This window comes from Microtus pennsylvanicus, chromosome 12, assembly GCF_037038515.1.
Source record: "Microtus pennsylvanicus isolate mMicPen1 chromosome 12, mMicPen1.hap1, whole genome shotgun sequence".
Classification (NCBI taxonomy): Eukaryota; Metazoa; Chordata; class Mammalia; order Rodentia; family Cricetidae; genus Microtus; species Microtus pennsylvanicus.
The window spans coordinates 94,990,185-95,278,542 of record NC_134590.1 but is presented as its reverse complement, the minus strand read 5'-3'; the positions used below and the strand labels follow the sequence as shown (position 1 = coordinate 95,278,542).

Genomic DNA, 288,358 nt, shown 5'->3' with positions numbered 1-288,358 from the left:
GGAACACACTGTCTTCACTCTGCATTAGGACACACTGTCTTCTCTCTGCATTAGGAATACTCTGTCTTCACTCTGCATTAGGAACACACTGTCTTCACTCTGCTCTAGGAAGACACTGTCTTCACTCTGCTCTAGGAACACACTGTCTTCACTCAGCTACCTGCACATACACAGCAACTCTGCGTTAGGAACACACTGCCTTCACTCTGCTCTAGGAACACACTGTCTTCACTGTGCTCCATGCACATACACCGCAACTTTGCGTTAGGAACACACTGTCTTCATTCTGTTTTAGGAACACAGTATCTTCATTCTGCTCTAGGAACACACTGTCTTCACTCTGCATTAGGAACATACTGTCTTCACTCTGCTCTAGGAACAAACTGTCTTTACTCTGCTCCATTCCAATACACCACAAATCTGCTTTAGGAACACACTGTCTTCACTCTGCTCCATGCACATACACCGCAACTCTGCGTTAGGAACACACTGTCTTCACTATGCGTTAGGAACATACTGTGTCACTATGTGTTAGGAACACACTGTCTTCACTCTGCTCTAGGAGAACACTGTCTTCAGTCTGCTCTAGGATCACACTGTCTTCACTGTGCGTTAGGAACACACTGTCTTCACTCAGTTTAAAGAACACACTGTCTTCACTCTGCATAGGAACACACTGTCTTCACTCTGCATTAGGAACACACTGTCTTCACTCTGATTTAGGAACACTGTCTTCACTATGCTCTAGGAACTCACTGTCTTAACTCTGAATTAGGAACCCACTGTCTTCACTCTGCTCTAGGAACACACTGTCTTCACTCTGCTCCATGCACATACTTTGCAACTCTGTGTTAGGAACGCACTGACTCACTCTGCCTTAGGAACACACTGTCTTCACTATGCGTTAGGAACACACTGTCTTCACTCTGTTCTAGGAACACACTGTCTTCACTCTGCATTAGGGACACACTGTCTTCACTCTGCTCTAGGAAGACACTGTCTTCACTCTGCTCTAGGAACACACAGTCTTCACGGTGTGTTAGGAACACACTGTCTTCACTCTGCTCTAGGAACACACTGTCTTCACTCAGCTCCATGCACATACACCGCAACTCTGCGTTAGGAACACACTGTCTTCCCTCTGCCTTAGGAACATACTGTCTTCACTCTGTTCTAGGAACACACTGTCTTCACTCTGCATTAGGAACACACTGTCTTCACTGTTAGTAAGGAACACACTGTCTTCACCCTGCTCTAGGAACACACTATCTTCCCTCTGCCTTAGGAACATACTGTCTTCACTCTGTTCTAGGAACACACTGTCTTCACTCTGCATTAGGAACACACTGTCTTCACTCTGCTCTAGGAACAAACTGTCTTCACTCAGCTCCATTCACATATACCACAACTCTGCTTTAGGAACACACTATCTTCACTCTGCTCTAGGAACACACTGTCTTCACTCTGCATTAGGACACACTGTCTTCTCTCTGCATTAGGAATACTCTGTCTTCACTCTGCATTAGGAACACACTGTCTTCACTCTGCTCTAGGAAGACACTGTCTTCACTCTGCTCTAGGAACACACTGTCTTCACTGTGCGTTAGGAACACCCTGTCTTCTCTCTGCATTAGGAACACACTGTCTTCACTCTGATTTAGGAACACTGTCTTCACACTGCTCTAGGAACTCACTGTCTTCACTCTGCATTACGAACCCACTGTCTTCACTCTGCTCTATGAACACACTCTCTTCACTCTGCTCCATGCACATACACGGCAACTCTGCGTTAGGAACAGACTGCCTTCACTCTGCCCTAGGAACACACCGTCTTCACACTGCGTTAGGAACACACTGCCGTCACTCTGCCTTAGGAACATACTGTCTTCACTCTGCATTAGGAAAACACTGTCTTCACTCTGCTCTAGGAACACACTGTCTTCACTCAGCTACATGCACATACACAGAAACTCTGCGTTAGGAACACACTATCTTCTCTCTGCTCTAGGAACACACTGTCTTCACTCTGCTTCATGCACATACACCGCAACTCTGCGTTAGGAACACACTGTCTTCACTATGCGTTTGGAACATACTGTTTCACTATGTGTTAGGAACACACTGTCTTCACTCTGCTCTAGGAGAACACTGTCTTCAGTCTGCTCTAGGATCACACTGTCTTCACTGTGCATTAGGAACACACTGTCTTCACTCAGTTTTAAGAACACACTGTCTTCACTCTGCATAGGAACACACTGTCTTCACTCTGCATTAGGAACACACTGTCTTCACTCTGATTTAGGAACACTGTCTTCACTATGTTCTAGGAACTCACTGTCTTAACTCTGAATTAGGAACCCACTGTCTTCACTCTGCTCTAGGAACACACTGTCTTCACTAAGCTCCATGCACATACTTTGCAACTCTGTGTTAGGAACGCACTGACTCACTCTGCCTTAGGAACACACTGTCTTCACTATGCGTTAGGAACACACTGTCTTCACTCTGTTCTAGGAACACACTGTCTTCACTCTGAATTAGGGACACACTGTCTTCACTCTGCTCTAGGAAGACACTGTCTTCACTCTGCTCTAGCAACACACAGTCTTCACTGTGTGTTAGGAACACACTGTCTTCACTCTGCTCTAGGAACACACTGTCTTCACTAAGCGATAGGAACATACTGTCTTCACTCTGCTCTAGGAACACACTGTCTTCGCTCTGCTCCATTAACATACACCACAACTCTGCGTTAGGAACACTCTGTGTTCACTCTGCTCTAGGAACACACTGTCTTCACTCTGCATTAGGAACACACTGTCTTCTCTCTGCATTAGGAACACACTGTCTTCACTCTTCTCTAGGAACACACTGTCTTTACTCTGCTCTATTAATATACACCACAACTCTGCGTTAGGAACAAACTGTGTTCACTCTGCTCTAGGAACACACTGTCTTCACTCTGCATTAGGAACACACTGTCTTCTCTCTGCATTAGGAACACACTGTCTTCACTCTGCATCAGGAACACACTGTTTTCACTATGCGATAGGAACATACTGTCTTCACTCTGCTCCACTCACATACACCACAACTCTGCATTAGGAACACATTGTCTTTACTCTGCTCTAGGAACTCACTGTCTTCACTCTGCATTAGGAACACACTGTCTTCTCTCTGCATTAGGAACACACTGTCTTCACTCTGCATTAGGAACAAACCGTCTTCATTCCCCTCTAGGAACACACTGTTTTCACTATGCGATAGGAACATTCTGTTTTCACTCTGCTCTAGGAACACACTGTCTTCAGTCTGCTCCATGCACATACACCGCAACTCTGCTTTAGGAACACACTTTCTTCACTACGCGTTAGGAACATACTGTTTCACTATGTGTTAGGAACACACTGTCTTCACTATGCGTTAGGAACATACTGTCTTCACTCTGCTCTAGGAAGACACTGTCTTCACTCAGCTCCATGCACATACACCGCAACTCTGCATTAGGAACACACTGTCTTTACTATGCTCTAGAAACACACTGTCTTCACTCTGCTCTAGGAAAACACTGTTTCACTCTGCTCTATGCACATATACCGCAATTCTGCATTAGGAACACACTGTCTTCACTCTGCTCTAGGAACACACTGTCTTCACTCTGACTTATGAACACACTGTCTTCACTGTGGCTTAGGAACACACTGTCTTCACTCTGCTCTAGGAACACACTGTTCACTCTACATTAGGAACACACTGTCTTCACTCTGCTCTAGGAACACACTGCCTTCACTCAGCTCCATGCACATACACCGCAACTCTGCATTAGGAAGACACTGTCTTCACTCTGCTCTCGGAACACACTGTCTTCACTCTGCATTAGGAACACACTGTCTTCACTGTGAGTTAGGTACACGCTGTCTTCACTCTACTCTAAGTACACACTGTCTTCACTCTGCCTTAGGAACATACTGTCTTCACTCTGCTCTAGGAAAACCCTGTCTTCACTCTGCTCCATTCACATACACCACAACTCTGCGTTAGGAACACACTGTTTTCACTCTGCTCTAGGAACACACTGTCTTCACTCTGCATTAGGAACACACCGTCTTCCCTCTGCATTAGGAACACCCTGTATTCACTTCTCGTTAGGAACAAACTGTCTTCATTCCGCTCTAGGAACACACTGTTTTCACTATGCGATAGGAACATACTGTTTTCACTCTGCCCTAGGAACACACTGTCTTCACCCTGCTCCATGCACATACATCGCAACTCTGAGTTAGGAACACACTGTCTTCACTACTCGTTAGGAACATACTGTTTCACTATGTGTTAGGAAGACACTGTCTTCACTATGAGTTAGGAACATACAGTCTTCAGTCTGCTCTAGGAAGACACGGTCTTCACTCAGCTCCATGCACATACACCGCAACTCTGCCTTAGGAACACACTGTCTTCACTATGCATTAGGAACACACTGTCTTCACTCTGCTCTAGGAACACACTGTCTTCACTCTGCTCTAGGAAAACACTGTTCACTCTGCATTAGGAACACACTGTCTTCACTCTGGTCTAGGAACACACTGTCTTCACTCTGCTTTAGGAACACACTGTTTCACTCTGGCTTAGGAACACACTGTCTTCACTCTGCCCTAGGAACAGACTGTTCACTCTGCATTAGGAACACACTGTCTTTACTCTGCTCTAGGAACACACTGTCTTCACTCTGCTTTAGGAACACACTGTTTCACTCTGGCTTAGGAACACACTGTCTTCAGTCTGCTCCATTAATATACACCAAAAGTCTGCGTTAGGAACACACTGTGTTCACTCTGCTCTAGGAACACACTGTCTTCACTCTGCATTAGGAACACAATGTCTTCTCTCTGCATTAGGAACACACTGTCTTCACTCTGCATCAGGAACACACTGTTTTCACTATGCGATAGGAACATACTGTCTTCACTCTGCTCCACTCACATACACCACAACTCTGCGTTAGGAACACACTGTCTTTACTCTGCTCTAGGAACTCACTGTCTTCACTCTACATTAGGAACACACTGTCTTCTCTCTGCATTAGGAACACACTGTCTTCACTCTGCATTAGGAACAAACCGTCTTATTTCCCCTCTCGGAACACACTGTTTTCACTATGCGATAGGAACATTCTGTTTTCACTCTGCTCTAGGAACACACTGTCTTCAGTCTGCTCCATGCACATACACCGCAACTCTGCGTTAGGAACACACTTTCTTCACTACGCGTTAGGAACATACTGTTTCACTATGTGTTAGGAACACACTGTCTTCACTATGCGTTAGGAACATACTGTATTCACTCTGCTCTAGGAAGACACTGTCTTCACTCAGCTCCATGCACATACACCGCAACTCTGCGTTAGGAACACACTGTCTTCACTATGAGTTAGGAACATACAGTCTTCAGTCTGCTCTAGGAAGACACGGTCTTCACTCAGTTCCATGCACATACACCGCAACTCTGCCTTAGGAACACACTGTCTTCACTATGCATTAGGAACACACTGTCTTCACTCTGCTCTAGGAACACACTGTCTTCACTCTGCTCTAGGAACACCTGTTCACTCTGCATTAGGAACACACTGTCTTCACTCTGGTCTCGGAACACACTGTCTTCACTCTGCTTTAGGAACACACTGTCTTCACTCTGCCCTAGGAACAGACTGTTCACTCTGCATTAGGAACACACTGTCTTCACTCTGCTCTAGGAACTCACTGTCTTCACTCTGCTTTAGGAACACACTGTTTCACTCTGGCTTAGGAACACACTGTCTTCACTCTGCTCTAGGAACAAACTGTTCACTCTGCATTAGGAACACACTGTCTTCACTCTGCTCTAGGAACAGACTGTCTTCACTCAGCTCCATGCACATACACCGCAACTCTGTGTTAGGAACAAACTGCCTTCACTGCTCGTTAGGAACACACTGTCTTCACTATGCGTTAGGAACACAGTCTTCACTATGCATTAGGAACACAGTGTCTTCACTCTGCTCTAGGAACACACTGTCTTCACTCTGCATTAAGAACACACTGTCTTCACTCTGCTCTAGGAAGACACTGTCTTCACTCTGCATTAGGAACACACTGTCTTCACTCTGCATTAGGAACAAACTGTCTTCACTCTGCTCTAGGAACACACAGTCTTCACTCTGCTCCATGTACATACACCGCAACTCTGCCTTAGGAACACACTGTCTTCACTCTACTCTAGGAACACACTGTCTTAACTCTGCATTAGGAACACACTGTCTTCACTCTGTATCAGGAACACACTGTCTTCACTCTGCTCTAGGAATAAACTGTATTCACTCTTCTCTAGGAACACACTGTCTTCACTCTGCATTAGGAACACACTGTCTTCACTCTGCATTAGGAACACATTGTCTTCACTCTGCTCTAGGAACACACTGTCTTCAGTCTGCCTTAGGAAGACACTGTCTTCACTCTGCTCTAGGAACACACTGTCTTTACTCTGCTCTAGGAACACACTGTCTTCACTGTGCATTAGGAACACACTGTCTTCACTCTGCTCTAGGAACACACTGTCTTCCCTCTGCTCAAGGAACACACTGTCTTCACTCTTCGTTAGGAATACACTGTCTTCAACCTGCTCTAGGAACACTCTGTCTTCACTCTGCTCTAGGAACACACTGTCTTCACTCTGCATTAGGAACACACTGTCTTCTCTCTGCATTAGGAACACACTGTCTTCACTCTGCTCTAGGAACACACTGTCTTCACTCTGCTCCATGCACATACACTGCCTCTCTGCATTAGTAACACACTGTCTTCACTCTGCTCTAGGAATACACTGTATTCACTCTTCTCTAGGAACACACTGTCCTCACTCTGCATTAGGAACACACTGTCTTCACTCTGCATTAGGAACACATTGTCTTCAGTCTGCTCTAGGAACACACTGTCTTCAGTCTGCCCTAGGAAGACACTGTCTTCACTCTGTTCTAGGAACACACTGTCCTCACTCTGCATTAGGAACACACTGTCTTCACTCTGCATTAGGAACACAGTGTCTTCACTATGCTCTAGGAACACACTGTCTTCAGTCTGCCTTATGAAGACACTGTCTTCACTCTGCTCCATGCACATACTCCGCATTAGGAACACACTGTCTTCACTCTGCATTAGGAACACACTGTCTTCACTCTGCTCTAGGAACACACTGTCTTCACTCTGCATTAGGAACACACGGTCTTCACTCTGCTCTAGGAAAACTGTGTCTTCACTCTGCATTAGGAACACACTGTCTTTACTCTGCTCTAGGAACACACTGTCATCACTCTGCATTAGGAACACACTGTCTTCACTCTGCTCCATGCACATACACCGCAACTCTGCATTATAAACACACTGTCTTCACTCTGCTCTAGGAACACACTGTCTAAATTCTGCTCTAAGAACACACTGTCTTCACTCTGCATTTGGAACACACTGTCTTCACTCTGCTCTAGGAACACATTGTCTTCACTCTGCTCAATGCACATATACCGCAAATCTGCGTTAGGAACACACTGTTTTTACTCTGCACTAGGAACACACTGTTTTCACTCTACTCTAGGAACACACTGTCTTCACTCTGCTTAGGAACACACTGTCTTCACTCCGTTCTAGGAACACACTGTCTTCACTCTGCATTAGGAACACATTGTCTTCACTCTGCTCTAGGAAAACAATGTCTTCACTCTAAATTAGGAACACACTGTCTTCTCTCTCCTCCATGCACATACACAGCAATTCTGCGTTAGGAACACACTGTCTTCACTCTGCGTTTGGAACACACTGTCTTCACTCTTCTTAGGAACACACTGAATTCACTCTGCATTAGGAACAAACTCTCTTCACTGTGCTATATGAACACACTGTCTTCAATCTGCATTAGGAACACACTGTCTTCACTCTGCTTAGGAACACACTGTCTTCAGTCTGCCTTAGGAAGACACTGTCTTCACTCTGCTCTAGGAACACACTGTCTTCACTCTGCATTAGGAACACACTGTCTTCAGTCTGCATTAGGAACACAGTGTCTTCACTATGCTCTAGGAACACACTGTCTTCACTCTGCCTTATGAAGACACTGTCTTCACTCAGCTCCATGCACATACACCGCAACTCTGCTTTAGGAACACACTGCCTTCACTGCTCGTTAGGAACACACTGTCTTCACTATGCCTTAGGAACACAGTCTTCACTATGCATTAGGAACACAGTGTCTTCACTCTGCTCTAGGAACACACTGTCTTCACTCTGCATTAGGAACACAGTGTCTTCACTCTGCTCTAGGAAGACACTGTCTTCACTCTGCATTAGTAACACACTGTCTTCACTCTGCATTAGGAACAAACTGTCTTCACTCTGCTCTAGGAACACACTGTCTTCACTCTGCTCCATGTACATACACCGCAACTCTGCCTTAGGAACACACTGTCTTCACTCTGCTCTAGGAACACACTGTCTTTACTCTGCATTAGGAACACACTGTCTTCACTCTTTATCAGGAACACACTGTCTTCACTCTGCATTAGGAACACACTGTCTTCACTCTGCTCTAGGAACACACTGTCTTCACTCTGCATTAGGAACACACTGTCTTCTCTCTGCATTAGGAACACACTGTCTTCATTCTGCATTAGGAACAAACTGTCTTCATTCCCCTCTGGGAACACACTGTTTTCACTATGCGATAGGAACATAGTGTTTTCACTCTGCTCTAGGAACACACTGTCTTCACTCTGCTCCATGCAAATACACCGTAACTCTGCGTTAGGAACACACTGTCTTCACTATGCGTTAGGAACATACTGTTTCACTATGTGTTAGGAACACACTGTCTTCACTATGAGTTAGGAACACACTGTCTTCACTCTGCTCTAGGAAAACACTGTCTTCACTTTGCTCCATGCACATATACCGCAACTCTGCATTAGGAACACACTGTCTTCACTCTTCTAGGAACACACAGTCTTCACTCTGCTTTATGAACACACTGTCTTCACTCTGGCTTAGGGACACACTGTCTTCACTCTGCTCTAGGAACACACTGTTCACTCTGCATTAGGAACCCACTGTCTTCACTCTGCTCTAGGAACACATTGTCTTCACTCAGCTCCATGCACATACACCGCAACTCTGCGTTAGGGACACAATGTCTTCACTACTCGTTAGGAACACATTGTTTCACTATGTGTTAGGACCACACTATCTTCACTATGCGTTAGGAACACACTGTCTTCACTCTGCTCCATGCACATAGACCGCGACTCTGCCTTAGGAACACACTGTCTTAACTCTGCCTTAGGAAGACACTGTCTTCATTCTGCTCTAAGAACACACTGTCTTCACTCTGGGTTAGGAATATACTGTCTTCACTCTGCTCTAGGAACACACTGTCTTCACTCTGCTCCATGCACATAGACCACTACTCTGCGTTAGGAACACACTGTCTACACTATGCTCTAGGAACACACTGTCTTCACTCTGCTATATGAACACACTGTCTTCACTCTGCATTAGGAACACACTGTCTTCACTCTGCATTATAACACACTGTCTTCACTCTGCATTAGGAACACACTGTCTTCACTCTGCATTAGTAACACACTGTCTTCACTCTGCTCTAGGAACACACTGTCTTCACTCTGCATTAGGAACACACTGTCTTCACTCTTCATTAGGAACACACTGTCTTCACTCTGCTTTAGAAACACAATGTCTTCACTCTGGGTTAGGAACTCACTGTCTTCACTCTGCTCCATGCACATACACAGCAACACTGAGTTAGGAACACACTGTCTTCACTCTATATTAGGAGCACACTGTCTTCACTGTGCTCCATGCACATATACTTCAACTCTGCGTTAGGAACACGCTGTCTTCACTCTGCTCCATGCACATACACCGCATCTATGCATTAGGAACACACTGTCTTCACTCTGCCCTAGGAACACACTGTTTTCACTATGCGATAGGAACATACTGTTTTCACTCTGCTCTAGGAACACACTGTCTCCACTCTGCTCCATGCACATACACCGTAACTCTGCGTTAGGAACACACTGTCTTCACTATGCATTAGGAACATACTGTTTCACTATGTGTTAGGAAAACACTGTCTTCACTATGAGTTAGGAACACACTGTCTTCACTCTGCTCTAGGAAAACACTGTGTTCACTTTGCTCCATGCACATATACCGCAACTCTGCATTGGGAACACACTGTCTTCACTCTTCTAGGAACACACTGTCTTCACTCTGCTTTAGGACACACTGTCTTCATCTGGCTTAGGAACACACTGTCTTCACTCTGCTCTAGGAACACACTGTTCACTCTGCATTAGGAACGCACTGTCTTCACTCTGCTCTAGGAGCACACTGTCTTCACTCAGCTCCATGCACATACACCGCAACTCTGCCTTAGAAACACCCTGTCTTCACTCTGCTCTAGGAACACACGGTCTTCACTCTGCATTAGGAACTCACTGTCTTCACTCTGCTCTAGGTACACACTGTCTTCACTCTGCTCCATGCACATACACCGCGATCTGCCATAGGAACACACTGTCTACACTATGCTCTAGGAACACACTGTCTTCACTCTGCTATATGATCACACTGACTTCATTCTGCATTAGGAACAAACTGTCTTCACTCTGCATTAGAACACACTGTCTTCACTCTGCATTAGGAACACACTGTCTTCACTCTGCATTAGTAACACACTGTCTTCCCTCTGCATTAGGAACACACTGTCTTCACTCTGCTCTAGGAACACACTGTCTTCACTCTGCATTAGGAACACACTGTCTTCACTCTACATTAGGAACACACTGTCTTTACTCTGCTCTAGTAACAAACTGTCTTCACGCTGCATTAGGAACACACTGTCTTCTCTCTGCATTAGGAACACACTTTCTTCATTCTGCATTAGGAACAAACTGTCTTCATTCCCCTCTAGGAACACACTGTTTTCACTATGCGATAGGAACATACTGTTTTCACTCTGCTCTAGGAACACACTGTCTTCACTCTGCTCCATGCACATACACTGTAACTCTGCCTTAGGAACACACTGTCTTCACTATGCGTTAGGAACATACTGTTTCACTATGTGTTAGGAACACACTGTCTTCACTCTGCCCTAGGAAAACACTGTCTTCACTTTGCTCCATGCACATATACCGCAACTCTGCATTAGGAACACACTGTCTTCACTCTTCTAGGAACACACTGTCTTCACTCTGCTTTAGGAACACACTGTCTTCACTCTGGCTTAGGAACACATTGTCTTCACTCTGCTCTAGGAACACCCTGTTCACTCTGCATTAGGAACCCACTGTCTTAACTCTGCTCTAGGAGCACACTGTCTTCACTCAGCTCCATGCACATACACCGCAACTCTGCGTTAGGAACACAATGTCTTCACTACTCGTTAGGAACATACTGTTTCACTATGTGTTAGGACCACACTGTCTTCACTATGAGTTAGGAACATACTGTCTTCACTCTGCTCTAGGAACACACAGTCTTCACTCAGCTCCATGCACATAGACCGCGACTCTGCCTTAGGAACACACTTTCTTAACTCTGTGTTAGGAACACACTGTCTTCATTCTGCTCTAGGAACACACTGTCTTCACTCTGGGTTAGGAATATACTGTCTTCACTCTGCTCTAGGAACACACTGTCTTCACTCTGCTCCATGCACATAGACCACTACTCTGCGTTAGGAACACACTGTCTACACTATGCTCTAGGAACACACTGTCTTCACTCTGCTATATGAACACACTGTCTTCACTCTGCATTAGGAACACACTGACTTCACTCTGCATTAGAACACACTGTCTTCACTCTGCATTAGTAACACACTGTCTTCACTCTGCTCTAGGAACACACTGTCTTCACTCTGCATTAGGAACACACTGTCTTCACTCTTCATTAGGAACACACTGTCTTCACTCTGCTTTAGAAACACAATGTCTTCACTCTGGGTTAGGAACTCACTGTCTTCTCTCTGCTCTATGCACATACACAGCAACACTGTGTTAGGAACACACTGTCTTCACTCTATATTAGGAACACACTGTCTTCACTCTGCTCCTTGCACATATACTTCAACCCCTCGTTAGGAACACGCTGTCTTCACTCTGCTCCATGCACATACACCGCATCTCTGCATTAGGAAAACACTGTCTTCACTCTGCCCTAGGAACACACTGTTTTCACTATGCGATAGGAACATACTGTTTTCACTCTGCTCTAGGAACACACTGTCTCCACTCTGCTCCATGCACATACACCGTAACTCTGCGTTAGGAACACACTGTCTTCACTATGCGTTAGGAACATACTGTTTCACTATGTGTTAGGAACACACTGTCTTCACTATGAGTTAGGAACACACTGTCTTCACTCTGCTCTAGGAAAACACTGTCTTCACTTTGCTCCATGCACATATACCGCAACTCTGCATTAGGAACACACTGTCTTCACTCTACTAGGAACACACTGTCTTCACTCTGCTTTAGGAACACACTGTCTTCACTCTGGCTTAGGAACACACTGTCTTCACTCTGCTCTAGGAACACACTGTTCACTCTGCATTAGGAACCCACTGTCTTCACTCTGCTCTAGGAGCACACTGTCTTCACTCAGCTCCATGCACATACACCGCAACTCTGCGTTAGGAACACAATGTCTTCACTACTCGTTAGGAACATACTGTTTCACTATGTGTTAGGACCACACTGTCTTCACTATGAGTTAAGAACATACTGTCTTCACTCTGCTCTAGGAACACACTGTCTTCACTCTGCTCCATGCACATAGACCGCGACTCTGCCTTAGGAACACACTGTCTTAACTCTGCGTTAGGAACAAACTGTCTTCATTCGGCTCTAGGAACAAACTGTCTTCACTCTGTTTTAGGAATATACTGTCTTCACTCTGCTCTAGGAACACACTGTCTTCACTCTGCTCCATGCACATAGACCACTACTCTGCGTTAGGAACACACTGTCTACACTATGCTCTAGGAACACACTTTCTTCACTCTGCTATATGAACACACTGTCTTCACTCTGCATTAGGAACACCCTGTCTTCACTCTGCATTAGGAACACCCTGTCTTCACTCTGTATTAGGAACACAGTGTCTTCACTTTGCTCTAGGAACATACTATCTCATTCTGCTCTAGGAACACACTGTCTTCCCTCTGCTCAAGGAACACACTGTCTTCACTCTGCCTTAGGAATACACTGTTTTCATCCTGCTCTAGAAACACACTGTCTTCACTCTGCTCTAGGAACACACTGTCTTCACTCTGTATTAGGACCACACTGTCTTCACTCTGCATTAGGAACACACTGACTTCACTCTGCATTAGAACACACTGTCTTCACTCTGCATTAGTAACACACTGTCTTCACTCTGCTCTAGGAACACACTGTCTTCACTCTGCATTAGGAACACACTGTCTTCACTCTTCATTAGGAACACACTGTCTTCACTCTGCTTTAGGAACACAATGTCTTCACTCTGTGTTAGGAACACACTGTCTTCACTCGGCTCCATGCACATACACCGCAACACTGCATTAGGAAATCTCTGTCTTCATCTGCATTAGGAACACACACTCTTCACTCTGCTCTAGGAACACACTGTCTACATTCTGCATTAGGAACACACTGTTTTCACTCTGCATTAGGAAAACACTGTCATCACTCAGCATTAGGTACACACTGTCTTTACTGTGCTCCATGCACATATTTTTCAACTCTGCGTTAGGAACACACTGTCTTCACTTTGCTCCATGCACATACACTGCATCTCTGCATTAGGAACACACTGTCTTCACTCTGCCTTAGGAATACACTGTCTTCAACCTGCTCTAGGAACACACTGTCTTCCCTCTGCTCAAGGAACACACTGTCTTCACTCTGCCTTAAAAATACACTGTCTTCAACCTGCTCTAGGAACACACTGTCTTCACTCTGCTCTAGGAACACACTGTCTTCACTCTGCATTAGGAACACACTGTCTTCACTCTGCATAGGAACACACGGTCTTCACTCTGCTCTAGGAACACTGTGTCTTCACTCTGCATTAGGAACACACTGTCTTTACTCTGCTCTAGGAACACACTGTCTTCACTCTGCATTAGGAACACACTGTCTTCACTCTGCTACATGCACATACACCGCAACTCTGCATTATAAACACACTGTCTTCACTCTTCTCTAGGAACACACTTTCTAAACTCTGCTCTAAGAACACACTGTCTTCACTCTGCATTTGGAACACACTGTCTTCACTCTGCTCTAGGAACACACTGTCTTCACTCTGCATTTGGAACACACTGTCTTCACTCTGATCTAGGAACACACTGTCTTCACTCTGCTCAATGCACATATACGGCAAATCTGCGTTAGGAACACACTGTCTTTACTCTGCTCTAGGAACACACTGTTTTCACTCTACTCTAGGAACACACTGTCTTCACTCTGCTTAGGAACACACTGTCTTCACTCCGTTCTAGGAACACACTGTCTTCACTCTGCATTAGGAACACACTGTCTTCACTCTGCTCTAGGAAAACAATGTCTTCACTCTAAATTAGGAACACACTGTCTTCTCTCTCCTCCATGCACAAACACCGCATCACTGCATTAGGAACACACTGTCTTCACTCTACATTAGGAACACACTGTCTTCACTCTGCTCTAGTAACACACTGTCTTCAGTCTGCCTTAGGAAGACACTGTTTTCACTCTGCTCTAGGAACACACTGTCTTCACTCTGCATTAGGAACACACTGTCTTCACTCTGTATTAGGAACACAGTGTCTTCACTCTGCTCTAGGAACACACTGTCTCACTCTGCTCTAGGAACACACTGTCTTCACTCTGCTCAAGGAACACACTGTCTTCACTCTGCCTTAGGAATACACTGTCTTCAACCTGCTTTGGAAACACACTGTCTTCACTCTGCTCTAGGAACACACTGTCTTCACTCTGTATTAGGAACACACTGTCTTCACTCTGCATTAGGAACACACGGTCTTCACTCTGCTCTAGGAAAGCTGTGTCTACACTCTGCATTAGGAACACACTGTCTTTACTCTGCTCTAGGAACACACTGTCTTCACTCTGCTATATGCACATACACCGCAACTCTGCATTAGGAACACACTGTCTTCACTCTGCTCTAGGAACACACTGTCTAAACTCTGCTCTAAGAACACACAGTCTTCACTCTGCATTTGGAATACACTGTCTTCACTCTGCTCTAGGAACACACTATCTTCACTCTGCCTCATGCACATACCGCAAATCTGCGTTAGGAACACACTGTCTTCACTCTGCTCTAGGAACACACTGTTTTCACTCTACTCTAGGAACACACTGTCTTCACTCTGCCTTAGGAACACACTGTCTTCACTTTGTTCTCGGAACACACTGTCTTCACTCTGCGTTAGGAACACACTGTCTTCACTCTCCTCCATGCACATACACAGCAACTCTGCGTTAGGACACACTGTCTTCACGCTGCGTTAGGAACACACTGTCTTCACTCTGCTTAGGAACACACTGTCTTCACTCTGCATTAGGAACAAACTGTCTTCACTCTGCAATATGAACACACTGTCTTCACTTTGCATTAGGAACACACTGTTCACTCTGCATAAGTAACAAACTGTCTTCCCTCTGCATTAGGAACTAACTGTCTTCACTCTGCTCTAGGAACACACTGTCTTCACTCTGCATTAGGAACACACAGTCTTCACTCTGCATTAGGAACACACTGTCTTCACTCCGCTTTAGGAACACACTGTCTTCACTCTGCTCTAGGAACACACTGTCTTCCCTCTGCTCAAGGAACACACTGTCTTCACTCTGCCTTAGGAATACACTGTCTTCAACCAGCTCTAGGAACACACTGTGTACACGCTGCTCTAGGAACACACTGTCTTCACTCTGCATTAGGAACACACTGTCTTCACTCTGCTACATGCACATACACCGCAACTCTGCATTATAAACACACTGTCTTCACTCTTCTCTAGGAACACACTTTCTAAACTCTGCTCTAAGAACACACTGTCTTCACTCTGCATTTGGAACACACTGTCTTCACTCTGCTCTAGGAACACACTGTCTTCACTCTGCATTTGGAACACACTGTCTTCACTCTGATCTAGGAACACACTGTCTTCACTCTGCTCAATGCACATATACGGCAAATCTGCGTTAGGAACACACTGTCTTTACTCTGCTCTAGGAACACACTGTTTTCACTCTACTCTAGGAACACACTGTCTTCACTCTGCTTAGGAACACACTGTCTTCACTCCGTTCTAGGAACACACTGTCTTCACTCTGCATTAGTAACACACTGTCTTCACTCTGCTCTAGGAAAACAATGTCTTCACTCTAAATTAGGAACACACTGTCTTCTCTCTCCTCCATGCACATACACAGCAACTCTGTGTTAGGAACACACTGTCTTCACTCTGCGATTGGAACACACTGTCTTCACTCTGCTTAGGAACACACTGTCTTCACTCTGCATTAGGAACAAACTGTCTTCACTCTGCTATATGAACACACTGTCTTCACTCTGCATTAGGAACACACTGTCTTCACTCTGCATTAGGAACACACTGTCTTCAATCTGCTCCAGGAATACACTGTCTTCACTCTGCATAAGTAACAATCTGTATTCCCCCTGCATTAGAACTAACTGTCTTCAGTCTGCTCTAGGAACACACTGTCTTCACTCTGCATTAGGAACACACTGTCTTCACTTGCATTAGGAACACACTGTCTTCACTCTGATTTAGGAACACAATGTCTTCATTCTGCATTAGGAACACACTGTCTTCACTCTGCTCCATGCACAAACACCGCATCACTGCATTAGGAACACACTGTCTTCACTCTACATTAGGAACACACTGTCTTCACTCTGCTCTAGTAACACACTGTCTTCAGTCTGCCTTAGGAAGACACTGTCTTCACTCTGCTCTAGGAACACACTGTCTTCACTATGCATTAGGAACACACTGTCTTCACTCTGTATTAGGAACACAGTGTCTTCACTCTGCTCTAGGAACACACTGTCTCACTCTGCTCTAGGAACACACTGTCTTCACTCTGCTCAAGGAACACACTGTCTTCACTCTCCCTTAGGAATACACTGTCTTCAAACTGCTTTGGAAACACACTGTCTTCACTCTGCTCTAGGAACACACTGTCTTCACTCTGTATTAGGAACACACTGTCTTCACTCTGCATTAGGAACACACGGTCTTCACTCTGCTCTAGGAAAGCTGTGTCTACACTCTGCATTAGGAACACACTGTCTTTACTCTGCTCTAGGAACACACTGTCTTCACTCTGCTCCATGCACATACACCGCAACTCTGCATTAGGAACACACTCTCTTCACTCTGCTCTAGGAACACACTGTCTAAACTCTGCTCTAAGAACACACAGTCTTCACTCTGCATTTGGAATACACTGTCTTCACTCTGCTCTAGGAACACACTATCTTCACTCTGCCTCATGCACATATACCGCAAATCTGCGTTAGGAACACACTGTCTTCACTCTGCTCTAGGAACACACTGTTTTCACTCTACTCTAGGAACACACTGTCTTCACTCTGCCTTAGGAACACACTGTCTTCACTTTGTTCTCGGAACACACTGTCTTCACTCTGCGTTAGGAACACACTGTCTTCACTCTCCTCCATGCACATACACAGCAACTCTGCGTTAGGACACACTGTCTTCACGCTGCGTTAGGAACACACTGTCTTCACTCTGCTTAGGAACACACTGTCTTCACTCTGCATTAGGAACAAACTGTCTTCACTCTGCAATATGAACACACTGTCTTCACTTTGCATTAGGAACACACTGTTCACTCTGCATAAGTAACAAACTGTCTTCCCTCTGCATTAGGAACTAACTGTCTTCACTCTGCTCTAGGAACACACTGTCTTCACTCTGCATTAGGAACACACAGTCTTCACTCTGCATTAGGAACACACTGTCTTCACTCCGCTTTAGGAACACACTGTCTTCACTCTGCTCTAGGAACACACTGTCTTCCCTCTGCTCAAGGAACACACTGTCTTCACTCTGCCTTAGGAATACACTGTCTTCAACCAGCTCTAGGAACACACTGTCTACACGCTGCTCTAGGAACACACTGTCTTCACTCTGCATTAGGAACACACTGTCTTCACTCTGCTACATGCACATACACCGCAACTCTGCATTATAAACACACTGTCTTCACTCTCCTCCATGCACATACACAGCAACTCTGCGTTAGGACACACTGTCTTCACGCTGCGTTAGGAACACACTGTCTTCACTCTGCTTAGGAACACACTGTCTTCACTCTGCATTAGGAACAAACTGTCTTCACTCTGCAATATGAACACACTGTCTTCACTTTGCATTAGGAACACACTGTTCACTCTGCATAAGTAACAAACTGTCTTCCCTCTGCATTAGGAACTAACTGTCTTCACTCTGCTCTAGGAACACACTGTCTTCACTCTGCATTAGGAACACACAGTCTTCACTCTGCATTAGGAACACACTGTCTTCACTCCGCTTTAGGAACACACTGTCTTCACTCTGCTCTAGGAACACACTGTCTTCCCTCTGCTCAAGGAACACACTGTCTTCACTCTGCCTTAGGAATACACTGTCTTCAACCAGCTCTAGAAACACACTGTCTACACGCTGCTCTAGGAACACACTGTCTTCACTCTGCATTAGGAACACACTGTCTTCATTCTGCTCTAGGAACACACTGTCTTCTCTCTGCTCAAGGAACACACTGTCTTCACTCTGCCTTAGGAATACACTGTCTTCAACTTGCTCTGGGAACACACTGTCTTCACTCTGCTCTAGGAACACACTGTCTTCACTCTGTATTAGGAACACACTGTCTTCACTCTGCATTAGGAACACACGGTCTTCCCTCTGCTCTAGGAACACTGTGTCTTCACTCTGCATTAGGAATACACTGTCTTTACTCTGCTCTAGGAACACACTGTCTTCACTCTGCTCCATGCACATACACCGCAACTCTGCATTATAAACACACTGTCTTCACTCTGCTCTAGGAACACACTGTCTAAACTCTGCTCTAAGAACACACTGTCTTCACTCCGCATTTGGAACACACTGTCTTCACTCTGCTTTAGGAACACACTCTCTACACTCTGCTCAATGCACATATACCGTAAAACTGCATTAGGAACACATTGTTTTTACTCTGCTCTAGGAACACACTGTTTTCACTCTACTCTAGGAACACACTGTCTTCACTCTGCTAAGGAACACACTGTCTTCACTCCGTTCTAGGAACACACTGTCTTCACTCTGCATTAGGAACACACTGTCTTCACTCTGTTCTAGGAAAACAATGTCTTCACTCTAAATTAGGAACACACTGTCTTCTCTCTCCTCCATGCACATACACAGCAACACTGCGTTAGGAACACACTGTCTTCACTCTGCGTTTGGAACACACTGTCTTCACTATGCTTAGGAACACACTGTCTTCACTCTGCATTAGGAACAAACTGTCTTCACTCTGCTATATGAACACACTGTCTTCACTCTGCATTAGGAACACACTGTCTTCACTCTGCTCTAGGAATACACTGTCTTCACTCTGCGTAAGTAACAAACTGTCTTCCCTCTGCATTAGAACTAACTGTCTTCAGTCTGCTCTAGGAACACACTGTCTTCACACTGCATTAGGAACACAGTGTCTTCACTCTGCTCTAGGAACACACTGTCTTCACTCTGCTTTAGGAACACAATGTCTTCACTCTGCATTAGGAACACACTGTCTTCACTCTGCTCCATGCACAAACACCGCAACACTGCATTAGGAACACACTGTCTTCACTCTTCATTAGGAACACACTGTCTTCACTCTGCTCTAGGAACACACTGTTCATTCTGCCTTAGGAAGACACTGTCTTCACTCTGCTCTAGGAACCCACTGTCTTCACTCTGCATTAGGAACACACTGTCTTCACTCTGTATTAGGAATACAGTGTCTTCACTCTGCTCTAGGAACACACTGTCTTCCCTCTGCTCAAGGAACACACTGTCTTCACTCTGCCTTAGGAATACACTGTCTTCAACCTGCTCTAGAAACACACTGTCTTCACTCTGCTCTAGGAACACACTGTCTTCACTCTGCCTCATGCACATACACCGCAACTCTGCATTAGGAACACACTGTCTTTACTCTGCTCTAGGAACACACTGTCTAAACTCTGCTCTAAGAACACACAGTCTTCACTCCGCATTTGGAACACACTGTCTTCACTCTATATTAGGAACACACTGTCTTCACTGTGCTCCATGCACATATACTTCAACTCTGCGTTAGGAACACGCTGTCTTCAATCTGCTCCATGCACATACACCGCATCTCTGCATTAGGAACACACTGATTCACTCTGCTCTAGGAACACACTGTATTCACTCTGCATTAGGAACACACAGTCTTCACTCTGCATTAGGAACACACTGTCTTCACTCTGCTCTAGGAACACACTGTCTTCATTCTACATTAGGAACACACTGTTTTCACTCTGCATTAGGAACACACTGTCTTCACTCTGCATTAGGAACACACTGTCTTCACTCTGTATTAGGAACACAGTGTCTTCACTCTGCTCTAGGAACACACTGTTTTCACTCTACTCTAGGAACACACTGTCTTCACTCTGCTTAGGAACACACTGTCTTCACTCCGTTCTAGGAACACACTGTCTTCACTCTGCATTAGGAACACACTGTCTTCACTCTGTTCTAGGAAAACAATGTCTTCACTCTAAATTAGGAACACACTGTCTTCTCTCTCCTCCATGCACATACACAGCAACACTGCATTAGGAACCCACTGTCTTCACTCTGCGTTTGGAACACACTGTCTTCAATATGCTTAGGAACACACTGTCTTCACTCTGCTTTAGGAACAAACTGTCTTCACTCTGCTATATGAACACACTGTCTTCACTCTGCATTAGCATAACACTGTCTTCACTCTGCATTAGGAACACACTGTCTTCACTCTGTTCTAGGAATACACTGTCTTCACTCTGCGTAAGTAACAAACTGTCTTCCCTCTGCATTAGAACTAACTGTCTTCAGTCTGCTCTAGGAACACACAGTCTTCACTCTGCATTAGGAACACAGTGTCTTCACTCTGCTCTAGGAACACACTGTCTTAACTCTGCTTTAGGAACACAATGTCTTCACTCTGCATTAGGAACACACTGTCTTCACTCTGCTCCATGCACAAACACCGCAACACTGCATTAGGAACACACTGTCTTCAATCTTCATTAGGAACACACTGTCTTCACTCTGCTCTAGGAACACACTGTCTTCATTCTGCCTTAGGAAGACACTGTCTTCACTCTGCTCTAGGAACCCACTGTCTTCACTCTGCAGTAGGGACACACTGTCTTCACTCTGTATTAGGAACACAGTGTCTTCACTCTGCTCTAGGAACACACTGTCTCACTCTGCTCTAGGAACACACTGTCTTCCCACTGCTCAAGGAACACACTGTCTTCACTCTGCCTTAGGAATACACTGTCTTCAACCTGCTCTAGAAACACACTGTCTTCACTCTGCTCTAGGAACACACTGTCTTCACTCTGCCTCATGCACATACACCGCAACTCTGCATTAGGAACACACTGTCTTTACTCTGCTCTAGGAACACACTGTCTAAACTCTGCTCTAAGAACACACAGTCTTCACTCTGCATTTGGAACACACTGTCTTCACTCTATATTAGGAACACACTGTCTTCACTGTGCTCCATGCACATATACTTCAACTCTGCGTTAGGAACACGCTGTCTTCAATCTGCTCCATGCACATACACCGCATCTCTGTATTAGGAACACACTGTCTTCACTCTGCTCTAGGAACACACTGTCTTCACTCTGCATTAGGAACACACTGTCTTCACTCTGCTCTAGGAACACACTGTCTTCTCTCTGCTCAAGGAACACACTGTCTTCACTCTGCTAAGGAACACACTGTCTTCACTCCGTTCTAGGAACACACTGTCTTCACTCTGCATTAGGAACACACTGTCTTCACTCTGTTCTAGGAAAACAATGTCTTCACTCTAAATTAGGAACACACTGTCTTCTCTCTCCTCCATGCACATACACAGCAACACTGCGTTAGGAACACACTGTCTTCACTCTGCGTTTGGAACACACTGTCTTCACTATGCTTAGGAACACACTGTCTTCACTCTGCATTAGGAACAAACTGTCTTCACTCTGCTATATGAACACACTGTCTTCACTCTGCATTAGGAACACACTGTCTTCACTCTGCTCTAGGAATACACTGTCTTCACTCTGCGTAAGTAACAAACTGTCTTCCCTCTGCATTAGAACTAACTGTCTTCAGTCTGCTCTAGGAACACACTGTCTTCACACTGCATTAGGAACACAGTGTCTTCACTCTGCTCTAGGAACACACTGTCTTCACTCTGCGTTAGGAACACAATGTCTTCACTCTGCATTAGGAACACACTGTCTTCACTCTGCTCCATGCACAAACACCGCAACACTGCATTAGGAACACACTGTCTTCACTCTTCACTAGGAACACACTGTCTTCACTCTGCTCTAGGAACACACTGTTCATTCTGCCTTAGGAAGACACTGTCTTCACTCTGCTCTAGGAACCCACTGTCTTCACTCTGCATTAGGAACACACTGTCTTCACTCTGTATTAGGAATACAGTGTCTTCACTCTGCTCTAGGAACACACTGTCTTCCCTCTGCTCAAGGAACACACTGTCTTCACTCTGCCTTAGGAATACACTGTCTTCATCCTGCTCTAGAAACACACTGTCTTCACTCTGCTCTAGGAACACACTGTCTTCACTCTGCCTCATGCACATACACCGCAACTCTGCATTAGGAACACACTGTCTTTACTCTGCTCTAGGAACACACTGTCTAAACTCTGCTCTAAGAACACACAGTCTTCACTCTGCATTTGGAACACACTGTCTTCACTCTATATTAGGAACACACTGTCTTCACTGTGCTCCATGCACATATACTTCAACTCTGCGTTAGGAACACGCTGTCTTCAATCTGCTCCAAGCACATACACCGCATCTCTGCATTAGGAACACACTGATTCACTCTGCTCTAGGAACACACTGTATTCACTCTGCATTAGGAACACACAGTATTCACTCTGCATTAGGAACACACTGTCTTCACTCTGCTCTAGGAACACACTGTCTTCATTCTACATTAGGAACACACTGTTTTCACTCTGCATTAGGAACACACTGTCTTCACTCTGCATTAGGAACACACTGTCTTCACTCTGTATTAGGAACACAGTGTCTTCACTCTGCTCTAGGAACACACTGTTTTCACTCTACTCTAGGAACACACTGTCTTCACTCTGCTTAGGAACACACTGTCTTCACTCCGTTCTAGGAACACACTGTCTTCACTCTGCATTAGGAACACACTGTCTTCACTCTGTTCTAGGAAAACAATGTCTTCACTCTAAATTAGGAACACACTGTCTTCTCTCTCCTCCATGCACATACACAGCAACACTGCATTAGGAACCCACTGTCTTCACTCTGCGTTTGGAACACACTGTCTTCACTATGCTTAGGAACACACTGTCTTCACTCTGCTTTAGGAACAAACTGTCTTCACTCTGCTATATGAACACACTGTCTTCACTCTGCATTAGCATAACACTGTCTTCACTCTGCATTAGGAACACACTGTCTTCACTCTGTTCTAGGAATACACTGTCTTCACTCTGCGTAAGTAACAAACTGTCTTCCCTCTGCATTAGAACTAACTGTCTTCAGTCTGCTCTAGGAACACACTGTCTTCACTCTGCATTAGGAACACAGTGTCTTCACTCTGCTCTAGGAACACACTGTCTTAACTCTGCTTTAGGAACACAATGTCTTCACTCTGCATTAGGAACACACTGTCTTCACTCTGCTCCATGCACAAACACCGCAACACTGCATTAGGAACACACTGTCTTCAATCTTCATTAGGAACACACTGTCTTCACTCTGCTCTAGGAACACACTGTCTTCATTCTGCCTTAGGAAGACACTGTCTTCACTCTGCTCTAGGAACCCACTGTCTTCACTCTGCAGTAGGGACACACTGTCTTCACTCTGTATTAGGAACACAGTGTCTTCACTCTGCTCTAGGAACACACTGTCTCACTCTGCTCTAGGAACACACTGTCTTCCCACTGCTCAAGGAACACACTGTCTTCACTCTGCCTTAGGAATACACTGTCTTCAACCTGCTCTAGAAACACACTGTCTTCACTCTGCTCTAGGAACACACTGTCTTCACTCTGCCTCATGCACATACACCGCAACTCTGCATTAGGAACACACTGTCTTTACTCTGCTCTAGGAACACACTGTCTAAACTCTGCTCTAAGAACACACAGTCTTCACTCTGCATTTGGAACACACTGTCTTCACTCTATATTAGGAACACACTGTCTTCACTGTGCTCCATGCACATATACTTCAACTCTGCGTTAGGAACACGCTGTCTTCAATCTGCTCCATGCACATACACCGCATCTCTGTATTAGGAACACACTGTCTTCACTCTGCTCTAGGAACACACTGTATTCACTCTGCATTAGGAACACACTGTCTTCACTCTGCATTAGGAACACACTGTCTTCACTCTGCTCTAGGAACACACTGTATTCATTCTACATTAGGAACACACTGTTTTCACTCTGCATTAGGAACACACTGCCTTCACTCTGCATTAGGAACACACTGTCTTCACTCTGTATTAGGAACACAGTGTCTTCACTCTGCTCTAGGAACACACTGTCTCACTCTGCTCTAGGAACACACTCTCTTCCCTCTGCTCAAGGAACACACTGTCTTTACTCTGCATTAGGAACACACTGTCTTCACTCTGCTCTAGGAACACACTGTCTTCCCTCTACTCAAGGAACACACTGTCTTCACTCTGCCTTAGGAATACACTGTCTTCAACCTGCTCTAGGAACACACTGTCTTCACTCTGCTCTAGGAACACACTGTCTTCACTCTGTATTAGGAACACACTGTCTTCACTCTGCATTAGGAACACACGGTCTTCCCTCTGCTCTAGGAACACTGTGTCTTCACTCTGCATTAGGAACACACTGTCTTTACTCTGCTCTAGGAATACACTGTCTTCACTCTGCATTAGGAACACACTGTCTTCACTCTGCTCCATGCACATACACCGCAACTCTGCATTATAAACACACTGTCTTCACTCTGCTCTAGGAACACACTGTCTAAACTCTGCTCTAAGAACACACTGTCTTCACTCTGCAGTTGGAACACACTGTCTTCACTCTGCTCTAGGAACACATTCTCTACACTCTGATCAATGCACATATACCGTAAATCTGCTTTAGGAACACACTGTCTTTACTCTGCTCTAGGAACACACTGTTTTCACTCTACTCTAGGAACACACTGTCTTAACTCTGCTTAGGAACACACTGTCTTCACTCCGTTCTAGGAACACACTGTCTTCACTCTGCATTAGGAACACACTGTCTTCACTCTGTTCTAGGAAAACAATGTCTTCACTCTAAATTAGGAACACACTGTCTTCTCTCTCCTCCATGCACATACACAGCAACACTGCATTAGGAACACACTGTCTTCACTCTGCGTTTGGAACACACTGTCTTCACTATGCTTAGGAACACACTGTCTTCACTCTGCATTAGGAACAAACTGTCTTCACTCTGCTATATGAACACACTGTCTTCACTCTGCATTAGGAACACACTGTCTTCACTCTGCATTAGGAACACACTGTCTTCACTCTGCTCTAGGAATACACTGTCTTCACTCTGCGTAAGTAACAAACTGTCTTCCCTCTGCATTAGAACTAACTGTCTTCAGTCTGCTCTAGGAACACACTGTCTTCACTCTGCATTAGGAACACAGTGTCTTCACTCTGCTCTAGGAACACACTATCTTCACTCTGCTTTAGGAACACAATGTGTTCACTCTGCATTAGGAACACACTGTCTTCACTCTGCTCCATGCACAAACACTGCAACACTGCATTAGGAACACACTGTCTTCACTCTTCATTAGGAACACACTGTCTTCACTCTGCTCTAGGAACACACTGTCTTCATTCTGCTTTAGGAAGACACTGTCTTCACTCTGCTCTAGGAACCCACTGTCTTCACTCTGCATTAGGAACACACTGTCTTCACTCTGTATTAGGAACACAGTGTCTTCACTCTGCTCTAGGAACACACTGTCTCACTCTGCTCTAGGAACACACTGTCTTCCCTCTGCTCAAGGAACACACTGTCTTCACTCTGCCTTAGGAATACACTGTCTTCAACCTGCTCTAGAAACACACTGTCTTCACTCTGCTCTAGGAACACACTGTCTTCACTCTGCCTCATGCACATATACCGCAACTCTGCATTAGGAACACACTGTCTTTACTCTGCTCTAGGAACACACTGTCTAAACTCTGCTCTAAGAACACACAGTCTTCACTCTGCATTTGGAACACACTGTCTTCACTCTATATTAGGAACACACTGTCTTCACTGTGCTCCATGCACATATACTTCAACTCAGCGTTAGGAACACGCTGTCTTCAATCTGCTCCATGCACATACACCGCATCTCTGCATTAGGAACACACTGTCTTCACTCTGCTCTAGGAACACACTGTATTCACTCTGCATTAGGAACACACTGTCTTCACTCTGCATTAGGAACACACTGTCTTCACTCTGATCTAGGAACACACTGTCTTCATTCTACATTAGGAACACACTGTTTTCACTCTGCATTAGGAACACACTGTCTTCAATCTGCATTAGGAACACACTGTCTTCACTCTGTATTAGGAACACAGTGTCTTCACTCTGCTCTAGCAACACACTGTCTCACTCTGCTCTAGGAACACACTGTCTTCCCTCTGCTCAAGGAAAACACTGTCTTCACTCTGCATTAGGAACACACTGTCTTCACTGTGCTCTATGCACATATATTTCAACTCTGCGTTAGGAACATGCTGTCTTCACTCGGCTCCATGCATATACACCGCAACACTGCCTTAGGAAATCTCTGTCTTCATCTGCATTAGGAACACACAGTCTTCATTCTGCTCTAGGAACACACTGTCTACATTCTGCATTAGGAACACGCTGTTTTCACTCTGCATTAGAACACACTGTCTTCACTCAGAATTAGGTACAGACTGTCTTCACTGTGCTCAATGCACATATATTTCAACTCTGCGTTAGGAACACACTGTCTTCACTCTGCTCCATGCACATACACTGCATCTCTGCATTAGGAACACACTTTCTTCACTCTGCCTTAGGAATACACTGTCTTCAACCTGCTCTAGGAACACACTCTATTCATTCTGCTCTAGGAACACACTGTCTTCACTCTGAATTAGGAACACCCTGTCTTCACTCTGCTCTAGGAACACACTGTCTTCCCTCTGCTCAAGGAACACACTGTCTTCACTCTGCCTTAGTAATACACTGTCTTCAACCTGCTCTAGGAACACACTGTCTTCACTCTGCTCTAGGAACACACTGTCTTCACTCTGTATTAGGAACACACTGTCTTCACTCTGCATTAGGAACACACGATCTTCACTCTGCTCTAGGAACACTGTGTCTTCACTCAGCATTAGGAACACACTGTCTTTACTCTGCTCTAGGAACACACTGTCTTCACTCTGCATTAGGAACACACTGTCTTCACTCTGCTCTAGGAACACACTGTCTTCATTCTGCATTAGGAACACACTGTTTTCACTCTGCATTAGGAACACACTGTCTTAACTCTGCATTAGGAACACACTGTCTTCACTGTGCTCCATGCACATAAACTTCAACTCTGCGTTAGAACACACTGTATTCACTGTGCTCCATGCACATACACTGCATCTCTGCATTAGGAACACACTGTCTTCACTCTGCTCTAGGAATACACTGTCTTCACTCTGCTATAGGAACACACTGTCTTCACTCTGCTCTAGGAACACTGTGTCTTCACTCTGCATTAGGAACACACTGTCTTTACTCTGCTCTAGGAACACACTGTCTTCACTCTGCTCTAGGAACACACTGTCCTCACTCTGCTCCATGCACATACACTGCAACTCTGAGATAGGAACACACTGTCTTCACTCTGCTCTAGGGACACACTATCTAAACACTGCTCTAAGAACACACAGTCTTCACTCTGCATTTGGAACACACTGTCTTCACTCTGCTCTAGGAACACTGTGTCTTCACTCTGCATTAGGAACACACTGTCTTTACTCTGCTCTAGGAACACACTGTCTTCACTCTGCTCTAGGAACACACTGTTTTCACTCTACCCTAGGAACACACTGTCTTCACTCTGCCTTAGGAACACACTGTCTTCACTCCGTTCTAGGAACACACTGTCTTCACTCTGCATTAGGAACAAACTGTCTTCACTCTGCTCTAGGAAAACAATGTCTTTACTTTGCATTAGGAACACACTGTCTTCACTCTGCTCCATGCACATACACAGCAACTCTGCGTTAGGAACTCACTGTCTTCACTCTGACTTAGGAACACACTGTCTTCACTCTGCTTAGGAACACACTGTCTTCACTCTGCATTAGGAACAAACTGTCTTCACTCTGCTATATGAACACACTGTCTCACTCTGCATTAGGAACACACTGTCTTCACTCTGCATTAGGAACACACTGTCTTCAATCTGCTCTAGGAATACACTGTCTTCACTCTGCATTAGGAACACACTGTCTTCACTCTGCTCTAGGAAAACAATGTCTTCACTCTGAATTAGGAACACACTGTCTTCTCTCTCCTCCATGCACATACACAGCAACTCTGTGTTAGGAACACACTGTCTTCAATCTGCGATTGGAACACACTGTCTTCACTCTGCTTAGGAACACACTGTCTTCACTCTGCATTAGGAACAAACTGTCTTCACTCTGCTATATGAACACACTGTCTTCACTCTGCTCTAGGAACACACTGTCTTCATTCTGCATTAGGAACACACTGTTTTCACTCTGCATTAGGAACACACTGTCTTAACTCTGCATTAGGAACACACTGTCTTCACTGTGCTCCATGAACATAAACTTCAACTCTGCGTTAGAACACACTGTATTCACTGTGCTCCATGCACATACACTGCATCTCTGCATTAGGAACACACTGTCTTCACTCTGCTCTAGGAATACACTGTCTTCACTCTGCTATAGGAACACACTGTCTTCACTCTGCTCTAGGAACACTGTGTCTTCACTCTGCATTAGGAACACACTGTCTTTACTCTGCTCTAGGAACACACTGTCTTCACTCTGCTCTAGGAACACACTGTCCTCACTCTGCTCCATGCACATACACTGCAACTCTGAGATAGGAACACACTGTCTTCACTCTGCTCTAGGGACACACTGTCTAAACACTGCTCTAAGAACACACAGTCTTCACTCTGCATTTGGAACACACTGTCTTCACTCTGCTCTAGGAACACTGTGTCTTCACTCTGCATTAGGAACACACTGTCTTTACTCTGCTCTAGGAACACACTGTCTTCACTCTGCTCTAGGAACACACTGTTTTCACTCTACCCTAGGAACACACTGTCTTCACTCTGCCTTAGGAACACACTGTCTTCACTCCGTTCTAGGAACACACTGTCTTCACTCTGCATTAGGAACAAACTGTCTTCACTCTGCTCTAGGAAAACAATGTCTTTACTTTGCATTAGGAACACACTGTCTTCACTCTGCTCCATGCACATACATAGCAACTCTGCGTTAGGAACTCACTGTCTTCACTCTGACTTAGGAACACACTGTCTTCACTCTGCTTAGGAACACACTGTCTTCACTCTGCATTAGGAACAAACTGTCTTCACTCTGCTATATGAACACACTGTCTCACTCTGCATTAGGAACACACTGTCTTCACTCTGCATTAGGAACACACTGTCTTCAATCTGCTCTAGGAATACACTGTCTTCACTCTGCATTAGGAACACACTGTCTTCACTCTGCTCTAGGAAAACAATGTCTTCACTCTGAATTAGGAACACACTGTCTTCTCTCTCCTCCATGCACATACACAGCAACTCTGTGTTAGGAACACACTGTCTTCAATCTGCGATTGGAACACACTGTCTTCACTCTGCTTAGGAACACACTGTCTTCACTCTGCATTAGGAACAAACTGTCTTCACTCTGCTATATGAACACACTGTCTTCACTCTGCATTAGGAACACACTGTCTTCACTCTGCATTAGGAACACACTGTTTTCAATCTGCTCCAGGAATACACTGTCTTCACTCTGCGTAAGTAACAAACTGTATTCCCCCTGCATTAGAACTAACTGTCTTCAGTCTGCTCTAGGAACACACTGTCTTCACTCTGCATTAGGAACACACTGTCTTCACTCTGCATTAGGAACACACTGTCTTCACTCTGCTTTAGGAACACAATGTCTTCATTCTGCATTAGGAACACACTGTCTTCACTCTGCTCCATGCACAAACACCACAACACTGCATTAGGAACACACTGTCTTCACTCTACATTAGGAACACACTGTCTTCACTCTGCTCTAGTAACACACTGTCTTCAGTCTGCCTTAGGAAGACACTGTCTTCACTCTGCTCTAGGAACACACTGTCTTCACTCTGCATTAGGAACATACTGTCTTCACTCTGTATTAGGAACACAGTGTCTTCACTCTGCTCTAGGAACACACTGTCTCACTCTGCTCTAGGAACACACTGTCTTCCCTCTGCTCAAGGAACACACTGTTTCACTCTGCCTTAGGAATACACTGTCTTCAACCTGCTTTGGAAACACACTGTCTTCACTCTGCTCTAGGAACACACTGTCTTCACTCTGTATTAGGAACACACTGTCTTCACTCTGCATTAGGAACACACGGTCTTCACTCTGCTCCATGCACATACACCGCAACTCTGCATTAGGAACACACTGTCTTCACTCTGCTCTAGGAACACACTGTCTAAACTCTGCTCTAAGAACACACAGTCTTCACTCTGCATTTGGAACACACTGTCTTCACTCTATATTAGGAACACACTGTCTTCACTGTGCTCCATGCACATATACTTCAACTCAGCGTTAGGAACACGCTGTCTTCAATCTGCTCCATGCACATACACCGCATCTCTGCATTAGGAACACACTGTCTTCACTCTGTATTAGGAACACACTGTCTTCACTCTGCTCTAGGAACACACTGTCTTCATTCTACATTAGGAACACACTGTTTTCACTCTGCATTAGGAACACACTGTCTTCACTCTGCATTAGGAACACACTGTCTTCTCTCTGTATTAGGAACACAGTGTCTTCACTCTGCTCTAGCAACACACTGTCTCACTCTGCTCTAGGAACACACTGTCTTCCCTCTGCTCAAGGAAAACACTGTCTTCACTCTGCATTAGGAACACACTGTCTTCACTGTGCTCAATGCACATATATTTCAACTCTGCGTTAGGAACATGCTGTCTTCACTCGGCTCCATGCATATACACCGCAACACTGCCTTAGGAAATCTCTGTCTTCATCTGCATTAGGAACACACAGTCTTCATTCTGCTCTAGGAACACACTGTCTACATTCTGCATTAGGAACACGCTGTTTTCACTCTGCATTAGAACACACTGTCTTCACTCAGAATTAGGTACAGACTGTCTTCACTGTGCTCAATGCACATATATTTCAACTCTGCGTTAGGAACACACTGTCTTCACTCTGCTCCATGCACTTACACTGCATCTCTGCATTAGGAACACACTTTCTTCACTCTGCCTTAGGAATACACTGTCTTCAACCTGCTCTAGGAACACACTCTATTCATTCTGCTCTAGGAACACACTGTCTTCACTCTGAATTAGGAACACCCTGTCTTCACTCTGCTCTAGGAACACACTGTCTTCCCTCTGCTCAAGGAACACACTGTCTTCACTCTGCCTTAGTAATACACTGTCTTCAACCTGCTCTAGGAACACACTGTCTTCACTCTGCTCTAGGAACACACTGTCTTCACTCTGTATTAGGAACACACTGTCTTCACTCTGCATTAGGAACACACGATCTTCACTCTGCTCTAGGAACACTGTGTCTTCACTCAGCATTAGGAACACACTGTCTTTACTCTGCTCTAGGAACACACTGTCTTCACTCTGCTCTAGGAACACACTGTTTTCACTCTACCCTAGGAATACACTGTCTTCACTCTGCCTTAGGAACACACTGTCTTCACTCCATTCTAGGAACACACTGTCTTCACTCTGCATTAGGAACACACTGTCTTCACTCTGCTCCATGCACATACACAGCAACTCTGCGTTAGGAACTCACTGTCTTCACTCTGACTTAGGAACACACTGTCTTCACTCTGCTTAGGAACACACTGTCTTCACTCTGCATTAGGAACAAACTGTCTTCACTCTGCTATATGAACACACTGTCTTACTCTGCATTAGGAACACACTGTCTTCACTCTGCATTAGGAACACACTGTCTTCAATCTGCTCTAGGAATACACTGTCTTCACTCTGCATTAGTAACACACTGTCTTCACTCTTCATTAGGAACACACTGTCTTCACTCTGCTCTAGGAACACACTGTCTTCACTCTGCATTAGGAACACACTGTATTCACTCTGCATTAGGAACACACGGTCTTCACTCTGCTCTAGGAACACTGTGTCTTCACTCTGCATTTGGAACACAGTGTCTTCACTCTGCTCTAGGAACACACTGTCTACATTCTGCATTAGGAACACACTGTTTTCACTCTGCATTAGGAAAACACTGTCATCACTCAGCATTAGGTACACACTGTCTTCTCTGTTCTCCATGCACATATATTTCAACTCTGCGTTAGGAACACACTGTCTTCACTTTGCTCCATGCACATACACTGCATCTCTGCATTAGGAACACACTGTCTTCACTCTGCCTTAGGAATACACTGTCTTCAACCTGCTCTAGGAACACACTGTCTTCCCTCTGCTCAAGGAACACACTGTCTTCACTCTGCCTTAAAAATACACTGTCTTCAACCTGCTCTAGGAACACACTGTCTTCACTCTGCTCTAGGAACACACTGTCTTCACTCTGTATTAGGAACACACTGTCTTCACTCTGTATTAGGAACACACGGTCTTCACTCTGCTCTAGGAACACTGTGTCTTCACTCTGCATTAGGAACACACAGTCTTTACTCTGCTCTAGGAACACACTGTCTTCACTCTGCATTAGGAACACACTGTCTTCACTCTGCTACATGCACATACACCGCAACTCTGCATTATAAACACACTGTCTTCACTCTTCTCTAGGAACACACTTTCTAAACTCTGCTCTAAGAACACACTGTCTTCACTCTGCATTTGGAACACACTGTCTTCACTCTGCTCTAGGAACACACTGTCTTCACTCTGCATTTGGAACACACTGTCTTCACTCTGATCTAGGAACACACTGTCTTCACTCTGCTCAATGCACATATACGGCAAATCTGCGTTAGGAACACACTGTCTTTACTCTGCTCTAGGAACACACTGTTTTCACTCTACTCTAGGAACACACTGTCTTCACTCTGCTTAGGAACACACTGTCTTCACTCTGCTCTAGGAAAACAATGTCTTCACTCTAAATTAGGAACACACTGTCTTCTCTCTCCTCCATGCACATACACAGCAACTCTGTGTTAGGAACACACTGTCTTCAATCTGCGATTGGAACACACTGTCTTCACTCTGCTTAGGAACACACTGTCTTCACTCTGCTATATGAACACACTGTCTTCACTCTGCATTAGGAACACACTGTCTTCACTCTGCATTAGGAACACACTGTCTTCAATCTGCTCCAGGAATACACTGTCTTCACTCTGCGTAAGTAACAAACTGTATTCCCCCTGCATTAGAACTAACTGTCTTCAGTCTGCTCTAGGAACACACTGTCTTCACTCTGCATTAGGAACACACTGTCTTCACTCTGCATTAGGAACACACTGTCTTCACTCTGCTTTAGGAACACAATGTCTTCATTCTGCATTAGGAACACACTGTCTTCAATCTGCTCCATGCACAAACACCGCAACACTGCATTAGGAACACACTGTCTTCACTCTACATTAGGAACACACTGTCTTCACTCTGCTCTAGTAACACACTGTCTTCAGTCTGCCTTAGGAAGACACTGTCTTCACTCTGCTCTAGGAACACACTGTCTTCACTCTGCATTAGGAACATACTGTCTTCACTCTGTATTAGGAACACAGTGTCTTCACTCTGCTCTAGGAACACACTGTCTCACTCTGCTCTAGGAACACACTGTCTTCCCTCTGCTCAAGGAACACACTGTCTTCACTCTGCCTTAGGAATACACTGTCTTCAACCTGCTTTGGAAACACACTGTCTTCACTCTGCTCTAGGAACACACTGTCTTCACTCTGTATTAGGAACACACTGTCTTCACTCTGCATTAGGAACACACGGTCTTCACTCTGCTCCATGCACATACACCGCAACTCTGCATTAGGAACACACTGTCTTCACTCTGCTCTAGGAACACACTGTCTAAACTCTGCTCTAAGAACACACAGTCTTCACTCTGCATTTGGAATACACTGTCTTCACTCTGCTCTAGGAACACACTATCTTCACTCTGCCTCATGCACATATACCGCAAATCTGCGTTAGGAACACACTGTCTTCACTCTGCTCTAGGAACACACTGTTTTCACTCTACTCTAGGAACACACTGTCTTCACTCTGCCTTAGGAACACACTGTCTTCACTCCGTTCTCGGAACACACTGTCTTCACTCTGCATTAGGAACACACTGTCTTCACTCTCCTCCATGCACATACACAGCAACTCTGCGTTAGGACACACTGTCTTCACGCTGCTTTAGGAACACACTGTCTTCACTCTGCTTAGGAACACACTGTCTTCACTCTGCATTAGGAACAAACTGTCTTCACTCTGCAATATGAACACACTGTCTTCACTTTGCATTAGGAACACACTGTTCACTCTGCAGAAGTAACAAACTGTCTTCCCTCTGCATTAGGAACTAACTGTCTTCACTCTGCTCTAGGAACACACTGTGTTCACTCTGCATTAGGAACACACAGTCTTCACTCTGCATTAGGAACACACTGTCTTCACTCTGCTTTAGGAACACACTGTCTTCACTCTGCTCTAGGAACACACTGTCTTCAGTCTGCCTTAGGAAGACACTGTCTTCACTCTGCTCTAGGAACACACTGTCTTCACTCTGCATTAGGAACATACTGTCTTCACTCTGTATTAGGAACACAGTGTCTTCACTCTGCTCTAGGAACACACTGTCTCACTCTGCTCTAGGAACACACTGTCTTCCCTCTGCTCAAGGAACACACTGTCTTCACTCTGCCTTAGGAATACACTGTCTTCAACCTGCTTTGGAAACACACTGTCTTCACTCTGCTCTAGGAACACACTGTCTTCACTCTGTATTAGGAACACACTGTCTTCACTCTGCATTAGGAACACACGGTCTTCACTCTGCTCCATGCACATACACCGCAACTCTGCATTAGGAACACACTGTCTTCACTCTGCTCTAGGAACACACTGTCTAAACTCTGCTCTAAGAACACACAGTCTTCACTCTGCATTTGGAATACACTGTCTTCACTCTGCTCTAGGAACACACTATCTTCACTCTGCCTCATGCACATATACCGCAAATCTGCATTAGGAACACACTGTCTTCACTCTGCTCTAGGAACACACTGTTTTCACTCTACTCTAGGAACACACTGTCTTCACTCTGCCTTAGGAACACACTGTCTTCACTCCGTTCTCGGAACACACTGTCTTCACTCTGCATTAGGAACACACTGTCTTCACTCTCCTCCATGCACATACACAGCAACTCTGCGTTAGGACACACTGTCTTCACTCTGCTCTAGGAACACACTCTCTACACTCTGCTCAATGCACATATACCGTAAATCTGCATTAGGAACACATTGTCTTTACTCTGCTCTAGGAACACACTGTTTTCACTCTACTCTAGGAACACAGTGTCTTCACTCTGCTTAGGAACACACTGTCTTCACTCCGTTCTAGGAATACACTGTCTTCACTCTGCATTAGGAACACACTGTCTTCACTCTGTTCTAGGAAAACAATGTCTTCACTCTAAATTAGGAACACACTGTCTTCTCTCTCCTCCATGCACATACACAGCAACACTGCGTTAGGAACACACTGTCTTCACTCTGCGTTTGGAACACACTGTCTTCACTATGCTTAGGAACACACTGTCTTCACTCTGCATTAGGAACAAACTGTCTTCACTCTGCTATATGAACACACTGTCTTCACTCTGCATTAGGAACACACTGTCTTCACTCTGCATTAGGAACACAGTGTCTTCACTCTGCTCTAGGAATACACTGTCTTCACTCTGCGTAAGTAACAAACTGTCTTCCCTCTGCATTAGAACTAACTGTCTTCAGTCTGCTCTAGGAACACACTGTCTTCACACTGCATTAGGAACACAGTGTCTTCACTCTGCTCTAGGAACACACTGTCTTCACTCTGCTTTAAGAACACAATGTCTTCACTCTGCATTAGGAACACACTGTCTTCACTCTGCTCCATGCACATACACAGCAACTCTGCGTTAGGAACTCACTGTCTTCACTCTGACTTTGGAACACACTGTCTTCACTCTGCTTAGGAACACACTGTCTTCACTCTGCATTAGGAACAAACTGTCTTCACTCTGCTATATGAACACACTGTCTCACTCTGCATTAGGAACACACTGTCTTCACTCTGCATTAGGAACACACTGTCTTCAATCTGCTCTAGGAATACACTGTCTTCACTCTTCATTAGGAACACACTGTCTTCACTCTGCTCTAGGAACACACTGTCTTCACTCTGCATTAGGAACACACTGTATTCACTCTGCATTAGGAACACACGGTCTTCACTCTGCTCTAGGAACACACTGTCTTCACTCTGCCTTAGGAAGACACTGTCTTCACTCTGCTCCATGCACATACACCGCAACTCTGCCTATGGAACACCCTGTCTTCACTCTGCTCTAGGAACACACTGTCTCCACTCTGCTCTAGGAACAAACTGTCTTCACTCTGCTCTGGGAACACACTGCCTTACTCTGTTCTAGGAACACACTGTCTTCACACTGCTCTTGGAACACACTGTCTTCACTCTGCTCTGGGAATACACTGTCTTCACTCTGCACTAGGAACACACTTACTTCACTCTGCGTTAGGAATACACTGTCTTCACTCTGCATTAAGAACACACTGTCTTCACTCTGCGTTAGGACCACACTGTCTTCACTCTGCGTTAGAAACACACTGTCTTCAATCTGCATTAGGAACACACTGTCTTCACTCTGCATTAGGAACACACTGTCTTCACTCTGCTCTAGGAACATACTGTCTTCACTCTGCTCTAGGAACAAACAGTCTTCACACTGCTCTAGCAACACACTGTCTTCACTCTGCTCTTGGAACACACTGCCTTACTCTGTTCTAGGAACACACTGTCTTCAATCCGTTCTAGGAACACACTGTCTTCACTCTGCTCTAGGAACACACTGTCTTCACTATGCTCTAGGAACAAACTTATTTCACTCTGCGTTAGGAATACACTGTCTTCACTCTGGATTAATAACACACTGTCTTCACTCTGCTTTATGACCACACTGTCTTCACTCTGCGTTAGGAACACACTGTCTTCACTCTCCTCTAGGAACACACTATCTTCATTCTGCATTGGGAACACACTGTCTTCACTCTGCTCTAGGAACACAGTCTTCACTCTGCATTAGTAACACACTGTCTTCACTCTGCTCTAAGAACACACTGTCTTCTTTCTGCGTTCAGAAAACACTGTCTTCATTCTGCTCCATGCACATACACCGCAACTCTGCATTAGGAACACACTGTCTTCACTCTGCATTAGGAACACACTGTCTTCACTCTGCTCCATGCACATACATAGCAACCCCCTTTTTGGAACACACTGTCTTCACTCTGTTCTAGGAACACACTGTCTTCATTCTGCTCTAGGAACACACTGTCTTCACTCTGCATTAGGAACACACTGTCTTCACTCTGCTTTAGGAACACACTGTCTTCACTCCGCACTAGGAAAACACTTTCTTCACTCTGCTCTAGGAACACACTGTCTTCACTCTGCTATATGAACACACTGTCTTCACTCTGTGTTAGGAACACACTGTCTTCACTCTGCATTAGGAACACACTGTTTTCAATCTGCTCCAGGAATACACTGTCTTCACTCTGCGTAAGTAACAAACTGTATTCCCCCTGCATTAGAACTAACTGTCTTCAGTCTGCTCTAGGAACACACTGTCTTCACTCTGCATTAGGAACACACTGTCTTCACTCTGCATTAGGAACACACTGTCTTCACTCTGCTTTAGGAACACAATGTCTTCATTCTGCATTAGGAACACACTGTCTTCACTCTGCTCCATGCACAAACACCACAACACTGCATTAGGAACACACTGTCTTCACTCTACATTAGGAACACACTGTCTTCACTCTGCTCTAGTAACACACTGTGTTCAGTCTGCCTTAGTAAGACACTGTCTTCACTCTTCTCTAGGAACACACTGTCTTCACTCTGCATTAGGAACATACTGTCTTCACTCTGTATTAGGAACACAGTGTCTTCACTCTGCTCTAGGAACACACTGTCTCACTCTGCTCTAGGAACACACTGTCTTCACTCTGCATTAGGAACATACTGTCTTCACTCTGTATTAGGAACACAGTGTCTTCACTCTGCTCTAGGAACACACTGTCTCACTCTGCTCTAGGAACACACTGTCTTCCCTCTGCTCAAGGAACACACTGTCTTCACTCTGCCTTAGGAATACACTGTCTTCAACCTGCTTTGGAAACACACTGTCTTCACTCTGCTCTAGGAACACACTGTCTTCACTCTGTATTAGGAACACACTGTCTTCACTCTGCATTAGGAACACACGGTCTTCACTCTGCTCCATGCACATACCCCGCAACTCTGCATTAGGAACACACTGTCTTCACTCTGCTCTAGGAACACACTGTCTAAACTCTGCTCTAAGAACACACAGTCTTCACTCTGCATTTGGAACACACTGTCTTCACTCTATATTAGGAACACACTGTCTTCACTGTGCTCCATGCACATATACTTCAACTCAGCGTTAGGAACACGCTGTCTTCAATCTGCTCCATGCACATACACCGCATCTCTGCATTAGGAACACACTGTCTTCACTCAGCATTAGGAACACACTGTCTTCACTCTGCTCTAGGAACACACTGTCTTCATTCTACATTAGGAACACACTGTTTTCACTCTGCATTAGGAACACACTGTCTTCACTCTGCATTAGGAACACACTGTCTTCACTCTGTATTAGGAACACAGTGTCTTCACTCTGCTCTAGCAACACACTGTCTCACTCTGCTCTAGGAACACACTGTCTTCCCTCTGCTCAAGGAAAACACTGTCTTCACTCTGCATTAGGAACACACTGTCTTCACTGTGCTCAATGCACATATATTTCAACTCTGCGTTAGGAACATGCTGTCTTCACTCGGCTCCATGCATATACACCGCAACACTGCCTTAGGAAATCTCTGTCTTCATCTGCATTAGGAACACACAGTCTTCATTCTGCTCTAGGAACACACTGTCTACATTCTGCATTAGGAACACGCTGTTTTCACTCTGCATTAGAACACACTGTCTTCACTCAGAATTAGGTACACACTGTCTTCACTGTGCTCAATGCACATATATTTCAACTCTGCGTTAGGAACACACTGTCTTCACTCTGCTCCATGCACATACACTGCATCTCTGCATTAGGAACACACTTTCTTCACTCTGCCTTAGGAATACACTGTCTTCAACCTGCTCTAGGAACACACTCTATTCATTCTGCTCTAGGAACACACTGTCTTCACTCTGAATTAGGAACACCCTGTCTTCACTCTGCTCTAGGAACACACTGTCTTCCCTCTGCTCAAGGAACACACTGTCTTCACTCTGCCTTAGTAATACACTGTTCAACCTGCTCTAGGAACACACTGTCTTCACTCTGCTCTAGGAACACACTGTCTTCACTCTGTATTAGGAACACACTGTCTTCACTCTGCATTAGGAACACACGATCTTCACTCTGCTCTAGGAACACTGTGTCTTCACTCAGCATTAGGAACACACTGTCTTTACTCTGCTCTAGGAACACACTGTCTTCACTCTGCATTAGGAACACACTGTCTTCACTCTGCTCTAGGAACACACAGTCTTCATTCTGCATTAGGAACACACTGTTTTCACTCTGCATTAGGAACACACTGTCTTAAACTGCATTAGGAACACACTGTCTTCACTGTGCTCCATGCACATAAACTTCAACTCTGCGTTAGAACACACTGTATTCACTGTGCTCCATGCACATACACTGCATCTCTGCATTAGGAACACACTGTCTTCACTCTGCTCCAGGAATACACTGTCTTCACTCTGCTATAGCAACACACTGTCTTCACTCTGCTCTAGGAACACTGTGTCTTCACTCTGCATTAGGAACACACTGTCTTTACTCTGCTCTAGGAACACACTGTCTTCACTCTGCTCTAGGAACACACTGTCCTCACTCTGCTCCATGCACATACACTGCAACTCTGAGATAGGAACACACTGTCTTCACTCTGCTCTAGGGACACACTGTCTAAACACTGCTCTAAGAACACACAGTCTTCACTCTGCATTTGGAACACACTGTCTTCACTCTGCTCTAGGAACACTGTGTCTTCACTCTGCATTAGGAACACACTGTCTTTACTCTGCTCTAGGAACACACTGTCTTCACTCTGCACTAGGAACACACTGTTTTCACTCTACCCTAGGAACACACTGTCTTCACTCTGCCTTAGGAACACACTGTCTTCACTCCGTTCTAGGAACACACTGTCTTCACTCTGCATTAGGAACAAACTGTCTTCACTCTGCTCTAGGAAAACAATGTCTTTACTTTGCTTTAGGAACACACTGTCTTCACTCTGCTCCATGCACATACACAGCAACTCTGCGTTAGGAACTCACTGTCTTCACTCTGACTTAGGAACACACTGTCTTCACTCTGCTTAGGAACACACTGTCTTCACTCTGCATTAGGAACAAACTGTCTTCACTCTGCTATATGAACACACTGTCTCACTCTGCATTAGGAACACACTGTCTTCACTCTGCATTAGGAACACACTGTCTTCAATCTGCTCTAGGAATACACTGTCTTCACTCTGCATTAGTAACACACTGTCTTCACTCTTCATTAGGAACACACTGTCTTCACTCTGCTCTAGGAACACACTGTCTTCACTCTGCATTAGGAACACACTGTATTCACTCTGCATTAGGAACACACGGTCTTCACTCTTCTCTAGGAACACTGTGTCTTCACTCTGCATTTGGAACACAGTGTCTTCACTCTGCTCTAGGAACACACTGTCTACATTCTGCATTAGGAACACACTGTTTTCACTCTGCATTAGGAAAACACTGTCATCACTCAGCATTAGGTACACACTGTCTTCTCTGTGCTCCATGCACATATATTTCAACTCTGCGTTAGGAACACACTGTCTTCACTTTGCTCCATGCACATACACTGCATCTCTGCATTAGGAACACACTGTCTTCACTCTGCCTTAGGAATACACTGTTTTCAACCTGCTCTAGGAACACACTGTCTTCCCTCTGCTCAAGGAACACACTGTCTTCACTCTGCCTTAAAAATACACTGTTTTCAACCTGCTCTAGGAACACACTGTCTTCACTCTGCTCTAGGAACACACTGTCTTCACTCTGTATTAGGAACACACTGTCTTCACTCTGTATTAGGAACACACGGTCTTCACTCTGCTCTAGGAACACTGTGTCTTCACTCTGCATTAGGAACACACTGTCTTTACTCTGCTCTAGGAACACACTGTCTTCACTCTGCATTAGGAACACACTTTCTTCACTCTGCTACATGCACATACACCGCAACTCTGCATTATAAACACACTGTCTTCACTCTTCTCTAGGAACACACTTTCTAAACTCTGCTCTAAGAACACACTGTCTTCACTCTGCATTTGGAACACACTGTCTTCACTCTGCTCTAGGAACACACTGTCTTCACTCTGCATTTGGAACACACTGTCTTCACTCTGATCTAGGAACACACTGTCTTCACTCTGCTCAATGCACATATACGGCAAATCTGCGTTAGGAACACACTGTCTTTACTCTGCTCTAGGAACACACTGTTTTCACTCTACTCTAGGAACACACTGTCTTCACTCTGCTTAGGAACACACTGTCTTCACTCTGCTCTAGGAAAACAATGTCTTCACTCTAAATTAGGAACACACTGTCTTCTCTCTCCTCCATGCACATACACAGCAACTCTGTGTTAGGAACACACTGTCTTCAATCTGCGATTGGAACACACTGTCTTCACTCTGCTTAGGAACACACTGTCTTCACTCTGCATTAGGAACAAACTGTCTTCACTCTGCTATATGAACACCCTGTCTTCACTCTGCATTAGGAACACACTGTCTTCACTCTGCATTAGGAACACACTGTCTTCAATCTGCTCCCGGAATACACTGTCTTCACTCTGCGTAAGTAACAAACTGTATTCCCCCTGCATTAGAACTAACTGTCTTCAGTCTGCTCTAGGAACACACTGTCTTCACTCTGCATTAGGAACACACTGTCTTCACTCTGCATTAGGAACACACTGTCTTCACTCTGCTTTAGGAACACAATGTCTTCATTCTGCATTAGGAACACACTGTCTTCACTCTGCTCCATGCACAAACACCGCAACACTGCATTAGGAACACACTGTCTTCACTCTACATTAGGAACACACTGTCTTCACTCTGCTCTAGTAACACACTGTCTTCAGTCTGCCTTAGGAAGACACTGTCTTCACTCTGCTCTAGGAACACACTGTCTTCACTCTGCATTAGGAACATACTGTCTTCACTCTGTATTAGGAACACAGTGTCTTCACTCTGCTCTAGGAACACACTGTCTCACTCTGCTCTAGGAACACACAGTCTTCACTCTGCATTTGGAATACACTGTCTTCACTCTGCTCTAGGAACACACTATCTTCACTCTGCCTCATGCACATATACCGCAAATCTGCGTTAGGAACACACTGTCTTCACTCTGCTCTAGGAACACACTGTTTTCACTCTACTCTAGGAACACACTGTCTTCACTCTGCCTTAGGAACACACTGTCTTCACTCCGTTCTCGGAACACACTGTCTTCACTCTGCATTAGGAACACACTGTCTTCACTCTCCTCCATGCACATACACAGCAACTCTGCGTTAGGACACACTGTCTTCACGCTGCTTTAGGAACACACTGTCTTCACTCTGCTTAGGAACACACTGTCTTCACTCTGCATTAGGAACAAACTGTCTTCACTCTGCAATATGAACACACTGTCTTCACTTTGCATTAGGAACACACTGTTCACTCTGCAGAAGTAACAAACTGTCTTCCCTCTGCATTAGGAACTAACTGTCTTCACTCTGCTCTAGGAACACACTGTGTTCACTCTGCATTAGGAACACACAGTCTTCACTCTGCATTAGGAACACACTGTCTTCACTCTGCTTTAGGAACACACTGTCTTCACTCTGCTCTAGGAACACACTGTCTTCCCTCTGCTCAAGGAACACACTGTCTTCACTCTGCCTTAGGAATACACTGTCTTCAACCTGCTCTAGGAACACACTGTCTACACGCTGCTCTAGGAACACACTGTCTTCACTCTGCATTAGGAACACACTGTCTTCACTCTGCTCTAGGAACACACTGTCTTCACTCTGCCTTAGGAATACACTGTCTTCAACTTGCTCTAGGAACACACTGTCTTCACTCTGCTCTAGGAACACACTGTCTTCACTCTGTATTAGGAACACACTGTCTTCACTCTGCATTAGGAACACACGGTCTTCCCTCTGCTCTAGGAACACTGTGTCTTCACTCTGCATTAGGAATACACTGTCTTTACTCTGCTCTAGGAACACACTGTCTTCACTCTGCATTAGGAACACCTGTCTTCACTCTGCTCCATGCACATACACCGCAACTCTGCATTATAAACACACTGTCGTCACTCTGCTCTAGGAACACACTCTCTACACTCTGCTCAATGCACATATACCGTAAATCTGCATTAGGAACACATTGTCTTTACTCTGCTCTAGGAACAGACTGTTTTCACTCTACTCTAGGAACACACTGTCTTCACTCTGCTTAGGAACACACTGTCTTCACTCCGTTCTAGGAATACACTGTCTTCACTCTGCATTAGGAACACACTGTCTTCACTCTGTTCTAGGAAAACAATGTCTTCACTCTAAATTAGGAACACACTGTCTTCTCTCTCCTCCATGCACATACACAGCAACACTGCGTTAGGAACACACTGTCTTCACTCTGCGTTTGGAACACACTGTCTTCACTATGCTTAGGAACACACTGTCTTCACTCTGCATTAGGAACAAACTGTCTTCACTCTGCTATATGAACACACTGTCTTCACTCTGCATTAGGAACACACTGTCTTCACTCTGCATTAGGAACACACTGTCTTCACTCTGCTCTAGGAATATACTGTCTTCACTCTGCGTAAGTAACAAACTGTCTTCCCTCTGCATTAGAACTAACTATCTTCAGTCTGCTCTAGGAACACACTGTCTTCACACTGCATTAGGAACACAGTGTCTTCACTCTGCTCTAGGAACACACTGTCTTCACTCTGCTTTAAGAACACAATGTCTTCACTCTGCATTAGGAACACACTGTCTTCACTCTGTTCCATGCACATACACAGCAACTCTGCGTTAGGAACTCACTGTCTTCACTCTGACTTAGGAACACACTGTCTTCACTCTGCTTAGGAACACACTGTCTTCACTCTGCATTAGGAACAAACTGCTTCACTCTGCTATATGAACACACTCTCTCACTCTGCATTAGGAACACACTGTCTTCACTCTGCATTAGGAACACACTGTCTTCAATCTGCTCTAGGAATACACTGTCTTCACTCTGCATTAGTAACACACTGTCTTCACTCTTCATTAGGAACACACTGTCTTCACTCTGCTCTAGGAACACACTGTCTTCACTCTGCATTAGGAACACACTGTATTCACTCTGCATTAGGAACACACGGTCTTCATTCTGCTCTAGGAACACACTGTCTTCACTCTGCCTTAGGAAGACACTGTCTTCACTCTGCTCCATGCACATACACCGCAACTCTGCCTATGGAACACCCTGTCTTCACTCTGCTCTAGGAACACACTGTCTCCACTCTGCTCTAGGAACAAACTGTCTTCACTCTGCTCTGGGAACACACTGCCTTACTCTGTTCTAGGAACACACTGTCTTCACACTGCTCTTGGAACACACTGTCTTCACTCTGCTCTGGGAATACACTGTCTTCACTCTGCACTAGGAACACACTTACTTCACTCTGCGTTAGGAATACACTGTCTTCACTCTGCATTAAGAACACACTGTCTTCACTCTGCGTTAGGACCACACTGTCTTCACTCTGCGTTAGAAACACACTGTCTTCAATCTGCATTAGGAACACACTGTCTTCACTCTGCATTAGGAACACCCTGTCTTCACTCTGTTCTAGGAACATACTGTCTTCACTCTGCTCTAGGAACAAACAGTCTTCACACTGCTCTAGCAACACACTGTCTTCACTCTGCTCTTGGAACACACTGCCTTACTCTGTTCTAGGAACACACTGTCTTCAATCCGTTCTAGGAACACACTGTCTTCACTCTGCTCTAGGAACACACTGTCTTCACTATGCTCTAGGAACAAACTTATTTCACTCTGCGTTAGGAATACACTGTCTTCACTCTGCATTAATAACACACTGTCTTCACTCTGCTTTATGACCACACTGTCTTCACTCTGCGTTAGGAACACACTGTCTTCACTCTCCTCTAGGAACACACTATCTTCATTCTGCATTGGGAACACACTGTCTTCACTCTGCTCTAGGAACACAGTCTTCACTCTGCATTAGTAACACACTGTCTTCACTCTGCTCTAAGAACACACTGTCTTCTCTCTGCATTCAGAACACACTGTCTTCATTCTGCTCCATGCACATACACCGCAACTCTGCATTAGGAACACACTGTCTTCACTCTGCATTAGGAACACACTGTCTTCACTCTGCTCCATGCACATACACAGCAACCCCCTTTTTGGAACACACTGTCTTCACTCTGTTCTAGGAACACACTGTCTTCATTCTGCTCTAGGAACACACTGTCTTCACTCTGCATTAGGAACACACTGTCTTCACTCTGCTTTAGGAACACACTGTCTTCACTCCGCACTAGGAAAACACTTTCTTCACTCTGCTCTAGGAACACACTGTCTTCACTCTGCATTAGGAACACACTGTCTTCACTCTGTGTTAGGAACACACTGTCTTCACTCTGCTCCAAGCACATACACCGCAACCCCCCGTTTGGATCACACTGTCTTCACTCTGATCTAGGAACACACTGTCTTCACTCTGCTCTAGGAACACACTGTCTTCACTCTGCATTAGGAACACACTGTCTTCACTCTGCCTTAGGAACACACTGTCTTCACTCCGCTCTAGGAAAACACTGTCTTCACTCTGCATTAGGAACACCCTGTTCATTCTGCTCTAGGAACACACTGTCTTCACTCTGTGTTAGGAACACACTGTCTTCACTCTGCTCCATGCACATACAAACTCTTCATTAGGAACACCGTGTCTTCACTCTGCCTTAGGAACACACTGTCTTCAATCTGCTCTAGGAACACACTGTCTTCACTCTGCATTAGGAACACACTGTCTTCACTCTGCTTTAGGAACAACTGTCTTCACTCTGCTACATGCACATACACCGCAACTCTGCGTTAGGAACACACTGTCTTCACTCTGCGTTAGGAACACACTCTCTTTACTCTTCTCTAGGAACACACTGTCTTCACTCTCCTCCATGCACATACACCGCAACTCTGCGTTAGGAACACACAGTCTTCACTCTGCTCTAGGAACACACTGTCTTCACTCTGCTATCGGAACACATTGTCTTCATTCTGCATTAGGAACAAACTGTCTTCGCTCTGCTCTAGGAACACACTGTCTTCACTCTGCTATCGGAACACATTGTCTTCATTCTGCATTAGGAACACATTGTCTTCACTCTGCTCTAGGAACACACTGTCTTCTCTCTGCTCCATGCACAAACACCGCAACTCTGCGTTTGGAACACCTTGTATTCACTCTGCTCTAGGAACACACTGTCTTCACTCTGCTCTAGGAACACACTGTCTTTACTCTGCTCCATGCACATACACCGCAACTCTGCATTTGGAACACGCTGTATTCACTCTGCTCTAGGAACACACTGTGTTCACTCTGCTTTAGGAACACACAGTCTTCACACTGCTCTAGCAACAGACTGTGTTCACTCTGCTATAGGAAAAAACTGTCTTCCCTCTGCTCTAGGAACAAACTGCCTTACTCTGCTCTAGGAACACACTGTCTTCACTCTGCTCTTGGAACACACAGTCTTCACTCTGCTCTAGGAACACAATGTCTTCTCTCTGCTGTAGGAACACACTTACTTGACTCTGCGTTAGGAATACACAGTCTTCACTCTGCATTAAGAACACACTGTCTTCACTCTGCTTTAGGACCACACTGTCTTCACTCTGCGTTAGGAACACACTGGGTTCACTCTGCTCTAGGAACACACTGTCTTCACTCTGCATTAGGAACACACGGGGTTCACTCTGCTCTAAGAACACAGTCTTCCCTCTGCGTTCGGAATGCACTGTCTTCACTCTGCTCCATGCACATATACCGCAACTCTGCCTTACGAACACACTGTCTTCACTCTGCTTTAGGAACACACTGTCTTCACTTTCCTCTAGAAACACACTATCTTCATTCTGCTCTAGGAACACACAGTCTTCACACTGCTCTAGAAACACACTGACTTCACTCTGCTCTTGGAACAAACTGTCTTCACTCTGCTCTTGGAACACACTGCCTTACTCTGTTCTAGGAACATACTGTCTTCACTCTGTTCTAGGAACACACTGTGTTCACTCTGCTATAGGAACACACTGTTTTCACTCTAATCTAGGAACAAACTTACTTCACTCTGCGTTAGGAATACACTGTCTTCACTCTGCATTAAGAACACACTGTCTTCACTTTGCTTTAGGACCACACTGTCTTCACTCTGCGTTAGGAACACACTGTGTTCACTCTGCACTAGGAACACACTGTCTTCACTCTGCATTAGGAACACACGGGGTTCACTCTGCTCTAAGAACACAGTCTTCCCTCTGCGTTCGGAACGCACTGTCTTCACTCTGCTCCATGCACATACACCGCAACTCTGCCTTACGAACACACTGTCTTCACTCTGCATTAGGAACACACTGTCTTCACTCTGCTCCATGCATATACCCCACAACCCCCCGTTTGGAACACACTGTCTTCACTCTGATCTAGGAACACACTGTCTTCACTGTGCTCTAGGAACGCACTATCTTCACTCTGCATTAGGAACACACTGTCTTCACTCTGCTTTAGGAACACACTGTCTTCACTCCGCTCTAGGAAAACACTGTCTTCACTCTGCATTAGGAACACAAGGGGTTCACTCTGCTCTAGGAACACACTGTCTTCACTCTGCGTTAGGAACACACTGTCTTCACTCTGCTCTAGGAACACAATATCTTCTCTCTGCATTAGGAAAACACTGTCTTCACTCTGCTCTAGGAACACACTGTGTTTACTCTACTCCATGCACATACACCACAACTCTGCGTTAGGAACACACTGTCTTCACTCTGCTCTAGGAACACACTGTCTTCACTCTGCTCTAAGAACACACTGTCTTCACTCTGCGTTAGGAACACACTCTCTTTACTCTTCTCTAGGAACACACTGTCTTCACCCTCCTCCATGCACATACACCGAAACTCTGAATTAGGAACACAAAGTCTTCACTCTGCTCTAGGAACACACTGTCTTCACTCTGCCTTAGGAACAAACTGTCTTCACTCTGCTCTAGGAACACACTGACTTCACTATGCTCTAGGAACACACTGTCTTCACTCTGCCTTAGGAACACACTGTCTTCACACTGCTCTAGGAAGACAGTGTCTTCACTCTGCATAAGGAACAAACTGTCCTCACTCTGCTCCAGGAACACTCTGTCTTTACTCTGCTCCTTGCACATACACCGCAAGTCTTCGTTAGGAATACACTGTCTTCACTCTGCATTAAGAACACACTGTCTTTGTTCTGCTCTTGTAACACACTGTCTTCTGTCTGCTCTAGGAACACACTGTCTTCACTCTGCTCTAGGAACACACTGTCTTCACTCTGCATTAGGAAAACATTGTCTTCACTCTGCTCTAGGAACACACTGTCTTCACTCTGCTCCATGCACATACACCGCAACTCTGCGTTTGGAACACACTGTCTTCTCTCTTCTCTAGGAACACACTGTCTTTATTCTGCTCTAGGAACACACTGTCTTCACTCTGCTCTAGGAACACATTTACTTCACTCTGGATTAGGAATACACTGTCTTCACTCTGCCTTAATAACACACTGTCTTCACTCCGCTTTAGGACCACACTGTCTTCACTCTGCGTTAGGAACACACTGTCTTCACTCTCCTCTAGAACACACTATCTTCATTCTGCATTAGGAACACACTGTCTTCACTCTGACTAGGAACACAGTCTTCAATCTGCATTAGGAACACACTGTCTTCAATCTGCTCTAGGAACACACTGTCTTCACTCTGCATTCGGAACACACTGTGTTCACTCTGCACCATGCACATACACCGCAACTCTGCGTTAGGAACACACTGTCTACACTCTGATCTAGGAACACACTGTCTTCACTCTGCATAAGGAACACACTGTCGTCACTCTACTCCATGCACATACACCGCAACACCCGTTTGGAACACACTGTCTTCACTCTGAAATAGGAACACACTCTCTTCACTCTGCTCTAGGAACACACTGTCTTCACTCTGCATAAGGAACACACTGTCTTCACTCTGCTCTATGCACATACACCGCAACACCCCGTTTGGAACACACTGACTTCACTCTGATCTAGGAACACACTCTCTTCACTCTGAACTAGGAACACACTGTCTTTACTCTGCTCCATGCACATACACCGCAACTCTACGTTTGGAACACACTGTATTCACTCTGCTCTAGGACATATTGTGTTCACTCTGCTCTAGGAACACTGTCTTCACTCTGCATTAGGAACACACTGTGTTCACTCTGCTCTAGGAACACACTGTCTTCACTCTGCTCTAGGAACACACTGTCTTCACTCTGCTCTAGGAATACACTGTCTTCACTCTGTTCTAGGAACACACTGTCTTCACTCTGCTCTAGGAACACACAGTCTTTACTCTCCTCCATGCACATACACCGCAACTCTGCATTAGGAACACACTGTATTCACTCTGCTCTAGGAACACACAGTCTTCACTCTGCATTAGGAACAAACTGTCTTCACTCTGCTCTAGGAACACACTGTCTTCACTCTGCTCTAGGAAAACTCTGTCTTCACTCTGCATTAGGAACACATTGTCTTCACTCTGCTCTAGGAACACACTGTCTTCACTGTGCTCCATGCACATACACCGCAACTCTGCGTTTGGAACACACTCTCTTCACTCTGCATTAAGAACACAATGTCTTCATTCTGCTCTAGGAACACACTGTCTTCACTCTGCTCTAGGAACACACTGTCTTCACTCTTCTCTAGGAACACACAGTCTTCACACTGTTCTAGCAACACACTGTCTTCACTCTGCTCTAGGAACACACTGTCTTCACTCTGCTCTAGGAACACACTGCCTTACTCTGCTCTAGGAACACACTGTCTTCACTCTGCTCTTGGAACACACAGTCTTCACTCTGCTCTAGGAACACACTGTCTTCTCTCTGCTGTAGGAACACACTTACTTGACTCTGCGTTAGGAATACACTGTCTTCACTCTGCATTAAGAACACACTGTCTTCACTCTGCGTTAGGACCACACTGTCTTCACTCTGCTTTAGGAACACACTGTCTTCACTTTCCTCTAGAAACACACTATCTTCATTCTGCTCTAGGAACACACAGTCTTCACACTGCTCTAGAAACACACTGTCTTCACTCTGCTCTTGGAACAAACTGTCTTCACTCTGCTTTGGAACACACTGCCTTACTCTGTTCTAGGAACACACTGTCTTCACTCTGTTCTAGGAACACACTGTGTTCAATCTGCTATAGGAACACACTGTTTTCACTCTAATCTAGGAACAAACTTACTTCACTCTGCGTTAGGAATACACTGTCTTCACTCTGCATTAAGTACACACTGTCTTCACTCTGCTTTAGGACCACACTATCTTCACTCTGCTTTAGGAACAGACTGTGTTCACTCTGCTCTAGGAACACACTGTCTTCACTCTGCATTAGGAACACACGGGGTTCACTCTGCTCTAAGAACACATTCTTCCCTCTGCGTTCGGAACGCACTGTCTTCACTCTGCTCCATGCACATACACAGAAACTCTGCCTTAGGAACACACTGTCTTCACTCTGCATTAGGAACACACTGTCTTCACTCTGCTCCATGCATATACCCCACAACCCCCCGTTTGGAACACACTGTCTTCACTCTGATCTAGGAACACACTGTCTTCACTGTGCTCTAGGAACGCACTATCTTCACTCTGCATTAGGAACACACTGTCTTCACTCTGCTTTAGGAACACACTGTCTTCACTCCGCTCTAGGAAAACACTGTCTTCACTCTGCATTAGGAACACAAGGGGTTCACTCTGCTCTAGGAACACACTGTCTTCACTCTGTGTTAGGAACACACTGTATTCACTCTGCTCCATGCACATACACTGCAACTCTTCATTATGAACTCCGTGTCTTCACTCTGCGTTAGGAACACACTGTCTTCACTCTGCTCTAGGAACACAATGTCTTCTCTCTGCATTAGGAACACACTGTCTTCACTCTGCTCTACGAACACACTGTCTTTACTCTACTCCATGCACATACACCACAACTCTGCGTTAAGAACACACTGTCTTCACTCTGCTCTAGGAACACACTGTCTTCACTCTGCTCTAAGAACACACTGTCTTCACTCTGCTCTAGGAACACACTGTCTTCACTATGCGTTAGGAACACACTGTCTTCACTCTGCTCTAGGAATACACTGTCTTCACTCTGTTCTAGGAACACACTGTCTTCACTCTGCTCTAGGAACACACAGTCTTTACTCTCCTCCATGCACATACACCGCAACTCTGCATTAGGAACACACTGTATTCACTCTGCTCTAGGAACACACAGTCTTCACTCTGCATTAGGAACAAACTGTCTTCACTCTGCTCTAGGAACACACTGTCTTCACTCTGCTCTAGGAAAACTCTGTCTTCACTCTGCATTAGGAACACATTGTCTTCACTCTGCTCTAGGAACACACTGTCTTCACTGTGCTCCATGCACATACACCGCAACTCTGCGTTTGGAACACACTCTCTTCACTCTGCATTAAGAACACACTGTCTTCATTCTGCTCTAGGAACACACTGTCTTCACTCTGCTCTAGGAACACACTGTCTTCACTCTTCTCTAGGAACACACAGTCTTCACACTGTTCTAGCAACACACTGTCTTCACTCTGCTCTAGGAACACACTGTCTTCACTCTGCTCTAGGAACACACTGCCTTACTCTGCTCTAGGAACACACTGTCTTCACTCTGCTCTTGGAACACACAGTCTTCACTCTGCTCTAGGAACACACTGTCTTCTCTCTGCTGTAGGAACACACTTACTTGACTCTGCGTTAGGAATACACTGTCTTCACTCTGCATTAAGAACACACTGTCTTCACTCTGCGTTAGGACCACACTGTCTTCACTCTGCTTTAGGAACACACTGTCTTCACTTTCCTCTAGAAACACACTATCTTCATTCTGCTCTAGGAACACACAGTCTTCACACTGCTCTAGAAACACACTGTCTTCACTCTGCTCTTGGAACAAACTGTCTTCACTCTGCTTTGGAACACACTGCCTTACTCTGTTCTAGGAACACACTGTCTTCACTCTGTTCTAGGAACACACTGTGTTCAATCTGCTATAGGAACACACTGTTTTCACTCTAATCTAGGAACAAACTTACTTCACTCTGCGTTAGGAATACACTGTCTTCACTCTGCATTAAGTACACACTGTCTTCACTCTGCTTTAGGACCACACTATCTTCACTCTGCTTTAGGAACAGACTGTGTTCACTCTGCTCTAGGAACACACTGTCTTCACTCTGCATTAGGAACACACGAGGTTCACTCTGCTCTAAGAACACATTCTTCCTTCTGCGTTCGGAACGCACTGTCTTCACTCTGCTCCATGCACATACACAGAAACTCTGCCTTAGGAACACACTGTCTTCACTCTGCATTAGGAACACACTGTCTTCACTCTGCTCCATGCATATACCCCACAACCCCCCGTTTGGAACACACTGTCTTCACTCTGATCTAGGAACACACTGTCTTCACTGTGCTCTAGGAACGCACTATCTTCACTCTGCATTAGGAACACACTGTCTTCACTCTGCTTTAGGAACACACTGTCTTCACTCCGCTCTAGGAAAACACTGTCTTCACTCTGCATTAGGAACACAAGGGGTTCACTCTGCTCTAGGAACACACTGTCTTCACTCTGTGTTAGGAACACACTGTATTCACTCTGCTCCATGCACATACACTGCAACTCTTCATTATGAACTCCGTGTCTTCACTCTGCGTTAGGAACACACTGTCTTTACTCTGCTCTAGGAACACAATGTCTTCTCTCTGCATTAGGAACACACTGTCTTCACTCTGCTCTACGAACACACTGTCTTTACTCTACTCCATGCACATACACCACAACTCTGCGTTAAGAACACACTGTCTTCACTCTGCTCTAGGAACACACTGTCTTCACTCTGCTCTAAGAACACACTGTCTTCACTATGCGTTAGGAACACACTGTCTTCACTCTGCTCTAGGAACACACTGTCTTCACTCTGCATTAGGAACAAACTGTCTTCACTCTGCTCTAGGAACACACTATCTTCACTATGCTCTAGGAACACACTGCCTTCACTCTGCATTAGGAACACACTGTCTTCACACTGCTCTAGGAAGACAGTGTCTTCACTCTGCATAAGGAACAAACTGTCCTCACTCTGCTCCAGGAACACTCTGTCTTCACTCTGCTCCTTGCACATACACCGCAACTCTTCGTTAGGAATACACCGTCTTCACTCTGCATTAAGAACACACTGTCTTTGTTCTGCTCTAGGAACACACTGTCTTCAGTCTGCTCTAGGAACACACTGTCTTCACTCTGCTCTAGGAACACACTGTCTTCACTCTGCATTAGGAACACATTGTCTACACTCTGCTATAGGAACACACTGTCTTCACTCTGCATTAGGAACAAACTGTCTTCACTCTGCTCTAGGAACACACTGTCTTCACTCTGCTCTAGGAACACACTGCCTTACTCTGCTCTAGGAACACACTGTCTTCACTCTGCTCTTGGAACACACAGTCTTCACTCTGCTCTAGGAACACACTGTCTTCTCTCTGCTGTAGGAACACACTTACTTGACTCTGCGTTAGGAATACACTGTCTTCACTCTGCATTAAGAACACACTGTCTTCACTCTGCGTTAGGACCACACTGTCTTCACTCTGCTTTAGGAACACACTGTCTTCACTTTCCTCTAGAAACACACTATCTTCATTCTGCTCTAGGAACACACAGTCTTCACACTGCTCTAGAAACACACTGTCTTCACTCTGCTCTTGGAACAAACTGTCTTCACTCTGCTTTGGAACACACTGCCTTACTCTGTTCTAGGAACACACTGTCTTCACTCTGTTCTAGGAACACACTGTGTTCAATCTGCTATAGGAACACACTGTTTTCACTCTAATCTAGGAACAAACTTACTTCACTCTGCGTTAGGAATACACTGTCTTCACTCTGCATTAAGTACACACTGTCTTCACTCTGCTTTAGGACCACACTATCTTCACTCTGCTTTAGGAACAGACTGTGTTCACTCTGCTCTAGGAACACACTGTCTTCACTCTGCATTAGGAACACACGAGGTTCACTCTGCTCTAAGAACACATTCTTCCTTCTGCGTTCGGAACGCACTGTCTTCACTCTGCTCCATGCACATACACAGAAACTCTGCCTTAGGAACACACTGTCTTCACTCTGCATTAGGAACACACTGTCTTCACTCTGCTCCATGCATATACCCCACAACCCCCCGTTTGGAACACACTGTCTTCACTCTGATCTAGGAACACACTGTCTTCACTGTGCTCTAGGAACGCACTATCTTCACTCTGCATTAGGAACACACTGTCTTCACTCTGCTTTAGGAACACACTGTCTTCACTCCGCTCTAGGAAAACACTGTCTTCACTCTGCATTAGGAACACAAGGGGTTCACTCTGCTCTAGGAACACACTGTCTTCACTCTGTGTTAGGAACACACTGTATTCACTCTGCTCCATGCACATACACTGCAACTCTTCATTATGAACTCCGTGTCTTCACTCTGCGTTAGGAACACACTGTCTTCACTCTGCTCTAGGAACACAATGTCTTCTCTCTGCATTAGGAACACACTGTCTTCACTCTGCTCTACGAACACACTGTCTTTACTCTACTCCATGCACATACACCACAACTCTGCGTTAAGAACACACTGTCTTCACTCTGCTCTAGGAACACACTGTCTTCACTCTGCTCTAAGAACACACTGTCTTCACTATGCGTTAGGAACACACTGTCTTCACTCTGCTCTAGGAACACACTGTCTTCACTCTGCATTAGGAACAAACTGTCTTCACTCTGCTCTAGGAACACACTATCTTCACTATGCTCTAGGAACACACTGCCTTCACTCTGCATTAGGAACACACTGTCTTCACACTGCTCTAGGAAGACAGTGTCTTCACTCTGCATAAGGAACAAACTGTCCTCACTCTGCTCCAGGAACACTCTGTCTTCACTCTGCTCCTTGCACATACACCGCAACTCTTCGTTAGGAATACACCGTCTTCACTCTGCATTAAGAACACACTGTCTTTGTTCTGCTCTAGGAACACACTGTCTTCAGTCTGCTCTAGGAACACACTGTCTTCACTCTGCTCTAGGAACACACTGTCTTCACTCTGCATTAGGAACACATTGTCTACACTCTGCTATAGGAACACACTGTCTTCACTCTGCTCCATGCACATACACCGCAACTCTGCGTTTGGAACACACTGTCTTCACTCTTCTCTAGGAACACACTGTCTTCACTCTGCTCTAGCAACTCACTGCCTTACTCTGCTCTAGGAACACCCTGTCTTCACTCTGCCCTTGGAACACACTGTCTTTACTCTGCTCTAGGAACACACTGTCTTCACTTGCATTAGGAACACACAGTCTTCACTCTGCATTAGGAACACACTGTCTTCACTCTGCATTAATAACACACTGTCTTCACTCCGCTTTAGGACCACACTGTCTTCACTCTGCGTTAGGAACACACTGTCTTCACTCTCCTCTTGAAACACACTATCTTCATTATGCATTAGGAACACACTGTCTTCACTCTGCTCTAGGAACACAGTCTTCAATCTGCATTAGGAACACACTGTCTTCAATCTGCTCTAGGAACACACTGTCTTCACTCTGCGTTCGGAACACACTGTGTTCACTCTGCACCATGCACATACACCGCAACTCTGCATTAGGAACACACTGTCTTCACTCTACTCCATGCACATACACCGCAACACCCGTTTGGAACACACTGTCTTCACTCTGATCTAGGAACACACTCTCTTCACTCTGCTCTAGGAACACACTGTCTTCACTCTGCATTAGGAACACACTGTCTTCACTCTGCTCTATGCACATACACCGCAACACCCCGTTTGGAACACACTGTCTTCACTCTGATCTAGGAACACACTCTCTTCACTCTGAACTAGGAACACACTGTCTATACTCTGCTCCATGCACATACACCACAACAATACGTTTGGAACACACTGTATTCACTCTGCTCTAGGACGTATTGTGTTCACTCTGCTCTAGGAACACTGTCTTCAGTCTGCATTAGGAACACACTGTGTTCACTCTGCTCCTGGAACACACTGTCTTCACTCTGCTCTAGGAACACACTGTCTTCACTCTGCTCTAGAAACGCACTGTCTTCACTCTGTTCTAGGAACACACTGTCTTCACTCTGCTCTAGGAACACACTGTCTTTACTCTCCTCCATGCACATACACCGCAACTCTGCATTAGGAACACACTGTATTCACTCTGCTCTAGGAACACACTGTCTTCACTCTGCATTAGGAACAAACTGTCTTCACTCTGCTATAGGAACACACTGTCTTCACTCTGCTCTAGGAAAACTCTGTCTTCACTCTGCATTAGGAACACATTGTCTTCACTCTGCTCTAGGAACACATTTTCTTCACTGTGCTCAATGCACATACACCGCAACTCTGCGTTTGGAACACACTGTCTTCACTCTGCATAAAGAACACACTGTCTTCATTCTGCTCTAGGAACACACTGTCTTCACTCTGCTCTAGGAACACACTGTCTTCACTCTTCTCTAGGAACACACAGTCTTCACACTGTTCTAGCAACACACTGACTTCACTCTGCTCTAGGAACACACTGTATTCACTCTGCTCTAGGAACACACTGCCTTATTCTGCTCTAGGAACACAGTGTCTTCTCTCTGCTCTTGGAACACACTGTCTTTACTCTTCTCTAGGAACACACTGTTTTCACTCTGCTCTAGGAACACATTTACTTCACTCTCCTCTAGGAACACACTGTCTTCACTCTGCATTAGGAACACACTGTATTCACTCTGCTCTAGGAACACACTGTCTTCACTCTGCATTAAGAACACAAGGTCTTCACTCTGCTTTAGGACCACACTGTCTTCACTCTGCATTAGGAACACACTGTATTCACTCTCCTCTAGAAACACACTATCTTCATTCTGCATTAGGAACACACTGTCTTCACTCTGCTCTAGGAAAACAGTCTTCACTCTGCATTAGGAACACACTGTCTTTACTCTGTGTTAGGAACACACTGTATTCACTCTGCTCCATGCACATACACTGCAACTCTTCATTAGGAACACCGTGTCTTCACTCTGCGTTAGGAACACACTGTCTTCACTCTGCTCTAGGAACACAATGTCTTCTCTCTGCATTAGGAACACACTGTCTTTACTCTGCTCTATGAACACACTGTCTTTACTCTACTCCATGCACATACACCACAACTCTGCGTTAGGAACACACTGTCTTCACTCTGCTCTAGGAACACACTGTCTTCACTCTGCTCTAAGAACACACTGTCTTCACTCTGTGTTAGGAACACACTCCCTTTACTCTTCTCTAGGAACACACTGTCTTCACCCTCCTCCATGCACATACACCGCAACTCTGCATTAGGAACACACTGTCTTCACTCTGCTCTAGGAACACACTGTCTTCACTCTGCATTAGGAACAAACTGTCTTCACTCTGCTCTAGGAACACACAGTCTTCACTGTGCTCTAGGAACACACTGTCTTCACTCTGCATTAGGAACACACTGTCTTCACACTGCTCTAGGAAGACAGTGTCTTCACTCTGCATAAGGAACAAACTGTCCTCAGTCTGCTCCAAGAACACTCTGTCTTCACTCTGCTCCTTGCACATACACCGCAACTCTTCGTTAGGAATACACTGTCTTCACTCTGCATTAAGAACACACTGTCTTCGTTCTGCTCTAGGAACACACTGTCTTCAGTCTGCTCTAGGAACACACTGTCTTCACTCTGCTCTAGGAAAACACTGTCTTCACTCTGCATTAGGAACACATTGTCTTCACTCTGCTCTAGGAACACACTGTCTTCACTCTGCTCCATGCACATACACCGCAACTCTGCGTTTGGAACACACTGTCTTCACTCTTCTCTAGGAACACACTGTCTTCACTCTGCTCTAGGAACTCACTGCCTTACTCTGCTCTAGGAACACCCTGTCTTCACTCTGCCCTTGGAACACACTGTCTTTACTCTGCTCTAGGAACACACTGTCTTCACTCTGCTCTAGGAACACATTTACTTCACTCTGGGTTAGGAATACACTGTCTTCACTCTGCATTAATAACAAACTGTCTTCACTCCGCTTTAGGACCACACTGTCTTCACTCTGCGTTAGGAACACACTGTCTTCACTCTCCTCTAGAAACACACTATCTTCATTAAGCATTAGGAACACATTGTCTTCACTCTGCTCTAGGAACACACTCTTCAATCTGCATTAGGAACACACTGTCTTCATCTGCTCTAGGAACACACTGTCTTCACTCTGCATTAGGAACACACTGTGTTCACTCTGCACTAGGAACACACTGTCTTCACTCTGCATTAGGAACACACTGTCTTCACTATTCTCTAGGAACACACTACTTTACTCTGCATTCGGAACACATTGTCTTCACTATGCTCTAAGAACACACTGTGTTCAATCTGCTCCATGCACATACACCGCAACTCTGCGTTTGGAACACAATGTCTTCATTCTGCATTAAGAACACAATGTCTTCATTCTGCTCTAGGAACACACTGTCTTCACTCTGCTCTAGGAACACACTGTCTTCACTCTTCTCTAGGAACACACAGTCTTCACACTGCTCTAGCAACACACTGTCTTCACTCTGCTCTAGGAACACACTGTTTTCACTCTGCTCTAGGATCACACTGCCTTACTCTGCTCTAGGAACACACGGTATTCACTCTGCTCTTGGAACACACTGTCATCACTCTGCTCTAGGAAAACATTGTGATCACTCTGCTCTAGGAACACACTGTACTCACTCTGCCTTAGGAACACACTGTCTTCATTCTGCTCTAGGAACACACTGTCTTCACTCTGCATTAGGAACACACTGTATTCACTCTGCTCTATGCACATTCACGGCAACTCTGCGTTTGGAACACACTGTCTTCACTCTTCTCTAGGAACACACTGTGTTCACTCTGCTCTAGGAACACAATGTCTTCAATCTGCAAAAGGAACACACTGTCTTCACTCTGCTCTAGGAACACACTGTCTTCACTCTGCTCCATGCACATACACCACAACTCTGCGTTAGGAACACACTGTCTTCACTCTGCTCTAGGAACACAATGTCTTCACTCTGCATTAGGAACACACTGTCTTTACACTGATCTAGGAACACACTGTCTGCACTCTGCGTTAGGAACACACTGTCTTCACTCTGTTCCATGCACATACACTACAACTCTGCTCTAGGAACACACTGTCTTCACTCTGTTCTTGCACATACACCGCAACTCTGCGTTAGGAATACACTGTCTTCACTCTGGTCTAGGAACACACTGTCTTCACTCTGCATTAGGAACAACCTGTCTTCACTCTGCTCCATGCACATACATCGCAACTCTGCATTTGGAACACACTGTCTTCACTTGCATTAAGAACACACTGTCTTCATTCCGCTCTAGGAACACACTGTCTTCACTCTGCTCTAGGAACACACTGTCTTCACTCTGCTCTAGGAACACACTGTCTTCACTCTGCTCTAGGAACACACTGTCTTCACTCTGCGTTAGGAACACACTGTCTTCACTCTGCATTAGGAACACCCTGTCTTCACTCTGCTCTAGGAACACACTGTCTTCACTCTGCTCTAGGAACACACAGTCTTCACACTGCTCTAGCAACACACTGTCTTCACTCTGCTCTAGGAACACACTGTCTTCACTCTGCTCTAGGAACACACTGCCTTACTCTGCTCTAGGAACACACTGTATTCACTCTGCTCTTGGAACACACTGTCTTTACTCTGCTCTAGAAACACACTGTCTTCACTCTGCTCTAGGAACACATTTACTTCACTCTGCTTTAGTAATACACTGTCTTCACTCTGCTTTAAGAACACACTGTCTTCACTCTGCGTTAGGACCACACTGTCTTCACTCTGCGTTAGGAACACACTGTCTTCACTCTCCTCTAGAAACACACTATCTTCATTCTGCATTAGGAACATACTCTCTTCACTCTGCTCTAGGAACACAGTCTTCAATCTGCATTAGGAACACACTGTCTTCACTCTGCTCTAGGAACACAAGGTCTTCACTCTGCGTTTGGAACACACTGTCTTCACTCTGCTCTAGGAACACACGGTCTTCACTCTTCTCTAGGAACACACAGTCTTCAAGCTGTTCTAGCAACACACTGTCTTCACTCTGCTATAGGAACACACTGTCTTCACTCTGCTCTAGGAACACAAGGTCTTCACTCTGCGTTTGGAACACACTGTCTTCCCTCTGCTCCATGCACATACACCGAAACTCTGCCTTAGGAACACACTGTCTTCACTCTGCTCCATGCACATACACCGCAACACCCCGTTTGGAACACACTGTCTTCACTCTGATCTAGAAACACACTCTCTTCACTCTGAACTAGGAACACACTGTCTTTACTCGGCTCCATGCACATACACCGCAACTCTGCGTTTGGAACACACTGTATTAACTCTGTTCTAGGACATATTGTGTTCACTCTGCTCTAGGAACACTGTCTTCACTCTGCATTAGGAACACACTTTGTTCACTCTGCTCTAGGAACACACTGTCTTCACTCTGCTCTAGGAACACACTGTCTTCACTCTGCTCTAGGAACACACTGTCTTCACTCTGATCTAGTAACACACTGTCTTCACTCTGCTCTAGGAACACACTGTCTTCACTCTCCTCTAGAAACACACTATCTTCATTCTGCATTAGGAACACACTGTCTTCACTCTGCTCTAGGAACACAGTTTTCAATCTGCATTAGGAACACACTGTCTTCACTCTGCTCTAGGAACACCCTGTCTTCACTCTGCTCTAGGAACACACTGTCTTCACTCTGTTCTAGGAACACACTGTCTTTGCTCTGCATTAGGAACACATTGTCTTCACTCTGCTCTAGGAACACACTGTGTTTACTCTGCTCAATGCACATACACCCCAACTCTGCGTTTGGAACATACTGTCTTCACTCTGTTCTAGGAACACACAGTCTAAACTCTGCTCTAGGAACACACTGTATTCACTCTGCTCCATGCACATTGACCGCAACTCTGCGTTTGGAACACACTGTCGTCACTCTGCATTAAGAACACACTGTCTTCGTTCTGCTCTAGGAACACACTGTCTTCATTCTGCTCTAGGAACACACTGTCTTCACTCTGCTCTAGGAATACACTGTCCTCACTCTGCTCTAGGAACACACTGTCTTCACTCTGCGTTAGGAACACTCTGTCTTTACTCTGCATTAGGAGCACCCTGTATTCACTCTGATCTAGGAACACACTGTATTCACTCTGCTCTAGGAACACACAGTCTTCACACTGCTCTAGCAACACACTGTCTTCACTCTGCTCTAGGAACACACTGTCTTCACTCTGCTCTAGGAACACAATGCCTTACTCTACTCTAGGAACACCCTTTCTTCACTCTTCTCTCGGAACACACTGTCTTTACTCTGCTCTAGGAACACACTGTCTTCACTCTGTTCTAGGAACACATTTATTTCACTCTGCGTTAGGAATACACTGTCTTCACTCTGCATTAAGAACACACTGTCTTCACTCTGCTTTAGGAACACACTGTCTTCACTCTGTGTTAGGAACACACTGTCTTCACTCTCCTCTAGAAACACACTATCTTCATTCTGCATTAGGAACACACTGTCTTCACTCTGCTCTAGGAACACAGTCTTCAATCTGCATTAGGAACACACTGTCTTCACTCTGCTCTAGGAACACACTGTCTTCACTCTGCGTTCAGAATACACTGTGTTCACTCTGCTCCATGCACATACACCGCAACTCTGCGTTAGGAACACACTGTCTACACTCTGCATTAGGAACACACTGTCTTCACTCTACTCCATGCACATACACCGCAACACCCGTTTGGAACACACTGTCTTCATTCTGATCTAGGAACACACTCTCTTCACTCTGCTCTAGGAACACACTGTCTTCACTCTGCATTAGGAACACACTGTCTTCACTCTACTTCATGCACATACACCGCAACACACGGTTTGGAACACACTGTCTTCACTCTGATCTAGGAACACACTCTCTTCACTCTGAACTAGGAACACACTGTCTTTACTCTGCTCCATGCACATACACCGCAACTCTGCGTTAGGAACACACTGTCTACACTCTGCATTAGGAACACACTGTCTTCACTCTACTCCATGCACATACACCGCAAAACCCGTTTGGAACACACTGTCTTCACTCTGCTCTAGGAACACTGTCTTCACTCTGCATTAGGAACACACTGTGTTCACTCTGCTCTAGGAACACACAGTCTTCACTCTGCTCTAGGAACACACTGTCTTCACTCTGCTCTAGGAACACACTGTCTTCTCTCTGTTCTAGGAACACACTGTCTTCACTCTGCTCTAGGAACACACTGTCTTCACTCTCCTCTAGAAACACACTATCTTCATTCTGCATTAGGAACACACTTTCTTCACTCTGCTCTAGGAACACAGTTTTCAATCTGCATTAGGAACACACTGTCTTAACTCTGCGTTAGGAGCACACTCTCTTGACTCTGCTCTAGGAACACACTGTCTTTACTCTCCTCCATGCACATACACCGCAACTCTGCATTAGGAACACACTGTATTCACTCTGCTCTAGGAACACACTGTCTTCACTCTGCATTAGGAACAAACTGTCTTCACTCTGCTCTAGGAACACACTGTCTTCACTCTGCTCTAGGAGGTCTCTGACTTCACTCTGCATTAGGAACACACTGTCTTCACTCTGCATTAAGAACACACTGTCTTCATTCTGCTCTAGGAACACACTGTCTTCACTCTGCTCTAGGAACACACTGTCTTCACTCTTCTCTAGGAACAGACAGTCTTCACACTGTTCTAGCAACACACTGTCTTCACTCTGCTCTGGGAACACACTGTCTTCACTCTGCTCTAGGAACACACTGCCTTATTCTGCTCTAGGAACACAGTGTCTTCTCTCTGCTCTTGGAACACACTGTCTTTACTCTGCTCTAGGAACACACTGTCTTCACTCTGCTCTAGGAACACATTTACTTCACTCTGCGTTAGGAATACACTGTCTTCACTCTGCATTAAGAACACACTGTCTTCACTCTGCTTTAGGACCACACTGTCTTCACACTGCATTAGGAACACACTGTCTTCACTCTCCTCTAGAAAGACACTATCTTCATTCTGCATTAGGAACACACTGTCTTCACTCTGCTCTAGGAACACAGTCTTCACTCTGCATTAGGAACACACTGTCTTCACTCTGCACTATGAACACACTGTCTTCACTCTGCACCATGCACATACACCGCAACTCAGCATTTGGACCATACTGTCTTCACTCTGCTCTAGGAACACACTGTGTTCACTCTGCATTAGGAACACACTGTGTTCACTCTGCACTAGGAACACACTGTCTTCACTCTGCATTAGGAACACACTGTCTTCACTATGCTCTAGGAACACACTGTCTTTACTCTGCATTAGGAACACATTGTCTTCACTCTGCTCTAGGAACACACTGCCTTACTCAGCCCTAGGAACACACGGTCTTCACTCTGCTCTTGGAACACACTGTCTTTTCTCTGCTCTAGGAACACACTGTCTTCAGTCTGCTCTAGGAACACATTTACTTCACTCTGCCTTAGATTACACTGTCTTCACTCAGCTTTAAGAACACACAGTCTTCACTCTGCGTTAGGACCACACTGTCTTCACTCTGCGTTAGGAACACACTGTCTTCACTCTCCTCTAGAAACACACTATCTTCATTCTGCATTAGTAACACACTGTCTTCACTCTGCTCTAGGAACACACGGTCTTCACTCTTCTCTAGGAACACACAGTCTTCACACTGTTCTAGCAACACACTGTCTTAACTCTGCTCTAGGAACACACTGTCTTCACTCTGCTCTAGGAACACACTGCCTTACTCTGCTCTAGGAATACACTGTGTTCTTCCTGCTCTTGGAACACACTGTCTTTACTCTGCTCTAGGAACACACTGTCTTCACTCTGCTCTAGGAACACATTTACTTCACTCTGCGTTAGGAATACACAGTCTTCACTCTGCATTAAGAACACACTGTCTTCACTCTGCATTAGGACCACACTGTCTTCACTCTGCGTTAGGAACACACTGTCTTCACTCTCCTCTAGAAACACACTATCTTCATTCTGCATTAGGAACATACTGTCTTCACTCTGCTCTTGGAACACAGTCTTCACTCTGCATTAGGAACACACTATCTTCACTCTGCTCTATGAACACACTGTCTTCACTGTGCAACATGCACATACACCGCAACTCTGCGTTTGGACCATACTGTCTTCACTCTGCTCTAGGAACACACTGTGTTCACTCTGCTCTAGGAACACACTGTCTTCACTCTGCATTAGGAACAAACTGTCTTCACTCTGCTCTAGGAACACACTGTCTTCACTCTGCTCTAGGAGGTCTCTGACTTCACTCTGCATTAGGAACACATTGTCTTCACTCTGCTCTAGGAACACACTGTCTTCACTGTGCTCCATGCACATACACCGCAACTCTGCGTTAGGAACACACTGTCTTCACTCTGCATTAAGAACACACTGTCTTCATTCTGCTCTAGGAACACACTGTCTTCACTCTGCTCTAGGAACACACTGTCTTGACTCTTCTCTAGGAACAGACAGTCTTCACACTGTTCTAGCAACACACTGTCTTCACTCTGCTCTGGGAACACACTGTCTTCACTCTGCTCTAGGAACACAATGCCTTATTCTGCTCTAGGACACAGTATCTTCTCTCTGCTCTTGGAACACACTGTCTTTACTCTGCTCTAGGAACACACTGTCTTCACTCTGCTCTAGGAACACATTTACTTCACTCTGCGTTAGGAATACACTGTCTTCACTCTGCATTAAGAACACACTGTCTTCACTCTGCTTTAGGACCACACTGTCTTCACTCTGCGTTAGGAACACACTGTATTCACTCTCCTCTAGAAACACACTATCTTCATTCTGCATTATGAACACACTCTCTTCACTCTGCTCTAGGAACACAGTCTTCAATCTGCATTAGGAACACACTGTCTTCACTCTGCTCTAGGAACACAAGGTCTTCACTCTGCGTTTGGAACACACTGTCTTCACTCTGCTCTAGGAACACACGGTCTTCACTCTTCTCTAGGAACACACAGTCTTCAAGCTGTTCTAGCAACACACTGTCTTCACTCTGCTCTAGGAACACACTGTCTTCACTCTGCTCTAGGAACACAAGGTCTTCACTCTGCGTTTGGAACACACTGTCTTCCCTCTGCTCCATGCACATACACCGAAACTCTGCCTTATGAACACACTGTCTTCACTCTGCTCCATGCACATACACCGCAACACCCCGTTTGGAACACACTGTCTTCACTCTGATTTAGAAACACACTCTCTTCACTCTGAACTAGGAACACACTGTCTTTACTCGGCTCCATGCACATACACCGCAACTCTGCGTTTGGAACACACTGTATTAACTCTGTTCTAGGACATATTGTGTTCACTCTGCTCTAGGAACACTGTCTTCACTCTGCATTAGGAACACACTTTGTTCACTCTGCTCTAGGAACACACTGTCTTCACTCTGCTCTAGGAACACACTGTCTTCACTCTGCTCTAGGAACACACTGTCTTCACTCTGATCTAGTAACACACTGTCTTCACTCTGCTCTAGGAACACACTGTCTTCACTCTCCTCTCGAAACACACTATCTTCATTCTGCATTAGGAATACACTGTCTTCACTCTGCTCTAGGAACACAGTTTTCAATCTGCATTAGGAACACACTGTCTTCACTCTGCTCTAGGAACACCCTGTCTTCACTCTGCTCTAGGAACACACTGTCTTCACTCTGTTCTAGGAACACACAGTCTAAACTCTGCTCTAGGAACACACTGTATTCACTCTGCTCCATGCACATTGACCGCAACTCTGCGTTTGGAACACACTGTCGTCACTCTGCATTAAGAACACACTGTCTTCGTTCTGCTCTAGGAACACACTGTCTTCATTCTGCTCTAGGAACACACTGTCTTCACTCTGCTCTAGGAATACACTGTCCTCACTCTGCTCTAGGAACACACTGTCTTCACTCTGCTCTAGGAACACATTTACTTCACTCTGCGTTAGGAATACACAGTCTTCACTCTGCATTAAGAACACACTGTCTTCACTCTGCATTAGGACCACACTGTCTTCACTCTGCGTTAGGAACACACTGTCTTCACTCTCCTCTAGAAACACACTATCTTCATTCTGCATTAGGAACATACTGTCTTCACTCTGCTCTTGGAACACAGTCTTCACTCTGCATTAGGAACACACTGTCTTCACTCTGCTCTATGAACACACTGTCTTCACTGTGCAACATGCACATACACCGCAACTCTGCGTTTGGACCATACTGTCTTCACTCTGCTCTAGGAACACACTGTGTTCACTCTGCTCTAGGAACACACTGTCTTCACTCTGCATTAGGAACAAACTGTCTTCACTCTGCTCTAGGAACACACTGTCTTCACTCTGCTCTAGGAGGTCTCTGACTTCACTCTGCATTAGGAACACATTGTCTTCACTCTGCTCTAGGAACACACTGTCTTCACTGTGCTCCATGCACATACACCGCAACTCTGCGTTAGGAACACACTGTCTTCACTCTGCATTAAGAACACACTGTCTTCATTCTGCTCTAGGAACACACTGTCTTCACTCTGCTCTAGGAACACACTGTCTTGACTCTTCTCTAGGAACAGACAGTCTTCACACTGTTCTAGCAACACACTGTCTTCACTCTGCTCTGGGAACACACTGTCTTCACTCTGCTCTAGGAACACAATGCCTTATTCTGCTCTAGGACACAGTATCTTCTCTCTGCTCTTGGAACACACTGTCTTTACTCTGCTCTAGGAACACACTGTCTTCACTCTGCTCTAGGAACACATTTACTTCACTCTGCGTTAGGAATACACTGTCTTCACTCTGCATTAAGAACACACTGTCTTCACTCTGCTTTAGGACCACACTGTCTTCACTCTGCGTTAGGAACACACTGTATTCACTCTCCTCTAGAAACACACTATCTTCATTCTGCATTATGAACACACTCTCTTCACTCTGCTCTAGGAACACAGTCTTCAATCTGCATTAGGAACACACTGTCTTCACTCTGCTCTAGGAACACAAGGTCTTCACTCTGCGTTTGGAACACACTGTCTTCACTCTGCTCTAGGAACACACGGTCTTCACTCTTCTCTAGGAACACACAGTCTTCAAGCTGTTCTAGCAACACACTGTCTTCACTCTGCTCTAGGAACACACTGTCTTCACTCTGCTCTAGGAACACAAGGTCTTCACTCTGCGTTTGGAACACACTGTCTTCCCTCTGCTCCATGCACATACACCGAAACTCTGCCTTATGAACACACTGTCTTCACTCTGCTCCATGCACATACACCGCAACACCCCGTTTGGAACACACTGTCTTCACTCTGATTTAGAAACACACTCTCTTCACTCTGAACTAGGAACACACTGTCTTTACTCGGCTCCATGCACATACACCGCAACTCTGCGTTTGGAACACACTGTATTAACTCTGTTCTAGGACATATTGTGTTCACTCTGCTCTAGGAACACTGTCTTCACTCTGCATTAGGAACACACTTTGTTCACTCTGCTCTAGGAACACACTGTCTTCACTCTGCTCTAGGAACACACTGTCTTCACTCTGCTCTAGGAACACACTGTCTTCACTCTGATCTAGTAACACACTGTCTTCACTCTGCTCTAGGAACACACTGTCTTCACTCTCCTCTCGAAACACACTATCTTCATTCTGCATTAGGAATACACTGTCTTCACTCTGCTCTAGGAACACAGTTTTCAATCTGCATTAGGAACACACTGTCTTCACTCTGCTCTAGGAACACCCTGTCTTCACTCTGCTCTAGGAACACACTGTCTTCACTCTGTTCTAGGAACACACAGTCTAAACTCTGCTCTAGGAACACACTGTATTCACTCTGCTCCATGCACATTGACCGCAACTCTGCGTTTGGAACACACTGTCGTCACTCTGCATTAAGAACACACTGTCTTCGTTCTGCTCTAGGAACACACTGTCTTCATTCTGCTCTAGGAACACACTGTCTTCACTCTGCTCTAGGAATACACTGTCCTCACTCTGCTCTAGGAACACACTGTCTTCACTCTGCGTTAGGAACACTCTGTCTTTACTCTGCATTAGGAGCACCCTGTATTCACTCTGATCTAGGAACACACTGTATTCACTCTGCTCTAGGAACACACAGTCTTCACACTGCTCTAGCAACACACTGTCTTCACTCTGCTCTAGGAACACACTGTCTTCACTCTGCTCTAGGAACACAATGCCTTACTCTACTCTAGGAACACCCTTTCTTCACTCTTCTCTCGGAACACACTGTCTTTACTCTGCTCTAGGAACACACTGTCTTCACTCTGTTCTAGGAACACATTTATTTCACTCTGCGTTAGGAATACACTGTCTTCACTCTGCATTAAGAACACACTGTCTTCACTCTGCTTTAGGAACACACTGTCTTCACTCTGCGTTAGGAACACACTGTCTTCACTCTCCTCTAGAAACACACTATCTTCATTCTGCATTAGGAACACACTGTCTTCACTCTGCTCTAGGAACACAGTCTTCAATCTGCATTAGGAACACACTGTCTTCACTCTGCTCTAGGAACACACTGTCTTCACTCTGCGTTCGGAATACACTGTGTTCACTCTGCTCCATGCACATACACCGCAACTCTGCGTTAGGAACACACTGTCTACACTCTGCATTAGGAACACACTGTCTTCACTCTACTCCATGCACATACACCGCAACACCCGTTTGGAACACACTGTCTTCATTCTGATCTAGGAACACACTCTCTTCACTCTGCTCTAGGAACACACTGTCTTCACGCTGCATTAGGAACACACTGTCTTCACTCTACTTCATGCACATACACCGCAACACACGGTTTGGAACACACTGTCTTCACTCTGATCTAGGAACACACTCTCTTCACTCTGAACTAGGAACACACTGTCTTTACTCTGCTCCATGCACATACACCGCAACTCTGCGTTAGGAACACACTGTCTACACTCTGCATTAGGAACACACTGTCTTCACTCTACTCCATGCACATACACCGCAACACCCGTTTGGAACACACTGTCTTCACTCTGCTCTAGGAACACTGTCTTCACTCTGCATTAGGAACACACTGTGTTCACTCTGCTCTAGGAACACACAGTCTTCACTCTGCTCTAGGAACACACTGTCTTCACTCTGCTCTAGGAACACACTGTCTTCTCTCTGTTCTAGGAACACACTGTCTTCACTCTGCTCTAGGAACACACTGTCTTCACTCTCCTCTAGAAACACACTATCTTCATTCTGCATTAGGAACACACTGTCTTCACTCTGCTCTAGGAACACAGTTTTCAATCTGCATTAGGAACACACTGTCTTAACTCTGCGTTAGGAGCACACTCTCTTGACTCTGCTCTAGGAACACACTGTCTTTACTCTCCTCCATGCACATACACCGCAACTCTGCATTAGGAACACACTGTATTCACTCTGCTCTAGGAACACACTGTCTTCACTCTGCATTAGGAACAAACTGTCTTCACTCTGCTCTAGGAACACACTGTCTTCACTCTGCTCTAGGAGGTCTCTGACTTCACTCTGCATTAGGAACACATTGTCTTCACTCTGCTCTAGGAACACACTGTCTTCACTGTGCTCCATGCACATACACCGCAACTCTGCGTTTGGAACACACTGTCTTCACTCTGCATTAAGAACACACTGTCTTCATTCTGCTCTAGGAACACACTGTCTTCACTCTGCTCTAGGAACACACTGTCTTCACTCTTCTCTAGGAACAGACAGTCTTCACACTGTTCTAGCAACACACTGTCTTCACTCTGATCTGGGAACACACTGTCTTCACTCTGCTCTAGGAACACACTGCCTTATTCTGCTCTAGGAACACAGTGTCTTCTCTCTGCTCTTGGAACACACTGTCTTTACTCTGCTCTAGGAACACACTGTCTTCACTCTGCTCTAGGAACACATTTACTTCACTCTGCGTTAGGAATACACTGTCTTCACTCTGCATTAAGAACACACTGTCTTCACTCTGCTTTAGGACCACACTGTCTTCACTCTGCATTAGGAACACACTGTCTTCACTCTCCTCTAGAAAGACACTATCTTCATTCTACATTAGGAACACACTGTCTTCACTCTGCTCTAGGAACACAGTCTTCACTCTGCATTAGGAACACACTGTCTTCACTCTGCACTATGAACACACTGTCTTCACTCTGCACCATGCACATACACCGCAACTCAGCATTTGGACCATACTGTCTTCACTCTGCTCTAGGAACACACTGTGTTCACTCTGCATTAGGAACACACTGTGTTCACTCTGCACTAGGAACACACTGTCTTCACTCTGCATTAGGAACACACTGTCTTCACTATGCTCTAGGAACACACTGTCTTTACTCTGCATTAGGAACACATTGTCTTCACTCTGCTCTAGGAACACACTGCCTTACTCAGCTCTAGGAACACACGGTCTTCACTCTGCTCTTGGAACACACTGTCTTTTCTCTGCTCTAGGAACACACTGTCTTCAGTCTGCTCTAGGAACACATTTACTTCACTCTGCCTTAGATTACACTGTCTTCACTCAGCATTAAGAACACACAGTCTTCACTCTGCGTTAGGACCACACTGTCTTCACTCTGCATTAGGAACACACTGTCTTCACTCTCCTCTAGAAACACACTATCTTCATTCTGCATTAGTAACACACTGTCTTCACTCTGCTCTAGGAACACACGGTCTTCACTCTTCTCTAGGAACACACAGTCTTCACACTGTTCTAGCAACACACTGTCTTCACTCTGCTCTAGGAACACACTGTCTTCACTCTGCTCTAGGAACACATTTACTTCACTCTGCGTTAGGAATACACAGTCTTCACTCTGCATTAAGAACACACTGTCTTCACTCTGCATTAGGACCACACTGTCTTCACTCTGCGTTAGGAACACACTGTCTTCACTCTCCTCTAGAAACACACTATCTTCATTCTGCATTAGGAACATACTGTCTTCACTCTGCTCTTGGAACACAGTCTTCACTCTGCATTAGGAACACACTGTCTTCACTCTGCTCTATGAACACACTGTCTTCACTGTGCAACATGCACATACACCGCAACTCTGCGTTTGGACCATACTGTCTTCACTCTGCTCTAGGAACACACTGTGTTCACTCTGCTCTAGGAACACACTGTCTTCACTCTCCATTAGGAACACACTGTGTTCACTCTGCTCTAGGAACACACTGTCTTCACTCTTCTCTTGGAACACACAGTTTTCACACTGCTCTAGCAACACACTGTCTTCACTCTGCTCTAGGAACACACTGTTTTCACTCTGCGCTAGGAACACACTGCCTTACTCTGCTCTAGGAACACACGGTCTTCACTCTGCTCTTGGAACACACTGTCTTTTCTCTGCTCTAGGAACACACTGTCTTCACTCTGCTCTAGGAACACATTTACTTCACTCTGCCTTAGGATACACTGTCTTCACTCTGCATTAAGAACACATTGTCTTCACTCTGCGTTAGGACCACACTGTCTTCACTCTGCATTAGGAACACACTGTCTTCACTCTGATCTAGTAACACACTGTCTTCACTCTGCTCTAGGAACACACTGTCTTCACTCTCCTCTAGAAACACACTATCTTCATTCTGCATTAGGAACACACTGTCTTCACTCTGCTCTAGGAACACAGTTTTCAATCTGCATTAGGAACACACTGTCTTCACTCTGCTCTAGGAACACCCTGTCTTCACTCTGCTATAGGAACACACTGTCTTCACTCTGTTCTAGGAACACACTGTCTTTGCTCTGCATTAGGAACACATTGTCTTCACTCTGCTCTAGGAACACACTGTGTTTACTCTGCTCAATGCACATACACCCCAACTCTGCGTTTGGAACATACTGTCTTCACTCTGCTCTAGGAACACACAGTCTAAACTCTGCTCTAGGAACACACTGTATTCAATCTGCTCCATGCACATGACCGCAACTCTGCGTTTGGAACACACTGTCGTCACTCTGCATTAAGAACACACTGTCTTCGTTCTGCTCAAGGAACACACAGTCTTCATTCTGCTCTAGGAACACACTGTCTTCACTCTGCTCTAGGAATACACTGTCCTCACTCTGCTCTAGGAACACACTGTCTTCACTCTGCGTTAGGAACACTCTGTCTTTACTCTGCATTAGGAGCACCCTGTATTCACTCTGATCTAGGAACACACTGTATTCACTCTGCTCTAGGAACACACAGTATTCACACTGCTCTAGCAACACACTGTCTTCACTCTGCTCTAGGAACACACTGTCTTCACTCTGCTCTTGGAACACAATGCCTTACTCTGCTCTAGGAACACCCTTTCTTCACTCTTCTCTCGGAACACACTGTCTTTACTCTGCTCTAGGAACACACTGTCTTCACTCTGTTCTAGGAACACATTTATTTCACTCTGCGTTAGGAATACACTGTCTTCACTCTGCATTAAGAACACACTGTCTTCACTCTGCTTTAGGAACACACTGTCTTCACTCTGCGTTAGGAACACACTGTCTTCACTCTCCTCTAGAAACACACTATCTTCATTCTGCATTAGGAACACACTGTCTTCACTCTGCTCTAGGAACACAGTCTTCAATCTGCATTAGGAACACACTGTCTTCACTCTGCTCAAGAACACACTGTCTTCAGTCTGCGTTCAGAATACACTGTGTTCACTCTGCTCCATGCACATACACCGCAACTTTGCGTTAGGAACACACTGTCTACACTCTGCATTAGGAACACACTGTCTTCACTCTACTCCATGCACATACACCGCAACACCCGTTTGGAACACACTGTCTTCACTCTGATCTAGGAACACACTCTCTTCACTCTGCTCTAGGAACACACTGTCTTCACTCTGCATTAGGAACACACTGTCTTCACTCTACTTCATGCACATACACCGCAACACACGTTTTGGAACACACTGTCTTCACTCTGATCTAGAAACACACTCTCTTCACTCTGAACTAGGAACACACTGTCTTTACTCTGCTCCATGCACATACACCGCAACTCTGCGTTTGGAACACACTGTATTCACTCTGCTCTAGGACATATTGTGTTCACTCTGCTCTAGGAACACTGTCTTCACTCTGCATTAGGAACACACTGTGTTCACTCTGCTCTAGGAACACACAGTCTTCACTCTGCTCTAGGAACACACTGTCTTCACTCTGCTCTAGGAACACACTGTCTTCTCTCTGTTCTAGGAACACACTGTCTTCACTCTGCTCTAGGAACACACTGTCTTCACTCTCCTCTAGAAACACACTATCTTCATTCTGCATTAGGAACACACTGTCTTCACTCTGCTCTAGGAACACAGTTTTCAATCTGCATTAGGAACACACTGTCTTAACTCTGCGTTAGGAGCACACTCTCTTGACTCTGCTCTAGGTACACACTGTCTTTACTCTCCTCCATGCACATACACAGCAACTCTGTGTTAGGAACACACTGTCTTCAATCTGCGATTGGAACACACTGTATTCACTCTGCTCTAGGAACACACTGTCTTCACTCTGCATTAGGAACAAACTGTCTTCACTCTGCTCTAGGAACACACTGTCTTCACTCTGCTCTAGGAGGTCTCTGACTTCACTCTGCATTAGGAACACATTGTCTTCACTCTGCTCTAGGAACACACTGTCTTCACTGTGCTCCATGCACATACACTGCAACTCTGCGTTTGGAACACACTGTCTTCACTCTGCATTAAGAACACACTGTCTTCATTCTGCTCTAGGAACACACTGTCTTCACTCTGCTCTAGGAACACACTGTCTTCACTCTTCTCTAGGAACAGACAGTCTTCACACTGTTCTAGCAACACACTGTCTTCACTCTGCTCTGGGAACACACTGTCTTCACTCTGCTCTAGGAACACACTGCCTTATTCTCCTCTAGGAACACAGTGTCTTCTCTCTGCTCTTGGAACACACTGTCTTTACTCTGCTCTAGGAACACACTGTCTTCACTCTGCTCTAGGAACACATTTACTTCACTCTGCGTTAGGAATACACTGTCTTCACTCTGCATTAAGGACACACTGTCTTCACTCTGCTTTAGGACCACACTGTCTTCACTCTGCATTAGGAACACACTGTCTTCACTCTCCTCTAGAAAGACACTATCTTCATTCTGCATTAGGAACACACTGTCTTCACTCTGCTCTAGGAACACAGTCTTCACTCTGCATTAGGAACACACTGTCTTCACTCTGCACTATGAACACACTGTCTTCACTCTGCACCATGCACATACACCGCAACTCAGCATTTGGACCATACTGTCTTCACTCTGCTCTAGGAACACACTGTGTTCACTCTGCATTAGGAACACACTGTGTTCACTCTGCACTAGGAACACACTGTCTTCACTCTGCATTAGGAACACACTGTCTTCACTATGCTCTAGGAACACACTGTCTTTACTCTGCATTAGGAACACATTGTCTTCACTCTGCTCTAGGAACACACTGCCTTACTCAGCTCTAGGAACACACGGTCTTCACTCTGCTCTTGGAACACACTGTCTTTTCTCTGCTCTAGGAACACACTGTCTTCAGTCTGCTCTAGGAACACATTTACTTCACTCTGCCTTAGATTACACTGTCTTCACTCAGCATTAAGAACACACTGTCTTCACTCTGCGTTAGGACCACACTGTCTTCACTCTGCGTTAGGAACACACTGTCTTCACTCTCCTCTAGAAACACACTATCTTCATTCTGCATTAGTAACACACTGTCTTCACTCTGCTCTAGGAACACACGGTCTTCACTCTTCTCTAGGAACACACAGTCTTCACACTGTTCTAGCAACACACTGTCTTCACTCTGCTCTAGGAACACACTGTCTTCACTCTGCTCTAGGAACACACTGCCTTACTCTGCTCTAGGAATACACTGTGTTCTTCCTGCTCTTGGAACACACTGTCTTTACTCTGCTCTAGGAACACACTGTCTTCACTCTGCTCTAGGAACACATTTACTTCACTCTGCCTTAGGAATACACTGTTCACTCTGCATTAAGAACACACTGTCTTCACTCTGCATTAGGACCACACTGTCTTCACTCTGCGTTAGGAACACACTGTCTTCACTCTCCTCTAGAAACACACTATCTTCATTCTGCATTAGGAACATACTGTCTTCACTCTGCTCTTGGAACACAGTCTTCACTCTGCATTAGGAACACACTGTCTTCACTCTGCTCTATGAACACACTGTCTTCACTGTGCAACATGCACATACACCGCAACTCTGCGTTTAGACCATACTGTCTTCACTCTGCTCTAGGAACACACTGTGTTCACTCTGCTCTAGGAACACACTGTCTTCACTCTCCATTAGGAACACACTGTGTTCTCTCTGCTCTAGGAACACACTGTCTTCACTCTTCTCTTGGAACACACAGTTTTCACACTGCTCTAGCAACACACTGTCTTCACTCTGCTCTAGGAACACACTGTTTTCACTCTGCGCTAGGAACACACTGCCTTACTCTGCTCTAGGAACACACGGTCTTCACTCTGCTCTTGGAACACACTGTCTTTTCTCTGCTCTAGGAACACACTGTTTTCACTCTGCTCTAGGAACACATTTACTTCACTCTGCCTTAGGATACACTGTCTTCACTCTGCATTAAGAACACATTGTCTTCACTCTGCGTTAGGACCACACTGTCTTCACTCTGCATTAGGAACACACTGTCTTCACTCTAATCTAGAAACACACTATCTTCATTCTGCATTAGGAACACACTGTCTTCACTCTGCGTTAGGAACACACTGTCTTCACTCTCCTCTAGAAACACACTATCTTCATTCTGCATTAGGAACACACTGTCTTCACTCTGCTCTTGGAACACAGTCTTCACTCTGCATTAGGAACACACTGTCTTCACTCTGCTCTATGAACACACTGTCTTCACTCTGCAACATGCACATACACCGCAACTCTGCGTTTGGACCATACTGTCTTCACTCTGCTCTAGGAACACACTGTGTTCACTCTGCTCTAGGAACACACTGTCTTCACTCTCCATTAGGAACACACTGTGTTCACTCTGCTCTAGGAACACACTGTCTTCACTCTACTCTAGAAACACACTATCTTCATTCTGCATTAGGAACACACTGTCTTCACTCTGCTCTAGGAACACACTGTCTTCAATCTGCATTAGGAACACACTGTCTTCACTCTGCTCTAGGAACACACTGTCTTCACTCTGCGTTCGGAACACACTGTGTTCACTCTGCTCCATGCACATACACTGCAACTCTGGATTAGGAACACACTGTCTTCACTCTGCATTAGGAACACACTGACTTCATTCTGCCTTAGGAACACACTGTCTTCACTCCGCTCTAGGAAAACACTGTCTTCACTCTGCATTAGGAACACACTGTGTTCACTCTGCTCTAGGAACACACTGTCCTCACTCTTTGTTATGAACACACTGTCTTCACTCTGCTCCTTGCACATACACTGCAACTCTTCATTAGGAACACCATGTCTTCACTCTGCGTTAGGAACACACTGTCTTCACTCTGCTCTAGGAACACTCTGTCTTCTCTCTGCATTAGGAACACACTGTCTTCACTCTGCTCTAGGAACACACTTTCTTCACTCTGCTCCATGCACATACACCGCTACTCTGCATTAGGAACACGCTGTCTTCACTCTGCTCTAGGAACACTCTGTCTTCACTCTGCTCTAAGAACACACTGTCTTCACTCTGCTCTAGGAACGCATTTACTTCTCTCTGCCTTAGGATACACTGTCTTCACTCTGCATTAAGAACACACTGTCTTCACACTGCGTTAGGACCACACTGTCTTCACTCTGCGTTAGGACCACACTGTCTTCACTTTACTCTAGAAACACACTATCTTCATTCTGCATTAGGAACACACTGTCTTCACTCTGCTCTAGGAACACAGTGTTCACTCTGCATTAGGAACACACTGTCTTCACTCTGCTCTAGGAACACACTGTCTTCACTCTGCACCATGCACATACACCGCAACTCTGCGTTTGGACCATACTGTCTTCACTCTGCTCTAGGAACACACTGTCTTCACTCTGCTCTAGGAACACACTGTCTTTACTGTGCTCCATGCACATACACCGCAACTCTGTGTTTGGAACACACTGTCTTCACTCTGCTCAAGGAACACAGTGTGTAAACTCTACTCTAGGAACACACTGTCTTCACTCTGCATCAGGAAAACACTGTGTTCACTCTGCTGTAAGAACACACTGTCTTCACTCTGCTCTAGGAACACACTGTCTTTACTCTGCATTAGGAACATATTGTCTTCACTCTGCTCTAGGAACACACTGTCTTCACTCTGCTCTAGGAACATACTGTCTTCACTCTGCGTTAGGAACACACTGTCTTCACTCTGCATTAGGAACACCCTGTCTTCACTCTGCTCTTGCAACAGACTGTCTTCACTCTTCTCTAGGAACACTCAGTCTTCACACTGCTCTAGCAACACACTGTCTTCACTCTGCTCTAGGAACACACTGTCTTCACTCTGCTCTAGAAACACACTGTCTTCCCTCTGCTCTAGGAACACACTGTCTTCACTTTGCTCTAGTAACACACTGTCTTCACTCTGCTCTAGGAACACACTGTCTTCACTCTGCTCTTGGAACACACTGTCTTCACTCTTCTCAAGGAACACACAGTCTTCACACTGCTCTAGAAACACACTGTCTTCACTCTGCTCTAGGAACACACTGTCTTCACTCTGCTCTAGGAACACACTGCCTTACTCTGCTCTAGGAACACACTATCTTCACTCTGCTCTAGGAACTAACTGTCTTCCCTCTGCGTTCGGAACACACTGTCTTCACTCTGCTCTAGGAACACAGTCTTCTATCTGCATTAGGAACACACTGTCTTCACTCTGCTCTAGGAACACACTATCTTCACTCTGCTCCATGCACATACACCGCAACTCTGCATTAGGAACACGCTGTCTTCACTCTGCTCTAGGAACACTCTGTCTTCACTCTGCTCTAAGAACACACTGTCTTCACTCTGCTCTAGGAACACATTTACTTCACTCTGCCTTAGGATACACTGTCTTCACTCTGCATTAAGCACACACTGTCTTCACACTGCGTTAGGACCACACTGTCTTCACTCTGCTTTAGGACCACACTGTCTTCACTCTACTCTAGAAACACACTATCTTCATTCTGCATTAGGAACACACTGTCTTCACTCTGCTCTAGGAACACAGTGTTCACTCTGCATTAGGAACACACTGTCTTCACTCTGCTCAAGGAACACACTGTCTTCACTCTGCACCATGCACATACACAGCAACACTGCGTTTGGACCATACTGTCTTCACTCTGCTCTACGAACACACTGTCTTCACTCTGCTCTAGGAACACACTGTCTTCACTCTACTCTAGGAACACACTGTCTTCACTCTGCTCTTGGAACACACTGTCTTCACTCTTCTCTAGGAACACACAGTCTTCACACTGCTCTAGAAACACACTGTCTTCACTCTGCTCTAGGAACACACTGTCTTCACTCTGCTCTAGGAACACACTGCCTTACTCTGCTCTAGGAACACACTATCTTCAATCTGCTCTAGGAACACACTGTCTTCACTCTGCGTTCGGAACACACTGTGTTCACTCTGCTCTAGGAACACATTTACTTCACTCTGCGTTAGGAATACACTGTCTTCACTCTGCATTAAGAATATACTGTCTTCACTCTGCATTAGGACCACACTGTCTTCACTCTCCTCTAGAAACACACTATCTTCATTCTGCATTAGGAACACACTGTCCTCACCTGCTCTAGGAACACAGTCTTCATTCTGCCTTAGGAACACACTGTCTTCACTCCGCTCTAGGAAAACACTGTCTTCACTCTGCATTAGGAACACACTGTGTTCACTCTGCTCTAGGAACACACTGTCTTCACTCTGTGTTATGAACACACAGTCTTCACTCTGCTCCATGCACATACACTACAACTCTTCATTAGGAACACCATGTCTTCACTCTGCGTTAGGAACACAATGTCTTCACTCTGCTCTAGGAACACACTGTCTTCTCTCTGCATTAGGAACACACTGTCTTCACTCTGCTCTAGGAACACACTGTCTTCACTCTGCTCCATGCACATACACCGCAACTCTGCGTTAGGAACACGCTGTCTTCACTCTGCTCTAGGAACACTCTGTCTTCACTCTGCTCTAAGAACACACTGTCTTCACTCTGCCTTAGGAGCACACTCTCTTTACTCTGCTCTAGGAACACACTGTCATTACTCTCCTCCATGCACATACACCGCAACTCTGCATTAGGAACACACTGTCTTCACTCTGCTCTAGGAACACACTGTCTTCACTCTCCATTAGGAAAACACTGTGTTCACTCTGCTCTAGGAACACACTGTCTTCACTCTGCTCTAGGAACACACTGTCTTTACTCTGCATTAGGAACACATTGTCTTCACTCTGCTCTAGGAACGCACTGTCTTCACTCTGATCTAGGATCAACTGTCTTCACTCTGCCTTAGGAACACACTGTCTTCACTCTGCATTAGGAACACCCTGTCTTCACTCTGCTCTTGCAACACACTGTCTTCACTGTTCTCTAGGAACACACAGTCTTCACACTGCTCTAGCAACACACTGTGTCCACTCTGCTCTAGGAACCCACTGTCTTCACTCTGCATTAGGAACACACTGTCTTCACTCTGCTCTAGGAACACACTGTCTTTACTCTGCATTAGGAACACACTGTCTTCACTCTTCCCTAGGAACACACAGTCTTCACACTGCTCTAGAAACACACTGTCTTCACTCTTCTCTAGGAACACACTGTCTTCACTCTGCTCTAGGAACACACCGCCTTACTCTGCTCTAGGAACACACTATCTTCACTCTGCCCAAGGAACACACTGTCTTCACTCTGCGTTCGGAACACACTGTGTTCACTCTGCTCTAGGAACACATTTAATTCACTCTGCGTTATGAATACACTGTCTTCACTCTGCATTAAGAACACACTGTCTTCACTCTGCGTTAGGACCACACTGTCTTCACTCTGCGTTAGGAACACACTGTCTTCACTCTCGTCTAGAAACACACTATCTTCATTCTGCATAGGAACACACTGTCTTCACTCTGCTCTAGTAACACAGTCTTCAATCTGCATTAGGAACACACTGTCTTCACTCTGCTCTAGGAACACACTGTCTTCACTCTGCGTTCGGAACACACTTTGTTCACTCTGCTCCATGCACATACACTGCAACTCTGCATTAGGAACACACTGTCTTCACTCTGCATTAGGAACACACTGTCTTCACTCTGCATTAGGAACACACTGTCTTCACTCTGCCTTAGGAACACACTGTCTTCACTCCGCTCTAGGAAAACACTGTCTTCACTCTGCATTAGGAACACACTGTGTTCACTCTGCTCTAGGAACACACTGCCTTCACTCTGTGTTAGGAACACACTGTCTTCACTCTGCTCCATGCACATACACTGCAACTCTTCATTAGGAACACCATGTCTTCACTCTGCGTTAGGAACAAACTGTCTTCATCTGCTCTAGGAACACACTGTCTTCTCTCTGCATTAGGAACACACTGTCTTCATTCTGCTCTAGCAACACACTGTCTTCACTCTGCTCTAGGAACACACTGTTTTCACTCTGCTCTAGAAACACACTGCCTTACTCTGCTCTAGGAACACATGGTCTTCACTCTGCTCTTGGAACACACTGTCTATTCTCTGCTCTAGGAACAAACTGTCTTCACTCTGCTCTTGGAACACATTTACTTCACTCTGCCTTAGGATACACTGTCTTCACTATGCATTAAGAACACACTGTCTTCACTCTGCGTAAGGACCACACTGTCTTCACTCTGCTTTAGGAACACACTGTCTTCACTCTGCTCTAGGAACACAGTCTTCACTCTGCATTAGGAACACACTGTCTTCACTCTGCTCTAGGAACACACTGTCTTCACTCTGCACCATGTACATACACCGCAACTCTACGTTTGGACCATACTGTCTTCACTATGCTCTAGGTCACACTGTCTTCACTCTGCTCTAGGAACACACTGTCTTCACTTTGCTCTAGGAACACACTGTCTTCACTCTGCTCTAGGAACACACTGTCTATACTCTGCATTAGGAACACATTGTCTTCACTCTGCTCTAGGAACACACTGTCTTCATTCTGCTCTAGGAACACACTGTCTTCACTCTGCGTTAGGAACACACTGTCTTCACTCTGCATTAGGAACACCCTGTCTTCACTCTGGTCTTGCAACACACTGTCTTCAATCTTCTCTAGGAACACACAGACTTCACACTGCTCTAGCAACACACTGTCTTCATTCTGCTCTAGCAACACACTGTCTTCACTCTGCTCTAGGAACACACTGTCTTCACTCTGCTCTAGGAACACACTGTCTTCACTCTGCATTAGGAACACACTGTCTTCACTCTGCATTAGGAACACCCTGTCTTCACTCTGCACTTGGAACACACTGTCTTCACTCTTCTCTAGGAACACACAGTCTTCACACTGCTCTAGAAACACACTGTCTTCACTCTGCTCTAGGAACACACACTGTCTTCACTCTCCTCTAGGAACACACTGCCTTACTCTGCTCTAGGAACACACTATCTTCACTCTGCTCTAGGTACACACTGTCTTCACTCTACCTTAGGAGTACACTCTCTTTACTCTGCTCTAGGAACACACTGTCATTACTCTTCTCCATGCACATACACAACAACTCTTTATTAGGAACACACTGTCTTCACTCTGCTCTAGGAACACACTGTCTTCACTCTCCATTAGAAACAAACTGTCTTCACTCTGCTCTAGGAACACACTGTTTTCATTCTGCTCTAGGAACACACTGTCTTCACTCTGCATTAGGAACACACTGTCTTCACTCTGCTCTACGAGCACACTGTCTTCACTCTGCTCTAGGAACACATTTTCTTCACTCTGCTCTAGGAACACACTGTCTTCACTCTTCTCCAACTACATACACAGCAACTCTGCATTTGGAACACACTGTCTTCACTCTCCATTAGAAACAAACTGTCTTCACTCTGCTCTAGGAACACACTGTTTTCATTCTGCTCTAGGAACACACTGCCTTACTCTGCTCTAGGAACACACTATCTTCACTCTGCTCTAGGTACACACTGTCTTCACTCTGCGTTCAGAACACACTGTGTTCACTCTGCCCTAGGAACACATTTACTTCACTCTGCGTTAGGAATACACTGTCTTCACTCTGCATTAAGAACACACTGTCTTCACTCTGCGTTAGGACCACACTGTCTTCACTCTGCTCTAGAAACACACTATCTTCATTCTGCATTAGGAACACACTGTCTTCACTTTGCTCTAGGAACACAGTCTTCAATCTGCATTAGGAACACACTGTCTTCACTCTGCTCTAGGAACACACTGTCTTCACTCTGCGTTCGGAACACACTGTGTTCACTCTGCTCCATGCACATACACTGCAACTATGCATTAGGAACACACTGTCTTCACTCTGCCTTAGGAACACACTGTCTTCACTCCGCTCTAGGAAAACACTGTCTTCACTCTGCATTAGGAACACACTGTGTTCACTCTACTCTAGGAACACACTGTCTTCACTCTGTGTTAGGAACAGACTGTCTTCACTCTGCTCCATGCACATACACTGCAACTCTTCATTAGGAACACCATGTCTTCACTCTGCGTTAGGAACACACTGTCTTCACTCTGCTCTAGGAACACACTGTCTTCTCTGTGCATTAGGAACACACTGTCTTCACTCTGCTCTAGGAACACACTGTCTTCACTCTGCTCCATGCACATACACCGCAACTCTGCATTAGGAACACGCTGTCTTCACTCTGCACTAATAACACTCTGTCTTCACTCTGCTCTAAGGACACACTGTCTTCACTCTACCTTAGGAGTGCACTCTCTTTACTCTGCTCTAGGAACACACTGTCATTACTCTTCTCCATGCACATACACAACAACTCTTTATTAGGAACACACTGTCTTCACTCTGCTCTAGGAACACACTGTCTTCACTCTCCATTAGAAACAAACTGTCTTCACTCTGCTCTAGGAACACACTGTTTTCATTCTGCTCTAGGAACACACTGTCTTCACTCTGCATTAGGAACACACTGTCTTCACTCTGCTCTACGAGCACACTGTCTTCACTCTGCTCTAGGAACACATTTTCTTCACTCTGCTCTAGGAACACACTGTCTTCACTCTTCTCCAACTACATACACAGCAACTCTGCATTTGGAACACACTGTCTTTACTCTGCTCTAGGAACTCACTGTCTTCACTTTGCTCTTGTAACACACTGTCTTCACTCTGCTCTAGGAACACACTGTCTTCACTCTGCATTAGGAACACACTGTCTTCACTCTGCATTAGGAACACCATGTCTTCACTCTGCTCTTGGAACACACTGTCTTCACTCTGCTCTAGGAACACACTGTCTTCACTCTGCTCTAGGAACACACTGCCTTACTCTGCTCTAGGAACACACTATCTTCACTCTGCTCTAGGAACACACAGTCTTCACTCTGCATTATTAACACACTGTGTTCACTCTGCTATAGGAACACACTGCCTTCACTCTGTGTTAGGAACACACTGTCTTCACTCTGCTCCATGCACATACAATGCAACTCTTCATTAGGAACACCATGTCTTCACTCTGCGTTCGGAACACACTGTGTTCACTCTGCTCTAGGAACACATTTACTTCACTCTGCGTTAGGAATACACTGTCTTCACTCTGCATTAAGAACACACTGTCTTCACTCTGCATTAGGACCACACTGTCTTCACTCTGCGTTAGGAACACACTGTCTTCACTCTCCTCTAGAAACACACTATCTTCATTCTGCATTAGGAACACACTGTCTTCACTCTGCTCTAGGAACACAGTCTTCAATCTGCATTAGGAACACACTGTCTTCACTCTGCTCTAGGAACACACTGTCTTCACTCTGCGTTCGGAACACACTCTGTTCACTCTGCTCCATGCACATACACTGCAACTCTGCATTAGGAACACACTGTCTTCACTCTGCATTAGGAACACACTGACTTCATTCTGCCTTAGGAACACACTGTCTTCACTCCGCTCTAGGAAAACACTGTCTTCACTCTGTGTTATGAACACACTGTCTTCACTCTGCTCCTTGCACATACACTGCAACTCTTCATTAGGAACACCAGTCTTCACTCTGCGTTAGGAACACACAGTCTTCACTCTGCTCTAGGAACACACTGTCTTCTCTCTGCATTAGGAACACACTGTCTTCACTCTGCTCTAGGAACACACTGTCTTCACTCTGCTCCATGCACATACACCGCAACTCTGCATTAGGAACACGCTGTCTTCACTCTGCTCTAGGAACACAGTGTTCACTCTGCATTAGGAACACACTGTCTTCACTCTGCTCTAGGAACACACTGTCTTCACTCTGCACCATGCACATACACTGCAACTCTGCCTTTGGACCATACTGTCTTCACTCTGCTCAAGGAACACACTGTGTAAACTCTACTCTAGGAACACATTGTCTTCACTCTGCATTAGGAAAACACTGTGTTCACTCTGCTCTAAGAACACACTGTCTTCACTCTGCTCTATGAACACACTGTCTTTACTCTGCATTAGGAACACATTGCCTTGACTCTGCTCTAGGAACACACTGTCTTCACTCTGCTCTAGGAACACACTGTCTTCACTCTGCGTTAGGAACACACTATCTTCATTCTGCATTAGGAACACACTGTCTTCACTCTGCTCTAGGAACACAGTCTTCAATCTGCATTAGGAACACACTGTCTCACTCTGCTCTACGAACACACTCTCTTCACTCTGCGTTCAGAACACACTGTGTTCACTCTGCTCCATGCACATACACTGCAACTCTGCATTAGGAACACACTGTCTTCACTCTGCATTAGGAACACACTGACTTCATTCTGCCTTAGGAAAACACTGTCTATACTTTGCTCTAGGAAAACACTGTATTCACTCTGCATTAGGAACACACTGTGTTCACTCTGCTCTAGGAACACACTGTCTTCACTCTGTGTTATGAACACACTGTCTTCACTATGCTCCTTGCACATACAATGCAACTCTTTATTAGGAACACCATGTCTTCACTCTGCGTTAGGAACACGCTGTCTTCACTCTGCTCTAGGAACACACTGTCTTCACTCTGCTCTAAGAACACACTGTCTTCACTCTGCTCTAGGAACACATTTACTTCGCTCTGCCTTAGGATACACTGTCTTCACTCTGCATTAAGAACACACTGTCTTCACACTGCGTTAGGACCACACTGTCTTCACTCTGCGTTAGGACCACACTGTCTTCACTCTACTCTAAAACACACTATCTTCATTCTGCATTAGGAACACACTGTCTTCACTCTGCTCTAGGAACACAGTGTTCACTCTGCATTAGGAACACACTGTCTTCACTCTGCTCTAGGAACACACTGTCTTCACTCTGCACCATGCACATACACAGCAACACTGCGTTTGGAACATACTGTTTTCACTCTGCTCTAGGAACACACTGTCTTCACTCTGCTCTAGGAACACACTGTCTTCACTCTGCTCTAGGAACACATTGTCTTCACTCTGCTCTTGGAACACACTGTCTTCACTCTTGTCTAGGAACACACAGTCTTCACACTGCTCTAGAAACACACTGTCTTCACTCTGCTCTAGGAACACACTGTCTTCACTCTGCTCTAGGAACACACTGTCTTTACTCTGCATTAGGAACACATTGTCTTCACTCTGCTCTAGGAACACACTGTGTTCACTCTGCTCCATGCACATACACCGCAACTCTGCGTTTGGAACACACTGTCTTCACTCTGCATTAAGAACACACTGTCTTCATTCTGCTCTAGGAACACACTGTCTTCACTCTGCTCTAGGAACACAATGTCTTCACTCTTCTCTAGGAACACACAGTCTTCACACTGCTCTAGCAACACACAGTCTTCACACTGCTCTAGGAACACACTGTTTTCACTCTGCTCTAGGAACACACTGCCTTATTCTGCTCTAGGAACACATTTACTTCACTCTGCCTTAGGATACACTGTCTTCACTCTGCATTAAGAACACCCTGTCTTCACACTGCGTTAGGACCACACTGTCTTCACTCTGCATTAGGACCACACTGTCTTCACTCTCCTCTAGAAACACACTATCTTCATTCTGCATTAGGAACACACTGTCTTCACTCTGCTCTAGGAACACAGTGTTCACTCTGCATTAGGAACACACTGTCTTTACTGTGCTCCATGCACATACACCGCAACTCTGCATTTGGACCATACTGTCTTCACTCTGCTCTAGGAACACACTGTCTTCACTCTGCTCTAGGAACACACTGTCTTCACTCTGCGTTCGGAACACACTCTGTTCACTCTGCTCCATGCACATACACTGCAACTCTGCATTAGGAACACACTGTCTTCACTCTGCATTAGGAACACACTGACTTCATTCTGCCTTAGGAACACACTGTCTTCACTCCGCTCTAGGAAAACACTGTCTTCACTCTGTGTTATGAACACACTGTCTTCACTCTGCTCCTTGCACATACACTGCAACTCTTCATTAGGAACACCAGTCTTCACTCTGCGTTAGGAACACACAGTCTTCACTCTGCTCTAGGAACACACTGTCTTCTCTCTGCATTAGGAACACACTGTCTTCACTCTGCTCTAGGAACACACTGTCTTCACTCTGCTCCATGCACATACACCGCAACTCTGCATTAGGAACACGCTGTCTTCACTCTGCTCTAGGAACACAGTGTTCACTCTGCATTAGGAACACACTGTCTTCACTCTGCTCTAGGAACACACTGTCTTCACTCTGCACCATGCACATACACTGCAACTCTGCCTTTGGACCATACTGTCTTCACTCTGCTCAAGGAACACACTGTGTAAACTCTACTCTAGGAACACATTGTCTTCACTCTGCATTAGGAAAACACTGTGTTCACTCTGCTCTAAGAACACACTGTCTTCACTCTGCTCTATGAACACACTGTCTTTACTCTGCATTAGGAACACATTGCCTTGACTCTGCTCTAGGAACACACTGTCTTCACTCTGCTCTAGGAACACACTGTCTTCACTCTGCGTTAGGAACACACTATCTTCATTCTGCATTAGGAACACACTGTCTTCACTCTGCTCTAGGAACACAGTCTTCAATCTGCATTAGGAACACACTGTCTCACTCTGCTCTACGAACACACTCTCTTCACTCTGCGTTCAGAACACACTGTGTTCACTCTGCTCCATGCACATACACTGCAACTCTGCATTAGGAACACACTGTCTTCACTCTGCATTAGGAACACACTGACTTCATTCTGCCTTAGGAAAACACTGTCTATACTTTGCTCTAGGAAAACACTGTATTCACTCTGCATTAGGAACACACTGTGTTCACTCTGCTCTAGGAACACACTGTCTTCACTCTGTGTTATGAACACACTGTCTTCACTATGCTCCTTGCACATACAATGCAACTCTTTATTAGGAACACCATGTCTTCACTCTGCGTTAGGAACACGCTGTCTTCACTCTGCTCTAGGAACACACTGTCTTCACTCTGCTCTAAGAACACACTGTCTTCACTCTGCTCTAGGAACACATTTACTTCGCTCTGCCTTAGGATACACTGTCTTCACTCTGCATTAAGAACACACTGTCTTCACACTGCGTTAGGACCACACTGTCTTCACTCTGCGTTAGGACCACACTGTCTTCACTCTACTCTAAAACACACTATCTTCATTCTGCATTAGGAACACACTGTCTTCACTCTGCTCTAGGAACACAGTGTTCACTCTGCATTAGGAACACACTGTCTTCACTCTGCTCTAGGAACACACTGTCTTCACTCTGCACCATGCACATACACAGCAACACTGCGTTTGGAACATACTGTTTTCACTCTGCTCTAGGAACACACTGTCTTCACTCTGCTCTAGGAACACACTGTCTTCACTCTGCTCTAGGAACACATTGTCTTCACTCTGCTCTTGGAACACACTGTCTTCACTCTTGTCTAGGAACACACAGTCTTCACACTGCTCTAGAAACACACTGTCTTCACTCTGCTCTAGGAACACACTGTCTTCACTCTGCTCTAGGAACACACTGTCTTTACTCTGCATTAGGAACACATTGTCTTCACTCTGCTCTAGGAACACACTGTGTTCACTCTGCTCCATGCACATACACCGCAACTCTGCGTTTGGAACACACTGTCTTCACTCTGCATTAAGAACACACTGTCTTCATTCTGCTCTAGGAACACACTGTCTTCACTCTGCTCTAGGAACACAATGTCTTCACTCTTCTCTAGGAACACACAGTCTTCACACTGCTCTAGCAACACACAGTCTTCACACTGCTCTAGGAACACACTGTTTTCACTCTGCTCTAGGAACACACTGCCTTATTCTGCTCTAGGAACACATTTACTTCACTCTGCCTTAGGATACACTGTCTTCACTCTGCATTAAGAACACCCTGTCTTCACACTGCGTTAGGACCACACTGTCTTCACTCTGCGTTAGGACCACACTGTCTTCACTCTCCTCTAGAAACACACTATCTTCATTCTGCATTAGGAACACACTGTCTTCACTCTGCTCTAGGAACACAGTGTTCACTCTGCATTAGGAACACACTGTCTTTACTGTGCTCCATGCACATACACCGCAACTCTGCGTTTGGACCATACTGTCTTCACTCTGCTCTAGGAACACACTGTCTTCACTCTGCTCTAGGAACACACTGTCTTTACTGTGCTCCATGCACATACACAGCAACTCTGCTTTTGGAACACACTGTCTTCACTCTGCTCAAGGAACACACTGTGTAAACTCTACTCTAGGAACACACTGTCTTCACTCTGCATTAGGAAAACACTGTGTTCACTCTGCTCTAGGAACACACTGTCTTCACTCTGCTCTAGGAACACACTGTCTTTACTCTGCATTTGGAACACATTGTCTTCACTCTGCTCTAGGAACACACTGTCTTCACTCTGCTCTAGGAACACACTGTCTTCACTTTGCGTTAGGAACACACTGTCTTCACTCTGCATTAGGAACACCCTGTCTTCACTCTGCTCTTGCAACAGACTGTCTTCACTCTTCTCTAGGAACACTCAGTCTTCACACTGCTCTAGGAACACACTGTCTTCACTCTGCTCTAGGAACACACTGTCTTCACTTTACTCTAGGAACACACTGTCTTCACTCTGCTCTAGGAACACACTGTCTTCACTCTGCTCTTGGAACACACTGTCTTCACTCTTCTCTAGGAACACACAGTCTTCACACTGCTCTAGAAACACACTGTCTTCACTCTGCTCTAGGAACACACTGTCTTCACTCTGCTCTAGGAACACACTGCCTTACTCTGCTCTAGGAACACACTATCTTCACTCTGCTCTAGGAACACACTGTCTTCACTCTGCGTTCGGAACACACTGTGTTCACTCTGTTCTAGGAACACATTTCATTCACTCAGCGTTAGGAATACACTGTCTTCACTCTGCATTGTGAACACACTGTCTTCACTATGCGTGAGGACCACACAGTCTTCACTCTGCGTTAGGAACACACTGTCTTCACTCTCGTCTAAAAACACACTATCTTCATTCTCCATAGGAACACACTGTCTTCACTCTGCTCTAGGAACACAGTCTTCAATCTGCATTAGGAACACACTGTCTTCACTCTGCTCTAGGAACACACTGTCTTCACTCTGTGTTCGGAACACACTTTGTTCACTCTGCTCCATGCACATACACTGCAAATCTGCATTAGGAACGCACTGTCTTCACTCTGCATTAGGAACACACTGTCTTCACTCTGCCTTAGGAACACACTGTCTTCACTCCGCTCTAGGAAAACACTGTCTTCACTCTGCATTAGGAACACACTGTGTTCACTCTGCTCAAGGAACACACTGCCTTCACTCTGTGTTAGGAACACACTGTCTTCACTCTGCTCCATGCTCATACACTGCAACGCTTCATTAGGAACACCATGTCTTCACTCTGCGTTAGGAACACACTGTCTTCACTCTGCTCTAGGAACACACTGTCTTCTCTCTGCATTAGGAAAACACTGTCTTCATTCTGCTGTAGGAACACACTGTCTTCACTCTGCTCCATGTACATACACCGCAACTCTGCGTTAGGAACACGCTGTCTTCACTCTGCTCTAGGAACACTCTGTCTTCACTCTGCTCTAAGAACACACTGTCTTCACTCTGCCTTAGGAGCACACTCTCTTTACTCTGCTCTAGGAACACACTGTCACTACTCCCCTCCATGCACATACACCGCAACTCTGCATTAGGAACACACTGTCTTCACTCTGCTATAGGAACACACTGTCTTCACTCTCCATTAGGAACAAACTGTCTTCACTCTGCTCTAGGAACACACTGTCTTCACTCTGCTCTAGGAACACACTGTCTTCACTCTGCTCTAGGAGCACACTGTCTTCACTCTGCATTAGGAACACATTGTCTTCACTCTGCTCTGGGAACACAATGTCTTCACTCTGCTCCATTCACATACACAGCAACTCTGCGTTTGGAACACACTGTCTTCACTCTGTATTAAGAACACACTGTCTTCATTCTGCTCTAGGAACACACTGTCTTTACTCTGCTCTAGGAACATACTGTCTTCACTTTTCTCTAGGAACACACAGTCTTCACACTTCTCTAGCAACACACTGTCTTTACTCTGCTCTAGGAACACACTGTCTTCACTCTGCTCTAGGAACACACTGCCTTACTCTGCTCTAGGAACACACTGTCTTCTCTGTGCTGTTGGAACACAATGTCTATTCTCTGCTCTAGGAACACACTGTCTTCACTCTGCTCTAGGAACACATTTACTTCTCTCTGCCCTAGGATACACTGTCTTCACTCTGCATTAAGAACAGACTGTCTTCACTCTGCGTTAGGACCACACTGTCTTCACTCTGCTTTAGGAAAACACTGTCTTCACTCTGCTCTAGGAACACAGTCTTCACTCTGCATTAGGAACACACTGTCTTCACTCTGCTCTAGGAACACACTGTCTTCACTCTGCACCATGCAAATACACCGCAACTCTGCGTTTGGACCATACTGTCTTCACTCTGCTCTAGGTCACACTGTCTTCACTCTGCTCTAGGAACACACTGTCTTCACTCTGGTCTAGGAACACACTGTCTTCACTCTGCTCTAGGAACACACTGTCTATACTCTGCATTAGGAACACATTGTCTTCACTCTGCACTAGGAACACACTGTCTTCATTCTGCTCTAGGAACACACTGTCTTCACTCTGCGTTAGGAACACACTGTCTTCACTCTGAATTAGGAACACCCTGTCTTCACTCTGCTCTTGCAACACACTGTCTTCACTCTTCTCTAGGAACACACAGTCTTCACACTGCTCTAGCAACACACTGTCTTCACTCTGCTCTAGCAACACACTGTCTTCACTCTGCTCTAGGAACACACTGTCTTCACTCTGCTCTAGGAACACACTGTCTTCACTCTGCATTAGGAACACACTGTCTTCACTCTGCATTAGGAACACCCTCTCTTCACTCTGCTCTTGGAACACACTGTCTTCACTCTTCTCTAGGAACACACAGTCTTCACACTGCTCTAGAAACACACTGTCTTCACTCTGCTCTAGGAACACACTGTCTTCACTCTGCTCTACGAACACACTGCCTTACTCTGCTCTAGGAACACACTATCTTCACTATGCTCTAGGTAAACACTGTCTTCACTCTGCGTTCAGAACACACTGTGTTCACTCTGCCCTAGGAACACATTTACTTCTCTCTGCGTTAGGAATACACTGTCTTCACTATGCATTAAGAACACACTGTCTTCACTCTGCGTTAGGACCACACTGTCTTCACTCTGCTCTAGAAACACACTATCTTCATTCTGCATTAGGAACACACTGTCCTCACTTTGCTCTAGGAACACAGTCTTCAATCTGCATTAGGAACACACTGTCTTCACTCTGCTCTAGGAACACACTGTCTTCACTCTGCGTTCCGAACACACTGTGTTCACTCTGCTCCATGCACATACACCGCAACTCTGCATTAGGAACACACTGTCTTCACTCTGCATTAGGAACACACTGTCTTCACTCCGCTCTAGGAAAACACTGTCTTCACTCTGCATTATGAACACACTGTGTTCACTCTGCTCTAGGAACACACTGTCTTCACTCTGTGTTAGGAACACACTGTCTTCACTCTGCTCCATGCACATACACTGCAACTCTTCATTAGGAACACCATGTCTTCACTCTGCGTTAGGAACACACTGTCTTCACTCTGCTCTAGGAACACACTGTCTTCTCTGTGCATTAGGAACACACTGTCTTCACTCTGCTCTAGGAACACACTGTCTCCACTCTGCTCCATGCACATACACCGCAACTCTACATTAGGAACACGCTGTCTTCACTCTGCACTAGGAACACTCTGTCTTCACTCTGCTCTAAGGACACACTGTCTTCACTCTACCTTTGGAGTACACTCTCTTTACTCTGCTCTAGGAACACACTGTCATTACTCTCCTCCATGCACATACACAGCAACTCTTTATTAGGAACACACTGTCTTCACTCTGCTCTAGGAACACACTGTCTTCACTCTCCAAGGGAACAAACTGTCTTCACTCTGCTCTAGGAACACACTGTCTTCACTCTGCTCTAGGAACACACTGTCTTCACTCTGCATTAGGAACACACTGTCTTCACTCTGCTCTAGGAACACACTGTCTTCACTCTGCTCTAGGAACACATTGTCTTCACTCTGCTCTAGGAATACACTGTCTTCTCTCTGCTCCAACTACATACACAGCAACTCTGTGTTTGGAACACACTGTCTTCTCTCTGTATTAAGAACACACAGTATTCATTCTGCTCTAGGAACACATGTCTTTACTCTGCTATAGGAACATACTGTCTTCACTTTTCTCTAGGAACACACAGTCTTCACACTGCTCTAGCAACACACTGTCTTTACTCTGCTCTAGGAACACACTGTCTTCACTCTGCTCTAGGAACACTCTGCTTTACTCTGCTCTAGGAACACACTGTCTTCTCTCTGCTCTTGGAACACACTGTCTTTACTGTGCTCTAGGAACACACTGTCTTCACTCTGCTCTAGGAACACATTTACTTCACTCTGCGTTAGGAACACACTGTCTTCACTCTCCTCTAGAAACACACTATCATCATTCTTCATTAGGAACACACTGTCTTCACTCTGCTCTAGGAACGCAGTCTTCACTCTGCATTAGGAACACACTGTCTTCACTCTGCTCTAGGAACACACTGTCTTCACTCTGCACCATTCACATACACCGCAACTCTGTGTTTGGACCATACTGTCTTCACTCTGCTCTAGGAACACACTGTGTTCACTCTGCTCTAGGAACACACTATCTTCACTCTGCTCTAGGTACACACTGTCTTCACTCTGCGTTCAGAACACACTGTGTTCACTCTGCCCTAGGAACACATTTACTTCACTCTGCGTTAGGAACACACTGTCTTCACTCTGCGTTAGGACCACACTGTCTTCACTCTGCTCTAGAAACACACTATCTTCATTCTGCATTAGGAACACACTGTCTTCACTTTGCTCTAGGAACACAGTCTTCAATCTGCATTAGGAACACACTGTCTTCACTCTGCTCTAGGAACACACTGTCTTCACTCTGCGTTCGGAACACACTGTGTTCACTCTTCTCCATGCACATACACCGCAACTCTGCATTAGGAACACACTGTCTTCACTCTGCATTAGGAACACACTGTCGTCACTCTGCCTTAGGAACACACTGTCTTCATTCCGCTCTAGGAAAACACTGTCTTCACTCTGCATTAAGAACACACTGTCTTCATTCTGCTCTAGGAACACACTGTCTTCATTCTGCTCTAGGAACACACTGTCTTCACTCTTCTCTAGGAACACATAGTCTTCACACTGCTCTAGCAACACACTGTCTTCACTCTGCTCTAAGGACACACTGTCTTCACTCTGCCTTAGGAGTACACACTCTTTACTCTGCTCTAGGAACACTCTGTCATTACTCTCGTCCATGCACTTACACCGCAACTCTGCATTTGGAACACACTGTCTTCACTCTGCTCTAGGAACACACTGTCTTCACTCTCCATTAGGAACAACCTGTCTTCACTCTGCTCTAGGAACACACTGTCTTCACTCTGCTCTAGGAACACACTGTCTTCACTCTGCATTAGGAACACACTGTCTTCACTCTGCACTAGGAACACACTGTCTTCACTCTGCTCTAGGAACACACTGTCTTCACTCTGCATTAGGAACACATTGTCTTCACTCTGCTCTAGGAACACACTGTCTTCACTCTGCTCCAACTACATACAAAGCAACTCTGCGTTTGGAACACACTGTTTTCACTCTGTATTAAGAACACACTGTCTTCATTCTGCTCTAGGAACACACTGTCTTTACTCTGCTCTAGGAACATACTCTCTTCACTATTCTCTAGGAACACACAGTCTTCACACTGCTCTAGCAACACACTGTCTTTACTCTGCTCTAGGAACACACTGTCTTCACTCTGCTCTAGGAACACACTGTCTTCACTCTTCTCTAGGAACACACAGTCTTCACACTACTCTAGCAACACACTGTCTTCACTCTGCTCTAGGAACACACTGTTTTCACTCTGCTCTAGGAACACACTGCCTTACTCTGCTCTAGTAACACATTGTCTTCACTTTGCTCTTGGAACACACTGTCTTTTCTCTGCTCTAGGAACACACTGTCTTCACTCTGATCTAGGAACACATTTACTTCACTCTGCGTTAGGAATACACTGTCTTCACTCTGCATTAAGAACACACTGTCTTCACTCTTCGTTAGGACCACACTGTCTTCACTCTGCATTAGGAACACACTGTCTTCACTCTCCTCTAGAAACACACTATCTTCATTCTGTGTTAGGAACACACTGTCTTCACTCTGCTCCATGCACATACACTGCAACTCTTCATTAGGAACACCATGTCTTCACTCTGCGTTAGGAACACACTGTCTTCACTCTGCTCTAGGAACACACTGTCTTCTCTGTGCATTAGGAACACACTGTCTTCACTCTGCTCTAGGAACACACTGTCTCCACTCTGCTCCATGCACATACACCGCAACTCTACATTAGGAACACGCTGTCTTCACTCTGCACTAGGAACACTCTGTCTTCACTCTGCTCTAAGGACACACTGTCTTCACTCTACCTTTGGAGTACACTCTCTTTACTCTGCTCTAGGAACACACTGTCATTACTCTCCTCCATGCACATACACAGCAACTCTTTATTAGGAACACACTGTCTTCACTCTGCTCTAGGAACACACTGTCTTCACTCTCCAAGGGAACAAACTGTCTTCACTCTGCTCTAGGAACACACTGTCTTCACTCTGCTCTAGGAACACACTGTCTTCACTCTGCATTAGGAACACACTGTCTTCACTCTGCTCTAGGAACACACTGTCTTCACTCTGCTCTAGGAACACATTGTCTTCACTCTGCTCTAGGAATACACTGTCTTCTCTCTGCTCCAACTACATACACAGCAACTCTGTGTTTGGAACACACTGTCTTCTCTCTGTATTAAGAACACACAGTATTCATTCTGCTCTAGGAACACATGTCTTTACTCTGCTATAGGAACATACTGTCTTCACTTTTCTCTAGGAACACACAGTCTTCACACTGCTCTAGCAACACACTGTCTTTACTCTGCTCTAGGAACACACTGTCTTCACTCTGCTCTAGGAACACTCTGCTTTACTCTGCTCTAGGAACACACTGTCTTCTCTCTGCTCTTGGAACACACTGTCTTTACTGTGCTCTAGGAACACACTGTCTTCACTCTGCTCTAGGAACCATTTACTTCACTCTGCGTTAGGAACACACTGTCTTCACTCTCCTCTAGAAACACACTATCATCATTCTTCATTAGGAACACACTGTCTTCACTCTGCTCTAGGAACGCAGTCTTCACTCTGCATTAGGAACACACTGTCTTCACTCTGCTCTAGGAACACACTGTCTTCACTCTGCACCATGCACATACACCGCAACTCTGTGTTTGGACCATACTGTCTTCACTCTGCTCTAGGAACACACTGTGTTCACTCTGCTCTAGGAACACACTATCTTCACTCTGCTCTAGGTACACACTGTCTTCACTCTGCGTTCAGAACACACTGTGTTCACTCTGCCCTAGGAACACATTTACTTCACTCTGCGTTAGGAACACACTGTCTTCACTCTGCGTTAGGACCACACTGTCTTCACTCTGCTCTAGAAACACACTATCTTCATTCTGCATTAGGAACACACTGTCTTCACTTTGCTCTAGGAACACAGTCATCAATCTGCATTAGGAACACACTGTCTTCACTCTGCTCTAGGAACACACTGTCTTCACTCTGCGTTCGGAACACACTGTGTTCACTCTTCTCCATGCACATACACCGCAACTCTGCATTAGGAACACACTGTCTTCACTCTGCATTAGGAACACACTGTCGTCACTCTGCCTTAGGAACACACTGTCTTCATTCCGCTCTAGGAAAACACTGTCTTCACTCTGCATTAGGAACACACTGTGTTCTCTCTGCTCTAGGAACACACTATCTTCACTCTGTGTTAGGAACACACTGTCTTCACTCTGCTCCATGCACATACACTGCAACTCTTCATTAGGAACACCATGTCTTCACTCTGCGTTAGGAACACACTGTCTTCACTCTGCTCTAGGAACACACTGTCTTCTCTGTGCATTAGGAACACACTGTCTTCACTCTGCTCTAGGAACACACTGTCTTCACTCTGCTCCATGCACATACACCGCAACTCTGCATTAGGACCACGCTGTCTTCACTCTGCACTAGGAACACTCTGTCTTCACGCTGCTCTAAGGACACACTGTCTTCACTCTACTTTAGGAGTACACTCTCTTTACTCTGCTCTAGGAACACACTGTCATTACTCTCCTCCATGCACATACACAGCAACTCTTTATTAGGAACACACTGTCTTCACTATGCTCTAGGAACACACTGTCTTCACTCTCCATTAGGAACAAACTGTCTTCACTCTGCTCTAGGAACACACTGTCTTCACTCTGCTCTAGGAACACACTGTCTTCACTCTGCATTAGGAACACACTGTCTTCACTCTGCTCTAGGAACACACTGTCTTCACTCTGCTCTAGGAACACATATTCTTCACTCTGCTCTAGGAACACACTGTCTTCACTCTGCTCCAACTACATACACAGCAACTCTGCGTTTGGAACACACTGTCTTCTCTCTGTATTAAGAACACAAAGTCTTCATTCTGCTCTAGGAACACACTGTCTTTACTCTGCTCTAGGAACATACTGTCTTCACTTTTCTCTAGGAACACACAGTCTTCACACTGCTCTAGCAACACACTGTCTTTACTCTGCTCTAGGAACACACTGTCTTCACTCTGCTCTAGGAACACACTGCCTTACTCTGCTCTAGGAACACACTGTCTTCTCTCTGCTCTTTGAACACACTGTCTTTACTCTGCTCTAGGAACACACTGTCTTCACTATGCTCTAGGAACACATTTACTTCACTCTGCGTTAGGAACACACTGTCTTCACTCTCCTCTAGAAACACACTATCTTCATTCTGCATTAGGAACACACTGTCTTCACTCTGCTCTAGGAACGCAGTCTTCAATCTGCATGAGGAACACACTGTGTTCACTGTGCTCTAGGAACACACTGTCTTCATTCTGCATTAGGAACACATTGTCTTCACTCTGCTCTAGGAACACACTCTGTTCACCCTGCCCCATGCACATACACCGCAACTCTGCGTTTGGAACACACTGTCTTCACTCTGCATTAAGAACACACTGTCTTCATTCTGCTCTAGGAACACACTGTCTTCATTCTGCTCTAGGAACACACTGTCTTCACTCTTCTCTAGGAACACACAGTCTTCACACTGCTCTAGCAACACACTGTCTTCACTCTGCTCTAAGGACACATTGTCTTCACTCTGCCTTAGGAGTACACACTCTTTACTCTGCTCTAGGAACACACTGTCATTACTCTCGTCCATGCACTTACACCGCAACTCTGCATTAGGAACACACTGTCTTCACTCTGCTCTAGGAACACACTGTCTTCACTCTCCATTAGGAACAAACTGTCTTCACTCTGCTCTAGGAACACACTGTCTTCACTCTGCTCTAGGAACACACTGTCTTCACTCTGCATTAGGAACACACTGTCTTCACTCTGCATTAGGAACACACTGTCTTCACTCTGCTCTAGGAACACACTGTCTTCACTCTGCTCTAGGAACACACTGTCTTCACTCTGCATTAGGAACACATTGTCTTCACTCTGCTCTAGGAACACACTGTCTTCACTCTGCTCCAACTACATACAAAGCAACTCTGCGTTTGGAACACACTGTTTTCACTCTGTATTAAGAACACACTGTCTTCATTCTGCTCTAGGAACACACTGTCTTTACTCTGCTCTAGGAACATACTCTCTTCACTATTCTCTAGGAACACACAGTCTTCACACTGCTCTAGCAACACACTGTCTTTACTCTGCTCTAGGAAAACACTGTCTTCACTCTGCTCTAGGAACACACTGTCTTCACTCTTCTCTAGGAACACACAGTCTTCACACTACTCTAGCAACACACTGTCTTCACTCTGCTCTAGGAACACACTGTTTTCACTCTGCTCTAGGAACACACTGCCTTACTCTGCTCTAGTAACACATTGTCTTCACTTTGCTCTTGGAACACACTGTCTTTTCTCTGCTCTAGGAACACACTGTCTTCACTCTGATCTAGGAACACATTTACTTCACTCTGCGTTAGGAATACACTGTCTTCACTCTGCATTAAGAACACACTGTCTTCACTCTTCGTTAGGACCACACTGTCTTCACTCTGTGTTAGGAACACACTGTCTTCACTCTCCTCTAGAAACACACTATCTTCATTCTGCATTAGGAACACACTGTCTTCACTCTGCTCTAGGAACACAGTCCTCACTCTGCATTAAGAACACACTGTCTTCACTCTGTGTTAGGAACACACTGTCTTCACTCTCCTCTAGAAACACACTATCTTCATTCTGCATTAGGAACACACTGTCTTCACTCTGCTCTAGGAACACATACTTCACTCTGCATTAAGAACACACTGTCTTCACTCTGCTCTAGGAACACACTGTCTTCACTCTGCACCATGCACATACACAGCAACTCTGCGTTTGGACCATACTGTTTTCACTCTGCTCTAGGAACACACTGTCTTCACTCTGCGTTCGGAACACACTGTGTTCACTCTGCTCCATGCACATACACCGCAACTCTGCATTAGGAACACACTGTCTTCATTCTGCATTAGGAACACACTGTCTTCACTCTGCCTTAGGAACACACTGTCTTCACTCCGCTCTAGGAAAACACTGTCTTCACTCTGCATTAGGAACACACTGTGTTCACTCCGCTCTAGGAACACACTGTCATCACTCCTTGTTAGGAGCACACTGTCTTCACTCTGCTCCATGCACATACACTGCAACTCTTCATTATGAACACCATGTCTTCACTCTGCGTTAGGAACACACTGTCTTCACTCTGCTCTAGGAACACACTGTCTTCTCTCTGCATTAGGAACACACTGTCTTTACTCTGCTCTAGGAACACACTGTCTTCACTCTGCTCCATGCACATACACTGCAACACTGCATTAGGAACACGCTGTCTTCACTCTGCTCTAGGAACACTCTGTCTTCACTCTGCTCTAAGAACACACTGTCTTCACTCTGACTTAGGAGCACACTCTCTTTACTCTGCTCTAGGAACACACTGTCATTACTCTCCTACATGCACATACACCGCAACTCTGCATTAGGAACACACTGTGTTCACTCTCCATTAGGAACAAACTGTCTTCACTCTGCTCTAGGGACACACTGTCTTCACTCTGCTCTAGGAACACACTGTCTTCACTCTGCATTAGGAACACACTGTCTTCACTCTGCTCGAGGAACACACTGTCTTCACTCTGCTCTAGGAACACACTGTCTTCACTCTGCATTAGGAACACATTGTCTTCACTCTGCTCTAGGAACACACTGTTTTCACTCTGCTCCAACTACATACACAGCAACTCTGCATTTGGAACACACTGTCTTCACTCTGTATTAAAAACACACTGTCTTCATTCTGCTCTAGGAACACACTGTCTTTACTCTGCTCTAGGAACATACTGTCTTCACTTTTCTCTAGGAACACATAGTCTTCACACTGCTCTAGCAACACACTGTCTTTACTCTGCTCTAGGAACACACTGTCTTCACTCTGCTCTAGGAACACACTGCCTCACTCTGCTCTAGGAACACACTGTCTTCTCTCTGCTCTTGGAACACACTGTCTTTACTCTGCTCTAGGAACACACTGTCTTCACTCTGCTCTAGGAACACATTTACTTCACTCTGCGTTAGGAACACACTGTCTTCACTCTGCTCTAGGAACACAGTATTCACTATGCATTAGGATCACACTGTCTTCACTCTGCTCTAGGAACACACTGTCTTCACTCTGCACCATGCACATACACCGCAACTCTGCGTTTGGACCATACTGTCTTCACTCTGCTCTAGAAACACACTGTGTTCACTCTGCTCTAGGAACACACTGTCTTCACTCTGCATTAGAAACACACTGTGTTCACTCTGCTCTAGGAACACACTGTCTTCACTCTGCATTACGGACACATTGTCTTCACTCTGCTCTAGGAACACACTGTGTTCACTCTGCCCCATGCACATACACCGCAACTCTGCGTTTGGAACACACTGTCTTCACTCTGCATTAAGAACACACTGTCTTCATTCTGCTCTAGGAACACACTGTCTTCACTCTGCTCTAGGAACACACTGTCTTCACTCTTCTCTAGGAACACACAGTCTTCACACTGCTCTAGCAACACACTGTCTTCACTCTGCTCTAGGGACACACTGTTTTCACTCTGCTCTAGGAACACACTGCCTTACTCTGCTCTAGGAACACACTGTCTTCACTCTGCTCTTGGAACACACTGTCTTTTCTCTGCTCTAGGAACACACTGTCTTCACTCTGCTCTAGGAACACATTTACTTCACGCTGCGTTAGGAATACACTGTATTCACTCTGCATTAAGAACACACTCTCTTCACTCTGCCTTAGGACCACACTGTCTTCACTCTGCGTTAGGAACACACTGTCTTCACTCTCCTCTAGAAACACACTATCTTCATTCTGCATTAGGAACACACTGTCTTAACTCTGCTCTAGGAACACAGTCTTCACTCTGCATTAGGAACACACTGTCTTCACTCTGCTCTAGGAACACACTGTCTTCACTCTGCACCATGCACATACACCGCAACTCTGCTTTTGGACCATACTGTCTTCACTCTGCTCTAGGAACACACTGTCTTCACTCTGCTCTAGGAAAGCACTGTCTTTACTGTGCTCCATGCACATACACCGCAACTCTGCGTTTGGAACACACTGTCTTCACTCTGCTCTAGGAACACACTGTATTCACTCTGCTCTAGGAACACACTGTCTTCACTCTGCATTAGGAACACACTGTGTTCACTCTGCTCTAGGAACACACTGTCTTCACTCTGCATTAGGAACACACTGTCTTCACTATCCTCTAGGAACACACTGTCTTTACTCTGCATTAGGAACACATTGTCTTCACTCTGCTCTAGGAACACACTGTGCTCACTCTGCTACATGCACATACACCGCAACTCTGCCTTTGGAACAAACTGTCTTCACTCTGCATTAAGAACACACTGTCTTCATTCTGCTCTAGGAACACACTGTCTTCACTCTGCTCTAGGAACACACTGTCTTCACTCTGCATTAGGAACACCCTGTCTTCACTCTGCTCTTCGAACACACTGTCTTCACTCTTCTCTAGGAACACACAGACTTCACACTGCTCTAGCAACACACTATCTTCACTCTGCTCTAGGAACACACTGTCTTCACTCTGCTCTAGGAACACACTGTCTTCACTCTGCATTAGGAACACCCTGTCTTCACTCTGCTCTTGGAACACACTATCTTCACTCTTCTCTAGGAACACACAGACTTCACACTGCTCTAGCAACACACTGTCTTCACTCTGCTCTAGGAACACACTGTATTCACTCTGCACTAGGAACACACTGCCTTACTCTGCGCTAGGAACACACTGTCTTCACTCTGCTCTTGGAACACACTCTTTTTACTCTGCTCTAGGAACACACTATCTTCACTCTGCTTTAGGACCACACTGTCTTCACTCTGCCTTAGGAACACACTGTCTTCATTCTCCTCTAGAAACACACTATCTTCATTCTGCATTAGGAACACACTGTCTTCACTCTGCTCTAGGAACACAGTCTTCAAACTGCATTAGGAACACACTGTCTTAACTCTGCTCTAGGAACACACTGTCTTCACTCTGCGGTCGGAACACACTGTGTTCACTCTGCTCCATGCACATACACCGCAACTCTGCATTAGGAACACACTGTCTTCACTCTGCATTAGGAACACACTGTCTTCACTCTGCCATAGGAACACACTGTCTTCACTCCGCTCTAGGAAAACACTGTCTTCACTATGCATTAGGAACACACTGTGTTCACTCTGCTCTAGGAACACACTGTCTTCACTCTGTGTTAGGAACACACTGTCTTCTCTCTGCTCCATGCACATACACAGCAACTCTTCATTAGGAACACCATGTCTTCACTTTGCATTAGGAACACACTGTCTTCACTCTGCTCTAGGAACACACTGTCTTCTCTCTGCATTAGGAACATACTGTCTTCACTCTGCTCTAGGAACACACTGTCTTCACTCTGCTCTAGGAACACATTTACTTCACTCTGCGTTAGGAACACACTGTCTTCACTCTCCTCTAGAAACACACTATCTTCATTCTGCATTAGGAACACACTGTCTTCACTCTGCTCTAGGAACACAGTATTCACTATGCATTAGGAACACACTGTCTTCACTCTGCTCTAGGAACACACTGTCTTCACTCTGCACCATGCACATACACCGCAACTCTGCATTTGGACCATACTGTCTTTACTCTGCTCTAGAAACACACTGTGTTCACTCTGCTCTAGGAACACACTGTCTTCACTCTGCATTAGGAACACACTGTGTTCACTCTGCTCTAGGAACACACTGTCTTCACTCTGCATTAGGGACACATTTTCTTCACTCTGGTCTAGGAACACACTGTGTTCACTCTGCTCCATGCACATACACCGCAACTCTGCGTTTGGAACACACTGTCTTCACTCTGCATTAAGAACACACTGTCTTCATTCTGCTCTAGGAACACACTGTCTTCACTCTGCTCTAGGAACACACTGTCTTCACTCTTCTCTAGGAACACACAGTCTTCACACTGCTCTAGCAACACACTGTCTTCACTCTGCTCTAGGAACACACTGTATTCACTCTGCTCTAGGAACACACTGCCTTACTCTGCTCTAGGAACACACTGTCTTCACTCTGCTCTTGGAACACACTGTCTTTTCTCTGCTCTAGGAACACACTGTCTTCACTCTGCTCTAGGAACACATTTACTTCACTCTGCGTTAGGAATACACTGTCTTCACTCTGCATTAAGAACACACTCTCTTCACTCTGCGTTAGGACCACACTGTCTTCACTCTGCGTTAGGAACACACTGTCTTCACTCTCCTCTAGAAACACACTATCTTCATTCTGCATTAGGAACACACTGTCTTAACTCTGCTCTAGGAACACAGTCTTCACTCTGCATTAGGTACACACTGTCTTCACTCTGCACCATGCACATACACCGCAACTCTGCTTTTGGACCATACTGTCTTCACTCTGCTCTTGGAACACACTGTCTTCACTCTGCTCTAGGAACACACTGTATTCACTCTGCTCTAGGAACACACTGTCTTCACTCTGCATTAGGAACACACTGTGTTCACTCTGCTCTAGAAACACACTGTCTTCACTCTGCATTAGTAACACACTGTCTTCACTATCCTCTAGGAACACACTGTCTTTACTCTGCATTAGGAACACATTGTCTTCACTCTGATCTAGGAACACACTGTGCTCACTCTGCTACATGCACATACACCGCAACTCTGCGTTTGGAACAAACTGTCTTCACTCTGCATTAAGAACACACTGTCTTCATTCTGCTCTAGGAACACACTCTCTTCACTCTGCTCTAGGAACACACTGTCTTCACTCTGCATTAGGAACACCCTGTCTTCACTCTGCTCTTCGAACACACTGTCTTCACTCTTCTCTAGGAACACACAGACTTCACACTGCTCTAGCAACACACTGTCTTCACTCTGCTCTAGGAACACACTGTCTTCACTCTGCTCTAGGAACACACTGCCTTACTCTGCGCTAGGAACACACTGTCTTCACTCTGCTCTTGGAACACACTGTTTTTACTCTGCTCTAGGAACACACTATCTTCACTCTGCTTTAGGACCACACTGTCTTCACTCTGCCTTAGGAACACACTGTCTTCATTCTCCTCTAGAAACACACTATCTTCATTCTGCATTAGGAACACACTGTCTTCACTCTGCTCTAGGAACACAGTCTTCAATCTGCATTAGGAACACACTGTCTTAACTCTGCTCTAGGAACACACTGTCTTCACTCTGCTCTAGGAACACACTGTCTTCACTCTGCTCCATGCACATACACCGCAACTCTGCATTAGGAACACACTGTCTTCACTCTGCATTAGGAACACACTGTCTTCACTCTGCCTTAGGAACACACTGTCTTCACTCCGCTCTAGGAAAACACTGTCTTCACTCTGCATTAGGAACACACTGTGTTCACTCTGCTCCATGCACAAACACCGCAACTCTGCGTTTGGAACACACTGTCTTCACTCTGCATTAAGAACACACTGACTTCATTCTGCTCTAGGAACACACTGCCTTACTCTGCTCTAGGAACACACTGTCTTCACTCTGCTCTTGGAACACACTGTCTTTTCTCTGCTCTAGGAACACACTGTCTTCACTCTGCTCTAGGAACACATTTACTTCACTCTGCATTAGGAATACACTGTCTTCACTCTGCATTAAGAACACACTCTCTTCACTCTGCGTTAGGACCACACTGTCTTCACTCTGCGTTAGGAACACACTGTCTTCACTCTCATCTAGAAACACACTATCTTCATTCTGCATTAGGAACACACTGTCTTAACTCTGCTCTAGGAACACAGTCTTCACTCTGCATTAGGTACACACTGTCTTTACTGTGCTCCATGCACATACACCGCAACTCTGCGTTTGGAACACACTGTCTTCACTCTGCTCTAGGAACACACTGTGTTCACTCTGCTCTAGGAACACACTGTCTTCACTCTGCATTAGGAACACACTGTGTTCACTCTGCTCTAGGAACACACTGTCTTTACTGTGCTCCATGCACATACACCGCAACTCTGCGTTTGGAACACACTGTCTTCACTCTGCTCTAGGAACACACTGTGTTCACTCTGCTCTAGGAACACACTGTCTTCACTCTGCATTAGGAACACACTGTGTTCACTCTGCTCTAGGAACACACTGTCTTCACTCTGCATTAGGAACACACTGTCTTCACTATCCTCTAGGAACACACTGTCTTTACTCTGCATTAGGAACACATTGTCTTCACTCTGCTCCATGCACATACACTGCAACACTGCATTAGGAACACGCTGTCTTCACTCTGCTCTAGGAACACTCTGTCTTCACTCTGCTCTAAGAACACACTGTCTTCACTCTGACTTAGGAGCACACTCTCTTTACTCTGCTCTAGGAACACACTGTCATTACTCTCCTCCATGCACATACACCGCAACTCTGCATTAGGAACACACTGTGTTCACTCTCCATTAGGAACAAACTGTCTTCACTCTGCTCTAGGGACACACTGTCTTCACTCTGCTCTAGGAACACACTGTCTTCACTCTGCTCCAACTACATACACAGCAACTCTGCATTTGGAACACACTGTCTTCACTCTGTATTAAAAACACACTGTCTTCATTCTGCTCTAGGAACACACTGTCTTTACTCTGCTCTAGGAACATACTGTCTTCACTTTTCTCTAGGAACACATAGTCTTCACACTGCTCTAGCAACACACTGTCTTTACTCTGCTCTAGGAACACACTGTCTTCACTCTGCTCTAGGAACACACTGCCTTACTCTGCTCTAGGAACACACTGTCTTCTCTCTGCTCTTGGAACACACTGTCTTTACTCTGCTCTAGGAACACACTGTCTTCACTCTGCTCTAGAAACACATTTACTTCACTCTGCGTTAGGAACACACTGTCTTTACTCTGCTCTAGAAACACACTGTGTTCACTCTGCTCTAGGAACACACTGTCTTCACTCTGCTCGAGGAACACACTGTCTTCACTCTGCTCTAGGAACACACTGTCTTCACTCTGCATTAGGAACACATTGTCTTCACTCTGCTCTAGGAACACACTGTCTTCACTCTGCTCCAACTACATACACAGCAACTCTGCATTTGGAACACACTGTCTTCACTCTGTATTAAAAACACACTGTCTTCATTCTGCTCTAGGAACACACTGTCTTTACTCTGCTCTAGGAACATACTGTCTTCACTTTTCTCTAGGAACACATAGTCTTCACACTGCTCTAGCAACACACTGTCTTTACTCTGCTCTAGGAACACACTGTCTTCACTCTGCTCTAGGAACACACTGCCTTACTCTGCTCTAGGAACACACTGTCTTCTCTCTGCTCTTGGAACACACTGTCTTTACTCTGCTCTAGGAACACACTGTCTTCACTCTGCTCTAGGAACACAGTTACTTCACTCTGCGTTAGGAACACACTGTCTTCACTCTGCTCTAGGAACACAGTATTCACTATGCATTAGGAACACACTGTCTTCACTCTGCTCTAGGAACACACTGTCTTCACTCTGCACCATGCACATACACCGCAACTCTGCGTTTGGACCATACAGTCTTCACTCTGCTCTAGAAACACACTGTGTTCACTCTGCTCTAGGAACACACTGTCTTCACTCTGCATTAGAAACACACTGTGTTCACTCTGCTCTAGGAACACACTGTCTTCACTCTGCATTACGGACACATTGTCTTCACTCTGCTCTAGGAACACACTGTGTTCACTCTGCTCCATGCACATACACCGCAACTCTGCGTTTGGAACACACTGTCTTCACTCTGCATTAAGAACACACTGTCTTCATTCTGCTCTAGGAACACACTGTCTTCACTCTGCTCTAGGAACACACTGTCTTCACTCTTCTCTAGGAACACACAGTCTTCACACTGCTCTAGCAACACACTGTCTTCACTCTGCTCTAGGAACACACTGTTTTCACTCTGCTCTAGGAACACACTGCCTTACTCTGCTCTAGGAACACACTGTCTTCACTCTGCTCTTGGAACACACTGTCTTTTCTCTGCTCTAGGAACACACTGTCTTCACTCTGCTCTAGGAACACATTTACTTCACGCTGCGTTAGGAATACACTGTATTCACTCTGCATTAAGAACACACTCTCTTCACTCTGCCTTAGGACCACACTGTCTTCACTCTGCATTAGGAACACACTGTCTTCACTCTCCTCTAGAAACACACTATCTTCATTCTGCATTAGGAACACACTGTCTTAACTCTGCTCTAGGAACACAGTCTTCACTCTGCATTAGGAACACACTGTCTTCACTCTGCTCTAGGAACACACTGTCTTAACTCTGCACCATGCACATACACCGCAACTCTGCTTTTGGACCATACTGTCTTCACTCTGCTCTAGGAACACACTGTCTTCACTCTGCTCTAGGAACGCACTGTCTTTTCTGTGCTCCATGCACATACACCGCAACTCTGCGTTTGGAACACACTGTCTTCAGTCTGCTCTAGGAACACACTGTATTCACTCTGCTCTAGGAACACACTGTCTTCACTCTGCATTAGGAACACACTGTGTTCACTCTGCTCTAGGAACACACTGTCTTCACTCTGCATTAGGAACACACTGTCTTCACTATCCTCTAGGAACACACTGTCTTTACTCTGCATTAGGAACACATTGTCTTCACTCTGCTCTAGGAACACACTGTGCTCACTCTGCTACATGCACATACACCGCAACTCTGCCTTTGGAACAAACTGTCTTCACTCTGCATTAAGAACACACTGTCTTCATTCTGCTCTAGGAACACACTGTCTTCACTCTGCTCTAGGAACACACTGTCTTCACTCTGCATTAGGAACACCCTGTCTTCACTCTGCTCTTCGAACACACTGTCTTCACTCTTCTCTAGGAACACACAGACTTCACACTGCTCTAGCAACACACTGTCTTCACTCTGCTCTAGGAACACACTGTCTTCACTCTGCTCTAGGAACACACTGTCTTCACTCTGCATTAGGAACACCCTGTCTTCACTCTGCTCTTGGAACACACTGTCTTCACTCTTCTCTAGGAACACACAGACTTCACACTGCTCTAGCACACACTGTCTTCACTCTGCTCTAGGAATACACTGTATTCACTCTGCACTAGGAACACACTGCCTTACTCTGCGCTAGGAACACACTGTCTTCACTCTGCTCTTGGAACACACTCTTTTTACTCTGCTCTAGGAATACACTATCTTCACTCTGCTTTAGGACCACACTGTCTTCACTCTGCCTTAGGAACACACTGTCTTCATTCTCCTCTAGAAACACACTATCTTCATTCTGCATTAGGAACACACTGTCTTCACTCTGCTCTAGGAACACAGTCTTCAAACTGCATTAGGAACACACTGTCTTAACTCTGCTCTAGGAACACACTGTCTTCACTCTGCGGTCGGAACACACTGTGTTCACTCGGCTCCATGCACATACACCGCAACTCTGCATTAGGAACACACTGTCTTCACTCTGCATTAGGAACACACTGTCTTCACTCTGCCATAGGAACACACTGTCTTCACTCCGCTCTAGGAAAACACTGTCTTCACTATGCATTAGGAACACACTGTGTTCACTCTGCTCTAGGAACACACTGTCTTCACTCTGTGTTAGGAACACACTGTCTTCACTCTGCTCCATGCACATACACTGCAACTCTTCATTAGGAACACCGTGTCTTCACTTTGCATTAGGAACACACTGTCTTCACTCTGCTCTAGGAACACACTGTCTTCTCTCTGCATTAGGAACATACTGTCTTCACTCTGCTCTAGGAACACACTGTCTTCACTCTGCTCTAGGAACACATTTACTTCACTCTGCGTTAGGAACACACTGTCTTCACTCTCCTGTAGAAACACACTATCTTCATTCTGCATTAGGAAAACACTGTCTTCACTCTGCTCTAGGAACACAGTATTCACTATGCATTAGGAACACACTGTCTTCACTCTGCTCTAGGAACACACTGTCTTCACTCTGCACCATGCACATACACCGCAACTCTGCATTTGGACCATACTGTCTTTACTCTGCTCTAGAAACACACTGTGTTCACTCTGCTCTAGGAACACACTGTCTTCACTCTGCATTAGGAACACACTGTGTTCACTCTGCTCTAGGAACACACTGTCTTCACTCTGCATTAGGGACACATTTTCTTCACTCTGGTCTAGGAACACACTGTGTTCACTCTGCTCCATGCACATACACCGCAACTCTGCGTTTGGAACACACTGTCTTCACTCTGCATTAAGAACACAATGTCTTCATTCTGCTCTAGGAACACACTGTCTTCACTCTGCTCTAGGAACACACTGTCTTCACTCTTCTCTAGGAACACACAGTCTTCACACTGCTCTAGCAACACACTGTCTTCACTCTGCTCTAGGAACACACTGTATTCACTCTGCTCTAGGAACACACTGCCTTACTCTGCTCTAGGAACACACTGTCTTCACTCTGCTCTTGGAACACACTGTCTTTTCTCTGCTCTAGGAACACACTGTCTTCACTCTGCTCTAGGAACACATTTACTTCACTCTGCGTTAGGAATACACTGTCTTCACTCTGCATTAAGAACACACTCTCTTCACTCTGCGTTAGGACCACACTGTCTTCACTCTGCGTTAGGAACACACTGTCTTCACTCTCCTCTAGAAACACACTATCTTCATTCTGCATTAGGAACACACTGTCTTAACTCTGCTCTAGGAACACAGTCTTCACTCTGCATTAGGTACACACTGTCTTCACTCTGCACCATGCACATACACCGCAACTCTGCTTTTGGACCATACTGTCTTCACTCTGCTCTAGGAACACACTGTCTTCACTCTGCTCTAGGAACACACTGTATTCACTCTGCTCTAGGAACACACTGTCTTCACTCTGCATTAGGAACACACTGTGTTCACTCTGCTCTAGAAACACACTGTCTTCACTCTGCATTAGTAACACACTGTCTTCACTATCCTCTAGGAACACACTGTCTTTACTCTGCATTAGGAACACATTGTCTTCACTCTGATCTAGGAACACACTGTGCTCACTCTGCTACATGCACATACACCGCAACTCTGCGTTTGGAACAAACTGTCTTCAATCTGCATTAAGAACACACTGTCTTCATTCTGCTCTAGGAACACACTGTCTTCACTCTGCATTAGGAACACCCTGTCTTCACTCTGCTCTTGGAACACACTGTCTTCACTCTTCTCTAGGAACACACAGACTTCACACTGCTCTAGCAACACACTGTCTTCACTCTGCTCTAGGAACACACTGTCTTCACTCTGCTCTAGGAACACACTGTCTTCACTCTGCATTAGGAACACCCTGTCTTCACTCTGCTCTTGGAACACACTGTCTTCACTCTTCTCTAGGAACACACAGACTTCACACTGCTCTAGCAACACACTGTCTTCACTCTGCTCTAGGAACACACTGTCTTCACTCTGCTCTTGGAACACACTGTTTTTACTCTGCTCTAGGAACACACTATCTTCACTCTGCTTTAGGACCACACTGTCTTCACTCTGCCTTAGGAACACACTGTCTTCATTCTCCTCTAGAAACACACTATCTTCATTCTGCATTAGGAACACACTGTCTTCACTCTGCTCTAGGAACACAGTCTTCAATCTGCATTAGGAACACACTTTCTTAACTCTGCTCTAGGAACACACTGTCTTCACTCTGCGTTCGGAACACACTGTGTTCACTCTGCTCCATGCACATACACCGCAACTCTGCATTAGGAACACACTGTCTTCACTCTGCATTAGGAACACACTGTCTTCACTCTGCCTTAGGAACACACTGTCTTCACTCCGCTCTAGGAAAACACTGTCTTCACTCTGCATTAGGAACACACTGTGTTCACTCTGCTCCATGCACAAACACCGCAACTCTGCGTTTGGAACACACTGTCTTCACTCTGCATTAAGAACACACTGTCTTCATTCTGCTCTAGGAACACACTGTCTTCACTCTGCTCTAGGAACACACTGTCTTCACTCTTCTCTATGAACACACAGTCTTCACACTGCTCTAGCAACACACTGTCTTTACTCTGCTCTAGGAACACACTGTTTTCACTCTGCTCTAGGAACACACTGCCTTACTCTGCTCTAGGAACACACTGTCTTCACTCTGCTCTTGGAACACACTGTCTTTTCTCTGCTCTAGGAACACACTGTCTTCACTCTGCTCTAGGAACACATTTACTTCACTCTGCGTTAGGAATACACTGTCTTCACTCTGCATTAAGAACACACTCTCTTCACTCTGCGTTAGGACCACACTGTCTTCACTCTGCGTTAGGAACACACTGTCTTCACTCTCATCTAGAAACACACTATCTTCATTCTGCATTAGGAACACACTGTCTTCACTCTGCTCTAGGAACACAGTCTTCACTCTGCATTAGGTACACACTGTCTTTACTGTGCTCCATGCACATACACCGCAACTCTGCGTTTGGAACACACTGTCTTCACTCTGCTCTAGGAACACACTGTGTTCACTCTGCTCTAGGAACACACTGTCTTCACTCTGCATTAGGAACACACTGTGTTCACTCTGCTCTAGGAACACACTGTCTTTACTGTGCTCCATGCACATACACCGCAAATCTGCGTTTGGAACACACTGTCTTCACTCTGCTCTAGGAACACACTGTGTTCACTCTGCTCTAGGAACACACTGTCTTCACTCTGCATTAGGAACACACTGTGTTCACTCTGCTCTAGGAACACACTGTCTTCACTCTGCATTAGGAACACACTGTCTTCACTATCCTCTAGGAACACACTGTCTTTACTCTGCATTAGGAACACATTGTCTTCAGTCTGCTCTAGGAACACACTGTGCTCACTCTGCTACATGCACATACACCGCAACTCTGCGTTTGGAACAAACTGTCTTCACTCTGCATTAAGAACACACTGTCTTCACTCTGCTCTAGGAACACACTGTCTTCACTCTGCATTAGGAACACCCTGTCTTCACTCTGCTCTTGGAACACACTGTCTTCACTCTTCTCTAGGAACACACAGACTTCACACTGCTCTAGCAACACACTGTCTTCACTCTGCTCTAGGAACACACTGTCTTCACTCTGCTCTAGGAACACACTGTCTTAACTCTGCATTAGGAACACCCTGTCTTCACTCTGCTCTTGGAACACACTGTCTTCACTCTTCTCTAGGAACACACAGACTTCACACTGCTCTAGCAACACACTGTCTTCACTCTGCTCTAGGAACACACTGTCTTCACTCTGCTCTAGGAACACACTGCCTTACTCTGCGCTAGGAACACACTGTCTTGACTCTGCTCTTGGAACACACTGTTTTTACTCTGCTCTAGGAACACACTATCTTCACTCTGCTTTAGGACCACACTGTCTTCACTCTGCCTTAGGAACACACTGTCTTCATTCTCCTCTAGAAACACACTATCTTCATTCTGCATTAGGAACACACTGTCTTCACTCTGCTCTAGGAACACAGTCTTCAATCTGCTTTAGGAACACACTGTCTTAACTCTGCTCTAGGAACACACTGTCTTCACTCTGCGTTTGGAACACACTGTGTTCACTCTGCTCCATGCACATACACCGCAACTCTGCATTAGGAACCCACTGTCTTCACTCTGCATTAGGAACACACTGTCTTCACTCTGCATTAGGAACACACTGTCTTCACTCTGCCTTAGGAACACACTGTCTTCACTCCTCTCTGGGAAAACACTGTCTTCACTCTGCATTAGGAACACACTGTGTTCACTCTGCTCTAGGAACACACTGTCTTCACTCTGTGTTAGGAACACACTGTCTTCACTCTGCTCCATGCACATACACTGCAACTCTTCATTAGGAACACCATGTCTTCACTCTGCGTTAGGAACACACTGTCTTCACTCTGCTCAAGGAACACACTGTATTCTCTCTGCATTAGGAACACACTGTCTTCACTCTGCTCTAGGAACACACTGTCTTCACTCTGCTCCATGCACATATACCGCAACTCTGCATTAGAAACACGCTGTCTTCACTCTGCTCAAGAAACACTCTGTCTTCACTCTGCTCTAAGAACACACTGTCTTCACTCTGCCTTAGGAGCACACTCTCTTTACTCTGCTCTAGGAACACACTGTGTTCACTCTGCTCTAGGAACACACTGTCTTCACTCTGCATTAGGAACACACTGTGTTCACTCTGCTCTAGGAACACACTGTCTTCACTCTGCATTAGGAACACACTGTCTTCACTATCCTCTAGGAACACACTGTCTTTACTCTGCATTAGGAACACATTGTCTTCACTCTGCTCTAGGAACACACTGTGCTCACTCTGCTACATGCACATACACCGCAACTCTGCGTTTGGAACAAACTGTCTTCACTCTGCATTAAGAACACACTGTCTTCATTCTGCTCTAGGAACACACTGTCTTCACTCTGCTCTAGGAACACACTGTCTTCACTCTGCATTAGGAACACCCTGTCTTCACTCTGCTCTTGGAACACACTGTCTTCACTCTTCTCTAGGAACACACAGACTTCACACTGCTCTAGCAACACACTGTCTTCACTCTGCTCTAGGAACACACTGTCTTCACTCTGCTCTAGGAACACACTGTCTTCACTCTGCATTAGGAACACCCTGTCTTCACTCTGCTCTTGGAACACACTGTCTTCACTCTTCTCTAGGAACACACAGACTTCACACTGCTCTAGCAACACACTGTCTTCACTCTGCTCTAGGAACACACTGTCTTCACTCTGCTCTAGGAACACACTGCCTTACTCTGCGCTAGGAACACACTGTCTTGACTCTGCTCTTGGAACACACTGTTTTTACTCTGCTCTAGGAACACACTATCTTCACTCTGCTTTAGGACCACACTGTCTTCACTCTGCCTTAGGAACACACTTTCTTCATTCTCCTCTAGAAACACACTATCTTCATTCTGCATTAGGAACACACTGTCTTCACTCTGCTCTGGGAACACAGTCTTCAATCTGCATTAGGAACACACTGTCTTAACTCTGCTCTAGGAACACACTGCCTTCACTCTGCGTTCGGAACACACTGTGTTCACTCTGCTCCATGCACATACACCGCAACTCTGCATTAGGAACACACTGTCTTCACTCTGCATTGGGAACACACTGTCTTCACTCTGCATTAGGAACACACTGTATTCACTCTGCCTTAGGAACACACTGTCTTCACTCCTCTCTAGGAAAACACTGTCTTCACTCTGCATTAGGAACACACTGTGTTCACTCTGCTCTAGGAACACACTGTCTTCACTCTGTGTTAGGAACACACTGTCTTCACTCTGCTCCATGCACATACACTGCAACTCTTCATTAGGAACACCATGTCTTCACTCTGCGTTAGGAACACACAGTCTTCACTCTGCTCAAGGAACACACTGTATTCTCTCTGCATTAGGAACACACTGTCTTCACTCTGCTCTAGGAACACACTGTCTTCACTCTGCTCCATGCACATATACAGCAAATCTGCATTAGGAAAACGCTGTCTTCACTCTGCTCTAGAAACACTCTGTCTTCACTCTGCTCTAAGAACACACTGTCTTCACTCTGCCTTAGGAGCACACTCTCTTTACTCTGCTCTAGGAACACACTGTCATTACTCTCCTCCATGCACATACATCGCAACTCTGCATTAGGAACACACTGTCTTCACTCTGCTCTAGGAACACACTGTCTTCACTCTCCATTAGGAACAAACTGTCTTCACTCTGCTCTAGGAACACACTGTCTTCACTCTGCTCTAGGAACACACTGTCTTCACTCTGCATTAGGAACACACTGTCTTCATTCTGCTCTAGGAACACACTGTCTTCACTCTGCTCTAGGAACACACTGTCTTCACTCTGCATTAGGAACACCCTGTCTTCACTCTGCTCTTGGAACACACTGTCTTCACTCTTCTCTAGGAACACACAGACTTCACACTGCTCTAGCACACACTGTCTTCACTCTGCTCTAGGAATACACTGTATTCACTCTGCACTAGGAACACACTGCCTTACTCTGCGCTAGGAACACACTGTCTTCACTCTGCTCTTGGAACACACTCTTTTTACTCTGCTCTAGGAACACACTATCTTCACTCTGCTTTAGGACCACACTGTCTTCACTCTGCCTTAGGAACACACTGTCTTCATTCTCCTCTAGAAACACACTATCTTCATTCTGCATTAGGAACACACTGTCTTCACTCTGCTCTAGGAACACAGTCTTCAAACTGCATTAGGAACACACTGTCTTAATTCTGCTCTAGGAACACACTGTCTTCACTCTGCGGTCGGAACACACTGTGTTCACTCTGCTCCATGCACATACACCGCAACTCTGCATTAGGAACACACTGTCTTCACTCTGCATTAGGAACACACTGTCTTCACTCTGCCATAGGAACACACTGTCTTCACTCCGCTCTAGGAAAACACTGTCTTCACTATGCATTAGGAACACACTGTGTTCACTCTGCTCTAGGAACACACTGTCTTCACTCTGTGTTAGGAACACACTGTCTTCACTCTGCTCCATGCACATACACTGCAACTCTTCATTAGGAACACCGTGTCTTCACTTTGCATTAGGAACACACTGTCTTCACTCTGCTCTAGGAACACACTGTCTTCTCTCTGCATTAGGAACATACTGTCTTCACTCTGCTCTAGGAACACACTGTCTTCACTCTGCTCTAGGAACACATTTACTTCACTCTGCGTTAGGAACACACTGTCTTCACTCTCCTGTAGAAACACACTATCTTCATTCTGCATTAGGAAAACACTGTCTTCACTCTGCTCTAGGAACACAGTATTCACTATGCATTAGGAACACACTGTCTTCACTCTGCTCTAGGAACACACTGTCTTCACTCTGCACCATGCTCATACACCGCAACTCTGCATTTGGACCATACTGTCTTTACTCTGCTCTAGAAACACACTGTGTTCACTCTGCTCTAGGAACACACTGTCTTCACTCTGCATTAGGAACACACTGTGTTCACTCTGCTCTAGGAACACACTGTCTTCACTCTGCATTAGGGACACATTTTCTTCACTCTGGTCTAGGAACACACTGTGTTCACTCTGCTCCATGCACATACACCGCAACTCTGAGTTTGGAACACACTGTCTTCACTCTGCATTAAGAACACAATGTCTTCATTCTGCTCTAGGAACACACTGTCTTCACTCTGCTCTAGGAACACACTGTCTTCACTCTTCTCTAGGAACACACAGTCTTCACACTGCTCTAGCAACACACTGTCTTCACTCTGCTCTAGGAACACACTGTATTCACTCTGCTCTAGGAACACACTGCCTTACTCTGCTCTAGGAACACACTGTCTTCACTCTGCTCTTGGAACACACTGTCTTTTCTCTGCTCTAGGAACACACTGTCTTCACTCTGCTCTAGGAACACATTTACTTCACTCTGCGTTAGGAATACACTGTCTTCACTCTGCATTAAGAACACACTCTCTTCACTCTGCGTTAGGACCACACTGTCTTCACTCTGCATTAGGAAAACACTGTCTTCACTCTCCTCTAGAAACACACTATCTTCATTCTGCATTAGGAACACACTGTCTTAACTCTGCTCTAGGAACACAGTCTTCACTCTGCATTAGGTACACACTGTCTTCACTCTGCACCATGCACATACACCGCAACTCTGCTTTTGGACCATACTGTCTTCACTCTGCTCTAGGAACACACTGTCTTCACTCTGCTCTAGGAACACACTGTATTCACTCTGCTCTAGGAACACAGTCTTCACTCTGCATTAGGAACACACTGTTATCACTCTGCTCTAGAAACACACTGTCTTCACTCTGCATTAGTAACACACTGTCTTCACTATCCTCTAGGAACACACTGTCTTTACTCTGCATTAGGAACACATTGTCTTCACTCTGATCTAGGAACACACTGTGCTCACTCTGCTACATGCACATACACCGCAACTCTGCGTTTGGAACAAACTGTCTTCACTCTGCATTAAGAACACACTGTCTTCATTCTGCTCTAGGAACACACTGTCTTCACTCTGCTCTAGGAACACACTGTCTTCACTCTGCATTAGGAACACCCTGTCTTCACTCTGCTCTTGGAACACACTGTCTTCACTCTTCTCTAGGAACACACAGACTTCACACTGCTCTAGCAACACACTGTCTTCACTCTGCTCTAGGAACACACTGTCTTCACTCTGCTCTAGGAACACACTGTCTTCACTCTGCATTAGGAACACCCTGTCTTCACTCTGCTCTTGGAACACACTGTCTTCACTCTTCTCTAGGAACACACAGACTTCACACTGCTCTAGCAACACACTGTCTTCACTCTGCTCTAGGAACACACTGTCTTCACTCTGCTCTTGGAACACACTGTTTTTACTCTGCTCTAGGAACACACTATCTTGACTCTGCTTTAGGACCACACTGTCTTCACTCTGCCTTAGGAACACACTGTCTTCATTCTCCTCTAGAAACACACTATCTTCATTCTGCATTAGGAACACACTGTCTTCACTCTGCTCTAGGAACACAGTCTTCACTCTGCATTAGGTACACACTGTCTTTACTGTGCTCCATGCACATACACCGCAACTCTGCGTTTGGAACACACTGTCTTCACTCTGCTCTAGGAACACACTGTGTTCACTCTGCTCTAGGAACACACTGTCTTCACTCTGCATTAGGAACACACTGTGTTCACTCTGCTCTAGGAACACACTGTCTTTACTGTGCTCCATGCACATACACCGCAAATCTGCGTTTGGAACACACTGTCTTCACTCTGCTCTAGGAACACACTGTGTTCACTCTGCTCTAGGAACACACTGTCTTCACTCTGCATTAGGAACACACTGTGTTCACTCTGCTCTAGGAACACACTGTCTTCACTCTGCATTAGGAACACACTGTCTTCACTATCCTCTAGGAACACACTGTCTTTACTCTGCATTAGGAACACATTGTCTTCAGTCTGCTCTAGGAACACACTGTGCTCACTCTGCTACATGCACATACACCGCAACTCTGCGTTTGGAACAAACTGTCTTCACTCTGCATTAAGAACACACTGTCTTCACTCTGCTCTAGGAACACACTGTCTTCACTCTGCATTAGGAACACCCTGTCTTCACTCTGCTCTTGGAACACACTGTCTTCACTCTTCTCTAGGAACACACAGACTTCACACTGCTCTAGCAACACACTGTCTTCACTCTGCTCTAGGAACACACTGTCTTCACTCTGCTCTAGGAACACAGTCTTCAATCTGCTTTAGGAACACACTGTCTTAACTCTGCTCTAGGAACACACTGTCTTCACTCTGCGTTCGGAACACACTGTGTTCACTCTGCTCCATGCACATACACCGCAACTCTGCATTAGGAACCCACTGTCTTCACTCTGCATTAGGAACACACTGTCTTCACTCTGCATTAGGAACACACTGTGTTCACTCTGCTCTAGGAACACACTGTCTTCACTCTGTGTTAGGAACACACTGTCTTCACTCTGCTCCATGCACATACACTGCAACTCTTCATTAGGAACACCATGTCTTCACTCTGCGTTAGGAACACACTGTCTTCACTCTGCTCAAGGAACACACTGTATTCTCTCTGCATTAGGAACACACTGTCTTCACTCTGCTCTAGGAACACACTGTCTTCACTCTGCTCCATGCACATATACCGCAACTCTGCATTAGAAACAAGCTGTCTTCACTCTGCTTTAGAAACACTCTGTCTTCACTCTGCTCTAAGAACACACTCTCTTCACTCTGCCTTAGGAGCACACTCTCTTTACTCTGCTCTAGGAACACACTGTGTTCACTCTGCTCTAGGAACACACTGTCTTCACTCTGCATTAGGAACACACTGTGTTCACTCTGCTCTAGGAACACACTGTCTTCACTCTGCATTAGGAACACACTGTCTTCACTATCCTCTAGGAACACACTGTCTTTACTCTGCATTAGGAACACATTGTCTTCACTCTGCTCTAGGAACACACTGTGCTCACTCTGCTACATGCACATACACCGCAACTCTGCGTTTGGAACAAACTGTCTTCACTCTGCATTAAGAACACACTGTCTTCATTCTGCTCTAGGAACACACTGTCTTCACTCTGCTCTAGGAACACACTGTCTTCACTCTGCATTAGGAACACCCTGTCTTCACTCTGGTCTTGGAACACACTGTCTTCACTCTTCTCTAGGAACACACAGACTTCACACTGCTCTAGCAACACACTGTCTTCACTCTGCTCTAGGAACACACTGTCTTCACTCTGCTCTAGGAACACACTGTCTTCACTCTGCATTAGGAACACCCTGTCTTCACTCTGCTCTTGGAACACACTGTCTTCACTCTTCTCTAGGAACACACAGACTTCACACTGCTCTAGCAACACACTGTCTTCACTCTGCTCTAGGAACACACTGTCTTCACTCTGCTCTAGGAACACACTGCCTTACTCTGCGGTAGGAACACACTGTCTTGACTCTGCTCTTGGAACACACTGTTTTTACTCTGCTCTAGGAACACACTATCTTCACTCTGCTTTAGGACCACACTGTCTTCACTCTGCCTTAGGAACACACTTTCTTCATTCTCCTCTAGAAACACACTATCTTCATTCTGCATTAGGAACACACTGTCTTCACTCTGCTCTGGGAACACAGACTTCAATCTGCATTAGGAACACACTGTCTTAACTCTGCTCTAGGAACACACTGCCTTCACTCTGCGTTCGGAACACACTGTGTTCACTCTGCTCCATGCACATACACCGCAACTCTGCATTAGGAACACACTGTCTTCACTCTGCATTGGGAACACACTGTCTTCACTCTGCATTAGGAACACACTGTATTCACTCTGCCTTAGGAACACACTGTCTTCACTCCTCTCTAGGAAAACACTGTCTTCACTCTGCATTAGGAACACACTGTGTTCACTCTGCTCTAGGAACACACTGTCTTCACTCTGTGTTAGGAACACACTGTCTTCACTCTGCTCCATGCACATACACTGCAACTCTTCATTAGGAACACCATGTCTTCACTCTGCGTTAGGAACACACTGTCTTCACTCTGCTCAAGGAACACACTGTATTCTCTCTGCATTAGGAACACACTGTCTTCACTCTGCTCTAGGAACACACTGTCTTCACTCTGCTCCATGCACATATACCGCAAATCTGCATTAGGAAAACGCTGTCTTCACTCTGCTCTAGAAACACTCTGTCTTCACTCTGCTCTAAGAACACACTGTCTTCACTCTGCCTTAGGAGCACACTCTCTTTACTCTGCTCTAGGAACACACTGTCATTACTCTCCTCCATGCACATACATCGCAACTCTGCATTAGGAACACACTGTCTTCACTCTGCTCTAGGAACACACTGTCTTCACTCTCCATTAGGAACAAACTGTCTTCACTCTGCTCTAGGAACACACTGTCTTCACTCTGCTCTAGGAACACACTGTCTTCACTCTGCATTAGGAACACACTGTCTTCATTCTGCTCTAGGAACACACTGTCTTCACTCTGCTCTAGGAACACACTGTCTTCACTCTGCATTAGGAACACCCTGTCTTCACTCTGCTCTTGGAACACACTGTCTTCACTCTTCTCTAGGAACACACAGACTTCACACTGCTCTAGCACACACTGTCTTCACTCTGCTCTAGGAATACACTGTATTCACTCTGCACTAGGAACACACTGCCTTACTCTGCGCTAGGAACACACTGTCTTCACTCTGCTCTTGGAACACACTCTTTTTACTCTGCTCTAGGAACACACTATCTTCACTCTGCTTTAGGACCACACTGTCTTCACTCTGCCTTAGGAACACACTGTCTTCATTCTCCTCTAGAAACACACTATCTTCATTCTGCATTAGGAACACACTGTCTTCACTCTGCTCTAGGAACACAGTCTTCAAACTGCATTAGGAACACACTGTCTTAATTCTGCTCTAGGAACACACTGTCTTCACTCTGCGGTCGGAACACACTGTGTTCACTCTGCTCCATGCACATACACCGCAACTCTGCATTAGGAACACACTGTCTTCACTCTGCATTAGGAACACACTGTCTTCACTCTGCCATAGGAACACACTGTCTTCACTCCGCTCTAGGAAAACACTGTCTTCACTATGCATTAGGAACACACTGTGTTCACTCTGCTCTAGGAACACACTGTCTTCACTCTGTGTTAGGAACACACTGTCTTCACTCTGCTCCATGCACATACACTGCAACTCTTCATTAGGAACACCGTGTCTTCACTTTGCATTAGGAACACACTGTCTTCACTCTGCTCTAGGAACACACTGTCTTCTCTCTGCATTAGGAACATACTGTCTTCACTCTGCTCTAGGAACACACTGTCTTCACTCTGCTCTAGGAACACATTTACTTCACTCTGCGTTAGGAACACACTGTCTTCACTCTCCTGTAGAAACACACTATCTTCATTCTGCATTAGGAAAACACTGTCTTCACTCTGCTCTAGGAACACAGTATTCACTATGCATTAGGAACACACTGTCTTCACTCTGCTCTAGGAACACACTGTCTTCACTCTGCACCATGCTCATACACCGCAACTCTGCATTTGGACCATACTGTCTTTACTCTGCTCTAGAAACACACTGTGTTCACTCTGCTCTAGGAACACACTGTCTTCACTCTGCATTAGGAACACACTGTGTTCACTCTGCTCTAGGAACACACTGTCTTCACTCTGCATTAGGGACACATTTTCTTCACTCTGGTCTAGGAACACACTGTGTTCACTCTGCTCCATGCACATACACCGCAACTCTGCGTTTGGAACACACTGTCTTCACTCTGCATTAAGAACACAATGTCTTCATTCTGCTCTAGGAACACACTGTCTTCACTCTGCTCTAGGAACACACTGTCTTCACTCTTCTCTAGGAACACACAGTCTTCACACTGCTCTAGCAACACACTGTCTTCACTCTGCTCTAGGAACACACTGTATTCACTCTGCTCTAGGAACACACTGCCTTACTCTGCTCTAGGAACACACTGTCTTCACTCTGCTCTTGGAACACACTGTCTTTTCTCTGCTCTAGGAACACACTGTCTTCACTCTGCTCTAGGAACACATTTACTTCACTCTGCGTTAGGAATACACTGTCTTCACTCTGCATTAAGAACACACTCTCTTCACTCTGCGTTAGGACCACACTGTCTTCACTCTGCCTTAGGAACACACTGTCTTCACTATCCTCTAGGAACACACTGTCTTCACTCTTCTCTAGGAACACACAGACTTCACACTGCTCTAGCAACACACTGTCTTCACTCTGCTCTAGGAACACACTGTCTTCACTCTGCTCTTGGAACACACTGTTTTTACTCTGCTCTAGGAACACACTATCTTCACTCTGCTTTAGGACCACACTGTGTTCACTCTGCTCTAGAAACACACTGTCTTCACTCTGCATTAGTAACACACTGTCTTCACTATCCTCTAGGAACACACTGTCTTTACTCTGTATTAGGAACACATTGTCTTCACTCTGATCTAGGAACACACTGTGCTCACTCTGCTACATGCACATACACCGCAACTCTGCGTTTGGAACAAACTGTCTTCACTCTGCATTAAGAACACACTGTCTTCATTCTGCTCTAGGAACACACTGTCTTCACTCTGCTCTAGGAACACACTGTCTTCACTCTGCATTAGGAACACCCTGTCTTCACTCTGCTCTTGGAACACACTGTCTTCACTCTTCTCTAGGAACACACAGACTTCACACTGCTCTAGCAACACACTGTCTTCACTCTGCTCTAGGAACACACTGTCTTCACTCTGCTCTAGGAACACACTGTCTTCACTCTGCATTAGGAACACCCTGTCTTCACTCTGCTCTTGGAACACACTGTCTTCACTCTTCTCTAGGAACACACAGACTTCACACTGCTCTAGCAACACACTGTCTTCACTCTGCTCTAGGAACACACTGTCTTCACTCTGCTCTTGGAACACACTGTTTTTACTCTGCTCTAGGAACACACTATCTTCACTCTGCTTTAGGACCACACTGTCTTCACTCTGCCTTAGGAACACACTGTCTTCATTCTCCTCTAGAAACACACTATCTTCATTCTGCATTAGGAACACACTGTCTTCACTCTGCTCTAGGAACACAGTCTTCAATCTGCATTAGGAACACACTGTCTTAACTCTGCTCTAGGAACACACTGTCTTCACTCTGCGTTCGGAACACACTGTGTTCACTCTGCTCCTTGCACATACACCGCAACTCTGCATTAGGAACACACTGTCTTCACTCTGCATTAGGAACACACTGTCTTCACTCTGCCTTAGGAACACACTGTCTTCACTCCGCTCTAGGAAAACACTGTCTTCACTCTGCATTAGGAACACACTGTGTTCACTCTGCTCCATGCACAAACACCGCAACTCTGCGTTTGGAACACACTGTCTTCACTCTGCATTAAGAACACACTGTCTTCATTCTGCTCTAGGAACACACTGTCTTCACTCTGCTCTAGGAACACACTGTCTTCACTCTTCTCTATGAACACACAGTCTTCACACTGCTCTAGCAACACACTGTCTTTACTCTGCTCTAGGAACACACTGTTTTCACTCTGCTCTAGGAACACACTGCCTTACTCTGCTCTAGGAACACACTGTCTTCACTCTGCTCTTGGAACACACTGTCTTTTCTCTGCTCTAGGAACACACTGTCTTCACTCTGCTCTAGGAACACATTTACTTCACTCTGCGTTAGGAATACACTGTCTTCACTCTGCATTAAGAACACACTCTCTTCACTCTGCGTTAGGACCACACTGTCTTCACTCTGCGTTAGGAACACACTGTCTTCACTCTCATCTAGAAACACACTATCTTCATTCTGCATTAGGAACACACTGTCTTAACTCTGCTCTAGGAACACAGTCTTCACTCTGCATTAGGTACACACTGTCTTTACTGTGCTCCATGCACATACACCGCAACTCTGCGTTTGGAACACACTGTCTTCACTCTGCTCTAGGAACACACTGTGTTCACTCTGCTCTAGGAACACACTGTCTTCACTCTGCATTAGGAACACACTGTGTTCACTCTGCTCTAGGAACACTGTCTTTACTGTGCTCCATGCACATACACCGCAACTCTGCGTTTGGAACACACTGTCTTCACTCTGCTCTAGGAACACACTGTGTTCACTCTGCTCTAGGAACACACTGTCTTCACTCTGCATTAGGAACACACTGTGTTCACTCTGCTCTAGGAACACACTGTCTTCACTCTGCATTAGGAACACACTGTCTTCACTATCCTCTAGGAACACACTGTCTTTACTCTGCATTAGGAACACATTGTCTTCAGTCTGCTCTAGGAACACACTGTGCTCACTCTGCTACATGCACATACACCGCAACTCTGCGTTTGGAACAAACTGTCTTCACTCTGCATTAAGAACACACTGTCTTCACTCTGCTCTAGGAACACACTGTCTTCACTCTGCATTAGGAACACCCTGTCTTCACTCTGCTCTTGGAACACACTGTCTTCACTCTTCTCTAGGAACACACAGACTTCACACTGCTCTAGCAACACACTGTCTTCACTCTGCTCTAGGAACACACTGTCTTCACTCTGCTCTAGGAACACACTGTCTTCACTCTGCATTAGGAACACCCTGTCTTCACTCTGCTCTTGGAACACACTGTCTTCACTCTTCTCTAGGAACACACAGACTTCACACTGCTCTAGCAACACACTGTCTTCACTCTGCTCTAGGAACACACTGTCTTCACTCTGCTCTAGGAACACACTGCCTTACTCTGCACTAGGAACACACTGTCTTGACTCTGCTCTTGGAACACACTGTTTTTACTCTGCTCTAGGAACACACTATCTTCACTCTGCTTTAGGACCACACTGTCTTCACTCTGCCTTAGGAACACACTGTCTTCATTCTCCTCTAGAAACACACTATCTTCATTCTGCATTAGGAACACACTGTCTTCACTCTGCTCTAGGAACACAGTCTTCAATCTGCTTTAGGAACACACTGTCTTAACTCTGCTCTAGGAACACACTGTCTTCACTCTGCGTTCGGAACACACTGTGTTCACTCTGCTCCATGCACATACACCGCAACTCTGCATTAGGAACCCACTGTCTTCACTCTGCATTAGGAACACACTGTCTTCACTCTGCATTAGGAACACACTGTCTTCACTCTGCCTTAGGAACACACTGTCTTCACTCCTCTCTGGGAAAACACTGTCTTCACTCTGCATTAGGAACACACTGTGTTCACTCTGCTCTAGGAACACACTGTCTTCACTCTGTGTTAGGAACACACTGTCTTCACTCTGCTCCATGCACATACACTGCAACTCTTCATTAGGAACACCATGTCTTCACTCTGCGTTAGGAACACACTGTCTTCACTCTGCTCAAGGAACACACTGTATTCTCTCTGCACTAGGAACACACTGTCTTCACTCTGCTCTAGGAACACACTGTCTTCACTCTGCTCCATGCACATATACCGCAACTCTGCATTAGAAACACGCTGTCTTCACTCTGCTCTAGAAACACTCTGTCTTCACTCTGCTCTAAGAACACACTGTCTTCACTCTGCCTTAGGAGCACACTCTCTTTACTCTGCTCTAGGAACACACTGTCATTACTCTCCTCCATGCACATACATCGCAACTCTGCATTAGGAACACACTGTCTTCACTCTGCTCTAGGAACACACTGTCTTCACTCTCCATTAGGAACAAACTGTCTTCACTCTGCTCTAGGAACACACTGTCTTCACTCTGCTCTAGGAACACACTGTCTTCACTCTGCATTAGGAACACACTGTCTTCATTCTGCTCTAGGAACACACTGTCTTCACTCTGCTCTAGGAACACACTGTCTTCACTCTGCATTAGGAACACCCTGTCTTCACTCTGCTCTTGGAACACACTGTCTTCACTCTTCTCTAGGAACACACAGACTTCACACTGCTCTAGCACACACTGTCTTCACTCTGCTCTAGGAATACACTGTATTCACTCTGCACTAGGAACACACTGCCTTACTCTGCGCTAGGAACACACTGTCTTCACTCTGCTCTTGGAACACACTCTTTTTACTCTGCTCTAGGAACACACTATCTTCACTCTGCTTTAGGACCACACTGTCTTCACTCTGCCTTAGGAACACACTGTCTTCATTCTCCTCTAGAAACACACTATCTTCATTCTGCATTAGGAACACACTGTCTTCACTCTGCTCTAGGAACACAGTCTTCAAACTGCATTAGGAACACACTGTCTTAATTCTGCTCTAGGAACACACTGTCTTCACTCTGCGGTCGGAACACACTGTGTTCACTCTGCTCCATGCACATACACCGCAACTCTGCATTAGGAACACACTGTCTTCACTCTGCATTAGGAACACACTGTCTTCACTCTGCCATAGGAACACACTGTCTTCACTCCGCTCTAGGAAAACACTGTCTTCACTATGCATTAGGAACACACTGTGTTCACTCTGCTCTAGGAACACACTGTCTTCACTCTGTGTTAGGAACACACTGTCTTCACTCTGCTCCATGCACATACACTGCAACTCTTCATTAGGAACACCGTGTCTTCACTTTGCATTAGGAACACACTGTCTTCACTCTGCTCTAGGAACACACTGTCTTCTCTCTGCATTAGGAACATACTGTCTTCACTCTGCTCTAGGAACACACTGTCTTCACTCTGCTCTAGGAACACATTTACTTCACTCTGCGTTAGGAACACACTGTCTTCACTCTCCTGTAGAAACACACTATCTTCATTCTGCATTAGGAAAACACTGTCTTCACTCTGCTCTAGGAACACAGTATTCACTATGCATTAGGAACACACTGTCTTCACTCTGCTCTAGGAACACACTGTCTTCACTCTGCACCATGCTCATACACCGCAACTCTGCATTTGGACCATACTGTCTTTACTCTGCTCTAGAAACACACTGTGTTCACTCTGCTCTAGGAACACACTGTCTTCACTCTGCATTAGGAACACACTGTGTTCACTCTGCTCTAGGAACACACTGTCTTCACTCTGCATTAGGGACACATTTTCTTCACTCTGGTCTAGGAACACACTGTGTTCACTCTGCTCCATGCACATACACCGCAACTCTGCGTTTGGAACACACTGTCTTCACTCTGCATTAAGAACACAATGTCTTCATTCTGCTCTAGGAACACACTGTCTTCACTCTGCTCTAGGAACACACTGTCTTCACTCTTCTCTAGGAACACACAGTCTTCACACTGCTCTAGCAACACACTGTCTTCACTCTGCTCTAGGAACACACTGTATTCACTCTGCTCTAGGAACACACTGCCTTACTCTGCTCTAGGAACACACTGTCTTCACTCTGCTCTTGGAACACACTGTCTTTTCTCTGCTCTAGGAACACACTGTCTTCACTCTGCTCTAGGAACACATTTACTTCACTCTGCGTTAGGAATACACTGTCTTCACTCTGCATTAAGAACACACTCTCTTCACTCTGCGTTAGGACCACACTGTCTTCACTCTGCCTTAGGAACACACTGTCTTCACTATCCTCTAGGAACACACTGTCTTCACTCTTCTCTAGGAACACACAGACTTCACACTGCTCTAGCAACACACTGTCTTCACTCTGCTCTAGGAACACACTGTCTTCACTCTGCTCTTGGAACACACTGTTTTTACTCTGCTCTAGGAACACACTATCTTCACTCTGCTTTAGGACCACACTGTGTTCACTCTGCTCTAGAAACACACTGTCTTCACTCTGCATTAGTAACACACTGTCTTCACTATCCTCTAGGAACACACTGTCTTTACTCTGTATTAGGAACACATTGTCTTCACTCTGATCTAGGAACACACTGTGCTCACTCTGCTACATGCACATACACCGCAACTCTGCGTTTGGAACAAACTGTCTTCACTCTGCATTAAGAACACACTGTCTTCATTCTGCTCTAGGAACACACTGTCTTCACTCTGCTCTAGGAACACACTGTCTTCACTCTGCATTAGGAACACCCTGTCTTCACTCTGCTCTTGGAACACACTGTCTTCACTCTTCTCTAGGAACACACAGACTTCACACTGCTCTAGCAACACACTGTCTTCACTCTGCTCTAGGAACACACTGTCTTCACTCTGCTCTAGGAACACACTGTCTTCACTCTGCATTAGGAACACCCTGTCTTCACTCTGCTCTTGGAACACACTGTCTTCACTCTTCTCTAGGAACACACAGACTTCACACTGCTCTAGCAACACACTGTCTTCACTCTGCTCTAGGAACACACTGTCTTCACTCTGCTCTTGGAACACACTGTTTTTACTCTGCTCTAGGAACACACTATCTTCACTCTGCTTTAGGACCACACTGTCTTCACTCTGCCTTAGGAACACACTGTCTTCATTCTCCTCTAGAAACACACTATCTTCATTCTGCATTAGGAACACACTGTCTTCACTCTGCTCTAGGAACACAGTCTTCAATCTGCATTAGGAACACACTGTCTTAACTCTGCTCTAGGAACACACTGTCTTCACTCTGCGTTCGGAACACACTGTGTTCACTCTGCTCCTTGCACATACACCGCAACTCTGCATTAGGAACACACTGTCTTCACTCTGCATTAGGAACACACTGTCTTCACTCTGCCTTAGGAACACACTGTCTTCACTCCGCTCTAGGAAAACACTGTCTTCACTCTGCATTAGGAACACACTGTGTTCACTCTGCTCCATGCACAAACACCGCAACTCTGCGTTTGGAACACACTGTCTTCACTCTGCATTAAGAACACACTGTCTTCATTCTGCTCTAGGAACACACTGTCTTCACTCTGCTCTAGGAACACACTGTCTTCACTCTTCTCTATGAACACACAGTCTTCACACTGCTCTAGCAACACACTGTCTTTACTCTGCTCTAGGAACACACTGTTTTCACTCTGCTCTAGGAACACACTGCCTTACTCTGCTCTAGGAACACACTGTCTTCACTCTGCTCTTGGAACACACTGTCTTTTCTCTGCTCTAGGAACACACTGTCTTCACTCTGCTCTAGGAACACATTTACTTCACTCTGCGTTAGGAATACACTGTCTTCACTCTGCATTAAGAACACACTCTCTTCACTCTGCGTTAGGACCACACTGTCTTCACTCTGCGTTAGGAACACACTGTCTTCACTCTCATCTAGAAACACACTATCTTCATTCTGCATTAGGAACACACTGTCTTAACTCTGCTCTAGGAACACAGTCTTCACTCTGCATTAGGTACACACTGTCTTTACTGTGCTCCATGCACATACACCGCAACTCTGCGTTTGGAACACACTGTCTTCACTCTGCTCTAGGAACACACTGTGTTCACTCTGCTCTAGGAACACACTGTCTTCACTCTGCATTAGGAACACACTGTGTTCACTCTGCTCTAGGAACACTGTCTTTACTGTGCTCCATGCACATACACCGCAACTCTGCGTTTGGAACACACTGTCTTCACTCTGCTCTAGGAACACACTGTGTTCACTCTGCTCTAGGAACACACTGTCTTCACTCTGCATTAGGAACACACTGTGTTCACTCTGCTCTAGGAACACACTGTCTTCACTCTGCATTAGGAACACACTGTCTTCACTATCCTCTAGGAACACACTGTCTTTACTCTGCATTAGGAACACATTGTCTTCAGTCTGCTCTAGGAACACACTGTGCTCACTCTGCTACATGCACATACACCGCAACTCTGCGTTTGGAACAAACTGTCTTCACTCTGCATTAAGAACACACTGTCTTCACTCTGCTCTAGGAACACACTGTCTTCACTCTGCATTAGGAACACCCTGTCTTCACTCTGCTCTTGGAACACACTGTCTTCACTCTTCTCTAGGAACACACAGACTTCACACTGCTCTAGCAACACACTGTCTTCACTCTGCTCTAGGAACACACTGTCTTCACTCTGCTCTAGGAACACACTGTCTTCACTCTGCATTAGGAACACCCTGTCTTCACTCTGCTCTTGGAACACACTGTCTTCACTCTTCTCTAGGAACACACAGACTTCACACTGCTCTAGCAACACACTGTCTTCACTCTGCTCTAGGAACACACTGTCTTCACTCTGCTCTAGGAACACACTGCCTTACTCTGCACTAGGAACACACTGTCTTGACTCTGCTCTTGGAACACACTGTTTTTACTCTGCTCTAGGAACACACTATCTTCACTCTGCTTTAGGACCACACTGTCTTCACTCTGCCTTAGGAACACACTGTCTTCATTCTCCTCTAGAAACACACTATCTTCATTCTGCATTAGGAACACACTGTCTTCACTCTGCTCTAGGAACACAGTCTTCAATCTGCTTTAGGAACACACTGTCTTAACTCTGCTCTAGGAACACACTGTCTTCACTCTGCGTTCGGAACACACTGTGTTCACTCTGCTCCATGCACATACACCGCAACTCTGCATTAGGAACCCACTGTCTTCACTCTGCATTAGGAACACACTGTCTTCACTCTGCATTAGGAACACACTGTCTTCACTCTGCCTTAGGAACACACTGTCTTCACTCCTCTCTGGGAAAACACTGTCTTCACTCTGCATTAGGAACACACTGTGTTCACTCTGCTCTAGGAACACACTGTCTTCACTCTGTGTTAGGAACACACTGTCTTCACTCTGCTCCATGCACATACACTGCAACTCTTCATTAGGAACACCATGTCTTCACTCTGCGTTAGGAACACACTGTCTTCACTCTGCTCAAGGAACACACTGTATTCTCTCTGCACTAGGAACACACTGTCTTCACTCTGCTCTAGGAACACACTGTCTTCACTCTGCTCCATGCACATATACCGCAACTCTGCATTAGAAACACGCTGTCTTCACTCTGCTCTAGAAACACTCTGTCTTCACTCTGCTCTAAGAACACACTGTCTTCACTCTGCCTTAGGAGCACACTCTCTTTACTCTGCTCTAGGAACACACTGTGTTCACTCTGCTCTAGGAACACACTGTCTTCACTCTGCATTAGGAACACACTGTGTTCACTCTGCTCTAGGAACACACTGTCTTCACTCTGCATTAGGAACACACTGTCTTCACTATCCTCTAGGAACACACTGTCTTTACTCTGCATTAGGAACACATTGTCTTCACTCTGCTCTAGGAACACACTGTGCTCACTCTGCTACATGCACATACACCGCAACTCTGCGTTTGGAACAAACTGTCTTCACTCTGCATTAAGAACACACTGTCTTCATTCTGCTCTAGGAACACACTGTCTTCACTCTGCTCTAGGAACACACTGTCTTCACTCTGCATTAGGAACACCCTGTCTTCACTCTGCTCTTGGAACACACTGTCTTCACTCTTCTCTAGGAACACACAGACTTCACACTGCTCTAGCAACACACTGTCTTCACTCTGCTCTAGGAACACACTGTCTTCACTCTGCTCTAGGAACACACTGTCTTCACTCTGCATTAGGAACACCCTGTCTTCACTCTGCTCTTGGAACACACTGTCTTCACTCTTCTCTAGGAACACACAGACTTCACACTGCTCTAGCAACACACTGTCTTCACTCTGCTCTAGGAACACACTGTCTTCACTCTGCTCTAGGAACACACTGCCTTACTCTGCGCTAGGAACACACTGTCTTGACTCTGCTCTTGGAACACACTGTTTTTACTCTGCTCTAGGAACACACTATCTTCACTCTGCTTTAGGACCACACTGTCTTCACTCTGCCTTAGGAACACACTGTCTTCATTCTCCTCTAGAAACACACTATCTTCATTCTGCATTAGGAACACACTGTCTTCACTCTGCTCTAGGAACACAGTCTTCAATCTGCATTAGGAACACACTGTCTTAACTCTGCTCTAGGAACACACTGCCTTCACTCTGCGTTCGGAACACACTGTGTTCACTCTGCTCCATGCACATACACCGCAACTCTGCATTAGGAACACACTGTCTTCACTCTGCATTGGGAACACACTGTCTTCACTCTGCATTAGGAACACACTGTCTTCACTCTGCCTTAGGAACACACTGTCTTCACTCCTCTCTAGGAAAACACTGTCTTCACTCTGCATTAGGAACACACTGTGTTCACTCTGCTCTAGGAACACACTGTCTTCACTCTGTGTTAGGAACACACTGTCTTCACTCTGCTCCATGCACATACACTGCAACTCTTCATTAGGAACACCATGTCTTCACTCTGCGTTAGGAACACACTGTCTTCACTCTGCTCAAGGAACACACTGTATTCTCTCTGCATTAGGAACACACTGTCTTCACTCTGCTCTAGGAACACACTGTCTTCACTCTGCTCCATGCACATATACCGCAACTCTGCATTAGGAAAACGCTGTCTTCACTCTGCTCTAGAAACACTCTGTCTTCACTCTGCTCTAAGAACACACTGTCTTCACTCTGCCTTAGGAGCACACTCTCTTTACTCTGCTCTAGGAACACACTGTCATTACTCTCCTCCATGCACATACATCGCAACTCTGCATTAGGAACACACTGTCTTCACTCTGCTCTAGGAACACACTGTCTTCACTCTCCATTAGGAACAAACTGTCTTCACTCTGCTCTAGGAACACACTGTCTTCACTCTGCTCTAGGAACACACTGTCTTCACTCTGCATTAGGAACACACTGTCTTAACTCTGCTCTAGGAACACACTGTCTTCACTCTGATCTAGGAACACACTGTCTTCACTCTGCATTAGGAACACATTGTCTTTACTCTGCTCTAGGAACACACTGTCTTCACTCTGCTCCAACTACATACACAGCAATTCTGCGTTTGGAACACACTGTCTTCACTCTGTATTAAGAACACACTGTCTTCATTCTGCTCTAGGAACACACTATCTTTACTCTGCTGTAGGAACATACTGTCTTCACTTTTCTCTAGGAACACGCAGTCTTCACACTGCTCTAGCAACACTCTGTCTTTACTCTGCTCTAGGAACACACTGTCTTCACTCTGCTCTAGGAACACACTGCCTTACTCTGCTCTAGGAACACACTGTCTTCTCTCTGCTCTTGGAACACACTGTCTTTACTCTGCTCTAGGAACACACTGTCTTCACTCTGCTCTAGGAACACATTTACTTCACTCTGCGTTAGGAACACACTGTCTTCACTCTCCTCTAGAAACACACTATCTTCATTCTGCATTAGGAACACACTGTCTTCACTCTGCTCTAGGAACACAGTCTTCACTCTGCTCTAGGAACACATTTACTTCACTCTGCGTTAGGAATACACTGTCTTCACTCTGCATTAAGAACACACTGTCTTCATTCTGCCTTAGGACCACACTGTCTTCACTCTGCTTTAGGAACACACTGTCTTCACTCTCCTCTAGAAACATACAATCTTCATTCTGCATTAGGAACACACTGTCTTTACTCTCCTCTAGGAACACAGTCTTCACTCTGCATTAGGAACACACTGTCTTCACTCTGCTCTAGGAACACACTGTCTTCACTCTGCACCATGCACATACACCGCAACTCTGCTTTTGGACCATACTGTCTTCACTCTGCTCTAGGAACACACTGTCTTCACTCTGCTCTAGGAACACACTGTCTTTACTGTGCTCCATGCACATACACCGCAACTCTGCGTTTGGAACACACTGTCTTCACTCTGCTCTAGGAACACAATGTGTTCACTCTGCTCTAGGAACACACTGTCTTCACTCTGCATTAGGAACACACTGTGTTCACTCTGCTCTAGGAACACACTGTCTTCACTCTGCATTAGGAACACACTGTCTACACTCTCCTCGAGGAACACACTGTCTTTACTCTGCATTAGGAACACATTGTCTTCACTCTGCTCTAGGAACACACTGTGCTCACTCTGCTACATGCACATACACGGCAACTCTGCGTTTGAAACAAACTGTCTTCTCTCTGCATTAAGAACACACTGTCTTCATTCTGCTCTAGGAACACACTGTCTTCACTCTGCTCTAGGAACACACTGTCTTCACTCTGCATTAGGAACACCCTGTCTTCACTCTGCTCTTGGAACACACTGTCTTCACTCTACTCTAGGAACACACAGACTTCACACTGCTCTAGCAACACACTGTCTTCACTCTGCTCTAGGAACACACTGTCTTCACTCTGCTCTAGGAACACACTGTCTTCACTCTGCATTAGGAACACCCTGTCTTCACTCTGCTCTTGGAACACACTGTCTTCACTCTTCTCTAGGAACACACAGACTTCACACTGGTCTAGCAACACACTGTCTTCACTCTGCTCTAGGAACACACTGTCTTCATCTGCTCTAGGAACACACTGCCTTACTCTGCTCTAGGAACACACTGTCTTCACTCTGCTCTTGGAACACACTGTCTTTACTCTGCTCTAGGAACACACTATCTTCACTCTACTTTAGGACCACACTGTCTTCACTCTGCCTTAGGAACACACTGTCTTCATTCTCCTCTAGAAACACACTATCTTCATTCTGCATTAGGAACACACTGTCTTCACTCTGCTCTAGGAACACAGTCTTCAATCTGCATTAGGAACACACTGTCTTAACTCTGCTCTAGGAACACACTGTCTTCACTCTGCGTTCGGAACACACTGTGTTCACTCTGCTCCATGCACATACACCGCAACTCTGCATTAGGAACACACTGTCTTCACTCTGCATTGGGAACACACTGTCTTCACTCTGCATTAGGAACACACTGTCTTCACTCTGCCTTAGGAACACACTGTCTTCACTCCTCTCTAGGAAAACACTGTCTTCACTCTGCATTAGGAACACACTGTGTTCACTCTGCTCTAGGAACACACTGTCTTCACTCTGTGTTAGGAACACACTGTCTTCACTCTGCTCCATGCACATACACTGCAACTCTTCATTAGGAACACCATGTCTTCACTCTGCGTTAGGAACACACTGTCTTCACTCTGCTCAAGGAACACACTGTATTCTCTCTGCATTAGGAACACACTGTCTTCACTCTGCTCTAGGAACACACTGTCTTCACTCTGCTCCATGCACATATACCGCAACTCTGCATTAGGAAAACGCTGTCTTCACTCTGCTCTAGAAACACTCTGTCTTCACTCTGCTCTAAGAACACACTGTCTTCACTCTGCCTTAGGAGCACACTCTCTTTACTCTGCTCTAGGAACACACTGTCATTACTCTCCTCCATGCACATACATCGCAACTCTGCATTAGGAACACACTGTCTTCACTCTGCTCTAGGAACACACTGTCTTCACTCTCCATTAGGAACAAACTGTCTTCACTCTGCTCTAGGAACACACTGTCATCACTCTGCTCTAGGAACACACTGTCTTCACTCTGCATTAGGAACACACTGTCTTAACTCTGCTCTAGGAACACACTGTCTTCACTCTGCTCTAGGAACACACTGTCTTCACTCTGCATTAGGAACACATTGTCTTTACTCTGCTCTAGGAACACACTGTCTTCACTCTGCTCCAACTACATACACAGCAATTCTGCGTTTGGAACACACTGTCTTCACTCTGTATTAAGAACACACTGTCTTCATTCTGCTCTAGGAACACACTGTCTTTACTCTGCTGTAGGAACATACTGTCTTCACTTTTCTCTAGAAACACACAGTCTTCACACTGCTCTAGCAACACTCTGTCTTTACTCTGCTCTAGGAACACACTGTCTTCACTCTGCTCTAGGAACACACTGCCTTACTCTGCTCTAGGAACACACTGTCTTCTCTCTGCTCTTGGAACACACTGTCTTTACTCTGCTCTAGGAACAAACTGTCTTCACTCTGCTCTAGGAACACATTTACTTCACTCTGCGTTAGGAACACACTGTCTTCACTCTCCTCTAGAAACACACTATCTTCATTCTGCATTAGGAACACACTGTCTTCACTCTGCTCTAGGAACACAGTCTTCACGCTGCTCTAGGAACACATTTACTTCACTCTGCTCTAGGAACACACTGTCTTCACTCTGCATTGGGAACACACTGTCTTCACTCTGCCATAGGAACACACTGTCTTCACTCCGCACTAGGAAAACACTGTCTTCACTCTGCATTAGGAACACACTGTGTTCGCTCTGCTCTAGGAACACACTGTCTTCACTCTGTGTTAGGAACACACTGTCTTCACTCTGCTCCATGCACATACACTGCAACTCTTCATTAGGAACACCATGTCTTCACTCTGCGTTAGGAACACACTGTCTTCACTCTGCTCTAGAAAACACTGTCTTCTCTCTGCATTAGGAACACACTGTCTTCACTCTGCTCTAGGAACACACTGTCTTCACTCTGCTCTAGGAACACAATGTGTTCACTCTGCTCTAGGAACACACTGTCTTCACTCTTCTCTAGGAACACACAGTCTTCACACTGCTCTAGCAACACACTGTCTTCACTCTGCTCTAAGGACACACTGTCTACACTCTCCTCTAGCAACACACTGTCTTTACTCTGCATTAGGAACACTCTGTCTTCACTCTGCTCTAAGAACACACTGTCTTCACTCTGCCTTAGGAGCACACTCTCTTTACTCTGCTCTAGGAACACACTGTCATTACTGTCCTCCATGCACATACATCGCAACTCTGCATTAGGAACACACTGTCTTCATTCTGCTCTAGGAACACACTGTCTTCACTCTCCATTAGGAACAAACTGTCTTCACTCTGCTCTAGGAACACACTGTCTTCACTCTGCTCTAGGAACACACTGTCTTCACTCTGCATTAGGAACACACTGTCTTCACTCTGCTGTAGGAACACACTGTGTTCACTCTGCTCTAGGAACACAATGTCTTCACTCTGCATTAGGAACACATTGTCTTCACTCTGCTCTAGGAACACACTGTCTTCACTCTGCTCTAGGAACACACTGCCTTACTCTGCTCTAGGAACAAACTGTCTTCTCTCTGCTCTTGGAACACACTGTCTTTACTCTGCTCTAGGAACACACTGTCTTCACTCTGCTCTTGGAACACATTTACTTCACTCTGCGTTTGGAACACACTGTCTTCACTCTCCTCTGGAAACACACTATCTTCATTCTCCATTAGGAACACACTGTCTTCACTATGCTCTAGGAACATAGTCTTCACTCTGCATTAGGAACACACTGTCTTCACTCTGCTCTAGGAACACACTGTCTTCACTCTGCACCATGCTCATACACCACAACTCTGCTTTGGACCATATTGTCTTCACTCTGCTCTAGAAACACACTGTGTTCACTCTGCTCTAGGAACACACTGTCTTCACTCTGCATTAGGAACACACTGTGTTCACTCTGCTCTAGGAACACACTGTCTTCACTCTGCATTAGGAACACATTGTCGTCACTCTGCTCTAGGAACACACTGTGTTCACTCTGCTCCATGCACATACACCGGAACTCTGCGTTTGGAACACACTGTCTTCACTCTGCATTAAGCACACACTGTCTTCATTCTGATCTAGGAACACACTGTCTTCACTCTGCTCTAGGAACACACTGTCTTCACTCTTCTCTAGGAACACACAGTCTTCACACTGCTCTAGCAACACACTATCTTCACTCTGCTCTAGGAACACACTGTTTTCACTCTGCTCTAGGAACACACTGCCTTACTCTGCTCTAGGAACACACTGTCTTCACTCTGATCTTGGAACACACTGTCTTTTCTCTGCTCTAGTAACACACAGTCTTCACTCTGCTCTAGGAACACATTTACTTCACTCTGCATTAGGAACACACTGTCTTCACTCTGCTCTAGAAACACACTATCTTCATTCTGCATTAGGAACACACGGTCTTCACTCTGCTCTTGGAACACACTGTCTTTTCTCTGCTCTAGGAACACAAAGTCTTCACTCTGCTCTAGGAACACATTTCCTTCACTCTGCCTTAGGATACACTGTCTTCACTCTGCATTAAGAACACACTGTCTTCACTCTGCATTAGGACCACACTGTCTTCACTCTGCGTTAGGAACACACTGTCTTCACTCTCCTCTAGAAACACACTATCTTCATTCTGCATTAGGAATACACTGTCTTCACTCTGCTCTAGGAACACAGTCTTCACTCTGCATTAGGAACACACTGTCTTCACTCTGCTCTAGGAACACACTGTCTTCACTCTGCACCATGCACATACACCGCAACTCTGCGTTTGGACCATACTGTCTTCACTCTGCTCCAGGAACACACTGTCTTCACTCTGCTCTAGGAACACACTGTCTTTACTGTGCTCCATGCACATACACCGCAACTCTGCGTTTGGAACACACTGTCTTCACTCTGCTCAAGGAACACACTGTGTTCACTCTGCTCTAGGAACACACTGTGTTCACTCTGCTCAAGGAACACACTGTCTTCACTCTGTGTTAGGAAGACACTGTGTTCACTCTGCTCTAGGAACACACTGTCTTCACTCTTCATTAGGAACACACTGTCTTCACTCTCCTCTAGGAAAACACTGTCTTTAATCTGCATTAGGAACACATTGTCTTCACTCTGCTCTAGGAACACACTGCGCTCACTCTGCTACATGCACATACACCGCAACTCTGCGTTTGGAACAAACTGTCTTCACTATGCATTAAGAACACACTGTCTTCATTCTGCTCTAGGAACACACTGTCCTCACTCTGCTCTAGGAACACACTGTCTTAACTCTGCTCTATGAACACACTGTCTTCACTATGCTCTAGGAACACACTGTCTTCACTATGCTCTAGGAACACACTGTCTTCACTATGCTCTAGGAACATACTGTCTTCACTCTGCTCTAGGAACACACTGTCTTCACTCTGCACCATGCACATACACCGCAACTCTGCGTTTGGACCATACTGTCTTCACTCTGCTCCAGGAACACACTGTCTTCACTCTGCTCTAGGAACACACTGTCTTTACTGTGCTCCATGCACATACACCGCAACTCTGCGTTTGGAACACACTGTCTTCACTCTGCTCAAGGAACACACTGTGTTCACTCTGCTCTAGGAACATCCTGTCTTCACTCTGCTCTTGGAACACACTGTCTTCACTCTTCTCTAGGAACACACAGTCTTCACACTGCTCTAGCAACACACTGTCTTCACTCTGCTCTAGGAACACACTGTCTTCACTCTGCATTAGGAACACACTGTCTTCACTCTGCTGTAGGAACACACTGTGTTCACTCTGCTCTAGGAACACAATGTCTTCACTCTGCATTAGGAACACACTGTCTTCACTCTGCTCTAGGAACACACTGCCTTACTCTGCTCTAGGAACAAACTGTCTTGTCTCTGCTCTTGGAACACACTGTCTTTACTCTGCTCTAGGAACACACTGTCTTCACTCTGCTCTAGGAACACATTTACTTCACTCTGCGTTTGGAACACACTGTCTTCACTCTCCTCTGGAAACACACTATCTTCATTCTGCATTATAAACACACTGTCTTCACTCTGCTCTAGGAACATAGTCTTCACTCTGCATTAGGAACACACTGTCTTCACTCTGCTCTAGGAACACACTGTCTTCACTCTGCTCTAGGAACACACTGTCTTCACTCTCCATTAGGAACAAACTGTCTTCACTTTTTTCTAGGAACACACAGTCTTCACACTGCTGTAGCAACACACTGTCTTTACTCTGCTCTAGGAACACACTGTCTTCACTCTGCTCTAGGAACACACTGCCTTACTCTGCTCTAGGAACACACTGTTTTCTCTCTGCTCTTGGAACACACTGTCTTTACTCTGCTCTAGGAACACACTGTCTTCACTCTGCTCTTGGAACACATTTACTTCACTCTGAGTTAGGAATACACTGTCTTCACTCTGCATTAAGATCACACTGTCTTCACTCTGCGTTAGGACCACACTGTCTTCACTCTGCGTTAGGAACACACTGTCTTCACTCTCCTCTAGAAACACACTATCTTAATTCTGCATTAGGAACACACTGTCTTCACTCTGCTCTAGAAACACAGTCTTCAATCTGCATTAGGAACACACTGTCTTAACTCTGCTCTAGGAACACACTGTCTTCACTCTGCATTCGGAACACACTGTGTTCACTCTGCTCCATGCACATACACCGCAACTCTGCATTAGGAACACACTGTCTTCACTCTGCATTAGGAACACACTGTCTTCACTCTGCCATAGGAACACACTGTCTTCACTCCGCACTAGGAAAACACTGTCTTCACTCTGCATTAGGAACACACTGTGTTCACTCTGCTCTAGGAACACACTGTCTTCACTCTGTGTTAGGAACACACTGTCTTCACTCTGCTCCATGCACATACACTGCAACTCTTCATTAGGAACAACATGTCTTCACTCTGCGTTAGGAACACACTGTCTTCACTCTGCTCTAGGAAAACACTGTCTTCTCTCTGCATTAGGAACACACTGTCTTCACTCTGCTCTAGGAACACACTGTCTTCACTCTGCTCTAGGAACACAATGTGTTCACTCTGCTCTAGGAACACACTGTCTTCACTCTGCATTAGGAACACACTGTGTTCACTCTGCTCTAGGAACACACTGTCTTCACTCTGCATTAGGAACACACTGTCTACACTCTCCTCTAGGAACACACTGTCTTTACTCTGCATTAGGAACACTCTGTCTTCACTCTGCTCTAAGAACACACTGTCTTCACTCTGCCTTAGGAGCACACTCTCTTTACTCTGCTCTAGGAACACACTGTCATTACTCTCCTCCATGCACATACATCGCAACTCTGCATTAGGAACACACTGTCTTCATTCTGCTCTAGGAACACACTGTCTTCACTCTCCATTAGGAACAAACTGTCTTCACTCTGCTCTAGGAACACACTGTCTTCACTCTGCTCTAGGAACACACTGTCTTCACTCTGCTCTAGGAACACACTGTCTTCACTCTGCTGTAGGAACACACTGTGTTCACTCTGCTCTAGGAACACAATGTCTTCACTCTGCATTAGGAACACATTGTCTTCACTCTGCTCTAGGAACACACTGTCTTCACTCTGCTCTAGAAACACACTGCCTTACTCTGCTCTAGGAACAAACTGTCTTCTCTCTGCTCTTGGAACACACTGTCTTTACTCTGCTCTAGGAACACACTGTCTTCACTCTGCTCTAGGAACACATTTACTTCACTCTGCGTTTGGAACACACTGTCTTCACTCTCCTCTGGAAACACACTATCTTCATTCTGCATTAGGAACACACTGTCTTCACTCTGCTCTAGGAACATAGTCTTCACTCTGCATTAGGAACACACTGTCTTCACTCTGCTCTAGGAACACACTGTCTTCACTCTGCACCATGCTCATACACCACAACTCTGCTTTGGACCATACTGTCTTCACTCTGCTCCAGAAACACACTGTGTTCACTCTGCTCTAGGAACACACTGTCTTCACTCTGCATTAGGAACACACTGTGTTCACTCTGCTCTAGGAACACACTGTCTTCACTCTGCATTAGGAACACATTGTCGTCACTCTGCTCTAGGAACACACTGTGTTCACTCTGCTCCATGCACATACACCGGAACTCTGCGTTTGGAACACACTGTCTTCACTCTGCATTAAGCACACACTGTCTTCATTCTGCTCTAGGAACACACTGTCTTCACTCTGCTCTAGGAACACACTGTCTTCACTCTTCTCTAGGAACACACAGTCTTCACACTGCTCTAGCAACACACTATCTTCACTCTGCTCTAGGAACACACTGTTTTCACTCTGCTCTAGGAACACACTGCCTTACTCTGCTCTAGGAACACACTGTCTTCACTCTGATCTTGGAACACACTGTCTTTTCTCTGCTCTAGTAACACACAGTCTTCACTCTGCTCTAGGAACACATTTACTTCACTCTGCATTAGGAACACACTGTCTTCACTCTGCTCTAGAAACACACTATCTTCATTCTGCATTAGGAACACACGGTCTTCACTCTGCTCTTGGAACACACTGTCTTTTCTCTGCTCTAGGAACACAAAGTCTTTACTCTGCTCTAGGAACACATTTCCTTCACTCTGCCTTAGGATACACTGTCTTCACTCTGCATTAAGAACACACTGTCTTCACTCTGCATTAGGACCACACTGTCTTCACTCTGCGTTAGGAACACACTGTCTTCACTCTCCTCTAGAAACACACTATCTTCATTCTGCATTAGGAATACACTGTCTTCACTCTGCTCTAGGAACACAGTCTTCACTCTGCATTAGGAACACACTGTCTTCACTCTGCTCTAGGAACACACTGTCTTCACTCTGCACCATGCACATACACCGCAACTCTGCGTTTGGACCTTACTGTCTTCACTCTGCTCCAGGAACACACTGTCTTCACTCTGCTCTAGGAACACACTGTCTTTACTGTGCTCCATGCACATACACCGCAACTCTGCGTTTGGAACACACTGTCTTCACTCTGCTCAAGGAACACACTGTGTTCACTCTGCTCTAGGAACACACTGTGTTCACTCTGCTCTAGGAACACACTGTCTTCACTCTGTGTTAGGAAGACACTGTGTTCACTCTGCTCTAGGAACACACTGTCTTCACTCTTCATTAGGAACACACTGTCTTAACTCTCCTTTTGGAAAACACTGTCTTTAATCTGCATTAGGAACACAAAATCTTCACTCTGCTCTAGGAACACACTGCGCTCACTCTGCTACATGCACATACACCGCAACTCTGCGTTTGGAACAAACTGTCTTCACTCTGCATTAAGAACACACTGTCTTCATTCTGCTCTAGGAACACACTGTCCTCACTCTGCTCTAGGAACACACTGTCTTAACTCTGCTCTAGGAACACACTGTCTTCACTATGCTCTAGGAACACACTGCCTTCACTCTGCTCTAAAAACACACGGTCTTCACTCTGCATTAGGAACACCCTGTCTTCACTCGGCTCTTGGAACACACTGTCTTCACTCTTCTCTAGGAACACACAGTATTCACACTGCTCTAGCAACACACTGTCTTCACTCTGCTCTAGGAACACACTGTCTTCACTCTGCTCTAGGAACACACTGCCTTACTCTGCTCTAGGAACACATTTACTTCACTCTGCGTTAGGAATACACTGTCTTCACTCTGCATTAAGAACACACTGCCTTACTCTGCTCTAGGAACACACGGTCTTCACTCTATTCTTGGAACACACTGTCTTTTCTCTGCTCTAGGAACACACTGTCTTCACTCTGCTCTAGGAACACATTTACTTCACTCTGCCTTAGGATACACTGTCTTCACTCTGCATTAAGAACACACTGTCTTCACTCTGCGTTAGGACCACACTGTCTTCACTCTGCCTTAGGAACACACTGTCTTCACCCTCCTCTAGAAACACACTATCTTCATTCTGCATTAGGAATACACTGTCTTCACTCTGCTCTAGGAACACAGTCTTCACTCTGCATTAGGAACACACTGTCTTCACTCTGCTCTAGGAACACACTGTCTTCACTCTGCACCATGCACTTACACCGCAACTCTGCTTTTGGACCATACTGTCTTCACTCTGCTCTAGGAACATACTGTCTTCACTCTGCTCTAGGAACACACTGTCTTTACTGTGCTCCATGCACATACACCGCACCTCTGCGTTTGGAACACACTGTCTTCACTCTGCTCTAGGAACACACTGTGTTCACTCTCCTCTAGGAACACAGTGTCTTCACTCTGTGTTAGGAAGACACTGTGTTCACTCTGCTCTAGGAACACACTGTCTTCACTCTGCATTAGGAACACACTGTCTTCACTCTCCTCTAGGAACACACTGTCTTTACTTTGCATTAGGAACACATTGACTTCACTCTGCTCTAGGAACACACTGTGCTCACTCTGCTACATGCACATACACCGCAACTCTGCTTTTGGAACAAACTGTCTTCACTCTGCATTAAGAACACACTGTCTTCATTCTGCTCTAGGAACACACTGTCTTCACTCTGCTCTAGGAACACACTGTCTTCACTCTGCTCTAGGAACACACTGTCTTTACTCTGCTCTAGGAACACACTGTCTACACTCTGCTCTAGGAACACACTGTCTTCACTCTGCATTAGGAACACCTGTCTTCACTCTGCTCTTGGAACACACTGTCTTCACTCTTCTCGCGGAACACACAGTCTTCACACTGCTCTAGCAACACAGTGTCTTCAATCTGCTCTAGGAACACACTGTCTTCACTCTGCTCTAGGAACACACTGCCTTAATCTGCTCTAGGAACACACTGTCTTCACTCTGCTCTTGGAACACACTGTCTTTACTCTGCTCTAGGAACAAATTATCTTCACTCTGCTCTAGGAACACATTTACTTCACTCTGCATTATGAATACACTGTCTTCACTCTGCATTAAGAACACACTGTCTTCACTCTGCTCTTGGAACACACTGTCTTTACTCTGCTCTAGGAACACACTGTCTTCAGTTTCCTCTAGAAACACACTATCTTCATTCTGCATTAGGAACACACTGTCTTCACTCTGCTCTAGGAACACAGTCTTTAATCTGCATTAGGAACACACTGTCTTCACTCTGCTCTAGGAACACACTGTCTTTACTCTGCGTTCGGAACACACTGTGTTCACTCTGCTCCATGCACATACCGCAACTCTGCATTAGGAACACACTGTCTTCACTCTGCATTAGGAACACACTGTCTTCACTCTGCCTTAGGAACACACTGTCTTCACTCCGCTCTAGGAAAACACTGTCTTCACTCTGCATTAGGAACACACTGTGTTCACTCTGCTCTAGGAACACACTGTCTTCACTCTGTGTTTGGAACACACTGTCTTCACTCTGCTCCATGCACATACACTGCAACTCTTCATTAGGAACACCGTTTGTTCACTCTGCGTTAGGAACACACTGTCTTCACTCTGCTCTAGGAACACACTGTCTTCTCTCTGCATTAGGAACACACTGTCTTCACAATACTCTAGGAACACACTGTCTTCACTCTGCTCCATGCACATACACTGCAACTCTGCATTTGGAACACACAGTCTTCACTCTGCTCTAGGTACACCCTCTCTTCACTCTGCATTAGGAACAAACTGTCTTCACTCTGCTCTAGGAACACACTGTCTTCACTCTGCTCTAGGAACACACTGTCTTCACTCTGCATTAGGAACACACTGTCTTCACTCTGCTCTAGGAACACACTGTCTTCACTCTGCTCTAGGAACACACTGTCTTCTCTCTGCATTAGGAACACATTGTCTTCACTCTGCTCTAGGAACACACTGTCTTCACTCTCCATTAGGAACAAACTGTCTTCACTTTTCTCTAGGAACACACAGTCTTCACACTGCTGTAGCAACACACTGTCTTTACTCTGCTCTAGGAACACACTGTCTTCACTCTGCTCTAGGAACACACTGCCTTACTCTGCTCTAGGAACACACTGTTTTCTCTCTGCTCTTGGAACACACTGTCTTTACTCTGCTCTAGGAACACACTGTCTTCACTCTGCTCTAGGAACACATTTACTTCACTCTGAGTTAGGAATACACTGTCTTCACTCTGCATTAAGATCACACTGTCTTCACTCTGCGTTAGGACCACACTGTCTTCACTCTGCGTTAGGAACACACTGTCTTCACTCTCCTCTAGAAACACACTATCTTAATTCTGCATTAGGAACACACTGTCTTCACTCTGCTCTAGGAACACAGTCTTCACTCTGCATTAGGAACACACTGTCTTCACTCTGCTCAAGGAACACACTGTCTTAACTCTGCATTAGGAACACACTGTCTTCACTCTGCTCTAGGAACACACTGTGTTCACTCTGCTCTAGGAACACACTGTCTTCACTCTGCATTAGGAACACACTGTGTTCACTCTGCTCTAGGAACACACTGTCTTCACTCTGCATTAGGAACACACTGTCTTCACTCTACTCTAGGAACACACTGTCTTCACTCTCCATTAGGAAAACACTGTTTTCACTCTGCTCTAGGAACACACTGTCTTCACTCTGCTCTAGGAACACACTGTCTTTACTCTGCATTAGGAACACATTGTCTTCACTCTGCTCTAAGAACACACTGGCTTCACTCTGCTCTAGGAACACACTGTCTTCACTCTGCATTACGAACACACTGTCTTCAAACTGCATTACGAACACCCTGTCTTCACTCTGCTATTGCAACACACTGTCTTCGCTCTTCTCTAGGAACACACAGTCTTCACAGTGCTCTAGCAACACACTGTCTTCACTCTGCTCTAGGAACACACTGTCTTCACTCTGCTCTAGGAACACACTGTCTTCACTCTGCATTAGGAACACACTGTGTTCACTCTGCTCTAGGAACCCACTGTCTTCACTCTGCATTAGGAACACACTGTCTTCACTCTGCTCTAGGAACACACTGTCTTTACTCTGCATTAGGAACACATTGTCTTCACTCTGCTCTAGGAACACACTGTTTCACTCAACTCCATGCACATACACCGCAACTCTGCGTTTGGAACACACTGTCTTCACTCTGCATTAAGAACACACTGTCTTCATTCTGCTCTAGGAACACACTGTCTTCACTCTGCTCTAGGAACACAATGTCTTCACTCTTCTCTAGGAACACACAGTCTTCACACTGCTCTAGCAACACACTGTCTTCATTCTGCTCTAGTAACACACTGTTTTCACTCTGCTCTAGGAACACACTGCCTTACTCTGCTCTAGGAACACACGTTCTTCACTCTGCTCTTGGAACACACTGTCTTTTCTCTGCTCTAGGAACACACTGTCTTCACTCTGCTCTAGGAACACATTTACTTCACTCTGCCTTAGGATACACTGTCTTCACACTGCGTTAGGACCACACTGTCTTCACTCTGCGTTAGGACCACACTGTCTTCACTCTCCTCTAGAAACACACTATCTTCATTCTGCATTAGGAACACACTGTCTTCACTCTGCTCTAGGAAAACAGTGTTCACTCTGCATTAGGAACACACTGTCTTTATTGTGCTCCATGCACATACACCGCAACTCTGCGTTTGGAACATACTGTCTTCACTCTGCTCTAGGAACACACTGTCTTCACACTGCTCTAAGAACACACTGTCTTTACTGTGCTCCATGCACATACACCGCAACTCTGCGTTTGGAACACACTGTCTTCACTCTGCTCCAGGAACACACTGTGTAAACTCTACTCTAGGAACACACTGTCTTCACTCTGCTCTAGGAACACAGTCTTTAATCTGCATTAGGAACACACTGTCTTCACTCTGCTCTAGGAACACAGTCTTTAATCTGCATTAGGAACACACTGTCTTCACTCTGCTCTAGGAACACACTGTCTTTACTCTGCGTTCGGAACACACTGTGTTCACTCTGCTCCATGCACATACCGCAACTCTGCATTAGGAACACACTGTCTTCACTCTGCTCTAGGAACACACTGTCTTCACTCTGCCTTAGGAACACACTGTCTTCACACCGCTCTAGGAAAACACTGTCTTCACTCTGCATTAGGAACACACTGTGTTCACTCTGCTCTAGGAACACACTGTCTTCACTCTGTGTTAGGAACACACTGTCTTCACTCTGCTCCATGCACATACACTGCAACTCTTCATTAGGAACACCGTGTGTTCACTCTGCATTAGGAACACACTGTCTTCACTCTGCTCTAGGAACACACTGTCTTCTCTCTGCATTAGGAACACACTGTCTTCACTCTACTCTAGGAACACACTGTCTTCACTCTTCTCTAGGAACACACTGTCTTCACTCTGCATTAGGAACACACTGTCTTCACTCTACACTAGGAACACACTGTCTTCACTCTGCTCCATGCACATACACCGCAAGTCTGCATTTGGAACACACAGTCTTCACTCTGCTCTAGGAACACCTTCTCTTCACTCTGCATTAGGAACAAACTGTCTTCACTCTGCTCCAGGAACACACTGTCTTCACTCTGCTCTAGGAACACACTGTCTTCACTCTGCATTAGGAACACACTGTTTTCACTCTGCTCTAGGAACACACTGTCTTCACTCTGCTCTAGGAACACACTGTCTTCACTCTGCATTAGGAACACATTGTCTTCACTCTGCTCTAGGAACACACTGTCTTCACTCTCCATTAGGAACAAACTGTCTTCACTTTTCTCTAGGAACACACAGTCTTCACACTGCTCTAGCAACACACTGTCTTTACTCTGCTCTAGGAACACACTGTCTTCACTCTGCTCTAGGAACACACTGCCTTACTCTGCTCTAGGAACACACTGTTTTCTCTCTGCTCTTGGAACACACTGTCTTTACTCTGCTCTAGGAACACACTGTCTTCACTCTGCTCTAGGAACACATTTACTTCACTCTGAGTTACGAATACACTGTCTTCACTCTGCATTAAGATCACACTGTCTTCACTCTGCGTTAGGACCACACTGTCTTCACTCTGCATTAGGAACACACTGTCTTCACTCTCCTCTAGAAACACACTATCTTAATTCTGCATTAGGAACACACTGTCTTCACTCTGCTCTAGGAACACAGTCTTCACTCTGCATTAGGAACACACTGTCTTCACTCTGCTCTAGGAACACACTGTCTTCACTCTGCACCATGCACATACACCGCAACTCTGCGTTTGGACCATACTGTCTTCACTCTGCTCTAGGAACACACTGTGTTCACTCTGCTCTAGGAACACACTGTCTTCACTCTGCATTAGGAACACACTGTGTTCACTCTGTCTAGGAACACACTGTCTTCACTCTGCATTAGGAACACACTGTCTTCACTCTGCTCTAGGAACACACTGTCTTCACTCTCCATTAGGAAAACACTGTGTTCACTCTGCTCTAGGAACACACTGTCTTCACTCTGCTCTAGGAACACACTGTCCTTACTCTGCATTAGGAACACATTGTCTTCACTCTGCTCTAAGAACACACTGTCTTCACTCTGCTCTAGGAACACACTGTCTTCACTCTGCATTAGGAACACACTGTCTTCAAACTGCATTAGGAACACCCTGTCTTCACTCTGCTCTTGCAACACACTGTCTTCGCTCTTCTCTAGGAACACACAGTCTTCACACTGCTGTAGCAACACACTGTCTACACTCTGCTCTAGGAACACACTGTCTTCACTCTGCTCTAGGAACACACTGTCTTCACTCTGCATTAGGAACACACTGTGTTTACTCTGCTCTAGGAACCCACTGTCTTAACTCTGCATTAGGAACACACTGTCTTCACTCTGCTCTAGGAACACACTGTCTTTACTCTGCATTAGGAACACATTTTCTTCACTCTGCTCTAGGAACACACTGTTTCACTCTGCTTCATGCACATACACCGCAACTCTGCGTTTGGAACACACTGTCTTCACTCTGCATTAAGAACACACTGTCTTCATTCTGCTCTAGGAACACACTGTCTTCACTCTGCTCTAGGAACACAATGTCTTCACTCTTCTCTAGGAACACACAGTCTTCACACTGCTCTAGCAACACACTGTCTTCACTCTGCTCTAGGAACACACTGTTTTCACTCTGCTCTAGAAACACACTGCCTTACTCTGCTCTAGGAACACACGTTCTTCACTCTGCTCTTGGAACACACTGTCTTTTCTCTGCTCTAGGAACACACTGTCTTCACTCTGCTCTAGGAACACATTTACTTCACTCTGCCTTAGGATACACTGTCTTCACTCTGACTTAAGAACACACTGTCTTCACACTGCGTTAGGACCACACTGTCTTCACTCTGCTTTAGGACCACACTGTCTTCACTCTCCTCTAGAAACACACTATCTTCATTCTGCATTAGGAACACACTGTCTTCACTCTGCTCTAGGAACACAGTGTTCACTCTGCATTAGGAACACACTGTCTTCACTCTGCTCTAAGGACACACTGTTTTCACTCTGCCTTAGGAGCACACTCTGTTTACTCTGCTCTAGGACACACTGTCAATACTCTCCTTCATGCTCATACTCCGCAACTCTGCATTAGGAACACACTGTCTTCCCTCTGCTCTAGGAACACAGTGTCTTCACTCTCAATTAGGAACAAACTGTCTTCACTCTGCTCTAGGAACACACTGTGTTCACTCTGCTCTAGGAACACACTGTCTTCACTCTGCGTTAGGAACACACTGTCTTCACTCTCCTCTAGAAACACACTATCTTAATTCTGCATTAGGAACACACTGTCTTCACTCTGCTCTAGGAACACAGTCTTCACTCTGCATTAGGAACACACTGTCTTCACTCTGCTCTAGGAACACACTGTCTTCACTTTGCACCATGAACATACACCGCAACACTGCGTTTGGACCATACTGTCTTCACTCTGCTCTAGGAACACACTGTGTTCACTCTGCTCTAGGAACACACTGTCTTCACTCTGCATTAGGAACACACTGTGTTCACTCTGTCTAGGAACACACTGTCTTCACTCTGCATTAGGAACACACTCTCTTCACTCTGCTCTAGGAACACACTGTCTTCACTCTCCATTAGGAAAACACTGTGTTCACTCTGCTCTAGGAACAGACTGTCTTCACTCTGCTCTAGGAACACACTGTCTTTACTCTGCATTAGGAACACATTGTCTTCACTCTGCTCTAAGAACACACTGTCTTCACTCTGCTCTAGGAACACACTGTCTTCACTCTGCATTAGGAACACACTGTCTTCAAACTGCATTAGGAACACCCTGTCTTCACTCTGCTCTTGCAACACACTGTCTTCGCTCTTCTCTAGGAACACACAGTCTTCACACTGCTGTAGCAACACACTGTCTACACTCTGCTCTAGGAACACACTGTCTTCACTCTGCATTAGGAACACACTGTCTTCACTCTGCTCTAGGAACACACTGTCTTTACTCTGCATTAGGAACACATTTTCTTCACTCTGCTCTAGGAACACACTGTTTCACTCTGCTTCATGCACATACACCGCAACTCTGCATTTGGAACACACTGTCTTCACTCTGCATTAAGAACACACTGTCTTCATTCTGCTCTAGGAACACACTGTCTTCACTCTGCTCTAGGAACACAATGTCTTCACTCTTCTCTAGGAACACACAGTCTTCACACTGCTCTAGCAACAGACTGTCTTCACTCTGCTCTAGGAACACACTGTTTTCACTCTGCTCTAGAAACACACTGCCTTACTCTGCTCTAGGAACACACGTTCTTCACTCTGCTCTTGGAACACACTGTCTTTTCTCTGCTCTAGGAACACACTGTCTTCACTCTGCTCTAGGAACACATTTACTTCACTCTGCCTTAGGATACACTGTCTTCACTCTGACTTAAGAACACACTGTCTTCACACTGCGTTAGGGCCACACTGTCTTCACTCTGCTTTAGGACCACACTGTCTTCACTCTCCTCTAGAAACACACTATCTTCATTCTGCATTAGGAACACACTGTCTTCACTCTGCTCTAGGAACACAGTGTTCACTCTGCTTTAGGAACACACTGTCTTCACTCTGCTCTAAGGACACACTGTCTTCACTCTGCCTTAGGAGCACACTCTCTTTACTCTGCTCTAGGACACACTGTCAATACTCTCCTTCATGCCCATACTCCGCAACTCTGCATTAGGAACACACTGTCTTCCCTCTGCTCTAGGAACACAGTGTCTTCACTCTCAATTAGGAACAAACTGTCTTCACTCTGCTCTAGGAACACACTGTCTTCACTCTGCTCTAGGAACACACTGTCTTCACTCTGCATTAGGAACACACTGTCTTCACTCTGCTCTAGGAACACACTGTCTTCACTCTGCTCTAGGAGCACACTGTCTTCACTCTGAATTAGGAACACATTGTCTTCACTCTGCTCTAGGAACACACTGTCTTCACTCTGATCCGTGCACATACACAGCAACTCTGCGTTTGGAACACACTGTCTTCACTCTGTATTAAGAACACACTGTCTTCATTCTGCTCTAGGAACACACTGTCTTTACTCTGCTCTAGGAACATACTGTCTTCACTTTTCTCTAGGAACACACAGTCTTCACACTGCTCTAGCAACACACTGTCTTTACTCTGCTCTAGGAACTAACTGTCTTCACTCTGCTCTAGGAACACAGTGTCTTCACTCTGCATTAGGTACACACTGTCTTCACTCTGCTCTAGGAACACACTGCCTTACTCTGCTCTAGGAACACACTGTCTTCTCTCTGCTCTTGGAACACACTGTCTTTACTCTGCTCTAGGAACACACTGTCTTCACTCTGCTCTAGGAACACATTTACTTCACTCTGCGTTAGGAATACACTGTCTTCACTCTGCATTAAGATCACACTGTCTTCACACTGCTTAGGACCACACTGTCTTCACTCTGCGTTAGGAACACACTGTCTTCACTCTCCTCTAGAAACACACTGTCTTCACTCTGCATTAGGAACACATTGTCTTCACTCTGCTCTAGGAACACACTGTGTTCACTATGCTCCAGGCACATACACCGCAACTCTGCATTTGGAACACACTGTCTTCACTCTGCATTAAGAACACACTGTCTTCACTCTGCTCTAGGAACACACTGTCTTCACTCTGCTCTAGGAACACACTGTCTTCACTCTGCTCTAGGAACACACTGTCTATACTCTGAATTAGGAACACATTGTCTTGACTCTGCTCTAGGAACACACTGTCTTCATTCTGCTCTAGGAACACACTGTCTTCACTCTGCTCTAGGAACACACTTTCTTCACTCTGCATTAGGAACACCCTGTCTTCACTCTGCTCTTGCAACACACTGTCTTCACTCTTCTCTAGGAACACACAGTCTTCACACTGCTCTAGCAACACAATGTCTTCACTCTGCTCTAGCAACACACTGTCTTCACTCTGCTCTAGGAACACACTGTCTTCACTCTGCTCTAGGAACACACTGTCTTCACTCTGCATTAGGAACACACTGTCTTCACTCTGCTCTTGGAACACACTGTCTTCACTCTTCTCTAGGAACACACAGTATTCACACTGCTCTAGAAACACACTGTCTTCACTCTGCTGTAGGAACACACTGTCTTCACTCTGCTCTAGGAACACACTGCCTTACTCTGCTCTAGGAACACACTATCTTCACTCTGCTCTAGGTACACACTGTCTTCACTCTGCGTTCAGAACACACTGTGTTCACTCTGCCCTAGGAACACATTTACTTCACTCTGCATTAGGAATACACTGTCTTCACTCTGCATTAAGAACACACTGTCTTCACTCTGCGTTAGGACCACACTGTCTTCACTCTGCTCTAGAAACACACTATCTTCATTCTGCATTAGGAACACACTGTCTTCACTGTGCTCTAGGAACACAGTCTTCAATCTGCATTAGAAACACACTGTCTTCACTCTGCTCTAGGAACACACTATCTTCACTCTGCGTTCGGAACACACTGTGTTCACTCTGCTCCATGCAAATACACTGCAACTCTTCATTAGGAACACACTGTCTTCACTCTGCATTAGGAACACACTGTCTTCACTCTGCCTTAGGAACACTGTCTTCACTCCACTCTAGGAAAACACTGTCTTCACTCTGAATTAGGAACACACTGTGTGCACTCTGCTCTAGGAACACACTGTCTTCACTCTGTGTTAGGAACACACTGTCTTCTCTCTGGTCCATGCACATACACTGCAACTCTTCATTAGGAACACCATGTCTTCACTCTGCGTTAGGAACACACTGTCTTCACTCTGCTCTAGGAACACACTGTCTTCTCTGTGCATTAGGAACACACTGTCTTCACTCTGCTCTAGTTACACACTGTCTTCACTCTGCTCCATGCACATACACCGCAACTCTGCATTAGGAACACGCTGTCTTCACTCTGCTCTAGGAACACAGTCTTCAATCATCATTAGGAAGACACTGTCTTAACTCTGCTCTAGGAACACACTGTCATTACTCTCCTCCATGCACATACACCGCAACTCTGCATTAGGAACATACTGTCTTCACTCTGCTCTAGGAACACACTGTCTTCACTCTGCTCTAGGAACACACTGTCTACACTCTGCATTAGGAACACGCTGTCTTCACTCTGCTCTAGGAACACTCTGTCTTCACTCTGCTCTAAGGACACACTGTCTTCACTCTGCCTTAGGAGTACACTCTCTTTACTCTGCTCTAGGAACACACTGTCATTATTCTCCTCCATGCACATACACAGCCACTCTTTATTAGGAACACACTGTCTTCACTCTGCTCTAGGAACCCACTGTCTTCACTCTCCATTAGGAACAAACTGTCTTCACTCTGCTCTAGGAACACACTGTCTTCACTCTGCTCTAGGAACACACTGTCTTCACTCTGCATTAGGAACACACTGTCTTCACTCTGCTCTAGGAACACACTGTCTTCACTCTGCTCTAGGAACACACTGTCTTCACTCTGCATTAGGAACACATTGTCTTCACTCTGCTCTAGGAACACACTGTCTTCACTCTGCTCCAACTACATACACAGCAACTCTGCGTTTGGAACACACTGTCTTCACTCTGTATTAAGAACACACAGTCTTCATTCTGCTCTAGGAACACACTGTCTTTACTCTGCTCTAGGAACATACTGTCTTCACTTTTCTCTAGGAACACACAGTCTTCACACTGCTCTAGCAACACACTGTCTTTACTCTGCTCTAGGAACACACTGTCTTCACTCTGCTCTAGGAACACACTGCCTTACTCTGCTCTAGGAACACACTGTCTTCTCTCTGCTCTTGGAACACACTGTCTTTACTCTGCTCTAGGAACACACTGTCTTCACTCTGCTCTAGGAACACATTTACTTCACTCTGCGTTAGGAACACACTGTCTCTACTCTCATTTAGAAACACACTATCTTCATTTTGCATTAGGAACACACTGTCTTCACTCTGCTCTAGGAACACACTGTCTACACTCTGCACCATGCACATACACCGCAACTCTGTGTTTGGACCATACTGTCTTCACTCTGCTCTAGGAACACACTGTGTTCAAACTGCTCTAGGAACACACTGTCTTCCCTCTGCATTAGGAACACATTGTCTTCACTCTGCATTAGGGACACACTGTGTTCACTCTGCTCCATGCACATACACCGCAACTCTGCGTTTGGAACACACTGTCTTCACTCTGCATTAAGAACACACTGTCTTCATTCTGCTCTAGGATCACACTGTCTTCACTCTGCTCTAGGAACACACTGTCTTCACTCATCTCTAGGAACACACAGTCTTCACACTGCTCTAGCAACACACTGTCTTCACTCTGCTCTAAGGACACACTGTCTTCACTCTGCCTTAGGAGTACACTCTCTTTACTCTGCTCTAGGAACACACTGTCATTACTCTCGTCCATGCACATACACCGCAACTCTGCATTAGGAACACACTGTCTTCACTCTGCTCTAGGAACACACTGTCTTCACTCTCCATTAGGAAAAAACTGTCTTCACTCTGCTCTAGGAACAAACTGTCTTCACTCTGCTCTAGGAACACACTGTCTTCACTCTGCATTAGGAACACACTGTCTTCACTCTGCTCTAGGAACACACTGTCTTCACTCTGCTCTAGGAGCACACTGTCTTCACTCTGCATTAGGAACACATTGTCTTCACTCTGTTCTAGGAACACACTGTCTTCACTCTGCTCCATGCACATACACAGCAACTCTGCATTTGGAACACACTGCCTTCACTCTGTATTAAGAACACACTGTCTTCATTTGCTCTAGGAACACACTGTCTTTACTCTGCTCTAGGAACATACTGTCTTCACTCTTCTCTAGGAACACACAGTCTTCACACTGCTCTAGCAACACACTGTCTTTACTCTGCTCTAGGAACACACTGTCTTCACTCTGCTCTAGGAACACACTGCCTTACTCTGCTCTAGGAACACACTGTCTTCTCTCTGCTCTTGGAACACACTGTCTTTACTCTGCTCTAGGAACACACTGTCTTCACTCTGCTCTAGGAACACATTTACTTCACTCTGCGTTAGGAATACACTGTCTTCATTCTGCATTAAGATCACACTGTCTTCACTCTGCGTTAGGACCACACTGTCTACACTCTGCGTTAGGAACACCCTGATTTCACTCTCCTCTAGAAACACACTGTCTTCACTCTGCATTAGGAACACATTGTCTTCACTCTGCTCTAGGAACACACTGTGTTCACTGTGCTCCAGGCACATACACCGCAACTCTGCATTTGGAACACACTGTCTTCACTCTGCATTAAGAACACACTGTCTTCATTCTGCTCTAGGAACACACTGTCTTCACTCTGCTCTAGGAACACACTGTCTTCACGCTTCTCTAAGAACACACAGTCTTCACACTGCTCTTGGAACACACTGTCTATTCTCTGCTCTAGGAACACACTGTTTTCACTCTGCTCTAGAAACACACTGCCTTACTCTGCTCTAGGAACACACGGTCTTCACTCTGCTCTTGGAACACACTGTCTATTCTCTGCTCTAGGAACACACTGTCTTCACTCTGCTCTAGGAACACATTTACTTCACTCTGCCTTAGGATACACTGTCTTCACTCTGCATTAAGAACACACTGTCTTCACTCTGCTCTAGGATCACACTGTCTTCACTCTTCTCTAGGAACACACTGTCTTCACTCTGCTCTAGGAACACACTGTCTATACTCTGCATTAGGAACACATTGTCTTCACTCTGCTCTAGGAACACACTGTCTTCATTCTGCTCTTGGAACACACTGGCTTCACTCTGCTCTAGGAACACACTGTCTTCACTCTGCATTAGGAACACCCTGTCTTCACTCTGCTCTTGCAACACACTGTCTTCACTCTTCTCTAGGAACACACAGTCTTCACACTGCTCTAGCAACACAATGTCTTCACTCTGCTCTAGCAACACACTGTCTTCACTCTGCTCTAGGAACACACTGTCTTCACTCTGCTCTAGGAACACACTGTCTTCACTCTGCATTAGGAACACACTGTCTTCACTCTGCATTAGGAAAACCCTGTCTTCACTCTGCTCTTGGAACACACTGTCTTCACTCTTCTCTAGGAACACACAGTCTTCACACTGCTCTAGAAACACACTGTCTTCACTCTGCTCTAGGAACACACTGTCTTCACTCTGCTCTAGGAACACACTGCCTTACTCTGCTCTAGGAACACACTATCTTCACTCTGCTCTAGTTACACACTGTCTTCACTCTGCGTTCAGAACACACTGTGTTCACTCTGCCCTAGGAACACATTTACTTCACTCTGCGTTAGGAATACACTGTCTTCACTCTGCATTAAGAACACACTGTCTTCACTCTGCGTTAGGACCACACTGTCTTCACTCTGCTCTAGAAACACACTATCTTCATTCTGCATTAGGAACACACTGTCTTCACTGTGCTCTAGGAACAGAGTCTTCAATCTGCATTAGGAACACACTGTCTTCACTCTGCTCTAGGAACACACTGTCTTCACTCTGCGTTCGGAACACACTGTGTTCACTCTGCTCCATGCACATACACCACAACTCTGCATTAGGAACACACTGTCTTCACTCTGCATTAGGAACACACTGTCTTCACTCTACCTTAGGAACACACTGTCTTCACTCCGCTCTAGGAAAACACTGTCTTCACTCTGCATTAGGAACACACTGTGTTCACTCTGCTCTAGGAACACACTGTCTTCACTCTGTGTTAGGAACACACTGTCTTCTCTCTGCTCCATGCACATACACTGCAACTCTTCATTAGGAACACCATGTCTTCACTCTGCGTTAGGAACACACTGTCTTCACTCTGCTCTAGGAAAACACTGTCTTCTCTGTGCATTAGGAACACACTGTCTTCACTCTGCTCTAGGAACACACTGTCTTCACTCTGCTCCATGCACATACACCGCAACTCTGCATTAGGAACACGCTGTCTTCACTCTGCTCTAGGAACACTCTGTCTTCACTCTGCTCTAAGGAAACACTGTCTTCACTCTGCCTTAGGAGTACACTCTCTTTACTCTGCTCTAGGAACACACTGTCATTACTCTCCTCCATGCACATACACAGCCACTCTTTATTAGGAACACACTGTCTTCACTCTGCTCTAGGAACACACTGTCTTCACTCTCCATTAGGAACAAACTGTCTTCACTCTGCCCTAGGAACACACTGTCTTCACTCTGCTCTAGGAACACACTGTCTTCACTCTGCATTAGGAACACACTGTCTTCACTCTGCTCTAGTAACACACTGTCTTCACTCTGCTCTAGGAACACACTGTCTTCACTCTGCATTAGGAACACATTGTCTTCACTCTGCTCTAGGAACACACTGTCTTCACTCTGCTCCAACTACATACACAACAACTCTGCGATTGGAACACACTGTCTTCACTCTGTATTAAGAACACACAGTCTTCATTCTGCTCTAGGAACACACTGTCTTTACTCTGCTCTAGGAACATACTGTCTTCACTTTTCTCGAGGAACACACAGTCTTCATACTGCTCTAGCAACACACTGTCTTTACTCTGCTCTAGGAACACACTGTCTTCACTCTGCTCTAGGAACACACTGCCTTACTCTGCTCTAGGAACACACTGTCTTCTCTCTGCTCTTGGAACACACTGTCTTTACTCTGCTCTAGGAACACACTGTCTTCACTCTGATCTAGGAACACATTTACTTCACTCTGCGTTAGGAACACACTGTCTTCACTCTCCTTTAGAAACACACTATCTTCATTCTGCATTAGGAACACACTGTCTTCACTCTCCTCTAGGAACACAGTCTTCACTCTGCCTTAGGAACACACTGTCTTCACTCTGCTCTAGGAACACACTGGCTTCACTCTGCACCATGCACATACACCGCAACTCTGTGTTTGGACCACACTGTCTTCACTCTGCTCTAGGAACACACTGTGTTCACACAGCTCTAGGAACACACTGTCTTCACTCTGCATTAGGAACACATTGTCTTCACTCTGCTCTAGGAACACACTGTGTTCACTCTGCTCCTTGCACATACACCGCAACTCTGCGTTTGGAACACACTGTCTTCAATCTGCATTAAGAACACAGTGTCTTCATTCTGCTCTAGGAACACACTGTCTTCACTCTGCTCTAGGAACACACTGTCTTCACTCTTCTCTAGGAACACACAGTCTTCACACTGCTCTAGCAACACACTGTCTTCACTCTGCTCTAAGGACACACTGTCTTCACTCTGCCTTAGGAGTACACTCTCTTTACTCTGCTCTAGGAACACACTGTCATTACTCTCGTACATGCACATACACCGCAACTCTGCCTTAGGAACACACTGTCTTCACTCTGCTCTAGGAACACACTGTCTTCACTCTCCATTAGGAAAAAACTGTCTTCACTCTGCTCTAGGAACACACTGTCTTCACTCTGCTCTAGGAACACACTGTCTTCACTCTGCATTAGGAACACACTGTCTTCACTCTGCTCTAGGAACACACTGTCTTCACTCTGCATTAGGAACACACTGTCTTCACTCTGCTCTAGTAACACACTGTCTTCACTCTGCTCTAGGAACACACTGTCTTCACTCTGCATTAGGAACACATTGTCTTCACTCTGCTCTAGGAACACACTGTCTTTACTCGGCTCTAGGAACATACTGTCTTCACTTTTCTCTAGGAACACACAGTCTTCATACTTCTCTAGCAACACACTGTCTTTACTCTGCTCTAGGAACACACTGTCTTCACTCTGCATTAGGAACACACTGTCTTCACTCTGCTCTAGGAACACACTGCCTTATTCTGCTCTAGGAACACACTGTCTTCTCTCTGCTCTTGGAACACACTGTCTTTACTCTGCTCTAGGAACACACTGTCTTCACTCTGCTCTAGGAACACATTTACTTCACTCTGCGTTAGGAACACACTGTCTTCACTCTCCTTTAGAAACACACTATCTTCATTCTGCATTAGGAACACACTGTCTTCACTCTCCTCTAGGAACACAGTATTCACTCTGCCTTAGGAACACACTGTCTTCACTCTGCTCTAGGAACACACTGTGTTCACACTGCTCTAGGAACACACTGTCTTCACTCTGCATTAGGAACACATTGTCTTCACTCTGCTCTAGGAACACACTGTGTTCACTCTGCTCCATGCACGTACACTGCAACTCTGCGTTTGGAACACACTGTCTTCAATCTGCATTAAGAACACAGTGTCTTCATTCTGCTCTAGGAACACACTGTCTTCACTCTGCTCTAGGAACACACTGTCTTCACTCTTCTCTAGGAACACACAGTCTTCACACTGCTCTAGCAACACACTGTCTTCACTCTGCTCTAAGGACACACTGTCTTCACTCTGCCTTAGGAGTACACTCTCTTTACTCTGCTCTAGGAACACACTGTCATTACTCTCGTACATGCACATACACCGCAACTCGGCCTTAGGAACACACTGTCTTCACTCTGCTCTAGGAACACACTGTCTTCACTCTCCATTAGGAAAAAACTGTCTTCACTCTGCTCTAGGAACACACTGTCTTCACTCTGCTCTAGGAACACACTGTCTTCACTCTGCATTAGGAACACACTGTCTTCACTCTGCTCTAGGAACACACTGTCTTCACTCTGCTCTAGGAACACACTGTCTTCACTCTGCATTAGGAACACATTGTCTTCACTCTGCTCCAACTACATACACAGCAACTCTGCGTTTGGAACACACTGTCTTCACTCTGTATTAAGAACTCACTGTCTTCATTCTGCTCTAGGAACACACTGTCTTTACTCTGCTCTAGGAACATACTCTCTTCACTATTCTCTAGGAACACACAGTCTTCACACTGCTCTAGCAACACACTGTCTTTACTCTGCTCTAGGAACACACTGTCTTCACTCTGCTCTAGGAACACACTGTCTTCACTCTGCATTAGGAACACACTGTCTTCACTCTCCTCTAGAAACACACTATCTTCATTCTGCATTAGGAACACACTGTCGTCACTCTGCTCTAGGAACACAGTCTTCACTCTGCATTAGGAACACACTGTCTTCACTCTGCTCTAGAAACACACTGTCTTCACTATGCACCATGCACATACACCGCAACTCTGCGTTTGGACCATACTGTCTTCACTCTGCTCTAGAAACACACTGTGTTCACTCTGCTCTAGGAACACACTGTCTTCACTCTGCGTTAGGAACACACTGTGTTCACTCTGCTCTAAAAACACACTGTCTTCACTCTGCATTAGGGACACATTGTCTTCACTCTGCTCTAGGAACACACTGTGTTCACTCTGCTCCATGCACATACACCTCAACTCTGCGTTTGGAACACACTGTCTTCACTCTGCATTAAGAACACACTGTCTTTACTCTGCTCTAGGAACAAATTATCTTCACTCTGCTCTAGGAACACACTGTCTTCACTCTTCTCTAGGAACACACAGTCTTCACACTGCTCTAGCAACACACTGTCTTCACTCTGCTCTAGGAACACACTGTTTTCACTCTGCTCTAGGAACACACTGCCTTACTCTGCTCTAGGAACACACTGTCTTCTCTCTGCTCTTGGAACACACTGTCTTTACTCTGCTCTAGGAACACACTGTCTTCACTCTGATCTAGGAACACATTTACTTCACTCTGCGTTAGGAACACACTGTCTTCACTCTCCTTTAGAAACAAACTATCTTCATTCTGCATTAGGAACACACTGTCTTCACTCTCCTCTAGGAACACAGTCTTCACTCTGCCTTAGGAACACACTGTCTTCACTCTGCTCTAGGAACACACTGGCTTCACTCTGCACCATGCACATACACCGCAACTCTGTGTTTGGACCACACTGTCTTCACTCTGCTCTAGGAACACACTGTGTTCACACTGCTCTAGGAACACACTGTCTTCACTCTGCATTAGGAACACATTGTCTTCACTCTGCTCTAGGAACACACTGTGTTCACTCTGCTCCTTGCACATACACCGCAACTCTGCGTTTGGAACACACTGTCTTCAATCTGCATTAAGAACACAGTGTCTTCATTCTGCTCTAGGAACACACTGTCTTCACTCTGCTCTAGGAACACACTGTCTTCACTCTTCTCTAGGAACACACAGTCTTCACACTGCTCTAGCAACACACTGTCTTCACTCTGCTCTAAGGACACACTGTCTTCACTCTGCCTTAGGAGTACACTCTCTTTACTCTGCTCTAGGAACACACTGTCATTACTCTCGTACATGCACATACACCGCAACTCTGCCTTAGGAACACACTGTCTTCACTCTGCTCTAGGAACACACTGTCTTCACTCTCCATTAGGAAAAAACTGTCTTCACTCTGCTCTAGGAACACACTGTCTTCACTCTGCTCTAGGAACACACTGTCTTCACTCTGCATTAGGAACACACTGTCTTCACTCTGCTCTAGGAACACACTGTCTTCACTCTGCATTAGGAACACACTGTCTTCACTCTGCTCTAGTAACACACTGTCTTCACTCTGCTCTAGGAACACACTGTCTTCACTCTGCATTAGGAACACATTGTCTTCACTCTGCTCTAGGAACACACTGTCTTTACTCTGCTCTAGGAACATACTGTCTTCACTTTTCTCTAGGAACACACAGTCTTCATACTTCTCTAGCAACACACTGTCTTTACTCTGCTCTAGGAACACACTGTCTTCACTCTGCATTAGGAACACACTGTCTTCACTCTGCTCTAGGAACACACTGCCTTATTCTGCTCTAGGAACACACTGTCTTCTCTCTGCTCTTGGAACACACTGTCTTTACTCTGCTCTAGGAACACACTGTCTTCACTCTGCTCTAGGAACACATTTACTTCACTCTGCGTTAGGAACACACTGTCTTCACTCTCCTTTAGAAACACACTATCTTCATTCTGCATTAGGAACACACTGTCTTCACTCTCCTCTAGGAACACAGTATTCACTCTGCCTTAGGAACACACTGTCTTCACTCTGCTCTAGGAACACACTGTGTTCACACTGCTCTAGGAACACACTGTCTTCACTCTGCATTAGGAACACATTGTCTTCACTCTGCTCTAGGAACACACTGTGTTCACTCTGCTCCATGCACGTACACTGCAACTCTGCGTTTGGAACACACTGTCTTCAATCTGCATTAAGAACACAGTGTCTTCATTCTGCTCTAGGAACACACTGTCTTCACTCTGCTCTAGGAACACACTGTCTTCACTCTTCTCTAGGAACACACAGTCTTCACACTGCTCTAGCAACACACTGTCTTCACTCTGCTCTAAGGACACACTGTCTTCACTCTGCCTTAGGAGTACACTCTCTTTACTCTGCTCTAGGAACACACTGTCATTACTCTCGTACATGCACATACACCGCAACTCGGCCTTAGGAACACACTGTCTTCACTCTGCTCTAGGAACACACTGTCTTCACTCTCCATTAGGAAAAAACTGTCTTCACTCTGCTCTAGGAACACACTGTCTTCACTCTGCTCTAGGAACACACTGTCTTCACTCTGCATTAGGAACACACTGTCTTCACTCTGCTCTAGGAACACACTGTCTTCACTCTGCTCTAGGAACACACTGTCTTCACTCTGCATTAGGAACACATTGTCTTCACTCTGCTCCAACTACATACACAGCAACTCTGCGTTTGGAACACACTGTCTTCACTCTGTATTAAGAACTCACTGTCTTCATTCTGCTCTAGGAACACACTGTCTTTACTCTGCTCTAGGAACATACTCTCTTCACTATTCTCTAGGAACACACAGTCTTCACACTGCTCTAGCAACACACTGTCTTTACTCTGCTCTAGGAACACACTGTCTTCACTCTGCTCTAGGAACACACTGTCTTCACTCTGCATTAGGAACACACTGTCTTCACTCTCCTCTAGAAACACACTATCTTCATTCTGCATTAGGAACACACTGTCGTCACTCTGCTCTAGGAACACAGTCTTCACTCTGCATTAGGAACACACTGTCTTCACTCTGCTCTAGAAACACACTGTCTTCACTATGCACCATGCACATACACCGCAACTCTGCGTTTGGACCATACTGTCTTCACTCTGCTCTAGAAACACACTGTGTTCACTCTGCTCTAGGAACACACTGTCTTCACTCTGCGTTAGGAACACACTGTGTTCACTCTGCTCTAAAAACACACTGTCTTCACTCTGCATTAGGGACACATTGTCTTCACTCTGCTCTAGGAACACACTGTGTTCACTCTGCTCCATGCACATACACCTCAACTCTGCGTTTGGAACACACTGTCTTCACTCTGCATTAAGAACACACTGTCTTTACTCTGCTCTAGGAACAAATTATCTTCACTCTGCTCTAGGAACACACTGTCTTCACTCTTCTCTAGGAACACACAGTCTTCACACTGCTCTAGCAACACACTGTCTTCACTCTGCTCTAGGAACACACTGTTTTCACTCTGCTCTAGGAACACACTGCCTTACTCTGCTCTAGGAACACACTGTCTTCACTCTGCTCTTGGAACACACTGTCTTTTCTCTGCTCTAGGAACACACTATCTTCACTCTGCTCTAGGAACACATTTACTTCACTCTGCGTTAGGAATACACTGTCTTCACTCTGCATTAAGAAAACACTGTCTTCACTCTGCGTTAGGACCACACTGTCTTCACTCTGTGTAGGAACACACTGTCTTCACTCTTCTCTAGAAACACACTATCTTCATTCTGCATTAGGAACACACTGTCTTCACTCTGCTCTAAGAACACAGTCTTCACTCTGCATTAAGAACACACTGTCTTCACTCTGCTCTAGAAACACACTGTCTTCACTCTGCACCATGCACATACACCGAAACTCTGCGTTTGGGCCATACTGTCTTCACTCTGCTCTAGGAACACACTGTCTTCACTCTGCTCTAGGAACACACTGTCTTCACTCTGCATTAGGAACACACAGTGTTCACTCTGCTCTAGGAACACACTGTCTTCACTCTGCATTAGGAACACACTGTCTTCACTCTGCATTAGGAACACACAGTGTTCACTCTGCTCTAGGAACACACTGTGTTCACTCTGCTCTAGGAAAACACTGTCTTCACTCTGCATTAGGAACACACAGTGTTCACTCTGCTCTAGGAACACACTGTCTTCACTCTGCATTAGGAACACACTGTCTTCACTCTCCTCTAGGAACACACTGTCTTAATCTGCATTAGGAACACATTGTCTTCACTCTGCTCTAGGAACACACTGTGCTCACTCTGCTACATGCACATACACTGCAACTCTGCGTTTGGAACAAACTGTCTTCACTCTGCATTAAGAACACACTGTCTTCATTCTGCTCTAGGAACACACTGTCTTCACTCTGCTCTAGGAACACACTGTCTTCACTCTGCATTAGGAACACACTGTCTTCACTCTGCATTAGGAACACATTGTCTTCACTCTGCTCTAGGAACACACTGTCTTCACTCTGCTCCAACTACATACACAGCAACTCTGCGTTTAGAACACACTGTCTTCACTCTGTATTAAGAACACACTGTCTTCATTCTGCTCTAGGAACACACTGTCTTTACTCTGCTCTAGGAACATACTCTCTTCGCTATTCTCTAGGAACACACAGTCTTCACACTGCTCTAGCAACACACTGTCTTTACTCTGCTCTAGGAACACACTGTCTTCACTCTGCATTAGGAACACACTGTCTTCACTCTCCTCTAGAAACACACTATCTTCATACTGCATTAGGAACACACTGTCGTCACTCTGCTCTAGGAACACAGTCTTCACTCTGCATTAGGAACACATTGTCTTCACTCTGCTCTAGGAACACACTGTGTTCACTCTGCTCCATGCACATACACCGCAACTCTGCGTTTGGAACTCACTGTCTTCACTCTGCATTAAGAACACACTGTCTTCATTCTGCTCTAGGAACACACTGTCTTCACTCTTCTCTAGGAACACACAGTCTTCACACTGCTCTAGCAACACACTGTCTTCACTCTGCTCTAGGAATACACTGTTTTCACTCTGCTCTAGGAACACACTGCCTTACTCTGCTCTAGGAACACACTGTCTTCACTCTGCTCTTGTAACACAATGTCTTTTCTCTGCTCTAGGAACACACTGTCTTCACTCTGCTCTAGGAACACATTTACTTCACTCTGCGTTAGGAATACACTGTCTTCACTCTACATTAAGAACACACTGACTTCACTCTGCGTTAGGACCACACTGTCTTCACTCTGTGTTAGGAACACACTGTCTTCACTCTCCTCTAGAAACACACTATCTTCATTCTGCATTAGGAACACACTCTCTTCACTCTGCTCTAGGAACACAGTCTTCACTCTGCATTAAGAACACACTGACTTCACTCTGCTCTAGTAACCCACTGTCTTCACTATGCACCATGCACATACACCGCAACTCTGCATTTGGACCATACTGTCTTCACTCTGCTCTAGGAACACACTGTCTTCACTCTGCTCTAGGAACACACTGTGTTCACTCTGCTCAAGGAACACACTGTCTTCACTCTGCATTAGGAACACACTGTGTTCACTCTGCTCTAGGAACACACTGTGCTCACTCTGCTACATGCACATACACCGCAACTCTGCGTTTGGAACACACTGTCTTCACTCTTCTCTAGGAACACACACTTCACACTGCTCTAGCAACACACTGTCTTCACTCTGCTCTAGGAACACACTGTCGTCACTCTGCTCTAGGAACACATTGTCTTCACTCTGCATTAGGAACACCCTGTCTTCACTCTGCTCTTGGAACACACAGTCTTCACTCTTCTCTAGGAACACACAGACTTCACACTGCTCTAGCAACACACTGTCTTCACTCTGCTCTAGGAACACACTGTCTTTACTCTGCTCTAGGAACACACTGCCTTACTCTGCTCTAGGAACAGACTGTCTTCACTCTGCTCTTGGAACACACTGTCTTTAGTCTGCTCTAGGAACACACTATCTTCACTCTGCTTTAGGACCACACTGTCTTACTCTGCCTTAGGAACACACAGTCTTCACTCTCCTCTAGAAACACACTATCTTCATTCTGCATTAGGAACACACTGTCTTCACTCTGCTCTAGGAACACAGTCTTCAATCATCATTAGGAAGACACTGTCTTAACTCTGCTCTAGGAACACACTGTCATTACTCTCCTCCATGCACATACACCGCAACTCTGCATTAGGAACATACTGTCTTCACTCTGCTCTAGGAACACACTGTCTTAACTCTGCTCTAGGAACACACTGTCTACACTCTGCATTAGGAACACACTGTCTTCACTCTGCTCTAGGAACACACTGTCTTCACTCTGCTCTAGGAACACACTGTCTTCACTCTGCATTAGGAACACATTATCTTCACTCTGCTCTAGGAACACACTGTCTTCACTCTGCTCCAACTACATACACAGCAACTCTGCGTTGGGAACACACTGTCTTCACTCTGTACTAAGAACACACTGTCTTTACTCTGCTCTAGGAACACTCTGTCTTCACTCTGCTCTAGGAACACACTACCTTACTCTGCTCTAGGAACACACTGTCTTCTCTCTGCTCTTGGAACACACTGTCTTTACTCTGCTCTAGGAACACACTGTCTTCACTCTGCTCTAGGAACACACTGTCTTCACTCTGCTCTAGGAACACATTTACTTCACTCTGAGTTTGGAACACACTGGCTTCACTCTGCATTAAGAACACACTGTCTTCATTCTGCTCTAGGAACACACTGTCTTCACTCTGCTCTAGGAACACACTGTCTTCACTCTTCTCTAGGAACACACAGTCTTCACACTGCTCTAGCAACACACTGTCTTCACTCTGCTCTAGGAACACACTGTTTTCACTCTGCTCTAGGAACACACTGCCTTACTCTGCTCTAGGAACACACTGTCTTCACTCTGCTCTTGGAACACACTGTCTTTTCTCTGCTCTAGGAACACACTGTCTTCACTCTGATCTAGGAACACATTTACTTCACTCTGCATTAGGAATACACTGTCTTCACTCTGCATTAACAACACACTGTCTTCACTCTGCGTTAGCACAACACTGTCTTCATTCTGCGTTAGGAACACACTGTCTTCACTCTCCTCTAGAAACACACTATCTTCATTGTGCATTAGGAACACACTGTCTTCACTCTGCTCTAGGAACACAGTCTTCACTCTGCATTAGGAACACACTGTCTTCACTCTGCTCTAGGAACACACTGTCTTCACTCTGCACCATGCACATACACCACAACTCTGCTTTTGGACCATACTGTCTTCACTCTGCTCTAGGAACACACTGTCTTCACTCTGCTCTAGGAACACACTGTCTTTACTGTGCTCCATGCACATACACCGCAACTCTGCGTTTGGAACACACTGTCTTCACTCTGCTCTAGGAACACACTGTGTTCACTCTGCTCTAGGAACACACTGTCTTCACTCTGCATTAGGAACACACTGTGTTTACTCTGCTTTAGGAATACACTGTCTTCACTCTGCATTAGGAACAGACTGTCTTCACTCTGCTCCATGCAAATACACCGCACCTCTGCTCTAGGAACACACTGTCTTCAGTAAGCTCTAGGAACACACTGTCTTCACTCTGCTCCATGCACATACACCACAACTCTGCGTTTGACCACACTCTGTTCACTCTGCATTAAGAACACACTGTCTTCACTCTGCCTTAGGACACACTGTCTTCACTCTGTTCTAGGAACCCACTGTCTTCACTCTGCTCTAGGAACACACTGTCTTCATTCTGCTCTAGGAACACACTGTCTTAACTCTGCTCTAGGAACATACTGTCTTCATTCTGCGTTAGGAACACACTGTATTCACTCTGCTCTAGGAACACACTGTCTTTACTCTGCTCGAGAAACACACTGTCTTCACACTGCTCTAGGAACACACAGTCTTCACTCTGCATTAGGAACAAACTGTCTTCACTCTGCTCTAGGAACACACTGTCTTCACTCTGCTCTAGGAACACACTGTTTTCACTCTGCTGTACGAACACACTGTCTTCACTCTGCTCTAGGAACACACAGTCTTCACACTGCTCTAGCAACACACTTTCTTCACTCTGCTATAAGAACACACTGTCTTCACTCTGCTCTGGGAACACACTGTCTTCACTCTGCTCATGGAACACACTGTCTTCACTCTGCTCTAGGAACACACTGTCTTCACTCTGCGTTAGGAATACACTGTCTTCACTCTGCATTAAGAACACACTGTCTTCACTCGTCGTTAGGGACACACTGTCTTCACTCTGCGTTAGGAACATACAGTCTTCACTCTCCTCTAGGAACACACTATCTTCATTATGCATTAGGAACACACAGACTTCACTCTGCTCTAGGAACACAGTCTTCACTCTGCATTAGGAACACACTGTCTTCACTCTGCTCTAGGAACACACTGTCTTCACTCTGCGTTAGGAACACACTGTCTTCACTCTGCTCTACGTACACACTGTCTTCACTCTGCTCCATGCACATACACCGGAACTCTGCATTAGCAACACACTGTCTTCACTCTGCCTTAGGAACACCCTGTCTTCATTCTTCTCTAGAAACACACAGTCTTCACTCTGCGTGAGGAACATACTGTCTTCACTCTGCTGTAGGAACACACTGTCTTCACTCTGCTCCATGCACATACACCGCAACTCTGCATTAGGAACACACTGTCTTCAGTCTGCGTTAGGAACACACTGTTTTCACTCTGCATTAGGAACATACTGTCTTCACTCTGCATTAGGAACACACTGTCTTCACTCTGCTCCATGTACATACACCGCAACTCTGCATTAGGAACACACTATCTTCACTCTGCATTAAGAACACACTGTCTTCACTCTGCCTTAGGACCACACTGTCTTCACTCTGCGTTAGGAACACACTGTTTTCACTCTCCTCTAGGAACACACAATCTTTATTCTGCATTAGGAACACACTGTCTTCACTCAGCTCTAGGAACACAGTCTTCACTCTGCATTAGGAACACACTGTCTTCACTCTGCTCTAGGAACACACTGTCTTCACCCTGCGTTCGGAACACACTCTCTTCACTCTGCTCCATGCACATACACCGCAACTCCCCGTTTGGAACACACTGTCTTCACTCTGATCTAGGAACACAATGTCTTCACTCTGCTCTAGGAACACACTGTCTTCACTCTGCATTAGGAACACACTGTCTTCACTCTGCTCTAGGAACACACTGTCTTCCCTTTGCATTAGGAACACACTGTCTTCACTCTGCTCTAGGAACACACTGTCTTCACTCTGCTCCATGCACATACACCGCAACTCTGCATTAGGAACAAACTGTCTTCACTCTGCTCTAGGAACACACTGTCTTCACTCTGCATTAGGAACAAACTGTCTTCACTCTGCTCTAGGAACACACTGTCTTCACTCTGCTCTCGGAACACACTGTGCTCACTCTGCTACATGCACATACACCGCAACTCTGCGTTTGGAACAAACTGTCTTCACTCTGCATTAAGAACACACTGTCTTCATTCTGTTCTAGGAACACCCTGTCTTCACTCTGCTCTTGGAACACACTGTCTTCACTCTTCTCTAGGAACACACACTTCACACTGCTCTAGCAACACACTGTCTTCACTCTGCTCTAGGAACACACTGTCTTCACTCTGCTCTAGGAACACATTGTCTTCACTCTGCATTAGGAACACCCTGTCTTCACTCTGCTCTTGGAACACACAGTCTTCACTCTTCTCTAGGAACACACAGACTTCACACTGCTCTAGCAACACACTGTCTTCACTCTGCTCTAGGAACACACTGTCTTTACTCTGCTCTAGGAACACACTGCCTTACTCTGCTCTAGGAACAGACTGTCTTCACTCTGCTCTTGGAACACACTGTCTTTAGTCTGCTCTAGGAACACACTATCTTCACTCTGCTTTAGGACCACACTGTCTTACTCTGCCTTAGGAACACACAGTCTTCACTCTCCTCTAGAAACACACTATCTTCATTCTGCATTAGGAACACACTGTCTTCACTCTGCTCTAGGAACACAGTCTTCAATCATCATTAGGAAGACACTGTCTTAACTCTGCTCTAGGAACACACTGTCATTACTCTCCTCCATGCACATACACCGCAACTCTGCATTAGGAACATACTGTCTTCACTCTGCTCTAGGAACACACTGTCTTCACTCTGCTCTAGGAACACACTGTCTACACTCTGCATTAGGAACACACTGTCTTCACTCTGCTCTAGGAACACACTGTCTTCACTCTGCTCTAGGAACACACTGTCTTCACTCTGCATTAGGAACACATTATCTTCACTCTGCTCTAGGAACACACTGTCTTCACTCTGCTCCAACTACATACACAGCAACTCTGCGTTGGGAACACACTGTCTTCACTCTGTACTAAGAACACACTGTCTTTACTCTGCTCTAGGAACACTCTGTCTTCACTCTGCTCTAGGAACACACTACCTTACTCTGCTCTAGGAACACACTGTCTTCTCTCTGCTCTTGGAACACACTGTCTTTACTCTGCTCTAGGAACACACTGTCTTCACTCTGCTCTAGGAACACACTGTCTTCACTCTGCTCTAGGAACACATTTACTTCACTCTGAGTTTGGAACACACTGGCTTCACTCTGCATTAAGAACACACTGTCTTCATTCTGCTCTAGGAACACACTGTCTTCACTCTGCTCTAGGAACACACTGTCTTCACTCTTCTCTAGGAACACACAGTCTTCACACTGCTCTAGCAACACACTGTCTTCACTCTGCTCTAGGAACACACTGTTTTCACTCTGCTCTAGGAACACACTGCCTTACTCTGCTCTAGGAACACACTGTCTTCACTCTGCTCTTGGAACACACTGTCTTTTCTCTGCTCTAGGAACACACTGTCTTCACTCTGATCTAGGAACACATTTACTTCACTCTGCATTAGGAATACACTGTCTTCACTCTGCATTAACAACACACTGTCTTCACTCTGCGTTAGCACAACACTGTCTTCATTCTGCGTTAGGAACACACTGTCTTCACTCTCCTCTAGAAACACACTATCTTCATTGTGCATTAGGAACACACTGTCTTCACTCTGCTCTAGGAACACAGTCTTCACTCTGCATTAGGAACACACTGTCTTCACTCTGCTCTAGGAACACACTGTCTTCACTCTGCACCATGCACATACACCACAACTCTGCTTTTGGACCATACTGTCTTCACTCTGCTCTAGTAACACACTGTCTTCACTCTGCTCTAGGAACACACTGTCTTTACTGTGCTCCATGCACATACACCGCAACTCTGCGTTTGGAACACACTGTCTTCACTCTGCTCTAGGAACACACTGTGTTCACTCTGCTCTAGGAACACACTGTCTTCACTCTGCATTAGGAACACACTGTGTTTACTCTGCTTTAGGAATACACTGTCTTCACTCTGCATTAGGAACAGACTGTCTTCACTCTGCTCCATGCAAATACACCGCACCTCTGCTCTAGGAACACACTGTCTTCAGTAAGCTCTAGGAACACACTGTCTTCACTCTGCTCCATGCACATACACCACAACTCTGCGTTTGACCACACTCTGTTCACTCTGCATTAAGAACACACTGTCTTCACTCTGCCTTAGGACACACTGTCTTCACTCTGTTCTAGGAACCCACTGTCTTCACTCTGCTCTAGGAACACACTGTCTTCATTCTGCTCTAGGAACACACTGTCTTAACTCTGCTCTAGGAACATACTGTCTTCATTCTGCGTTAGGAACACACTGTATTCACTCTGCTCTAGGAACACACTGTCTTTACTCTGCTCGAGAAACACACTGTCTTCACACTGCTCTAGGAACACACAGTCTTCACTCTGCATTAGGAACAAACTGTCTTCACTCTGCTCTAGGAACACACTGTCTTCACTCTGCTCTAGGAACACACTGTTTTCACTCTGCTGTACGAACACACTGTCTTCACTCTGCTCTAGGAACACACAGTCTTCACACTGCTCTAGCAACACACTTTCTTCACTCTGCTATAAGAACACACTGTCTTCACTCTGCTCTGGGAACACACTGTCTTCACTCTGCTCTTGGAACACACTGTCTTCACTCTGCTCTAGGAACACACTGTCTTCACTCTGCGTTAGGAATACACTGTCTTCACTCTGCATTAAGAACACACTGTCTTCACTCGTCGTTAGGGACACACTGTCTTCACTCTGCGTTAGGAACATACAGTCTTCACTCTCCTCTAGGAACACACTATCTTCATTATGCATTAGGAACACACAGACTTCACTCTGCTCTAGGAACACAGTCTTCACTCTGCATTAGGAACACACTGTCTTCACTCTGCTCTAGGAACACACTGTCTTCACTCTGCGTTAGGAACACACTGTCTTCACTCTGCTCTACGTACACACTGTCTTCACTCTGCTCCATGCACATACACCGGAACTCTGCATTAGCAACACACTGTCTTCACTCTGCCTTAGGAACACCCTGTCTTCATTCTTCTCTAGAAACACACAGTCTTCACTCTGCGTGAGGAACATACTGTCTTCACTCTGCTGTAGGAACACACTGTCTTCACTCTGCTCCATGCACATACACCGCAACTCTGCATTAGGAACACACTGTCTTCACACTGCGTTAGGAACACACTGTTTTCACTCTGCATTAGGAACATACTGTCTTCACTCTGCATTAGGAACACACTGTCTTCACTCTGCTCCATGTACATACACCGCAACTCTGCATTAGGAACACACTGTCTTCACTCTGCATTAAGAACACACTGTCTTCACTCTGCCTTAGGACCACACTGTCTTCACTCTGCGTTAGGAACACACTGTTTTCACTCTCCTCTAGGAACACACAATCTTTATTCTGCATTAGGAACACACTGTCTTCACTCAGCTCTAGGAACACAGTCTTCACTCTGCATTAGGAACACACTGTCTTCACTCTGCTCTAGGAACACACTGTCTTCACCCTGCGTTCGGAACACACTCTCTTCACTCTGCTCCATGCACATACACCGCAACTCCCCGTTTGGAACACACTGTCTTCACTCTGATCTAGGAACACAATGTCTTCACTCTGCTCTAGGAACACACTGTCTTCACTCTGCATTAGGAACACACTGTCTTCACTCTGCTCTAGGAACACACTGTCTTCCCTTTGCATTAGGAACACACTGTCTTCTCTCTGCTCTAGGAACACACTGTCTTCACTCTGCTCCATGCACATACACCGCAACTCTGCATTAGGAACAAACTGTCTTCACTCTGCTCTAGGAACACACTGTCTTCACTCTGCATTAGGAACAAACTGTCTTCACTCTGCTCTAGGAACACACTGTCTTCACTCTGCTCTCGGAACACACTGTCTTCACTCTGCTCTAGGAACACACTGTCATCTCTCTGCTCTAGGAACACATTGTCTTCACTCTGCTCTAGGAACACACTGTCTTTATTCTGCTCCATGCACATACACCGCAACTCTGCATTTGGAACACACTGTCTTCACTCTGCTCTAGGAAGACACTGTCTTCACTCTGGTCTAGGAACACACTGTCTTTACTCTGCTATAGGAACACAATGTCTTCACTCTGCATTAGGAACATACTGTCTTCACTCTGCATTAGGAACACACTGTCTTCACTCTGCTCCATGCAAATACACCGCAACTCTGCTCTAGGAACACACTGTCTTCACTCTGCTCTAGGAACACACTGTCTTTACTCTGCTCTAGGAACACACTGTCTTTACTCTGCTCCATGCACATACACCGCAACTCTGCGTTTGAACACACTGTCTTTACTCTGCTCTAGGAACACACTGTGTTCACTCTGCTCTAGGAACACACTGTCTTCACTCTGCATTAGGAAAACACTGTCTTCACTCTGCTCCATGCACATACACCGCAACTCTGCGTTTGGAACACACTGTCTTTACTCTGCATTAAAAACACACTGTCTTCACTCTGCGTTAGGAACACACTGTTTTCACTCTGCTCTAGGGACCCACTGTCTTCACTCTGCTCTAGGAACACACTGTCTTCACTCTGCTCTAGGAACACACTTTCTTCACTCTGCGTTAGGAACAGACTGTCTTCACTCTGCTCTAGGAACACACTGTCTTCACTCTGCTCTAGGAACACACTGTCTTCACTCTGCTCTAGGAACACACAATCTTCACACTGCTCTAGCAACACACTGTCTTCACTCTGCTCTAGGAACACACTGTCTTCACTCTGCTATAGGAACACACTGTCTTCACTCTGCTCTAGGAACACACTGTCTTCACTCTGCTCTACGGACACACTGTCTTCACTCTGCTCTAGGAACACACTGTCTTCACTCTGCTCTAGGAACACACTTAGTTCACTCTGCGTTAGGAACACACTGTCTTCACTCTGCATTAAGAACACATTGTCTTCACTCTGCTATAGGAACACAATGTCTTCACTCTGCATTAGGAACATACTGTCTTCACTCTGCATTAGGAACACACTGTCTTCACTCTGCTACATGCAAATACACCGCAACTCTGCTCTAGGAACACACTGTCCTCACTCTGCTCTAGGAACACACTGTCTTTACTCTGCTCTAGGAACACACTGTCTTTACTCTGCTCCATGCACATACACCGCAACTCTGCGTTTGAACACACTGTCTTTACTCTGCTCTAGGAACAAACTGTGTTAACTCTGCTCTAGGAACACACTGTCTTCAGTCTGCATTAGGAAAACACTGTCTTCACTCTGCTCCATGCACATACACCGCAACTCTGCGTTTGGAACACACTGTCTTTACTCTGCATTAAGAACACACTGTCTTCACTCTGCGTTAGGAACACACTGTCTTCACTCTGCTCTAGGGACCCACTGTCTTCACTCTGCTCTAGGAACACACTGTCTTCACTCTGCTCTAGGAACACACTGTCTTCACTCTGCTCTAGGAACACACAATCTTCACACTGCTCTAGCAACACACTGTCTTCACTCTGCTCTAGGAACACACTGTCTTCACTCTGCTCTAGGAACACACTGTCTTCACTCTGCTCTAGGAACACACTGTCTTCACACTGCTCTAGGAACACACTGTCTTCACTCTGCTCTAGGAACACACTGTCTTCACTCTGCTCTAGGAACACACTTACTTCACTCTGCGTTAGGAACACACTGTCTTCACTCTGCATTAAGAACACACTGTCTTCACTCTGCGTTAGGAACACACTGTCTTCACTCTGCTTAGGAACACACTGTCTTCACCCTGCTCTAGGAACACACTATCTTCATTCTGCTATAGGAACACACTGTCTTCACTCTGCTCTAGGAACACAGTCTTCACTCTTCTAGGAACACACTGTCTTCACTCTGCTCTAGGAACACACTGATTCACTATGCGTTCGGGACACACTGTCTTCACTCTGCTCCATGCACATATACAGCAACTCTGCGTTAGGAACATATTGTCTTCACTCTGCGTTAGGAACACACATTCTTTACTCTGCCCTTGGAACACACTGTCTTCACTCTGCATTTGAACTCACTGTCTTCACTCTGCTCTAGGTACACACTGTCTTCACTCTGCTCCATGCACATACACTGCAACTCTTCATTAGGAACACCGTGTCTTCACTCTGCGTTAGGAACACACTGTCTTCACTCTGCTCTAGGTACACACTGTCTTCTCTCTGCATTAGGAACAAACTGTCTTCACTCTGCTCTAGGAACACACTGTCTTCACTCTGCTCTAGGAACACACTGTCCTCAATCTGCATTAGAAACCTATTGTCTTCACTCTGCTCTCGGAACACACTGTCTTCACTCTGTTCCATGCACATACACCGCAACTCTGTGTTTGGAACACACTGTCTTCACTCTGCTCTAGGAACATACTCTCTTCACTCTGCTCTAGGAACACACTGTCTTTACTCTGCTCCATGCACATACACCGCAACTCTGCATTTGGAACACACTGTCTTCACTCTGCTCTAGGAACACACTGTCTTCACTATGCTCTAGGAACACACTGTCTTCACTCTGAATTAGGAACACACTGTCTTCACTCTGCTCTAGGAACACACTGTTTTCACTCTGCTCTAGGAACGCACAGTCTTCACTCTGCTCTAGGAACACACTGTTTTCATTCTGCCTTAGGACCACACTGTCTTCACTCTGCGTTAGGAACACACTGTTTTCACTCTCCTCTAGAAACACACAATCATTATTCTGCATTAGGAACACACTGTCTTCACTCAGCTCTAGGAATACAGTCTTCACTCTGCATTAAGAACACACTGTCTTCACTCTGCTCCATGCACATACACCGCTACTCTGCGTTAGGAACACACTCTCTTCACTCTGCATTACGAACACACTGTCTTCACTCTGCACCATGCACATACACCGCAACTCCCGGTTTGGAACACACTGTCTTCACTCTGATCTAAGAACACAATGTCTTCACTCTGCTCTAGGAACACACTGTCTTCACTCTGCATTAGGAACACACTGTCTTCACTCTGCTCTAGGAACACACTGTCTTCCCTTTGCATTAGGAACAAACTGTCTTCACTCTGCTCTGGAACACACTGTCTTCACTCTGCTCCATGCACATACACCGCAACTCTGCATTAGGAACAAACTGTCTTCACTCTGCTCTAGGAACACACTGTCTTCACTCGGCTCCTTGCACATACACCGCAACTCTGCATTAGGAACACACTGTCTTCACTCTGCTCTAGGAACACACTGTCTTCACTCTGCATTAGAAACAAACTGTCTTCACTCTGCTCTAGGAACACACTGTGTTAACTCTGCTCTAGGAACACACTGTCTTCAGTCTGCATTAGGAAAACACTGTCTTCACTCTGCTCCATGCACATACACCGCAACTCTGCGTTTGGAACACACTGTCTTTACTCTGCATTAAGAACACACTGTCTTCACTCTGCGTTAGGAACACACTGTCTTCACTCGGCTCTAGGGACCCACTGTCTTCACTCTGCTCTAGGAACACACTGTCTTCACTCTGCTCTAGGAACACACTGTCTTCACTCTGCTCTAGGAACACACAATCTTCACACTGCTCTAGCAACAAACTGTCTTCACTCTGCTCTAGGAACACACTGTCTTCACTCTGCTCTAGGAACACACTGTCTTCACTCTGCTCTAGGAACACACTGTCTTCACACTGCTCTAGGAACACACTGTCTTCACTCTGCTCTAGGAACACACTGTCTTCACTCTGCTCTAGGAACACACTTACTTCACTCTGCGTTAGGAACACACTGTCTTCACTCTGCATTAAGAACACACTGTCTTCACTCTGCGTTAGGAACACACTGTCTTCACTCTGCTTAGGAACACACTGTCTTCACCCTGCTCTAGGAACACACTATCTTCATTCTGCTATAGGAACACACTGTCTTCACTCTGCTCTAGGAACACAGTCTTCACTCTGCTAGGAACACACTGTCTTCACTCTGCTCTAGGAACACACTGATTCACTATGCGTTCGGGACACACTGTCTTCACTCTGCTCCATGCACATATACAGCAACTCTGCGTTAGGAACATATTGTCTTCACTCTGCGTTAGGAACACACATTCTTTACTCTGCCCTTGGAACACACTGTCTTCACTCTGCATTTGAACTCACTGTCTTCACTCTGCTCTAGGTACACACTGTCTTCACTCTGCTCCATGCACATACACTGCAACTCTTCATTAGGAACACCGTGTCTTCACTCTGCGTTAGGAACACACTGTCTTCACTCTGCTCTAGGTACACACTGTCTTCTCTCTGCATTAGGAACAAACTGTCTTCACTCTGCTCTAGGAACACACTGTCTTCACTCTGCTCTAGGAACACACTGTCCTCAATCTGCATTAGAAACCTATTGTCTTCACTCTGCTCTCGGAACACACTGTCTTCACTCTGTTCCATGCACATACACCGCAACTCTGTGTTTGGAACACACTGTCTTCACTCTGCTCTAGGAACATACTCTCTTCACTCTGCTCTAGGAACACACTGTCTTTACTCTGCTCCATGCACATACACCGCAACTCTGCATTTGGAACACACTGTCTTCACTCTGCTCTAGGAACACACTGTCTTCACTATGCTCTAGGAACACACTGTCTTCACTCTGAATTAGGAACACACTGTCTTCACTCTGCTCTAGGAACACACTGTTTTCACTCTGCTCTAGGAACGCACTGTCTTCACTCTGCTCTAGGAACACACTGTTTTCATTCTGCCTTAGGACCACACTGTCTTCACTCTGCGTTAGGAACACACTGTTTTCACTCTCCTCTAGAAACACACAATCATTATTCTGCATTAGGAACACACTGTCTTCACTCAGCTCTAGGAATACAGTCTTCACTCTGCATTAAGAACACACTGTCTTCACTCTGCTCCATGCACATACACCGCTACTCTGCGTTAGGAACACACACTTTTCACTCTGCATTAGGAACACACTGTCTTCACTCTGCACCATGCACATACACCGCAACTCCCGGTTTGGAACACACTGTCTTCACTCTGATCTAGGAACACAATGTCTTCACTCTGCTCTAGGAACACACTGTCTTCACTCTGCATTAGGAACACACTGTCTTCACTCTGCTCTAGGAACACACTGTCTTCCCTTTGCATTAGGAACACACTGTCTTCACTCTGCTCTAGGAACACACTGTCTTCACTCTGCTCCATGCACATACACCGCAACTCTGCATTAGGAACAAACTGTCTTCACTCTGCTCTAGGAACACACTGTCTTCACTCGGCTCCTTGCACATACACCGCAACTCTGCATTAGGAACACACTGTCTTCACTCTGCTCTAGGATCACACTGTCTTCACTCTGCATTAGAAACAAACTGTCTTCACTCTGCTCTAGGAACACACTGTCTTCACTCTGCTCTCGGAACACACTGTCTTCACTCTGCTCTAGGAACACACTGTCTTCTCGCTGCTCTAGGAACACATTGTCTTCACTCTGCTCTAGGAACACACTGTCTTTACTCTGCTCCATGCACATACACCGCAACTCTGCATTTGGAACACACTGTCTTCACTCTGATCTAGGAACACAATGTCTTCACTCTGCTCTAGGAACACACTGTCTTCACTCTGCATTAGGAACACACTGTCTTCACTCTGCTCTAGGAACACACTGTATTCCCTTTGCATTAGGAACACACTGTCTTCACTCTGCTCTAGGAACACACTGTCTTCACTCTGCTCCATGCACATACACCGCAACTCTGCATTAGGAACAAACTGTCTTCACTCTGCTCTAGGAACACACTGTCTTCACCCTGCATTAGGAACAAACTGTCTTCACTCTGCTCTAGGAACACACTGTTTTCACTCTGCTCTCGGAACACACTGTCTTCACTCTGCTCTAGGAACACACTGTCTTCAGTCTGCTCTAGGAACACACTGTCTTTACTCTGCTCCATGCACATACACCGCAACTCTGCATTTGGAACACACTGTCTTCACTCTGCTCTAGGAACACACTGTCTTCACTCTGGTCTAGGAACACACTGTCTTCACTCTGCTATAGGAACACAATGTCTTCACTCTGCATTAGGAACATACTGTCTTCACTCTGCATTAGGAACACACTGTCTTCACTCTGCTCCATGCAAATACACCGCAACTCTGCTCTAGGAACACACTGTCTTCACTCTGCTCGAGGAACACACTGTCTTTACTCTGCTCTAGGAACACACTGTCTTTACTCTGCTCCATGCACATACACCGCAACTCTGCGTTTGAACACACTGTCTTTACTCTGCTCTAGGAACACACTGTGTTCACTCTGCTCTAGGAACACACTGTCTTCACTCTGCATTAGGAACACACTGTCTTCACTCTGCTCTAGGAACACACTGTCTTCCCTTTGCATTAGGAACACACTGTCTTCACTCTACTCTAGGAACACACTGTCTTCACTCTGCTCCATGCACATACACCGCAACGCTGCATTAGGAACAAACTGTCTTCACTCTGCTCTAGGAACACACTGTCTTCACTCGGCTATTTGCACATACATCGCAACTCTGCATTAGGAACACACTGTATTCACTCTGCTCTAGGAACACACTGTCTTCACTCTGCATTAGGAACAAACTGTCTTCAATCTGCTCTAGGAACACACTGTCTTCACTCTGCTCTCGGAACACACTGTCTTCACTCTGCTCTAGGAACACACTGTCTTCTCTCTGCTCTAGGAACACATTGTCTTCACTCTGCTCTAGGAACATACTGTCTTTACTCTGCTCCATGCACATACACCGCAACTCTGCATTTGGAACACCCTGTCTTCACTCTGCTCTAGGAACACACTGTCTTCACTCTGCTCTAGGAACACACTGTCTTCACTCTGCGTTAGGAACAGACTGTCTTCACTCTGCTCTAGGAACACACTGTCTTCACTCTGCTCTAGGAACACACTGTCTTCACTCTGCTCTAGGAACACACAATTTTCACACTGCTCTAGCAACACACTGTCTTCACTCTGCTCTAGGAACACACTGTCTTCACTCTGCTCTAGGAAAACACTGTCTTCACTCTGCTCTAGGAACACACTGATTCACTCTGCGTTCGGGACACACTGTCTTCACTCTGCTCCATGCACATATACAGCAACTCTGCGTTAGGAACATACTGTCTTCACTCTGCGTTAGGAACACACTGTCTTTACTCTGCCCTTGGAACACACTGTCTTCACTCTGCATTTGAGCTCACTGTCTTCACTCTGCTCTAGGAACACACTGTCTTCACTCTGCTCCATGCACATACACTGCAACTCTTCATTAGGAACACTGTGTCTTCACTCTGCGTTAGGAACACACTGTCTTCACTCTGCTCTAGGTATACACTGTCTTCTCTCTGCATTAGGAACACACTGTCTTCACTCTGCTCTAGGAAAACACTGTCTTCACTCTGCTCTAGGAACACACTGTCTGCACTCTGCTCTAGGAACATACTGTCTTAACTCTGCTCTAGGAACATACTGTCTTCACTCTGTGTTAGGAACACACTGTCTTCACTCTGCTCTAGGAACAACTGTCTTTACTCTGCTCGAGAAACACACTGTCTTCACACTGCTCTAGGAACAAACAGTCTTCACACTGCTCTAGCAACACACTGTCTTCACTCTGCATTAGGAACAAACTGTCTTCACTCTGCTCTAGGAACACACTGTCTTCACTCTGCACTCGGAACACACTGTCTTCACTCTGCTCTAGGAACACACTGTCTTCTCTCTGCTCTAGGAACACATTGTCTTCACTCTGCTCTAGGAACACACTGTCTTTACTCTGCTCCATGCACATACACCGCAACTCTGCATTTGGAACACACTGTCTTCACTCTGCTCTAGGAACACACTGTCTTCACTCTGGTCTAGGAACACACTGTCTTCACTCTGCTATAGGAACACAATGTGTTCACTCTTCATTAGGAACATACTGTCTTCACTCTGCATTAGGAACACACTGTCTTCACTCTGCTCCATGCAAATACACCGCAACTCTGCTCTAGGAACACACTGTCTTCACTCTGCTCTAGGAACACACTGTCTTTACTCTGCTCTAGGAACACACTGTCTTTACTCTGCTCCATGCACATACACCGCAACTCTGCGTTTGAACACACTGTCTTTACTCTGCTCTAGAAACACACTGTGTTAACTCTGCTCTAGGAACACACTGTCTTCAGTCTGCATTAGGAAAACACTGTCTTCACTCTGCTCCATGCACATACACCGCAACTCTGCTTTTGGAACACACTGTCTTTACTCTGCATTAAGAACACACTGTCTTCACTCTGCGTTAGGAACACACTGTCTTCACTCTGCTCTAGGGACCCACTGTCTTCACTCTGCTCTAGGAACACACTGTCTTCACTCTGCTCTAGGAACACACTGTCTTCACTCTGGTCTAGGAACACACTGTCTTCACTCTGCTATAGGAACACAATGTGTTCACTCTGCATTAAGAACACACTGTCTTCACTCTGCGTTAGGAACACACTGTCTTCACTCTGCTCTAGGGACCCACTGTCTTCACTCTGCTCTAGGAACACACTGTCTTCACTCTGCTCTAGGAACACACTGTCTTCACTCTGCGTTAGGAACAGACTGTCTTCACTCTGCTCTAGGAACACACTGTCTTCACTCTGCTCTAGGAACACACTGTCTTCACTCTTCTCTAGGAACACACAATCTTCACACTGCTCTAGCAACACACTGTCTTCACTCTGCTCTAGGAACACACTGTCTTCACTCTGCTCTAGGAACACACTGTCTTCACTCTGCTCTAGGAACACACTGTCTTCACTCTGCTCTAGGAACACACTGTCTTCACTCTGCTCTAGGAACACACTTACTTCACTCTGCGTTAGGAACACACTGTCTTCACTCTGCATTAAGAACACACTGTCTTCACTCTGCGTTAGGAACACACTGTCTTCACTCTGCTTAGGAACACACTGTCTTCACCCTGCTCTAGGAACACACTATCTTCATTCTGCTATAGGAACACACTGTCTTCACTCTGCTCTAGGAACACAGTCTTCACTCTGCATTAGGAACACACTGTCTTCACTCTGCTCTAGGAACACACTGATTCACTCTGCGTTCGGGACACACTGTCTTCACTCTGCTCCATGCACATATACAGCAACTCTGCGTTAGGAACATACTGTCTTCACTCTGCGTTAGGAACACACATTCTTTACTCTGCCCTTGGAACACACTGTCTTCACTCTGCATTTGAACTCACTGTCTTCACTCTGCACTAGGTACACACTGTCTTCACTCTGCGTTAGGAACACACTGTCTTCACTCTGCTTAGGAACACACTGTCTTCACTCTGCTCTAGGAACACACTATCTTCATTCTGCTATAGGAACACACTGTCTTCACTCTGCTCTAGGAACACAGTCTTCACTCTGCATTAGGAACACACTGTCTTCACTCTGCTCTAGGAACACACTGATTCACTCTGCGTTCGGGACACACTGTCTTCACTCTGCTCCATGCACATATACAGCAACTCTGCGTTAGGAACATACTGTCTTCACTCTGCGTTAGGAACACACTGTCTTTACTCTGCCCTTGGAACACACTGTCTTCACTCTGCATTTGAGCTCACTGTCTTCACTCTGCTCTAGGAACACACTGTCTTCACTCTGCTCCATGCACATACACTGCAACTCTTCATTAGGAACACCGTGTCTTCACTCTGCGTTAGGAACACACTGTCTTCACTCTGCTCTAGGTACACACTGTCTTCTCTCTGCATTAGGAACACACTGTCTTCACTCTGCTCTAGGAAAACACTGTCTTCACTCTGCTCTAGGAAAACACTGTCTGCACTCTGCTCTAGGAACATACTGTCTTAACTCTGCTCTAGGAACATACTGTCTTCACTCTGCGTTAGGAACACACTGTCTTCACTCTGCTCTAGGAACACACTGTCTTTACTCTGCTCGAGAAACACACTGTCTTCACACTGCTCTAGGAACAAACAGTCTTCACACTGCTCTAGCAACACACTGTCTTCACTCTGCATTAGGAACAAACTGTCTTCACTCTGCTCTAGGAACACACTGTCTTCACTCTGCTCTCGGAACACACTGTCTTCACTCTGCACTAGGAACACACTGTCTTCTCTGTTCTCTAGGAACACATTGTCTTCACTCTGCTCTAGGAACACACTGTCTTTACTCTGCTCCATGCACATACACCGCAACTCTGCATTTGGAACACACTGTCTTCACTCTGCTCTAGGAACACACTGTCTTCACTCTGGTCTAGGAACACACTGTCTTCACTCTGCTATAGGAACACAATGTGTTCACTCTGCATTAGGAACATACTGTCTTCACTCTGCATTAGGAACACACTGTCTTCACTCTGCTCCATGCAAATACACCGCAACTCTGCTCTAGGAACACACTGTCTTACTCTGCTCTAGGAACACACTGTCTTTACTCTGCTCTAGGAACACACTGTCTTTACTCTGCTCCATGCACATACACCGTAACTCTGCGTTTGAACACACTGTCTTTACTCTGCTCTAGGAACACACTGTGTTAACTCTGCTCTAGGAACACACTGTCTTCAGTCTGCATTAGGAAAACACTGTCTTCACTCTGCTCCATGCACATACACCGCAACTCTGCGTTTGGAACACACTGTCTTCACTCTGCATTTGAGCTCACTGTCTTCACTCTGCTCTAGGAACACACTGTCTTCACTCTGCTCCATGCACATACACTGCAACCCTTCATTAGGAACACCGTGTCTTCACTCTGCGTTAGGAACACACTGTCTTCACTCTGCTCTAGGTACACACTGTCTTCTCTCTGCATTAGGAACACACTGTCTTCACTCTGCTCTAGAAACACACTGTCTTCACTCTGCTCTAGGAACACACTGTCTGCACTCTGCTCTAGGAACATACTGTCTTAACTCTGCTCTAGGAACATACTGTCTTCACTCTGCGTTAGGAACACTCTGTCTTCACTCTGCTCTAGGAACACACTGTCTTTACTCTGCTCGAGAAACACACTGTCTTCACACTGCTCTAGGAACAAACAGTCTTCACACTGCTCTAGCAACACACTGTCTTCACTCTGCATTAGGAACAAACTGTCTTCACTCTGCTCTAGGAACACACTGTATTCACTCTGCTCTCGGAACACACTGTCTTCACTCTGCTCTAGGAACACACTGTCTTCTCTCTGCTCTAGGAACACATTGTCTTCACTCTGCTCTAGGAACACACTGTCTTTACTCTGCTCCATGCACATACACCGCAACTCTGCATTTGGAACACACTGTCTTCACTCTGCTCTAGGAACACACTGTCTTAACTCTGGTCTAGGAACACACTGTCTTCACTCTGCTATAGGAACACAATGTCTTCACTCTGTATTAGGAACATACTGTCTTCACTCTGCATTAGGAACACACTGTCTTCACTCTGCTCCATGCAAATACACCGTAACTCTGCTCTAGGAACACACTGTCTTCACTCTGCTCTAGGAACACACTGTCTTTACTCTGCTCTAGGAACACACTGTCTTTACTCTGCTCCATGCACATACACCGCAACTCCGCGTTTGAACACCCTGTCTTTACTCTGCTCTAGGAACACACTGTGTTAACTCTGCTCTAGGAACACACTGTCTTCAGTCTGCATTAGGAAAACACTGTCTTCACTCTGCTCCATGCACATACACCGCAACTCTGCGTTTGGAACACACTGTCTTTACTCTGCATTAAGAACACACTGTCTTCACTCTGCGTTAGGAACACACTGTCTTCACTCTGCTCTAGGGACCCACTGTCTTCACTCTGCTCTAGGAACACACTGTCTTCACTCTGCTCTAGGAACACACTGTCTTCACTCTGCGTTAGGAACAGACTGTCTTCACTCTGCTCTAGGAACACACTGTCTTCACTCTGCTCTAGGAACACACTGTCTTCACTCTGCTCTAGGAACACACAATCTTCACACTGCTCTAGCAACACACTGTCTTCACTCTGCTCTAGGAACACACTGTCTTCACTCTGCTCTAGGAACACACTGTCTTCACTCTGCTCTAGGAACACACTGTCTTCACTCTGCTCTAGGAACACACTGTCTTCACTCTGCTCTAGGAACACACTGTCTTTACTCTGCTATAGGAACACACTTACTTCACTCTGCGTTAGGAACACACTGTCTTCACTCTGCATTAAGAACACACTGTCTTCACTCTGCGTTAGGAACACACTGTCTTCACTCTGCTTAGGAACACACTGTCTTCACCCTGCTCTAGGAACACACTATCTTCATTCTGCTATAGGAACACACTGTCTTCACTCTGCTCTAGGAACACAGTCTTCACTCTGCATTAGGAACACACTGTCTTCACTCTGCTCTAGGAACACACTGATTCACTCTGCGTTCAGGACACACTGTCTTCACTCTGCTCCATGCACATATACAGCAACTCTGCGTTAGGAACATACTGTCTTCACTCTGCGTTAGGAACACACTGTCTTCACTTTGCCCTTGGAACACACTGTCTTCACTCTGCATTTGAACTCACTGTCTTCACTCTGCTCTAGGTACACACTGTCTTCACTCTGCTCCATGCACATACACTGCAACTCTTCATTAGGAACACCGTGTCTTCACTCTGCGTTAGGAACACACTGTCTTCACTCTGCTCTAGGTACACACTGTCTTCTCTCTGCATTAGGAACAAACTGTCTTCACTCTGCTCTAGGAACACACTGTCTTCACTCTGCTCTAGGAACACACTGTCCTCAATCTGCATTAGAAACCTATTGTCTTCACTCTGCTCTCGGAACACACTGTCTTCACTCTGTTCCATGCACATACACCGCAACACTGTGTTTGGAACACACTGTCTTCACTCTGCTCTAGGAACATACTGTCTTCATTCTGCTCTAGGAACACACTCTCTTTACTCTGCTCCATGCACATACACCGCAACTCTGCATTTGGAACACACTGTCTTCACTCTGCTCTAGGAACACACTGTCTTCACTATGCTCTAGGAACACACTGTCTACACTCTGCTCTAGGAACACACTGTTTTCACTCTGCCTTAGGACCACACTGTCTTCACTCTGCGTTAGGAACACACTGTTTTCACTCTCCTCTAGGAACACACAATCTTTATTCTGCATTAGGAACACACTGTCTTCACTCAGCTCTAGGAATACAGTCTTCACTCTGCATTAAGAACACACTGTCATCACTCTGCTCTAGGAACACACTGTCTTCACCCTGCGTTCGGAACACACTGTCTTCACTCTGCTCCATGCACATACACCGCTACTCTGCGTTAGGAACACACTCTCTTCACTCTGCATTAGGAACACACTGTCTTCACTCTGCACCATGCACATACACCGCAACTCCCCGTTTGGAACACACTGTCTTCACTCTGATCTAGGAACACAATGTCTTCACTCTGCTCTAGGAACACACTGTCTTCACTCTGCATTAGGAACACACTGTCTTCACTCTGCTCTAGGAACACACTGTCTTCCCTTTGCATTAGGAACACACTGTCTTCACTCTGCTCTAGGAACACACTGTCTTCACTCTGCTCCATGCACATACACCGCAACTCTGCATTAGGAACAAACTGTCTTCACTCTGCTCTAGGAACACACTGTCTTCACTCGGCTCCTTGCACATACACCGCAACTCTGCATTAGGAACACACTGTCTTCACTCTGCTCTAGGAACACACTGTCTTCACTCGGCTCCTTGCACATACACCGCAACTCTGCATTAGGAACACACTGTCTTCACTCTGATCTAGGAACACAATGTCTTCACTCTGCTCTAGGAACACACTGTCTTCACTCTGTATTAGGAACACACTGTCTTCACTCTGCTCTATGAACACACTGTCTTCCCTTTGCAATAGGAACACACTGTCTTCACTCTGCTCTAGGAACACACTGTCTTCACTCTGCTCCATGCACATACACCGCAAATCTGCATTAGGAACAAACAGTCTTCACTCTGCTCTAGGAACACACTGTCTTCACTCTGCATTAGGAACAAACTGTCTTCACTCTGCTTTAGGAACACACTGACTTCACTCTGCTCTCGGAACACACTGTCTTCACTCTGCTCTAGGAACACACTGTCTTCTCTCTGCTCTAGGAACACATTGTCTTCACTCTGCTCTAGGAACACACTGTCTTTACTCTGCTCCATGCACATACACCGCAACTCTGCATTTGGAAAACACTGTCTTCACTCTGCTCTAGGAACACACTGTCTTCACTCTGGTCTAGGAACACACTGTCTTCACTCTGCTATAGGAACACAATGTCTTCACTCTGCATTAGGAACATACTGTCTTCACTCTGCATTAGGAACACACTGTCTTCACTCTGCTCCATGCAAATACACCGCAACTCTGCTCTAGGAACACACTGTCTTCACTCTGCTCTAGGAACACACTGTCTTTACTCTGCTCTAGGAACACACTGTCTTTACTCTGCTCCATGCACATACACCGCAACTCTGCGTTTGAACACACTGTCTTTACTCTGCTCTAGGAACACACTGTGTTCACTCTGCTCTAGGAACACACTGTCTTCACTCTGCATTAGGAAAACACTATCTTCACTCTGCTCCATGCACATACACCGCAACTCTGCGTTTGGAACACACTGTCTTTACTCTGCATTAAGAACACACTGTCTTCACTCTGCGTTAGGAACACACTGTCTTCACTCTGCTCTAGGGATCCACTGTCTTCACTCTGCTCTAGGAACACACTGTCTTCACTCTGCTCTAGGAACACACTGTCTTCACTCTGCTCTAGGAACACACTGTCTTCACTCTGCACCATGCACATACACCGCAACTCCCCGTTTGGAACACACTGTCTTCACTCTGATCTAGGAACACAATGTCTTCACTCTGCTCTAGGAACACACTGTCTTCCCTTTGCATTAGGAACACACTGTCTTCACTCTACTCTAGGAACACACTGTCTTCACTCTGCTCCATGCACATACACCGCAACGCTGCATTAGGAACAAACTGTCTTCACTCTGCTCTAGGAACACACTGTCTTCACTCGGCTCCTTGCACATACACCGCAACTCTGCATTAGGAACACACTGTCTTCACTCTGCTCTAGGAACACACTGTCTTCACTCTGCATTAGGAACAAACTGTCTTCAATCTGCACTAGGAACACACTGTCTTCACTCTGCTCTCGGTACACACTGTCTTCACTCTGCTCTAGGAACACACTGTCTTCTCTCTGCTCTAGGAACACATTGTCTTCACTCTGCTCTAGGAACACACTGTCTTTACTCTGCTCCATGCACATACACCGCAACTCTGCATTTGGAACACCCTGTCTTCACTCTGCTCTAGGAACACACTGTCTTCACTCTGCTCTAGGAACACAATGTCTTCACTCTGCGTTAGGAACAGACTGTCTTCACTCTGCTCTAGGAACACACTGTCTTCACTCTGCTCTAGGAACACACTGTCTTCACTCTGATCTAGGAACACACAATCTTCACACTGCTCTAGCAACACACTGTCTTCACTCTGCTCTAGGAACACACTGTCTTCACTCTGCTCTAGGAAAACACTGTCTTCACTCTGCTCTAGGAACACACTGTCTTCACTCTGCTCTAGGAACATACTGTCTTCACTCTGCTCTAGGTACACACTGTCTTCACTCTACTCTAGGAACACATTGTTTTCACTCTGCTCTAGGAACACACTTACTTCACTCTGCGTTAGGAACACACTGTCTTCACTCTGCAATTAGAACACACTGTCTTCACTCTGTGTTAGGAACACACTGTCTTCACTCTGCTTAGGAACACACTGTCTTCACTCTGCTCTAGGAACACACTATCTTCATTCTGCTATAGGAACACACTGTCTTCACTCTGCTCTAGGAGCACAGTCTTCACTCTGCATTAGGAACACACTGTCTTCACTCTGCTCTAGGAACACACTGATTCTCTCTGCGTTCGGGACACACTGTCTTCACTCTGCTCCATGCACATATACAGCAACTCTGCGTTAGGAACATACTGTCTTCACTCTGCGTTAGGAACACACTGTCTTTACTCTGCCCTTGGAACACACTGTCTTCACTCTGCATTTGAGCTCACTGTCTTCACTCTGCTCTAGGAACACACTGTCTTCACTCTGCTCCATGCACATACACTGCACCTCTTCATTAGGAACACCGTGTCTTCACTCTGCGTTAGGAACACACTGTCTTCACTCTGCTCTAGGTACACACTGTCTTCTCTCTGCATTAGGAACACACTGTCTTCACTCTGCTCTAGGAACACACTGTCTTCACTCTGCTCTAGGAACACACTGTCTGCACTCTGCTCTAGGAACATACTGTCTTAACTCTGCTCTAGGAACATACTGTCTTCACTCTGCGTTAGGAACACACTGTCTTCACTCTGCTCTAGGAACACACTGTCTTTACTCTGCTCGAGAAACACACTGTCTTCACACTGCTCTAGGAACAGTCTTCACACTGCTCTAGCAACACACTGTCTTCACTCTGCTCTAGGAACACACTTTCTTCACTCTGCTCTAGGAACACATTGTCTTCACTCTGCTCTAGGAACACACTGTCTTCACTCTGCTCTAGGAACACAGTCTTCACTCTGCATTAGGAACACACTGTCTTCACTCTGCATTAGGAATACACGGTCTTCACTCTGCTCTAGGACCACACTGTCTTCACTCGGCTCCTTGCACATACACCGCAACTCTGCATTTGGAACATACTGTCTTCACCCTGCGTTAGGAACACACTGTCTTTACTCTGCTCTTGGAACACACTGTCTTCACTCTGCATTTGAACTCACTGTCTTTACTCTGCTCTAGGAACACACTGTCTTCACTCTGCTCCATGAACATACACCGCAACTCCGCGTTAGGAACACACTGTCTTCACACTGCTCTAGGAACACAGTGTCTTCACTCTGCTCTAGGAACACACTGTCTTCACTCTGCTTTAGGAACACACTGTCTTCACTCTGCTCTACGTACACACTGTCTTTACTCTGCTCCATGCACATACACCGGAACTCTGCATTAGGAACACACTGTCTTCACTCTGCTCTAGGAACACACTGTCCTCAATCTGCATTAGAAACCTATTGTCTTCACTCTGCTCTCGGAACACACTGTCTTCACTCTGTTCCATGCACATACTCCGCAACTCTGTGTTTGGAACACACTGTCTTCACTCTGCTCTAGGAACATACTGTCTTCACTCTGCTCTAGGAACACACTGTCTTCACTATGCTCTAGGAACACACTGTCTTCACTCTGAATTAGGAACACACTGTCTTCACTCTGCTCTAGGAACACACTGTTTTAACTCTGCTCTAGGAACACACTGTCTTCACTCTGCTCTAGGAACACACTGTTTTCACTCTGCCTAAGGACCACACTGTCTTCACTCTGCGTTAGGAACACACTGTTTTCACTCTCCTCTAGGAACACACAATCTTTATTCTGCATTAGGAACACACTGTCTTCAATCAGCTCTAGGAACACAGTCTTCACTCTGCATTAGGAACACACTGTCATCACTCTGCTCTAGGAACACACTGTCTTCACCCTGCGTTCGGAACACACTGTCTTCACTCTGCTCCATGCACATACACCGCTATTCTGCGTTAGGAACACACTCTCTTCACTCTGCATTAGGAACACACTGTCTTCACTCTTCACCATGCACAAACACCGCAACTCCCCGTTTGGAACACACTGTCTTCACTCTGATCTAGGAACACAATGTCTTCACTCTGCTCTAGGAACACACTGTCTTCACTCTGCATTAGGAACACACTGTCTTCACTCTGCTCTAGGAACACACTCTCTTCCCTTTGCATTAGGAACACACTGTCTTCACTCTGCTCTAGGAACACACTGTCTTCACTCGGCTCCTTGCACATACACCTCAACTCTGCATTAGGAACACACTGTCTTCACTCTGCTCTAGGAACACACTGTCTTCACTCTGCATTAGGAACAAACTGTCTTCACTCTGCTCTAGGAACACACTGTCTTCACTCTGCTCTCGGAACACACTGTCTTCACTCTGCTCTAGGAACACACTGTCTTCTCTCTGCTCTAGGAACACATTGTCTTCACTCTGCTCTAGGAACACACTGGCTTTACTCTGCTCCATGCACATACACCGCAACTCTGCATTTGGAACACACTGTCTTCACTCTGCTCTAGGAACACACTGTCTTCACTCTGCTCTAGGAACACACTGTCTTCACTCTGCTCTAGGAACACACAATCTTCACACTGCTCTAGCAACACACTGTCTTCACTCTGCTCTAGGAACACACTGTCTTCACTCTGCTCTAGGTAAACACTGTCTTCACTCTGCTCTAGGAACACACTGCCTTACTCTGCGCTAGGAACACACTGTCTTCACTCTGCTCTTGGAACACACTGTCTTCACTCTGCTCCATGCACATATACAGCAACTCTGCGTTAGGAACATACTGTCTTCACTCTGCATTAGGAACACACTGTCTTTACTCTGCCCTTGGAACACACTGTCTTCACTCTGCATTTGAGCTCATTGTCTTCACTCTGCTCTAGGAACACACTGTCTTCACTCTGCTCCATGCACATACACTGCAACTCTTCATTAGGAACACCGTGTCTTCACTCTGCGTTAGGAACACACTGTCTTCACTCTGCTCTAGGTACACACTGTCTTCTCTCTGCATTAGGAACACACTGTCTTCACTCTGCCCTAGGAACACACTGTCTTCACTCTGCTCTAGGAACACACTGTCTGCACTCTGCTCTAGGAACACACTGTCTTAACTCTGCTCTAGGAACATACTGTCTTCACTCTGCGTTAGGAACACACTGTCTTCACTCTGCTCTAGGAACACACTGTCTTTACTCTGTTCGAGAAACACACTGTCTTCACACTGCTCTAGGAACAAACAGTCTTCACACTGCTCTAGCAACACACTGTCTTCACTCTGCTCTAGGAACACACTTTCTTCACTCTGCTCTAGGAACACATTGTCTTCACTCTGCTCTAGGAACACACTGTCTTCACTCTGCTCTAGGAACACAGTCTTCACTCTGCATTAGGAACACACTGTCTTCACACTGCGTTAGGAATACACTGTCTTCACTCTGCATTCGGAACACACTGTCTTCACTCTGATCCATGCACATACACCGCAACTTTGCATTTGGAACATACTGTATTCACCCTGCGTTAGGAACACACTGTCTTTACTCTGCTCTTGGAACACACTGTCTTCACTCTGCATTTGAACTCACTGTCTTTACTCTGCTCTAGGAACACACTGTCTTCACTCTGCTCCATGAACATACACCGCAACTCCGCGTTAGGAACACACTGTCTTCACACTGCTCTAGGAACACAGTGTCTTCACTCTGCTCTAGGAACACACTGTCTTCACTCTGCTTTAGGAACACACTGTCTTCACTCTGCTCTACATACACACTGTCTTTACTCTGCTCCAAGCACATACACCGGAACTCTGCATTAGAAACACACTGTCTTCACTCTGCGTTAGGAACACGCTGTCTTAATTCTGCTCTAGGAACACACTGTCTTCACTCTGCGTTAGGAACATACTGTCTTCACTCTGCTCTAGGAACACACTGTCTTCACTATGCTCCATGCACATACACTGCAACTCTGCGTTAGGAACACACTGTCTTCACTCTGCGTTAGGAACACACTGTCTTCACTCTGCTTTATTAACACACTGTCTTCCCTCTGCTCTAGGAACACACTGTCTTCAATCTGCATTAGGAACACACTGTCTTCACTCTGCTCTAGGAACACAATGTCTTCACTCTGCATTAGGAACATACTGTCTTCACTCTGCGTTAGGAACACACTGTCTTCACTCTGCTCCATGTACATACACTGCAACTCTGAATTAGGAACACACTGTCTTCACTCTGCTCTAGAAACACACTGTCTTCACTCTGCCTCATGCACATACAACGCAACTCTGCGTTAGGAACACGTGTCTTCACTCTGCTCTAGGAACACACCGTCTGCATTCTGCATTAGGAACACACTGTATTCACTCTGCTCTAGGAACACACTGTCTTCTCTCTGCTCTAGGAACACACTGTCTTCACTCTGGTCTAGGAACACACTGTCTTCACTCTGCTATAGGAACACAATGTCTTCACTCTGCATTAGGAACATACTGTCTTCACTCTGCATTAGGAACACACTGTCTTCACTCTGCTCCAAGCATATACACCGCAACTCTGCTCAAGGAACACAGTGTCTTCACTCTGCTCTAGGAACACACTGTCTTTACTCTGCTCTAGGAACACACTATCTTTACTCTGCTCCATGCACATACACCACAACTCTGCGTTTGAACACACTGTCTTTACTCTGCTCTAGGAACACACTGTGTTCACTCTGCTAAAGGAACACACTGTCTTCACTCTGCATTAGGAAAACACTGTCTTCACTATGCTCCATGCACATACACCGCAACTCTGCGTTTGGAACACACTGTCTTTACTCTGCATTAAGAACACACTGTCTTCACTCTGCGTTAGGAACACACTGTCTTCACTCTGCTCTGCTCTAGGGACCCACTGTCTTCACTCTCCTCTAGGAACACACTGTCTTCACTCTGCTCTAGGAACACACTGTCTTCACTCTGCGTTAGGAACAGACTGTCTTCACTCTGCTCTAGGAACACACTGTCTTCACTCTGCTCTAGGAACACACTGTCTTCACTCTGCTCTAGGAACACACAATCTTCACACTGCTCTAGCAACACACTGTCTTCACTCTGCTCTAGGAACACACTGTCTTAACTCTGCTCTAGGAACACACTGTCTTCACTCTGCTCTAGGAACACACTGTCTTCACTCTGCTCTAGGAACACACTGTCTTCACTCTGCTCTAGGAACACACTGTCTTCACTCTGCTCTAGGAACACACTGTCTTCACTCTGCTCTAGGAACACACTTACTTCACTCTGCGTTAGGAACACACTGTCTTCACTCTGCATTAAGAACACACTGTCTTCACTCTGCGTTAGGAACACACTGTCTTCACTCTGCTTAGGAACACATTGTCTTCACTCTGCTCTAGGAACACACTATCTTCATTCTGCTATAGGAACACACTGTCTTCACTCTGCTCTAGGAACACAGTCTTCACTCTGCATTAGGAACACACTGTCTTCACTCTGCTCTAGGAACACACTGATTCACTCTGCGTTCGGGACACACTGTCTTCACTCTGCTCCATGCACATATACAGCAACTCTGCGTTAGGAACATACTGTCTTCACTCTGCGTTAGGAACACACTGTCTTTACTCTGCCCTTGGAACACACTGTCTTCACTCTGCATTTGAGCTCACTGTCTTCACTCTGCTCTAGGAACACACTGTCTTCACTCTGCTCCATGCACATACACTGCAACTCTTCATTAGGAACACCGTGTCTTCACTCTGCATTAGGAACACACTGTCTTCACTCTGCTCTAGGTACACACTGTCTTCTCTCTGCATTAGGAACACACTGTCTTCACTCTGCTCTAGAAACACACTGTCTTCACTCTGCTCTAGGAACACACTGTCCTCAATCTGCATTAGAAACCTATTGTCTTCACTCTGCTCTCGGAACACACTGTCTTCACTCTGTTCCATGCATATACACCGCAACTCTGTGTTTGGAACACACTGTCTTCACTCTGCTCTAGGAACATACTGTCTTCACTCTTCTCTAGGAACACACTGTCTTTACTCTGCTCCATGCACATACACCGCAACTCTGCATTTGGAACACACTGTCCTCACTCTGCTCTAGGAACACACTGTCTTCACTATGCTCTAGGAACACACTGTCTTCACTCTGAATTAGGAACACACTGTCTTCACTCTGCTCTAGGAACACACTGTTTTCACTCTGCTTGAGGAACACACTGTCTTCACTCTGCTCTAGGAACACACTTACTTCACTCTGTGTTAGGAATACACAGTCTTCACTCTGCATTAAGAACACACTGTCTTCACTCTGCGTTAGGAACACACTGTCTTCACTCTGCTCTAGGAACACACTGTCTTCACCCTGCGTTCGGAACACACTGTCTTCACTCTGCTCCATGCACATACACCGCTACTCTGCATTAGGAACACACTCCCTTCACTCTGCATTAGGAACACACTGTCCTCACTCTGCTCCATGCACATACACTGCAACTCCCCGTTTGGAACACACTGTCTTCATTCTGATCTAGGAACACAATGTCTTCACTCTGCTCTAGGAACAACTGTCTTCACTCTGCATTAGGAACACACTGTCTTCACTCTGCTCTAGGAACACACTGTCTTCACTCGGCTCCTTGCACATACACCGCAACTCTGCATTAGGAACACACTGTCTTCACTCTGCTCTAGGAACACACTTTCTTCACTCTGCTCTAGGAACACATTGTCTTCACTCTGCTCTAGGAACACACTGTCTTCACTCTGCTCTAGGAACACAGTCTTCACTCTGCATTAGGAACACACTGTCTTCACTCTGCGTTAGGAATACACTGTCTTCACTCTGCGTTCGGAACACAATGTCTTCACTCTGATCCATGCACATACACCGCAACTTTGCATTTGGAACATACTGTATTCACCCTGCGTTAGGAACACACTGTCTTTACTCTGCTCTTGGAACACACTGTCTTCACTCTGCTTTTGAACTCACGGTCTTTACTCTGCTCTAGGAACACACTGTCTTCACTCTGCTCCATGAACAAACACCGCAACTCCGCATTAGGAACACACTGTCTTCACACTGCTCTAGGAACACAGTGTCTTCACTCTGCTCTAGGAACACACTGTCTTCACTCTGCTTTAGGAACACACTGTCTTCACTCTGCTCTACGTACACACTGTCTTTACTCTGCTCCATGCACATACACCGGAACTCTGCATTAGGAACACACTGTCTTCACTCTGCGTTAGGAACATGCTGTCTTAATTCTGCTCTAGGAACACACTGTCTTCACTCTGCGTTAGGAACATACTGTCTTCACTCTGCTCTAGGAACACACTGTCTTCACTATGCTCCATGCACATACACTGCAACTCTGCGTTAGGAACACACTGTCTTCACTCTGCGTTAGGAACACACTGTCTTCACTCTGCTTTATTAACACTCTGTCTTCCCTCTGCTCTAGGAACACACTGTCTTCAATCTGCATTAGGAACACACTGTCTTCACTCTGCTCTAGGAACACAATGTCTTCACTCTGCATTAGGAACATACTGTCTTCACTCTGCGTTAGGAACACACTGTCTTCACTCTGCTCCATGTACATACACTGCAACTCTGCATTAGGAACACACTGTCTTCACTCTGCTCTAGAAACACACTGTCTTCACTCTGCCTCATGCACATACAACGCAACTCTGCATTAGGAACACGTGTCTTCACTCTGCTCTAGGAACACACCGTCTGCATTCTGCATTAGGAACACACTGTCTTCACTCTGCTCTAGGAACACACTGTCTTCACTCTGCTCTAGGAACACACTGTTTTCACTCTGGTCTAGGAACACACTGTCTTCACTCTGCTATAGGAACACAATGTCTTCACTCTGCATTAGGAACATACTGTCTTCACTCTGCATTAGGAACACACTGTCTTCACTCTGCTCCATGCATATACACCGAAACTCTGCTCAAGGAACACAGTGTCTTCACTCTGCTCTAGGAACACACTGTCTTTTCTCTGCTCTAGGAACACACTGTCTTTACTCTGCTCCATGCACATACACCACAACTCTGCGTTTGAACACACTGTCTTTACTCTGCTCTAGGAACACACTGTGTTCACTCTGCTCTAGGAACACACTGTCTTCACTCTGCATTAGGAAAACACTGTCTTCACTATGCTCCATGCACATACACCGCAACTCTGCGTTTGGAACACACTGTCTTTACTCTGCATTAAGAACACACTGTCTTCACTCTGCGTTAGGAACACACTGTCTTCACTCTGCTCTAGGGACCCACTGTCTTCACTCTCCTCTAGGAACACACTGTTTTCACTCTGCTCTAGGAACACACTGTCTTCACTCTGAGTTAGGAACAGACTGTCTTCACTCTGCTCTAGGAACACACTGTCTTCACTCTGCTCTAGGAACACACTGTCTTCACTCTGCTCTAGGAACACACAATCTTCACACTGCTCTAGCAACACACTGTCTTCACTCTGCTCTAGGAACACACTGTCTTAACTCTGCTCTAGGAACACACTGTCTTCACTCTGCTCTAGGAACACACTGTCTTCACTCTGCTCTAGGAACACACTGTCTTCACTCTGCTCTAGGAACACACTGTCTTCACTCTGCTCTAGGAACACACTGCCTTCACTCTGCTCTAGGAACACACTTACTTCACTCTGCGTTAGGAACACACTGTCTTCACTCTGCTTAGGAACACATTGTCTTCACTCTGCTCTAGGAACACACTATCTTCATTCTGCTATAGGAACACACTGTCTTCACTCTGCTCTAGGAACACAGTCTTCACTCTGCATTAGGAACACACTGTCTTCACTCTGCTCTAGGAACACACTGATTCACTCTGCGTTCGGGACACACTGTCTTCACTCTGCTCCATGCACATATACAGCAACTCTGCGTTAGGAACATACTGTCTTCACTCTGCGTTAGGAACACACTGTCTTTACTCTGCCCTTGGAACACACTGTCTTCACTCTGCATTTGAGCTCACTGTCTTCACTCTGCTCTAGGAACACACTGTCTTCACTCTGCTCCATGCACATACACTGCAACTTTTCATTAGGAACACCGTGTCTTCACTCTGCATTAGGAACACACTGTCTTCACTCTGCTCTAGGTACACACTGTCTTCTCTCTGCATTAGGGACACACTGTCTTCACTCTGCTCTAGAAACACACTGTCTTCACTCTGTTCTAGGAACACACTGTCCTCAATCTGCATTAGAAAATTATTGTCTTCACTCTGATCTCGGAACACACTGTCTTCACTCTGTTCCATGCACATACACCGCAACTCTGTGTTTGGAACACACTGTCTTCACTCTGCTCTAGGAACATACTGTCTTCACTCTTCTCTAGGAACACACTGTCTTTACTCTGCTCCATGCACATACACCGCAACTCTGCATTTGGAACACACTGTCCTCACTCTGCTCTAGGAACACACTGTCTTCACTATGCTCTAGGAACACACTGTCTTCACTCTGAATTAGGAACACACTGTCTTCACTCTGCTCTAGGAACACACTGTTTTCACTCTGCTTGAGGAACACACTGTCTTCACTCTGCTCTAGGAACACACTTACTTCACTCTGTGTTAGGAATACACAGTCTTCACTCTGCATTAAGAACACACTGTCTTCACTCTGCGTTAGGAACACACTGTCTTCACTCTGCTGTAGGAACACACTGTCTTCACCCTGCGTTCGGAACACACTGTCTTCACTCTGCTCCATGCACATACACCGCTACTCTGCGTTAGGAACACACTCTCTTCACTCTGCATTAGGAACACACTGTCCTCACTCTGCTCCAAGCACATACACTGCAACTCCCCGTTTGGAACACAATGTCTTCATTCTGATCTAGGAACACAATGTCTTCACTCTGCTCTAGGAACACACTGTCTTCACTCTGCATTAGGAACACACTGTCTTCACTCTGCTCTAGGAACACACTGTCTTCACTCGGCTCCTTGCACATACACCGCAACTCTGCATTAGGAACACACTGTCTTCACTCTGCTCTAGGAACACACTGTCTTCAATCTGCATTAGCAACAAACTGTCTTCACTCTGTTCTAGGAACACACTGTCTTCACTCTGCTCTCGGAACACACTGTCTTCACTCTGCTCTAGGAACACATTGTCTTCACTCTGCTCTAGGAACACACTGTCTTCACTCTGCGTTAGGAACAGACTGTCTTCACTCTGCTCTAGGAACACACTGTCTTCACTCTGCTCTAGGAACACACTGTCTTCACTCTGCTCTAGGAACACACAATCTTCACACTGCTCTACGAACACACTGTCTTCACTCTGCTCTAGGAACACACTGTCTTCTCTCTGCTCTAGGAACACATTGTCTTCACTCTGCTCTAGGAACACACTGTCTTTACTCTGCTCCATGCACATACAACGCAACTCTGCATTTGGAACACACTGTCTTCACTCTGCTCTAGGAACACACTGTCTTCACTCTGGACTAGGAACACACTATCTTCACTCTGCTATAGGAACACAATGTCTTCACTATGCTTTAGGAACATACTATCTTCACTCTGCATAAGGACACACTGTCTTCACTCTGCTCCATGCAAATACACCGCAACTCTGCTCTAGGAACACAGTGTCTTCACTCTGCTCTAGGAACACACTGTCTTTACTCTGCTCTAGGAACACACTGTCTTTACTCTGCTCCATGCACATACACCGCAACTCTGCGTTAGGAACACAGTTTCTTCACTCTGTTCTAGGAACACACTGTCTTCACTCTGCATTAGGAAAACACTGTCTTCACTCTGCTCCATGCACATACACCTCAACTCTGCATTTGGAACACACTGTCTTTACTCTGCATTAAGAACACACTGTCTTCACTCTGCGTTAGGAACACACTGTCTTCACTCTGCTCTAGGGACCCACTGTCTTCACTCTGCTCTAGGAACACACAGTCTTCACTCTGCTCTAGGAACACACTGTCTTAACTCTGCGTTAGGAACAGACTGTCTTCACTCTGCTCTAGGAACACACTGTCTTCACTCGGCTCTAGGAACACACTGTCTTCACTCTGCTCTAGGAACACACAATCTTCACACTGCTCTACGAACACACTGTCTTCACTCTGCTCAAGGAACACACTGTCTTCACTCTGCTCTAGGAACACACTGTCTTCACTCTGCTCTAGGAACACACTGTCTTCACTCTGCTCTAGGAACACACTGTCTTCACTCTGCTCTAGGAACACACTATCTTCACTCTGCTCTAGGAACACACTTACTTCACTCTGCGTTAGGAACACACTGTCTTCACTCTGCATTAAGAACACACTGTCTTCACTCTGCGTTAGGAACACACTGTCTTCACTCTGATTAGGAACACACTGTCTTCACTCTGCTCTAGGAACACACTATCTTCATTCTGCTATAGGAACACACTGTCTTCACTCTGCTCTAGGAACACAGTCTTCACTCTGCATTAGGAACACACTGTCTTCACTCTGCTCCATGCACATATACAGCAACTCTGCATTAGGAACATACTGTCTTCACTCTGCGTTAGGAACACACTGTCTTTACTCTGCCCTTGGAACACACTGTCTTCACTCTGCATTTGAACTCACTGTCTTCACTCTGCTCTAGGAACACACTGTCTTCACTGTGCTCCATGCACATACACTGCAACTCTTCATTAGGAACACCGTGTCTTCACTCTGCGTAAGGAACACACTGTCTTCACTCTGCTCTAGGTACACACTGTCTTCTCTCTGCATTAGGAACACACTATCTTCACTCTGCTCTCGGAACACACTGTCTTCACTCTGTTCCATGCACATACACCGCAACTCTGTGTTTGGAACACACTGTCTCCACTCTGCTCTAGGAACATACTGTCTTCACTCTGCTCTAGGAACACACTGTCTTTACTCTGCTCCATGCACATACACCGCAACTCTGCATTTGGAACACACTGTCTTCACTCTGCTCTAGGAACCCACTGTGTTCACTATGCTCTAGGAACACACTGTCTTCACTCTGAATTAGGAACACACTGTCTTCACTCTGCTCTAGTAACACACTGTTTTCACTCTGCTCTAGGAACACACTGTCTTCACTCTGCTCTAGGAACACACTTACTTCACTCTGTGTTAGGAATACACTGTCTTCACTCTGCATTAAGAACACACTGTCTTCACTCTGCCTTAGGACCACACTGTCTTCACTCTGCGTTAGGAACACACTGTTTTCACTCTCCTCTAGGAACACACAATCTTTATTCTGCATTAGGAACACACTGTCTTCACTCAGCTCTAGGAACACAGTCTTCACTCTGCATTAGGAACACACTGTCATCACTCTGGTCTAGGAACACACTGTCTTCACCCTGCGTTCGGAATACACTGTCTTCACTATGCTCCATGCACATACACCGCAACTCTGCATTAGGAACAAACTGTCTTCACTCTGCTCTAGGAACACACTGTCTTCACTCGGCTCCTTGCACATACACCGCAACTCTGCATTAGGAACACACTGTCTTCACTCTGCTCTAGGAACACACTGTCTTCACTCTGCATTAGGAACAAACTGTCTTCACTCTGCTCTAGGAACACACTGTCTTCACTCTGCATTAGGAACACACTGTCTTCTCTCTGCTCTAGGAACACATTGTCTTCACTCTGCTCTAGGAACACACTGTCTTTACTCTGCTCCATGCACATACACCGCAACTCCACGTTTGGAACACACTGTCTTCACTCTGCTCTAGGAACACACTGTCTTCACTCTGGTCTAGGAACACACTGTCTTCACTCTGCTATAGGAACACAATGTCTTCACTCTGCATTAGGAACATACTGTCTTCACTCTGCATTAGGAACACACTGTCTTCACTCTGCTCCATGCAAATACACCGCAACTCTGCTCTAGGAACACAGTGTCTTCACTCTGCTCTAGGAACACACTGTCTTTACTCTGCTCTAGGAACACACTGTCTTTACTCTGCTCCATGCACATACACCGCAACTCTGCGTTTGAACACACTGTCTTTACTCTGCTCTAGGAACACACTGTGTTCACTCTGCTCTAGGAACACACTGTCTTCACTCTGCATTAGGAAAACACTGTCTTCACTCTGCTCCATGCACATACACCGCAACTCTGCGTTTGGAACACACTGTCTTTACTCTGCATTAAGAACACACTGTCTTCACTCTGCGTTAGGAACACACTGTCTTCACTCTGCTCTAGGGACCCACTGTCTTCACTCTGCTCTAGGAACACACTGTCTTCACTCTGCTCTAGGAACACACTGTCTTCACTCTGCGTTAGGAACAGACTCTCTTCACTCTGCTCAAGGAACACACTGTCTTCACTCTGCTCTAGGAACACACTGTCTTCACTCTGCTCTAGGAACACACAATCTTCACACTGCTCTAGCAACACACTGTCTTCACTCTGCTCTAGGAACACACTGTCTTCACTCTGCTCTAGGAACACACTGTCTTCACTCTGCTCTAGGAACACACTGTCTTCACTCTGCTCTAGGAACACACTGTCTTCACTCTGCTCTAGGAACACACTGTCTTCACTCTGCTCTAGGAACACACTTACTTCACTCTGCGTTAGGAACACACTGTCTTCACTCTGCATTAAGAACACACTGTCTTCACTCTGCGTTAGGAACACACTGTCTTCACTCTGCTCTAGTTACACACTGTCTTCTCACAGCATTAGAAACACACTGTCTTCACTCTGCTCTAGGAACACACTGTCTTCACTCTGCTCTAGGAACACACTGTCCTCAATCTGCATTAGAAACCTATTGTCTTCACTCTGCTCTCGGAACACACTGTCTTCACTCTGTTCCATGCACATACACCGCAACTCTGTGTTTGGAACACACTGTCTTCACTCTGCTCTAGGAACATACTGTCTTCACTCTGCTCTAGGAACACACTGTCTTTACTCTGCTCCATGGACATACACCGCAACTCTGCATTTGGAACACACTGTCTTCACTCTGCTCTAGGAACACACTGTCTTCACTCTGGTCTAGGAACACACTGTCTTCACTCTGCTATAGGAACACAATGTCTTCACTCTGCATTAGGAACATACTGTCTTCACTCTGCATTAGGAACACACTGTCTTCACTCTGGTCTAGGAACACACTGTCTTCACTCTGCTATAGGAACACAATGTCTTCACTCTGCATTAGGAACATACTGTCTTCACTCTGCATTAGGAACACACTGCCTTCACTCTGCTCCATGCAAATACACCGCAACTCTGCTCTAGGAACACAGTGTCTTCACTCAGCTCTAGGAACACACTGTCTTTACTCTGCTCTAGGAACACACTGTCTTTACTCTGCTCCATGCACATACACCGCAACTCTGCGTTTGAACACACTGTCTTTACTCTGCTCTAGGAACACACTGTGTTCACTCTGCTCTAGGAACACACTGTCTTCATTCTGCATTAGGAAAACACTGTCTTCACTCTGCTCCATGCACATACACCGCAACTCTGCGTTTGGAACACACTGTCTTTACTCTGCATTAAGAACACACTGTCTTCACTCTGCGTAAGGAACACACTGTCTTCACTCTGCTCTAGGGACCCACTGTCTTCACTCTGCTCTAGGAACACACTGTCTTCACTCTGCTCTAGGAACACACTGTCTTCACTCTGCTCTAGGAACACACTGTCTTCACTCTGCTCTAGAACACACTGTCTTCACTCTGCTCTAGGAACACACTGTCTTCACTCTGCTCTAGAACACACTGTCTTCACTCTGCTCTAGGAACACACAATCTTCACACTGCTCTAGCAACACACTTACTTCACTCTGTGTTAGGAATACACTGTCTTCACTCTGCATTAAGAACACACTGTCTTCACTCTGCGTTAGGAACACACTTACTTCACTCTGCGTTAGGAACACACTGTCTTCACTCTGCATTAAGAACACACTGTCTTCACTCTGCGTTAGGAACACACTGTCTTCACTCTTCTTAGGAACACACTGTCTTCACTCTGCTCTAGGAACACACTATCTTCATTCTGCTATAGGAACATACTGTCTTCACTCTGCTCTAGGAACACAGTCTTCACTCTGCATTAGGAACACACTGTCTACACTCTGCTCTAGGAACACACTGATTCACTCTGCGTTCGGAACACACTGTCTTCACTCTGCTCCATGCACATATACAGCAACTCTGCATTAGGAACATACTGTCGTCACTCTGCGTTAGGAACACACTGTCTTTACTCTGCCCTTGAAACACACTGTCTTCACTCTGCATTTGAACTCACTGTCTTCACTCTGCTCTAGGAACACACTGTCTTCACTCTGCTCCATGCACATACACTGCAACTCTTCATTAGGAACACCGTGTCTTCACTCTGCGTTAGGAACACACTGTCTTCACTCTGCTCTAGTTACACACTGTCTTCTCTCTGCATTAGGAACACACTGTCTTCACTCTGCTCTAGGAACACACTGTCTTCACTCTGCTCTAGGAACACACTGTCCTCAATCTGCATTAGAAACCATTTGTCTTCACTCTGCTCTCGGAACACACTGTCTTCACTCTGTTCCATGCACATACACCGCAACTCTGTGTTTGGAATACATTGTCTCCACTCTGCTCTAGGAACATACTGTCTTCACTCTGCTCTAGGAACACACTGTCTTTACTCTGCTCCATGCACATACACCGCAACTCTGCATTTGGAACACACTGTCTTCACTCTGCTCTAGGAACACACTGTGTTCACTATGCTCTAGGAACACACTGTCTTCACTCTGAATTAGGAACACACTGTCTCACTTGCTCTAGGAACACACTGTTTTCACTCTGCTCTAGGAACACACTGTCTTCACTCTGCTCTAGGAACACACTTACTTCACTCTGTGTTAGGAATACACTGTCTTCACTCTGCATTAAGAACACACTGTCTTCACTCTGCCTTAGGACCACACTCTCTTCACTCTGCATTAGGAACACACTGTCTTCACTCTGCTCCATGCACATACACCGCAACTCCCCGTTTGGAACACACTGTCTTCACTCTGATCTAGGAACACAATGTCTTCACTCTGCTCTAGGAACACACTGTCTTCACTCTGCATTAGGAACACACGGTCTTCACTATGCTCTAGGAACACACTGTCTTCCCTTTGCATTAGGAACACACTGTCTTCACTCTGCTCTAGGAACACACTGTCTTTGCTCTGCTCCATGCAAAGACACCGCAACTCTGCATTAGGAACAAACTGTCTTCACTCTGCTCTAGGAACACACTGTCTCACTCGGCTCCTTGCACATACACCGCAACTCTGCATTAGGAACACACTGTCTTCACTCTGCTCTAGGAACAAACTGTCTTCACTCTGCATTAGGAACAAACTGTCTTCACTCTGCTCTAGGAACACACTGTCTTCACTCTGCTCTCGGAACACACTGTCTTCACTCTGCTCTAGGAACACACTGTCTTCTCTCTGCTCTAGGAACACATTGTCTTCACTCTGCTCTAGGAACACACTGTCTTTACTCTGCTCCATGCACATACACCGCAACTCTGCATTTGGAACACACTGTCTTCACTCTGCTCTAGGAACACACTGTCTTCACTCTGGTCTAGGAACACACTGTCTTCACTCTGCTATAGGAACACAATGTCTTCACTCTGCATTAGGAACATACTGTCTTCACTCTGCATTAGGTACACACTGTCTTCACTCTGCTCCATGCAAATACACCGCAACTCTGCTCTAGGAACACAGTGTCTTCACTCTGCTCCAGGAACACACTGTCTTTACTCTGCTCTAGGAACACACTGTCTTTACTCTGCTCCATGCACATACACCGCAACTCTGCGTTTGAACACACTGTCTTTACTCTGCTCTAGGAACACACTGTGTTCACTCTGCTCTAGGAACATACTGTCTTCACTCTGCATTAGGAAAACACTGTCTTCACTCTGCTCCATGCACATACATCGCAACTCTGCGTTTGGAACACACTGTATTTACTCTGCATTAAGAACACACTGTCTTCACTCTGCGTTAGGAACACACTGTCTTCACTCTGCTCTAGGGACCCACTGTCTTCACTCTGCTCTAGGAACACACTGTTTTCACTCTGCTCTAGGAACACACAATCTTCACACTGCTCTAGCAACACAATGTCTTCACTCTGCTCTAGGAACACACTGTCTTCAATCTGCTCTAGGAACACACTGTCTTCACTCTGCTCTAAGAACACACTGTCTTCACTCTGCTCTAGGAACACACTGTCTTCACTCTGCTCTAGGAACACACTGTCTTCACTCTGCTCTAGGAACACACTTACTTCACTCTGCGTTAGGAACACACTGTCTTCACTCTGCATTAAGAACACACTGTCTTCACTCTGCGTTAGTAACACACTGTCTTCACTCTTCTTAGGAACACACTGTCTTCACTCTGCTCTAGGAACACACTATCTTCATTCTGCTATAGGAACACACTGTCTTCACTCTGCTCTAGGAACACAGTCTTCACTCTGCATTAGGAACACACTGTCTTCACTCTGCTCTAGGAACACACTGATTCACTCTGCGTTCGGGACACACTGTCTTCACTCTGCTCCATGCACATATACAGCAACTCTGCGTTAGGAACATACTGTCTTCACTCTGCGTTAGGAACACACTGTCTTTACTCTGCCCTTGGAACACACTGTTGTCACTCTGCATTTGAACTCACTGTCTTCACTCTGCTCTAGGAACACACTGTCTTCACTCTGCTCCATGCACATACACTGCAACTCTTCATTAGGAACACCGTGTCTTCACTCTGCGTTAGGAACACACTGTCTTCACTCTGCTCTAGGTACACACTGTCTTCTCTCTGCATTAGGAACACACTGTCTTCACTCTGCTCTATGAACACACTGTCTTCACTCTGCTCTAGGAACACACTGTCCTCAATCTACATTAGAAACCTATTGTCTTCACTCTGCTCTCGGAACACACTGTCTTCACTCTGTTCCATGCACATACACCGCAACTCTGCATTTGGAACACACTATCTTCACTCTGCTCTAGGAACACACTGTGTTCACTATGCTCTAGGAACACACTGTCTTCACTCTGAATTAGGAACACACTGTCTTCACTCTGCTCTAGGAACACACTGTTTTCACTCTGCTCTAGGAACACACTGTCTTCACTCTGCTCTAGGAACACACTTACTTCACTCTGTGTTAGGAATACACTGTCTTCACTCTGCATTAAGAACACACTGTCTTCACTCTGCCTTAGGACCACACTGTCTTCACTCTGCGTTAGGAACACACTGTTTTCACTCTCCTCTAGTAACACACAATCTTTATTCTGCATTAGGAACACACTGTCTTCACTCTGCTCTAGGAACACAGTCTTCACTCTGCATTAGGAACACACTGTCTTCACTCTGCTCTAGGAACACACTGATTCACTCTGCGTTCGGGACACACTGTCTTCACTCTGCTCCATGCACATATACAGCAACTCTGCGTTAGGAACATACTGTCTTCACTCTGCGTTAGGAACACACTGTTTTCACTCTCCTCTAGGAACACACAATCTTTATTCTGCATTAGGAACACACTGTCTTCACTCAGCTCTAGGAACACAGTCTTCACTCTGCATTAGGAACACACTGTCATCACTCTGGTCTAGGAACACACTGTCTTCACCCTGCGTTCGGAACACACTCTCTTCACTCTGCATTAGGAACACACTGTCTTCACTCTGCTCCATGCACATACACCGCAACTGCCCGTTTGGAACACACTGTCTTCACTCTGATCTAGGAACACAATGTCTTCACTCTGCTCTAGGAACACACTGTCTTCACTCTGCATTAGGAACACACTGTCTTCACTCTGCTCTAGGAACACACTGTCTTCCCTTTGCATTAGGAACACACTGTCTTCACTCTGCTCTAGGAACACACTGTCTTCACTCTGCTCCATGCACATACACCGCAACTCTGCATTAGGAACAAACTGTCTTCACTCTGCTCTAGGACCACACTGTCTTCACTCGGCTCCTTGCACATACACCGCAACTCTGCATTAGGAACACACTGTCTTCACTCTGCTCTAGGAACACACTGTCTTCACTCTGCATGTGGAACAAACTGTCTTCACTCTGCTCTAGGAACACACTGTCTTCACTCTGCTCTCGGAACACACTGTCTTCACTCTGCTCTAGGAACACACTGTCTTCTCTCTGCTCTAGGAACACATTGTCTTTACTCTGCTCTAGGAACATACTGTCTTCACTCTGCTCTAGGAACACACTGTCTTTACTCTGCTCCATGCACATACACCGCAACTCTGCATTTGGAACACACTGTCTTCACTCTGCTCTAGGAACACACTGTGTTCACTATGCTCTAGGAACACACTGTCTTCACTCTGAATTAGGAACACACTGTCTTCACTCTGCTCTAGGAACACACTGTTTTCACTCTGCTCTAGGAACACACTGACTTCACTCAGCTCTAGGAACACACTTACTTCACTCTGTGTTAGGAATACACTGTCTTCACTCTGCATTAAGAACACACTGTCTTCACTCTGCCTTAGGACCACACTGTCTTCACTCTGCGTTAGGAACACACTGTTTTCACTCTGCTCTAGGAACACACTGTCTTCATTCTGCTCTAGGAAGACATTGTCTTCACTCTGCCTTAGGAACAAACTGTCTTCACTCTGCTCTAGGAACACACTGTCTTCACTCTGCTCCTTGCACATACACCACAACTCTGCATTAGGAACACACTGTCTTCACTCTGCTCTAGGAACGCACTGTCTTCACTCTGCATTAGGAACAAACTGTCTTCACTCTGCTCTAGGAACACACTGTCTTCACTCTGCTCTAGGAACACACTGTCTTCATTATGCATTAGGAACACACTGACTTCACTCTGCTCTAGGAACACACTGACTTCACTCTGCTCTAGGAACACACTGTCTTCACTCTGCTCTAGGAACACACTGTCTTCATTATGCATTAGGAACACACTGTCTTCACTCTGCTCTAGGAACACACTGTCTTCACTCTGCATTAGGAACATACTGTCTTCAATCTGCATTAGGAACACACTGTCTTCACTCTGCTATAGGAACACAATGTCTTCACTCTGCATTAGGAACATACTGTCTTCACTCTGCATTAGGAACACACTGTCTTCTCTCTGCTCCATGTACATACACCGCAACTCTGCATTAGGAACACACTGTTTTCACTCTGATATAGAAACACACTATATTCATTCTGCCTCTTGCACATACACCGCAACTTTGCGTTAGGAACACACTGTTTTCACTCTGCTCTAGGAACACACCGTCTGCATTCTGCATTAGGAAGTCACTGTCTTCACTCTGCTCTAGGAACACAATGTCTTCACTCTGCTCTAGGAACACACTGTCTTCACTCTGCTCTGGAACACACTGTCTTCACTCTGGTCTAGGAACACACTGTCTTCACTCTGCTCTTGGAACACACTGTCTTCACTCTGCTCCATGAATATAGTCCGCAACTCTGCATTAGGATCACACTGTCTTCACTCTGCTCCATGCAAATACACCGCACCTCTGCTCTAGGAACACACTGTCTTCACTAAGCTCTAAGAACACACTGTATTCACTCTGCTCCATGCACATACACCACAACTCTGCGTTTGACCACACTCTGTTCACTCTGCATTAAGAACACACTGTCTTTACTCTGCCTTAGGAACACACTGTCTTCACTCTGCTCTAGGAACCCACTGTCTTCACTCTGCTCTAGGAACACACTGTCTTCACTCTGCTCTAGGAAGACACTGTCTTAACTCTGCTCTAGGAACATACTGTCTTCACTCTGCGTTAGGAACACACTGTCTTCACTCTGCTCTAGGAACACACTGTCTTTACTCTGCTCGAGAAACACACTGTCTTCACACTGCTCTAGGAACACACAGTCTTCATCCTGCTCTAGCAACACACTGTCTTCACTCTGCTCTAGGAACACACTTTCTTCACTCTGCTCTGGGAACACACTGTCTTCACTCTGCTCTAGGAACACACTGTCTTCACTCTGCTCTAGGAACACAGTCTTCACTCTGCATTAGGAACACACTGTCTTCACTCTGCGTTAGGAATACACTGTCTTCACTCTGCGTTCGGAACACACTGTCTTCACTCTGATCCATGCACATACACCGCAACTCTGCATTTGGAACATACTGTCTTCACCCTGCGTTAGGAACACACTGTCTTTACTCTGCTCTTGGAACACACTGTCTTCACTCTGCATTTGAACTCACTGTCTTTACTCTGCTCTAGGAACACACTGTCTTCACTCTGCTCCATGAACATACACCGCAACTCCGCGTTAGGAACACACTGTCTTCACACTGCTCTAGGAACACAGTGTCTTCACTCTGCTCTAGGAACACACTGTCTTCACTCTGGTTTAGGAACACACTGTCTTCACTCTGCTCTACGTACACACTGTCTTTACTCTGCTCCATGCACATACACCGGAACTCTGCATTAGGAACACACTGTCTTCACTCTGCGTTAGGAACACACTGTCTTAATTCTGCTCTAGGAACACACTGTCTTCACTCTGCGTTAGGAACATACTGTCTTCACTCTGCTCTAGGAACACACTGTCTTCACTATGCTCCATGCACATACACTGCAACTCTGCGTTAGGAACACACTGTCTTCACTCTGCGTTAGGAACACACTGTCTTCACTCTGCTTTATTAACACACTGTCTTCCCTCTGCTCTGGGAACACACTGTCTTCAATCTGCATTAGGAACACACTGTCTTCACTCTGCTATAGGAACACAATGTCTTCACTCTGCATTAGGAACATACTGTCTTCACTCTGCGTTAGGAACACACTGTCTTCACTCTGCTCCATGTACATACACTGCAACTCTGCATTAGGAACACAATGTCTTCACTCTGCTCTAGAAACACACTGTCTTCACTCTGCCTCATGCACATACAACGCAACTCTGCGTTAGGAACACACTCTCTTCACTCTGCTCTAGGAACACACCGTCTGCATTCTGCATTAGGAACACACTGTCTTCACTCTGCTCTAGGAACACACTGTCTTCACTCTGCTCTAGGAACACACTGTCTTCACTCTGGTCTAGGAGCACACTGTCTTCACTCTGCTATAGGAACACAATGTCTTCACTCTGCATTAGGAACATACTGTCTTCACTCTGCATTAGGAACACACTGTCTTCACTCTGCTCCATGCAAATACACCGCAACTCTGCTCTAGGAACACAGTGTCTTCACTCTGCTCTAGGAACACACTGTGTTTACTCTGCTCTAGGAACACATTGTCTTTACTCTGCTCCATGCACATACACCGCAACTCTGCGTTTGAACACACTGTCTTTACTCTGCTCTAGGAGCACACTGTGTTCACTCTGCTCTAGGAACACACTGTCTTCACTCTGCTTTAGGAAAACACTGTCTTCACTCTGCTCCATGCACATACACCGCAACTCTGCGTTTTGAACACACTGTCTTTACTCTGCATTAAGAACACACTGTCTTCACTCTGCGTTAGGAACACACTGTCTTCACTCTGCTCTAGGGACCCACTGTCTTCCCTCTGCTCTAGGAACACACTGTCTTCACTCTGCTCTAGGAACACACTGTCTTCACTCTTCTCTAGGAACACACTGTCTTCACTCTGCTCTAGGAACACACTGTCTTCACTCTGCTCTAGGAACACACTTACTTCACTCTGCGTTAGGAACACACTGTCTTCACTCTGCATTAAGAACACACTGTCTTCACTCTGCGTTAGAACATACTGTCATCACTCTGCTTTATGAACACACTGTCTTCACTCTGCTCCAGGAACACAATGTCTTCACTCTGCATTAGGAACATACTGTCTTCACTCTGCGTTAGGAACACACTGTCTTCACTCTGCTCCATGTACATACACCGCAACTCTGCATTAGGAACACACTGTCTTCACTCTGCTCTAGAAACACACTGTCTTCACTCTGCCTCATGCACATACACCACAACTCTGCGTTAGGAACACACTGTCTTCACTCTGCTCTAGGAACACACCGTCTGCATTCTTCATTAGGAACACCCTGTCTTCACTCTGCTCTAGGAACACACTGTCTTCACTCTGCTCTAGGAACACACTGTCTTCACTCTGCTCTAGGAACACACTGTCTTCACCCTGCTCCATGCATATACTCCGCAACTCTGCATTAGGAACACACTGTCTTCACTCTGCTCCATGCAAATACACCGCAACTCTGCTCTAGGAACACACTGTCTTCACTCTGCATTAGGTACACACTGTCTTCACTCTGCATCAGGAACACACTGTCTTTACTTTTCATTAGGAAGACACTGTCTTCATTCTGCATTAGGAACACACTGTGTTCACTCTACTCCATGCACATACTCCGCAATTCTGCGTTAGGAACACACTGTCTTCACTCTGCTCTAGGAACACACTGTCTTCACTCTGTTCTAGGAACACACTGTCTTCACTCTGCTCTAGGAACACACTGTCTTCACTCTGCATTAGGAACACCCTGTCTTCACTCTGCATTCGGAACACACTGTCTTCACTCTGTGTTAGGAACACACTGTCTTAACTCTGCTCCATGCACATACACCGCAACTCTGCGTTAGGAACACAGTGTCTTCACTCTGCGTTAGGAACACACTGTCTTCACTCTGTTTTAGGATCACACTTTCTTTCTTCACTCTGCTTTAGGAACCAACTTTCTTTCTTCACTCTGCTTTAGGAACACTCTTTCTTCACTCTGCTTTATGAACACACTTTCTTTCTTCACTCTGCTTTAGGAACTTGCTTTCTTTCTTCACTCTGCTTAGGAACACACTTTCTTTCTTCACTCTGCTTTAGTAACACACTTTCTTTCTTCACTCTGCTTCAGGAACACACCTTCTTTCTTCACTCTGCTTTAGGAACACACTTACTTACTTCACTATACTTTAGGAACACACTTTCTTCACCTTGTGGCACGTAGTGCTTATTCTCATTACATTTCACTTGTTTTGACATAAAAAGATTTTATGTTTCTCTCTATATCTTCAGCAGTCATCACAATGTTCAGAAATCAGTTGGTGCTCAGTAAGAGCTTATCGGTAAAATGAAGAAAGTATTTTTTTTTCTGAAAGAAGAGATTGAATGAGTGAATTGATATGTCAGAAATTCAACCAGCTGCCTCAGAGAGGCTCCTGGGGTGAGCTACTGTAGTCATAATGTTATATTTTGCTCTGACTTTTGGGAAAGATACTGAGCACCATTTATTAGGGAGGCTGGGTGGAAAGTGGGAAGACACACAAATGATGAATTTTAGACTGTGGTTTCCACTCCCACAAGTCTTCAGGCCGTGAGGATGAAACAAGTTTGATTGATCGCCAAGTGTGAACAGGTGTGAGCAGCCTAGGATTGTTTTCTTTAAAGATAGAGCATTTCACGGATTTGCCCGCCATCCTTGTACAGAAGCTATGGTATAAAACTCAGTGGTGCATCTTGTTTTAAAACCATCGCACAAAAATCTTGAATAGAATATAATTTAGCACATTAGCTGTTGAGGCAAGCATATTCTGGGATATTTGAAGAACGAAAGACAAAGGAATGAGCAGACACGGTCCATTTAGTGTCTTTAGTAAGACTTGTGAGAAGGCTGTCCTGACTGCCATCGTCAGACAAGCAGGGCACGTGACTGGCACCACACACAGACGCCTCTGAGAGACAGCTCTTTCATCCGTAGACTGTGGAATCTGGTGGGGTGTGCAGGCAATGAGTTGTGGCGTTCTGATTTTGCCACAATTAGCAAAGCACCTTCATCAGTACAAGATTTCCCCAGGGTTGGCATTCTGTTAATGTGGAGGATGACAGAATTAAAGATTTTTATGTCTCCTGAAACAGATGGTTATAATTTAAACTTCACGAAATACGGGGGGTGGTGGCAAGAAACGCAATCGAAAAACCTGAAAATCCCAGTTTCGTGTTTTCCAGGCCAAAGTCTGCAGAATGGATGTATAAATAGTTCTGAGACTCTCATCTATTTTCCTTCCTTCCTGGAGATAATCTGTGCAGTGTCTGTCTGGACACATCTGAGGGTTAGCCAGATGGCATTTCCAGAATCACTTTTTCTAGAAGCAAGATCCAATGGAATGACCTCGGGCTGGTGGAGGGAAAGCAGTATAAAAGCTATGGAATGAAGAGAAAAAAGGAGGACAGAGAAGGTTGCAGGAAACATATTTCGTTTTAAAAGCAATATTTGAGAGCAAGACTAGAAAAACCTTGCGTGTATTGAATCTGCCACAGCTCTCATACAGCGTTGCCCTGAGCCAGTCTTAAACACAGTCGGTGTACCTTAGCTGTGCTATGCGTGCCGTTCGATGGCCTAGAGACATTTTATAGCAAGAACTATCAACTGCAAGATATTCCTAATTTGAAGTTGAATCGATTGCAAAGCAGCTGGGCTTCAGGCAGGTGCAGGCCCAGTTCTTGCTGGCAACAGACCCTGGAGTGTCTCCCTTGAGGTGTTGCTTTCACAGAAATGCACAGTGCAAGAGTCACGGGCAGGGCCATGACAGCGTCACCAAGCTTGCAGGGAAGGTTTAGGAAGCCGGACAGGGTGCTATGGTGACGTCCCTGTAAGGCAGCCCCTGAGAAGGGGATGCATGATGGAGTCCTGCCAGTGCCGCTAAAGCTGCAGTGAGGGCCCCAGGAAGACAGGAGTTCCAGCGACAGGTGAATTGTCCAGGGGAACCTTTAAACAGAATGCAACATGAGCCTGAGAGAGGAGCCGTGTGGAATAAGGATGTTCAGCCTGAGCCTCTCTCATCAGGCATCTGGGAAGTCTGTGAACCCCAGTCCCACATCCATCATCACCTTTAATCAGGAATACATATCTGACTTTTTGTCTTTCAAGAGCTGGACTTTTTTTTTCTTTCTTTTTTTATGTTTTTTTTAATAGAGTCTCATCCTGCAGCCCTAACCCTAAGCTTAAATGTAACCCTAATATTAACCATAAATCTAACCCTAAACCTAACCCTAACCCCTAACCCAAACCCAACCCTAACCATAACCCTAGCTTAAATATAACCCTAACACTAACCCTACCCCTAAACCTAAGCTTAAATATAACCCTAATCCTAAATCCAACTCTAACAGTAACCATAAACCTTACCCTAATCCCTAACCCTAACCCAACCCTAACACTAACCCTAACCCTAACCCTAACCCTAACGCTAACCCTAACCCTAACCCTAACCCTAACCCCTGACCCTAAGCCAATGATAACCCTAACCCTAACCTTAATCCTAAATCTAACCCTACCCCTAAGACTAAACCTAACCCTAACCCTACCCCTAACCCTAACACTTCCCCTAACCTTAAGCTTAAATATAACCTTAACCCTAAACCTAACCCTAACCCTAACCCTAACCCTAAAATTAAGCTAAAATGTAACCCTAACCCTTACCCTAACCCTAACCCTAACTCTAACCCTAACTCTAATCTTAACCCCTAACCCTAACACAACCCTAACCCTAAACCTAAGCTTAAATGTAACCCTAACCCTAACCCTAACCCTACCCCTAACCCTAAGCTTAAAAGTAACCCTAAACCTAAACCTAACCCTAACCCTAACACTAACCCTAAACCTAAGCCTAACGCTAACCCTAACCCTAACACTACCTCTGACGCAAACCCTACCCCTAACCCTAACTTTAACCTTAAACCTAACCCCTAACACTAACCCAACCTTTCTCTATCCCTAAACCTAACACTACCCCTAACCCTAAAACTAACTCTAACACTATCCCTAACCCCAAACACTAACCCAACACTAACCCTAACCCTAACACTAACACTAAACATAACCCTACCCTTAAGACTAAACCTAACCCCTAACCCTAACCCAACCCTAACCCTAAACCTAACAATACCCCTACCCCTAACCTTAAGCTTAAATGTAATCCTAACCCTAACCAAACCCCAAGCTTAAATGTAACACTTACCCTAACCCTAACCCTAACTCAAACACTCACCCTAACCCTAACCCTTAAGACTAAACCTAACACTAACCCTAACCTTAAGCTTAAATGTAACCCTAAACCTAACCCTAGACCTAACTCTAATCCTAACCCTAACCCTAACACTAACCCCTAACCCTAACCCTAACCCTAACCCTACTCTAAGCCTAACCGTAAGCCTAACCCTAACCCTAACCCAACCCTAACCTTCACTCTAAACCTAATTTTAACCCTAACCCTAATCATACTCCTAACCCTATTCCTACCTCTAACCCTAAAATTAACCTTAACCCTAACCGCTAACACTAACCCAACCCTATCCCTAACCCTAAACCTAACCCTACCCCTAAACATAACCCTAACCCTAACCCTAAGCTTAAATGTAACCCTAACCCTAAACCTAACCCTACCCCTACACTGTAGTAATAAGGGGAGCGGCGGGGCTGCGTCCCCAAACACCCCAGCCGCCCGCCCGGCTCAGCTAGCTTATGCCCCGAAATAATTACACGGACACTGTATTCTTTTAAACACTGCTCTGGTCCATTTCTAATCATCTGTGTAGCGCCCCTAGGTGCGCTTACCGGGAAGATTCTAGCCTAAGTCCATCCTGGGTCGGAGCTTCATATCGTGCGTCTTCCCTGGAGCAGGTAGCATGGCGTCTCTCTCTGAGGTGTCTGCTCTGGAGAGGAGAGCTGCGGAGTCTGACCTCACTTCCTCTTCCTCCCGGCATTCTGTTCTGTTTACTCCACCCACCTAAGGGTGGGCCTATCCAATGGGCCTAGCAGTTTCTTTATTGCTTAACCAATGAAATCAACAGATTGATATATGACACTCCCACATCACTTCCCCTTTTTCTGTTTAAACAAAAAAAGGCTTTAACCTTAACATAGCAAAATTACATATAACAAAGCAGTTATCAAGTAAAAGTTACATCAGAAACATTTATACATATAACAAAATTGACCGTAAATCTCTATCAATAAAGCAAAATCTATACTAATGCAAATTATTCATATCTATATCATATCCCCCTTTAAATGTAAAAGAATATTTATAAACAATAATTTGGGAACATGGGCGCAGTTTTTTCTCTCCAAACTGCTTCCTGCTGAATGGGGGCGTCGTTAATTAGGTCTTTCATGGTATAACCTGTGTGCCAGGGTCATCTCAGTTGGCAGTTGAGCGAAGCAATTTTCTGAAGATGTTCACAGCAACCCTTCAGGAGGACGTGGTCCATCATACCAAATCGGAATAGAAGAAATGAACAGGGTCTCATCCTCTGTGAAAACAAAAGAAGAATCTCTTTTCCAAAGTATCATATCCTTAGATCCAAATTCTGAAATCATACCCTCATGATATCCATTCTGGTTCCACTTGGCAGCCCATATAATGAAATGTCTCTCTGTACTTAGCTCCTTCACAGTCAAAAATTTTAAAGAAAACACAATAATACAAAGAATCCAGACTCTCTGTGAATTTTCCATTTTTACGCGGCTTAGTTTTCTTTATTTCTTTTAATCTCTTAATTATCTGTACTCTGTCTCTTTAAAGACTTTACCTTTTTTTTTAAACCATTAACTTTATTCTCTATATTCTTTTTCTTCTCTCTCCCAAGCCTACGTACATTCATCCAAGAGTGTGACTCATTTAGTGGTCTGAATCTGTCCTATTGTGAATCTGCAATTTTTTACTATCCAGGAGCACTTTTGATTTACGCCTTTAAATCACTAGATGCTTAAGAATCTAAGCTGTGACATTCCTAGGTTGACTTTTTGCTTTTTGAGCGCATATCTTTGACCTGGAATAACCCTGTAGACCAGGATGTCTTTGAACTCTCAGAGATCCTCCTGTCTCTGCCTCCCAGGCATTGGGATTAAAGGTGTTTGCTACTACACCTTGAACTCACAGAGATCTGTTCGTCTCTGCCTTCTAGGCACTGGGATTAAAGGCGTGTTCTACCACACCTTGAAGTCACAGAGGTTTACTTTAAGAATTTTAACTTTTAGTCTGCATATATTTTTAACACACTTTAAACCATTCAGAAATTTTCTCTGTCTTTGAATCTCTCTTTACTGTATATCTCTCTTTTTCTGACCACAAGAGCCTTTAATTTACCAAGCAATATCAGTAGGACTAAAGGCGTGGCTTTGCCAGCTAGATCCAGTCCATTCCTTAGCTTTCCAGCCTCATGGCTGCTGTACAGGCTGCAGCCATGTTTATAGCCACACCTGGCGTTTCAAGGTCCCTGCCAGCCAGCGAGCTACAACAGACAATACTCAAGTCCTCTCTTGGTAGCCGGCCCTCCTGCCTCAAACAATCAGGGTTTGCCCTGGCAGGATGGCCCAGAAAGCCGGCATTTTTAAACGGCGCAGCTTTTTTCCTGCTACGGCTGAAAACCGAAAAGCATGCATTCAGCTTTTCATCAACACCGTTTAAGTGTTTCGTGGCAGGACCTCTTAATGAGCTGCAGGCTTTGCAGCTGAAGCTGAGTCAGGAAGCCTCTCTTAGATGAGGCGCTTGCTTGCCTCTAGCAAGCAGAGTAGACCCGAGAAATTGCCACAAGAAACATGCTTTACTCTATTCTTTTCCAAGCTTTCTCAGGCTTTCTGTGGACTCAGTTAGCCACACGTCTGGACGTCATTTTTAGTAATATGGGCGCTGCAGGGCTGCGTCCCCAAACACCCCAGCCGCCCGCCCGGCTCAGCTAGCTTATGCCCCGAAATAATTACACGGACACTGTATTCTTTTAAACACTGCTCTGGCCCATTTCTAATCATCTGTGTAGCGCCCCTAGGTGTGCTTACCGGGAAGATTCTAGCCTAAGTCCATCCTGGGTCAGAGCTTCATATCGTGCGTCTTCCCTGGAGCAGGTAGCATGGCGTCTCTCTCTGAGGTGTCTGCTCTGGAGAGGAGAGCTGCGGAGTCTGACCTCACTTCCTCTTCCTCCCGGCATTCTGTTCTGTTTACTCCACCCACCTAAGGGTGGGCCTATCCAATGGGCCTAGCAGTTTCTTTATTGCTTAACCAATGAAATCAACAGATTGATATATGACACTCCCACATCACTACACCTAAACTTAAATATAACACTAACCCTAAACCGAACTCTAACTCTAACCCTAACCCTAATCCTAACCCTAGCCCCTAACCCTAACCCAACCCTAACCTTCACTCTAACCCTAATTTTAACCCTAACCCTACTCGTAACCCTAACCCTACAACTAACCCTAACCTTAACCTTAAACCTAACCCCTAACCAAACCCAAACCTATTCCTAACCCTAACCCTAACCCTAACCCTAATCCCTAACACTAACCCAAACCTAACCCTAACCCTAAACCTAACCCTAAACCTATCACTACCCCTAAGACTAAACCTAAACCTAACCCTAACCCCTAACCATAACCCTAACCCTAATCTTAACCCTACCCCAACCCTAAGATTAAATGTTACCCTAGCCCTAATCCTAACCCTACCGTAACCCTAACCCTAACTCTAACTCTAACCCTAACCCTTACCCCTAACAGTAACCCAACCCTAACCCTAACCCTAACACTAACCCTAACACTAACCCTAACCCTAACCCTAAACCTAACCATACCCTTAAGACTAAACCTAACCCTAACCCTAACCCCTAACCCTAACCCAACCCTAACCATAAACCTAACCCTAACCCTACCCCTAACACTAAGCTTAAATGTAACCCTAACCCTAACCTTAACCCCAAACTTAAATGTAACCCTTACCCTAACCCTAACCCTAACTCAAAACCTAACCCTAAGCCTAACCCTAAAACTCAGCTTTAATGTAACACTCATCCTAACCCTAACCCCTAACCATAACCCAACCCTATACCTAACCCTAAACCTAACCCTACCCCTAATCCTATCATTAACACCTAACCCTAACCCAACCCTAACCTTCACTCTAATCCTAATCCTAACCCTAATCCTCAGCTTAAATATATCCCTAACACTAACCCTAAACCTAACCCCTAACACTAAACCCTAACCCTAACCCAACCCTAACCCTAACCCTGAGCTTAAATGTAACCTTAACCCTAACCCTAACCCTACAGCTAACCATAAGATTAAATGTAACCCTAACACTAACCCTAACTCCAAACCGAACCCTAACCCTTATTCTAACCCTAACCCTACTACTAACCCTAAGCTAAAATGTAACCCTAACCCTAAACCTAAATCTAACCCTAACTGTAACCCTAACCCAACCCTAACCCTAAACCTAAACCTAACCCTAACCCTAAACCTAACCCTACCCCTAAGACTAAACCTAACCTTAACCCCTAACCCTAACCCAACCATAACAATATCTCTAACCCTATCCCTAACCCTAACCCTAACCCTTACCCTAACCGTAAGCTTAAATGTAACCCTAACGCTAACCCTAAGGTTGACCCTAACCCTAACCCCTAACTCTAACCCAACCCTACCCTAACACTAAGCTTAAATGTAACACTAACCATAACACTAACCCTAACCCTACCACTAACCGTAAACTTAAATGTAACCCTAACCCTAACCCTAGCGCTAACTCTAACCATAACACTATCCCTACCCAATCCTAACCCTCACTCTAACCCTAATACTAACCCTAACCCTAAACCTAACACTAACCCTTACCCTAACCGTAAGCTTAAATGTAACCCTAACCCTAACACCAAACCTAACCCTAAGCCCTAACCATAACCCAACCCTATCCCTAACCCTAAGCTTAAAAGTACCCCTAACCCTAACCCTAACCCTAACCCTAACCCTAACCCTACCACAACCCCTAAGCTTAAATGTAACCCTAACCCTAACCCTAAATATAACGCTAACACTAACCCTAACCCCTAACCCTAACCCAACCCCAACCCCAACCCCAACCCCAAACCTAACCCTAACCCTAACCCTACACCTAAGACTAAATCTAACCCTGTTCCCTAACCCTAACCCAACCCTAACCCTATTTCTAACCCTAATTGTAACCCTAACCCTAACCCTAAACCTAAACCTAACCCTTACCCTAAACCTAAGCTTAAATGTAAACCTAAACCTAACCCTAACACCTAACCCTAACCCAAGCCTAACCCTAAACCTAAGCTTAAATATAACCCTAACCCTAACCCTACGCCTAACCCTAAACTTAACACTAACCCTACCCCTAACCCTTACCCTAACACTCAAACTAACCCTAACCCATAACCATAAACCAACCCTAACCCTAACTCTAACCCTAAACCTAACCCTAACCCTAACCCTAACACCTAACCCTAAGCCAACCCTAACCCTAACCATAAAGCTAATCCTAACCCTAACCCTAACCCTACCCCTAACCCATACTCTAACCCTAACCCTAAACCTAACCCTACTACTAAGACTAAACCTAACCCTAAACCTAACCCCTAACCCTAAGCCAACCCAAACCCTGTATCTAACCCTAACCCTAAACCTAACGCTACCCCTAACCATAAGCTTAAATATAACCCTAACATTAAACCTAACCCTAACCCTACCCCTAACCCTAAGCTTAAATGTAACCCTAACCCTTACCCTAAACCTAACTCTAACCATAACCCTAAACCTAACGCCTAACCGTAAACCAACCCTAATCCTATCCTGAGCTTAAATGTAACCCTAACCCTAACTGTAAACCTAAATCTAACCCTAACCGTAACCCCTAACCCTAACCCAACCCTAACCCTAACCCTAACCCTAACCCAACCCAAACCCTATATCTAACCCTAACCCTAACGCTACCCCTAACCCAAAGCTTAAATGTAACACCAACCCTAACACTAACCCTACCAATAACCCTAAGCTTAAATGTAACCCTAACCCTTACCCTAACCCTAACTCTAACCGTAACCCTAACCCTAAACCCTAACCCTAACCCAACCCTAACCCTAACCCTAAGCTTAAATGTAACCCTAACCCTAACCATAAACCTACCAATAACCCTTAGTTTAAATGTAACCCTAACCGTAACTCTAACCCTAACCCTAACCCTAACCCTAACCCTAATCTTAACCCCTCACCCTAAGCAAACCCTAACCCTAATCCTAGCCCTAACCCTAAACCTAACCCTACCCCTAAGACTAAACCTAACCCTAACCCTAACCCTAAGCTTAAATGTAACCCTAAACCTAACCCTAGACCTAACTCTAATCCTAACCCTAACCCTAACACTAAGCCCTAACCCTAACCCTAACCCTAAACCTAACACTACCTCTAAGACTAAACCTAACCCCTAACCCAAACCCAACCCTAAACCTATCTCTTACCCTAAATCTAACTCTAACACGAACCCTACCCCTAACGCTAAGATTAAATGTAACCTTAACCCTAACCCTAACTCTAAACCTAACCCTAAACCTAACCCTACCACTAAGACTAAACCTAACCCTAACCCCTAACACTAACCCAACCCAAACCCTATATCTAACCCTAACCCTAACCCTAACGCTACCCCTAACCCTAAGCTTAAATGTAACCCTAACCCTAACCCTAGACCTAACTCTAATCCTAACCCTAACCCTAACACTAGCCCCTAAACCTAACCCTAACCCTAAACCTAACCCTACCCCTAAGACTAAACCTAAACCTAACCCCTAACCCTAACCCAACCCAAACCCTATATCTAACCCTAACCCTAACCCTAACGCTACCCCTAACCCTAAGCTTAAATGTAACCCAAACCCTAACCCTAGACCTAACTCTAATCCTAACCCTAACCCTAACACTAACCCCTAACCCTAACCCTAACCCTAAACCTAAACCTAACCCTACCCCTAAGACTAAACCTAACCCTAACACCTAACCCTAACCCAACCCAAACCCTATATCTAACCCTAACGCTACCCCTAACCCTGAGCTTAAATGTAACACCAACCCTAACCCTAACCCTATGCCTAACCCTAAGCTTAAATGTAACCCTAATCCTTACCCTAACCCTAACTCTAACCGTAACCCTAACCCTAACCCTAACCGCTAACCCTAACCCAAACCTAACCCAAACCCTGAGCTTAAATGTAACCCTAAGCCTAACCCTAAACCTACAGCTAACCCTAAGATTAAATGTAACCCTAACCCTAACCCTGTCTGTAACCCTCACCAAAGCCAGCTGGACTGTGACTGAAAAAGCATGGGATAAAACCGGACTCTCTGAACATGGCGAACAATGAGGGCTGATGAGAAGCCAAGGACAATGGCATTGGGTTTTGATCCTATTTAATGTGCTGGCTTTGTGGGAGCCTAGCCAGTTTGGATGTTCACCTTCCTAGATAGATATGGACGGAGGGGGGAGGACCTAGGACTTATCACAAGGCAGGGAACCCTGACTGCTCTTTGGACTGGAGAGGGAGGGGGAGAAAGGTGGGGGGAGGGGGAGAAGGTTGGGAGGAGGGGGAGAAGGGTGGGAGGAGGGGGAGAGAAATGGGAGGCTGGGAGGAGGCGGAAACTTGTTTTTTTTTCCTTTTCTCACCAAAAAAATCTTTAATAAAAACGAAATATTTTTGCTAATAAAAAAAAGAAAGACTTCTAATAAAATACACCATGATGTAGCCTCTTACATTGTTTTGTTTTATGCCTTTCATTATTCATTGGGCTCTTGGGAGTCAATTATCATTTTAGAATAATTAAAACAATAAAAATGTATTACACAGATGCTGCTTAAATTTCAATAGAGTTATGTGCTAACTATATATTGTAAAATAAAAAGCACCCCAAATTGAAAATGCATTTACTTTCCTTTTTCATCACTAACCAGAACTGAGCCTAACCTTAATCAACTTTGCTATAAACATTTACAGTATCCAACAGTGGGGCCAAGTGGAACACAGAAAAACAGCTCATGGATATACAGACACTGGCAATTTTGAATATGCTGGGGTCTAAAACACAGAGCAGAACATCCATGCAACACTGGAAAGATATTCTACTGTGAGATACAGGTTGACTCTTTATATGAATACCTGGCACACTGCCAGTTCTGAAGCTGGCAGTCATTCCCAGTGGCCTCTCCTAACTGAAGAGTACTGCTCTTCATTGTCCACTCAGAATTCAAGAGTGGCACTCATTTCCCACAATTCCAGAGCCTGAGTGTGTCCCACATGGACTTTCCAGCATCATGTATTTCTTAGTTGCATTATAAAATAATAAAAACTTAAATTTCAACCCTGATTTTACTGAATGCAGTTCGCTTTTAGAGTACAATACTGAAAGAAATTAAAAGACAGTTTTATTTTTAGCCGTCTGTGCACATATCTGAAGCCTGGTCATTCCTGAAGCAATACACTTACTTGTGTGTAACTAATCATCTCAGGTCATAAATCCTCTTCCTGGAAGCTTTCTTATATTATGTGTTTCAAGTATTCATGATCTTTGTTTTCATTTAATTTTTCAATCAATTAATTAACTTGCTATTTGAAACAGGGTCTTGTGTAGCCCAGTTTGGATTCAAAGTTGTGTGGATGAAACCAGCCTTGAACTCCTCATCCTCCCATCTCCATAAAGGGCTGGAATTTCCAGAATATGTCAATACACTGATGACTGCCAACGTATTTGATCATTTTGAAAAAGTTCTTATTTTCATTTATTTGTAAAATATCTCTCCTCTTGATGTGATGCTTTGTATTGACGTTAATTTTGTTCAATGCCTCATCATTTCAACACTTTCTGGCTAGCTAGTTTATAGTGAGAAATTGGCTATGATACACAATTTTATTTTTATGCTATTTGACTTTGCATACTTCATTAACAAATGGAGTCTTTATCATTTTCACCCTCACCTGTCCCATTCCTCTCACTTCCAAATTCATGACCTCTTCTTCATTCTTACAGTTACACAAACATGTGTATATGTATGTATGTATGTATGTATGTATGTATTAACATCTACTGAGTTCACTTAATGTTCTCATATATCTGAGTTTAAAGCAGACCATGTGGGACTGGACAATTTTTTAAGGAGATAGTTCCTGAAGAAAACTTATGTTCCCACTCAGCAGTGTTTGACTTCCTTTATATCTTTCATCATTCAATGTTTTATCTATGTCTAAATGACTTTGTGCAGGGACCTGTGAAGTAGATATGTTAACTACATTATCATAGATTTGAAACAGCTAAGGAAAGAATCCTTGGGGAGGCAGAAATTGATTAAGTACATAGTGAAAACCACAAACCAAGCAAGATGAAAGAGCCAATAATCCAAGATCAGTGGGATTAATATCAGGTTATTGTATGGAGAGCATTTGGGGTTCTGCATCCACTGGTCTGACACCCTCCGATTCAACTACCCATGGTTTCAACATATTTGCAACGTTAATTTTGCCTGAATGAGAACAGGGAGCTTTTCTCATCACTCCTAACTGCAGAATGCAATATAACAAAGCATCCGTGTGGTGTAAGGGTAATAATCTACATGTAGCTGAGGCACAAAAGGGGACATGTACATGTAAGCACAGTATCGTTGTGTACAGAGATTTGAGTGTGCACAGGGCTTGCTCTTCTGGAGGCAGACATTCCAGATTCAGAGTGGCAAAAGCATTTATGTTGCATACATTATTTGAAACTCTCCATCTCTATTTTGGTCATCCTTTGATATTTGAAGCTTATTCTATTGTCTCCCTAAACAAGTTCTCCTCTCCTTGCTCACAAAGCTGCTGCAAATCCATGCACATCAGAGGACTGGATATCACTCTAGAGCTTTGTTCCGGGGTCTGTACACTGCCTTTGCTGTTAGCTTCTCACTATTCTCTTTTCTGTACTGTTTTAGTATTACAGATTTCATTGGTGTCTACCCCTTCAATCATATTCCTTCATTTTCAAAATCCTCTGGCCTCAAATAGTTTCTACCCCTCCCAAAACTCATCCTTCTTTTTCAGAAAAACACATTTTAACTTGATGCTTAAAGAACAAATAACCATAGTTACCTTAAAAATCTGTTTAATAGCTACAACGTCTGAAGCAGCTCGCAATATGTCTCTATTACTTACTGTCAGACCATGACTCAGTGTTTGATACACTCTATAAGAATGACCTGAAACATTGGTTAACCCCTCACGCACTCAGGCAGCTGTCTAAGGGATTAGTGACTACATTGGTCACTGTTATGTTTCTTATGATAAAATACCATGAAAAAAGAAGCTTAGGGAAGAACCAGTCTATTCTGTCTTACACATTCAATAGGGATGGGCCCTGCATGGTCAGGTGGCCTAACAGCTGGAGCCCCGAAAATTCCTAGAAATCAGAAAACACACTGATTACCTTTATGTCCATGAAGAAGCCAGAAAGAACAGGAATGGAACAGGCTATAAAACTGCAAAGCACTGCCCAGTGACATCCTTCATCAAAGCTCCACCTCCCCGACATCACCACTAGCTGGGGATTGAGTGTTAAAACACCCGGTCTGTAGGAAAATTTCACACTCACACCATAAGAGTGTGTCCTTCTTACATGAAAAGGAGAACTCAGAGCTAGAAATGAACTAAGACATTCCAATCTGCAATTCTTGCCCCACTGAATGCCAGACTCTTTGTACGGCAGAATTGTTTTCAGTTCAGTTACATGCATAGCATTTTATCCTGACTTTTCATGATAGCTCAGTCATTTAATCTTCATTGGGTAATTATTCCTTTAGAACTCAAATAATTTTGTGGTGCTCTCTGAAAATAATACTACTAGTGGAAAAAGAGAACTTGCAACTTTTTATTAGCTCATGACTTATTTTTCTTCACATAATTCTGTGCTTTTATATGCTAAAAAATACAAGGGGCAAGTCCTGAATAAGGAATTTCTCTCTCTCTCTCTCTCTCTCTCTCTCTCTCTCTCTCTCTGTCTTTTGTCTCTGTCTCTCTCAGAAGGGACCCTTTGCCAGCAAAGGAGCAGCAGTTTTTGTCAAATCTGAAGAGTACAGGTTTAGTACTAAGTAGTGACAGGGTGCTAGGATTTATTACTGCTGTCTTTGTCCTAAATTTTCTCACAGTGAAGAGCTGTCATGGTTTGGGAGCTGAGGAAATGTGTTTCTTTCAGGATACATTTTGATAGAATGCAGACCTTCAGCACTTTGATCCTGATAATTCTGCAAACAACGCAGAGAATAAAGAACTACTTATAGGGTTATGTGTGAATCAGTGGCAGGAATGACAAACAAAGTTTTCCCATGAAGCAAGGTGTTTTGACCCATGGCAGAGTGTGACTGCTGTTGAGTAAGGGGCATTGCTGTTATAGACCAAGGAGACCTGGAGAGAGGAAGAACAAGTCTGTTTGAAGATGCATTGTGGATGTCAATCTCAGTGTATTCAACTTGGTTATTCTAAAAAATAGAGAGAAGGATATTCGTAGATACAACTGTGCCTAATCTGTTGGAACCTAAAAGAGACAGCAGAATCTGAAAGCTCTTTAATCTCTCTACAGAAGATGATATACACCAATACATTCTCATAAAGCCCTTAAACAAAGAAGATAAGAAACCCAGGACCAAAGCAGTGAAGATTTAGTATTGTGTTATTCCACATGCCTTGGAACTCAAACGCTAATGTACTGCTCTGAAGAAACAACATGCTAAGAAAAGCAAGGAAAAAACTCCAGAATATGCTAAACTTTGCCTAACAGAATGAAGGAGGCCAAAGAAAAGCATCAGGAACAAATTGCCAAGAGACATAGTCCATTCTCACTGAGAGCTTCTACTTCTGAGTTCAGTCCAAAATAAGTCTTTAATAATAATAAATAACCCACAGATCCAAAACAATAACTGGATAGTCAAGAGGAGCTGATGGAGGAAGGTCATTGGTTAATTAATAAAGAAACTGCTTGGCCTCATAGGTTAGAACATAGGCGGGTGGAGTAAACAGAACAGAATGCTGGGAGGAAGAGGAAGTGAGCTCAGACTCGATAGCTCTCCTCTCTGGGGCAGACACGATGAAGCTCTGACCCAGGATGGATGTAGGCTAGAATCTTCCTGGTAAGCGCACCTTGGGGTACTACACACATTATTAGAAATGGGCTAGTCCAATGTGAGAGTTAGCTGAGAAGAGGCTAGATATAATGGGCCAAGCAATGTTTAAAAGAATACAGAGTCCATTAATTATTTCAGGTAAAGCTAGCCGGATGGCGGGAAGCAGCCCGCTGCTCTTATTTCAACAGATGGCACTCCAACGTGATGGGCTAAATCCACTTAAAAACCTGAGAAGGCTTAAAAATAAGGGAGAGAGAGTTTAACACAGATTTTTGCTGTTTGTTGGTGGCATGCAGTAGAGAGATTTCCTGAATCGGCAACAGCAGCAGAAAAAAAGCTGCGCGGCTTCCTGGGGCTGTGCCGCCAGAGCAAACTCTGGCTTTAAAGCATTTTAATGGCTTTTATGGGACTGGATATTTCGGTTCCTGCTTGGGATCGAAAGGAGAGTGCTCTGAGACCATGCCGATGGCTCAACACTCCCTGCCTGCACCTGGGCAGACGGCAGAATCAGGCTTACGTAGGCAGAAGAGCATGGTGGATTCCTGCCACCATACAGAGACGTGTTTTCAGACTGTGCAGTGCTCTGCATGTCAGATTTGGCTGTAAATTGGATGAAAAGAGTTTCTGTGCCACACACTCAGTCTCAGGGTTAAAGTGCTGAGTGTGGCTCCTACCTGGCGGCCCCAGAGCTAGTAGAAAATGGTCCATCCTCCATTTTGAAATTGGAGAGAAGTGGAGCCAACATCCAGAGCAGCCCTTCGCCCTGCAGCTCAGAGGCGCAACTGATTCAGTCACAAGTGGCTCCGCCATGTTGGACTGGGCGGGGCAAGCCTGCAGTACCTGTTTTTGACCTAGGAATATCACAGCTTAGATTCTTAAGTGCTTAACGATTTAAAAGGTGCAAATCAAACGTGCTCCTGGATAGTAAAAAAATTACAGATTCACAATAAAACAGATTCAGACATAAAAGACCTATGGGTCACAATGTTGGATGAGTGTATGAAGGCTTGGGAGAGAGAAGAATAAGAATATAGAGAATAAAGTTAATGCCTTTAAAAAAAAGGGTAAAGTCTTTAAAGAGACAGAGTACAGATATTTAGAGATTAAAAGAAATAAAGGAAAACAAGCCACGTAAAAATGGAAAATTCATAGAGAGTCTGGATTCTTTGAATTATTGTGTTTTCTTTAAAATTTTTGACTGTGAAGGAGCTAAATACAGAGAGACATTTCATTGTATGGTCTGCCAAACTACATGTATGTTCTAAAGGTATCTTGACTTCAGAATTTGGATCTAAGGATATGATACTTTGGAAAAGAGATTCTTCTTTTGTTTTCACGGAGGATCTGTGGATTGTGTCTATCCCAATATGGTATGATAGACCACGCCCTCCTGAAAGGTTGCTGTGAACACCCTCACAAAATTACTTCACTCAACTGCCAACTGAGATGAACCTGGCTCACAGGTTACCCTATAAAAAACCTAAATAACAGCACCTCCCATTCAGCAGGAAGCAGTTTGGAGAGAAATAACTGCGCCCATATTTCCAGATAATGTTTATAAATGTTCTTTTTACATTTAAAGGGGGATATGATATATATATGAATAATTTGCATTGGTATGGATTTTAAGGTCAATTTTGTTATATGTATTTCTGATCTTGATTAAGGTATTATGATTGTGTAGTTCATTTAAAATGTAATGTATAATTAGGAAATATAGGTTGTTGATGGATAATCATCTATAATAGTCAAATTTGTAGTCATGTATGTTAGGCTTTCTAGATATATAGAGATATATTTCAGTTAGGCATTCTTCATATCTTTCAAAGACTGCAGAATATTGCATTTAAAATATTTTAATAACTTAGGGTTTTTCATGACAATGAGACACGTCTGATCCTGGCAGCACCAATCTACTTCAAGAAGAAGATGGGCATCGAAGAGGATCCTTATGGAGTTTGATAGCCATTTGGGCAAGAAACTGCTCTTGCCTGGACTGTTGCATAAACTGGACACAAAGAACCCGCAGAGAGAGGATGGCTGAACTTGCCTAAAGGTGAGATGGTCTTTCGGGGTTCCTGACTCATGAAAGAGTCTGCGAGACATTCTGCAGGACACAGCAGATAGTGACTGAACTGTCTTTGGAATTTCCTGCTTGATGAAAATGTCTGCTGGATACTATGGTCCTGAAGGCTGAAGATGGATGCCCCAACGGTACAGAGGAACTTTGGGTGACTGTCCAGGCAGTGAGATGTCTCTGTCATTTCTAGAGTTTTGGACTTCTTGTTTACTTAGGTATTATTATATCCTTCTGGGGTCTTTGATGGAGTTGAAGAATGGTTAGTTATAGTTTTCCTTAGTTATGATAAAAGATAAAATAGATACAACTATATCTATTTTACAGATATAACTGTAATTCTTGCTTGATAACTGTTTTTTTTATATGTAATTTTACTATGTTAAAGTTAAAGCCTTCTTTTTTTTTGTTTAAACAGAAAAAGGGGAAATGATGGAGGAAGGTTATTTGCTAATTAATAAAGAAACTGCTTGGCCTCATAGGTTAGAACATAGGTGGGTGGAGTAAACAGAACAGAATGCTGGGAGGAAGAAGTGAGCTCAGACTCGATAGTTCTCCTCTCTGGGGCAGATGCGATGAAGCTCCGACCCAGGATGGATGTAGGCTAGAATCTTCCCGGTAAGCGCACCTTGGGGTACTACACACATTATTAGAAATGGGCTAGTCCAGGTGCGAGAGTTAGCCGAGAAAAGGCTAGATATAATGGGCCAAGCAATGTTTAAAAGAATATAGTTTCCATGTAATTATATCAGGTAAAGCTAGCCCGGTAGTGGGAAGCAGCCCGCAGCTCTTATTTCAACAAGGAGCCCCAGGGGGAGCCCATTACCTGTGGTGTAACAGAAGCCAGAGGCCTCAAGCCAGACCAGTAACTCACGGCAACAAGTACTTGTAGGTAAAGATGGATAAGCTAAAGGGAAAATCCTGCGACTAAACTGGACCACACTACAGCTTCCATGACAAGATTCCCCTTCGTGTGTATATGTGTGTTGTTTTATTTGTTTGTCTGGTTTAGTTTTTGGTTTTTATTTTAAATTTGGTTTTGTTTTGGAGTGGGTATTGCAAATGCAGATGGCATGGATGTGAGGGGACAGAGAGAACATGGGATTGGAATGCATAATGTGAAATACACAAAGAATTAATAAAAGTTAAAATAATCACACCTTAAAATAAAAAAATACTGTCTGATCATCAACTAATTATATTTTCCATTCAACTGTGCAAAGTACGATTTTTGTGTAATGACATAGCACAGGATTAAAAAGAGTAGACTCTCACAAAAGAGGTTACCATGTAGAAATCATAGGGATGATTTGTCAACTTTGAATCATGAGTGAATAACATTCTCAACACAATGTAGTTCAGTGTGAATAACTTATTATTGACTATTAATTGTATGCTTCAGGAAGTTGACGATTAAGTGGGATTTAGCATTAGTTTCAAGTACTGACTGAGCAGCAGTTCTACGGGAAATAACACTGCAGGACCATTGTACTTTGCAAGTTTAGAGTAGGCTTAACTACTCTAAAGGAAGAAATAAGGGAATAATTGACCCTTAAATCGGAGCTAAAAGGTAAATATCATTTAGAAAGTCATTTCATCCATATCATACATACAGTGAAATATGGCACTCAAAAGCACTGAGCTAAGAAAATTCTATTCTGGGAAATTTGCATCAGTGACAGGCAGCTGTAGTGTTCCCTGGAGTGAGTCAAGGGGGAAACATCAGGGACAAAAAAAAGTATATGAGGAAAGTACAGTTCATAAACAAATTAAGGAGAGATTATAAAATCTCATGCTAGAAAAGCTTCAGACAGTATTTTGTTTTCTGTTTGTTGAAAAGTGAAGTACTAATCACTTTTAATATGATAGATATTTGCATTTAATCTTTCATCTTAGTTCTGTGTTAAGAAAACATCAAGTCCATTTTTTCTCCTGGAATTCTATGATAACTTCTTTATTAAAAAATCAGCAATATCGTATTTTCATCTATGTGAAAAAGTGGTATCTAGTTTCTGGCACTATGTCATGTTACTTTTTCATTGTTTGGTTAGAATATTTCAGGGTGATATCTATTGGTGCCTACCTCAGATTGCCTTCATGACTATGTTAATTTAGCATACTCAGTTAAATATTAGATGCACTCTTTATGTATTAGAGATACATCATTGGTGTCTTTCATTAATGGGCTGATGATTTACAACAACAATTTTAGGGGCAGTCAACATCAGCTGAATGTGGTATGTACTAAACTGATGTTATTCATGTATTCTAAACAGAATTCAATTTAAAAATAAAAGTGCCTCTAGTGAAAAAAGATGATTTTGAATTTTTTAAAAGGATAAAGATATTTCTGAATGAGTTAAGCACAGGAGGGATGTGAGAAAGCACACTGAGGAAAAGGTCAAGGAGAAGAAAAGGAATGTTCCTGAGTCACTGTGGTACACACTAAGTGTGTACCCCACTCACAATACTACCAATAACACAAATTAAAGAAAACCCTAAGGTCAGGGAGATGAATATATTGATGGGTACCTCCAATGCCTGTGTTCTATCTAATGTCTGGTCTTATGGATATAATATTTTAATGACTAAAGGGATATGAAAGGAGTAGTTACCTAAAATTTGAAAAAAATCTTGTTTTATGTAATGTTCTCAACTTAAACAAACCTCTTCACAACAGTGAGCGACATTTCTGGCTGACTGAGAGAAGAAGTGTAAATAAGAAGGTTGTCTGAAAGACACGAGGATCTGACTTAAGACCTGGGCACACTTGACATCTGGAAGTACAAGAAAATGAGTTATCTTCCAGAGGATGCAGGAATGAACAGTGCCCTAAGACATGGAGGTTTTAGACTAGTAGGACTCCAGCCAGACTGTCAAAGCTGCCTGGTGATAAACTTGAGTTGGTCTAAACCAAAATTTCACGGAAATTTGTTAGCAAGGAAACAAGAAACAAGTGCTGTGAGAATGAGATTAAACTCCTTTCTGTATTGAGGATCTGAGGTGAGGAAGTATGAATAACACAAGAAAACTTAAATTGCTAAGCCAGCACAATAAGACACGCTATCCTTCTAAAAAATGTAAGGTGAAGGTAGTGCCATGTTCCTGAAAGCTGCATTCAGTGACTAAAAGTTCCCGATTGTTTAAATATACATCTTACTGTTTTGATTGACACATCCTCTAGGGAGGAAATAAATCCATATTTTTCCTTGCTATGAGTGTATTACACCAAGTTAGGCTGATCAGATATGATGAAATAGACACTTAATGGATTGTTGCAGAGACAATGCACTCAGCCAAGAAGAGCAAGAGAATATCTTCCATTCCTTCTTGTTTCAGAAGAGCTGGAGTTGTATCCATATGCTCCAGTGAGGGATGAAAAGGGCAGAGAAGGTAGGAGAGGTAGGGGTGCAGAGAAGAGGCGAAGCATCTAGAAAGTATCCATAAGAAGCATCGCTACAATCAAATTTTATTCTTGCGACACCATTGGACTGGGAAATCTCATTATGGAGAAAAATATTTTGTTTCTGGTCTCTACCTCTATTTTCAACTAGCTTTTTAAAGACAAATGTCATGTTATTAAAAAATCAATTTCAATATTTTCCAAATGCCTCCAAAGGTAGTTCTGGCTCAGCACTCAGATTATCACCTAAGATGCTATTGCCTTATTTCTTTTAGTGCATAATTTATTCAACACAAAGGTTGCATTCAGGATCAGTTAAAGCAAACACTAATTCAAAGAATTAAAAATAGTTGCCTTTCATAGCCTTTCAGTTAGACTGTAATAATTTGCCTTACAAATATAATTACAAATATAGTATACTTTAGTATACAACTTATTATGATAGACTTTGATTTTGAATAACTAAACATTTTTTCAATTCATAATATATGTCAAAATAAATATATAGCATTTTGTTCTTATTCCCATTGAACAATATATTTAAGTAAGGATAGTTTACTAAGAACCACTTTAAAATACAAATGTTTAAGCAACCACAATTAAAAACAACTATGCTTTGTAGAGTGACCAAGCGGTGAATGTTGAAATTTATTTAATTTGCTGAAGAAACTATTATGGTTTTGCATTTCCACAAAGAAAAGAGTTGTAAAACTCTAACACATAAGGAGATGAAACCGTCTGTTCCTCAGAATCTTGGGGACTTTGTACTTACCAGAAAAGAGGAGACACATTTCTTTAGTGTCTGAGGATAACTTAATTACATAAACACGATCTATGGTTCCCCTACCCTCTTTAACCCATATGTACTAAGAATCTATTATTTTTCCAGGAAGTATCACATAAATAGAACATCTAATTGCCATTAATCTACTTTCAATTAGTGTTCTTAGTTCTATATACAAGACAGGTGTTAAAATTAGTCATTGCTAACACATTAAAGTTGTTATACTGCAACCAGGTGGTGGTGGAAATCAACTTTCATGCAAGCACTGAAGATGTAGAGCAGGCATATCTCTGTGAGCTTGAGACAAGCCTGGTCTACAAAGCAAGTTCCAGAGCAATCAAGGCTACACAGAGAAAGCCTTTCTCGAAAAATAAAACAAAAGAAAAACCAAATTAAAACAAAATTTTTAAAAAGCAAAAAGATTGTTATACTTCATGGGTAAGAAAAAAGAATAGGTCAAAGTGAGGTGTTAGAAACCACCTTTAGCAGAGAGATCAGGAAGAAAGATTCAAAGAAAGGAAATGAGGTTTATGAACATCCAAAACTTAGACAAAAGCCAGAACTGACAGGAGACACCCTGATTTCACAGTGTGTGCCAGTTTCCCTGTTACAAATTACCTCATTTAATCAGGTTGCTGGTTTTGATATGTGTGTTTTGATCATAATTATTTTATACTTAAGGTAATGACACATAGAAATTGATAAATTTGCCCAAAAGCATGTGGTTAGAAGGGGTGGCTGAATTTTGACAGTGCCAGAGCCTGAATCCAGAGCATCTGACCACTACTGCCGATGAGAAGGGAAGGGCATCCCTGGAAGAGGTGATGTGCACAAGGCAAAGGCCTGGAATTTGATGTTGGAAAGATAAACAGCTCAGTATGGTGGGCCAGAGTCTGTAACAGGAGTTGTAGAACAAAGGCTTGAAGGAAGCACCAGGATCCAGAAAACAAGGCAAGGGGTGTGCTCTCAGTGTAGAAGATAAAATAAGGAAATGAGACCACAATTTTTGCTAGAAAGAGAGGGGAACCACAATTAATAGAAAGAAAGGAAGAAAGAAAGAAAAAAATAAAGAAAAGGAAAGCAATGCTGGTTTTCTGAGCAAAAGGGAAGCATTAGAAAAATGCAGTGAGCTATCAGAGTACTTGCTGACTTTGTTGACTGGTTAGGTTTGTTAGAGAACTCTAGAATGGAACAGGGATTTGTATCTTGCTGACTTTTGTCAACACTAGAAATAGAAAAGTTGTTGGGTGATGGTGCACACATTTAATCCCAGCTCTTGGGAGGCAGAGGCAGGTGAATCTCTGTGAGTTCAAGGACAACCTGGTTTACAAAGTGAGTTCCAGGCTAGGCCCCAAAGGTACAGAGAAACCCTGACTCGAAAAACCAACCTCCTCCCAAAAATTAATTACTCAAGCATTTTTACACTTGTTATCAGCCTTGGAAAAGTTGGAAGTAATCTTTGAATTTCTCTATAACTACAAAGCCAATGAAAATATTTACTATCATCAGAAATAAATGAAAGAGAGAAGTAAATTTAACTTTTCTTCAACTGTTGAGGAATCACAGAACAGTAGGATCCCTTCTGTAGGCAAGAAATGTCCCTTTGTAACCTAACTCTGTGATGTCATAGACATTTGCCTCCATCCCCTACCTCTGAGAAATCATGGATTCTGCGTTCATCATCAACTCAGTGAAGTCACAGACATCAGCATGCAGTCCCCCATCTCTGTGAAGTCATAGACATCTGCTTCCATCTCTGTGAAGTCAGAATTATTTGTTTCCATTTCCCAATCTCCATGAAATCACAGATAACTGCCTTCATAACCATTTCGATGAAGACACAGACCTCTGCTTCTCTTCACAGTGTGAAGTCATAGACCTCTGTGTCCATCTCCCATCTCTGTGGAATCACTGACTCTGCTTCAATTCCCCTTCTCTGTGGAGTCGAGTCACAAACATTTGCCTTCACCCCCATCTCTGTTTCTGTTTCATTTTCACCTTAGAGTCAAAATGCAGCAAACTGCTTTTTAGTGAGACACTCTGTTTTGCAGACATTATCTCACCTAGACGTTTCAGTAGGTGAAATAGTCCAGGGAACAATTTATTCCTATCTTTAAAGGGTAAGGAGGTTAAATGATTCATTTATGTAACTGAAAGTAGAGTTCAGCAGCCACAACAGGCTCTCTGTATAAGAGCATCTACCAAATGTCTTTCAGAAAGAGAGTGAGCTAAAGGTTGTTGAAATTTTTTCAGCCGTGAGTTTTCAGACACATCATTTACTGTAAACTTGGAGATGAAAGGGCAATGAGCACGGTTTATTCTAGGTACACAGCATATGCTGATGTTTTTGGTGAGCTTTCCTCTGAGATATGATTCGCTAACAGGAAGCTGAAAGTGGCAGTTTCAGGGGTTACCCACACAGGCGTGTACAGAAATATCCTCTGTGTTTAACATGCTTGATAAAAGGCGTCAGAAGCTATGTTATAAGGTGAGTCTGTGAGGATGGAGTAGGACAAGTCATAGATAATGCATGACAGTTTTATAAAGCCCAGAATTGTCTGCTTTGCAAATGGATTGACTTCTGAATCCTTGATTCTGCTTCTATATAATAGCATACAAAAACTAAGACGTCCATTCCAAGTGAAGGAATCTTTGTGGAGAGATCAAGCCATCATTGATAAAAGATAACTTTTATCTTTCAAATAGTCAAATTATTCCCTTTTATTTTCCCTTTTAACTTTCTCTTGTGAAGTTATTGTTATTTGACACACTATTAGATTAATTTACTTTATTCATCGCTAGTCTGTCCCATGTAACATGTCCCCTTGTCCCGGCAAAGAAAAAGCTTTGCACCACTCCATTTTACAGAGAGTATTTTTATACTGGTTATGCCTCTGTGAAGGGTCATTAACTGATTGAAGGTAAACCACTTTTATAAAGGGAATTATTAAAAATTTTAAAAAATGTGAGCAGTATTTTAACAATATCTTCATAGAAAATGCCCATCATCTTATAAGCCCATTGAAAATCCTTGTTCATGTGTTTCATAACTGATTCACTTTAAAGTATGGAAATTTTTGTTTAACATGGGTGCAAAATTGAATACAGGAAGAAAAACAGACAACTACTTAGAAAATACATTATGGGTAAAAAAAAACCCAATTTTCTTACTTATTCTGTGTTGAGTTTTTTTACACTTGAGTATCTGAGGTTTCAGAATATAGTTTTCCAGATAAAACTAAAATCAAAAGTGGATTGTCCTATTTTCCGGGAGCCAAAACCTCAGTGATGTAGCCATGACCAGCAGGTACAGCAGGGACCAGGCTCAGGGTCCCTTCAGCACTGCCCTCCTGTACTCATCTGTGCACTCAGATCATCACAGAAAAAGAATAAATAGCAAGATTCTTTCATTTCCTTGAGAAAAATACCAAATATATTAAAAGTTTAAAAATGATATATTGTTCATCATTTTTGATGACATCTTCATACACATCTTTTGAGTAGTCTCCTAGGAAAATTTAACTCTTTCATATTATTAAAACTAATTACTTCTTTTTTAAGGAGTAAAGGGAAGAAAACTAGTCAAAAAACATAAGCTTTTTATGCTTCCCGCTGCTGACTTGACAATAGCTCACTTTAAAATGGAGTAAGTTCGAGCTGGCAGAACTCACTGTATGTACTGAGCACTTGTTCCTCTTCACCTTATTCGGATGATCTCACTCGTTATTCTTTCTGTGACAGTCACACACACAGATGAAGCTGGATGACCCAGAGTGAGATCACCTGCTCATGCAATCTCTGATGACGATTTTAAGGCTTCAGTGATACCTCAAACCTCTGCTTTTTATTTTAATTTTACTGCCCAACCCACCTCCATCTGCCAGGGATTTCTCCATTCCTAGTCTGTCATGAGTCTTTGTTCTAGCATCTGTCTCTGAGGATGTGTGGTGGGGTGGTGTTTTCTAGATTATACATAATCTGAGAAGTATATCTCACTGCCTGCTGTAGGTGTCCACGATTTAGCTGCAGTCACCTTGATGATGGTGTCCCATATGGTCTGGCACTCATTTCCTGTTTTTTTCCTTTCTGATGATAGTTTTATTCTCATACACAGTATCCAGTCAGAGCCCAATGGCAAATGTATCTCTGGGAGGGAAAGGAATTTTGATTAAGACCCCTATTCAGAAAGTTTGAACTACAATATCTTAAGGCCACTTTTCAGTTCTGTTCTTACTGAAATACAAAGAATGAGATTATTTCTGATACTTTCAGGATGCTGGCTTCCATGAGCCACTTGTTTTGAGTGATTGAATTTATTGATCCCAAGGACAGTGTCAATAGTTCTCAGTGAAGGAGGAAGTGTGAACCAAGTACATGATCTTGAACCTCCAGCTTCGGGGAGGCTTAAAAGCCTGAGCTGTGCCCTGGGTGGTTCAGTGTTTCAGCTACTTGTCAGTATGGCATGGCTTCTCTATTCCTGGCATACAAGGCTCCTGAGAGACAGACGTCCAGTTCCTTTTTCTGACTGGTACACACACTCAGTCTGGTTGATTTATTCATCTATGATGCTAAAAATAGTTGATCAAATCATGGAAGAAAAGGTTCTTACACAGGACTTCAGAATTATTTAAACCATAAGAGAATTGAACAGTTCCTTACAATTACTCTAAATTAAGGATGATATCTCCCAGAGACCATCGTCACAAGAATGCTTTTTTAGACTGAGCCCTTTCCTCATGTCTCATGGACAACAAGGTAGGGACATAAAGGAGGATCATACACAAGTCCTCAGGAATTTCTCCAGGATGTGATCACATCTTCCATGCACTACAGAAAACCCTCACAAATTTAATTTTTGCCTTAGAGATTATTTTTTCTTTTAATTGTGAAACTTAGCATTTTAAAACTGTCTATGTCATAATTATTAACTTTTACTTTTCAGTAAAATATAAATCATATTTTTCCTGTAAAGTCTTCTTAATCATTGTTCTGATATTCAAAGCTAAGTCAAGTCTATAAAACGTATCTTGTTTCATAATAAGCCTTTGTAAGTCTCTGAGAACTTTGCAGTCATATAATAAAAGGGATGTTGCTGTGTGGAAGTTAATTTTTCCTAGTATCAAGCTGAATCTCCCATAAGCAGCAGTCCTGAGTAACAAATGCCTCCTAACCCTATCTATATTGAGCTGCAGTTATAATTCCTCATTTTCACCTTTCAAAATTATGTCTAGGTATCTAGGAGGCTCACACCTGCCTCATTTGAGAGGAGTCTGCTGGTTCGTCCTTCCTGGCAGTGACTTGTACTGCGTAGCACCAGCAGGTCCATAATCAGAGTTATTCATGCTTCAGGCTTTCTCAATCTCAGCAGGAAAGTCACATGATACAGAATGAGATGTAGCTTCATGCTTTCCGTCCATCCTGCCGTTTATGACTTCCAAATGGTGTGATAATAAACATGTCTGAAATGTTATTTTAAGTGATTATAACGTGATAATGGTATCATACTGTGTGCCGAATGGTGTCTTTATCACCATTAACAAACTAATGATCTTCATAAGTCGTGCAGTTACACCGGTGTCAGTCTCAAGTCAATCAAGGACAAAGGAACCATGGGACAACGAGTTGAGCTGCACACTACTGCCATTTCCCTTCCGATAGGTAGTATTCAGCTCCTTCCACAGAGAGTACCTCTGCCCAAATCCCAGGTACAAGCACGAGGAACCTCCCTTTGAGCTGTTAACTAAGGATGTCAAAGAGACTCACAAAACATCTCCTATTGCTACAGCTCTTTGCTACCTCCTAGAACTTCACAGTAAGACCTTATTGCTGAGATGTCACACACTCAGGACACAAAACACAGAGGAACTGAACTTGAACTGACACATATCAGACTTTGATTCATGCATTTAATTATATTAGGGTTCAGTGAAGATGGCATGCAAATAAAAAAGTAGAGGTGAGCCCAGGCTACATCACATGAATTTGTATATGACTCTGTTATTCACATGTTTTATTGTTTAAGAATATGAGTTTCTTACTTCTAAATTTTCCAATATCTTTCAAATATGAAGCCTTTAAAAAAAAAGAAAAGGACAACAGGGTTTATTTTAACTTACAGTTCCAGAAGAGATACAGTTGGTCATGGCAGGGAAGGAATGGTGTCAGGAATGTGAGGCTGGTCAGGGAGCAGAGTGATCATAGTTCATCTATATTCAGAAAGTAAAGGGTGAGAATAGGAAGTAGGTTCAGGAAGCAGAGGGATTACATTTCATCCATATACAGGAAGTAAAGGATAAGAACAGGAAGTGGGGTCAGGAGATAAAACTCAAAGTCTGCCCACAGTTTCTTCCATCCAGAGTTTACTTTTTAAAGGTTCCTTTCCCCCTCCCCCTTAATTAAAATAGATTTTTTTCTTACACAATATATCCTGATCACAGACCCCCCATTTCTCCCACTTCCACTCTACCTCCACTCCCCTCTGGATCCACTCCCTTTCTGTCTATCATTAGAAAAAAACAGGATTCTAATAGATAACAACCAAATATACCAAAATAAAGCACAACAAGATAAAATAAAGTCGTCACACTGAGTTTGAATAAAGCAAACCAACAGAAGGAAAAAGGCCCAAGAGAAGGCCCAAGAATCAGAGATAACTCATTTACACACTCAGGAGTCCTACAGAAATACTAAATCAAAAGCCATAGTATATACACAGAGGACCTGGTGCGGTGTTAGTCCTTTTACCTGCTGCTCCAGTCTGTGAGTTCATATGAGCTTTGCTCTGCTAACTTAGTTTGCCTTGTTCCTCTGGTGCCCTCTATCCCTCTGGCTCTTATACATGTTGCCTGCTCTTCTGCAGGGTTCTCTGAGCTCTGAGGGGAGGAAAAGGAATTTGATAGAGACATCTCTTTTAGAGATGTGTGTTCCAAGATCTCTCTCTCTCTCTCTCTCTCTCTCTCTCTCTCTCTCTCTCTCTTTCTCTCTCTCTCTGACTATGAGTCTCTGTATTTGTTCCCATTTGCTGTAGATGGAAGTATCTCTGCAGAAGGCTGAATGAGGCACTGAACCATAAGTATAACAATTACTTACAGTTATTTTACTGTTACATTATCTATCTTTTTAAATTTATTTTTGACTGGTAGTATTGGTTTTACTCTTGGTTTCTGGGCTATCTAGTCTCTGATTCTTGGTCACCTGAGCAGTATCAGGAATGGGTTCCATCGCTTCGAGTGAGCCTTAAGTCAAATCAGACATTATGGCATTTTTGAGTAGTCCTCACAAAGGGAAAAGGCACCCACACAAATAAAAATTGGTCTCCAAATGATCAGTATGTCTCTAGACCTCTGTACCCTAAATAAACATTCACTAACACTCTATAGAGTTATCCTAAATCTGAATCACTTGCATTCTTACAGAGAAGTTCATGTAACATTTTTACTGAGATAGGAGCATAGAGATACAACTCCTAATACTCCTGTTTGCTATGCACAGATTTAGACATAATTTTGTCTGCTTGCAGAAAACATACAGACAGGTAAAAGATAAAATTACTGTGGAAAGTTTGTTAATATTTCTGCTCCAAACAAATTGAGCTTCCTGGAGGAAGCATTAGATTAACTAGCTGCCGTCCCTTTCTGGCCTTTCTCCAGCCTGGTTTAATTACATTCTTAGATGAGGCAGTAAGCATTGTCACAGTTGAATCCTCTTGTCAAATCTTCCCAACTTGGAAAGTAATATAAATCCATTTCTCTGTCAAGATCGTTTTCATTTGCCCCTAGGTTAACGTAGATAACCATTTGCTAGAACCAGACCCACTTACCATTTTAATAGTCTGTCAGTGTCCCTGTGAGCAGCCGTGAGGATCAGTGGGGTGGCATTAAGTATGTAAAATGAGAAGACTGTGCTCACAGAATGATCCTGCAGGCCTTGCAAAACTCCATATTTAATATCTTTTCCCATATCACTCTTTTTTCCTGTCTACCATATTCACAGCAGCAGATTGAAACTGCAAAACATCTCAGAAAAACTGTCAATACGGCTCTGTCCACCAGATACCTAGCACAGAGGCAGATTCATTAACCCTAGAGTGTTAAGTTAGCCATGAATGTACATGATGCTAGTGAAATGTATGCTTCTATAGGAGCCTGAAATTGAGAAACGTGAAACACAGTAGCCATTTGATTGTGTTGAGAAATACTTGGCAAAATGTTTGGGTACAGTGGGTATTCCTGGGAGGGTTTTCCATAGATGATATATCCAGATGGTACCCTAAATATGATCAGCACCGTCCAACAGCTTGGGCTTAGGTGGAGCAAAAGAGAGGGAGGAAGTGTCCATTAGCTCACCTCTTCTTCCTGCTGCCATGAATAGAGATTCTCTCTTTTACCACAGGACCAAGGACAATTATCCAGACAGCCATGCAGCAAAACTTTTGTCACTGAACCAAATTTAATCTTTCTCCATTTAATTGTTTCCTTCATGTATTTGTGAGAGTAACAAAATTGTGAGCTGCCCAGAAACCATCAAGGAAGCTTTCTTTCATATCCACATGCCTCACCCGACCAAGTCCTACTGAAAATCATTATAAATTTTGAACTCAAACTGTCATATTTCATAATAACTAATAAAGGCTGTAAAGAGCTGATTTTTCTTGTCATAAATAATGTCATAAAAATACATAATTGATTCTAGGCTTGTTTGGGGTTTTAGTTCTAAGAAACTCTACAAATACCACAACCAAAGGTCATATATAGTTTAGAACTTGCATATGTCTTAAAAGCATCATCCCATAGACTTTCATTCATGTCTATTGCTACTAATACTGGATACAATGAACATTTGTGCAAATGCTGTAAGTTTAAGGATTAGAACAAGAAAAAGAACCTGAAAATGTTTAGTATCTCTTATTTCAGAGATTTTCATTCCATAATTTTCATGGTTTGTGGATATAGTACTTAAGGACACAGAGAGTGATTACATTCCCAAATAAACTGTAAACCACATGACTTCAGGTTTTTCTCCTAACAAAAGAAGTGAGTTGCATGAATTGAGGGGTGTCTTCCCCAAATCCATGAACTTCTGACTCCAGTGAAATTGTATTGGTAAGAAGGTCTTTAGGAACTGATCAAGGTAAACTGAGATCATAAAGGTAGATCTCATAAAGAGCCTTGTTCTGATGGGGCTAATATCAGGAGTTTTTCTCTTTCTCACAACTTAAAGGGAAAATTAGAAGTAATTCCATTTCAGCCAGGACGAGGTTCTCATAATAAATAAAACATTTCCAGGGTCATACCATGTGCTTTCCAGCCTTTTGTATCAACTTAATTAACTCCGTCAGGCATAGCAGTGAGAATCTTTATTCTTAGATACTCCGGAGAAGCTGAGGCCCTGAAATGAATTAAACATAGGAGCTCAAGACTAGCTAAGGAAACAATGTGAGGCAGGCTCAACAAATCCAATAGGCATAAATCCAAATTATTGGATCTGTGATGTGTGAGGTGTTCTTCATGTGTACTTATTACAGTTTCAGTTACCTTCATAGCTACAGATAAAACATACCACAGAAAGAGAACACACGTGGGACCTTGAGCAAAACATAAGCATCAGAAAACATATAATGCAGATGAAGGATATTGGTAAACAGTAGATTGAAGTGCTAGATATTTCCCTATGTTTCCAGTTATTATTTATCAACAAAGTATGACAACTTTGTTCAAGTCAATTCTGTAACGTTGCCATAGTTACCACTTGTGTTATTAATTTCCCATGTCTTTGCAGAGAGAAAGAACACTGCACAGACTGACAGGACTGAACTGATTATATATCTTTAAGCTTTAAAAATAGCTTGCTTGACTAAAAGAAGTTGTGGAAGTCTCTGCAGGAGCGTACCGTCCTCTGTAAACCTTCCCTGATAATTGTACCTGACAGTGAAGTTTGGTTCCTGAATTTGTGTTGTTTTCAAACCAATATTAATAGCAAATCTAAATACAGGCATAGGTTCCTCAAGTACTTGAAATGTGCTTGAGGTAAAATCAACTGTTTCAACACAATTATCAAATACCCAAAGCCTAGGTAGGAAATCTTAAACTAGCAAAGGTTTTTTTGCTTGTTTGTTGGCTTGATTTTTGTTTTGATATTTATTTATTTATAGACTCACATTCTCTATTCCAGCATTGAACAGCCAGTGAAATTACCATGTTTTTGTCATCACCTTTCTTAGAGAAATTATAACAAATAAATCACTGCTTTCATTTCTTGGACTTCAAGGCAATCTGAGCATGATGCTGTGGGGCTTTCTGATGATAATGATGATGATGATGATGATTATATTCTTTTCTTATGTATTACATCCCAATCATAATTTCCCATCCCATCATTCTTCCTTAGGTTGTGCATCCTCCCATGTCTCTCTGATCTTCATCTCTTCTTGTTTCCCTTCTAAAAAAAAGCAGGCCTACCAGGGATATCCACCAGACATGGCCTAACAATTAACAGCAAGACTAGACACAGATGTCATATCAATGCTGGGAGAGAAGGGTCCCAAGAGCATAAGAGTCAGAGACCCAGCCACACCTACTGTTGGGAGTCCCACAAGAACATCAAGCTGCAAACCATAACATATGTGCAGACGGCCTACCTCAGAACCATATAGGCTCCCTGATAGTTTCTTCAGTATCTATTAGTCCCTAAACATCCTGCTCAGCTGATTTTGTGGGCTGTGTTCTCCTGATGTCCTCAACTTCTCTAGCTCCTTCAAAATCCTTTCTTACTATATTGGGTGGGATTCCCTAAGCTCTGCCTACCAAGTCATATAGACCAGTGCAAATCATCTGGTAACTTTAAGGATCAAACCAACAAGATAATTGTGGGATAGAAACAAAGAATTATCAGAGCCAGCAAAAGCATATTAGGAACTAAAGCTTTGGACTTTAAATACCTCAGTCGTCTCCTAGAAAGTCTTTAAACATGCGGGGCAGGCAATAAGAGAAGAATAACCAAATTTGACAGTGAACTACAGTGAACATGTTATCACTAAGTCCTCTGAGATAGAAGGATGGGGTTTCCATGGCTCAAACAATAATGAAGAGGGCTAAAAGACCTTCAAAAGGTAAATGAGTTTTGATCAGAAGGGAGTTTACTGATGCTAATATCTCTCTCATTTACATTCATTGGATACAATATATCACAATCATTAGGTCTCTTTCACAATCCTGTTTATTCTATAATCTCTGCTTGAAGAAGGAAAATCTTAAACATAGAAGCACATTCCTGGGTTGTTTTAAATTCCCAGTTACTTTTCTGATGGACCTGAAAGAGCTTATTACTTACTAATAATTACTAAAATGACTATTGTATCTTACATGTTCCCACTTGTCATTTACTTGCTGAGAAATATGCATGGCATCCACCCTAGTAAATCTAAATTTCAATGAATAGCTTAGTAAACCTTTTAATATGTCTGTTGGTTCTTTATTGTCTGTGAATTTGTTGCTTTGAGATTTAAAATATACTTTACTTGTTCCTTAATGGTTTGTGTTCATTCTGTCCCTTCAAGCACTTTCTGTGCTTCTTTCCCAAAGCTGTGTTTTGGAAACGTAAAAACAAAAGTGCTGCAAACAAAGATACTGAGGTTGTAGTTTATAGAGTGGAACCTTGAGAACATATATATAATTTTATATACAGGAGAGTCCCCAAAGCCTGTGGTAATCAACATTCTATCTTTCTGAAATGTCACATATAATGTAAAAAGTAACATTAAGTTTTACTTGTCTAATACCTATTCTACAAAACACCAACAAATAATCTGTTGTGTAGTTAACCTGAATCTTTGACTGAGAGCCACAGGAAGCTGAAAAACTACTGGAATCTATGTAGAGTCTCAGAAGACATAGGAGAGTCCTAAGTCTGGCTTAGGTGGCCATCATGCTTGGATAGGATGGAAGAGTCATGGAACTGCTGCTGGTGAGATGAGATAGGTGTGTGAGTATTCCAGGATTCTTCTCTCTCTCTCTCTCTCTCTCTCTCTCTCTCTCTCTCTCTCTCTCTCTCTCTCTCTCTCTCTCTCAATCTCTCTCTCTCTCTCTCTCTCTCTCTCTCTCTCTCTCAATCTCTCTCTCTCTCTCTCTCTCTCTCTCTCTCTCTCTCTTTCTCTCTCTCTCTCTCTGCATTGTCAACATATGGATTTATTCTGTTTATAAGGATGATGTCTACATGTTTCTGTTTTTATTATGACTTTAAAAAATTTGGTTTAAATATATTCAGATTATTGTTTGACTGTCTTAAGAAACCCTGACAGCTTCCTAGGTCTTCTCTTTCCTTTTATTTATAATAGATTTTTTCTCTTATACTATATACTGATTACTGTTTCTACACCTTCTACTCCTCCCAGCTCCTTTCTACCTCCTCTCTTATTCAGATCTATCCACTTTCTGTCTCTGAATAGACAACAAACACGTTTCTAAGAGAAAATAAGAAATAAAATATATTAATATAAAAGAAAACTAATACATAGGAAGAGGACAAAACAAAACATAAAACAGAAAGGAAAGAGCCCAAGAACAAGCCCAAGAAACAGAAACAGACACAGAGCCTAACTCCTTAATGCATAAACATTTTGTACAACCACTGAGATGGAAGCCATGATATAATTGCAAAGGACCTGTAATGTAAAAAGAGAGAAAACTGTGTGTGTGTGTAAAATAAAATTAAAAACCGAGAAAACTTTTCTAAATAGCCCTGGCACAACACTGTGAGAAAAGGAAGCTGCACAGATGCCATCACTGAGCTCATGTTCTGCTGGCCATCTACTGCTGGGTGGGCAGCCTGTTTGGGAGCAGTTTATTTCCCCAGTGAGACTCCCTTGGGGAAATGAAAGCTGGAAATAGCTTCTGGATTCGGTGTGGGGGCATGTATACACTTCTCTTTTCAACTCTAGGACCTCCTCTGGTGCAGACTCTGTGCTTGCTGCCTCAGTCTCTGTGAATTCATGTGTGTCAATCCTGTTGATTTTGACAACCTTATTTCTTTGGTGTCTTCCATACCCTGTGAGTCTTACATTCATTCTGCCTACTGTTACTTGGGTTTCCTGGGCTTTGAGGGGAGGAATTTGATAGAGACATTCCATTTAGAGCTGAATGTTTCAGGGTCTATTACTCACAGGATAGTGTTTGGCTGTGAGTCTCTGTATATGGGGTTAGCAAGAAACCTGGCATTAGAGAAATTCCCAGAAATCCACAAGAATGACCCCAGCAAAGACCCTAAGCAATAGCTGAGAGGGTAAGCCTCACGGTGGTTGTACATTCTTTTAATCCCATACTTGAGAGGCAGAGGCAGGCAGATCTCTGTGAGTTCGAGGTCAGCCTGTTCTAAAAGAGATAGGTCCAGGATAGGCACCAAAGCTACACAGAGAGACCCTGTCTCAAACAAACAAACAAACAAAAAAACAGAAAGAAAGACAAAAAGAAAAAGGAAAAAAGAAAGAAAGAAAAAAGACAAAAAAAATAGTGGAGGAGGTGTCCAAACTGGCCTTGCCCTGTAGTCAGATTGATGACTATCTTAAATATCACCATAGAGCCCTCATTGATGAAACAGAGGCAGAGACCGGGAGAGGAGCCCTGGGATGAACTCCCAAAGTCCAGCTGAAGAGTGGGAGGAATGAAAATATGAGCAAGGAAGTCAAGATGATTATGGGGACACCCACTGAAACAGCTTACCTGAGCTAATGGACGCTCACAACCCTGGCTGGACAGGGAAGGAATCAGCATAGGACCAAACTAGATGCTCTGAATGTGGGTGACAGTTGTACGGCTGGGACAGACTGAGGGGCCACTGGCAGTGTCACCAGAATTTATCCCTACTGCTTATACTGGCTTTTTGAAACCTGTTCTCTTTGGATGGACACCTTGCTCAGCCTAGGAATAGTAGGGAGGGCCTTGGAACTTCCTCAAAGCAATGCGCCTTACCCTCTCCGAGGAGTGAATGGGGTGAGATGGGGGAAGGTGGAGGGAAAGGGAGGAAAGGCAGGAATAAGAACTGGGTTTGGTATGTAAAATGAAAGAGATAGCATGTTTTCAAAATAATATAAAATAAAAAAGTTTTTAGTTTTGTGAGGTCCTGTTTATTTGTAGATCTTAGTGCCTGTGCTAAGGTTTTGTTGTTGCTGTTCAGAATGTGTTTTTTTGTGAGGATTTCTAAGGAAGTAATGGGTGAATTGTCATTGGATCAGGTTATTTCAGGAAGGAGGGACTTCATGGGAGATATGCTAAAACAATCTGTGTGTTTATAGGAAGCTTCGGTTCCTCGGTAAACAAAAGTATTTCTGGCACTGAGATGTTTATGGACTTTTAAAGGCAAAGGAACTGAGCTAAGGACCGCTTACTTTCCTCAACACCATGAACAAAGTTCTTTCCAAAAGCAATTAATGAGAGGAAGGACTTCTTTGGTTCCTACCTTAACGGTTATAGTCAGTGTTGGTGGGGATGGTGTGGAAGACACCATGGCTACAGACGGATCTGGCTGATACCAGTAATCAGAGAGAGCGAGGGTTGGCAAGTGGACAAAGAAAGAAGGATGGCATTTTTGTGAAAGGTAGGAAAAGTGAGAGTTCCACTGAAAATGTGATGCTGGCTGGGTAGAAAGATAGTGAAGGAAAACACACAGAGATAAGAGGAGAGAGGAGGTGACCTAGCAAGTGAAACGTGGGCAACAGTGAACTGAGATCAAGAGGAAAGGCTGAGAACTTTTAAAACAAATAGTCCTTCATTTTGTTAAATTTTATTTAAAATTTTTAATAATCCATTAAATTTTATGTTGGATTCTGAACAATGGTTGTTGGCTAACCATAGTTGTCTATAATTGTTTTATTTTGCTGAATTCTGCAACCCTCCAAAAACTGAGATATTTTCTCCCATGTGGTATTCAGAGAAGAGAAGTGACCACAGAAACAATACAAAGAAGAACAATCAAGCAAAACAGCACCATAAGAAATGCTGACCAGTGTTTCTCAGGTGAGAAGGAATATAGAAAATTCTTAATGATATTGATTGGAGTTTCCTAGTTTCTTCCTGAGTGTGGTATAAAGTTGCCTTAACTTTGAAAAGGGCTATCATCAGCATGGTGCCATTTTAACAAAAGAATTGTGCCTAATACAGGCAAAGTAATCGCTAGATGCAAGTCCTAAAATAGTACCCCTGTCATTATGCTGGAGAAGGTCCATGGGTTCTGACTCTGCACAGGGGTCCCGGAAGTATTCTCCCTTGCTCAGGGCTCACTCTAACTCTCTCTAGGCAGTGCTATCTAGGTATTGCCTGGAAGCAGGAGCTTCAGTCAACTTTGCTTTTAAATGTGCTCACACATCTTTAACTGGAAAAATTGAAAACCGTCATGGAGATTATAAACATTTTAAACATGCAGCTACAAATATCTGCATGTTGTTCCCTGGAAAAGTAAAAATCAGGAAATTTTTAATCATCTCACAGGCATGTGATATACAGTTGACATCATGCGTTATGAATAAGAACTAGTATATTAACGTGTCCGTTGAATGCATTAATAGCTGTGCTTGGAAATGAAAACCATCTGCTTTCACACAGAAAGCAGTTGTGGTCTGGAGGTACTGTAGGTCAGAGTCCACCTGCAAGGCCATAGCTGGAGCTGCTCACTCCAGTCTCTGTCTTCAGACACCATCACTGAACTCAGTATCTGAGGTGTCACCAGGGCTGTGCCTTCAATTTGATCTCCAACAGGTAAAATATTTCTTATACGTCTGTGTAAGTGTTTGTGTTCATTAGTGCAGGTGCTTACAGTGGCTATAGCTATTGGGTGCCCTGAAGCTTACACTGCAGGCCATTGTGAGCTTCCTGACAGGGATGAGGGAAGCAGAATTCAGGTCCTCTACAAGAGGAGTAAGTGCATTCAGCCACAGAGACATCTTTCTAGACCCCCCCCACCGTATTTTTTTTTACCAGTCACAATCATTGCTTTCAGATAATAATGGTACTTTCAAAACTTCTTAACCTTATATCTTCAAAACAAAATGAAAAGGAAAACAATGTATACCATTCTAGAGTTTATAGGCCTTGTAAATACTCATATTAATTTTAAAATCCAAATTTTACAATTGTTTTAACAAATGAATCAAATCTTTAGTCCTAAAGAGACACATTTGGGGATTTGTTGTTGAAGATGAAGTGACTGAAATCCTTCCTTTCTCCGCTGGTGCTTGGCTTGTGCTGTCTGTTCATTTGTTGTATCCAGAGATACCCAGCTCACAGGCACCCTTAGGAGAACTACATGATTTTAGAATTATCTTTGATTCCTGCCCACATCAAGGAAATATAAAGAACTTGATGTTTCTTACATGAATGGACAGGGATAATATATGAGAATTACAGCTGAGAAGCTCACACTATGGAGCCAAGAAATGACCCTGTGTCCTTTCTTAATTGTAAACCTCACTTATCAAATTCAGCGAACACATGACTGTGGGTGCCCATCCTCAAATGGGGCATCTCTAACACAACACACCCTGAGGCTCTGAGAACCTAGAAAAAACTTGGACTCTGTAAAATATATGGTGTCTTATAAGTATTTATCGAGGAAGAGTAGGTAAATTTGAAAATGGAGTGTTTTGAGAAGGAATCTTTGGCGGAATGTGGAAAGAATTATAGAGAGAGGGGATGGTAAAATCCATTGGTCTTGTGCATAAAATTCTCAAAAATAATTTAATAACTCACACTGTCATGAATAAGCTCTATTACTGATCCAGTCCTGCTGTGGATAACCGTCTCATTTAAATTTTGATGTCAGCCGAGTGACATAGCTCAGCAGGAAAAGGCTCATGACAGACAAGCCTGATAATCTTTGCCTGATCTTCAAAACTTGAGATGAAAAAAGAAATCTCACCCCATGCACACCATATGTGCAGTACAACAATAAAAATATGATTTAATTTGATCTTTCCCAATTATGCTTTCTAAATTTCATATCATAATTGATAGTTTATTTAATATGTTTATGAAACACAGTAGTCACCAGTGGCCACAAATGAGCATTTCTGATATCTTTGATTTATCTAATGGTACCAAAATATCTTATAACTTGACAAAGAATAAACAAAGAATGAACAAGCAAAATTTTTCCATCATTTAACTGAAAATAATTTCTAGACTTGATAGTATATGATATTATTCAGTTTTGCTATTTTTGAGAAAATACATATTGTTTATTATCTATTAAAACAATATTTTACTATCTCTTATGATAAGTAAGAATTTTGTGTTGTATAATAAAAGGTGAAATAACTCTCCATGCAAAAAAAATCCTGTAAAATCCCCTGAAAAGTGAGGTCAACTTATGAATTTCTCCTTTCCTTATTTCTCCACCTTCTTTTCTATTATTTTGTGTGTGTGTGTGTGTGGCTGTGTGTGTGTGCTGTGCAATTCATAGAACCTGATGTAAAAATGAGAATTTGTTTTGTTTTCATGGCCAAGGCCCACAGACAGCACTGAAGAGTTGAGCAATCATGACAAAGGCTGGAGACCAGTCACATGACACTTTATGCTCTACCTGATACAGAGACATTCTGAAGAACTGTACAGTGTCTGATAAAATTACAGCTCAACTATAAATTGTCCTGACTTTTAAAAGAATACTTTTTGGCTTCAAAGGTCTAGAATGTCCAAAGTCTGTTCAATAAAGAGTTAAACAAAATAACAAAACTCACAGAAGGCAACAGAGTTATCTATAAACTATAAACATTTTGGGGACAGTGGTTAAGGTCCCCAAAGGATCAAGGCTTTGGAATATTTTTATTTTCTTTATTGTATGAGAGAGAGAGAGAGAGAGAGAGAGAGAGAGAGAGAGAGAGAGAGAGAGAGAGAGACTCAACAGAGTATCAGTGGAAACACTCTTTGAAAGACATGAAAAATGAAAGATGTCACCAAGTAGAGTGAGAGCTCAGTCTTTTGCCCTTCATGTGAGGCAGTGATGATGAGGGGAAATATGAGTTCTGTTTATATTAAGTGGATTGTTCAGTGTTACTTAGGAAGCTAGACAACATGCGTGCAAACCAAGTGAAGCAGATATGTCTTTCCTTAGATATACTGAAAAGCATTGATTGATTCACCTGTGGATGAAAGTTGGCATTCTGGAAATACCTGGGGGTGGAAGACAAGCAAACATGATGGGGAGAAATACCTAAGGTAACCTAAGCTAAGAAAATCCTAAGTCAGTTTCTCCCTAACACACTAAGAACACTTCACATGTGCTTCAGGAAGAGCCTGCTCAAAAGACTTACAGAAGCAGCCTGACACAGCTAAGGCAGTGCCCACTCCATTGTCATGGTTTCTGTCCCATTGAGTATCATGAACAGTCAGTGATCTTTGTGCAGTAGTTACATCGAAGCAAGAAAACAGACATAAAAGGAAAGAAGAGAAGAGAGATGATCATGCCTTGGGCACGCACAGGGTAGTCAAGAGTTCCTGAAGCCCCATGTCAGAGAAGCAGAAAGGCTCATTAAACCCACACTCTAAAGCTGTCCAAGCTTCCCATGCAGCTGTGCTGTGCTTTCTGAGGAGGCAAAGATGTCAGATGTTTTAAAATCGTTTTTAAGACGATCACCCTAGGGCCTCCCTTTCACCATGCAAGATATAAAGCACTTGACTTGTGCCTCCTCAACCTGACTCACCTCCAACGCAGTCTCTTCAGAGCCCAGCTCACTTCATAAAAGAAGAAATAAATGGCTGATACAACAGTGTTTGTAGCTGGACAGGGAATACCAATGGTGGAAGCAGTTTGCAACTCCTTTCTGCTTTGCCTGCAGCATTTGTGGGGTTAGCATCTCCAATGGTGCTTGGTGGATATTGACAGAAAGTCTTTTTTCAAGGGCATTGATTATGAGCATCTGTTTAGAAAAATAAGAATGACTGGGCACTACAAAACCTGCACAGTGTACATACACATTAATTTATACTATCTTCCAACAGAAACAGAAATTAGAGTTAGTAGACATTAGTGTCAAGTTGGTCCTGCTAACTGAAGCTCATATGCTCACAACGTACATCCCACAACTCTATCTTTCCTGACTAAATCTCATAAGCTCCATACATGTATTGATGTGGGAGTGATTTCTTATTAATAAAGAAACTGCCTAGGCCCATTTGATAGGCCAACCCTTAGGTAGGCGGAGAAAACAGAACAAAATGCTGGGAGAAAGAAGCTAAATCAGTGAGTCGTCATGATTCTCCCACTCCAGACAGACGCAGGTTAAGATCTGCCCTGGTAAGCAACCTTGTGGACTACACAGATTATTAAAAATGGTTTAGATCAATATGTAAGAGCTAGCCAATAAGAGGCTGGAACTAATGGGCCAGGCAGTGTTTAAAAGAATACAGTTTCCGTGTAATTTTTTCGGGGCATAAGCCATGCGGGCAGCCGGGTGCTGGGGACGCAGCCCCGCTGCTCCCTCAACAATGTATCCTACTGGAAGTAAAACATGTGCCTTGGACAATGAGACCACACTTCTTCAACACTTCAAGCACCTGTTTGTTGGGGAAGACTGCTCATTCCTTCCTGACTGTTTAGACCTGAGATAATCACTCAGAAACTATATTATTTGCAATATTGTTTGGCCAATAGCTTAAGCATATTGCTAGCTAGCTTGTATATCTTTGGTTAACAAATTTCTATTAATCTGTGTATTGCCATATTGCTGTGGCTTACTGGCAAGGTTCCAGCGCATCTGACTCTGGTGGCAGTTCCATGGCTTCTCACCGACTCTGCCTTCTTTCTTCCAGCATTCAGTTTAGTTTTCCCCCTAGCTCTGTTTCACCCTACACAAACCCAAGCAGCTTTTTTTATTCATTAATCAATAAAAGCAACACATATGCAGAAGGGAATCCCACATCACCTATCATTACATTATTCTCCTAAAGAAATGAAATAATAAGCATTCAGATGCACACGTTAATAAAGGGAATTATTTATTTTTTTGAAATGTGAAATAAGGTGTCTATGGGCATGCACTATAAAAGAAAAAACATGGTGATGATGATGATGATGATTTAGTTTATTAACTGGAAAGAGAATTCTGTCTGGATTTTCTATTTTCTCTGCTCTCTACATTTTCAAGTTCATAAATGGTGGTGAGTGCCCACGTATAGGAGCTCTTGGATTGATGAGCTGCAGTGATGGGTTTCCATTACATATTCCTCCTCTTTCCACATACCGTGGTGTGGTTCCCCCTAAGAGGACCACCGCTGACTCACAGCGGCCCATGGAACCTCATCAAATGAGATTGAAAAGGAGGTTGAATAGAAGTAAGTTTATTTCCATGGGAAAATGCTGAAATATAAAAAATCCACATAGGACTGACTTGCTGAGGACAAAGGGAGCTCTTTTGATAACATCTACATGAGAATTATACCTCTCTCGATTGTCCATCATTATACTCTTAGATGACTACAGCTGTGGCTGGGACACGGAGCACTGAGAGGTAAGTAACACAGTGAAGGAAATACATGGTGCTTCCCTTAAGTCATAACATTTCAGGGTGATTTATTGGGTGTCATGAGTTTATTGCTCATATGTGTTGTTTGGGTTTTTTTTTTTTTTTGTGTTTTTTTTTTGTTGTTTGGTTTTTAAAAACAACTTTATGTGTTATCTTAGTCAGCAGAAATTAACCACCTTCCCTAAAGTAAGAGCCATTAGCCTCATCCTCAACAATCTTTGCAAGCATACACATAATATTCTTAATAGATAAATGCCAAAACCCAATTCACTCTCTTTTGTGCATTTATGCAACATCTGTATTAATTTGCTCCCCATAGCAAAGTCTAGTCATGGAAAATGGATAAAAAGCTTTCTTTTAATTAAAATTCACCAAAATTTAATGATAGTTATTTTCAGTTCCAATGCAGAAAAATGTAAGTGAATATAGAGCTTTTATCTTTTCTCTCTTCATCAGGTTAATTCTGAAGCATGTGGATCCTCTCTCCTCCCTCTGCCTACCGACACCTTATTACTCTATCTCCATATAGCTTTCTTTTTTCCTTCCAGACTTGAAGATCTCTGGCAGATTCTGTCATGTCTATAAAGTCAGCATTACATGTAGTGCCTAAAGATCACAAGTATTTACAGACAAAACAAAAATAAAATTTATCTTGAACTGTAATGTTATTGATACTTTACAAACACATTCTTTCCTTTGTTTTTGTTTAGTTATTGACATGTACAGGAGTTTGAGAAGTCTTGATACAAAGAAGCAAGGAAGACAGAATCCTATGATCTTCCCAGTTGGCCTCTGTCACCTCTTAGAAGTCATTGAAGGGCCCAGATGACTGTACAGTATTATGTGGGAATATATTTAGTTACATCTCCACCACAAAACCAGGTTATATTTAGGATCCTGTTCTGAGTTTTTAGATTATTTTTTTAATTTTATATGTGTGTACTACATTTCCACAATTTCCTTTCATCTCCTTCTTCCAACTCTCCCATGTCATCTTCTACCTCAATCCCCTAACTCTCAAATGCATGTTCTCCATTACTTACACACACACACACACACACACACACACACACACACACACACACACACACGTACACACATACATACACACACAGAAATGAATGTATAAATGTACACTCTGTTTCACTTAATGTTGCTCATATATACATACATACACACATACATGCATGCATGCATACATATACATACAACAAAGACTGACCAGTTGATATGAGATAACTAATTAGCAGGCTCGTGCTGGTGAAGGCTAATTCTCCTTCTCTAAGTAGGCATGAATTGTCTGTAGATCTTCATCTAAGAGTGGTATTCCAAGTGACTCTTTGCGGTGTTAAAGTTGCAATAAAATTAGCCATGATAACAACTTATATAACATCATCTGGAACTACCTCTTTATTGTCCCGTAATCTTTTGCTCAGATTTAACAAACGCAGCTTACAATGCCATCAAATTTGATTTGAGAATTTACAAGACCCCTCTTTTTCTTGTTATATGAAGGCTTCAAAATGAAGTGTGAGTATCCAGTCCCTGACTTAAACTATTTGAGCCATTTTTACTTTTCATTCAACCCATAGTGAAAGTTCGTTATGTGGTATCTGGTGAATATGGAAACAGGAGGAAAATCAGGGCATATCTACCCCATATAACAAGACACACTCCTGACATATTGGTGAAATTATCAGACAGACAGGCTACAGCAAAGGGAAAATTTCTGCTATCCATGTTAGCTGATATTTGATTATATTCTTAGCTTTGGATTGGAAGGAGGTGCAGAAAGTTTGTATACTCCAAAGGGGTTTGTTTTGAAAGCACAAGGATTTTAGGTAACACAAAAGAAGTGGCAAAAAATGACTATTTATTGAGGTTAGACAGCCCAAGAATATTATGTGCCGGACTTGGAGTAGACCATTTCTCCATGATCCTTGAGATGATCAGCAACATGGAGATTTTAGTGCAGGTGTGGCTTGTTGGTGTTTTACTGAAATTTCAAGTTCACACTTTGTATCAAATTTTTGTTTAAATCATCATTTCTTCATGTAATGAAATGAAAGTATTTTTAATGCTCAGGAATATTTATCATTGCATTATCACACATACACAAATGTTTAAGGGTCAAACTAGATATGGACAATGAAAGATTAGCTAATATATATACATACAAATATAATACACCATATATATATATCATATATATCCACCATATATATAACCACCTTAGAATTTGAAATGGCTATTGAAAGTTGTGTTTTAGAAAATAGTTAATGGATTGGGGAAACAGTTAATGGATTGGTGACTGAACTGGATGACTGTAGTGGTTTTTATTTTCTTTTGTATAATTATCTGTGTTTTTCAAATTTTGATAATGAGCAAGGATTATTTGTAACCACAAAAAGATATTACTGGAGAAAAAAGAAATAATGTATTTTAATATACATTTTAATCAATGTATTTTATAATATAATATATAAGAAGTGAATTTTAGTAATGTCTTTTAAGTGAATTTTGCAAGCTTCTCATGTCAAGTGATTCAAAACACATAAAAGTTTGGAATCCTTGCATGAAAAACTTGTGAAGAGCTTGTCACTTTTTCTAAATTAGTTTTCATCATTTCCCCGTGGAAGCACTATCGAGATGTGCAAGCACAGAATCCTAAGGGTCCATGAACCGAGTCTGGTCAACTGCCAGAGATGTAATATTCTGCGTACATGTGACAATGTTTCAAGAAAGAAGAAACTGAGTCATAACCTCCTGATGTCCTTACAAGGACATGGAACAGTGACAGGGCAGGGAGTTACCGTGTGCAGGGATGCAGTTCAGGTATATTGGGCTACATCCACACTAGTATTTGTCTGGAGACAGTTGAAGGCATCTCACAGATCAAAGACAAGATCATGTCAAAGACACAGCTTGAGTTACAGCATTTTGGTGAAGTTTCACCTGTCTTTACACCTCAGCATTTAGAAGATTTCTCTCCTAATTGACATTCACTTGACAGTGAAGCCAAATAATTCAAGCAGAAAATGTCCTAAATTTAATTTCTGTATTGTTCCAGACTGCTGAATAATAAAGTGACAAAGGATGTTATATTTTTAGCATTACCTGTATCAACTTTTTCCTGACATGCCATTCAAAATAAAAATACTGAAGTCAATTTTTAATTTTTATAGTATATCCAAACATGGGTTCATTATTAAAATGCATACTGTCATAGATCTCATATGGCCCCTCTTATGAGGCTATGAGTCCTTGCTTTAGTGAATGATGGTAATATATAGTGAATTTTTTAAATGATGTGAGTGTAACCTAAGACAAATAATTCCTTATTTATCAGTATACAGAAGAATATTGAACATTCTAAAATGAGATGAAGGAATAAAGAAATTACTAGGACCATGTTTACATTGCTGATGGACAATCTACAGATTTTTGTGTAGACACAAGAAGTTTAGTCTAGATCTTTGTTTAAAAGATACATTATTTTCCCTTCTTGTGGGACCGTTTTCCTCATACTAGACAGCCTCATTCAGTCTTGACATGAGGGTTTACGCCTAGTCTTATTATACCTTGTTTTTCTGTGTACTGTTAATATCAGTGAGAAGCCTGCTTTTTCTTAAGGGAAATGGATGAACAGTGGATCTGGGGTAGAAGGGAGGTGGGGAAGCTGGGAAAAGAGGAAGAAAGGGAGACAGGGGAGACAGACAGAGGTCGGAATGTATTGTATGAAAGGAGAATAAAAAAAAAGATACAATTTCATGTGTCATCAGAACATCATAACAAATGTTTATTTTCTTGAATGAACATACTCTGAAGTTTCTAGATGTTTCAGTGAATAAAGTGGAGCAAGCACAGCTTGAAATCACTACTTGGTTAAGTGACTGATTTCCAGATAATCAAGGTTACAGTGAGACTTGCTTCAGGTAAATCTAGAAAGTCTGGACAGAATGCTGATGCTCCACATTGGATTCTTAATCAGAGTGCTGTGTAAATATCAGGAGATCTCTAAATTTGTGTAAACAGATAATTTATAAACATAAATATTTAGGTTTTCCCCATCAGAATGAACATAGAAAATGCCATGATTGAATTACAATCCTTGGGCTTTCGTCCTCATATAAATTAGAGACAATGTGATGTTTTTGCTGATTAGTCTATGGATCTTTTACATGTTAACAACTTCGTAGTTAATATACCTATTACAACTTATTTAAACTAGTTGATCATGATCTCATCTTAAAGGTTTTGATTTTCTATTTTATGTTGCCTTTTCCTTTAAGAAGAATCAATAGGCTTCATCAACCTGAGAAGAGTGATCTGCTGCCCAGCACATTCTTAAGATGTGTTTTTCTCAAAAATTCTTCAAACTCTCCCTTTTCCATAAGCTATTTCTCACACTGGCATGCCCTATCTCCTTGACTTGCAGTGTACATCTCAATACCATCTTCTTTTAGGCATCTCCTCTATTTCTTCATTGTATCAAGCCACAGTTTTATTTGATATTGTAGTTCTCTCGCAAATCTGAATACTGTCTCAGTTGGTGCAACTTTAAGGTTGGAACTCGTGTCAGTCTGTGTCAGCAGGAGTGATCTGATTTATTAGGAACCTTAAGCACTGAAGCATTTTTGCTGCATTGTCCTGATAAAGCTATAATTAAATTATATACCCATAGATTAAAGTATGTACACATAGAAAATTATGCTAATGATGAATGATATTTCATGTGAGTTTAATAATTTAATCATCTATATATTATTGCCCTTCTCTGAAGGACTCTAAAAGATGAAATTTTGCAATTTTTTTCAAATAATTATATGATCTTATTAAAATTGCATTTTGATGACAAAAACATGAAGATAGCCTCTTGTTTCTTTGAGCTCTCTGCTACAAGAAAGCTACACAACAGTAGGCTGGAGAGGTGGCTCTCCATTTAAAGACATATCCTGTTCTTGAACCCTGAGTTCAATTCTCAACATCCACATGTGCTAGCAACTAGCTGCATGTAACTCTGTCTCCGAGGGGTCTTATGCCTCTGGCCTCCTCAACTACCTGCATATACGCATACACACACACACACACACACACACACACACACACACACACACAACACACACGTAAGAAAGAGATATCCATTATCAGAAGACTTGAATTCTATAATGCTATGATTTCTGCATAAATAAGGAAGCTATAACTAAAAGACGCATAGAATTACTGTAAATAGAAATTAAGGGGAAAGAAGGAGACCTTGTTTAGTGGCCAGGAACATTTGATACTTTCCAGAGGACCCAAGTTCATATAGCAGCACCCACACATGATGGATGACTCACATTCTCCTGTGACTCCAGGTCTGGGTGATTTGATTCCTTCATTAATTCCCAAAGGCACATTCAGGTGTACATAAGTGTCTGTGTATGTGTGTATGTATGTGTGTGTGATACACAAAACCAAGAGTGATGTGGGAGTGTCATATATCAATCTGTTGATTTCATTGGTTAAGTAATAAAGAAACTGCTAGGCCCATTTGATAGGCCCACCCTTAGGTGGGTGGAGTAAACAGAACAGAATTCTGGGAGAAAGAAGCTGAGTCAGTGAGTCACCATGATTCTCCCACTCCAAGCAGACTCAGGTTAAGATCATTCCTGGTAAGCCAGCTCGTGGGCTACAGCAGATTATTAGAAATGGGCTAGTCCAGGTGCGAGAGCTAGCCTAGAAGAGGCTAGATAGAAATGGGCCAAGTGGTGTTTAAAAGAATACAGTTTCCGTGTAATTATTTCTGGTAAAGCTAGCCGTGGTGGCGGCCGGGTGCCAGGGACGCAGCCCGCCGCTTCAACTACAACACAAGAGTGTACATTTCTTAGCTCATTTGCTAAAATATTCATTGAGTGCACTCAAAAAAAAGCCTTTTTAGACTCAAGACATATAGCAGAAAATTAGGCACACTGGTCCTATGAGTCAGTGAGGAGGCAGTTTAAAATATACATAGATAATTGGTTATGGGAGGTGACTTTCCAAAAAAAACCCTAAATTATTTGCACATTTAACATAGTTGATGAAGTACATTGTTGAGCTCAATTTGCATGAAATATTGTGAGTTTGGTTATTACACCTTTGTACAACATTGTACTGATACAAAAGGGAAACTATTTCTAGGTACTTAAACAAATACACACATTGTCAGAGAAATATTTAAAGGCTTAGGTAGGTATTTGGATGGAGTGGAAGTTATGTCAAAAGAGTGAAAGGGCCCAAGCTCCTAGAAAACCCATCACAGTGCACTCAGGCTGAAATAGAGTTACATAGCATTGGCTAATTTAGGAGATTCCAACACACACACACGCACAAAAAGAAGTTAAATAATGATACATAAATGTGAATCCATTAGGTTTTGAAATTGCTGACATTCCAATTTCATTTTAATGACACAGAAACTCATTTGAAAATGTTTTTTTGAAGCTCTTTGTTCTGTGAAAAGACAATACCACATTTTTTTGCAGTGACACAAGAATTACTATATTTTTACACAAAGAAAACACACCATTGAAGTGCCCTTTTCATGAGACATGATTTTACCTATATACATGCTTGACTATTCTCCACAAGCTAAGTAAACTCAAAATGGTGTCTCAAGCCTGAAAAATCACACACCTTGCTGGGGATCCAGAAGGCAATAGAAAATTCATACAGCTTGCAGGTCATTTGGAAAAGACACAGGTCTACCTGGCATCTTATGGTGCCAGGCAGAAGGCCACTACTATGGTGAGCAAATGTGTGGGGTTGTATGGGAGAGAGAGAAAGACAGAAGGGTTCATGTCCTGTGGAGAGGGGCATATCTGAAGAGTCGGAAGAGGTGAAGATGAGGCTGACGTGGGTGGCTTTACCCATGGCCACGGTGAAGTCTGGGTCTGGCCTGTTTTGGAACTGATGCAGCTGTTGTCTCGGTTGCTGTCCATGGCTCCTAATACCACCAAAGGCTAAGAGGATGGGGCTGTACAGATTTGGCTCCACCACTCACTGACTGCAACCCTAGGAAGACTTGGTCCTTCACTGGATGGAGCACTCAGGAGAGAGGGTCCTACCCATTATCCAGGCAGTACAATCTCACCGACCCTGTTAGCAGGGGCATGGGCAAGCTGGCCCTTAGAGCATGAAATTGAGAGAGCAGGTTGTGATCCTCTTTTATTCCATGTGGTGGCATGGGTAGGAAAAGATGGCCTTCTCCCCTCATCATCTGCAGCAGGTGGGGGATCTGATCCAACCTCTTACAAGATGCAGCAATGGGGAGAACAGGCCCTGAGCCTTGCCTGAGAGTTGACCCTGTAGACAGGGGCATGGGTGAACCATCCCTGAGGGTGTGATTGGAACATAGCTGGTACTGTCTCCCTCTTCTGTGGTGTGGTGATGGGAAAATGCTTTCTACCCCAACCCCTCCAGCTGGCAAGAGAGCTGCCCCTTACCATGGTGACATGGGTGAGGAAGAGATGTCCCTCCTTACCCCTTGTCCCTCACTGCCTGAGACAGACAAGGGAGCCCACCCTCCTCCTTATCAGTTCAGCACTTGGGAAAACGGGTCCTGTTCCTCTCCTGTGGAATACAATAAAGCTGACCCTGTTGGAGGTGGAGGTAATGGGTGAACTGGCCCTGAGGATATGGAAGAGGGATAGCTGGCCACACTCTCCTATTCTTCCATGTGGTAGTGAGGACATCCACAGACATAAAACGCATGAATAAACAAATCTTAGCAATTCCTTTTAGGTTACAAATCAAGCATATGGATTTGACTTAGTATTTGAGTTGAAAATTTTGCAGCTGACTCTTAATTAGTCTTCTTTCCACTCATCACAGGGTCTTGAACTGTGAGTGTGATCATTTTCTGTCTATCTACTGTGTGCTCACATCCTCAGTTATGAGAATTTTAAAAAGTATCATGTTATCTTTTGAAGCTGCAGTTGATTGGTTTATATTCTCTGAAATCTGCTCATTATTTTGTTCAGCATTTTTCTCTTGTCTTGGATGATTTAAATTTCATGTTATAAACCTATTAATACATGTTCAGAGTTTTAACCCATTATTCTCATGGTGGGAAGTATGGCCACATGCAAGCAAACATGGTCCTGGCCACCAAAAGATTCTATGGAGCTACATTTATAGATGGTTATAACTATAATATGGTGCTGAGAATTGAACTTGGAAACTCTGGAAGAGCAGCCAGACATGTTGAAACATCTCTCTAGTCCCCTAAAGGAAAGTTTTAAATTCTTCAGAGCCTTCGGTTATATGAGACCTAATAATGTCAAACTCAGATTTTTACCCTGATAAATATTGCAGAGTAGAATGTAGATCATATTTCAAAATAAAAGGCAGCTAGTCCCATTCTGTCCATCCCTGCACTGTGGAAGGGTGGATAGGGTTTTGTAGAAACTTAGGATTCAGTTTTAAATGAGTCATAGTACAGACATAATGCTCTCAGTCATACTTTCATAAGTGGGAGCTGTCATTTAAGTTCCAGAACCATCATCTCTGCTATGAAACACTGGTTTAGGAACAGCGTAAAATGGGTAATATTGCTTGCCCACCATGGGTCTTAAAACACATTCAAGTGGAGTTAAAGTGATGGAAAACTGCAATTTCAGCCTCAAATGTTTCTTCTGTAGCTCTTGGAAGACTTTTCTCGAGTGGAATCTCTCTGTTATCTAGCTGCCAAAATTGTCAGGAGAGCACAAGTTGATACAATTTCTAGATTTTGGAAATAGCATGTTCAATCTCATAACCCCTAAACTTGCTCCTTTCACCCAGTTATGTTGTGTAAATTTACATCACAAGTAAGAGAGAAATTCATGTGTTCTTGTGGATTCAAGCGACACTCAGAAAAAACACAAATAAGTGTCTGGTGAAATATTGAAATGCTTACTATTTCAATGAGGAATACAGATTAATAAAATGGTAAAAGCTTGTAGCTAGAGAATTGGTTCAGTGGTTAAGAGCATTTGTAACTCCTACAGAGGACTCAGGTTCAGTTCCCAGCACTTCATGACAGCTCACAACCTCCAGTTCTTGGGAAATAACACCCAGTTTCCAAATCCTCAGACAGTGTTCTCAACATGCATGTACCCAGACCCAGAGACAGATGACAGAGGACAGGCAGACAGACAGACCAGCTGACATGCACACACACACACAATAAAAATAAATCTAAAGAAGCATAAAATGTTGTAAAAAATGTAAAATCACACCTGACAATTCAAAACTAATCAAAAATAGCCTTCAGAAAAGATTTCCCTTGCTACATTGCTCCTTTATCTGGATGAGTTTCTCCTTCTGCTTGATTTTGTGAAAGTTGTACTCTGGTTTCCTTTAAATCACTGGATTCCTCTGTTATTCCCAGATCCACAGAGCCCATCAAAAACCAACAAGGAGACTGAGTCTCATGTGTAAAAGAAAGGAGTGTTTATTCTTATTCAAGTTCAAACTCCAACTCTCCATGTCAAGTGCATTGACACAATTGGGGTGGGGATTTTATAACAGAAGAGGTTGGGTTGAGGGATTTCTAAGTTTCAGGACTCCTGATTGGCTGACATTTGCCTAGGGGTGTCCTAGTGTAAAAAGAATGGGTGTGTGTATGTAAGGGACATTGTGTGATCCTATCTACGATGGTTGGAAGGTTAGGTATTTCCTGTACCTAGGTGCTGCCTGGGTAGTCTCTGGGCTCTACAGTTACAAACTCTTATGCTGGTCACTATAGCAAGTTCATTTGTCATCCACAACCAAGGCTTGTTTCTGATGTATAAGGCTTTGAATTTCCTCAACATCTCCAAATTTGTTTTCCTATGAAGCAGAGAAAAATTCACTCAGTGGAAGTGTGCTTATCAAATAATGAGTGACTCTCCCTTTTTGTGTGATGTCCTTAATTTGTTTTCAGTGTAAAAGCCATAGGTAAACTAATCCAGGTGGATGCTGAAGGGGAAATGCTGCTATTTGGCTTCATATAAAGAGTGATTTCTTGCCAAAAAGCCAAGCCAATACCAGAAACCATGTTGAAGGAATTCTAACAGGCCTGAATATGGCAAACATTTCAGAAAGGTTTTTTTCTTTTACCCCTTTTTCTTTCCTTTGTTAAACCATTACATTCCTAAAGCTAACCACCAAAGTCTACTTCCTTATTTGGACACTTCCTCATTACTCAGACAAACAACAAGGTCATGATATAAGGAGATCACTTGTTCATTCCCGGCTTGTTGAAGGAGCTGTGGGCCGGTTCCTGCCACCCAGCTCCCGGCCGCCTGGCTAGCTTATGCCCGAAATAACAACACACAAATTGTATTCATTTAAACACTGCCTGGCCCATTTGCTCTAGCTTCTTACTGGCTAATTCTTACATCTTGATTTCCCATTTCTATTTATGTGTGTAGCACTGAGGTGCGCTTACCAGGGAGATTCTAGCCTACGTCCATCTTGGATTGGAGCTTCATCGCGTCTGCCCCAGAGAGGAGAGGAAATTGCGTCTGAGCTCACTTCCCTTCTTCCCAGCATTCTGTTCTGTTTACTCCACCCACCTAAAGGCTGGCCTATCAAATGGGCCAAGGCAATTTCTTTATTAGCCAATGACCTTCCTCCATCACCGGCTGCTCAGCTCGAAAATAATTACACAGAAACTATATTAATTAAATCAGTGCTTGGCCCATTAGCTCTAGCTTCTTATTGACTAACTCTTACATATGAATTTAACCCATTTCTATTAATCTATGTATCACCACGTGGCAGTGGCTTACCAGAACATTTTTAGGATGTCTGACTCTGGCAGCGGCTCCATGGCTTCTCTCTGACTCCGTCCTTCTTCCTCCTAGCATACAGCCTAGCTTTCCAGCCTAGTTCTCTTCTTCCCTGCCACAGGCTTAAAGCAGTTCTTTATTCATCAACCAATAAAAGCAACACATAGACAGAAGGACCTCCCACACCACCAACAATCAAAATTCATTATTTGGCTAACATTACCATTCAGGGTTTACCAAGTCAAGATTTACCCAAGGGCAGACTCCCCATTTTCCTCTTAAAAACCCACTCTTGCAGAAACACATTCTCTTAATTATAATCTCTTGCTGCTGCTCTTGCCTGCTTGAACTTGCTGCTGCTGCAGCCTTTGCAGCCTCTCCAACCCCACTGCAAGCCCCTTCGGGATAATAAATCTCTTTTGTGCTAAGAATTTGGTGTTGTACAAGAAAGCCCACTTAACGGACTAGCCTGGGCTCATAGGTGTTCACAGACACTGGACTGGCAATCAGAGAGCCTGTATGGGTCTGATGCATGTATAATAGTGTACCTTTGGTTTTCTATGGAATTCCTAACCTAAGTCTCCTAAGACTGTGACTCTTTTGTTTACTTTTGGGTTCCTTTTCATGCTACTGGGTTGCCTCATCCTGCTTTAATACAAGGGTCTCTAATACAAGGGTTTTTAATACATGGTCTCACTGCAACTTGATTGGCCATGCTTGATTGACATCCACAGGAAGCCTCCCCTTTTCCGAAGAGAAAATAAAGAGGAGTGGATGGGGAATGTGGAAGAGGTGACTCTGATGGGAGGAGAGGAATTTAATATTCATATAAGAGAAGAATAAATGAAAAATGAAAAAAAGAATTTGGTGTCTGTGTATGTATTGTATGAATTCTGGAGGGATCAACCTTCCTTTTATGCGTAGATTTCACCATATATGTGCTTTTGTCAATGGAAACAACCTATCTTATGTCTTGTCTCTTTTGTAGCTGTTTACTACAGAATTTCTCAAGCTTGCTGGTACTTAAGTATATTTAAAGTCCATGCTATAACTATGTCAGAAATTTTGGTAATTTTCCTATAATAAAAGAAAAACTCTGCTGAGTTGGTTTCTTTTAAAACAGCAGTCAGTTTTTATAGGATACAGATGACAGTTCACTTTTATCAGACAAAATGAAGAGCACACATGGTTTCCACTGTGCTTCTCTGATAGGAAACCTCAGAGTGGATTGCAAACCTTCTGAACGTTCTGCCCCATTTCTTTCACTCTCTTCTTTCTCTTTCTCTCTTTCCTCTATACAAATCCACACACACACACACATTCATTTTCATTTTTACTTATAATAATTGGCTCGCATCATTTACCAGGTTATAACTAAAACATTTTCTAAGACATTTTTCTTATGCTTTTTCTGTCAAGAAACAGAATGACACTCAGACACAATTTCCAGCACACTACTGTAGGTAGACTGTGTTCCAATGGACACTCATTATAATGAATTCAGCCATCATGTCTGTCTGGGTATAGGCAATTTCAGTAGATGAATCTTTGAAGCTTAATACACACCATGCTAAAGCTGACTGCATTCATCAACTACATTTTAACAATTTTTCTTTCCATCTTTCAAATGAACAATTGCATTTTGACACAATATACTGCTCATAGTGGTGATCCTAAACATATTATTTAAAAAACACCTCAATATCTCAGCTGCAGAACTGACAGCTATTACCAATAGCTAAATTTACAATTATTCTGTTAAAATTTAACACTGTTTCCTGGCATCATGCATGGTCAGCATACAGTGCTGTCAAACCTAATCCTGGAGTAATCCCCTAGGATCAGTGAGGAAGAATTCTGCTTGTTGTTGCTGGATGGACACACTGTATGATCAGGGCATGCCAGCAAAATCCACTGCCCTTCCCCAAGAGGTCTCTGTTAATCTGCCAAGCACTCAACAGAGACATTGCATGACAGTAATTTTCTAGAATGACCCTTAATGAATCCTGGCACATGTTTGTTTTTAATCAAAGGCCATCACACTCTGTGTAGCAGATGCCCAGATGTCATTATGGATTACGTGGGATATGAGCATAAAATGATGCATTTTAAAATTTCTCTGTTACTTTTATTATAAGTAATGATGCTTTCTTCAGAGCACAGCATACTACATCTGACTTCAGCATCCTCACTAGCTGTCAACATTTTTGATCCTGTTTGAAAAATGGAAACAGATCCTGAGAACTTAAATGATTTGTAACAGCAGGGACCCTCTGAGTTGTAAGGTTACTTATTAAATTAATAAAAGCAGTCAACTAAACAGAGAGGAGATCCTTAACTTTTTCATGACTATTGGTTTGAGTTATGTTTTATAGTATCATCTAATCTCAGTTCCCTTGCAACAAGAATATTGAGAGCTCAGTAAATCTGTGTTTTCTAAGCTCTTGACAAGTGGAAGGCAGAGCCAGACTGATTCAGGTGGTCCCAGTGATCCTTCTTGTTTCCTTTGGAAGGTTCATCTCTATCACCAGGAATCATGTGTGACTCTATTAACAGAGGAACTTTAAGGAAAGTTAAAAATCAGATATCTGTGTTTATGGTGATAAGAAAAGTTGGAGGAAATCAAAACTATCAACATGCAAGTGTTTCATTGACACTTTAGTCTGCAAAGGCAGCTTGTTTTGGGCATCTTAAGGATGTGTGATAGCTGTACCACAACACATCACAGCCTGAGACTAGAACAGGATCTACCCTCCACATCAGATTTTAAGACCTGGATCCCTCATCCTATTTTTCCAAAAGACAAGTGATTAGATAGATACCTACTGATATGTGTTGATAAAATTAAAATCTAGACACAGTGTGTCCTAGTTTTGTTTCAAAGGCTGCTTGGGGAAAAATGTGTTTATTTGACTCTCAAGTCCTGATCAGAGTCTATCCTCAAGGGAAATCAGGGCAGGAACTCAAGTGGGAGCAGAGTCAGGTGCCATAAAGGAACATTGCTTCCTGATGTGCTCGCCAAGGCTTTCTTAGCTTGCTGTATAGCACCTGGGGCCACCTATGTAGGGGTGGCAGCACCCACAGTAGGGTGACTCCTCCCCCCCACTTATCAAGAGTATGTAATGCAGACATGTATATAGGACAATCTATCAAGAGAAATTCCTTAATTGAGATTTGCTTTAATCAAGTATATCTAGGTTCTGGTCAAATTGCCAAAAAACTAGCCATTGGACAGGATTTCTGTTAAGGAGTCATATAAATTTTCTCTATAAACTCTAGAGAAGACCTGCAGCCAAAGATGGAGAGCTGCAAGCATTGTTATTATTCATGCCATTATTGAGAGGGCCCACTGGTCAATTGAGAGACAATATGGCTGCCATAAACCCTTCCATCTCAATGCTCCCTCATCACCAGCCCAACAATAACGTCTAAAGTTGGGATTTGGACAACTTTACACATCTGTTCTCAGTCCACCCATCACTGAATATGTAGACTGCCCATTATACTTTTGTTATATAAATTAATAAGAAAAAATAATGGGGAAATATGAACATTTATACATAGTCCTTTACTCTGGAACCAGTCAAAACCTGATCTGCAGATTAGTAATCGTTCACAAGTCAGAAAGCAGACATTTTTCCTCGAAATATGTTAGATACACCATTTTCAAGTATAATGTAACATACAACACCAATAAAATATGAAATGTAATACCACTTCAAACATCTTATTGGAAAGTATGAATTAGCTGAATTTTCTGTCTTCATTATTTACAAAAATGGAATAAAATGCTAATATTTAATAAAATAGTTCTTCAACCTACAACTAAGAGAAAGATAAATTGATAGAATGTAAAATTAATTTTGATTCTGTTTCTAGCTTTGCAAATTCCAAAGCTACTATTTTATAATAAAATGGCAAGTACATTTTCCAGTCATTTTAAGCTCATATTATACAACAGTGCAGTTCCTCCACCTGCACTCTTATTGCACTACCACTGCAAGAATGAAAATGAGAAAAACATCACAATGCAAACCGTGTAGACTGTCAGTCCCGTGACATTTGCAAAAACCTCCAGGAAATGTTTGCTCATACCCTAAAATATTTGAAACCCCAGTGTTTTAAAATTTAGCAAGCATCTTGATGAATTTTACATAACCTATAATTATTAAAGCTATCCGGTGTATTTTCACCAAATTAAAGCACAGAGAGATGTAAAACTCTAGTTTTAAGTCCACGGAAATCACCTGTGCAGGGTAAAGGGAGGCAGAAGTGGGAGGGGAGGCTGTTTCCCTTCACTGACCTTCAGTGTAGTGTGGGTGGTTACCTCACAGCTCTGTTCATCAACAGGGCGGAAGAAGACATGCTCCATTCCATGGCTGTGGTTCCAGGAGTGCTTAGAGAGGAACTACATATATACATACATACATCTCATTTGCATACATATGGAAACATATTTGTGTAGCATTACACAGCAGGAGGCCAGGTCCACAGCACCATCTTTGGTGTCCTGTCAAGAAAACTTTTGCTTTAAGGATGTCTATGCCTAATGTCAAAACCCAAATATATTTGAAATTTTAAAAGATATTCTTCATGGTATAAAATGGCTGGAAATAATGAAAGATACCCTAATTTCACTTTGCCAATAAAATTAATAGATTTTTTTCTGACCCTCCGGGGAAAAAGAGAAAAATCAAGGCTTTGTACAACCAGCAGCTTCTGTCACAACATTTTGTCTGCACCAGAGTGAAAAATGCTAGAACAACAGCCTGAAGTCCTGAAGTATTGGCATGTATTTACACTGGGTTCTGTGTGATCATTTGACATTTGATTCCCAAGTGAAAAACTAAGCACACTGAGGTTTCCATTTACATCCCTTACCTTTTTATATATGGCAGGTGCGGAGTTTAAAAACTTACCAATGCCTATTCTAAAGCAAGAACTGAAAGACATACTGAAGAATTCAGCTGTCCTCTTTGCAAGATGCAGTAACTTACTGAATATATTTTCTTAATGCAAATCGTTGTGGAAACACAACTTGTTATAAACTAATATAAAATTAGGAAAGTAAAATCAGACAGATCATTAAATCTGCATGTCATCCCAAGACTGTACAATGCTGAATAATTCATTATCTCTTTAGCATATCTGCATGCCCTAAGAAACATGCAAACTGTTACTATTACTGAAGTTTTCTTTAAATTTGAAAGAGAACTATATATTCACTTTTTTATCTCTGGGATTTAAAAATTCTAGATTCAAAAATAATTAACATTGGACTCTATATAATTAAATCAATAGAGGAGATTCGGCAATGCTCTGTGGTGTACTCAGAGGAAACAACTGTCTCATTGAATTAAATAGACTGCGTCTATCCCAGGTATTTTCTCAGCTGATTTGTTTGATGCACCATTTTGTGTAGAAGGAAAACGAATCTCTATTGGATAGGCATCAAAAAAGCACTGTGGTCTTGCTTTAACTACCTGATCTAGAAGTCCGTAAACACCAGCCGTAAACTGCACTGAACTGTAACAAAGTCTGACGCAAGTTTCTTCTTATTGAACAGACCACACTTGCACAACTAGATAGAAGGGCTGTATGAACTGTGTTTCCACAGGTTAAGAAAGTATTCAGGCATCAATATCAGCAGATCTTACTTCTTAAATAATACAAATAGAATAAGATTAAAAATAATTAACCTGTCTTGATCCCTTTAACTACATTAAATATATATCTGCTAATAAAGTTTTGCACAACTATGCAAAAATATTTCTACTTTATTAGATCACTCATAGATGCCTGACTATTATCAAATAACATGGAAGACAAATGCCTCCTGCTTCAGGACATTTCTGAGAACGTTTAGTATGAACAGAGTTAATGTGAACTTGTAGCTGGAACTTAGAATCTCTAAGATGTATAAAATTGCTGACTAAAAGAAAAATGCTTGGAGAAAGAGAAAAGGCCATTAGGAGCTCTTGTTGCTTTTTTGGAGGACTAGGATTCAGTTCCTGGTACCTGTGTAGTGTAGCTCACAACCATCGGCAATTCCACCTCTCTTCTACCTCATGGCCACTGCATTCTCTCTCTCTCTCTCTCTCTCTCTCTCTCTCTCTCTCTCTCTCTCTCTCTCTCTCTCTCTCATCCTCCCACAGAAACACATACACACACACACCTCACCACATACATACACATGAATAAATAATAAAGTAAATATGTTTTAAAGATGAAATTGCACTTTAAGGCTGCAGTTGGGTAAAGGGAACGATAAGAATGTAAATTGTTATGCTTCTTTGAAATGTTCATCTTTGTTCAGTGGTATCTTTGAAAAATAAAACATTATCAAGTATATTTTTGAGAAATCACTATACATTGATTTTCTATACTGCCATACCCTTAAGACACAAATAATTTTATTTAGAATCTGTTGTCTTCAGTTAAGATATAGTTGGCTAATTTAATTATAGGTGGTTTTTATTTGATCTTTATCATATAAAACAGTATATCATTAATTGTATACTAAGAAGACAAAATTAATCAGCACCCATCATTACATACTTTTTCAGTAATAGGTGATTGTTCTGCAAAGTGATCAAATGACAAACCTAGAATTATTTGGAAATTTTATTAACTTTATAAAATTAAAACTTTTTCTCAGGTAATTCTATAAAAATCTGTTTCTTTGCTCCCAAATTACAAGGCAGGCAGGAATATGTCAGCATTGTTGCTTTGAGATGTCTTTCTAGACCCAAAATACACCTTCTATTATGTCAGTGCTGTGCACTTAAATTTGGTGACTTTCCACAGTGTTCTCTGTCAGTTACACTGTAGTTCAGTCAAGTAAAGTAAGAGAGCATGTCAAATCAGAACATTTATCAAGTTTCCACTAGGAAAGTAAACTAAAACAGAGGGGCTCCTCATCTGTTGTTACAAGATTCACCCTCTCTTTTGATAGACAAGTTTGAAATCTGCCGTACTCACAGAAGGTTGCCTACTGTGTTGCATTCTGTGGGCTTGCTTGTCTAAGCTTTGTATGCGACCAATGCTAAACAAATAGCAGTGCTCTTGGTTTGCTGTTTACAAATTTAGATTTAAATACAAGCTTTTCTCATCTTAATGCATTTTCCATACAGGTTTTCAGCAGTTTAAAAACATATTCTCCCATTTATATTATAAGCTTGATTTGTCTATAGTAATGAACTGTTCATAAAGTATTCCATTTTTAAGCCCCTTTTTGTAACCAAGCCTACTTAGGTTTTAGATTCTTAACTATCGACTGTTAGTTACTATAAGTATGGGGAAGGGACTTGAGAATGTATCTTAATATTGGGAAGGAATTTGGGAGGCAAAAAACTTCTGGGATTTAGCTTTTTCTTCTATTCTGCAAAAGGAAGGGAAACTAGAAGGTGTAATACAAGTTGCACACACTGACTGTTAAGGAATGTTTATGGACCGCCTTTCGAAAGACTCATAGAAAAATCAAAGTCCAAGATTCTTGTTTCTCTGGGATGCCACTCTTTGAAACTTGGATATTCTTGCTTTCAAATTTTACAACATGAGTTAAAATTGTAACCACTATTTTAATTATGATTTGATTTTTTTCAATGAGCACAATCACTGATTAAAAATAACACACTAACTTAACCGTAATATAGTAGACATAATATTGAATTCAATCAGTATGTGCTCTCAAAATTGAGAAAAACAACTTCCATCCATGGGATGATTCTGTCAACAATAACTTCAGTAAGTGAAGGAATTAAATAATAAAAGGAGATGGAGGACACAGATCAGTGCATTCAGGGAGTTGAATAAAAATGAACCAAACCATTGCTGCTCCACTACTCAGAAGGTTGAAGGTTCAAATCTGTTCTTTTCTCCTGTGCCCACTATGGAGTGAGATTATACATGATGAATAACCAAGGCAACTGGCTAGCATTACAATATGGTATATATAATTGTAAAAGTTCAGGTTGTAGCTCTTGCCTTTGTTCTATTTCATTGTTATTGTCATCAAGCACTGGCTACCTCAACTTTGGGTAATTAGTGCATCAGCTTTGTGGGCCCAGAGTGTGCACAGAAGATACACTGCTCCTAGAGTCTGCCCTGACAGAACCTGAGAAGTTCATGAGTGAGCACACCTTCTTAGCTAGGATTGCTAGAAATGTTGCTTTACAATGAGATAAAAGTCTTCTTTCTATGAAGGCAGAATAAATTAGTGACCACAAAATAATGAAAAGATATTGTAGATGCATGTTTGGCCTTACTGCCAGCTTCACAAAACCTATGAGAAAGAAAGCTGTATTCACCATAACATCTCCATAGCCTTCACTAACATAAGATAATTCCGAATATATGACCGAATGTGTCACAGAAACATGGGTTAAGTCACTTTCTTCATCAGAACCTTGTTTAATTAAGTTCAAACCCAGAGCAGTCCAGATTACTTGAACTCGTGATTTTTAATATAAAGCAAAAATTAAGAACTCTATTATAGAGCAACCCAAATTGTAAGTGCAAAATAAGGAGTATGTATTTAAAGGAGGCAGAAGGGAAGGCTGAATTATTCATGCCAGAGAAAGACAAGCAAAATCAGAAATGCTAAGAATGTACAGAAGAGATTCTCTTTTCTCTTTCTGTTAGCCAGCCCATGGTGAGATTCTGCCCCTTGTCAGACCCCAAGTTGTGTTTGGTCTGTGCTAGGTAAATGGAGAGAAAACTTGGAGAATAGAAGTATTTGGTAGAGCTTTCAGTTCTTGCTGACGTGGCTCTGAGCACTTGAGTAAGAGAGTTCAGGGTGACAAGAGAGTGTGGTGAAGGAGGAACCTTGCTGCCCAGAAGGAAGTATGTTACCATTGTTGTACACACAGCAGGGACAGCACTTGACAAGCAGGCTGGGTCGGGAAGAAGAGTGTAGTTTGCATTCTTGCTTTTATACCCAACGTAGATGGTGCATTTTAACCACTGAGTCTCCAGAGTCAAAGTGACTCCCTCTGCTGACATCGTAAAGTTGTACCCCTAGATGTGTGCAAGGAGTTGAACAATTTTGTGAACTGAATCATTTCACCTGGGGGAAATGTATAGGAATTGAAAGAATTTTAAGAAGTGTGTAAGAAATATCCTGGCCTTTTTAACTCCAAGAGATTGTTAGGTAAAATGTAAGTATTTTTGTGATTCTGAGACAACAGAGGCAGAATAAACCAAGGGAGACATAACTATAACATGAATTAATAGCAAGATAACCCTTGCTATAAGGGAAATGGAAGCTGTTCTTATGCTGAACTGTACTCTGACATTTTACGGATGGTAGAATTTCTGAGGAATGATATTGCATAGGATTTATAGCTGAGGAGGTTTCTAAGTCAGTATAATGATTCCTTTTAAAATCACAGTAACCCCGTGGAGGACAATCTTTCACCTGAGATGTCCACTGTCTTCTGTCCATCACTTTACAATGAGGCATCACCTTTCAGGAGTCAGATAATGTGGTTGCATTCTCAGCTCTCCTCTGATACTCTGACCTTAACTGTGGCCACTCAGTTCTGAGTCTATAGAGGTAGAGACACTTTGTAGAATTTGGAGATCCCTAACTCTATAGTATTTAAGGTAGTTCCTTATAATCAAACTCTTTATGTGTGTATTCACACACACACACACACATATATATAATTGTATGTATGCACATACAAATCTGTTTATAAGCATAGTATGTATATGTTTTAGCCCATTTGACGTATGAGAAATTGACAGTTAAAAGCGAAATGAACTTGTTTCTAACCATCCTGAAGAGCAGGTTATTCGTCAGAGAGCTAGCAGATTAGGTATTTAGAGAGAGCCATATTCTTGTGCCATAGAGGACTGTCTTTTAGCTGTGTCGTCATGTCAAAATGATGTTCTGGCTTCTCTTTTGTAGACACTACTGAAGCCTCATGTGGTATAAATGTAACTCTCCCAAATATCTGAAGATAATATATATTATCTTTAAAACTAGTGGAAAACTGTAGAAGGAAGAGTCTTAACAGTCACCTGTCCCCGTGTCCCCCTTTTATAATGCCATTAGCAGTTTCCCTACACGGAAGTCAGACCTCAGCACCATCTAGATTCCCTTACAAGCATAGTAGAAAGCAAAGTATGCCACAGTGAACCATAACTCCAAAAGAGTTCAGGATATGGCATGCCACTTAAAGTATGTTGGCCGTTCCTGGTGGTTATTTGAGGTGCAAGGCATTTGAAAGAGAAGACAAATTCAAAAGAGGCATCTTCTCTGGACCCTTTTCTCTGCACCTTTGATAAGTTGTTTCCTGAAAGCTGAAACTCTGGGGCAAGGTTGTGAGAATTGTGCCCTTCCTGGAGGGCATGTAATTGGGAAGGGTGTCATGTTCTCTCTCTCTCTCTCTCTCTCTCTCTCTCTCTCTCTCTCTCTCTCTCTCTCTCGTGTGTGTGTGTGTGTGTGTGTGTGTGTGTGAGAGAGAGAGAGAGAGAGAGAGAGAGAGAGAGAGAGAGAGAGAGAGAGAGAATTTGTGGGACAGTCGCTTTTCTTTTCTCAAAATTAGCCAAGTCATCTGTTCCATGTGACATGTAATATCTTCCTATTTCTCTCTAATTATGTACATATCCTAGGAAATTAAAGTCTGGTGTAAATGACTAGTAAGCATTCTTAGAATTAATTTTTTACCAGTTAATTCTCCAGAAATGGCTTCACATAGACAATATGGTTATTTTATAACTGCTGTTAGTTCATATATACAGCTTTCCAATTGTGTCCAGATGGTAATGTTTCTGTGTATTCATCCATAATCTCTGACTCATAGTCTTTCTATCCACTTCTTTTGCAGTGATATCCAAAACCTAGAAAAAGATGTCCCATGTATGGGCTGCGCATTCTACAAATTCCTATACCATGCATCTTGGCCAGTTGTGGGTCTTTGTATTAAGCACTAAAAAAAGTGAAGCTTTTCTAATTAGGAATGAGAGCTGCATTGATGTATGGATGTAGTAAGTCCTTAACAGTCAGTTTAAAGCCATCTGCATTTATCAAAATAATTGTAGCGAGTTTTCCATTAGGTCCTATTATCAGTCTGTCCTCCGGTTTTCGGCCCAACATTGGTACCAAGGATGAATTTCCTCTTGCAAAATGGGACTCATACATATCAAGAAAGTAGGTGATGTTTTTGTCACTATGCATCAATGGGCACATATTACCAGGCTTGTTACTGTACTTTGCAGGGGTGAAAGCTGAGTAAGGTTAGTGACGACTTTTCTCCTTTGCTAGCATCCAACACTCTAAAAGCTATTCAGTAGGGATAGCTTCAAGGTCAGCCCCAGTTGGGAACGTCCACATTCTGTGACTCAGTATGTAGTATCTTCAGCAATGTCATCTTAAAGTCAAGTTACAAATGGTAACCTGGCACGTTGGCAATAAACTTTAAAGTCGCTAGTTTATGAGAATCACTGGCATCATCTCCCAAGATGTACCCCATTCCTGGAACTTGGACTTCTACTTTTTACTCTCTGGTGTCTAAAAATCACTGCCACCCATCACAGGTAACTTCATTGTAATGCTATAGTTCTCTCTTTCTCTTCCTAGTCATTTGTTATAAGAATGTATTAAATAGCAAATTGCTTGTTTAAGAACAAAGGAATTTTTCACATGCTGTTATTGGTCAGACTATTTTATCACAAAGCCTAGAACTCCTGGTGGAGAGGCTTGGAACTCACACATGATCATTGCCATTATTATTTCACTTGTATTCATTCATTCACTTTTTTTCTAGCCGGCTACTTAGCTGTACCAGTTAGGCTAACCCTGAAACCCTGTGTAATTTAGAACACAGTTTGTAAATGGAAGGAACATTGCTCACCACTGGTTAAAAGACTAAAGGAAGCAATAGCTTAAGGCTGGCTTGGATGTAAGAACAGGCTCAGACAATAGTAATTATATTTACTTTAAAAGGACATTTCTTCAACGTAGAATGTCATTTTCTAGGCACTTGAATGTCTTAATCTAATACTTTGTCATAAATAGAGAATTTATCAAGTTTCATGGCTCTAACAACTCATTTTGTTTTAAGAAGCAATGTGTGTATATAATAGTTGTATTTTTGATGGGGTTTATTGTGTCCTTTCAATCTATACACAGTGTGTGCTGAACAGAAATAAACTTCTGTTAATAAAACTGTGTGTTCATGAAACAAAAATCTCTCCCTCCCTACCTCTCTCCTCTTTTATCTCTCCCACTCTCTTTCTCTTCTTGTTTCTCTCTCTCTTCTTTTTCTATCCCTCATTCTTTACTGGTTAGTGGTAAAATGCATCTGTTTCCTTTCCCTATATCAAGTAGAATTTCTAACAATTGATCTGACTTCCTATCCATCAGTTTGGTCTGAATCTGATAGCATGTTTCCTTCACTGCAGTAGATTCACCAGGCCTCACGCAGTTGTCTTTCCTGTATAGGAAGGCAGTTTCGTTCATGTATGAGCCCTGTGGAAATAACACTGAGTACGAAAGGAAACAAGCTCTTTACGTTTGTGACATCATTTTTCCTATAACTTTCCATAGCAATATGTTTGCTATCTCAGTTTTAAACAATAAAATGAGTGAAGCTTACAATGCTGAGATTTCCCGCTTGGTGGTAGGCATACAGCTAAGAAAGGAGAAATTGATGTGAGTTCACATCAGGATGACTTCAGAAATCAAATTCTTTCCCAGTGCATGCTGAAAACTCTGGGCCATTAGCTTTGCAGAGAGATGAGCCACGGTGCAGAAGCATCCCACTCAGCCCACAGGTGCACCTTCCCTTCACAGCATCCCAAAGAGCAGAGTTTTCCCAAAAACCTCAAGAATTGTTATTTGAATTGAATTTGATATTCACTCAACTTACAGAGTGCTAGGTTCTTGGTGCTTTTTCAGCACATGTAAACATTTTACATGCAAAATTGTATTAATGGAAACAAATGATTCTGTGTAGGAAATATTAAAGACCTATAGCTGATCCCACATCTGTGCTCTGTAAGCATGCCAGGAAATATTAGTCTGCCTTTTGAGATGCTCATTTTATGATCTATTCCTAAAGGTATGCATTATAAAATAATTTTCAGAGATAACATAGAGCCAAGAAATTTGCAATTGTATCATAAATCAAAAGAATAGCAAGCAGCCAGGTGGTGGTTGCACGTCTTAAATACCAGCATTTGGAAGGCAGAGGCAGATGGATCTCTGTGAGTCTGAGGCTCACCTGGTCTACCAAAAGAGTTCCAAGACTAGCCAGAAAAACACAAAAAGATCTTGTATCACGAAGTCAAAATAAAAAAAAAAAGATAACATCAGGTTCTGTTGGAAGTCATAAAAACTGTCACAAGGAAAGGTAACGTGCAGGAGGAAACGGAATGGTTGGATTGACACTCTATTTTCAAGTCAGGCTCAAGTCCAGGCTTGTTGTTCTACTTACACAGTGGGAAAATCTTCAACTATAAATGTTCTCTTGTCTATAGAGTGGTTTCATTTTTAATTTTTGTTTCATTTCCCTAAGATCGAACTGTTGAATTTACATGATGGGTCATACTAATTCTCCATTGAAAGCACAGTGGGAAGTCAGCAAGTATTTAAATTCATAATATCATGGTATAGACTGAAAAGGTAAAAAAGAAATCATCTGCAGGTGGATTCAGGATGAGCCAGGTCAGAGGCTATGCATACATAGTTAATTTAAAACAGAGAGGGTCTGAGGCTTATGGACAAGATGCTGAAAAAAAATATGAAAGTTCACGTAAAGAGCCCATTTCAGCACAGTTTATTTTACATTATGGTAGGATCATAGTATACACATTGAATAACTTGAAAGTTTTACATACTGAATATAGAATAGCACACAGAGAGAATGCAGTAGCAGAGACATAGAGAAGGCAAGACTTGAAATGGTCTTACTTACTGCTGGATGCATTGCCAAACTTCAGCAGAGGTTAGAAAGCCTGGCAAGAGCCCAGTGGTTTTTCTGAGCTGAGGATAAAGGACAGGTTTCTGTGAAAGTAAAGGAGACAAGAGTTTTCAGTGACAATAGGACACAGAAGGAAACAGCATGGGAAGACTGTCAGAGGCCACTGGGCCACTAAGCGAGGGGTTAAGGAATGATGTGGTGGTTAGAGGAGGAAGCAGACAAAGGCCAAGAAAGGAGATCCTTGTGAACTCTGTCACCATTTAATATCAGTGCATAAGTGACTTCAGGTCCCCTGCTGAGAAAAAGATACACAATTCATGAAGCCTTACACAGAGGTTTCCAGAGACTACTGTATTAGAAGGGTAACAAAATTAGTCCTAAATGAATGGTTCCTTTTGTTGCATTTAAATGTCAGCCTCCAAAAGATCAACCTATCCAATGAATGAAAAATAACTCACTTTCATCAAACATTCGAGAATGTTTACAGAGAGGAAAAAAATTCAGCATCAATAAACATAAAATTTATGGTGTCTTTTGGTAAATAGTTACTGACTACTTACAAAGAAACAAGGAGAGAAGGTTTAATAAATAGAAACAAACTGAGAAAAGACATAGACTGATGATAGAGTTAATTAATGACGTCGTATAATTGTTATTATTAAACATGGAAATACATTTGTGAATATATTAATTTAAAAACACCAAGAAAAAACCTGGGCATGGTGATTAAAGAATACAGAAATTAACCCAAATAATCTAATTCAAACTTCTAGAGATAGAAAAATCAACATCACCTGAAACAGAAATAAACAAACAAAAAGAATGAGATGGACAAGGTATCAACTTTTCTATAGGAGAGGGAATCATGGGAAGGCTTCCAAGAACTAACAAGGAAACACATTGATTTTGCTGCAAGTCTGGGACACAAAGGTCTTCATGTTCACTGAGTCCTCAGTACAAGTACACTGCTGCAGTTTTCCTTTGGCTAGCCCATTATAAGATTTATTTTATTTTTAGTTTGTATGTATGCACATGGGTATAGATATCTGTATGGGGGTGACTAAAGGAGGTCGGGAGGTGTTTGGAGCACTAGAGATGGAGGTTCTTTCAGAACTGATACTGATTTATGATGATGGAGGCAAGAATGCCATCATGACTGCTTCACGAAACAAGGGCAGTGAGCCTGGCAGGCTTTTGGACACTCCCAGCAGCAGAGATCATCGTTCACTGAAAACATTCTGTGATGATTTTGGACTCTGTAAGATGGATGCTTCCTGTTTGGCAAAGAAAATGAAGAGACTTCTTTCTTTCTCAAATTTATATATTCCTGTGCTGAGGCATAATTTAATTGAGGATCAAATGCTTACACTAAGTGATTTCTCTGACCACAAAAATCACGACTAATAAAAAGGCATGCATTTTTGTCCTGAATGTTAATACAAATATATTTAGGTTTGTTTTATGGTATTTGACGTAAGAACTTTTATATTGTTTCCCAGACTCTTGCCTGTGTCTGAGAGCTGACTTTACATGGCTCACAGTCAAGCTGGTTTGCTGACTTAATTTTGTGCTTCTGGTGTGAAATGCCAATTCTTTTTCTGGAGGCTGGGATGATGAACAAAAGGCACAAAGAAGTCAAGTATAAATGATGCACCCTTTTTATTCTACACAATTAATCCTAGAAAATATTTATCACAACATGAAGAAACCTCTCCTGCCTTCAGATTCTCACTGTAGTAGTTCCTGCCCTTGCTGTTCTGATGACGAACTGTCATATGCAACTGTGAGTGTAATAAACTATTTCTTTCCCAAGAAGCTTTTGGTCACAGTGTTTTATTGCATTAATAATAAACCCACATAAGACAGTATCCATAGCTTTAGAAAATAATGCCCAGGGGATACGGTAAATGTTAGCTTCTCTTCCTGAAGAAGCCATGCCTAATCTGTAAATTGCTGTTTCTTCCAAACACTTAGGACTTGGTCATAGACAGTGTTTTCTGAGAAAATGCAAGCTCCCTGGGTGGTGTGAAGTTGATGTTTGCTATGCTTGAGGTGAGACATTAGTTCAAGTTGAGTCTATGGCTTTCTCCATCACAATCTAGGTTTGAGGAAAACATGCTCTATGTATGTAAATTGCTCTTTTCATCTATTATGAAATATAAATTAAACAAAATATCACACCAAGTATAAACTAGGTTAGGTGAAATTTAATTTACTACCATTATATCTTTAAAAATTAAAAATAAAAATATTTTAATTATTTTAACTGATTGAAAAGACAGATTAGAAGCAAAGGAAAACTACATTTCTCAGAACATATAGGATATCCTTTTATCAAAAGAGACAATAAGAGAGATATTTGTGTGTGCTGAATATAGGAATAAGTCTTTAAGACTCTGGGAACACTAGAGCACTGGTGGGCGTGACACTGTCCACAGAAACATGTGTAATGCCCCACAGTCTTGTCTGATTAGACATGGGAAAGGAGCTCAGACTTCCCTGAGGTTATTCCAAAGAGTTAAATTTGATCTGTTTCTAAAACAGTTTCCAAACACAATACAGAACGTCTTATTCCTCAGATCTGCTGGAAAAACCTCCAGGTTGCTGTCCATGGAACAACATCCTGACTCATCCGTTTGTGAGTCAAGTTCCAGCTGCCAGCAATGACAGTTGGGAAGTGTAGGCTCTCTTTGCTACATGTAGGAAACAGCCACCTGTGTATTTCCTTTGACCACAGGTATCTGGCACAGCCATATGTGATGGGAATGGCAGAAGTCTGACAAAGATGCAGGAAAGTTGAGACACATGATGGCCATCATGCCACCTTTGATTTTCATCTTTTCTTGTTGCACACTTGGGAGACTTTTAATATTTGTACAATTTGCGGATATTGAATTGATGAATTTTTTTGTGAATCATTTATGCCTTCTCCCAGAAATGCAATTTCTAGCTTCCCCAGGATAGTCCTGAGCATGCTATTCCCCCACTTTAGGGAGATATCCATATCTACTTGAAGGTCTTCCTTATACTTTGGAAGTTCTGACACACATAAAGGGGCCAGAGGTCTCTTTATGAGGCTATCAGACAGTTTTGAAACGTCTGTCAATGTACTTACTCAGAAACAAGATAACCAAAACAAAGTTAGTTGGAAAGGTCAACGAGATTCAGTGGGCCAGAAGAGTTGGCTACAATTTGGACTGCAAGCCTCTTTTCACTATACACTCCAGCAATTACGTGTCATATACAACAACAAAGTTAGATTAGCTGAAGTTACCTCTGCCCTACACAGAGTATTATACTGATGGGCAAAGAATAATGTAGAATTATGATAAAAATACTTTGTGAAGATATAAAATATAGGCATTGTCTTATGCCAGAATTCAAATAATAATTGGAGTAGCTTTGGCCTGTGGAGGTTTGGGGGGGGGGTTCTCTGACAGTTAAGAATTAGTAATATACTCCTTAGGACATGGCAGTGTGCCTGGGATGGCTTGAAGGTTGTTTTAGTCTAATGTCCTTGTAGCCACAAAAGCAGCTAGCCTGAGAACAGCTTGTCATATGTCTGTAGATTCTTAAAAACTGGATTATGAGGTAAATGAGCAGCGATGATAATTCTGCTTATCAATGATGTCAAAATTTGAGGTAAGATCATTGGCAATGATGACTCTATTCTGTCATAGTTCATTCATGGTGATGAAAAGATGACAAAAGGAAGTGAAACATATGCAAAAGCAAAAATAACATGATCTATGTTTTGGAACAATATGAATATATCCCTGCTTACTAAATTCTGTATAAATAAAGAAACACTTTGTTAGCCAGGTTTCAGAACTCTCCTTATCACCATGATCTCGCTCACTTCCTTCCCTTGCCAAGACCTTACACCCATCATGTCCACTGATGGGGATGGCTCCAAGCAGGTATCTGTGTTTGTGTTAATAATTTCTGTGACATGACTTTTGATATTTTATATCTCAAAGAATAACCATAAGTCTTGTTTAAATAGCTTACTTTCTGCTGCATTTGTTAGTTTTAAAAATAAAAGACAGGGTGTGACTTTAGCAAATGACTGAATTTTCACTTTTCATGAGGGACTTCTGAAAGGATACTGATTGAAGGTCTAACACCTGCCCACCCTGTGAAATGTTGTGGATTAAGAACTATTGTGTAGGTGATAGTGGAGGAGTAGGAATCAGAACAGAAATAGAATTATAAAACTGTGTCCTCTGCATGGATTTCCCTGGGAAGGGGAAGTAGAAGAGATCTCCTGGTTAGACGGGGCTGGGTGGGGATGGGAACACGAGGTACTGGGTTGGGGGGGTGGAGGAGGAGA

General features: G+C 44.0%; 1 pseudogene; it reads left to right on the top strand.

Annotated features, from left to right (window-relative positions):
- The first annotated feature begins 230,568 nt into the window (after nt 1–230,568).
- Nucleotides 230,569–232,300, top strand: LOC142832423 (small ribosomal subunit protein eS6-like; annotated as a pseudogene).
- The last annotated feature ends 56,058 nt before the right edge of the window (nt 232,301–288,358 follow it).